This window comes from Chiloscyllium punctatum, chromosome 5, assembly GCF_047496795.1.
Source record: "Chiloscyllium punctatum isolate Juve2018m chromosome 5, sChiPun1.3, whole genome shotgun sequence".
Classification (NCBI taxonomy): domain Eukaryota; kingdom Metazoa; phylum Chordata; class Chondrichthyes; order Orectolobiformes; family Hemiscylliidae; genus Chiloscyllium; species Chiloscyllium punctatum.
The window spans coordinates 30480713-30769070 of NC_092743.1; the positions used below are offsets into that span (position 1 = coordinate 30480713).

Sequence of the window (288358 nt, forward strand, 5' to 3'; positions counted from 1 at the left end):
CTTCCTGTAGGAGGACAGCTGCAACTCTAATGTCACTAGCATCGATGGCAACTTCAAAAGGTTTTGAAAAGTTTAGTGTAGCTAAAACTGGTTTGGTGGTTAATATCGTTTTCAAATGGTCAAATGCCTCCTGGTATAGTTCTGTCCACCAAAACTTTGTGTTCTTCTTCAGCAAATCGGTTAATGGTGCTACTACACTGCTGAAGTTTGCTAGAATCCACTGAGTCCTAAGAATTGAAGCACCTCTTTCTACAAGGTTGGTCATGGAAATTCCTCGATGGTCTTCATCTTTGTGTTCCGTGGGGTCAACCTTCCATGACCGATGTTATGTCCCAAGTTTTAGTAAATTCCATTTTATTTAAGTTTATCACCAGTTTTGTTTCTTGTAATCATTCAAAGAACTCTACCAACTGTACCATGTGATCTTTCCAGGATTTACGAAAGATCACTACATCGTCCAAATACACTGCACAGTTTGTTAAGATCAACTAGGTGAAAGTGAGGACTGCAGATGCTGGAGATTAGAGTCAAGAGTGCGGTGCTGGAAAAGCACAGCAGGTCTGACAGCATCCGAGGAGCAGGATGTAACTGGCTTGTCCAACTTTCTCAATACAGTCCTCCAAACTAGAAATTGAATATGAGATTAATTTTGTAACGCCATTGACCTTCCGATAATCCATGCAAAATCGTTGAGTCCCCTCTGGTTTGGGAACTAAGCTGATTAACAAACTCCACTAGCTTTGGCTTGGTCCAATGGTGTCCTCATCCACCTCCTTCTGGACCAGTCTGGCTTTGAAAGGATTAAGCTGATAGGGGTGTTGTTTTATCGGAGCAGTATTCCCTATGTTTACTTCATATACAATAGCATTAGTCCTTCCCATCTGATTCTTACATATGTCCTTGTACTGCAGTAACAAATCTTTCAACTGCATTCTATGCTCCTGAGACAGATAACTTACTAACCTATCCCACTCCTCAAGGATTTCTTCATTTTTAAATCTATTTTGAGGCACATCAAAATCCACATCATCTGGATTTGATTCTTCACTCTGCAAGGCATTAACCAACACCTGTTTTTTTCTCTCTACTGTAATACAGTTTCAACATGTTCACATGACATACTCAATACCTTTGTTTTCTATCTGGTATCTTTACCAGATAAATCACCTGACTCAACTTTTTCTCATTTGATAGAGACCACTAAACCTGGCTTTGAAGGGATCTCCTATCATTGGTAACAGTACCAACACGTCATCCCCTCAGGAAAATGTCCGAGTCTCAGAGATTTTAACTGCCACCTGCTTCATTCTATATTGTGCCGCCTTTAGGCACTGTTTACCTAACTCACCTACTTGATTTAGTTTCTCCCTCACCTCTGAGATGTAATCTAAGTGTGAGATCTCCAACTTCATTCCTGTCAATTTTTCTTTAATTAATTTCAAAGGGCCTCTCACTTCATGCCCAAATAGTAGCTCGAAGGGAGTGAACTGAGTAGATTTGTTTGGGGCATCTCTAATGGCAAACAATATGAATACCTTTATCCCAATCATTCGGGTAATCCTGACAGTATGCTCTCAACATGGTCTTCAAGGTCTGATGCCACCTTGCTTAAGCTCTCTAGGATTCAGGATGATACACACTGGAGTTAAAATGCTGTATACCTCAGCTATCCATAACTTCCTTAAACAGCCTAGCAGTAAAATCTGACACTTGGTCTGACTGAATCCCTCTGGATAAACCATACCATGGGAAGAAAGCTACTAAATCCTTTACTAAACTTTTTGCCTTGATACTCCGTAATGGAATTGCCTCCGGAAATCTGGTAGACACATCCATTATGGTTAACAAGTACTGTTCCCACTTATAGTTCTCAGGAGGGGACCGACACAATCAATATTAACCCGTGTGAAAGGTTCTTCAAATGTGGGAATTGGCAACAAAGATGCTGGTTTTATTACCACCTGAGGCTTACCTACCATTTGGCATGTATGGCACGGACGGCAAACATTAATCACATCCTTGTGCAATCTAGGCCAATAAAAATGTTTTGTACCTTAGCCTGAGTCTTTCGTGCCCCTAGGTGACCTTCTACAGATAGTTCATGTGCTACCTGCAACACCTCCTGTCTGTATGCTACCAGCAACACAATCTGGTACACTTCGGCCCATTTCTCCTCTGCACTAACCTGCCATGGTCTCAATTTCCGCCTTAAGATTCTATCTTTCAGATAATAATCCTCCGGAATATTCTCTGCCTTCTTTACAGGGTATGCATCTATATATATATATCTTTTATTGTCTTGTGTTGGTGTTGCAAGGCTCTTAGCCTTTCAGGACTAAACACATCTAACTGACCCTCTGCCTGTTCGGGATTTTCCTGCACCATTACATCAAACAAGAACTGAACCTCAGCTCTTTCATCTTTCTCTTTATTTTTTGCTTCATGCTGTGGCTTATGATTGTGGGATCTGGTTACCACACAGTCTGGGAAAATACCAGGATATTTCTGTTTTAACTCCTCAGTTTTTTGGTCTTTGGGCTTCTCCACAACAAGGGGTGTCACTCCCACCTTGGATCCTGCCAAATCATTCCCAAGAACAAACTGAATTCCTGCAACTGACACTCTGTCAATCACTCCCACTGTAACTTCCCCAGTCTTAAGTTAGCACTCCAATCTGATCTTACATATGGGAACGCTCAATTTCTGTCCATCTATCTCACAAATTACCACAATCTCGGGTAACAGATCAGAAAGAGTGCATAGTCACTCATCGCTTACTATCAGCAACTGATTACATCATGTATCTCTCAAAATTATAACTTCTTGTCCTTCTCCCCCTGTTCTTTCTGCTAAACTTTACCCACAGAGGCGAATTCTTTGTAGAGATCAGGTACTAACTCCATACCCAGCCTAGACTGTGCACTCTCTGCAGCTCCTCGGCTCTTCCTCGGGTTTCCTTTACCACCTTCACTAATGCCACTAACTTAGCTTCTTTTACCACATCTTTTCCCACAGCACCTTTCTTTAATGACCAGCACTGTGACTTTACATCTTCCAGCTTCTGGCAGTGAAATACTTTTTCCCACTGCCCTTCTGAAACCACCGGCACTGTAATTTTCGGTATCCCACTCCATTATAGTGAAAACATCTGAGGCCTTTGACGTCCTTTTCATTGTCTTGGGCTTCTTTTTTATCCTGTGGTAAATTCTTACCACTGCACTAGTTTTGTAATGTAGGATCTCCCCTTTCCCAACTTCTATTCCTCACAGGACGAAATTCTGACAGAAGCTTGTCTTATGCACCAACATGTGCTCATCTGCTAACTTTGCTGCCCTTCTCACTTCCTGAACTTTCTATTTCCCCACGTGAATTCTTACCATCTCTGGAAGTGAGTTTTTAAACTCATCCAGCAGAATAATCTCTCTTAGAGCTTCAAATGTCCTAACAATTATCAAAGCATGCACCCATCATCAAAATGACTACGTTTAATTCTTTTGAACTCAACATAACTCTGACCTGGTTCCTTCTTTGTGTTTCTGAAACGCTGTCTATATGCTTCTGGTACCAATTCATAAGCACTTAAAATAGCCTGTTTAACCTCTTCATAATCTTTTGACCCCTCATCTGACAGTGTGGCAAATGTCTCACTAGCTTTGCCTACCAGTTTAGTCTGAACTAGCATTATCCATAAATCTCAGACCACTCCATCTGCCTAGCCATTTTTTCAAATGAAATAAAGAAGGCTTCAACATCTTTCTCATCAAAATGTGGCAGAGTTTTGACTCTTTTAATCTCCATCCTGTTAACTGACTTTGCTGACTGAGTCGCAACTTCTCAAGTTCAAATTCTGTCTCTTTTTCTCTCTCCCTTTCTTCTCTCTCTCTTTGTTCAGCCAAGAATCATCTCTCTCTCTTTTTTCCTCTCTTTCTCTCTGTTTGTTTACTTTCTAACTTCATTTTCCTCAATTGTAGGTTAAGTTTTTTTTTACCTCTACCGCACTTGTCTGATTGTCTGACACATTAAAGTGTTTGAGTAACGCCTTTACAATTTCAGCTTTACTTTTGTTCTTGGTTGAATCCAAATCTGACTTCTTGCTAATTCTAAAAGTTATGGTCTTTTTCTTCTAAACTTTATTTTCAAATTTGAGAAACATCATCAAATCCGAGAACTGCTTTCACAATTTTAAGAACCATTTCTCTCATTTTAAATTTAATCAACCACAGGTCACCAAAATTAAACATATTGTCTCATCTACATTTTATTTAAAGATCCAGTACACTAACATGTGTAGGAGTACAGCTGCAACTCCAATGTCACTAATTACAAGTCCTTCCTCTCACCTATCTTTTACCTTTCCTTCTATAATACCCATCCCTTAAAACTCCCAATTAAGATTTACAAAACAACATGTCTTATCTCAAAACCAGGCCACTTTCAGTTTCCTCTGAATTCCTTTCTTCTTCTTCTTGGGAAGTCTGTTTCACAGGTTGCTGATCGATTAAAGAATCTTTTAAGAGAGCTATTTTCTGAGCAGTGTGCAGATGTCATTGGCTTGGCAGTTCTCCTCCCAGCTGTTCAATTTTCCACGAACCTATTACCCCCCCCCACCGCCCCCCCCCCCCCCCCCCACCGCCCCCCAAAGCATCGGATTGTGTCACTGGCTTTTAAGATTGTCAAAATACTCAATTTCAATTTGATTGGAATTTGGCATTTTTTGAGGTATAATTTAAACTGATTGGTCTAATTTGAATCTGTTTTGTCATGTCCAGGCAACCAGCTACCCTAGTAGCTGGATCACCTGTTATATTGTACCTTATTGAGAACACTTGGTGCTGTCACTGCTGGTTTTTAACTCTCTTAAAAGTACAGTACACCCACATCTTCAAAAGATTAGAAATAAACAACTAGAGTAGTTAATTATCTAACTTTCCACATCATGCAAAGTCTTTAAAAAATGCTCAAATCCAATTTATGCAGCTGCATCACTTCTTTCATACCTAGCTATACACCTGTATGTTGCATTCGTTAGGGCCCTTGGAAGTTATCCATTGCAGGGAACGTATTTTTTCATGGGAATGAAGTACTTGAAGAGAAGGCTAACTCTTCTGGTCTTCATTTGCAACATTTTGTTAATTGACCCCTTCAGGGTTCATGTACTTCTGTTTGCCTGATCTATCTAAACTTCTACCCTTCGAAAACCAATTTCACCTGTATACAAGTTTCCTTCCTTCCCTGTTCACAGCAAATAACTCCCTATATTGTTCCAGCATTGATCTCTTTCTTTAGTTCGTCCTGTCACTTCTGTAGGTGAGTTAAGGAGACAGGTCCATTATTACAGTGCTTGTCATAGATGGCACAAAACGCTGTAACTGAGAGTCAATGGTGAAGGAAGGCAATGTTGAAGGTAATGGATGTGATGTGGTGTGAATCAAGTATGCTGCATTGTCCTGGCTAGTATCAACTTTCTTGATGGTGTCAGAGAAGTAGGCAGCGTTCCAGGCTGCCGAGTCTGGGGTTCTTCCACTCCTGCATCCGCCTGCTTTTCTTTGTCTTTATTTTTCTCTCTCTTCTTGCCTTTCATCAATAGAGGGATGAGTGTGAGTTCAGCCCTGGACCCGGCAGCATCGACAAGGTCAGTCCAGCAATGAAGAGACAGCACCTGAGTGGTGTCTCTGATGTTGGTGAGTCTGATGTTGGTAGCTCAGGATTCACAATGGTGGAGGATTGGTGAAGCATTGAAGCCTGGAGCAACAGATAAAGAACAAAGATGGAATCTCTTTCAGTTTTTTTTATATGTTTAAGTTATTTAATTTGTCACCAGAGTATGGCAACAATTGAAGCTTTTCAGTGTATTTTTCCTTAAATACAAGTGACAATTAATTGTTTAATATCCACTTTTGGGAAGTGCTGACTATTCTCGGACACTTCTGGCTTTTATCTTGCAGATGGTGCTTATGCTTTGGGAAGACAGGAGGTGAGCTGCTTACTGCAGAATTCCTAACCTCTGACCTGCTCCTGTAGCTGCAGGATTTATATTGCAGGCCAAATTTAGTCTCATTGTCAATGTAGTCATCAGGATGTTGCATGTTGGAGTTTCAACAATGGTAATGTCATCAAATGTCAAGGGCAATAGTTAGATCTCTCTTGTTGGAAATGCCTGGCACTTAAATAGCAAGAAACACTTGGGCTACATCTCAGCCCAAGCTTTATTGTTGTTCTGCTTCAGTATCAGAAGAGTCGTAAATAGTGATGAATTTTGTGAACATTCCATATTGGACCTTATGAAGTGCTCGGGATAGGTTATTGATGAAGCAGCTGAACTTGGTTGAGTCTAGAACACTATGTTGAAGGACTTGCAGAGATGTCCTTGCTCTGAGATGGTAGACGTTCCACAATTACTTTATGAGGCATGACTCCAAACAGCAGACAGCTTTCCCCTCATTTCCATTGGCTCTGTGATACCATATTTGATTAAATGTTGCCTTAACATCAATTCTGGATTTAAGCTTTTTTGCTGCTGTTTGAACCAAGGCTGAAAATGGGCTTAGGAGCTGAGGGGGCCTCGTATAATCCAAACTGCACATCAGAGAGCTTTGGAAGTACCATTTGATGATCACTTCCATTTCTTTGCTGAGGATGAAGGCAGTAATTGTTTTGATTGGACTTGTCTTACTATTTCTGAACAAGACATACCTGGGCAATTTTCTGCATCATTGGCTAGATGTCAGTATTACAGTTGTGCTGGATGAGCTTGGTTTTGGGTGCAAGTAGCTATGGAGCACAAGTCCCACAGCTTTCATTAAGATCCAATTCCTTGAGCTGTTTTTTGATATTATGTGGAATGAACCAAACTAATCTGCGAAGACTGGCATCTGTGATACTGGCAATCTCAGCTGGAGACTGAGATAGATCATTCGTTCAGTGCTTCTGGCTGAAGATTGACGTGAATGCTTCAGATGGGACTTTTTGCACCAGTGTGCCGGGCTCTTCCACCATTGAGGATTGGAGTATTTGTGGATCTCCTTGTCTAGTGAGAAATTTAATTACTCACCACCATGCAAATGTGAACGTGATGATTATAGAACTAGATCTGATCCATTAACCATGGAATCACTTAGCTGTGTCACTCAATAAAGTTCCCATTGTTTGGCATACAAATAGTTGTATATTGTATTCTATTCAGGTTGACACCTCATTTTTAAGGAATGCCTTGTGTTGGTCTATGCATGCTCTCCTACATTTTTCTTTGAATCAGGGTTGATCTCCCAGCTTGATTAATTTTTGTAATGTTAGAGTGGGGTGTATGATGGGCCACGAGGTTATAAATTGTGGTTTTGTTAGATCTCTGAAATCTGTCCCACGTAGCTGTGTTGTACCACACATCTTTACAGACGATATCCTCAATTTGAAGATGGGAATTTATCTCCACAATGTCAGTGCACTGTTCACTTCTATGAATACTCTCATAGACAAACACGTATAGATTGGTGAGGATGAGGTCAAGTATTTTTTACCTCCTTGTTCATTCCCTTACCACCTGCTACAGTCCTAGTTTAGCAGCAATGTCCTTTAGGACTCTATCAACTCAGAAGACGTTCTTGCAAGCCCCTCTCAGTTATGGATATTGAACACTCGAGAGTATGTTTCTTGCCTTTTCCACACCCAGTGCTTCCTCAAATTTGTGATAATCAACAGATTTCCTTGCCCATGTTTGACCTAATGCTGAGACTTCATGGGGTCTGAAGACAATATTGAGGGCTCCTCAGGGAACTCTCTCTGAGACTGTATAGCCACTGTGCAGCTACCTCTGCTGGGCCTGTCTTGTTATTAGTACAGGATTGGTGATATCTAGGATGTTACCTAGATTTTGTGATGCTGGAGGTATAACTAAGTCAGACTGTTTCTTGACAAGGCTGTAGAATAACTCTCCTAATTTTAGAATGAGTACTTAGATGTTAGTAAGGAGGGCATTGCAGAGTCAACAGGCCTAAGTTTGCTGTTAATTTTTCCATTGCCTAGGTTGATTCTGGTAGTCCATCCAGTTTCACTAATGTTTACATTTTGATACCTAAGAAGTGTTAGCTCTCTATTTTAGTCCCAGGTTCACAAAGAAGAGCAGTCTGTATTTTATTTTACTTTGTTTCTCCATTACTAAATTTCCTGTGTTTCTAGTGAGATGAAACATTTGCAAGCAATGCTCATTAGGCACAGAGCAACAACAATAAAAATGAGGAAATGTAGGGAGAGACGTAAATGAGTAAATCAAAATGGAAAGGGGTGGGTGTGGTGTCTGTGTACTCACATTTAGCTGGTGAAATGGGAAAATAAGTATAAACAAAAAATTAAGAAATCTCAGCTAGTATTTTAACCAATAATGTAGCTTATTGAAAATAGTTAAAATTAAGCCAGTGTGTTAAGGTTACTTATAGTCAGACACATTAGCAAAATAAGCAGGGCACAAACAGCAGTGAAAAAAACAACAAATGGTCATGTCCCACAGGCATGAATGAATTATACAGGATAGTGCAATGATAACACCCCCTGTGAGAATGATGCTAGGCGCACAGCAAATGGCTCCTTTCTCATGAGAAAGTGGCGAGATATGCCACTCTAAGACATTAAGTGATTGTACTGGGGCAATAGACAGATAACATGTTCCAAAAATAAAGATTAGGTGCCCCATCAAAGATTAAAGACCAATTGGCCAGATGTTTATCTCTCCTCTGCCACTCTCACCCCTTTCTGTGCACATGCTCTGATGTTAATTTACTACTCAAATGTCACAGCTGGAATTTAACGACAATCAGATGAATGAAATCACATGGATTGCAGGTGATTGGTACATTCAAGTCATGAAATGCCAAGGTAAAAAGAGTATACATATCAAAGTTGTGTAACAGTTCAGGGAACTCCATTATTCCCACATGAAGTGTGTGCCTCCTTTGCATATGCATGATAGCAAATTGATAGCAAATTCCAAGTATCTCAGTCTGGTTTTTGTATTCCTTGGTAAATCAAATGAACGTCCCCTTTCAGCTGGTAACTTTCAATTAAATGTCAATCCCTTTTAGGGATTTTCTGAAGTTATTTATAAGATAAATTATTTTAAATCACAGTGACAGTGGCCCTACCTCTGGGCTAGAAGATGCAGCTGTCTCAGAGGTGTGTCCATCAGAGGTTGATTTAAAACAACTGTAACTTGTTAGTTCCCCACCAAGATCAGACAAAAACTTTAGCAAAAATGAAATGTTTGACTTCAATCTGGATGAAATATGTTATGGATTCCAAATATTATTTACTAATTATTATTCATTTTGAGCTCAGGCTGAAAAGCAAATGCAAGGAAGCTGTGGTATTATGCCTTTGAATTAGCTTCCTTTACCAAATTTGCAATATTAAGACATCTGAAACTTTTTCATATCTACCATTCAGCTAGCCATTAAAAAAAAGTATCCCTTAGAAACAAAAGGTTCCAATTCAATTCCATCTTCGATTAGAGATCTCACCAACTATTAAATTTACTTAATGATATATCATTACATCTCATTCTTAAATCACCATATACCAATATTATTATTAGTTTGTAAGCAACAGTTGCTCACCACAGCAGACAAGGACAGGTATTGCACTTGTATAGAACACAATCTATCTATTTAGTCATAGGGGCAGTTAGTATCTGAATACTTCAGCAAGCGTACATCAGGTTGTCATAGATAAGAATGCACACAAGCTGGTGACCTCATTTGAATACAGAAGAATAAAAATGTTAATGCCACAGATATGGGACCAGCAAGCACTATATTATCTGAATTAATTTAACATTGTAACTTGACATTTGTTATTAACAGTATGAATTAGACTGTGTCTGCAAGTTATTGGACATTAATAGTCAGGAACATTATGCAAGGTGACAGCAGCCTCTGTTCGTGAAGAATATGAAAGGATCTTCATTCAATTTGAACCCTTCTCAATTTCCTGCATTAACTATACAGAGAGGATAGGCTTCCTGCACTGATGGTCTATCATAGTATTCACACTCAAAGAGGAAAACCCATCTCTGCTATAGTGATTCAGTTGAAATACCAGTGTCAAGGTAGACCAAGTGACTCTTGCTTTGCCCAAGTGTTTTGGTGTTCCAAAAAAAGAGTTAAGACAGGAATTAGGGGAAAAAAAATTACAAGCTTGTTCACTTGTTCAAAGTCTTTGGCTTACATGATACTTGGGAGGTGCAGAGAGTGAGGGCATCCCATTCCTTTGCGGTATGTATCATATCACAACTGAACAGGTCAATTACAAATACTATATGTTACTTAACCTCTGTCTGCAGAAGATTTAACTCCAAGTCAACACTAATACTTTTTCTTTCAGAGACAAATCGTGGGCAGAATTCAGAGTGAACAGTACGGAGACACAAAAGCTTATCACGTGATATCATTTATTTTCAACAAGTCGGCAGTAGACAAATAATTGGATCTTCTCAAAAGAGGGTGCAGGCAAATTCTTCTGGTCTTTATCACAAGCAAGGATTCAGAAAGGCTCTGGATGTTTCATTATCTTCTATTAGACATTCTGATATCACACACAATCAGTTATTATTCAATAGAAAACCTAGGTTCAGTTTAACTTCTTAAATAGCAGGTTAAGACAGATACAAACATGGAACAAGAGTAGGCCACTCAGCCTTTGAGTCTACTCTGCCATTCGATAAGATTATGCTCTAGCTGCATACAAATCTTCTGCGATTCATGACTACACCCCCCAGATCTCTCTACATCTCACGGCTCTGCAACTTATCATTTAGATTTTTTTTGCCAGAAATCATTATTCACACTCTTCCACAAACTCCTGTGTCAAATTGTTGCTCACTCAATTCAACCACCTATGTCCCCTTCACAATTCACTTTGTGTCATTAGCAAATTTAGCTACCATATCTTTGATCTCTTCCTCCAAATCATTCATGTAAATTATAAAGAACTGAGGCCCCAGCTCTGGCCTGAGAATACCACTGCTACCATTTATTCTAATTCTCTGCTATCTTGTGAGCCAGTCAATCTTCTATCCATGCCAATATTTTGCCCCCTACACAGTGAGCCGATTTTCTACAATAATCGCTTGATGTGGAACTTTATCAAATGTCTTCTGGAAATCTAAGTACATTACATCTACTGGTTCCCCTTTATCCACAGTACAAGTTGCATTTTCAACTTCAATAAATCAAACGTAATTTCCCTTCGACATAAACACGTTGGCTTTGCCTGATCACCTTGAACTTACCCAAGTGCCCTCTCATAGTATCTTTAATGACAGTTTCAAACGTGTCCTATTTTACTCCTATATATTATGCATATTTGCGTTTCTGTAAGACATATCTGGAATTGGCTGGAATTTCTACTTTGTTGGTTTACTGTCTCTGCAATGTTATATCAACAGATTGTAATTAGAAACCAGACAATTTTTGAGACAGAAAGGAAATTAAAATTGACACTCTCTAATACACCTAGGTCAATGCTGATGAAAGCCTGCATCCCCTACAACTGCAGTTGGCAAACAGTTGGTTTCAGCAGATGGGCTAGAGTGTCATATGCAAAACAAAACCTTAAGAAATAATCAATGGACTTCACCTCTCAATTGTCACCTGCCATTAACTCTCATGGTGAATGGTCTGTAGTGTGCTATGGTTCTCGTGCTGGTTAATGACAGGCAAAACAATTCAGACTAACATAATTAAAGGACATGCACTATGTTGAAATATGAGCAGCTTATGCTAAAAACAGGTCAGGTTGCAAAACTAGACTAGGAAGCAACTTCTGCAGCTTCACAAGTAATGCCACAGTCAGCACATGTTCTTTTTACTGAAATGCTGTATGAACACTAAAGGTTCACAGATGGTTTGTAGTGTATGGGGTCATCTCTATCGCTGGCTGACGTAATAAGCGCACCATTTCATACTCAGTTTCTCATTTACTTTTCAGAGGCCATTCGGCTATCATGTTTCTTATCTCTTATTCTTCTAAATTCCAATGCAAACAGGCCCAATTTTTCTTTATTAAGTTAACATCTCCACCCCTCACCCCAGGAATCAGTCAAAGGAGCCTTGTCTGAACTGCTTCTAATGCATTCATATTCTTTCTTAAGTAAGGAAATTAAACTACACAGTACTCGACATGCAATCTCAATGTTCTGTACAGCTGCAACAAAACATCCCTACTTCTTTTGTCATATCCCTTACAATGAAAGACAATTTATAATTTGCTTTTCTAATCAGAGATTCACTTGTCAGAACATCCAGATTCCTCTGCACCTCAGAGTCTGCAGTCTCTCAGTTTAAATATGTTGCTTCCTATTCTTCTGACCAAAGTAGACAAAGTTTTAATTTTTCTATGTTACACCAATTCATCTGTGACTTTTGTTTTGTCCACATAGAATCCAGAATGTGCTGTTGCAGATTCCAATGTCCTTTCATAACTTAATTCCATAGTTATCTGATTGTCATTAGCAAATATGGACACTTTATGCAAGTTATTGAGTTAATTTTTAAAATAATTAAGGCACCAGCACGAATCCCTGTGTCACTCAGAGATGTACAGCACGGAAACAGACCCTTTGGTCCAACTCATCCATGCCAACAAGATATCCCAACCCAATCTAGTCCCACATCTTACCAATGTAAAAATGCCTGCTTTGTTTACTGTTAGCTAACCAATTCTCTGTTCCTCATAGTGATAATCCCTCCACCATGAACTATTAATGGTTATTAACATGCCAAGTCGCAGGTAGATAGGATAGTGAAGAAGGCATTTGGTATGCTATCCTTTATCGGTCAGAGTATTAAGTACAGGGGTTGGAAGGTCATGTTGTGACTGTACAGGACATTGGTTAGGCCACTGTTGGAATGCTGCGTGCAATTCTGGTCTCCTTCCTATTGGAAAGATGTTGTGAAACTTGAAAGGGTTCAGAAAAGATTTACAAGGATGTTGCCAGGGTTGGAGGATTTGAGCTACAGGGAGAGGCTTAACAGGCTGGGGCTGTTTTCCCTGGAGGCGCCGGAGGCCGAGAGGTGACCTTATAGAGGTTTACAAAATTATGAGGGGCATGGATAAGGTAAATAGGCAAAGTCTTTTCCCTGGGGTCAGGGAGTCCAGAACTAGAGGGCATAGGTTTAGGCTGAGTGGGTAAAGATATAAAAGAGACCTACGGGGCAACTTTTTCACACAGAGTGTGGTACGTGTATGGAATGAGCTGCCAGAGGAAGTGGTGGAGGCTGGTACAATTGCAACATTTAAATGGCATTTGGATAGGTATGTGAATAGGAAGGGTTTGGAGGGATATGGACCGGGTGCTGGCAGGTGGGACTAGATTGGGTTGGGATATCTGGTCGGCATGGATGAGTTGGACCGAAGGGTCTGTTTCCATGCTGTACATCTCTATGTCTCTATAACTACCATTCCTTTTGCTATATTTTTAGAACCCATATTTGCTGTCACACCAAGAAACATCCATCATTAATATTGTCAATTTTTTCAACCCTGGTTGGTATCCAGCACAAAGGGTCCAAGTTTCCACCCAGATTTGTAACACAAAAATACTCTTAGCTGTACTATCTTATTAAATTAGAGAAAGTAAATGATTCCTGGGCAGGTAGGAGATAAATGATAACAAATCTGTCAGTAGAGTGAATTTAATTAGTTGACTCACCAATTCTCATTCTTAACATATATGCTCACGTAAAAAAAAAAGACCAAACATTTGGGCAAAAAAGTAGGGGGTTGATTCACTTGTACAAAAGTAACATATTTGAAAGGTTAAAATCCATGCCAATTCCTGGGAATTGCCAGCTATTGCTGGCCATGGTCCTGAATTGAAAAGGAAACCGCTGTCCTAGTATTTCTCGTAGTTTAAACTCAGGAAATAAATGATTGAGAGAAATACTCACAAGACTGGTCTTGCCAAATCTCTCTTTGAAAACAAGCAAAATGTATCTGAAAAAAATAAGAATTTTTTGGCCATATGTTAGAGGCCAACTTATACATGTTATATGTATGAAATGCAGGACTTTGCAAAAGATCAGAGGTTGAGTTTTACACGTCATTAATTATTAACCAGTACATATTTGTGACAATACATTACAGAAATTCAATATACTTTTGAAAGTTATGATTTTGATTAGAATCTATTGTGCTGTTAGATGAGTGTGTGTGCACACAATTTAAACATTCAGACCTAATCCCTTGCAACCTCTATTTCATTAGTAAAAAAATTGTCAACTGATTTCTAAGTTAGTTGTAAAGTTAACAACAAATGAATACAAAGTAAACGAAGTTCAATACATGTAAAACAGAAGAACCTTTTTAATAAAAAATACATTTACAGGTATTTACAATTTTCACAATTTGATTTATAAACAGACGTAAAAATGAAGTTGGATGTTCACTTCTGTGTGATGTCTGCCATTCTGTGGATTTCCGTGCTGCTGAGCTTCATTTTAACCAATGTTAGGTGAAAAACAATCTCCTGTTGAAAAACAAACAATGATCTTTATTTCTGGTACATCTTTAGAATCACAGAATCCCCACATTTGGCCCATGGAGTCAGCACGGAGCCTCTGAACAGCATCCCACTCAAACCCAACCCCCTACCCTACCCACGTAACTCTGCCTTTAACATAATCCACCTAGGTTATGTATCCGAGGCCAATTCACCTTATCTGCAGACTTTTGAACTGAGGGAAGAAATTCGAGCACCTGGCAGACATGCACTCTGACAGGGAGAGAGTGTGCAAAATCCACACAAACAGTCACCCAAGGCTGGAATCGAACCCAGGTCCCTAATGCTGTTAGTCAACACTGCTACCCACTGTGCCACCAAGTTATTTTACTTTTGAAATATGTGCAAATCACATTATGCTACTTTCAACTGCTCTTTTCACCAACATTCAGTTCCTATTTAAAAGTTGATTCTGAAGAGCGTAACACCTCAGAGAAATAGGTCATTTGACCCCCTGGGTCAACTCCACCAATGAGTTCATGATTGATATAACTCCACTTTCCTGCCTTTCATCAAAAATTATTGATTCCCCTTACTGATTTAAACTCTCGTCTATCTCAGTCTTGAATATACTTAGTGACCCAACCTCAATAGTCCTCTGTAATAAAGAATTCCACAGATTCACCATCCAAAGAAATATAACTCCTCATCTCTATCTTACATTGGCAACCTCTTACTCTGTGATACTGCCCTCTGCCCTTAGACACTTCCCCAAGGGGAAACAACCTCCCTCCATTACTCTGTTACGCTTCGAGTGAATATGTTTCAGTAAGGTCTCCTTTTACTCTCTTGATCTCCAGTGAGTATCCCTAACATATTCAACCATTCCTCATAAGCCCTCCATACCCAGGTCAACCTAGTTACTAACCTCTAATGCCAGGATATCTTTCCTTAGGTAAAGGAACCAGAACCATCCAGATGTGATCTGACAAGTGCCTTGTATAACTTTAAGCAAGATCTCTCTATTTGTATATTCCATTTCTTTGAAGTAAAGATTAACAATCCACTTTCCTTCCCTATTTCTTTCCGAACCTGGATGTTAGCTTATTGTGATTCATGCAATGGGACCCCAAATCCCATTGTGCAGCAGCTTTCTGCAGTCTTTCTATATTTAAATAATATTAATCACATCCATTTTCCTGCCAGAGTGCATAATCTTACATTTTCTCACAATGTATCCCAGTAGTCCAGTTCTTGTCCACTCATCTATCCTATCCTATCTACGGCTCCTTGTGTCATCCTCACTACTTGTCTTCCAGCTACTTTTGTCATCCACAAACTTTATGATTATATTTGTCATCCATTAATATTGTAAATATTGTGGCTCCAGCATTGATCCCTACTCCACTAGTTATATGCCTCCCTCTTATCACAACTGTTTTTTCTATTACTTAGCTAATTCTCTATACATGCTAATATACAACTCCCATCAAAAAACACATTTTGCTAACTAGCCTTATAGTACCTTAATAAAAGGAAATTAAAATGGATAAATACTTCCTTTATCTGTCCTTCTTGCTACATCCTCAAAGGACAATAATGAATCTGTCAGGCAAGATTTCACCTTCATGAAGCCATGTTGACTCTGCTTGGTAATAGTATGAATTTCTAAAGGCTCAGGTATTACATCCTTTACAATTGACTTGAAAATGTTCCAAACAATAGATGTTAAGCTAATTACCTTTTTAAAAAATTCTTCCTTTTTTTAATAAGGGTGTTACACGGCGTTTTCAAATCCTCTGGAACTTTTCCAAAATCTATAGATACTTGAGATAAATACCCAGTCCATCAACGATCTCTGCAGTTACTTCCTTTAAAATTTTAGAATGCAAACCTTCAGATCCAGGGGATTTATCGGCCTTTAGCCTCATTAGTTTCCCCTTTTCTCTGGTGATAGTTCCCAAGTTTATATCCTCATCTCTTTTAGGACCTTCATTATTTACTATTTTTGGAATACCATCACTATCTTCTACTATGAAGCCTGATGTAAAGTATTCTTCTACTCCTCTGCCTTTTCCTAGTTCTCTATTATTTCCCCAGCCTCATCCTCTACGGGACCTTTAGCATCTCTTTTTCTTTTGAAGAGGCTCTTGATATCTTTCTTGATATTACTCGCTAGTTTTTCCTCATAGTTTCCCCTCTATTATTTATGCGATCTTCTGGTCATTGGGCAAAAACACAAAAGATATATAGATTTGCTTTGGGCTTCCCATTAAGCATATATTAACGCCTGCCAAACAACTATCTTGCTAGCACATTCTTAACACTTATCAAATAATTAGTTTGCTGATATGTCCTTTTTTCCTGCTCACTTCAATTTACAAAATTGAGCAACTGACAGCTACAATTGGACCTGATATTGTGCACACCACAGATTGGGCAAACTGAATAAAATATACAGGAAATAGGTGATCAGGTGAATTTCAAGATACCCAAAAGAGTAAAAGGTAAAGTCCTATATTTACAAAGTTCTCAGGCTTTGCTAATGGTTGACCAACAAAAAGCCTTGGAAAAATTCATCTGTTTTCACGAACTTGATGGAGTTATTTGAAGGAGTGACGAAGAGGATTAATGAAGTAAGAGCAGTGGATGTGATCTATATGGATTTCAGTATGGCTTTCAACAAAGTTCCTCATGGTAGACTGGTTAGCAAGTTTAGATCTCATGGAATACAGGGAGAACTAGTTATTTAGATACAGAACTGGCTTGATGGTAGAAGAAAGAGAGTGGTGGTAAAGGTTGCCTTTCAGACTGGAGGCCTATGACCAGTGGTGTGCCACAAGGATAGGTGCTGGGTGCATTGATTTTCGCCATTCATATACATGATTTGGATGTGAACGTAGGTGGTATGTTAAGTAAGTTTGCAGATGACACCAAAAATTGAGGTGTGGACAGTGATGAAGTTTATGTAGAGTACAACGGGATCTTGATCAGTTGGGCTAAAGGGCTGAGGAGTGGCAGATGGAGTTTAATTTAAATAAATATGAGGTGCTGCATTTTGGAAAAGGAAATCAGAGCTGGATTTCTACACTTAATAGTGTAGACCGTCTGGCCATTGTCCATCCAGTTTACAGTTAGTTCTTCTGCCTCTGTCCTTTCAGGTACATGAAGGGATTAGGATTGGATGGAAAGATGAAGTAAGAGTTGAATGCCTAAAACCATCAGCACATTGTAAATCTGAACAGATTATGGCGCAATTTTTGTCAGAATAGGGAGCATCTTCACCACGGTGAAAAATGTTAGAATTTGCTGGGAATCACAAGTCCTACCCTGAACTGGCTTCTCACTTCACAGGTATCGGATGGATGCAATGAAACTTGAAAGGGTTCAGAAAAGATTTAGAAGGATGTTGCCAGGGTTGGAGGATTTGAGCTATAGAGAGAGGCTGAATAGACTGGAGCTGTTTTCCCTAGAGTGTCAGAGACTGAGAGAGGTGACCTTACAGAGGTTTACAAAATCATGAGGGGCATGGATAGGGTAAATAGACAGAACTAGAGGGCAAATGTTTGGGGGAGGAGAAGAAAACTTTAAAAGGGACCTAAGAGGCAATTTTTTCATGCAGAAGGCGGAATGGGCTGTCAGAGGAAGTGGAGTAGACGGGTCAATTACAACATTTAAAAGGCATCTGGATGGGTACCTGAATAGGAAAGGTTTAGAAGGATATGGGCCAAGTGCTGGCAAATGGGACTAGATTAGATTGGGATATCTGGTCGGTAAGGATCAGTTGGAATAAAGGGTCCGTTTCCGTGCTGTACAACTCTCTGAGTAAAACTGAAAGCCTGCATGGCACACCCTCCTCATTCCTGAAGAAGGGCTTGTGGCCAAAATGTCGATTCTCCTTGGATGCTGCCTGACCTACTGCGCTTTTCCAGCAACACATTTTTCAGTTCTGATCTCCAGCATCTGCAGTCCTCACCTTCTCTGAGCAAAACTGCAAACTACATGGACAGCATTTTTAACGAGTGATCATGTAGATTAAGACCAAACACAAGGTGCAGGAGTCGCTCACTCACTACCTTCTTAAAAATCTTTTGGATACTGGTAAGAATGTAGAGTAGGTCAAGCTTGTGGCACTCTAAAGGAGTGTAAGTGGCTGCTGCTTGGGCTGGGGGTGAAGGGTGGAAGGATAATTAGTTATAGAATAATCAGTAGTTAGGTAAAAAAACAGACAGTTCTGTGGCTGTAGTTACAACTTCAGGATGGCGTCTCTAGTGCTAGGTTCAAGGCTGTCAAAGTGGCTTCAGACCATTCTTTTCTGAGAGAGTGCAGAGCCAGATATCATGGTCAGTACATTACCAATGACATGGGGAGAAAGAAGGATGTGATTCTGAAATTAAAAATTGGAGAGTGAGGCAAATGCAAGACTTCTAAAGTTAGGACAGCTCCCAGTACCATGTGCTAGTGAGCAGAGGTAAGGAAGGCTAACCAAATTAACACATGGCTAGGAAAATAACACAGCGAGAGGCCTTTAGATTTCTAGGGGATTGGGATTGGTTCTAGGACAGGCAGAATCTGTACAAGGAAGGAAGTTTACACCTTAGAAGGACTGGGACTAATATCCTCATAAGGAGATTTTCCTGTTTACTAGGAAGGGTTTAAACTAGCTTGTTAAAGAAATGGGAACCCAAGAGGGAATTCAGATATGGGAAGTAGAAACGAAATGTGAAAAGCAGCAGACACAAATCCTACTCCCAATCAAAACAAATTGCAGAAAAGTGTTAGAAAGATAGCACACTTTTAATTCTATCTGAATGCATACAGCATTCTCTAAAGATAGGTGAATTGATGGCTTGAGTAGAAATATAGGGCTTGATTTAATTGCCAATACGGAGATGTGGCTTAAGGGCTTTCAAGAATGGGAACTGAATATTAAAATACATTAGTTATTTTGGAAGGTTAGTCAAAAAAAATGTAGTGCAGATAATAATGGATAGGAACTGTGTATTCATGAGAGATCAATGTTTGAGGATGTTACTAGCAGAGTTGATAAGGGAACCTAGTGAATATGGTTTATTTGGATTTTCAGAAGGTGCTTGTTAAACTATCCAATACAAAATGTTTGTGTTTGGGTCCAATGAGATTGGAGGATTTAAGATTAACAGGAAGAGAACAATAGGTTAATAGCAGATTATGACCAGTGATATACTGCAAGGATTGGTGTATTGGCCCTAGGCGTTCATGATCTATTATGACTTTGGATGGTGGGGGGAAATTGTAATATGTCCAAGTTTGCACATGACACAAAATTTAGTAGGAACGTGCTGAGGGGAATATGCAGAGAGTTAGGGAGGGTGAGTAAGTGAGCAAAGGCATGGCAGATGAAATACAATGAAGTTAACGATTCCGCCTTGGAGTTAAAAAGGAGATGCAATTTCATAGGAATTTGAAAGGAGAGGCAGAATAAATGCAAAATAGATGCCTTCCCTGGCTATGGGATCTGGAACCAGGGTTTGCAATCTCAGAATAGAAGGTAAGCCATTTAGGACTAAGATGAGGAGGAAACTCTTAATTCAGAGGGCCAATAAAACCATAAGTAGTGTTAGGTAGGGTATTTTATAACTTTAGTAGCTGAAGCACAATCACAGGAGCAATCAAAACCAGGATGCTCAAAAGATTAGAACCAGAGAAGTTTAGATATCTGGTATGATTGTCGGGATGGAAGAGAATTCAGAAATCAGGAGGAAGGGGCCAAGGAGGAATTTGAAAGCCATCCTGGAAACTTTAAAATCAAACTGTTGCTCAACTGGGAGCCTGAGTAGATCACAACTACTCACCAAAATAATAGTGTCAAACAAGAGGCAAAACCAGGTCAGGAAACACAAAGAAGTTTTGGGAATGACCTCAGAAATGTAGCTTACAAGTCTTAGAGAGCTGTATAAACAGCGCACTGATCAATCAATGGCAAGTGCGTAAGTTTTATATTGGTCTAAAGACTGACATGTTTGGGTATCTAACTAAGAAAACTGGATAATCTTAATATAAGAAAAGCAGGAGCTGATGTGTTGCTAAAAAGATGGAAATCTAATGCAAAAAAAAAGATTCACCATCATTCATTTTGTACAAGCACTTCATGCTGTTAAATAATCCTATCATAAGCATATATAAGTACAGGTTTATTTTCTGCTTACCTGACATGAATGGGGAGTATATACATTGTATTTCAATTGTTTACATATTATAACCTTTTGATTCTCTTATGAGTCAAAGGAAAACAAAAACATTCTGTTGTGGTGTGATGTTATAACAAATTGGCCAGCAATACTCAAATCCAAACCAGTAATATTGAGTGCCTTTGGGAGGATATCCCAACATCGAGATGCAAAGCCAGAAGCATGGCCAAATGTTTGAAAAGACCAATTCTCTCAGGGCTGTCTAATCAATTACTGAAAGGTTTGTTACAGATGGGAATGGGGAGAAGTAAATGCCATATTTTCTATGGGAAGGAGGCAAGTGATTGAAGAGGACGTCTCAAATATTGTGCTTATTAGACGGCAGAATGTCAAAGACAGATAGTGCCCAGTTTTAGTGATGCCTGTCTCATTACCCTCTTGTCCCTTTCTTGAATGTGCATCATCACGAGATTTCAAGATCACAATGCATAGAACCCATGGTTATCTGCGATGTTCAATTCTCCAAGCCTTTCACCCTTGTTCACTAGTGCATTTGGGAAAAAAAAACACTCAATGAGTGTGCTTTGAAGTGCTCACCAATTTAGCCCAGTCTCCAGCTTGTTCTACCTGGGCTCTCAGCCTCTCTACAATGGAACACTGCTATTTTCTAATAAGGTCAACTTCAGCCAACAGTGACCTGCCACTGAGCTCTCACTTCATTCTACATGGTTAGGCCTACACATCAGTCCCATTAATACTTAAATTTGTGTGTAAATGTCTGTGTATTTGTTTGCTCAACTGGAGATGTTGCTCCTCTGAGAAGTGCAGTCTCTATTTGCCAGCTTTTCTGCTCTGACAACATTCTCAACTGCCATGAACATTTTGGACTTCTATACAATGTACTGCCCTGAAATTTTGCTCCTCAGCTTGCCTCCCAGCCTGTCATTTAGGAGAGAAAATTCTGTCCCTGGCTCTGTGAAAATGCTAGCCTTTCTGTTCAGAACATACAGAATAATGGAGTGTCAGGGAAGACAAGTAACAATACAATGTAAGGGAGTTATTCAAGTAATGTCCAATTGCAATTAAACTAAAATATCATCTGAACTTGACCTTCAAGTTTTCTTAACAAAAAATATGATCTTTCAAAAAACGGAAAATGATACAAATGAAAGACTCAGTGTGTTCCATATCCTAACTAATCTCAAGGTGAAAAAGTTCCTTCTCACATCATCTTTTGCATATCACTTTAAATCCATGCCCCCTCATTGCTGTGGGAACAACTTCTTCCTATCTACTCCATCCAGCCTGTTCATGATTTTGAAAACCCTCCATCAAAACCTTCTCAACCTTCTTCTCTCCAAGAAGAACAGTCCCAGCTTCTTCAATGTAAACTCCTAACTAAAGTTTCTCACTCTTGAAACCATTCTTGTAAATCACTTCTGCAGTCTTTCCAATACATTCACATCTTTCCCATAATGTGGCACCCACAATTGTGCATAATACTCCAGCTGAGGTTTAATACATGTTTTATACAAATTTAGCATCATCCTTTTGTTCTTGTACTCTGTCTCTATTAATGAAACTAAGGGCACTGTCTACTTTATTAACTGCCCTTTCCACTTGTCCTACCACCTTCAATGATCTATGCAAGATACATCCAGATCCCTCTGCTTCTATGCCCCATTTAGAACGCTACCTCCTATTTTATGTTATCTTCCAATTTTCTTCCTACCAAAGTGCATCATCTCACATTTCTCTGCAACCTATCCATCCACTCCAGCAAATTATCAATTTCCTTATGCAATTTCACTGTCCTCATGCAATTTCACATTGTCCTCCTCATAGTTTACAACTCTTCTAAAGTTTTCTGTCATCTACAAACTTCAAAACTGCCCCTGCACACAAAGATCCAGATCGACAGCAGCAAAGCGCAAACCTTTCTCCAGCATGAAAAATATTCATTGACCATTATGCTGTTTATATCAGTCATTTTTATAATCATGTTACTATTGTCATTTTTCTACTATGACCTATAATTTTCATCACAAGTCTTGTTTTTTTTAAGATTACTTACAGGGTGGAAACAGGCTCTTCAGCCCAACAAGTCCACCCAGACCCTCCGAAGAGGAACCCACCCAGATCCATTCCTCTACATTTACCCCTTCACCTAACATTATAGGCAATTTACCATGGCCAATTCACCTAACCTGCACATCTTTAGACTGTGGGAGGAAACCAGAGCACCCGGAGGAAACCTACGCAGACACGGGGAGAATATGCAAACTCCACACAGACAGTTGCCCAAGGTGGGATCTGAACCCAGGTCTCTGGCACTGAGGCAGCAGTGCTAACCACTGTGCCGCACTATCAAACACTTTCTGGAAATGCACATATACATCACTGGCATTATCACCACCAAGACTTTTGGTTACCTCTTCTAATAACTTCAGTAAGTTAGTGAAACATTATTTCCCCTTTAGAAATCCATGTTGATTTTTCTTAATCAACCTACATTATTCCAATTGACTATTAAGTCTATCCTGAATAACTGTTTCCAGACTTTCCCACCACAAAAGTTAAACTGATTGGTCTGTAATACCTAGGAATATACTTACAACCTTTCTGGAACAAGGCCACAACATTTGATATTCTCCAGTCCTTTGGCACCTCTACACAGTGCCAGGATTAAGAAAAATGCTATTCAAAATATCTGAATATTATCCACTTGGATCAAAACAGGAATGAAGGGAGTTAGCCATTGGGAAAACTAGAGTAAGCTTATGTTATTAGCTCCGAGTGATGAAATCAAATGGTAGTTTGGCTGAGATGCTTAAAATAAGGAAGGATATCAATCTGGAATGACTCTCCCTTCTCATAAGAAATTATAAATATGATCGTATAATCTTCGATGTGGAATAAGCTTGTGAATCATGAATTAGAGAACATCCACTATCCCAAAGTATCACAGTTGTAGTTAGAACTTATGGAGAGGAAGGGTTGATGATTAGAAAGATTGAATTGCATAAAATGGTGGAGCAGATTAAGGAAGTTTTGCCCTTTTTGTAAATACTTTGAAAGCGAACTTAGAAGGCCAAGACCTCTCAGGCCATGCATTAGTCAACTTAAATGCCTGTACCCAGCACTGCAAACATTTTAACAAGTTTGTGTAACAAGTAACAAAAACGGGAATTGTTGGAGAAACGTAGTGGGTCTGGCAGTATCGATGGAGAGAAGCAGCATTAATGTTACGAGTCTAGTGACCATTCTTCAGAACTCCAAAGTTCTGAAGAAGGGTCACTGGACTCAAAATATTAACTCTGCTTTCTGTCCACAAAAGCCGCCAGACCTGCTGAATTTCTCCAGTAACTTGTTTTTGTTTCAGATCTTCAGCGTCTGCAGTTTTATTTTTGTGCGACAAGTATTACCTAAATAAAATGGGTTCAGAGTAAGAGAAAAGCTGAAGTTCAGCAATAATCTTCTCCATTGAGTACAATAATGGAGTCTTGTAGCTTAGATTATAATATAAAACTGTTACAAGATTCAGTCAGCATCTGGGGAATAAACAAACAATTTAAAAACATTTTAAAGTATTTCCTCAGGATATGCCAAAGCACTTGATAGTCAAGGGAAATGGCAATGAACAAAAGCTTGAGCTCCTTGTTCTGCTTCAAATAGAATTTTTTACTAATATCTGAACAGGCAGACAGGACCTTGGTTTAAAGTCTTATTTGGAGGTATGCTACCCCTAAAAAAATCTAACAGTGTCTCTAGCAGCGAGGTACAAACTGAGATTAGGTTCTTCAGCACTGCATCACACAATCTTCTAGCTTAGGTGAATGTCTTACTAATGAGGCAAACTAATACCTTTCATACATTTCGTTGTAATACTACGTAACAATTCTATATTTTGAAGTTTTCCATTTTTGTTCCAGTTGTTTTAAAAATAAATTTCTCTCTATATTTATATCCCCTTTGGAATCCCAGGCTCAGACCATCTGTGTTGGAATAAATATCGCCAAAAGTAAATCATGATTGCAGCCCTTGATTAAAAAAAACAAAGACACAATCATATATTATCCAAAATGTTACTGAAAACTTTTCTTTCATGGTAAAGTAATCCCTTGGATGCTTACTCTGACCTGAAAACACTGAAGGTTAATTTCATTCCCTCTGAATTTTTATGAATACTTTAATCATCCCTAGCTTTGTAATTTGAAAAAGGATTACCAATCATAACATTTTAATATTGTATATCCAGGTCTACTGAGAACTTTGTTTTGAGTAAGACTGTGTTGTTTTGCAGCACTAAATATTGCCACATTGCAGCATTTTGACATTAAGAATATTAAATAAGTGAAAAACAAGGTCTAGATATTTACACAACTAATTTTCAGCATTCAGACATTTGTAGATAAATAATTCAAAGTTTGTGAGAAGATTTGTAGCTCGGGTGCTCGTTGTTACGGTTCTGTTCGCCAAGCTGGGAATTTGTGTTGCAGACGTTTCCTCCCCTATCTAGGTGACATCCTCAGTGCTTGGGAGCCTCCTGTGAAGCGCTTCTGTGATCTTTCCTCCGGAATTTGTAGTAGTGGTTTGAATCTGCCGTTTCCGGTCGTCAGTTCCAGCTGTCTGTTGCAGTGGCCAGTATATTGGGTCCAAGTCGATGTGTATGTTGATAGAATCTGTGGATGAGTGCCATGCCTCTAGGAATTCCCTGGCTGTTCACTATTTGGCTTGTCCTATAATAGTAGTGTTGTCCCAGTCGAATTCATGTTGCTTGTCAGCTGCATGTGTGGCTACTAAGGATAGCTGGTCGTGTCGTTTTGTGGCTAGTTGGTGTCCATGAACACCAACAAGCCACGAAACGACAAGACCAGCTAACTTTAGTAGCCACACACGCAGATGACAAGCAACATGAATTCGACTGAGACAACACTACTATTATAGGACAAGCCAAACAGAGAATAGCCAGGGAATTCCTAGAGGCATGGCACTCATCCACAGATTCAATCAATAATCACATCGACCTGGACCCAATATACCAGCCACTGCAACAGACAGCTGGAACTGACAAACAGAAACGGCAGATTCAAACCACTACAAATGCCGGAGGAAAGATCACAGAAGCGCTTCACAGGAGGCTCCCAAGCCCTGAGGATGTCACCTAGATAGGGGAGGAAACGTCTGCAACACAAATTCCCAGCTCGGCGAACAGAACCACAACAGATAAATAATTCAATTACTTTACCAACAACATATTTGGACGGTAATGAGCTATATAAATCAGAAAGATTTCTGTTTCTATTTGTACTCTATGCTGGATTAATCGAGAGATATGCCCCTGAAACAATGTTAGAATTATTCTCACTATTGCTAGGCTGGAAAGGGAAAACCAGCTTTCACTCGACAATATCAAATAATTCGTGCTGCAAGATGCATGAGAATAAATAAACATTAGGTAGTGGCTAGATTGAGATAGACTGCAGTGCCCACTTTCTGAGTAACTGCATGTTACAGAACTCCTGTAAACTTCATGAATCAGTTTCAGATGTTCTAATGGGCATTCTGCATCTGCAGTCAGACATTAGAGATGACTTCTTGAGGTACTTGATTGTTTAGTGCATTCAAATAGCAGTACATGAGAATAAGTCAATGTAATAAAGAAAGAAGGATAAAAAGGATGGAACAATGGAAAATCTGTGTTGCAGAAGAATGTCTTTTTGACAGTTTGAAGATATTTGTTACTCAAACTATCAATGCCTATAAAAATGGAGTGAAGATCACTGCAAATACCCACCATAATGTCCAGTTGCAGATCACTTCATGCCCACACTGGCCAGAGATGTAAGAAGAGCTCCTATAAATGGAGGGAAACAAAATCATGAACATGAATATGTTGCGAAGACACCAAAAGCCAGAAAGAAATAATAACACTTAGAAAACAGACAAGCCTTAAACAATCACTATACAAAATGCTAGAAAAAAGACATTGTTTAGAGTGAATTTATTCTGATTCAATATCAAACATTATGCATTTGAGGCTAACTATAACACAATTATAGACAAAGGTTATGTGGTTTTTACACTTGTTTAACAGGATAGAATTTAAGAGATCAGCTACTGCTTAGTTTGCAGTTATATAGTTTAGTCTCTACACAATTACAAGATTGATTTATAATTGTTAGGAGTTTAGAAGTACTTGAACCTTTTCTACAGTAATTTTTTTTTACTCTAACAGCTTTACAACCTTGCTTTCTTTTAGCGTTTACTGGTTTTAAATGTTAAAGGTAAATTAAGTGATATTAAAATCTACTTGATTCATTTACCTTTGCAACTGAAGACCTTTTAAGGGTTACACATCCACTGCCTCTGACGAATGCCACATTAGTCAAGTCTGTTTGCCTCTAAAAAGCTTTAATTGCTTCCAGCGGAGGGTTCATTTAGGTAATTCTCATAAAAATTCCAAAGTGCACTAGTGAAAAAATGCTTAGACAAGATGAAATGCTGATCACATTCTTCATATATTCACTGCTCAGTAGTGTATTTTCAAAGGCCAACAATATGGACTTTTTTGTTTTTTTAAAAAACATCATTCAGGTATATTTCTGTATCAACCTCAAGACAAACTGACTTTTGTTTTAAAAAGAAAATTTTAAAAAGACAAAAGTATATTTTCCCTGTTTAAAAGATTTTTTTGGATTTATTTGGCGTTATAAGAAAATATCAAAGTTACTGATATGTCACACACAGCAAGCTTGTTTTTTTCTCAAAACTTTATTTGTATCAAGCAAGAATAGTCAATGTCTTTGATCTCAACACTACAGAATATCTGGAGACTTCAGTTACAAAAGAATACAACTTTACTTGGCATTTGGAGTTTACTGTTGTTTAAGTAAAAGTTTACAAGGGATAATGCTCTAACACAAGCTAAACTTAAAAGTTCAAACCAAAACTAAAACTTAGGTTTGAACAAAACTAAAAGCATAACAAAAAAACATTGATGTTAACTGACTTTGTGTTTACATTTTAAGTGATCTACATTATCAAACCTAATTTGGTAATAGATTTTTAAAGGCTAGTTAAAATTAAAAAACGTGTTAATCCTGTTTACTTGTTTCCAACAGAGCATATAAGATCAAAGTCTTTCTTTCCACCCACTTCCTTCCAGAGATCAAATAATCTCTCCATTCAAAGATTAAAGGATTTCATACAAGAATTCAGAACTGTTTAAACAGATCTGTTGTATTTAAGAAAAAGAACTTTTATATAAAATAACCAATTACTTTTAACAGCGTACATCACTGCAGAAACAGCTAACTGATGATTGTATTTCACAGAATAGATGGAAGAATCAGTATCGTGGTGCATAGGGGTGTTCCCTGTATGCTCCTTTAGGTGCTCTTGCAGGGGGAGCTTTCATCCGTGAGTTGGAGTTCGTCCACTCTTCCTGACCTATTGTGGTTATAACAGAAAAACCATCTGCATTAGAGGATTCAAGTAGCCTACAATAACATCCACTGGAAAATCAGATGGCAAAATATAGGTTTTCAACTGAATTCCCATATGACAGACTAACACCGTACAGCAGAAATTTTTTGTAAAAAATGCTGTCTATAAGAAAACACAATGACCAAAAGATTAATTTTCCAGGTAAATGCTCTAATGCTACAGAACAATATTTTGATTTTCTGCATTTTATATCAACTTTTTCATCACCGAAGATAAACCAGCGAATAATGTCTCGAGTCAGATTCTTATATTAAAGTCAAACTCATCTTTCATGAAGTTTCCATTCACAAATATTTATCTTGTGGAAGCAATTTCTGATTCTGAAAATATTTAATAGGATTGTCAGAATTTTACAATTAATTCTATTCAGTTCTATATAAACCACAACCGAGATGGAACTAGATTTCAGCAACAATTCTGGACTCAATTCTACTGAGTGGTCAAACCAGAACATCTGACTGATTACACATTTTGTTTCACATCAAAATCAAATTGCATAGTTAAAGCATGATCTGAAAAAAGTGGGAATATCTATGCAAGTCAAGTCATTTTAGTAACGCAGGCTTAAGTTAGATCTTGGTGATGAGTTATCATTTACTGAATAAAAAAGACAGCTTGCACTTTGAAAGCCTTCCTACTGGGATGTAGAGATTTTATACGTGAAACTGAATTCCGATAAGTCTGATACAGGAATTGGATCACTCGCCGTTGACACTGCATAGAAATATATTCAAAAACTTTTATTCATGTGATCTGAACAGGTTGAAATGTGCTGCAGACCATGTTTATATTGTTTAATATTTCAAAGTTCATATCTTAGTGTCATTTAGAAAGTAAGATGTCAAAACAAAGCTGTTATAAATATAGGCATAGAAATAAGCCATTCTCAAATCTGTTTATGATCGATTTATTAATTAGTAATGGCTGATCTGTACTTTAATTTTATTAACTCACCTGGTTTCTCAGTTTTAAACTCAGTTTTAACATTTTAAATTGATCTAAGTTCAATAGTTAGATTTCCAATACAGGCGTAAGAAATAGGAAAAGGAGTAGGCTGTCTGACCCCTTGAGCCTGCTCTGCCATTCAATACCATCATGGCTGATTCGACATTCCTTTCATCCACTATCCTGTATTTTCCCCTTAATAGTTGATTCCCATACTGATCAAGAATTTATCTATCTCAGCTTTAGATATAGACAAGAATTCCTCTTCGTCTCTGTCTTAAACTGACACACCTTATTCTGAGACTATGCACTCTGGACCTGGACACTCCAATGAGGGGAAACATCCTGTCAGCATTTATCCTGTCAAGCCACTTAAAATCCTGTATGTTTCAATGAGATAAATACTTTAAGTGTGAAGAAAAGCTACTGAGTTTACTTCAATACTGTAATGCTTTTGGGAACTCGGAACATGGTGAGAATTTAATCTCTAGTGCATTATATTCCCATTCAGTATTAGCTGCTGGTTCTGTGACACATTTGCTCATTCACTCGCAGATAGTAAGGAATAGAATTCATTCGAGAGTTTATTTCCTTAAATAACTTTTTTTGTCACATGCAGAAGTAGAAGCCTCAACTATAACGTAAGAGTCTCCAACAGCCTTTCTCCTTTAGTTGTATACTGATTTTATAAGCTGGATTTTCACTAATGAGATAGTCAATTTGGAAGATTTCCCAATCCTATAGAACTGTCTTCTTTGATGTAATTTCAGCCATACTTCCATCTATTTCAGTCAGAACAAAGACATCTGATCCTTTGGAAACTTTTTCAAATGGTCAATCAAAATGTCTGTAAGACATGCAACTGAAATAATTGGATCTGGACCTTTAGAAACTCAACCGAGCATTGATAATAAGCTCAGCTAACATACAGATATTTGGCAATGTAAACTCTAGAATATATTAAAATTATAAGAACACATAGCTAATGTTTTCTTTTTCTCAACTAAACCTAATAGTGTGTCAATCAATTCAGTTCAGTATAGGGGTATATGTTGGTTTACAAGTGAAAGCTGCAGACATTTTCTTTCAAATTTTTAAAAGGTTGAACATTTATACTTCAGATTTTCAGACTTAAACAGACCTTAAATCCTTCTTTCACAAATATTACATCTCACTCATAAAACTATTGTTCTAACATTGTGGTACAATGTCCTTTGGACAATGAAAGTTGAATCTATTTGAACTCAGCACTAATTTCAAATGGTCCAACAGATTAGTGTTCCATGATTCACCCTGATCTTTGCCACATTACTGCTTTCATCCTTACCTCTTGATGCCATTAAATGTACAATTTTAGGTTTATCTCTTTCTTCAATATATGCCGTGACTTGGCCTATACAACCTTCTGCCGTAGATAACTTCACTTATTCGTGGTCCATGGAGTGAAAAAAGCTTGCGGCTCCAAATGATCTGTCCCATCTGCTGAGACTACATCCCCTGCTTGTAGACTTCCCAACCAGGGAAAACATCTTCTCTACATCTAGTCTGTGCATCCCCTTTAGAATCTTATTCTTACTAGCTCTTATTACGTCTTTTGCCACTGTCTTCATTCTGCATTGAGTATCAATAAGTCAGAATTTCTATATTAATGATACTGATAATACAAGGTTGTTGAAGAAACATTAGCATTTAATTTTTAAGTTAACAATCCTATATTTTCTTTGAACTGAGTTTATTTAGTTAACTATTGCAATGGGCTGTTTCCTGGCCCCTTGCTGAGATATTTGTATCATCGATAGTCATAGGTGAGGTGCCGGAGGTTGGCTAACACGGTGCTACTATTTAAGAAAGGCGGAAAGAAAAAGCCAGGGAACTATAGACCTGTGAGACTGTCATCAATGGTGGGCATGTTGCTGGAGAGAATCCTGAGGGCCAGGATTCACATGTATTTGGAAAGGGAATGTCTGCCTAGGGATAGTTAACATGGCTTTGTGCATTGGAAATCATGTCTCACTAGCTTGATTGAGTTTTTTGAAGAAGTAATGAAGAAGATTGATGAGGGCAGAACAGTGGATGTGACCTATATGGACTTCAGTAAGGCGTTCGACAAGGTTCCCCACGATAGACTGATCAGCAAGTTTAGATTTCACGGAATACAGGGAGAACTAGCTATGGATATAGAACTGGCATGAAGGTAGAAGACAGAGGGTGGTGGTGGAGGGTTGCTTTTCAGAGTGCAGGCCAATGATCAGCGGTGTGCCACAAATATTAGTGCTGGATCCAATGCTTTACATCATTTATATAAAGGATTTGGATGTGAACATAGAAGACATAGCTGATAAGTTTGAAGATGATGCTATAATTGGAGGTGTAGTGGATAGTGAAGGTTACCTCACAGTACAATAGGATCTGTGTTGTTTCCTGTTGTGCTTCACAGGAGGCTCCCAAGCATTGAGGATGTCACCTAGACTGGGGACGAAACGTCTGCAACACAAATTCCCAGCTCGGCGAACAGAACCACAACTACAGTAGGATCTTGATCATATGGGCCAATGGGCCAGGAGTGGCAGATGGAGTTTAATTTAGATAAATGTGAGTTGCTGCATTGTGGAAAGGCAAATCAGGGCAGGACTTATAGACTTAATGGTAAGATCCTGGGGTGTGTTGCTGAACAAAAAAACCTTGGAATGCAGGTTCATAGTTTCTTGAAAGTAGAGTCACAGGTAAATAGGATAGTGAAAGAGGCATTTAGTATGCTTTCCTTTACTGGTTAGTGCATTGAGTATAGGAGTTGGGAGGACATGTTGTGGCTGTACAGGATTTTGGTTAGGCCATTTTTGGAATATTGTGTGCAATTTTGGTTCCCCTGCTATAGGAACGATGTTGTGAAACTTGAAAAGGTTCAGAAAAGACTTACAAGTATGGTGCCATGGTTGGAGGGTTTGAGTTATAGGGAGAAGTTGAATAGGTTGGCACAGTTTTCTCTGGAGCATTAGAGACTGAGGGATGACCTTATAGAGGTTTATAAAATCATGAGGGGCATGGATTGAGTAAATAGACAAGGTATTGTCCCTGGGGTGGAGGAGTACAGAACTAGAGGGCATAGGTTTAGGGTGAAAGGGAAAAGATTTAAAAAGGGACCTAAGGGGCAACGTTTTCACAAAGAGGGTGGAGAGTGTATGGAACGAGCTGCCAGAGGAAGTGGTGGAGGCTGGTACAATTCCAATATGTAAAAGGCATCTAGATGGATACATGAATAGAAGGGGTTTAGAGAGATATAGGTCAAGTGCTGGCAAATGGGACTAGGTTAATTTTGGATATTTGGTTGACATGCACGAGTTGGACTGAAGGGTCTGTTTCTGTGCTGTACATCTGCACAACTCCAAGATGAGTTTAACAAAGTTGGTAGAAGCTGGTTGCTCATCATGTTGAGACCTTTGAAATATAGATGACCAGTAACTTCTCAGTTCTTGACCTACCGTCTCTGCTATAGACTGCTGGATTTTTATGTTGCTGGAAAGCCAGTCCAGTTAACTTGCTGGCACCATGTGACTACTGATTATAAGAGTATCTAAGTCGTAGTTATGTTGATATCTTAAGAAAACAAAAGGAAATCTTGCATTTTTATAGTGTCTTAAATGACCACTAAGTATTTGTTTTATAATAATTTGAAGTGCAGTCACTATTGTAATGTAGGAAACACAGCAGTCAGTCAATTTGCACCAAAACAACTTTCTATTATGTGATAATCAGTGTTTTGTGATAATTAATTGAAATATAAATATTGACCAAGACACAGAGGATTATTCACTTGCATTTCTTAAAAAAAAAATCATGGGATGTGGGCTGGATTAGAATTTATAAACCAGTCTGAATTGCCCTCGAGCAGGTGGTAATGAACTACCTTCTTGAATCACAGCAATCCATGTGGCGTATGTAAAACCACAATTGCTGTTAGGTTCCAAGCCTGTGTGACTGGAGAGGTACTTGTAGCTGGTGGGGTTCCCATAAATCTGCTCTGCTTGTCCTTCAAGATGGTAGAAAGAATGGATTTGGAAGTTGCTGTCTAAGGAGCCTAGACAAATTTCTGCAATGCTTCAGGTAAATGGCACATACTGTGCCACTGTGTGTCTATTATGGAGGTACTGAATTTTGAAGATGTTGCAAACAACAAGATTGCTCTGACCTGGAAGGTGCTAACTTGTAAGTGTTGTTGCAGTTTCAAGTTACTCAACCAAGTGAAGATTATTCCTCTTGACCTGTGCCTTAAAAATACTGGACAGGCTTTAAGTCAGGCAGAGTTCACAGCCCTAGACTGTTGTAGCCGTGATATTCATATCACTAAGTTTAGTGTCTGGTCAATGGCAAACCCCGGATATTGTGAATGGGGAATCAGTGATGGTGGTGCCTTTAAGCATCAAGGAGCAATGATTGGATTCTCTCTTGTGGCAGGCTGGGTGAAAAAAAAAAGTTCCAACTTATCCGCCCAAGCCTGAAATGATCTCCGGTTTTTCAGGAACATATTTGTTTAGCAGCAGAAAGAGCGGGAGTGAGGACCAGGGGCTGCTGGGAAGGTAAGTGACTGCTTTAAAAACTTACCTTGTGAACAGGCGGAGTGTGCGCTGAGCAGGAGGGGACACAGGACTGCTGAGTAAGTGAAGTAATATATTTGGGTGGGTGCGTTACCCAAAACACTACTTAGATAATCCATCCTCCTCCTCCTCTAACCAAAAAAAGGTTCTGCGCACCAGATTGGTAAGGTAATTTTTTTTTGTTTTTGTATTTTTTAATGGTCTCGTTGGGAGTTTAGAATAGTGGGATTGGAGGTAAGGGCAGTTAAATGGCCCTCATGCAGAATGTGGGAGGTAAGGGTCATTACTATCTGCAGAATGTGCAACTAATTCCAGCTCCTTGAAAACTGTGTTAGGGAACTGGAACTGGTGCTGGATAAACTTCAGATAATTCAGGAGATGGAGGGAATTATTGAAAGGAGTTACATGGAGGTACAGAAAAAGGCACAAGAAAAAAGGCAGATGGGTTACAGTCAGGGGATGGAAAGTGAACTGGCGGACAGTGTAGGAATCCCCTGTGACTATTCCCCTGAATAACAAGTATACCATTTTTTGTGTGTGCACGCATGTATATAAACAACTTATCAGGGATAAGCCATGGCGTACAGGTCTCTGGCACAGAGTCTGTTCCTGTTGCTCGGAATGGAAGGGAGAAGAGAAGCTGAGCATTAGTCACTGGGGACTCCATAGTTACGGGAATCAGATAGGAGATTCTGTGGGAACGAGAGGCACTCACGGTTGGTGCGTTGCCTTCCAGCTGCCAGGGTTCATGATGTCTAGGACCATGCTTTCGGAATTTCTGAGGGGAGGGGGAGCAGCCCTAACTCATGGTCCACATAGGTACTAACGAAGCTTAGAGACAGAACAAACAGAGTTGTTATCCCTAGATTGTTACCAGTGTCACATGCTAGGAAGAAAGAGGAGGTGAACATGTGGCTATGGGGATGGTGCACAAGGGAGGGTTTCAGATACCTGGATAATTTGCTAATGCTCTTCAGGAAGGTTTAAAGCTAATTAAGCAGTGGGATGGGAACCTAATTGCAGTTCCAGTGTCCAGGAGGTTGAGAGTAGTGAGCTCAGAAATAATGTTTCAAGGTTGCAAGACTGTACCGACAAGCAGGAAAGTAGTTTGAAGTGTGTCTACTTCAACGCCAGGAGCACCTGGAATGACATGGGTGAAGTTGCAGCTTGGGATGGTACCTGAGATTCGATGTTGTGGCCATTTTGGAGACATAAATAGAGCAGGGACAGGAATGGTTGTTGCAGGTTCCAGGATTTAGATATTTCAGTAAGTACAGGGAAGATGGTGAAAGAGGGGGGGAGGTGTGGCATTGTTAGTTAAGGACATTATTATGGTGGAAGAAAGTACGTTTGAGGACTCATCTACTGAGGTAGTATGGCTGAGGCCAGAAACAGGAAAGGAGAGGTCACCTGTTGGGAGTTTTCTATAGGCCTCCAAGAGTTACAGAAATGTAGAGGAAAGGATAGCAAAGATGATTCTTGATAGCAGCGAGAGTAACAGGATAGTTGTTATGGGGACTTCAACTTTCTAAATATTGTCTAAAATATTATAGTTCGAGTACTTTTGGACAAAAACTGATCCATCAATGTGTGCAGGAGGGTTTCCTAACACATTGTGTAGGCAGGCCAACAAGGGGCGGGGCCACATTAGATTTGGTACTGGTAATGAACTCGGCCAGTTGTTAGAATTTGAGGTAGATGAGCACTTTGATGATAGTGACCACATTTCGGTTATATTTACTTTAGTAATGGAAAGGATTAGGTATATATTGCAAGGCAAGAGTTACAGCTGGGGGAAAGGTAATTATGATGTGATTAGGCACGATTTAGGATGCATGGGATGGGGAAGGAAACAGCAGGTGATGGACATAATTGAAATGTGGAGCTTATTCAAGGAACAACTACTGCGTGTCCCTGATAAGTGTATACCTGTCAAGCTGGGAGAAAGCAGTCAAACGAGGGAGCTGTGGTTTACTAAAGAAGTTGAATCTCTTGTCAAGAGGAAGAAGGTGGCTTATGTGAGGATAAGGTGTGAAGGCTCAGTTAGGGCAGTTGAGAGTTACAAGTTAGCCAGGAAGTACCTAAAGAGAGGGCTAAGAAGAGCCAGGAGGCAACATGAGAAGTCATTGGCAGATAGGATCAAGAAAAGCCCTGAAGCCTGTACTGCACTGTAATGTTCTATCAAAAAGTCATGAATAGTGCTAAACATTGTGCACTCAACAACAACATCCCCACTATATGACAGAGGGAAAGCCAATAATCAAGAGACTGAAGATGAGTGAAAAACAAAAAAAAAAAATCGGCAGATATTGAAAATAACAAAAAATGCTGGAGTTTTGAAGAAGAATCACTGAACCTGAAAGGTTAACTCTGCTTTCTCCCCACAGATGCTGCCAGACCTACTGAGATTTTTCCAGCAATTTCTGATTGTGTGCGTGAAGATAGACAAGTCTAGAGTGCTACCCTGGATAAAATTCTGCAGTCATGACCGGTGACCACTGCTCTCCACCAACCACAACTATCATTTTTTGTGCTAGTAATGACTCTAATCAGCAGGGTGCTTTCCTCCAAATTTCTATATTAGGAATAGAAGAATGACTAGAGTCAGATTAGGGCCAAAGATAGTAGTGGGAAGTTGTGCGTGGAGTCCAAGAAGATATGAAAAGCACTAAATGAATATTTTTCGTCAGTATTTGCACCGGAAAAAGACAATGTGGTCAAGGACAATACTGAGATACAGGCTACTAGACTAGACGGGATTGAGGTTCACAAGGAGGAGGTGTTAGCAATTCTAGAAACTGTGAAGAAAAGTAAGTCCCTTGGGACAGATGGGATTTTTCCAAGGGTTCTCTGGGAAGCCAGGGAGAAGATTGCAGAGCCTTTGGCTTTGATTGTTATGTCGTCATTGTCTACCAGAATAGTGCCGGAAGATTAGAGGATAGCAAATGCTGTCCCCCTTATTCAAGAAGGGGAGTAGAGACAACTCTGATAATTATACACAATTGAGCTGTACTTCAGTTGTGGGTAAAATATTGGAAAAGGTTAGCAGAGATAGGATTTATAATCATCTAGAGAAGAATAAGTTGATTAGAGATCGTCAACACGGTTTTGTGAAGGGTAGGTTTTGCCTCACAAACCTTATTGAGTTCTTCGAGAAGGTGATGAAACAGGTGGATGAGGGTAAAGCAGTTGATGTATATGGATTTCAGTGAGGTGTTTGATGAGATTCCCATGGTAGGCTATTGCACAAAATACAGAGGTGTGGGACTGAGGGCGATTTAACGGTTTAGATCAGGAATTGGATAGCTAAAAGAAGATAGAGAAGAGAATGGTGGTTGAGGGGGGATGTTCATCCTGGAGTTCATTTTTGGGGCCACTGCTGTTTGTCATTTTTATAAATTCCAGCCTTGAATGATTGTGTGGAGTTTGCACATCCAAGACTGCATATTCACATCCAATACACCACCCCTATTGCGTTGTGGAGCCAAGGCTCATCATTTCTGAAAGTCTCTTGCTGTTCCAACCAGTTTGACTCTCCAAGGTAAATCCTAAAGTGTATATAAAGCCATTTGAGATTCCACCAAAGTTACATAATATTTTTTATTATGTAGACTCCCTTTGGGAGAGTCCCATTACAGGTAGAATGCTAATTTCTGATGCCAGATGAGGTGGCACCAGACGGGCTGATAATGACTCCAGGCACAGTGCTGAAACACATCCTTTTAAAACTTTGTTAAAAGCCAATGGTTTTCTTTTCATGGTTGGACTCTTGAAGTCCTCATCTCCATCCTACTTAACAGAAGGGGGTAAGGGAAGACGAAGAAGGGACCACGGAAAAGAAAATGTTGCAAGAGACAGACAGAGAGAGCGCAAGACAGAGTAAGGTGGAGTGTGTGTTTTGGGAGGTGGAGGCAAGAAGAGAGATGGAGAGAAAACCAAAATGAGACACCTTCTGAATTATCCTTGCATCTGTATCACACATGTATTTTCACCATATGCAGACCTCTGTGCTTCATTATCTAACTTAAGTGGAGAATCATTCAGGAACCTGAGAGAGTATGCAGTATCCTGTGCTGTATTGCAAATGGAATTATCCTTCTCCAACAAGTCTTCAAGAATCTCAGAGGGGAGAGAGGAAAAGAGCAAGGATTAGAATGGCAAATCAAAGTCAAACATCTGTACTTTTGACAATACAGCTGAGTGAAGGGTTGTAAGTAAAATGCAAACCCCATATTCAGGCAAGTCATCATCCTTGCCTTACCCATTGTTCATTGCAGATCAGTGTTGGATATGCTTGTGTGAAGGTTATAATTCTGGATTCCTCACTCAAATCATTTGGCTCTTTCACTAGCATTGTGTATTGCCTTTTCCTACAAAAACAGTAGGTGAGATATAGTGAATACTTGTTGAAAATGTAAATAGACAGAGATTGAGTTTATCAATCTAGAGCATACACTGCAAGATAGAGAAGAAGCAAGATTTAATAACGGTGGAGAGATAATGATATTAAAGGCAAATAACTGGCATATTCCAGTGGTGGCACAATGGCTCAAGTGATTAGCACTGCTGCCTCACAGCGCCAGGGACCCAAGTTCAATTCCAGCCTTGAATGATTGTGTGGAGTTTGCACATCCAGTGTCTGTATGGGTTTCCTCAGGGTGCTGCAGTTTCCTCCTCCAGTCCAAAGATGTACAGATTAGGTGGATTGGCCATGCTAAATTACCCAGTGTCCAGGGTTGCTCAGGCTAGGTGGATTAGACGTAGGAAGTTGAGGGTTACAAGGCTGGTGAGACTGGGTGGGATGCTCTTTGGAGGTTTTATGTAGACTTGATGGACTGAATGGCCTGCTTCTGCACTGCAGGAATTCTATGATTCTATCAGTGGGCTGTTGAGATGAGGTGATGGTTGCTTAAATATAACGATGTGAAGGAGATGTGAAGGGTCATATGTAATGTAGGTAGTAAAGAAAGATGCATGTGCACCTGGGCGGTCAAAGACAGTTGCTACAGTAAGTTCCTGTGGCTGGATATTTAGTTACGTGATGGAGAGGAGCGAATTGTTGACAGTCAGGTGAAGGAATGATAGAAGTGGTTGAAAGGATTAAAACAAGAGTTGTACTTACCATTCCTGAGGATGTCAAATTCTTTTTTAACATGATTGCATCCACATTGTCTTGGTAAGCCACTTGTATCCAGACAAATTTAATAAATAGTCATGAGATACTCCTGCAGTTGCTTGAGAACAAGATCTCATCCTTTTGGATTGACTCTCTCTTCCGGAAACTCCAAATTTGAAAAATTAAGATGGTGGTAGCCCTGCAACTCATTTGTGCTCTATGCACTATTAATATGCACTATGCTCTATGCACTAATATGCACTAATTTTTCATACAGGAAAACAACTTCTTTGAGCGAAGAATCATCTTTAAGCAACCATTGGGAGCCTTGCAAGTAGATTATGTGGGGCATAAACACAGACATAGATTTCCTGCATAGTGAGCGTACCTCCACCAAATAGATTGCAGTATTTCAAGCCAGCAGCTCACCACCACCTTCTCAACGGCAATTAAGGATGGGCAATAAATGCTTCCCTATCTGGTGGGCTCACTTCAATGAATACATTTTTAAAAAAAATATGTACTTTTGAGATGATTTGTGTTTTAAAGAGCACTTTCTAACAAACCGCTAATAATTTCTACAAGATGAAAGAAAAGCAAATCCAATAACCTGTTATGAAAACAATGTTAGAGTGTCAAGACAATTAATTTATATTATAAACTACTAACCGTATGATTCATATGTCTCCTGGCTAGTGCCATGGCCATAATCATAGTAATCAGAAGCACTGTAAAAAGAGAGAGTTTAGAATCAGACGAGCAGATAATATAAATGTCTTTTGTAATCATTTACATTGTGTACTTCATATTCTCCTGAATAGTAAAATTAAACTCAAGAAAGCTGGGTAACCAGTGGCTTATATTTTAATATAAAATACACCTTGATATAGATTCATAAATGGGAAGTAGTATTCACTCCATTCAAAGTGTTACTCTATATAAAAATAATTCTGCATTGAATATGCCCGATTAAGATTTAAAACAAAACATTTCCAATCAGTAATTATTAATACCTGATTATTTCGACTACATTTGACAGACTTATCTCTAAAATGCCTGTAAAGAGACATTGGCAACATTCCTTCATTCATAAAACAGAACCTGCAGGCAACACCACACTGCATATTTAAACATTTCTGCAAAATAACTTCCAATGGCCACTCTATTCTCAATCTTTTACAAACTGTACTCATTTTAACCTGAAACTATTTGGCATCCTGCAAAACTGCAATGCATCTTCTACTTGGAAGTATATTGCTTTTAGTCTATTTGTTGAGATCTGAAATAAATAGATTATACCAAAGAAATAGCTCCTTTTTTCTGACATGAACATAACTAGAGGAAGAAAGGCTGATCCCACTTTTTTGAAAGATGTCAAATGATGGGATGCCAAAAGCATGAAAGTGCCCAAGTTACCAAAGTAATAAGGCTAATTGCAAAAACTGGATCTCGACAAAGTCATCTGGTTTCTCATCCATTTAATGGTGGGAAGACTTGGAAAAAGGGTTAAATTATCAAAGTCTATCAAGACAGTCACATAGTATTTCCTTGACTATCCCTGATTGTGCATATAGATGTTATGATGATACGATGGCTTTAAGAGGTGAATTTCATCTTTTTTTTAAATGAAGAAAGGTTGAGACAAAAATGACGAACAGTCTACTCAGAGCCACGAGAGTAAATAGTTTGAGGTGTCTTGTGTTTTATTTTTAAAGTTGGAATAATAGAAGTAGCCTGAGTGGGTGGGGTCAAGCTTCCACAGAACCAGGATTTTGAGTTTTACTTTTCAGTCGCAGTTGCTGGGGTCTTGAAGTGGAGTATGGAAGCTGCAATAAATCTCTCTCTCTGTTACTCTGAGTTTTCTCTTCATGTTTTTCTTCTCTTGCACTGTAGAATTGCATGAGAGATAATCCATTTTATTAAATTTGCCCTTGCAAGGGTGTGTTTACAGGATGGTACTACATTGAAGCAGTTACTCATGGTAGTTAAATAATCTATTATTCTGTTAAGTTTGCCAACAGAGTTAGTTATTCCACTTTCTTTTGTTGTATTTTAACTATAACATATGGAATAATGTATGTTTTGCTTCAAGACTGGTAGTTTGACCAAATTGTATCCAGAAAGCAACGCCTGGCACTTGTCATTAAAATAAGAAAACTTTGGGTTTAAGTTATCTTCTTAATATATTTTGAGGGGTTTTGGTCTGGTCCATAACAATGGAACACATGGTAAGAGTGAAGAAGATGAAAACAAAAACGTGTTAGAGCTACAAATACTCATCACGTCAGGCAGCAGCTCTGCAGAGTGCAATAGAGATAACATTCTGAGGCAATGAGCTTTCATCACAAGTTCTGATGAAAGGCCAGACAAGAAATTTTAAATCTCTATTTTTTAAATAGGTGCTGCCTATCTTGTTGATTATTTCTAGTATTTTCTGCTTTGACTTCAAATGTTTAGCTTCCACAGTAGTTTGCTTTTCCAAGAGTGAAGGGGAGTAAATTGTAAGGCATGGGTAACAATAAAGCAAGGCTGGCAGAGGAGGCCTATCAAATTGAACAGGAAGGCATAAAATACCTTACTAATATCTTGCCAATAATTAGACATGCATGAATGTACAACTGTTTGGCCAGAACACAAATTTAGCCGAACAGTATATCTCAACTGGGAACCCACTGGGACAGTCGCGTTTGCCAGTGAAGGAAAACTTTGAAGGAAAACAGAAGTGCCAGTCACTGGCAGGTAGTTAAAATGCATACCATTGACTCTTCTGACACCAGGCAAGCTCTCTAAGTTCTTAACTCTAAATGAACTGTGTAGATACTAATATCCTTGAACCCTCAAAACTCCGAGCTGCTAATGATTCGATTCCATTTTTAAAAAGTTTCACAATCCAATTTAGCTTGTTTCTGGTTGATGATTCCAAATAGTTATCTTTAAACATATTTGAAGTTTGACAAATTTTAAGTGTATCCTGAGATATACAAGTCTAGAAATTCAGCTGCAACATGCAAGGAAGAACATAAATGCTCAGTGTGAGCTAGAAGAGTGCAGAACAGAGCAGAAAGCAGCATGCACTGTCCAGATCTGAAAGCAGACGTCTGATCCCTAGCCTTGCTGTTTTCTTACAATGCTTCCTTCTCTCCCCAACTACAACTAATTGATTCCACCCTTACAAATACAAAACATTGTGGCATCTGGACATTTGAAATAAAAGAAAATGGTTCTTAAGCTTTGCATTTATCAAGAGCACACAAGAACTTCTATTAAGCAGTTAGGGGACTAATCTAGGCAAAACCCAGCATCCCCATGGACTCACATGCAAATAACCCAGACTATTAATGGCTGTTTTCATCCCACACCCTCCCATCAGTAAAACAACCTTCTTAGTCCCAATGTTATTGATACTTCCAGGGCAATCTTCCAATTCTCTTCCCAATTCATTGCCAAATTGCCTCAACTACATTCACCTAGTCTTCCTTACACATCAACTTACTAAACCAACAATCTCCCACCCTTCTTCACTGACTGAGATTCATTTGCCAACAGTAAACAGTCAAGCTACATGTTGTTCTCATCAACGGGATATTCAAGATAATTGCACCTGTAATGCAACATCAGAAACTCATCTAGTTCACTATTAAGGTGAAAAGGAGCGTTTCCTTTGTTCCTCAACTCCAAAAAAAAAGCATTATTGATTTGATTTACTTTGTGCCAGTTATCACAAATTCCTAAACTACTCCACATATTCAAATGTGAAAACATACAAATTTAATTAACTTAAAACAGTGAGAAAACATTGGGGCAAATATCCTGCAATTCCTTGGCCCTCAAAATTTTATACCAGTGTAAATGTAGTTTTGGCTTTCAGGCTTTGTTGGAAATCCCGATTCCATATAGACTGATGACACTCTAAAGCATCCCAGTTGGACGAAAGTAAAGAACTCGTAGTGTTCAATATTGTGAACCTGTACAATATTGTGAAGTTTCAGGATATCCAGGATAGCCTAAGGACGACTGGAGGCAGAGGCTTTCAAGCAGCCTATTATTTGAATTCACTGGTTAGGCTATAAACAGACTTTATTAAAATTTGGTCACTCTTTCTGCAGCTGTTGGAGTTGTTAACATGTTTTGCTCGCCCTTGGCAGCTGTCACAACCACTGACAAGCTCAAACAGTAATGCAGAATTCTTCATTGTCACTGACATGAGGTAACTGGTTGACGGCCTGTCATACATTTAAGCGTCTGGTGCGGTTATCAATTGAGTCCAGCTGGCCTGCAGTGCAGCTTAAATATATGGTGTACAGAAAATCAGAACAATAGATTTATGATACAGATCAAACTGAAATATTTTAAAAATGATGCTGACTCTGAAAGAAAGATGTAGAACTTAAGCACTTTAAACAAAAACTAGTTACTATGGATACCATACCATAGTATTTACAAATAAATACAAACAAACAGAAAACAGGAGCAGGAGTAAGCCATTTGGCACTTAGAGCCTGCTCCATCACTCAACATGAGCATGACTGATCATCCAACACGATATCTTGTTCCTGGTCTCAAGAAATATTTCTAACCCTTTCTTGAAAACATTAAGTGTTTTGGTCTCAACTGCTTTTTGTGGTCGTGAATTCCACAGGGTCACCACCCTCTGTGTAAAAAAAAATTCTCCTCATCTCAGTCCTAAGTGGCATACCCTGTAACCCTGGTGAGTCCTGGTCTGGACTCCCTGGTTAACAGCAACATCCATCTTACATTGTCTAGTTCTATTAGAATTGTTTAGGTTTCTACGAAATTGTGCTCCCTCATTCTTTAAATTCCAATGAATTCAGTCTTAACTGATCTAGTCCAGCTTCTCTAAACAACATACTCTCACACTGGATGTAGATATAGAACAACAACTGTAAGTGGTTGAATCAATTTGTTATTTCAGGAATAGTAAAATCTATTTCTTGATGCCTCCTTTAGACTTCGGAATCGAACAGCTGTTATATGTTCCATGACTTGTCCCAAGTGACCATAGTTGCATGTTGGAGTGTCTTAAACTTCTCATTTTCTCATGAGCTTCTTAAAAGATTAAAGATTAGAAATTTCATGTACTGAGTCATTAATGAGCATTTTGAGAGTCAGCAGAGTAAGAGATGATTTGATTGAAACATAGAAGCCCCTGAGAGGGGCCTAACAGCTTGAGGGTTGAGAGGATGTTTCCACTTGCAGTTTGCCAATTGAAGACAAAGAAAATGCAATATTTCCTCTCTTGAAGTATCATATGTCTTTGGAATTCTTCTCAAAAGATGGTGGAGGCAGCTTCCTTGAATATCTTTAAGGCAGAGATGGTCAGTTAAAACAGGATAGACAGGAATGTGGAGTTGAGGTTACAATCAGGTCAGTTCTGATCTTATAAATGGGGGAGTTGGCTGCAGGGATCCAACTTGTCTACTGTTTCTAACTCATATGTTTGTTTGCTAGTAAATTCTTGTGAAGCTACCAAAGCTTCAACAGGGTCAATGGGGCACTGTCAAAAGCTTAGGTCTCTTGGTCCAAAAATGCAACTTCAAGCAGTGATCAGGTGTTTTTGATATCTGAATAGATGAGGATGCAAGTAATCCCTTGATTTACTGGACTTCCTAGCAAGTTGTGGTTTTGCAGTGAATGTGTGGGGAAGTGCTGTGCTACAGCCCGATGGGTTGTTGGGATCTGCTCATCAGATCCAATGATACATCACTCTGCAGCGTTCAGTTGGATATCAACCAAATGAATGTGAGTATTTCTGATCCATTACAGTGCTGCAAAGTACTCAGCTTTAAAATTATTCAAGAACTACATCTGATGTGTGAAGCACTGATCGCTTGTCCCTATTTACCCTTGAGAAGGTGATGGTGAGTTGCCTTCTTGAACCAGTGCAGTGTGTGCACAAAATGTAGATCCACAATGCCTTTAGGGAGAGTATTCCAGGATTTTGACCCAATGACAGTGAAGGGACGGTGATACTTCCAAGTCCAAGTGGCTTGGACAGGAATTTTAGTCAGGTGATAATGCTCCATCTTTTTGTTATTTGTCCTTCTAGATGGAGTTTGTCATGGGTTGTGAAGGTACAGTCTAAGGAACTTTGACAAATTTCTGCAGTACTTCTTACTGATAGCACACACTGTTGCTACTACTGAGTGTTGGTGTAGGAAGGAGTGGACATTTATGAATGTGGTGCCAATTGAGCAATTGTACTGCCTAGTAGGAATCTGGTGACTGTTGCATTATGGGATGACTTGAAATTCAACTTCTAAAAATGTTTCTGTAGTCTCCAAGATGGATTTACATCAATGGAAGGTGGCTACTTGCATTGCTAGGGACAAAAATATGTTTAAGTAAATCTGTACAACTTCAATTGTGACATACCACTTCTACAGACACTGAACAGTATCAGTGAGAGTGCTGAGCTTTGTGGCAGACCACTGCTGAAGATCGGAGAAAATTGACTTTATCACTCAAATGGACATTTAACTGACTTAGCTTTATTCTTAGAAGTTACGCAGGGGTTATATTTCAGAGCTTTACAATTAGTCCTTTAAATCAGACTCTATAAAAGACCAATGGCAGGACGAGCATTTGATTTCCTTTAATGTCCTGTCATGAAGTCATACAGCACAGAAACAATCTACAGTTCAAATTGTCTGTGCCAACCAGACGTCCTAATCTGACCTAGTCCCATTCGCTACTATTTGCTTATTTGGTCCGCATCTGGAGACAAAACATCTTGCAATTGAAAGTCGGCCAGAAAGCATTTCTCCAAGGACAGATTTCCGGAGTTAATAAATCACACACTGGACAATCATTGTTTTTTGGTTGTCAGTTAGCTCGCTTCATTTGAGCATGTCAAGTCTCTCATCATACAGCAGATGGCCCACTATATTAATGTGCAAGTCCAATCAACTAAAGGAGTCCTTTTGGCCTAGGTGAAGATAATATTCCAGGTGGAGGAGACATTGTTTCCTCTGGTTACCTATCCTTTCTTCATTGCAGCGAAAAGCTACTTCACACAGATTCTTCACCAGTAGGGGAAATCAAGGGTCATGGGAAAAGTTAAGGAAAGTGGATGCTAGGGATTACCCATGATGCTATTTAAAGACAGTGCATGTTCGACAGGTCAAAATTCTACTCCTGTTCCTATTTCTTATGGTCTTGCCTGGGGAGAGAATAGAATCACTGAATCCCTACAGTGCAGAAACAGGTCATTTAGGCCAATAAGTCCACAATGACTGTCCAAACAGCATCCCACCCAGACCTGCTCTACTACCCTATCCCGGTTACCCTACATTTTCTATGGCAAATCCATCTAACTTATACATCCCTCGACACTATGATGGTGGTATCATTTGAAAGGATTCAAGTCAATGTCTGGTATAGTAGACGATGATGTTTTACTTGGCATTTTATCAACTAGCTCTTTTGTGAACTCAACAATTTTGGGGGCATTCGTGTGACCAGACACAATCTACCACTTAGGTAAAAACAATGACTGCAGATGCTGGAAACCAGATTCTGGATTAGTGGTGCTGGAAGAGCACAGCAGTTCAGGCAGCATCCAAGTAGCTTCGAAATCGATGTTTCGGGCAAAAGCCCTTCATCAGGAATAAAGGCAGTGAGCCTGAAGCGTGGAGAGATAAGCTAGAGGAGGGTGGGGGTGGAGAGAAAGTAGCATAAAGTGAGTGGGGGAGGGGATGAAGGTGATAGGTCAAGGAGGAGAGGGTGGAGTGGATAGGTGGAAAAGAAGATAGGCAGGTAGGACAAGTCCGGACAAGTCATGGGGACAGTTACTGAGCTGGAAGTTTAGAAATAGGGTGAGGTGGGGGAAGGGGAAATGAGGAAACTGTTGAAGTCCATATTGATGCCCTGGGGTTGAAGTGTTCTGAGGCGGAAGATGAGGCGTTCTTCCTCCAGGCGTCTGGTGGTGAGGAAGCGGCGGTGAAGGAGGCCCAGGACCTCCATGTCCTCGGCAGAGTGGGAGGGGGAGTTAAAATGTTGGGCCACGGGGCGGTGTGGTTGATTGGTGCGGGTGTCCCGGAGATGTTCCCTAAAGCGCTCTGCGAGGAGGCGCCCAGTCTCCCCACCCCCACCCTCCTCTAGCTTATCTCTCCACGCTTCAGGCTCACTGCCTTTATTCTTGATGAAGGGCTTTTGCCCAAAACGTCGATTTCGAAGCTACTTGGATGCTGCCTGAACTGCTGTGCTCTTCCAGCACCACTAATCCACAATCCACCACTTATCTGGTTGAGTCTTGCAGGGCTTTTGCAATCTGTTGACTGCTCAAATTGTGATACTGCCTTTGCAGGACCCATGTCTCAGGTGCCCAACAAGGGATCTTTGCGAAGTGCCAGGAGATACTCAAATCAGTGAGCCAGCAAGGATGATAGCATTCTGTTACAGGGATTCAAATCACCTCTTTTTAGAGAGCTTCACTATATTAGTTCCAGTCATTTTGGGGAAGTGCCAGCACAGGATTTATTTTGGTAGAAGCGCAGGAATTTCAATGTCAACATGACAGGCCTTTGTTAGCGGTTGGAGATATTGTGGAGTATTTGAAGGGGTTCTCAAAAAGTCTCCTGCAGTGATTTTTGGAAACAATGGTGAGTGCCAAAGTTGGGTTGTTAGTGATGTACTATATAAGTTTACAGGAAGGATGCTTTGTCATCTAAATCATTCACCTAACATTTGCTTTTAGTGCAGGTTCCTCTCGGTCAGGTTTCTCAAAAACAGATTCTCATTCCAATAAATCATTATGGGGAGAAAATAAATAATCAACATTTCATTTTAATCACTGGTTTTCAACATTACTAACTAACTTCATATCAACTAACTTCATTTTCCTGACATTTTGCAGAATTGAGTTACTAGGAAAAAACCTTCATGCTTAGGAAAGCAGTTTCATAAATTAGAAAATGGTAGCATACTGTGTCAGAGGTTAATCAATTATTGTGCCAAGACAAAGTTGAATATAGACACTTGCAACATTCAAAGTCTACCAATCTGAATGTGTTTTAAAGTCTTTTAGCTGTGAACCCTCAGCAAATGCTGCAAGGGCAGTAGTGTCAAGTATTATTTTATATTATAAATTATCTGTGTATAACACCACTCATTGATTGTGTCCCAATCAAGAAATGGCAAAATTCCCTGTTTGCAAACATGGATCAAACACAAAATCTTCTATCAAAAGAAAAAAAGTATATTCAAGTTTTACATAAGGGCAGCATTTATGACTTTTATAGGAGAGATCTTTGAAGTGACAACAGCTTTGTCAAACTCCTTCAAGCTCCGTACCTAATAATTTATTAGAGATAGATCATGAAGCTTGGAGGCCTGCTGCAGCTGAGCCCACTTCAACCTGGTCAGTTTTGCCAGTAATGGTTCTACCATTTCATTTATATGTCTGTAGTGCTTAATAAGAAACAAAAGGATCAAAAATAAAATCACATCTTGCCACTGACAGCCAAGCGACCTGTAATTGGATTTTAAAACAAAAACAACAACAAAAAAGATTTTCTAAATTCTTATTCTGCCACTGGTAAAAAAATTGACTACAATTTAAGCTTCTGAATTTTTTTTTGCATACAGCAGCATAATCGTGTAGATATTTCATGTATTATATTAATTTTAGAATTCAAATTAAAGATTGAGCTTTACTTCTATTAACACTTAAAACATGTAAGCAAATCACATTAGATTTTATGCAGTAAATCAAGAGTGTTTTGGACCACTATATAAAAGAACAGAGCTCAAGTCCTCAGTTTTAAAAAAATGAGCTGTATACGGATTCCTTTCTGGTGATCAGCAAAACCTGAGAGGATTTAGGGCAACAACCAACTTCAAAGCACTATTCTCAATCAAGTTCTTTTACAACCCCGATTCAAATTAAACTTATATAAGACTGATAATTTCTAAGCGTTTTCTAATAACTCCTCAGAAATGGATGGATTTGGAATTAATTCTTTAAGTTCAGTGGAATTGGATGTTCACATTTAACATCTGTAATCTGTTTTCCAGTAAAAGGTCTGAGCACATGAAATCATCCTGTAACCAGCAGATTATGGGGTGCAGTGCTTCATCTTTGTAACCAATTCATTTTGTAAATTCCACTTACAAGTTCTCTATCAGTGACTATTGAGCCAGGTGCACAATACAAGTACTATGAAGTGCTAACTTTGGGGCACACCATTTGACATTTTTGTAGCCATCTGTAGAACAAGAGGTTTACTGAAAAAAAAACAAACAGAATTCGAGTTTACAAGCTAAGTATATGCTTTTTATTTTGCAGTATGCAATTCTCTCCAAATCCAATACATCCAGACTCTTGGATACCAAGCCCAATATGACACCACCAAGATACATCTAATGTTTATCCAGGTCTGGTTTAAGCTCCTTCAAGCATCTTCTTCCTCATCTTTCAAGTACCTCATCACTTTTAGGGCAAACAAATCAAATGCATTCTATATTAAACAGATTAGATGAACCAGATCATCAAGCAGACAGATCCAAGTTTCAACCTGTCCTGCTCCAATGAACTTTTCTACCCCTCATCTCAACTCAATTATTTTTCCTCTTGCCCAACTTCTTCCTACCCATGTCTATGATTTTCCTGGCACTTTGCATTATTTCCAGTTTCCTGCCTAACCACTTCTTCATTTCAAGTATACAAACATATAAACACAACAATTAGGCAATTCAGCCACTCTCGCCTGTTTGGATACAATCATGAATTATTTTAGCCTCAACAAACTTACCTGCCCACTCTCCATAACATTTCAACCCATTACGAACTTAAAATCTATCTTCTTTAATTTATTCAATGTCTCAGCTTCCATTGAATTGAGGTAGCGAATTCCATAGATTCACAACCCTTTGAGAGAAGCAATTTCTCATCTATTTTAAATCTGTTACCCCTTAACCTAAAACTATGGCCTCTCTTCTACATTATCCTACATAGGAAATACATGGTGTTGAATGTATCAACTTTAGCATCTTAAATATTCAATTAAATAGAATCCGAGAATCCCTACAGTGGCTATTTGGCCCTTAGAATCTGTACCGCATCTCCAAAGAGCATCGCATCCAGACTCAGCCCACTTGCCAACCTGTAACCCCACATTGCCATGGCTAATCCACATAGCCTAACATCCCTAAACACCATGGACAATTTCAGTATGGTCAATCCACCTAATCTGCACATATTTGGAGTGTGGGAGGAAACCCATGCTAACACGGGGAGAACGTACAAACTCCACACAATTGCCCAAGGCTGGAAACGAACCCTGGCACTAAACAGCAACAGTGCTCACGACTGAACCACTGTGCTGTCCAACCCTCAAATATACGAATGAGGAGAAGGCAAATATTCAATCCCTCAAGCCTGCTCTGCAGTTCAAGATCATGGCTGGTCAGTTTGTGTTTTGAATTCCACATTACAATCTACCCTTTTAGCTTTTGATTCCCTTATCTGCGAAACAAATGCTGAAGAAATTCAAAAGGTCTAGCAGCGTCTCTGGAGAAAAAGCAGAGGTAACATTGAGTCCAGTGATCATTTTTCAAAACAGAATTAAAGAACGGTTTTTGGACCTGATAGGTTAACTCTGCTTTTGTTTTTAATAGCAAAAATTGCAAGATTTGTACTTTTGCACTCCTGTGCTAAACATTATTTTCTATGTTTTCACATATTGTTAGGTCCAAGCAGCTGATGGCAATGGTGAGTCAGTTTGGAAAATATGGCAATATTGATAAAATAAATGAATTGACATTAGAAAAAGTACAATTTTCCATTCAAGGTTTGAACAGACAAAAATGACAAATCTCACCAGCAAAACACATTTTCAGGCATATATATCTCATTTGTACCCAACCTCAACTCATTTATATGCAGTATGCTTCTCCCAAGCAATGGAGAAAACAAAAAGACAGCAACAATTCCCAAAATAAAAAGTTAGAGCTGGTAGCTAGTTTCAGAAAACTGTTTGCTCCTCCAGGCCACCAATTTGGTCAGCAGCCACATTTCAGATTATTCTCCATGGCAGTGACCATTTGCCAACTCCTCTTGCTGCCCCCTTTCCCTCTGGTGTATACTGGCATCAGACACCCATCAATTTCATCCACATTTTCATAGCACATATCTAATCCACTTATAGCAGTTGTCCACCCAATACTGCACAGTGGAGCATGCCAACACCTTGGACTGTAATGCTATTACATGTGCAAGAAAAGCCATCAGTTTCATCAAAAGAGAAAGGCTAACTTCAGGCATCTTCACATATTTTCTTACTGCTCATTCACTTCGTACCTTCTGGGATGTTAACAGCACCTCTGTCTTGCCTTTTAGTGCATACACAAATCCAGGTAGCTGGTCATGGTTGTAAACAGTGATCAGTAACACATACAGCAGCCTATGCTGTAAATACATTGAGATACTGAATGTGCTGCAACAAAATGGCAAAACTGAAGTGAAGTGGAATAATTATCAGTCAGTTCAAGTAGTACTGTTTTTAGTTAGGAGGTCCCACACATCAAGAGAATTGCCCACAATAGGTTTGACGTTAGATGCAATAATTCGGGTACTTGAGCCAGTCAGAGTCAGGTGGTTTGCCTTACTCCTGTCTGGAGAGTAGACAGTGGGCAGTCCTACATGTCCAAAGCAACTATTCCAGGGATTAGTTATGGGTCAGTCAGGAAGCTTGTGGAAATTACGTAGCGGTCTAGTCATTAGTCAGGGCTACCCAGTCAGGGAGTTTGGGCCACTGTCAATTCACAGTAGCATGTCTACTGCAAGCTGAGGAGAGATTTATCAGGATGAGTGCTGTACAGGGGTATTTAGCAAGTCAATTGCAGGGTTTGGAGGCAGCATGCTCAGATGCAAACTTGACAATCACTAAAAGGAGTAGGGGAAGTCATCATGAAGGTTCAGGAGTCACCTGAATTGAGAAGCTGAGCTTCAGTTCAAGAGTTGCCACCTATCTTATATTTCAATCTCATTCAAAATGTGCACAGAATGAAAAAGGGCTACTGCCACCACACTCGGAGTGGGTGTAGTGAGTTTATTATACCCAAAAGAGCAGGCTCTACATGCGCACAATTTGCAACCCGATGAAGCATTAAACAAACACCACAGTACAGGTGTCAAGACATTTGTTATATAATTCTGCATGTGGACCTCATGCATTGACTTACTGTGTGGGCTAAAAATTCTAGCCACATTCCAGTATTTCACATGGGTCTTAATACCGCCTATGAAGCACTAGTCAAATGAGCTACAAAGACTCATTCCTTCATTGCAAATGTCACAATCACCTTCTAATGTCATATAGTTTCTACAAGATGCAGAAGCAGCAGCACCTCACTTCACATGTGGACTACAAAAAGGTCCACACAACATTATCCTATTTGCAAAACTAAAGGAAGATGTCAAGTGTGATGCGTTAATAGCATTGAAAGGTAAGAGGAGAAGAAAGAAAGGAGTGGAAAAGATTGGAAAAAATTATGAACAAAAGGAGTGCCCACTGTTGGAGTAAAGAAACATAATTATTTGGCTGCCTCATCAAAAGCTGCTCTCTGGGCCCAATGTTGAAATGTTTAAGTATCTGATCCATATAACTTTCCTTCAGCTTTCCTCTTCAACTCAGGAGGACATAGACCAGCCATTTAACTTTCAAACTTCAGTCTGTACATCAAAACAGAAAATTAAAGGAGTAGCCTTTACAGCCTACACTGCCATTCAATATTACCATAGCTTATCATTCATACCCTGTACTCAGTACCCTGTTCCTGCTTTCTTCACATACACTTTTATCCCTTTTGACTTAAGAACCATATCTAACAACTTCTTGAAAGCATTCCATGTTTTGGCTTCAACTGCTTTCTGTGGCATAGAATTCCACAGGCTAACCATTTTCTGGGAGAAGAAATGTTGCCTCATCAGTTCTAAATGCATGTTTAAACTGTGACCCCTAGTTCTCGACTCCTTAGACATCAGGAACATACTTTCTGCATTTATTCTGTCGAATCCTGTTATAACTTACAGGTTTCTAGGAGATTCCTCTTCCAATTCTTCTAAACTCCACTGAGTATAGTCCCAAGTGACCCAGTTTCTCTTCATAGGTCATGGGCAGCATGGTGGCACAGTGGTTAGCACTGCTGCCTCACAGCACCAGAGACCCGGGTTCAATTCTCACCTCAGACGGCTGCGTGTAGAGTTTGCACATTCTCCCAGTGTCCATGTGGGTTTCCTCCGGGTGCTTCGGTTTCCTCCCACAGTCCAAAAAGGTGTGCAGATTAGGTGAATTGACCATGCTAAATTGCCCATACTGTTAGGTGTAGGGGAATGGGTCGCGTTTCGGCGGGTTGGTGTGAACTTTTTGGGCTGAACGGCCTGTTTCCAAACTAAGTAATCTAATCTAATCTACCATCCTAGGAATCAGTCTGTATACCTTTGCTGGACTCCCTCCATAGCCAGAACATTCTTCCTTTACAATATGAAATCAGCACAGGGTCTTAGTATAATTATAACTTATAAGGCTTAGTATAATTGCTGCAAGACATTCTTCCCCTGTACTTGAATCTTCTTGCTGATGGCCAACACACCATTTGGCTTCTTCCTTGCCACATTGCACCACTCTCTTTCCCAAAGGATCACCATTCAGGCAATAATCTGCCTTTCTGTTTTTGCTTCCAAAATGGATAATCGCACATTTACCCACATTAGACTTAATTCCCTCATCTAAATTATGAATATACAGCTCAGCTCACATCAGAATACTTATCTTAGCCATCTTTTCTGTTTTACTTATTAATGCCTATAAAGGTACAGGTGTACAATCCTTTACCTGAAATGGTTGGGACCAGCTGGTTTTTGGAATCAGAATTTTTAGAATTTCAGAATAAGTGACAGTTTGATGGTGAAATTTAAAAACAAAAATCTTACCGGAGGAGCAGACTCACTGAGTAAAATGGGCCTTGAGACAGAATTGAGGCCTGCCAGTGCTGGGCCACACACCTCCATGTAACATCAAGTGGGTGTCAACTTGGGTTAACTGTTTGCACGCCAAACAATTTCATTAATGAGAAAAATAACTTCACAAAAAAACTTCAGACTTTGGAGTTTTCTGATTTCGGATAAAGGGTTGTCTACCTGTACTAACGTGCATACTAAAAATACAGTTCATGTTCTGGCCAAGGATCACCAACCTGATATGTAACTGTTTCACACATTTTATATTTTAATTTCAGATTGCTACCACCTAGATCAGTCCAATATTTTTTGTAATGTGGTAACTCTTACGTAAACAAAGCAGGTCTTAATTGCAGAGAAATTTTTGACTATGTTCATGGCTCTGCAATATCTGACAAAAAATTAGAAGCTGATTTTCCCCAATCTTTCTTTCAAATAAAAACAGATGACCAATATTCAATGGTCTCTAGTGGATGCATAACAACAGTAACAAAGCCAACACAAATTATTGAATAAAGACAATGGACCCAACAGGATTACCAATTATACATTACACAGTACTTGTCATGCATTTAGTTTCTCAAAAGAGACAAAAGGGAGATCAAACTGCTTTAATCTTTGATGTGCTTCTGTCCTGCAATTGATGAGTCCAGGAAAATGCCTGCTCAACTACACAAATTACATGAAATCTTCATTTATTACCAAGAATTACAATGTATTTTAATTTCTAAGTTAGCAGAACTTAATTAATATTGCAATTAATCTTGTCCAGGAAAGGAAAATTGGGTCAGCTATAATGTTCTTCTTTTAATTATGCAACAAACACAATGTTCAATGTCTAAAAGGTATGCTTTATGGTTAATATTTGAGATTTGAACCTATATCAAAAACTTTGCATAGAGTAGTCACAGTTAAATCTTCTGCAAAATGCTGATGCAAACTTCACGGAGCAGAAATTTCCAGAAGATAAAACTCAGTTTTAACATACTAATAAATAATTTGTTTGAATTTTGTATTAATATTGCTGGCCTAGTATCCAGTGCAAAAAAAAACTAGATATCTTATGATGGCCAATCAAACTATTCAAAATATAAAACAAGTCTTCTCTTGTCACATGGATTTTTTGCAGTATCTGCTATTAACATGAATCGGTAATTTTAAGTACCACTATTTAGCAGATGGTGCTGGTAAATCCAAACTATGTTTGACATCTCCCAAGTGCCCTTTGTTCTGATACAAGTACTTTCCAATTCCTCTGTGACAGATGATTCACCTTTGCTCTGCTCAGCATAGAGAAATTTGTGCGCTAAGCACACAATGCACACTCTGCTTTCCCTGACATATAGATATATGAAAACATAGAACTAATAAGAGTCATGGTGCATTCATTAATTTTGTAATTGTATCTTCGAAATAAATGTCAGAATTTTGCCTCCAAGAGAATGGATCATTTTCACCTAGTTCAGATTTAGAGACATAAATCACATTATAAGAGATACCTCTAGTATTTTTTTGCAAACTCTTAAGTTAACTAACATAGCACACTTCTTACTCAATAGGATAGTTTCAACATAGACTTTGACCTAGTGAGTTGATGCCATTAATGTCCATCAGTTAAAGTACCAGATTTGACTAAATTTACGAAAATAATTCTAATTCTCATACAATATTAGGCCTTCACTACAATAACCTAAATAGTACTATTTCAGTAGGAATGAAAACAGGAAGAGTACTATAATAGTAATGACAGATAATCCATTAGTATTTAGCACAATTGTGGAAAAGGGCAAACAAAATAAGCAAGGGCATTCTAAATTAGGGGAAGGCTAATATTTCTAAGCTGAGAAGTGAGGTTAGCAAAAGTAGGTTGGAAGTAGCTACTTGGAGGCGAATCAGTGTTAGAGCAATGAAACTCATACAAGGAGATTTAATGGGCCGAGGAAAATATGTTTATAGAGACACCACAGATGAGTTAGACAAACCTAGAACCCCCTTCACAACAAGGTAAAAAGAGGACAAAAGAAGGTACACAAAAATACATCTTTTTTTCAGTCTCTGGCAGTTTAATACTACAACAAGCCACAAAGAATATAAAAAAAAACAGAAGAGAGGTGAATTTAGCTTCTCGGAGAGCAGATCAATCACCTTCCCCTATTAAGTATATCAAAAGATCACTGAAAGAAATGAAATGGAGGCTCTAGTATTTAGTTAAAGGTATGGTACCAGAGGATTGGTGGATTGCCAATATTATTCTGTTGTTTACAATTTTTTAATGATACAGCTGTGGGGACACACATAGTTAATGTTGATGTCAAGTATCTATTCGACAACTTCAGCTGACACAGGGTGAACAATTTTGATGCATCAAGAATAGATCAGTTAGGACAGGAGTTCAGCTGTGTTTAAAAAGGTGAGCAAAGTAATTATACATCATTTTACTTAATTTTTGATGTGGAATAATTCCAAGAAACAGTATCAATTTCAATTGAGAAAGGTACAAATTAATTATGGAAAGTGAGCATGAATTTGGTAGTAACTGTCCAAAGCAACATACTGTGAATGCTGAAGAAAATTCAGATCAGACAGAATAACAGTTAACATTTTGGGTCTTTCAGCAGATAGCAATATCAGAGTTTAGAAGCCACTAGTAGGGCAAAGGCGCAAGGAGAACAAAACAGAAGCTCTTTGTTAAAGGCCAAGGCAGATTAAATAAAGGATTTCACAATCTAACAGCTAAAAAGAATGCTAAACGATAAAGTAAAGAAACAAAGTGTACATTCATATAAGGTTTGAATGGCTGTAAAAATGCAATAAGAGATAAAGGGGAGAAAACAGGACCAACCCAGCAAAACAACAAAACAAAACACGAAAATAAATTGAAGGCAGTGGTTATGATATAAATTTACTGAAGTTTAATTTAAAAGTTATTGGAGTTTGAATTCTAAAGTGCAGTTCCTCAAGTTTGCACTGAGTGTCAAAGGAATATTGCAGGTTATGGATGGAAAAATCTGCAGGGAGCGAGGTGGTGAATTAAACCATGTTTTCTTTTCCAGAGATGGGAATAATGCCATCTGACAACACATCCTGGAGTCTGGACGAGGAGATGGTGAGTCACAACAGCTGGCTCAGCCTCCCAGCTCCAGAAAAGGGCAACACAACAGCAGGAGAGGGCCAACCAGCGAGGTCTTGATAATTGAATTGATGCAGGTTTGACAAGGCAATTGACTTCATTTCAAGTCTGAACTTTCCTGATCCACACATGCTTTTGGGGTAGCTCCACTTCATCTGTCAGAGACTCTCAGTCCTGGGTCACTTCTCACTGAATTGTTTGGCAATGCCAGTTTAGAGATTAGCTCTGTTGCTTCCACCATTTCAAAATTATGTCACGGGCCCCTTTGTTTATGCGAACTCTTTAAACCACCTAGAGATGGCATTTAAAACATACACAGCCAAAATTAAACATACGTGCCATTTATTAATTGTGTACAAGTTTTATTTAACTTGGAGTGCAGGTTCATAGCTCCTTGAAAGTGGAGTCGTAGGTAGATAGGATAGTGAAGGCAGCATTTGGTATGCTTTCCTTTATTGGTCAGAGTATTGAGTACAGGAGTTGGTGGGTCATTTTGCAGCTGTATAGGATATTGGTGAGGCCACTGTTGGAATACTGCATGCAACTCTGGTTTCCTTCCTATCAGAAGGATGTTGTGAAACTTGAAAGGGTTCAGAAAGGAATTACAAGGATGTTGCCAACGTTGGAGGATTTGAGCTATAGAAAGAGATTGAATAGGCTAGGGCTGTTTTCCCTGGAGCGTCAGAAGCTGAGGGGTGACCTTAGAGGTTTGTAAAATCATGAGGGCCATGGACAGGATACATAGACAAAATCTTTTCCTTGCCGTACATCTCTATGACTAGACGACCATAGCTGTATGCAAGCACTGGACACTGATTCATTTGTATGTCAATGAATCAACAGACTCAAACAGTGAACATTAGGGGGTACATGCCTTAATGTGTAATTCTGCAAATAACTGTATCAAAGTGCGCAAACATCAACCCTAGTTCTATCCACATTTAGCTTTCTGAAATTTAATAAAGCACACAAAAAATACTGCAAATAGTCAGCAGCCTAGGTACGATGAGGGTAAGGAACACCAAAGTGAAGATAAAATTCTGGAGAAATCAACTGGATCTAAAAATTGACAAAACCCTCTATTTGATAGCCTACATTTTTGGATTTTTAAAAAGATGGTTGCAGAGCCAGTGACTGCACTGGTTCTTAGTTTACAGAATTCACTAGATTCACCACAACCCTCTGAGGCAAGGAATAAATGCAACACTTATTTAAGGCAGGAGGATGAAACGTAAGCACACCATGAACCTGAGTTCAGTAATGGAAAAAATACTAGAATAGGGACTTAGTAAACTCAAAAATCAAATTATATTGGCTCTACCTAATCACATTACGAAAGTGCAAGCATATTTGACAAATGGTTAAGGATGTGCAGCATGGTTCTTGAAAGGAAAAACTACGCTTTGCAAATGTATTAAGTCCTTTTTAAAGATATAGCCAGAACATTAGATAATGGGAAACCTATGGGTATAGTGTTTATGGATGTTTGAAGGGCATGTAAACAAGGGTCTTTTTATATACTCAAAAAGAAATTGAGAAAACTACTGAAATATTCTAATTACAGTTGCTGACAAAACTGTTTGGATAATAGTATAATGTAGAAGATGTAAACTTCAAAAAAAAATTGATGAATTACCAATTTGCTAACTCCATAAAAAAAAATATGTTTTGCAAATGATATCATTTTTATAAATGACCTAGATAAGGGCTTAGAAGGATGGGCTAGTAAATTTGCGGATGACACGAAGATCAGTGGAGTTGCGAATCGAGCCGAAGGATGTTGCCGGTTACAGATAGAAATGGATAAGCTGCAGAGCTGGGCTGAGAGGTAGCAAATGGAATTTAATGTGGAAAAGTGTGAGGCGATTTACATTGGAAGGAGCAACAGGAATCCAGAAAATTGGGCTAATGGTAAGATTCTTGGTAGTGTAGATGAGCAGAGAGATCGGAGTGCTCATGTACATAGATCCCTGAAAGTTGCCACCCAGGTTGATAGGTTGGTTAAGGTGGCATATGGTGCGTTAGCTTTTATTGGTAGAGGGTCAGAGTTTCAGAGCCACGAGGTCGTGCTGCAGCTGTACAAAACTCTGGTGTGGCCGCACTTGGAGTATTGCATACAGTTCTGGTCACCGCATTATAGGAAGGATGTGGAGGGTTTGGAGAGGGTGCAGAGGAAATTTACTAGGATGTTGCCTGGTATGGAGGAAAGGTCTTATGAGGAAAGGCTGAGGGACTTGAGGCTGTTTTCGTTAGATAGAAGTAGGTTGATAAGTGACTTAATTGAGACATCAGATAATAATAAAAGGCGGACAGTGAGAGCCGTTTCCCTTAGATGGTGATGGATAGTACAAAGGGACATAGCTTTAAATTAATGGAATGACAGATTATAGGACAGACAGAGGTAGTTTCCGTCCTCAGAGTAGTAGGGACGTGGAACGCACTGCCTGCAACAGTTGTAGACTCGCCAACTTTAAGGGCATTTAAATGGTCATTGGATAAACATATGGATGAAAATGGAATAGTGCTGGATAGATTGGTTCCACAGGTCGGCTCAACATTGAAGGCTGAAGGGCCTGTACTTCACTATAAATGTTCTATATTCTAAGTCAATTCTTTCATAATAAATCTATAGCTTTAAAAAATTAATATTTTATATGCTAATGCACCCTGCACAATGTTTACTGTCAACACTGAAGTTTTTAATTACTTTATATAACTATACCGCAGCAAAAGCCATTTAGATTACCGTGCCTATGCCAGCTCTTGAGAGTGCTATCTAATTGGTTACACTCGCACACTTTTTAAGAGATCAATTTATTTCGTGCTATTAAATCTGCTTCAATTTGGAATCAAGAGTTTCAAAAAGAACACGCTTTAGGTTTTTCCCCTTACTTCCACAATCACAAACTGGCTTATTGCAGCTTGTTTAAAATATTATCTTGCGTAAAGAAGCAGAGAGGAATTAAACAAAAGCATATGTGTGTTAGTGGTTATATCATTATTGACTTGCTGAATATCAAAGATCTCCTTAAAAAACATTTTCATAAGATTAGAAATACAGAATGTCCACCTAGAGGCACTTGATTAAAACTGCTGTCTTCTGTTGTATTGGTTGAAAAATTGATTTTTATTTTATTCACTATCAGATATAAAAATCAATAAGAATTTAAAATGGCAAATCACAAGCTTTCAATCTCCTTTCTGAGGGATGCATGTTTTGAGATTTACAATTTTCAAAACAATCTCCAGTCCTCTTGCAAGAATTACGAAGAATTTACTCATGGCAATATAGTAGAGGGTTTATATTATTAAGGACAACTATTATTATGATATTGCACTCTGAAGTTCCAGTCAAATAGCTTCTGATTTCTGTAACACTTGCAAGAAAGCATTTCTTGTAAAATTAACAATTATGATCTCAGTTGCAAAACAGCAAAATATTGGTGACACATGCTTAATCCAATTGATATTTCCTACTTCTGTTGACCTGCAAAGCAGTCCAGGAGGGTGCTTGTGTGTTATTCTCTTCCCATCATCAGAATGACTTTGTTAGAAATCTTGCTGGGCATAATTTTACTGATACCTGCAGCATGATAACATGTGGCTTTTCATTCTGAATTTAATAGGAAGAAAATACAAGTCACAAATGATATCTCCTAAAAATAGGGTTTAAAAATGTAGTTATATGTGAACAAGGAAGTGGATTACACCATTTAGTCCCATGTGTCAGCTTTACCAATCATCGATCAGACCATAATCTCAAATCAACATTCCTGCTGACCCCTGATAACTTCCTTGCTTGACAAGAATCTATCAAACTTGATCCTAAACATATTCAAAGGACACTGTTTTCATCACATTTTCATGAACAGAGTTCCAAAGACTCATGACTTGAAGAGAAAGATTTTGCCTCATCGGTTTTAAAAGGGTAAACACTAGTTCTTGATCCATTATATTGGGAAATACCATTCCACATCTATCTAGTGAAGATCCCTCAGAATCTTATGATTTTTAATCAAGTTGCCTATTACTTTTCCAAATTCCAGTGGATACAAGCCTAGTCTGTCTCATTAGCTGCAGGCAAGGATGCACTGAGGCATGGTACATTGGTGAGACTAGGCAAATGCTACAACAACAGATGAATGGATATCGCGCAACAATCGCCAGATAGGGGTGTTCCCTCCCAGTCAGGGAGTGCTTCAGTGGCCAGGGATATTCAGCCTTAGATCTTCAGGTGACCATCCTCCAAGGCGGACTTCAGGGTATGCAACAAAGCAGATTGGCTGATCAGAGACCGGGAGCCAGGTTGAGTACCTTGGATGCATGTCACACTACTGGTGACCCCACCACACTGTGTGTAGACGTAGACACGTAGGCACAAACACATACTTTCACACGCATTAACGCTCTCTCTCATGCACGCATATACAGATATAAGTCTATGGGGTGAATGTCCACTTACAGAATTATATTTTGCAGATACATTTTATTTTGCTCAAAAAAAAGGATAAATCTGCAGGCAGCCAATCCATATTAATATTTATAAATTTTACTTTGGAAGTAGAATCAGTTTGACTCAAGATTAGGATAAAGACAGACTCTAACCTCACACCTTTAATGCATCGTCTGAGCGGAGATGTTACTTTAAAAATAAGCTAGTGTTTCCAAATAAACCTATTGGACTATAGCCTGATGTGGGATTTTTAACTTTGTCCAGCCCAGTCCAACATCAGCTCCTCCACATCATATTTACTCATTAGACAATCTGCCCATTCCAAGTATTAGTCAAGTAAACCTTCTCTGAACTGCTTACAATGCATTTCCACCTTTTCAAATCACCAATACTGTACATGACACTGCAGATGTGGTTTCAGTGCCTTGTATAACTGAAGTTTTCAATTTCCTTTGCAACAAATGACAGTCTATTTGCTTTGTTAATTCATAAGTCACACTGAATGATGTCCCAGTCTTCCATAAATTAAAAATAAAATCAGTGTTTGCGGCTATGCAGAATAAGTACCTCTGGCCTTGACTGCTGTAGTTGTTATCATAAGAGTCATAACCTTGGTCTTCATAGGTTGCTCCATAGCCATCACCATATGCCTAAAGTTTCAAAGAAGGATAGTAGTGACTTTACAGTATACCAAAGTTATAATTAAACACATTCAAAAAAATTCACTTCATAAAAAAAACTGGCTTTACTTACAAGTATACCATCAAATCCAACTACAACTGTAATTATTAATTATCAGTGCACCAGAACACACCCAAAAGTATAATTAAAATCACATATTTCAGTCAAATTTCTTTCATCCAGTCTCCATGGGCATCAGCAACTTTCAGTGCCTTGACTTTGTTCAGATGTCAGTTTAGACAGAAAGGTTTGTTGGTTGTTCAGTTATGAAGCTGAACAAAACAAAGCCATGATGATATCTGCGAAGGGATGATAAATAGGAGCACACAGTCATCTCTCACTCCTGCTCATTTGCACTGTTTTTAATATATCATAGCTAACAGCTGAGTAGCCTGAGAAATCAAAAATTGTTACATTATGGTTTGCATAGTTCAGTGACACAGTGACTGCTAGGTTTACTTACTGAATTATTTGTACTGTCCAATGAGAAAGTATCCAAATTGAATTTAAGTTTCACTGACACTTTTGCTATCCTTAATGGTCTTTAGGAAGGTGGTGATTGAACTGCCTTCTTAAATAGGTGCAGTCCATTTGGCAAAAACAGGTAAAAACCCTGATGAAGGGCTTTTGCCCGAAACATCGATTCTCCTGCTCCTTGGTTGCTACCTGACCTGCTGTAATTTTCCAGCACCATTCTAACCCAGCAGTCCATTTGGTGTACATATACCCACAGTACTGTTTGGTAGAGTGTTCTAGGATTTTTAAATCTATTACTGTGAAGGAACAGCAAGATATTTCCAAGTCACAATGGAGAACGTAACAGGGGAAAATTGCAAGTGGCGATAATCTCAAACGTATGTTGCTTTCATCCTTCTAGAGGATAGCGGTTGTGAATTTGGAAAGTGCTATTTGAAGTGTTTACGTGATTTTCTGTAGTGCATCTTGTACATTGTTGCTAATATGCATTGGCAGTGATGGGACTGGATGTTTGTGAATGTGGTGCCAATCAAGTGGGCTGTTTTGTCTTGATAAGCTTCTTGTATGTTATTGGAGTCCTTCATTCAGACAATGGGGGAATATTTTATCACACTGTTGACTTTTGACTTCCAGATGTTGAACAGATGAGAGAAGTCAGGAAGTGAGTTACAGAATTCTTAGTCATTAACCTGCTGTTGTAGCCATGGTATTTATATAGCTTGTGGGGTTCATTTTCTGGTTTAATGGCAACCCTCAGGACATAGATACTGAAAAGGATTCAACAAAAGTAATGCCAGTGAATGTCAATGGGGACAATTAGATTCCCTCTTGTTGAGGATGATTATCACTTAGCAGTTCTATGGCACAAAATGTCAATTTAAATTAAAAAAAAAATCATTCATGGGATGTGGACATCACTGGCTAAGTCAGCATTTATTGCCCATCCCTAATTGCCCAGAGGGCAGTTAAGAATCAACCACATGGCTGCATGCCTAGAGTCACACGTAGGCCAGAACAGGTCAGGATTGTAGTTTCCTTCCCTAAAGTACATTACTGACCAGACAAGTTTTTCCTCAATTGTCAATGGATTTGTGGTCATCATTAAACTGCTAATTCTACATTTTAAAAAAATGGAATTCAAATTCCACCATCTGCCTGGTAGGATTTGCACCCAGGTCCCCAGGATCTGGGTCTCTGGATTAACAGTCCAGTGATAATTCCACTAGACCATCATCTCCTCAAATTGTCACTTAGCAGCCAAGTCTGGAGACTGTCCTTGTCTTGTTATATTTGATAATAGACTGTTTCAGGTTCTGAGGTTTAGCAAACGATGAAGAAAACTGTACAATCAAAGATTGGAGTTTTGAAGCTGTTGATGAATATTTGACCTATGACACTACCCTGTGGAATTCTTGTAGTGCTTATGCCCTGGAGTTCAGATAACTGACCTTCAACAAATATTTTTGTGCTTAATGTGAATCCAACAGCAGAAAGATCTCCCACTAATTCCCAAGGACCATGGTGCCTTGATTACAAAGACAGTCACTTTCATCTTTTTTGACCATGGTTGTGAATATGCCAGGCCATGAGGTTGCGGATCTCTGCTAAACGTAATTCCGATGCTGCTAACAGCTCACAGCACCTCAAATATGCCCAGTCTTGAATTATTAGATATGCCCAAAAATCAATCCAGTTTAAAATAGTGCTTGTACCATAACACAATGAAGGGCATCCTCAATGTGAAGATGCGACTTTGTCTCTGCAAGGACAGTGTGATGGTTACTCGTATCAATACTGTCTTTGACAAGTACAGCGAGAACATAACCAGCTTGGTTAGCAGTTAGCCACCCAGCCACTCTTGGTGATGTATACAGAGTACACTCTACATTAGCACTCAATGAATTCTAAACCATTGCCACTCTCATTGCTTCCTCCAGGTGATGTTCAACATGAAGCTGTACGGATTCATCAGCTGAGGGGGATATAGTACCTAGTAGTCAGCAGGGGATTTCCTTGCTCATGTTTGACTGGATGGCAGGAAACCTCATGGGGCTGGTGTTAATGCTGAGGGAATTTTAGGTCACCTCTCTGACTGAATCTCACTATGCCTCCACTTCTGCTGTATCTAACCTGCTAATGAAACAATAAGAAGGGATGATGATGGCAGTGTCTGGGACAATTTTTTATTCTTTTAAAAAAAGTAGTTTTGAAAAAAATCTGAAAGGAATGGAACAACAGAATGGCTTGCTAAGCTATTCCAAAAGGTAATTATAAATGCTAGAGTCTAAGGTCGCATGGAGGGAGAAATCAGGTAATGATGGCAAATTTTTTTCCTTAAAAGCATATAAGTGAATCAGATGAGTTTTAATGGCAACTCAACAATGTTTCATGGTTACCATTAAAGCTTACAGTTCCAGATTCTTTTATTGAATTCAGATTCCACCAACTGGTATGGAAGAGTTCAAGATTTCAGAGCATTAAGTAGGTCTCTGAATTTCTAGTCCAGTGACAATGCCAGTATACCACAACTTTCCTAGAACATTTAGTTTAACCTTATCCTTGTCAAAGTAGTCTAGGCCTGTGCTAAATAAAGTGTAAGATGTTTATACAAACTATAACGTAACATGCATATTTGAACAGGTTTGATGCAGCAGTACAAATTCAAGTGCAGAGCTTTTTTTTTAATAATGATCTACTTGAAAGTCTCACATTAGATGGCTGTACCAGCATTTTGGACAGACAAGAATAGAAAGTGCTTCTATTTGTACAAACACAGCAGGATGACATGTCTATACTGAGGCAACATAATGGAAGTGGGAGACACAGGCAATTACCAAGCCTTCTGTGCATGTTTCTGATGTTTACAGCCACAGCTGAAAGTAACAGTTAACATTTCAATATAAAGAACATGAACTATGGAATTGGAAATTAAAATTATGTAGCTCCTGTATGCAACTGTATAGTGTTTATGAAGTTAACAATACTTTTTTCTCAAAATACAGACAGCTAAAATCCTATAAAAATGTTCAATTAAAAGTTCAATAGAACAGTGACAATTAAAAGCTAAAAAGGTGCAATTTTGAATTAAAAATACACAGGACTTTTTTTTTAAAAAACAATAAGTGAGGTTATAAATTTTGAAAAATTAATGTTAAAAAGAAAACAGGAAATAAACTATGGCTGCTATCCTATAGATTTCTAATTTTAAAAACAAAATCAGTAGTTCATGTAACTGCTGACATGCGTTATGCATTTACAAAGAATCTTCCTGCATTTAGGTCTTACTATTTAGTCATGGGCAGGAGTTACCAAACCCGATGGCCATTGTTAAATTATTAATAAATAACTGTCACCTTTTGGGGTATATCCTTCCACTTCAGACAAATGAAGTATGAAAAGCCATTACAGAAGTTAGTTTTGAAAAGCTAATTAGAACCAGACCCATACAATAACATTTTCAATGAAATATCTGTTGAGATTTACTTTCATCTCTTGCTATTCCTGCTATTTCATTTGCATGAATACTGGTGTTATTTTCAAGATCATAATATATGAAAATTGTTCCATCCAGGAACAGAAACTTCCATCAATCTTCAAGTGCCTAAAATGTTAAGGCTTCTGTCAAGAACAACTGAAAAAGAATTGTAACACTAAGTTCTGCTTCCATTAAATTACATTTTGTGATCAGAGTGCCAGCAATAGGAACTACCAACAACTCTGCTCACTACAGTGATTTAATCGTTGCTCAAGGTGTTCAAAATGCCTCAGACTGAAAATAGGTTTAGCCAGTTTGTCAACTGAATATCATCCAATGTGGTAAAGTTTGTATTGGCCAAGTACATCCTAAATGATACTAAACTTACTGTCATAATACCTCCTGATGACTATCAGGTGTTTTAGTCCTCATGTGATTTTTCTCATTATTTTCATTGTTCAAACTTTTAATACACACTGGTTCAGTTTTACAGTTAAATATGAATCTGTAATGATTTCAAAAATAAGACAAATGAGACAGACAACTATGACCACTGATGGATAACTCTGAAGTTATTTACTCACAATCATTACCAAAATACTTAATTGTAGTAACTAACCAAATGGGGTGTTTTGCATCTATATATACAGCATAGTAACAAAATAATGGGTACCTCCCCACTAAACAAGTTATTTTGGACAGCAACTGAAGCAAACCTTTTAAATAATGTAGGTTGACTAAATTAGCCATTCCCCTTTTCATATAGAGGCTCACTGTGGAATGATTGCAAACAGAAATTATGCCACAATAAAGTTCAATGTTGGAACATTGTAACTTACAGGAGAGAAAATTTGGTCTGTTGTTATGTATTGCTCTGACAATTTGCCCCAAACTGCATTAAACATTATGTTGAAAGTGCTAAATACAGTTCCAGGTTACAGTACAAGGGAAGAACAAAACAAAAAAACTTGGTACACAGACAATTTGAGATACTAGGAAAGATAATCAAAAGCTTGGTCAAATTGTTAGGTGTAAGGAATACCTTAAAGAAGAAAAGCTGGGTAGAAAGACAGAGAATCAGAAAGGAGATTAGAGAGCTTGAGCCTATACAGCTAAAGGCATGACCATCAGCAATGGAGTAATAAAATCTATGAAGCTCACGATGTGAAGTTAGTGAAGTGGAGATAGCTCATCAGGTTACAGGTTAATAATAGAGATAGGGAGGGTCCAGACCATGGGAATATTTGGAAACAAGGATTTTAATTTAAAACAAAACATAATTGGACACTAAGCCACATATGAATGTCATTGGGAAGATGACCAAAAGCTTGGTTTTAAAAAAAGATAAGCTTCAAGTCATATTTAGAAAGGAGGTCAGAGAGATTGGAGAGATTTAGGGAGGCAGTTAAAATGCTTTAGGCCTTGGCAACTGAACACAGTCAACAATGCTGAAAAAAATTAAAATTGGGAATGCTCAATTGAGGCACAGGTGGCAAAAAAAACCTGAATAATTCAAAATGGTATTCTACAGCTGCATAGTTAAGAGCATTTATTTTATATTGGATTTGGAGTCAGTGAACTTAGCAAACAAGGACACTTAAAAAGGACAACGCCTTTCAATTCGGAACTTTGTACAAAAAAAGCAGCAGCCAAAAATTGAACTCTCAAAGGTCACATAAAATGCATCGTGATAAACAGCCCAATAATCAACTTTCATGATGTTGGTTGAGGGATCGAGGTTGGCCTGGAGACCAGATTAATTTCCTTCAAGTATTTTATGGATTAATTTATATACTCCACAGAGGAGAGATTGGACCCAATGCTAATGTTCCCATACTGCAATGTTTTCACCAAATGATGGAATTTCTGAAAGTACAACATTCCATTGAAATATCAGCCTAAAAGTTTATTTCAAAGGTTTGGAATTTAATTGACCAGCTCAATCCCAGTCAATTCTGACACGATCAGCATGGCAGTAATAAGCACATAGTGTACAGAATTTTATTTTGGCAGTGAACATGGTATGTTAACTATTGGCAACTGACAGATCGGTGCTGCAAAAGAAAAAAGCTGGCAGATAGGCATCTCTAGACTAGAAAGAAAAGTGAAGGGGCTGTAAACTAGAAGATAATTTGTAACAGTATCATTTTCTTAGCTATGATAGAAAAGTGGTGCTTGAGGTGGTCTGTGACTCAAATGTGTAACCTGCTCCATGAGACCTTAGGGAACAGTTGTTGTGTGTAACATAACACTATTGGTAGTCAAGGTAACAAATGTGTTCAACTTTAAACACCTCAGATCCTCCAGCCCCTCAAAATGGTGAGCTTTGTTTTTATGCACCTGCTATTCATTTGTCACTAAGTGATGGTATCACAAGTTTGAGAGATGCTGTCAACAAAGCCTTTAGACAGGGCTTATGCCCAAAATGTCAATTCTTCTGCTCCTTGGACGCTGCCTGACCTGCTGCGCTTTTCCAGCAACACATGTTGACTTCTAAAGGCTTTGAGCTAAAAAATATGTGTAACAAATACACACAGTAGCTATAATGCATTGGTTATGGATTGAGCGACGTTAAAATACTGAATGGACTGTCAATCAGGCAGGTTTCTTTATCCAGAGTAGTGTTAACAGTTCAAACATTTTAACTTCACTAGTTCAGATGTGTGTTTAATTCAGTAGTGGAGTACTTTCACTTAAGTTAGTTCGTTACTGATTCCGTATTCTCAATCCATGTACCTGCACGGTTATCTACTGCTCTGCAAACGTGGTGGTGTCATTCACAAAAGATGTTCTTAAAGTTCATAAGATAAAGGAGCAGAATTAGGCCACTCAGCCCATCAAGTCTGCTCCGCCATGCGATCATGGCTGATATGCTCCTCACCCCCATTAAATCTGTCTAACTCCTCAAATTTACTCATCGTCCCAGCATCCACTACACTTTGGGATACAGAATTCCACAGATTTACAACCCTTTGGAAATAGTTGTTTCTCCTCTACTCGGTTTTAAATTTGCTATCCCTTATCCTAAGAGAAAGTGAACACTGCAGATGCTGGAGAGTCAGAGTAAAATAAAAATGTGGTGCTGGAAAAGCACAGCAGGTCAGGCAGCATCTGAAGAGCAGGAAGGTCACATCTCAGGCACAAGTTATTCCTGATAAAGGGCTTATGTCTGAAATATTGACTCTCCTACCCTTATCCTAAGACAATGACCTCTCATCCTAGGCTGCCCCACAAGAGGAAGCATCCACTCCATGTCTATTTTATCCATTCCTTTTATCATCTTGAATACCAAAATTTGATCTCCCCTCATTCTAAACTCCAGAAAAGTATAGGCCGAATATGTTATATCTTTGTTCTTACGACAAATCCCTCATCTCTGGGATCAATCTAACGAACCTCCTCTGAACTGCCTCTAATGCCACTACATCCTTCCTCAAAGAAGGGGGCCAAAGCTGCGCCTTGTATAGTTGCACTAATACTTCCTTACCTCTATTATATTCCTTTAGCTAGAAAAGCCAACATTCCAATGGCTTTCTTTATTATCTGCTGTACCTGCATGCTAGTTTTCTGTGACTCGTGAATCCGGTGACACCCGGATCCCTCTGTACCGTAATACTCCGAAGTCTCTCCCTACTGAGATAATAGGTTGCCTTCGTCGACCCAAATGCATAACCTCCCACTTATCCATGTTAAACTCCATCTGCCACATTTTGCCCCACTGTCCTAACCTATCTACATCTATTTGTACGGTTTTTTATTTTCTCATACAGTTTACCGTCCTGCCTATTTTTGTCTCATCTGCAAATTTGGTTATGAAGCCTTCTATCCCTGCATCCAAGTTGTACATGGTAAACAGCTGGGCCCCAAGGACCAAAACCTGTGGCATCCCACCAGTTACTTTTTAGCATCCAGAAAACAAAAATTATCCTGATGCTCTGTCTTCTATCCATCAGCCAGTCACCTATCCAAGCTAATAGTTTATCCCGAATCCCATATGATCAAATCTTGTTAATTAACCTTTTTGTGCAGCACCTTATCTGGACTTCTGGAAGGTGTTTGATATGTTACACCTGCAGGATCCTCATTATCCACTTTGCTTGTTACATCTTCGGAGAACTCTAGCAAATTAATCAAATGTGATTTGCCCTTCGGAAAACCATGTTAACTCTGATGGATAGTGTTTTGACTTTTCAAATGTCGTGATAGTTCTTTCTAGATAATTGATTACAATACTGTCCAACAAAAGTGGTGCCACCTTCTCAGTTTCCCAAGTGTTAAGCTAACTGGTCTGTAATTTTTCCACATATTGCTTCCTTTCCTTTTTGAATAACAGTGTAACATCAGTATTTTCCCAATCCACTGGAACTTTTCCAGTGTCCAGGGAATTTTTGACTATTGTAACCAATGGGTCCACTATCTCTGCCATCAGGTTCTTGCAACTCTCCATTCTAGGATTCATAGATCATGTACTGCCTGACAGCAAAAGTGTAATTTCTCAGTTGGGGAGTCTAGCAATTCTCTAATAACGATATATACAGCAGAGCTGAATTAATACTTTTCAACTGATGGAATTTATTATACCGAATAGATACGTTCTTAATTGAAGAAATGTCCGAGGTTCATCATAATGAGTTTAGTTTATTGTAGTCCTTTAATATGCATGAGTAAGAAAGAGAAGGAAAATAACTCCGAAGTGGGGCTTTGATTAAACTGTGCACTGCAACAGTTTAAATTTTGCAAGAACATTTTGTTTTGAAAAAAAAAGGTCTCAGGCATCTAAGCCAGGAGCTAGCCAGTGCTATGGTACTCTTCCAGTCATTAAACACCTTGACATAATTAGAATTTATAGAATCATAGAATCCCTACAAAGTGGAAACAAACCATTCAACCCATCAGATCCCACCAACCCTCTGAAGAGCATTCCACCTAGACCCACCCCTACTCCTCCATCCTTGTAACCCTGTATTTCCAATGGTTAATTCACTTAGCCTGAACATCCCTGGACACTACAGACACTAAATACTACAGACAATTTGGCATGGCCAATCCACCTAGCCTGCACAACTTCATACTGTGGGCGAAAAACAGAGCACCTGGAGGGAAACCCATGCAGACACAGGGAGAATGTGCATACTCCAAACAAACAACCACCCAAGGATGGAATTGAACATGGGTTCCTGGTGCTGAGAGGCAACAGTGGTAACCACTGAGCCACCATGCTGTCCCTAAGTGTTCTACTGTCCAAGGTGAAACCAGCACAAAATAAGTAATTTCAGATTTAAATCAGTGGGAGCTATGAATTTTTATTTCTACTTCTGGTACCTTTGAAAGAAAGCATAAAGAAATTTTAAAAAACTATTGTCAAAATAAGAGATATTTTAAAACTATATTAGAGTAACTGCAATTTCTTTCAAATAAGTAATGATTAAAATAGACTGACAGAAACCGTGAATCACCTGTCAATGCACAAACAGGAAATCAATGCTGCTCCTATCATCAGTGTGGACTCCCACTGGAACAGGAAGCTGGTGCTGCTGACACTGTTAAACTGTTGTTTGCCACCCTATTGTGTGGTCATTGCTGTTGACACTCACTTGGAACCTTTACTCACTGCCCTGTTCTCTCCTGCTTGTTGTCCTGCTTGATGTTATCATCTGGTGCCCATAGTTTTACTTGTTGCCTCACTCAAAGACGAGCATGGATTTATGATGGGTGATGCAGTGATGACACTTTCCAAGATCACTCAGATGTCAAAAGCACACACTCCATAAATGGGAGACTTGAACAGAAGTTCTTTATTATATAGTAAATTTATTAAACTTTACAAAACAAAAATTCCGATAAAGACAGGCTCTCATTAAAACTAGAATTAATAGGATCAGTTTAAAAAGTAAAGTTTTCTGTTCTCACATTAAGCAGATTTGTTAGCTATCAAAAAGCATTTTTAAAATGAGATGGAAAAAAAATTGGACATCAGAACCATAGGGGTATAATGCATAACACCATAGATTCTGCGCCAGAAAAAAATTTTGTTGACTCACCATGTATTAAAGCTACTTCAGCAGGCTTTCCAAAATTAGATTTTACAAAAGATAAAATAGAGGGGACATTTCTCACTCCCACTACTCTATTCGACAAACAAAATAAATAATGCCGACAACAGTGATTCAATAGCTGTCCAAGAGAAGAAACTGTTGATGAGATGGATTATAATTTCAGAATTTTCAAAAGGTGCTCTTTAATAGAATAATGAATAAGACTGGAAAATGTAGAGTCAGAGGATAACTGACAGAACTGATTGCTAACCAGGAGATAGGAAGCGGTATTCAACAAGGATCAGTATTGTATCCACTACTGGTCATAACTGACATTATGAATTTGGAATTAAACCAATTTTTTAATTTGCAAATGACACCAACATAAATGGGATAGGAAACACTGAGGACGGTGCAAAAAATTACAGAAGTACATTAACAAGCTCAATGCCTGTAAATAATTAGCAAACAAAGTTTAACAGATAAATGTGAGCTAGTAGATCATGGCAGAGGTGGGAGGTAATCTATTCTTTAGAGGTTGTAAGTCTAGGTGAGGCAGAAAAATGAGGGAATTTTTGAAGTACAAATTACTAAGTTGTGCCACAGGTTTTTACATTGTATTGAACCTTGGCTAGAACAAACTTAGAACTGTGCATAATTCTGGTCACTACTACGGAAACAGTCATTTGGTTGTGTATAGATGTGACAAGGGTCAAATCAAAATGTATTCATCAGAAAATAATTTGGGTCTCTTTTCTCTTGAAAATAAAAGCTGAAGTATAATCTAATAGCTATGAAAGCTATGACAGGGTTGGATGAAGTGGATGCAGAGAGAATATTCTTTATCGTGGGAAAGAGTATAAAATAAAGAACATTAATATTAGATTAGTACCAAAAAAATTAAACAGGGAATGCAGAGAAGTAGTACTTCATCCAAAGAATGGTGAGAATGTAAAACTCACCATCAGAATGATTGGTTAAAGTGAGTAGCACAAGATATTTTTAAGGGGAAGCAGGTCAAGCAAATTACATAGAAAGGAATGGTGAATTATAATGATGGATTTCCAGGAGAAAAGATGGAGGAGGTTTTGTGAGTTTGAGTGTGAATGCAGTTCAATAAAAACTGAAGGGGGCAGTACAAATTTCATAGCAATGCATCTAAATGGGCTGTTATGATACTAAGGTATATAATGTATGTCATGGCAGATTCCAAAAGTTTTATCACAGATACCCTCAAGAAGCATTTTAAAAAAAAAAGTAGAGATGTTAAAAGGAAAAAATGTCAAAACCTAGGGGAGAGCTTTATACATTTCCCCCCTTCCCCCACGAGACTTGAACACTACCGGGAAGTTGGGAAAAAGGGGAGGGAGTCGAGATAACCGATGTAAGCAGAGGAATAGGTCGTAGAGTTGGCCATCTCTGTCAAGAAGCTTGGGATCTCAAAATTTCAGTGATATCCCCATTTTTATTTTTAAAAAGATGGAATCCAAGTAGTTTAAATTGCTTTTCTTAGTTGTGGAACAACTTCTGATCTATTTTACTGTTAATGGCAATCCATTCTAATAATGCTGATACTTTTAATGGACTTCTTCAAAGACTACCTAGCTAGGTTTTAATATGCTGTTTCAAAACTACAAAAACATGACAAGCTATTTTGAACTACACCTTGTCAGTAACATTCAAAACCACAACAATTTGAGAAACAGAAATTTACTTACATATTCACCATATGATGTGTCTTGTACTGGAGGTGGTGGAGGTCTGTAACCTGGCGCTCCTCTTGCTCTTGGTGCTGGGACTCCACGTCCCCTAGCTCCAGGACCTCGACCAGGGGGTGCTCCTCTGGGAACAGGCCCTGTACGTGGAACTGTTGATGTTGAGGGAGGAACTCCACCACGGCCTCTAATGCACAGAAGAAAAAAGACAAAGATCAAGTCAGCCATGATAACACAGGATGTACATTTATTTGGAAAGGCAAGGATTGATTTGGGATAGTCAACATGGCTTTGTGCGTGGGAAATCAGGTTTCACAAACTTGATTGAGTTTATGAAGTAGTAACAAAGATGATTGATGACGGCAGAGCAGTAGATGTGATCTACATGGACTTCAGTAAGGCGTTTGACAAGGTTCCCCATGGGAGACTGATTAGCAAGCTTGATCTCATGGAATACAGGGAGAACTAGCCATTTGGATACAGAACTGGCTCAAAGGTAGAAGACAGAGGGTGGTGGTGGAGGGTTGCTTTTCAGACTGGAGGCCTGTGACCAGTGGAGTGCCACAAGGATCGGTGCTGGGCCCTCTACTTTTTATCATTTACATAAATGATTTGGATGTGAGCATAAGAGGTACAGTTAGTAAGTTTGCAGATGACACCAAAATTGGAGGTGTAGTGGACAGCGAAGAGGGTTACCTCCGATTACAACAGGATCTGGACCAGATGGGCTAATGGGCTGAGAAGTGGCAGATGGAGATTAATTTAGCTAAATGCGAGGTGCTGCATTTTGAGAAAGCAAATATTAGCAGGACTTATACACTTAATGGTAAGGTCCTAGGGAGTGTTGCTGAACAAAGAGACCATGGAGTGCAGGTTGATAGCTCCTGGAAAGTGGAGTCACAGGTGGATAGGATAGTGAAGGTGGCGTTTGGCATGCTTTCCTTTATTGGTCAGAGTATTGAGTGCAGGGGTTGGGAGGTCATGTTGCAGCTGTACAGGACATTGGTTAGGCCACTGTTGGAATATTGCGTGCTATTCTGGTCTCCTTCCTATCGGAAAGATGTTGCGAAACTTGAAAGGGTTCAGAAAAGATTTACAAGGATGTTGCCAGGGTTGGAGGATCGGAGCTACAGGGAGAGGCTGAACAGGCTGGGTTTGTTTTCCCTGGAGTGTCAGAGGCTGAGGGGTGACCTTATAGAGGTTTACAAAATTATGAGGGGCATGGGTGGGGTAAATAGACAAAATATTTTCCCTGGGGTCAGGGAGTCCAGAACTAGAGGACATAGGTTTAGGGTGAGAGGGGAAGATATAAAAGAGACCCAAGGAGCAACTTTTTCACGCAGAGGGTGGTACGTGTATGGAATGAGCTGCCAAAGGATGTGGTAGATGCTGGTATAATTGCAACATTTAAGAGGCATTTGGATGGGTATATGAATAGGAAGAGTTTGGAGGGATATGGGCCGGGTGCTGGCAGGTGGGACTAGATTGGGTTGGGATATCTGGTCAGCATGGACGGGTTGGACCAAAGGGTCTGTTTCCATGCTGTACATCTCTATGACTCTATGACTAACAAGACAATAAAATAGAGAGAAGGCCATGAAATCATCGACCACCAAAACATCATTCAATTTCATCTGTTTTATGTCCATAAAAGTATTCTTTAAAAAAATTGTTAAATTGTTCCTTTATACACTTATTTCAAGTAGTGCAATTTCTGTAAAATTCTAAAACGTTAGGTTTTGTTTGCACCAGACACTTTCTAAAAATTCACTCGTGGGACATGAGCGTCACTGGCTGGCCAGCATTTACTACCCATCCTTGCCCTTGATAATATGGTAGTGAGCTGTCTTCTTGAATCATGACAGTCCATGTGCTGCAGGTTGACACAATGTTATTAGGGAGGAAATTCCAGGATTTTGACCCAATGTCAGTGGAGTAACAGTGATATATTTCCAAGTCAGGATGGTGAGTAACTTGGAAGGAAATTTGCAGATGGTAGTATTCCCATGTACCTTCTGCCCTTGTTCTTTTAGATGGAAGTGGCCGTGGATTTGTAAGTTGCTGTCTAAACGCCTGTGAATGAATTTCTGCAGTGCATCTTGTAGTTGGTACGTACCGCTGCTACCGAACATCAGTGACGGAGGGACTGGATGTTCATGAATGTGGTGTCAATCAAGCAGGCTGCTTTGTCCTGGATGATATCAAGCTTTTTGAATGGACGTGCAACCATCCAGGCATCACATTCCTGACTTGTGCCTTGTAAATGATGGACAGGCTTTGTGGAGTCAGGAAGTAAATTACTTTGTGCAATATTCCTAGCCTCTAGCCTACTCTTGTGGTCACTATGTTTATGTGGCAGAAATGCTCATTCTTAAACATGATTTCCTTCTTAGCCTGACATTCCCACATCAACATCCACCTGGATCAGCAATACTAGGTCTTTTCCAATACTTGATATTGATTCTGCCATGCACTGAAGACTCTCAATCTTTGTTAACATTTGTTCAACAGGGAAATGTGTTTGGCCTGCCTCACAATAATCTTTATGTAAATGGAATATATTTAATATGTTCCCTCCCACCATTATCTGCCTTCTTACAAAGAAAAACAAATTAGGTGCAGGAATAGATCATTCAACCTTTCCAATCTACTCTGTAATTCCACAAGATCATCCAACTTAGCACTGGTTTCTGATTTTTGCCCACACCCTTTGAATCTTTTAGTCCCAAGAACTAGACTTAAAATATTTTCAAGAAACAATACATGTATTGATCCTAATTGCTTTTTGCAGCATAGAATTCCATACAGTCACTATTCTCAGGGTGAAGAAATTTCACATCTCACCCTAAGATTGTGACCCCTGCTTCTGGAGACCCCCACCCCCGTTTTTGCGAACATTCTTTCAGCATTTATCCTGTCTAGTTAGAATTTTATAGGTTTCTGCGAGATCTGCCTCGCCCGACTCAAATTCCAGTGGATATAGTCCTAACTGATCCAGTCTCTCTTCATATCAATCAAATCAACTGTTAAATGTTCTTTGCACTCCCTCTCTAGCCAGAGCTTCCTTCCTCAGATAAGGTGAACAAAATTGCCTGCTGTATTCCAGGTGTGGGGTCACCAAAGCTCCATGCAATTAAGAGGCATCCTGTATTCAAATCCTCTTGCTATGATGGCCAACATTTGCCTTTTTTACTGCCCGTTTCTCTTGCAACTTATTTTCATCAAATGCTTTACAAGGACATTACCCAGTTCTCATTGCATTTTTTCCAATCTATCGTCATTCAGATAATGAACGATGTACATTTGTTTTTCAGACTGGAGGCCTGAAATCCAGGGGAATTGAAATCCACATTTATCCCGGTGTCTGCAGGGTCCCAAGGCGAAAGATGAGGAGCTCCTCCTCCAGGAGTTGGGTGGTAACAGTTTGGCGGTGGAGGCGGCCCAGAACCTGCATGTCCTTGATGGAGTGGAAGGGGGAAATTGAAGTCTTCAGCCACAGGGCAATGGGGTTGGTGGGTGCACGTGTCCCAGAGACGTTCTCTGATACAATCCATAAGGCGGTGTCCTGTCTCCCCGATGTAGAGGATAATTGGGTATAACGAATGCAGTAGATGACATTGGTAGAGGTACAGGGTAAATTTCTGACAGATGTCGAAGGATCCCTTCGGGCCTTGGGTGGACGCAGATTTTGCACTTCCTGCAGTGGCAGGGCAAGGTGCCGGGGTAGGATGTGGGCTGGTGGGGGTGTGGACCTGATGAGGGAGTTGCGGAGGGAATGGTCTTTTGGGAATGCTGATGGGGGTGGGGAGGGAAATACATCTCTGGAGTCCATTTGGAGGTGGCGGAGGATGATGCATTGTATGCGGAGGTTTGTGGGGTGGAAGGCGAGGTTCTGTCCTTGTTGTGTTGGGAGGGGTGGGATTCAAGAGTGGTGGTGCATGAAGTGGAGGAGATGCACTAGAGGGTACCGCTAACCATGTGGGAAGGGAAGTTGCAATCCTGGAAGAGGGAGGCCATCTGGGACTTTGAGGTAGAATTGGGAACAGGTGCGGTGGAGGCAGAGGAATTGGGAATACGGGATGGCGTTTTTTTTTAAAACAGGAGGCAGGGTGGGAGGAGGTGTAGTCTAGGTAGCTGTGGGAGTCGGTGGGCTTGTAGTATATGTCTGTGGTTAGTAAATCAGCAGAGACGGTGATGGAGAGGTCCAGGAAGGGGAGGGAGGTTCATGTTTTGAATTTTTGCAGTATTAAGCACTTCAGTGTTAACAATAAAACTGAATGCCACAACTATGGGTGACTAGGAGTATGAAGAATAGAGATTTGTAGGAAATGCTTTCATCCAATACTTTAGTGAAGTATTTTCTTTGAAATACTTACAAACTTGATATTGGCCAAATTGTATTTTAGATTAAGTTTTCTCCTTAACTATACGGATAGTGAATCACTTCTGGTAGTGAAAAATGATTTTGAAATAAAGCCAAAAGCTTACCAGCCTGCACCATAAAAATAAATATACATTCACCTGCTTAGAGCTGGAGCAAGTGTCCCTCTCCCCCTTACTGGTTTCCCTCGAACTGCTGGAGTTTCTGGACTCTCTGGTGTACCATTCAAGTAGGATAGTTCTTGAAGCTGTTGCTGTCTAATTTCATCATTGTAATCCTGCAAACACATGTACAGGGGTATACACATTACAAACCTGACTGTAATCCAGTTGTGCACTATAGGGTAGCGTGAGTTGCAGGGTGGGGGCAGTGTTTACACTTTTATAGTTATTATCAAACTTATCAGCTTACCTGTGTCTATTACTCAACAGACAATTGTAACAACTTCTATAACATCTGCAATCAAAACATTTTACACTCATGGAAATAAAACCGGATTAGAAATTAAAGTTTAGCTGTAAAGAAAAAGTCAGTTTATTATTAGGAAACCATTTTTAAAAAGGATTACTGCAGTTATCTTAAGTCTATGGCTACTGAGTTCAAAAGATTTTTATTTAAATAAGGCAAAAATAAAATTCAGCCTGTAGCAATGTAGTGTAATTCGGATTAATTAAGGCATTTCTTCTATTAGCCATTATTACCTGATGCCAATCAACTTAACCACTTTGATCAATTTCTAAAGCTGTCTCACACTTACATACTTGAATTTTACATGCATACGTTGGGAGCATAGGCTGTCAGGGAAGGATGTGGTGGAAATGTGGAACTTTTTCAAGGAGCAGATACGACGTGTCCTTGATATGTATGTACCTATCAGGCAGGAAAGAAGTGGTCGTGTGAGGGAGCCTTGGTTGACGAGGGAGGTTGAATGTCTAGTAAAGAGAAGAAGGAGGCTTACATAAGGTTGAGGAAACAGGTTTCAGACAGAGCAGTGGAGGGATACAGGATAGCCAGAAGGGACCTGAAGAAAGGGATTAGGAGAGCTAAGAGAGGGCATGAAAAATCCTTGGCGGATAGGATCAAGGATAACCCCAAGGCATTTTATGCGTATGTGAGAAACCTGAGAATGACGAGAACGAGGGTAGGTCCGATCAAGGACAGTAGTGGGAGACTGTGTATTGAGTCGGAAGAGATAGGAGGGGTCTTGAACAAGTACTTCTCTTCAGTATTTACGAACGAGAGGGACCGTATTGTTGAAGAGGAGAGTGTGGAACGGACTGTTAAGCTAGAAGAGATACCTGTTAGGAAGGAAGATGTGTTGGACATTTTGAACAACTTGAGGATAGACAAGTCCCCCAGGCCTGACGGGATATATCCTAGGATTATGTGGGAAGCAAGAGAGGAAATTGCAGTACCGTTGGCATTGATCTTCTCGTCTTCACTGGCAACGGGGGTGGTACCAGGGGACTGGAGAGTAGCGAATGTTGTGCCCCTGTTCAAAAAAGGGAATAGGGATAACCCCGGGAATTACAGGCCAGTTAGTCTTACTTCTGTGGTAGGCAAAGTAATGGAAAGGGTACTGAGGGATAGGATTTACGAGTATCTGGAAAGACACTGCTTGATTAGGGACAGCTAGCACGGATTTGTGAAGGGTAGGTCTTGCCTTACAAGTCTTATTGAATTCTTCGAGGAGGTGACAAGCATGTGGATGAGGGTAGAGCAGTGGATGTAGTGTACATGGATTTTAGAAAGGCATTTGATAAGGTTCCCCATGGTAGGCTTATGCGGAAAGTCAGGAGGCATGGGATAGAGGGAAATTTGGCCAATTGGATAGAAAACTGGCTAACCGGTCGAAGGCAGAGAGTGGTGGTAGATGGTAAATATTCAGCCTGGAGCCCAGTTACAAGTGGAGTTCCGCAGGGTTCAGTTCTGAGTCCTCTGCTGTTTGTAATTTTTATTAATGACTTAGATGAGGGAATCGAAGGGTGGGTCAGTAAATTTGCAGATGATACGAAGATAGGTGGAGTTGTGGACAGTGAGGAGGGCTGTTGTCGGATGCAGAGGGACTTAGATATGATGCAGAGCTGGGCTGAGGAGTGGCAGATGGAGTTCAACCCTGCCAAGTGTGAGGTTGTCCATTTCGGAAGAACAAATAAGAATGCGGAATACAGGGTTAATGGTAGGGTTCTTAGTCAGGTGGAGGAACAGAGGGATCTTGGGGTCTATGTACATAGATCTTTGAAGGTTGCCACTCAGGTGGATAGAGTTTGTAAGAAGGCCTATGGAGTATTATCGTTCATTAGCAGAGGGATTGAATTCAAGAGTCGTGAAGTGATGTTGCAGCTGTACAGGACTTTGGTTAGGCCACAGTTGGAGTACTGTGTGCAGTTCTGGTCGCCTCACTTTAGGAAAGATGTGGAAGCTTTGGAGAGGGTGCAGAGAAGATTTACCAGGATGTTGCCTGGAATGGAGAGTAGGTCGTACGAGGATAGGTTGAGAGTTCTCGGCCTTTTCTCGTTGGAACGGCGAAGGATGGGTGGTGACTTGATAGAGGTTTATAAGATAATCAGGGGAATAGATAGAGTAGACAGTCAGAAACTTTTTCCCCGGGTACAACAGAGTGTTACAAGGGGACATAAATTTAAGGTGAAGGGTGGAAGGTATAGGGGAGATGTCAGGGGTGGGTTCTTTACCCAGAGAGTGGTGGGGGGCATGGAATGCACTGCCCGTGGGAGTGGTAGAGTCAGAATCATTGGCGACCTTTAAGCGGCATTTGGATAGGTACATGGATGGGTGCTTAATCTAGGTTAGAAGTTCGGCACAACATCGTGGGCCTGTTCTGTGCTGTATTGTTCTATGTTCTATGTTCTATGAAGTGTGCTTGAAGTCAGTCCTCATACCACTGAAAACTGTGAGGGCATTTCTACCTGGCAGATAAATTGATGTTTTTTCCCCCAAGGAGGAAAAAGTATTAGTCTTACAAAGATACTTCCTTACACCCTCTAACCCCTTTCCATTTAATCTATTATTTTTTGAAAGCTAAATCAATAGTCAATTGAGAAGTGCAGTATTGTGCTTATGGTTTATTGCTCATTGTAGTCTTCTTTATATTTGGGAGATGAAATGCAAACTGAGTGAATGACGCTGAATTTCCAGTTGCCATCACTTCAATATACTATGTTCCCATGACAACCTCTCGGTCTCAGGCTTGCTGCAGTGAAGCTCAACACAAGTTAGAGAAACACCTCATCTTCTGCTTAGGTATCTCACAGCCCTGAGGACTCAACATAGTTTAACAATTTCAGAACATGAACACCTTCCTCCATGTTCAATACCCACTCCCACACTCCTCCGTCCCTGTTCAGTCTGGTTTCCCAGCGCAGCCAATTCATTTCCATTTATTCAGAGTTGCCAATAACACCTATTCAGCATTTACTTTATTGGCAAAAGTAAAGCCAGAATCTCTACATCTGTTTCTTTCAGCCCCGCACCCGTCTCTTGGCTGGGTGCCCATCTATTTATCTTCCAATTTTGACCCAACAGCATAAATACCACCATTTCCAGCTACTTTCAGTTCTGAAAAAAGGGCCACTGGACTTGAAAATCCACTGGACTTGAAAATCCACTGATGACACCACACCCGAGCTTCTCTCGAAGTTTCTGTTTCTGTCCCATTGCTAAATGAGCATGTTCCGAAGTTCAAATCAAAAACAGCACAGTATAGTTTAGGGAGGGTGGATAACTGCAGAAATGACTGCTGGTAAGGTAAAGGTAGGTTTCCCTAGTCCCCTGGAGAATACAGGGTTACTATGGCACGCGCGTAAGCAAGAGCGAGAGAGAAATCTGGGGTTCACCACACTTTAGGCAAGGGGCAAGAATAAAGTTGTGGGACCTTCACAGATCTCAGCCAGTGTGGAATTATTATTGGTATCACTGCATTGCAGCAGTCCAGTCAAATTAGTTAATTGACCCCAACTACTGGAGCTAACTTCACCCATATGTCTTAAATCAGTCTAAGGAAAGACAAAAAACTGATAAGAGATGAAATGAGACATGAAGAAGAAGATGATTAGAGTTTTTAACCAGTATAATTTGATTAATCCAACATACTTTCAATTGTGAAAAAACATTTCAGCTTTTGTATAATTTGCAAAATCTCCACCTGTACTGTCAGAGTCCCCATCTCTAACACTTTGACAACTTAAGGACACAAATGACTTAAACCTATATAGTGGAACCACATACAGCTTCTTCCTGGTATACCTAAGCTTAAACATACTCCACTTTCAGAAAGCTCTTCATGATTTTATCCTAACTCTTTCTGCCTGTGATTAGCACTAACTTTTAACTCTAAGGCAATCTATCTTTAATCTATCCATCACTTTCGAAGAAGTTTGTTAAATAGGCATGTTGTGAAGTTAGTGAGTTGAGAAGATTTGTTGCTCAGGTTGAGGTTCTAAATGTAGGCTTGCTCGCTGAGGTGGAAGGTTCATTTTCGCAAATCGTCCAGCTCAGTGAGCAAATAAAAAAATAGCACAGGTCGATACAATTTGCTTCATCCAAGGACTTCACAAGATTGCTCAAAACACAAAGTAAAACTACAAAAAAAATTCTCTAAACTGTTGGTACTTTCCTTAAGCTTTAAAAATCACAGAATACAGTTTGCACTTCTGATAGCCACACCAGCAGAAGGTTGCGATTGCATTGGAAGGAGAACAGAGGAAATTTATCAGGATGCAGCCTAGGATGAAAAGCCTCAGTAATGAACAGAGAATGGATAGGCTGCGTTTGTTTTCCTTACAGCTAAGGTGTGGGAGTTGTGCGCATCTATACTTCACCTAATTTTGTCTAGCTCGGACTAGGTTACGAGAATCTTTTTCCCATGGCTGACTTCTCAGAGACCAAAACAGCAGAAATTTAAGGTGAGGAGTATGTGATTTAGAGGAGATTGGAGAATTTTTTTTAAACCTGAAGGATGGCAACAGGCTGTTTGAGCAGGTGGAGGAGGCAGGTAGTCTTGCAACATTTAAGCAGCACCTGAATCAAGCACTTAAAATGCCAGCACACTGTAGACTATAGACCATATGCAGATAAATGTAATTAATGCAGTTTGGTGTTTGTTAGTCCATAAGGGATATTTCTATGTTGTCTGACTCCATGACCTCTCCTTCTAAAATGGAGCTTGTCTGTTTTGTTTGATCATAAAACCCTACTAATGCGCACAAAAAAAAGTATAAATTCTAAAGTTAAGCCTTAAAAATTGTTTAAATAAATTCACCATGGCCACAAGCATGTTTAAAAGTTAATTGTTAATCAGATACAAAAAACTCACTGTACTAGCTCATGAACCAAAAGTACAAACTTACATATATACATTTCATTATTTCACTAATGATGTTTAGATATATAAATGTAAACTGACAAAGACACATCACCAACCTCACTACCTCTAACATTATAATCTCTCAACCCCAGAAAGCCTGCTTCTACCTCCTTCCTCACATCTACAAACCAGACTGTCCCAGTACGCCCTATCATCCTGTTCCTGCTTCACCAAGCTGATTTCTCCCTACCTTGACTAAGTCTTCGTTCCACTTGTCCTAACCCTGTCCACCGACATCCACGATTCCTCGGATACCCTCCACCACATTGACAATTTCCAGTTTCCTGGCCCTAACTGCCTCCTCTTCATCACAGATGCCCAATTTCTCCTCACCCCCATTGCCCACCAGGATGGTCTGAGTGCTCTTGGCTTCTTTCTCAACCAGAGGCCTGAACAATGTCCATCCACCGCCACTCTTTTCTACTTGGTTGAATTTGTTCCCTATAAGCAATCTTTCCTTTCATTCACCTCACTGCTGTCAAGTCCAAGGAGTGGCTATGGGCACCCGTATGGGTCAGAGTAATGCCTGACTTTTTATGGGGTATGTGGATTATCCTTCTTCCAGTCCTACACTGGCTTTTCACACAACTCTTTTCTCGTTACATCGAGAACTGTTTCAGTGCCACTTCGTGCTCCTGCCACAGCCTTAATTTAGTTTATTTTGCCTCCAATTTCCAACCCTCTACAACTTTCTCACAATCCATTGCCAACACTTCCCTTCCTTGATCTCTTTCCATTCAGGAAATAAACGGTCTGCTGCCATCCACTACAAAGGCACAGACTACCATAGCTACCTTCATACAGCTCTTCACATACCACTTCCCATAAAGGATTTCATCCCAATCTTCCATTTCCTTCATCCACATCATACTTGTTGGGACGATGCCACCTTCTAAAACAGCAGTACTGACATGGCTTCTTTCTTCCATAACCATAGCTTCCTGCTCACAGTGGTTGACACGGCCCTCAATGGCATCTGACCTAACCACCCTATCAAGTTATTCTGCCCTTGCTCCTTCCCATCACTCAGTGTGATTGGGTCCCTCTTGTCCTCACTTATCATCTCACCAGCCTCCACATTCAAAAGATCATCCTTTTCCATTTCAGACAATCCCAGCAGACCACCACCACTCAACACATCTCCTCCTCACTCCCTCTGTCTGCATTCACAGGAGTCATTCCCTCCAGGACACTAGTCCATTTCTCAATGGCCACCAACACCACCCCACCTTCCCATGTAACTGCAAAACATGCAACATCTGCTCCTTCATCTCTTCCCTGCTCACCACCCAAGGGCCTCTTTCCAAGTGAAAGAGCATTTCACCTGTACCTCCTTCAATCTGGTCTACTGTATTTGCTACACTGGAAACCAAACAGACTGGGTGATTGTTTTACAGAACACCTCCAGTCCATGTGTAGGCATAACAGAACAACGCAGTGCAGAACAGGCCCTTCAGCCCTCAATGCTGCACCGACCTGTGAACTATTCTCAGTCGTCCACCTACACTATTCCAAAATCATCCATGTGTTTAAATCTCCCTAATGTGGCAGAGTTGACATTAGAGGTAGTGCATTCCATGCCCTTACTACTCTCTGCGTAAAGAACCTGCCTCTGATGTCTGTCTTAAATCTATCACCTCTCAATTTGTAGTTATGTCCCCTCGTACATGCTGAAGTAATCATCCTAGGAAAAAGACTTTCACTGTCTAACCTACACCTTCCTGTCGTTGATCATTTTAACACAACAACCTGCCCGCATGCTCTCATCTGTCCTCAGCAGTGCTCCAGTGAATCACAGCGTTAAGCTGGAGGAACAACATTTCATCTTCAGACTAGGCACTTTACAACCTTCTGCACTTAATATTGAGTCCAACACCTTCAGAGCTGAAAAAAGTATTGCTAGAAAAGTGCAGCAGGTCAGGCAGCATCCAAGGAGCAGGAGAATCAACATTTCTTCAGGAATGAGTAGGGTGTGCCAAGCAGGTTAAGATAAAAGGTAGGGAGGGGGGGCTTGGGTGAGGGGCATTGGGAATGCGATAGGTGGAAGGAGGTTAAGGTGAGGGTGATAGGCCGGAGAGGGGTTGGGAGCGGAGAGGTCGGGAAGAAGATTGCAGGATCAAGAAGGCTGTGCTGAGTCCGAGGGTTGGGACTGAGATATTGTGAGGGGGGGGGGGGGGGGAGGAAATGAGGAAGCTGGAGAAATCTGCATTCATCCCTTGTGGTTGGACGGTACCTAGGCGGAAGATGAGGTGCTCTTCCTCCAGGCATCATGTTGCCATGGTCTGGCGATGGAGGTGGCCAAGGACCTGCATGTCCTTGACGGAGTGGGAGGGGGAGTTAAAGTGTTCAGCCACAGGGCTGTTGGGTTGGTTGGTGCGGGTGTCCCAGAGGTGTTCTCTGAAACGTTCTGCAAGTAGGTGGCCTGACTCCCCAAGGAGGCCACATCGGTTGCAGCGGATACAGTAAATGATGTGTGTGGAGGTGGAGGTGAATTTGTGACGGATATGGAAGGATCCCTTGGGGCCTTGGAGGGAAGTGAGGGCGCAAGTTTTGCATTTCTTGCAGTTGCAGGGGAAGGTGCCGGGAGTGGAGATTGGGTTGGTGGGGGTTGTGGACCTGATGAGGGAGTGGTACGCTGATAGGGGAGGGGAGGGGAAATATATCCTTGGTGGTGGGGTCTGTTTGGAGGTGGCGGAAATGACGACGGATGATGTGATGTCTCTGGAGGTTGGTGGGGTGGTAGGTGAGGACCAGTGGGGTTCTGTCCTGGTGGTGATTGGAGGGGCAGAGTTCAAGGGCGGAGGAGCGGAAAGTGGAGGAGATGTGATGGAGACCATCGTCAACCACGTCTGAGGGGAAATTGCGGTCTTTGAAGGAGGCCATCTGGTTGTTCGGTATTGGAATTGGTCCTCCTGGGAGCAGATGCGGCGGAGGCGAAGGAATTGGGAATACAGGATGGCGTTTTTACAGGGGGCAGGGTAATCTAGGTAGCTGTGGGAGTCGGTCGGTTTATAGTAAATGTCCGTGTTGAGTCAGTCACCTGAGATAGAAATGGAGGTATCTAGGAAGGGGTGGGAGAAGTCTGAGACGGTCCAGGTAAATTTGAGGTTGGGGTGGAAGGTGTTAGTAAAGTGAATGAACTGTTCAACCTCCTTGTGGGAGCACGAGGTAGCGCCGATACAGTCATTGATGTAGCGGAGGAAAATGTGGGGGGTGGTGCCAGTGTAGCTGTGGAAGATGGACTGTTCCGCTTTACCCAAAAGCTCATTTATGATTGGGGGGGGGGGGGGGGGGGGGGGAGGGGGGCGTCAGGTGAGTTGATATAATTTAAAAATTATTGTAACTTCAACACAACTATATCCAGTTATACACAGCCTGAACAAGGGCTGGGCATCCAGTATAGTCACTGGAAGCATACTGAGATTAGTTTAGTGAGACTGTTTTAACTCTGGCTGACCATTCAATAATATTTGCGTTCCAAATTCCACATTCCTATTTATCTCCAATAATTGTGGATTCCTTTGTTGAACATTGATTATCTTTGGGAGGGGGAGGGAGGTAAATCAATGATCCCATTTACACCATCTTCTGAAGTAGAGATTTCTAAAATTACACAACTCTCAAAAAGTTTCCCCTCTTCTCTGTTTTACAATTACAGCCTTTTACAGCAATGTCCTGAGTTCTGGACTCCCTAACAAGGGGAAACATCCTTTCCCCATCCGCTTTCTCAAGATCATGCAGAATCTTGAAAACTTCAATTAAAATCACACTTGCTCTTCTGAACTCTAATGAAAATACGTTCAGCTTTTGCTCATAAGATAACTCACTCACTCCAGGTATCATTCGAGTAAACTTCCTCTGAATTAACTCCAATGGGAATACCAAAACTGCACACAGTACTTGAGATTTGGTCTCACTATGCCTTGTCTAACTCAAAGATACACTCTTACTTTAAAATGTTCAATTGGTCTCAGGTGTATCAGGTGTAAATTAAACCATCATGTTTTCCATCCCTTCATCTAATCACTGATACAAATTCTAAAAAGTTGGGTTCTTGTAGTTTAGTGGTTGCAAACCGTCCTCTTGTGTCAGAAGGTTGGGGTTATAACATCTCTGAACAGGGTGATTCAGAAAATATCAATAAAGTCCAGGGCCCAGAACAGATCCCCACAGACACCACCTGTCATAAACTGCCAATCTGAGACAGACAATATGCCAGTTTTTTGCTGACCAGCCAAACAACCAATCCTTTATTTTTGTCACTATGTCACTCCCTTTACCATCAGCTTGAACTTTGTACAATGATCTTTTATTGCGGCATTTTGTTAAATTCCCCTGGAAATCTAAATATAGTACAGCAATCGACCTCCCTTTACTAACAGTATGTTACTGAGCAAGTTTTGAGAAGATTTGTAGCTCAGGTTTAGGCTCTGGGTGTAGGTTTGCTCGCTGAGCTGCAAGTTTTTTTTGGATATTTTGTCAACATACTAGGTAACATCATCAGTGAGCTTCTGGATGAAGCACTGGTGATATGTTTCGCTTTTTATTTATGTGTTTAGGTTTCCTTGGATTGGTGACACCATTTTCAGTGATGTTATTTCCTCAGGGCATGGTAAATGGGATCCAAATCAATGTGTACGTTGATGGTATTCCAACTGGAATTCTATGTTTCTAGGAATTTTCGCGCATGTCTGTTTGGCTTGTCCTAGGATGGATGCGCTGTCCCAGTCAAAGTGGTGTCCTTCCTCATCTGTGCGTAAAGATACTAGTGAGAGTGAGTCTTGTCTTTTGGTGGCTAATTGATATTCACGTCTTCTGGTGGCTAGTTTTCTGCCAGTTTGTCCAATGTAGAGTTTGTTACAGTTCTTGCAAGGTATTTTATAAATGACACTGGTTCTGCTCATGGTCTGTATAGGGTCTTTCAAGTTCATTTGCTGCTGTTAGTGTTGGTGGGTTTGTGGACTACCAGGATGACAATGGGTCTGAGTAGTCTGGCAATCATTTCTGAGATGCCTTTAATGTAGGGGAGAGTGGCTAGGGTTTCTGGATGTGTTTTGTCTGCTTGTTTGAGTTTGTTGCTGAGAAAATTGGTGGACTGTGTTCATTAGGTACCCATTCTTTTAGAATACACTGTATAGGTGATTTTCCTCTGCTCTGCGTAGTTCCTCTGTGCTACAGTGTATGGTGGCTCATTGAAATAAATGTTCAACCTGAGCTACAAATCTTCTCAAAACTCACTAACACCTATGGGCGCATTACGCTAAAACAGGCCTGAAAATGGGAGACCAATGCCATCTGACAGAGCGCCACCCACAAACAGCCTTTAACTGCACAAACTGCACGAATAAGGAAACAGGTACTACCTGTCTTAAATACAAACTTCCCTTAACACAGTAGCCAAAGAATAACAGAGCAAAATGGCCACAGAAGGATTAGAGAAATGATTAATGATGCCCACAACAGATTCCGTAAATACAACCGGGAAATTTCACGCCAAAACACTTTATTCACTAATGAATCAGTCCATGAAATGGACAGATAGTACAAGCCATAGATATTAGACAGTGACAAACACAGAAAAGGAAAAACTAGACAAACTTCCAAAATAACACCACAGATAACGCAGAAGCATGGATAAAAAAAACTAAGACAAACTTATCTGACCAACCCTTAAAACATTGAAAAAGCCGTCTTAGTAAGAGGATTAAATTACAACTTCCAGAATGCGGACAAGATTTCTTTGCAGCATTAGAAATAACATTGACAGAGAACAAAATCACAGAAGAAATCCAACAAACCATCAGACAGTCGCACCAACATTAAGCAGGAAAAAGGAAGGAAACACACAACACACAAGAAAGGAAAGCACTAGAAGGACTAAAAAAAATTTTAAAATATTGATATCCTACCTGCATGACAGTCATTTTAAATCAAAGACTACAGAGAAAGTGATTGTGCTGCATGCAGATACCAACACGTGGCGATAGGCCCAACCCCACAACTAGAGAACCGAATTATGGCCCTACTCAAAAAACGTCAGAAATCTGGAGAAATAAATAAGACAGACTTCCAAAAAATTAAATCAGACGGATTCAACACCACGCTTCAACAGATTACCCAAAATTCACAAACCAGGATCCCCCCTCACACACATAGTCTCACTGCCTGGAACACCAACTTAAAGATTAACCAAGGAGCTACACCAAAGACTAAAACACTTAGTAGAAGACTCACACCACTCCATCCACTCTACCCAAGAAATCCTGAAGACCAAAGACACAGATATAAAAGTGGATGAAATAATGGCCTTCTTTGACATAACAGCCCTGTTCATATCCATCATCAATCCAACCAAGGAAACACTGACTACACTATTAGAAGAACCAAAGACACATACACCAAAACACCTTCAACTTCATCAGCAAAGGACAATATCATCAAGCTAGTGGACCTATGCCTTACCACCCACTTCACTTTCAACAACAAAACCCACAGACAAACCAATGGAACACCCATGGGATGTCCAATATCAGGGTTTTTAGTAGAGGAAGTAATGCAGAGACTCAAACAAACAGCTCAGCTAACCATCCAACACAAACTTTGGGTCTGCTACATGGATGACACCTTTGTCATCACTAAATGAAACAAATTAGAGGAAACTTTCGAGACCATCAATAATATCCTTACTTGCATAAAATTTACTAAAGAGAAGGAAAACAACAAACTGCTATTCCTAGATGTCACAGTAGAGCGAAGAGCCAATGGGGTACTTCAATCCAGCATCTACAGGAAAACAACACGTCCGGACCAACTACTGAACTACAGAAGCAATCATTCCAAAATCCACAAACGAAGCTGCATTAGAACATCATTTCAACAAACCTCTACACATTGCAGCACAAAGGAACTACGAAGAGCAGAGGAATATCAGCTACACACTGTATTAAAAAAGAACGAGTACCCAATGAACACAGTCCGCCGATTTCTCAGCAACAAACTCAAACAAGCAGACAAAACACGTCCAGACACTCTAGCCACTCTCCTCTTCAGAGACATCTGAAACGACTGCCAGACTACTCAGACCTCTTGGCATCACAGTAGCCCACAAACTAACCAACACACAAAAACAGCATCTAAGAGAACTTGAAAGACCCTATACAGACAAGCAAAACAAATGTCATTTACAAAATACCTTGCAGGAACTGTAGCTAACACAACATTGGACAAACAGGCAGAAAATTAGCCACCAGGATACATGAACATCAACTAGCTACAAAAAGACATGACATACTCTCTTAATTTCCTTACATACAAATGAAGGAGGACACCACATTGACTGGGACAATGCACCCATCCTAGGATAAGCCAAACAGAGACATGGGCAAGAATTCCTAGAAACATGGCATTCCAACTGGAATTCTATCAACAAACATAGTGACTTGGATCCTATGTACCACCCGCTGAGAAAATGTTCAGGATATGACATCGCCAACCCAAGGAAACTTAGAACAAATTAAAAAGTGGGCCAAACCACCAGTGCTTCATCTGAAGGCTCCCTGAAGATGTTGTTACTTAGTATGGTGACGAAATATCTGAAAGTGAACCTTCCAGCTCAGCGAGCAATTCTACATCCAGTATGTTACTTCTTTAAAAGGATTCCAATAAAACTGTCTAAACAGGATTTCCACAACCTGGCTGATTCTTCTTGATTACTTGAGATTTGAGTGTCCAGTTAGTACCTCCTCGAAGACTGAAGACGTTGTTAGAACGAACATAAATATCAAGCTATAGTTCATAGAGTCAGACGTACAGCATTGAACTAGACCCTTCAGTCCAACCCATCCATGCCAACCAGATATCCCAACCCAGTCTAGTCCCACCTGCCAGCACCTGGCCCATATCCCTCCAAACCCTTCCTATTTATATACCCATCCAAATGCCACTTAAATGTTGCAATTGTACCAGCCTCCACCACTTCCTCTGGCAGCTCATTCCACACACATACCACCCTCTGTGCGAAAAAGTTGCCCCATAGGTCTCTTTTATATCTTTCCCCTCTCACCCTAAACCTATGCTGTCTAGTTCTGGACTCCCCGATCCAAGTGAAAAGACTTTGTCTATTTATCCTATCCACGCTCCTCAATTTTGTAAACCTCTAAGGTCACCCCTCAGCCTCCGATGCTCCAAGGAAAACAGCCCCAGCCTGTTCAGCCTCTCCCTATAGTTCAAATCTTCTAACCTGGCAACATCCTTGTAAATCTTTTCTGAACCTTTCCAAGTTTCACTGTAGCTTTCTGATAGGAAGGAGACCAGAATTGCACGCAATATTCCAACAGTAGCCTAACCAATGTCCTGTACAGCCGCAACATGACCTCCCAACTCCTGTACTCAATACTCTGACTGATAAAGGAAAGCATACCAAACGCCTTTTTCATTATCCTATCTACCTGCGAATCCACTTTCAAGGATCTATGAACCTGCACTCCAAGGTCTCTTTGTTCAGCAACATTCCCTAGGACCTTAACATTAAGTGTATAAGTCCTGCTAAGATTTGCTTTCTCAAAATGCAGCACCTCACATTTATCTGAATTAAAACTCCATCAGCCACGTGTCGGCCAATTGGGCCATCTGGTCAAAATCCTGTTGTAATCGGAGGTAGCCTTCTTCGCTGTCCACTACACCTCCAATTTTGATATCATCTGCAAACTTACTAACTGCACCTCTTAGGCTTGTATCCAAATCATTTATGTATTCTATAGTTTCCAGTCTTCTGCCTGTCTCCATTCTTGAAGAGTTATATTTGCTACACATTCTGTTTTCCTGAAATTTCCAAATTTTGAAAAAAGTAACACCAGTGTACATACTCTCTCATTTGTTACCACCTTTAATTCCCTCAGATGGAAGTCCAACAGGACCCAGAAACTTCTCAACCAGCAGTTCCATCAGTTTGCTCTGTGGTATTTCCCCAGGTATTATAATTTCACTAAGTTCCTCCATTTCTTCAAACTCCAAATTTACAACTATCTCTGGGATCTGTCTTGTACCCTCTCGAGAAGGCAGAAGCAAAATATTTGTTCATTACATCTGCCATTCATTTATTATCTACAATTAAATCCCCAATCTTAAGAGGGCCAACACTTCACATCCTCCTTTCTTTTTAAGATACTTAAGCAAACCCTTGTTTACTGTTTTTACATTTCTAGCCAGCTTCCTCTCAGCCTCTAATTTATTAGTCCTGATTCACCATTCTCTGTCGCTTTATATTCTGACTAGTCATCTGACCTGCTATTCATATTTGCTCATTTATTTATTTGTCCCTTGACATTGACACACTACTTACCTTTAGTTAACCACAGATGGTGGGTCTAATTCTTGGAACCTTATTTTGAATAGTAGGAACTACTTATATAGATTATTCTAAAATTTCCCTTTAAGAATTCTGACATCACTTATCTTTCTGGTAGCTCAGCTTTCACATTTATATAGTTAGCTTTTCTAAAAAAGAATAAAATATGGTCTTAGACCCATTCTTCTCACTTCCAAACTGGATGCAAAATAAAAACATGGTCATTGTTATCTAGAGGTGTCGTCACTCAGATAAAATTAATCCTGTCAGATTATATCATCATCAAATTTGGAATAGCTTGTTCTGATTGGAGAACATGCTGTTCTAAGAAATTCTCAAAAGTATTCTATGAACTTATAAATGCTCCTATTACCAATTAGAATTTTCCAGTTTATGTGCAAATTAAAATCATCTATCATTACTGTTGTTCTTTTATTATGAGCACCTAATTAATCATCTTGTAAGATTTGTTCTACATTGTGGCTATGGAGTTCTGTAAATCATCCGTACAAATTACTTTTCCACATTACTCATGACCTCCATACAAACCGACTGTAAGGTACGAAACCTAATGTGAACAATTTTAAAATAGGACATTAAAGGACTGGAATTACACTAAGATAGGAAATTTCAAGTAGACATCAGTGTAATATCTTAGTTCAGGGCCTCCACATGTGGTCTGACTACCACTGCCAGACCCCAGTCCAACAGCTGTCCCCACTCTGCTCAAAGCCTCAGACTGCTCTATACCAACACTCAGCGGTTCCAAGGTGAGTCCCAGAGCAGTGTACAGGCTGCAAGCTCCAGGCAGAGACTGGTGCGAGGGTGGCAGTGCTGGCTTACCTTGGAGCTGAGTGCCGATACGCAGCAGTCTGGGGCTTGGAGCGGAGTAGGGACAGCTGCTGGATTGGGGTCTGGCACGGGCGGTCAGAGCACACATGGAGGCCCTGTGCTCAGATGTTAGACATTTCAGTGTATTTGAAATTTCGTACCTTACTGTAACGTCAACCCTTTAATGGTGTCTTATTTTAAACCTTTTTTTCAACTAGTAATGAAACTACTTTTATTTCTCTGCTGTATAGAATTCATCTTAGGTACAAGTACCTATGTTCTTGTCATAAGACAGCAGATATTGCAAAAGATTTTCACTGCACTCCTAAAATGGAGTACACGTGACAATAAAAGGACATTGCATTGTAACTGAACCATGGTCATCACTAACTATACGCCAATACCATCTTTGATGAGAACAATTACCCTCTCTTATCAATCTTCCTATTCTTCCTAAGAATCCATTAAGAGTAAAAAGAAAGAGGCTATTAGGCCCATTGTATCTGTCCCAGTTCTCCAAATGACCATTATATCTTTACGTAATTTTTCTGCCTATTTCTTGTCACCCTGCATAAGGCTTCTATTCAAAGCACTGACTTCTTCAATGTCTCTTACCAAACTTATGCCATTAGTAGTAGGGCCAAGTCACAAATACCTATCATTTTACAATATAGCTTTTTACAATATATGTTAATGATATAGAAGATGGTATCAGCAATAACATTAGCAAATTTGATGATACTAAGCTGGGTGGCAGGGTGAAATATGATGAGGATGTTAGGAGATTACAGGGTGACCTGGACAAGTTAGGCGAGTGGTCAGATGCATGGCAGATGCAGTTTAATGTGGATAAATGTATGGTTATCCACTTTGGTGGCAAGAACAGGAAGGCAGATTACTACCTCAATGGAATCAATTTAGGTAAAGGGGCAGTACAGAGAGACCTGGGTGTTCTTGTACACCAGTCAATGAAGGTAAGCATGCAGGTACAACAGGTAGTGAAGAAGGCTAATAGCATGCTGGCCTTCATAACAAGAGGGATTGAGTATAGAAGCAAAGAGGTTCTTCTGCAACTGTACAGGGCCCTGGTGAGACCACACCTGGAGTACTGCGTGCAGTTCTGGTCTCCAAATTTGAGGAAAGACATTCTGGCTATTGAGGGAGTGCAGCGTAGGTTCACGAGGTCAATTCCTGGAATGGCGGGATTACCTTACACTGAAAGACTGAGCGGTTGGGCTTGTATAACCTTGCGTTTAGAAGGCTAAGAAGGGATCTGATTGAGACATAAGATTATTAAAGGATTGGACACTCTGGAGGCAGGAAACACATTTCCGCTGATGGGCAACTGCCGAACCAGAGGACACAGCTTAAAAATACGGGGTAGACCATTTAGGACAGAGATGAGGAGAAACCTCTTCACCCAGAGAGTGGTGGGTGTGTGGAATGCTCTGCCCCAGAGGGCAGTGGAGGCCCAGTCTCTGGATTCATTTAAGAAAGAGTTGGATAGAGCTCTCAAAGATAGTGGAATCAAGGGTTATGGAGCTAAGGCAGGAAGAGGATACTGATTAGGAATGATCAGCCATGATCATTTGAATGGTGGTGCAGGCTCGAAGAGCAGAATGGCCTACTCCTGCACCTACTGTCTAATTTCTATCCTTATTAGATTTTAGATAGCTTGTTCTGAGATCACAGAATCTACTGAATACTGCTAGCCTCTCATCCCTTTAAACTCACGCTGACAAGGTTTTATTTTTGTCTTAATATCTGCCCAACACTACCTTTGTGCATTATTGGAACTTTTTTTGACTGGGCAAATTACTGTAAAAGATACTACAGCCCTATTCAAAGTGCACGCTTTGTGGTCCCAGCTAACATTCCCCCCAACGGTAAAATAGTACTTTTATTTGTGTGACACTGCTGTTGGAAATAGCTATATATTTACAAGCTTGAATTTTTATTGCAGTGAATTAACTAAATAGTAATAGCTTCAATTTTTTTCTATTAAATCCAAGCTAAAAAGGAAACTAACAAGCCTATCCTTCTAAACAGCTCAAGAAACCAAAGACCTGCTGCAGTCTGTCCTAATGAGAAAGCTGTTCGCTAACACAGGTTCATTGCCTCATTCTATTGGTCTCACTCTGTTCTTCTTCCAAAGGATGCGAGAATATTGTTTATGCAACAGCAACCTGCACTTCCATAAAGCATTTAGTGCAAGACATCATCCTTGAACATTTGATGGAGGAGGGAGGAGGGAGGAAGAGGAAGAGGAAGAGGATCGACATTTCTGATGCTGATTCCTGATGAAGGGCTTATGCCCAAAACATAACTCTCCTGCTCCTTGGATGCTGCCTGACCTGCTGTGCTCTTCCAGCACCTCACTCAACTCTGCAGGAGTAAAGTATCTATATACTACAATTCAACCTGGTGACATGGTTTAGAGATTTAGGAATCAAGGTGTTGTCATTCCCAGAAAAAAAAGTGCAATAGAATTGTGAAACAAGTTACCAACAAAGACATTAATGAACAACAAATGGATTCAGAGGATTATATGAGCTAATGGAGAGAAGGCTTATTCATAAGTATTAAGTTAGTCTGCAGCAGTTTGTGCAGAGGAATAAGTGCTATTTTCTGGGTCTGCAGATTGGAAGGAGGAAAAATGGCCCTTAGAGGAGTGATATACTTTTCTTGTCAGATGTGGGAGTTTAGGGAGAGTTTACATGTTACTGAGGATTAGATCTTCAATAAATGCCATTGGTTGGCATTAAAATGAATCGGCTGGAGCAACAGTTAGAGGCAATGAGTAATTTACAAGAGCAAGGAGGTGTGATGGATGGCAGTTATAGGAAGGGGAAAAAACAAATCGCAGATACAGTGATATAGATGGGTTCACTCCAGAAAAGGAGAGAGGGGTAGGCAGGTAGCGCAGGAGTCTTCTGTGGCTATCCCCATTTCAAACAAGTATGCTGTTTTAGAAAATGTAGGTGGTGATGGATTCTCATGTGAATGTAGCACGAACAGCCAGTTTCTGGTATCGAGACTGGCTCTAATGCAACGAGGGATATGCTGGGTTCCAAGAGATCCATTGTGTTAGGGGACTCTCTACTCAGAGGTACAGACAGACGTTTCTGTGGCCAGCAGCAAAAATCAGAATGGTGTGGTGCCTCCCTGGTGCCAGGATCAAAAGATGTCTTAGGAAGGGGAGAGGAACCAGCAGGAGGTCATTGTACACATTGGTACCAATGACATAGGAAGGAAAAAGGATGAGATTCTGAAGGGAGAATGTAGAAAGTTAGGCAGGAAGTTAAGAAGGAGCTCTTCAAGTGTAGTAATATCCAGATTACCCCCAGTGCTACGAGCTACTGAGGGTAGGAATAGGAGGATAGAGCAGATGAATGCATGGCTGAGGAGCTGGTGTATGGGAGAAAGATTCACATTTTTGGATCTCTTGGAATCTCTTCTGGGGTAAAAGTGACCTGTTACAAGGACTGATTGCACCCGAATTGCAAAGGGAACAAACAGGGTGTTTTGCTCGAGCTGCTCGGGATGATTTAAAATAGTAAGGTGGGAGGATGGGAACCAAGGAGGTAATGAGGAAAGAGATCAATCCGAGACTAGTACAGTTGAGAAAAGCAGCAAGTAAAACAAACAGTCAGGGCAGGTAGGGGCAAAGCAGAGAACAAGGTAGGACTGGTAAATTAAACTGCACTTATTTCAATGCAAGAGGCTGAACAGGGAAGGCAGATGGACTCTGGGCATGGTTAGGAACATGGGACTGGGATATTTTAGCAATTACAAAAACGTGGCTCAGGCATGGACAAGACGGGCAGCTTCATGTTCCAGGATACAAATGCTACAGGAAGGACGGAAAGAGGGGCAAAAGAGGAAGGTGAGTGGCATTTTTGATAAGGGATAGCAATACAGCTGTACTGAGGGAGTATATTCCCAGAAATACATCCAGGGACATTATTTGGGTGGAACTCAGAAATAAGAAAGGGATGATCACCTTATTGGGATTGTATTATAGACCCCCTAATAGTCAGTCATCGGAAAATTGAAATACATACTTTTAGGAAGATCTCAGTTATTTGTAAGAATATTAGTGTGTTTGTGGTAGGGGATTTTAACTTGCCAAATATAGACTGGGACTGGATGTAAGTTTGCTCACTGAGTTGGAAGGTTCGTTTTTAGATGTTCCGCCACCATGCTAGATAACATCAGTGAGTCTCTGGTGAAGCACTGGTGGTATGGACCATTTTTATTTATGTGTTTAGGTTTCCTCGGGTTTTCCTGTGGTGATGTCTTGCTCTTTTTCACAGGAGGTGGTAAATGGGATCCAAGTTAATGTAATCTTTGAAATGTTGGCATCATGGTAGCCCACAAACCCACCAATACACTAAAACAGCAGCTAATGAACTTGAAAGGCCCAATACAGACAACAAGCAAAATTAATGTCATTTACAAAATTCCTTGTAAGAATTGTAACAAGCACTACATCAGACAAACAGGCAGAAAACTAGCCACCAGGATATATGAACATCAACTAGCCACAAAATGATATGACCCACTCTCACTAGTATCCTTACATACAGATAAGGAAGGATACCACTTCGACTGGGACATCCATCCTAGGACAAGCCAAACTGAGACATGCGCGAGAATTCCTAGAAGTAGGGCATTCCAACAGGAATTCTAAACAAACATTAACTTAGATCCCATTTACCACCCTCCCTGAGAAAAAGAACATGAAATGACATCACCAACCCAAGGAAACCCAAACGCAAACAAAAAGCAGGCCATAACACCAGTGCTTCATCCAGAGGCTCACTGATATTTCGTCACCATACTAGGTAGCATCTGAAAACAAACCTCCTAGCTCAGTGAGCAAACCTACATCCAGAGCTACAACCCTTCTCAAAACTCGCTAATAGACAGGGACTGCCACACAGTGTTAAAGATTTAGATGGAGAGGAATTTGTTACGTGTGCATAGGGAAATTTTCTGATTCAGTTTGTGGACATACCAAGAGAAAGTGCAAAATTTGACCTACTCTTGGGAAATACGGCAGGGCAGATGAGTGAGGCGTCAGTGGGGGAGCACTTTGGGGCTAGCAACCATAATTCTATTAGATTAAAAATATTAATGGAAAAGGATAGACCAGATCCACAAGTTGAAGACTTAAATTGCAGGAAAACTAATTTTGACGGTATTAGGCAAGAACTTTCAAAAGCTGATTAGAGGCAGATGTTTGCAGGTAAAAGGGATGGTTGGAAAATGGGAAGCCTTCATAAATGAGATAGGGAGAGTGCAGAGAAAGTATATTTCTGTTAAGGTGAAAAGAAAGACTGGTAGGTGTAGGGAATGCTGGATGACGAAAGAAATTGAGGGTTTGGTTAAGAAAAAGAAGGAAGCATATGTCAGGTACAGACAGGAGAGATCAAGTGAATCCTTTGAAGAGTATAAAGGCAGTAGGAGTATATTTAAGAGGGAAATCAGGAGGGCAAAAAGGGGACATGAAATCACTTTGGCAAATAGGATTAAGGAGAATCAAAAAAGGTTTTTACAAATACATAAAGGATAAAAGGGTAACTAGGGAGAGTATAGGGCTACTCAAAGATCAGCAAGACTGCCTTTGTGTGGAGCCACAGGAGATGGGGGAAGATACTAAATGAGTATTTTGCATCAGTAATTATTGTGGAAAAGGACATGGAAAATATAGAATGTAGGGAAATAGATGGTGACACTTTGAAAAATGTCCATATTACAGAGGATCAAGTGCTGGAAACGCATAAAAAAGTGGATTAATCCCAGGACTTGATCAGGTGTATCCTAAAACTCTTTGGGAAGCAAGGGAAGTAATTGCTGGGCCTCTTGTTGAGGTATTTGTACCATCAATAGTCTCATGTGAGGTGCTGGAAGACTGGAAGGTTGGCTAACATGGTGCCGCTTATTAAGAAGGGTGGAAAGGTCAAGCTAGGGAACTAGAGACTGGTGAGCCTGATGTCAGTGGTGGGCAAGTTGTTGGATGGAATCCAGAGGGACAGAATGTACGTGAATTTGGAAAGGCAAGGACTGATTAGGGATAGTCAACATGGCTTCGTGCGTGGGAAATCATGTCTTACAAACTTGATTGAGTTTTTTGAAGTAATAATAAAAAGGATTGATGAGGGCAGAGTGGTGGATGTGATCTATGTGGACTTCAGTAAAGGTGTTCGACAAGGTTCCCCATGGGAGATTGGTTAGCAAGGTTAGGTCTCATGGAAGACAAGGAGAACTAGCCATCTGGACATAGAATGGGCTCAAAAAGGGAGAAAACAGAGGGTGGTGGTGGGAGGGTTGTTTGTCAGACTGGAGGCCAGTGACCAGTGGAGTGCCACAAAGGGTCAGTGCTGGGTCCACTGCTTTTCATCATTTATATATATGGTTTGGATGTGAGCATTAGAGGTATAGTTAGTAAGTTTGCAGATGACACCAAAATTGGAGGTGTAATGAATAGTGAAGGAGGTTACCTCAGATTATAACAGGACCTTGATCAGATGAGCCAATGGGCTGAGAAGTGGATGATGGAGTTTAATTCAGATAAATGTGAGGTGCTGCATTTTGGGAAAGCAAATTTTAGCAGAACATATACACTTAATGGTAAGGTCCAAGGGAGTGTTGCTGACAAAGAGACCTTTGAGGAGAAAGTGAGGACTGCAGATGCTGGAGATCAGAGCTGAAAATGTGTTGCTGGAAAAGCGCAGCAGGTCAGGCAGCATCCAAGGAGCAGGAGAGTCGACGTTTCGGGCATGAGCCATCCTGAAGAAGGGCTCATGCCAGAAACAGACCTTTGAGTGCAGGCTCATAGCTCCTTGAAAGTAGAGTCACAGGTAGGTGGGATAGTGAAGGCGGCATTTGGTAAACTTTACTTTATTCAGAGTATTGAGTACAGGAGTTGGGAAGCATGCTGCAGCTGTACAGGACATTGGTTAGGTCACTGTTGGAATATCAAGTGCAATCTCGTCTCCTTCCTATTGGAAGAATGTTGTGAAACTTGAAAGGGTTCAGAAAAGACTTACATGGTTGGAGGATTTGAGCTCAAGGGAGAGGTTGAATAGGCCGGGGCGGTTTTCCCTGGAGCATCTGAGGCTGAGGGGGTGACCTTATAGACGTTTACAAAATTATGAGGGGCATGGATAGGATAAATAGACACATACAGTCTTTTCCCTGGGGTGGGGGAGGCCAGAACTAGAGGGCTTAGGTTTAGGGTGAGAGGGCAAAGATACATAAGAGATCTAAGGGCAACGTTTTCACAAAGGGTGGTACGTGTATGGAATGGGCTGCCAGAGGAAGTGGAGGCAGCTAGTACAGTTGCAACATTTAAAAAAGGCATCTGGATGGGTATATGAATAGGAAGGGTTTGGAGGGATATGGGCTGGGTGCCGACAAGTGGGACTAGATTGGGTTGGGATATCTGGTCAGCATGGATGGGTTGGACCAAAGGGCTGTTTCCATGCTGTACATCTCTCTGACCTTAAGGCACAGCAGAGGCATACATTTAAGAACACACTATAGGACACTAGTTTGTTTGGGTTACATTTGCTTTTAGATGTTCTAACTTGTGTATTCTAAGAATTATTTATTCAAATTATAGTTCATAGACAAAATAAAAACACAATGTTCCCATATGAAACATTGGGATTATGAAGAACGATTTGAACACTGACCGGTATGAGAAACTTCTTCACTTCCTCTAGAGCATGTCCCATTCTTGCATATGCCTCGGATGGTGGAGCAAACACTTCAATCAATACATGCAGATCTTCATTAAGATGTGCATATTTTGATTCTCCACTTTTTCTTAGCTCTTCTTCCTTAAGAAATATGGAGAGAAAAAAATTAGCTGACTTGATCAGTACATCACAATATTACTTCAAATAATATTGTGTGGTGTGGTGTAAGTGTTGTTTGTACTTTCAATTATTCTTTGTCCATACTTTTCTTAATATGTCTGGTATAGTGTATATTAAGACTGCAGTTGTTGTCACATACTTTGTACTGTAGAAATCTTCAACAGCACAGCATAAAAGTTGCCAAAGACCAAAAATAAATTTTGCAGCATTAATTTTTCTCACTTAAATCATATCTTCATGCAAGATTTGAGAAGATTTGGAGCTCAGGTGGAGGTTCACTCACTTAGCTGAAGGTTCATTTTCAGATGTTTCATCACCATACTAGGTAACATCTTCAGTGAGCCTCCAGACAAACCACTGCTGATGATTCCTAATTTCTATTTATATGTTTGGGTTTCTTTGGATTGTAGTTTCCGGTGATGTCATTTCCTATGGTGATATCATTTCCTGTTCTTTTTCTCAAGGGATGGTACATCGGGTCCAAGTCAATGTGTTTGTTGAGAAGAGATTCCTCATCTCTGTCCAAACTGGATGATACTTTTATGGGAGAGTCTAGGATCAGCAGCCTTAATCTGTGTAAAGTAAGTAATCTGTCTATCCTGTTAATACCCCGAAGTATCTTGTATGTTTCAAGAAGGTAGCTTCTCATTCATCTAAACTGCAATGAGTACTGAACCCACGTGCCTACTCATTTCATAAGGAAACCCTTCCATACCTGGGATCAATCTTGATGAAACTATTCTGGACTGCCTTTAAATGGCATTATATCTTTCATTAGATAAGGGGAGCAAAATTGCTCATGGCATTCCAAGTCTGATCTAACTAGTACCTTGCATAAGTTTACCAAGATTTCTTTGTTTTTTAATACTCCATTCCCTTTGAAATACAGGTTGTTCTGCTATAATGCATGTTTCATTAACACCAATTTGCTATAACATGATCGATGAATTGGGGACACTGTTTAAATGGTGCTGTTGTTACATGATTTTCTGCACAAGAACAGAACTGCTAGGTTATAGCAGAACTGTAAAAGGCAAACATTCCATTTTTCCTCCCTCTTACTGATGAACTGATGTCAATTTTGAGATTTATGCATCAACATGCCTAAAACCCTTTGAGCTACAACTTTCTGCAGTCTTTGATTAAATAACATTTACCTCAGCAACCCATTCTGCCAAACTGCATAGCCAAATTATATTCCACCTACCAAGTTTTTTCCCAAACACTTAACCTGTCTTTATCCCATTATAGACTCCCAGGTCACCCTCATTATTTGTCTTCACATCGATTTTTGTGTCATCCACAAACTTGGTAACCGTACTTTCACCTCCCTCATCCAAGTCATTAAAATAAGTTTAAATAATGGTGGCCTCAGCACTATTTACAGATTGATATGCTGAAAATGCCCCCATATCCTAATTTTGTCTTAATCAATTGGTCAATACTCTATCACTGCTAATATCTCCAAAATCATGGATGCTTCAGTGGTCTAACATGTGGTACCTTATTGAATGCCTTTGGAAGTCCAAATATTTTACATCTCCTGATCCTCCTTTTTTTCCTAGTCTTGTTATTACATCAGAAAAATTGTACTAAATTTGTCAGGAATTATTTTCCTTTCATGAAAATGTGCTGACTCTGGTTATGTTATGTATTTCTAAATGCTCAGCCATCGCATTCTTTATAATAAACACTAACATTTTCCCCAGTGATAGACATCAAGCTAACTTGCCTTTCTGAATAAGGGTGTTACATTGGAAAACTGTCAATCATCAGGAATTTTTCTAGAATATAAAGAATTTGTCAAAGATTACTAACACTATGATGATCCACTATGTCTTGCTGCTCCTTTAAATATCCTAGAATACATTCCATTAAATCTAAGGGACGTGTCAATATTTAACCTATTAGTTTCTATAATACTTTTTCCTGTAGTGGTTATTATATTTGGTTTCCTCTTTTCCTTCAGTACCTGGATTACTTGGTAATTTTGAAATGCTGTGCGTTTTCCAATAAGATGTTGAATAAATAATTGACATCATTGTGGCATTGCCATTTTCTTTTAATTTGAAGCTATTCTTAAAATCCCCGATTAACCATGGTTAGCTTATCCCCTTTCTAGTATCCTTCTTCCTCATTGGCATACATCTTTTGTGAATCAGGATCTTTTTCCTTAAACATTTGCCGTTGTTCAAGTGTAAACTCCTTTCCCAGTCCACTCCAGGTAACTCTGCCTTACTCATTAGTAAATACTGTTACTTAAATTCAGCACAGTTGTTTCTAACCCAAGTTTCTCACTCTCAAACTGACTGCTAATTTCTACTATGTTTTCTGGTCACTTTTCTAGAGGATCCTTTACTCAGTTATTTATCTGAACACATTCAACATCACGAGTTGCATTTGAAAGCAAACCAGTACTTCAAAAAAGGAAGGCCCATTCTGTCCAGCCTAATGTTGGAACTGCTCACAGAAAATGATGGCAGAATACAATATATTCTGACTGTACTTTAAGGAAATTAGATAATACCTATCATTAAGAGTCTAGAATATCCTCCAGCAAACTCTCAGAAGGTAGAGGATAGCCATGGCAGTCTAGGCAAAAATTTAACTTTGCAGACGTAAGTACAATGCTGTAACAAGTTCAATGACCTTACCAGTCAAAGTCAGTTAATGAATCTTCAAATGCCACATTTATCATTCAGCAGCCTTGCACATTGGAGTATAATGGTGAACAGTGCCCTGCTTTCAATCAATAAATGCTTAAGCGTAACGTCTCTATCTTTATTCTCACAACCACATTTGTGCCTGTTATTCAGCCATGAAAGACATATCATCCAAATAAACTGTACATCTTCATTAAACATTTTTCCTCTCTCTCATACAAAGAAAGATATTGCATAATTGCTTTCTATCAGGGTACAGGCACTCACTATCATAGCACTAACTGAGTCCGCAGCCTCATTTAGAGTTTAAACAATGAAAGATAATATTTTCATAACAACCCTCCTTCTCTCATCTCATTTTTCGATATTACACAGGCCTAGACTTCTGTTTCCATGTTAAAGATGAGAGAGATATGGCGTACCTTCTAACCATATGTTGTGGAGGTAGCTTTTACCCTAACTTTTATTTTATTTTTAAGGTGATTTTAAGGCAGTGTTCCAAATGATTCAATTAGACCACCAATAAAGTTTAATCAAGACACACTTTGTTCTTACAATGTAATTAAAATTTAACAAAAATAAAGAATCTTATAACTTCAAGATATGGCATACTTAACAAGTAAATGTATTATTTAACTACTAGTCATCAAATGTTTCAATACAGGCAACATTCTGTATATCCATCCTTTGGCAAAATGCAATGCAGCAAAACAGTTAGGATTCTCACATGCCTCTCCAGTCCAGTAAAAAGAAACAATCTGTCCCTGTGATTTCTCAGAGAAAATCTCTGTCCATGTCTTCAATCTAATAGCAATGCCTGCCCACTTATGATTCTTTTGTCTTAGCCTCAAAAAAAAACACCTAGGGAGAAACCTAAAGCTAATTACAAACTACCAGCTGGGCATGACTGTGACAAAAGCCGTCTGCAAGAGAAACAGGGTTTCTTAAAATGTACAGTATCATCACAGTTAGAAAAGTACACAGCTCTGTGTTCTTGACTTTTAAAAAGCAGCCTTCTTTTTGAATTTTGGACCCAAGGAAGCAAGCTACATTGGGATTTGGATCCCCAAGGTGGGCTCGGCAGAAATTATACACAAAGTTAAACGCCAATTTCAATTTAGTGCTTATTTCCATTCGCCACCCTTTCCTTCTTTATCCATGCCACCTCATTGGAGTTTCATTCTCTCAAAGAAGTTTGATATCTTCCAAGATAAAGCAGCTGCTTTACTAGCACCGCATCTAACACCTTCAGTATTTACTCCTTTCACCACCCACACATACAAGGAGCAGTGTGCAAAGTTCCTCCTAGGATGCACATGTGGGGAGGAACTCCAAGGTTCTGAGCACATTGATCAGCATGCCAATTTCAGCATTGATGTCTGCTTCCAGATTTTGGAGGACTATGCAGTGGGAAGGAAATTAGACAGAATGCTGGCAATGTACAACACCTAGAAGATACTTTGCAACAATTCTCTAAGGCTCCTTAAACAGCATCTTCCAAACCCACATCTCTGTCACCAAGGTAGCAGTTATATGGAATTATCTGCAAGTTCCCCTTTAAGCCACTGGTCATCCTAACTTCGAACTACAATCACCGTAACACCTACAGCTCTCTCCAGTCCAGCTAACCTAATACTACCACCCACATCTGACTGCATTGTGGTTCCCTACTCTGGAGATTCCAAAATCCCATATCAGTAGAGGCAGCGGATCAGTGGCCAGCTATCACCAGAAGCCGCACATGCATGAACTACAGTACACTCAATCGTAGAGATTTACAGCACAGAAAGAGACCCTTCGGTCCAACTCATCCATGCCAACCAGATATCCTAATCTAATCTAGTCCCATTTACCAGCACTTGGTTCATATCCCTCTAAACTGTTCCTATTCATAAACCTATCCAGATGACTTTTAAATGTTGTAATTGTACCAGCCTCTATCAATTCCTCTGGCAGATCATTCCATTTATGCACCACCCTCTGCGTGAAAAAGATTTGCCCCTTGGAAATTTTCCACTTTCAACCTAAATCTATGCCCTCTATTTCTGGACTCCCCCACCCCAGAGAAGGCACTTTGTATATTTATCCTATCCATAAACCTCTACAAGTTCACTCCTAGGCCTCCGATGATCCAGAGAAAAACAGTCCCAGCCTTTTTAGCCTCTCCCTGTAGCTCAGATCCTCCAGCCCTGGCAACATCCTTCTGAATCTTTTGTGAACCCTTTCAGATTTCACAATATCTTTCCAATACCTGTGAAATGAGAAGCCGGTTCAGATTAGGACTTGTGATTTCCAACAAATCACAACATTTTTCACCATGGTGAAGATGCTCCCTGTTCTGGCAAAAATTGGGCCAGAATCTGTTCAGATTTACAATGTGCAGATGGGTTTAGGCATTCACATCTTATTTCATCTCTTCACTCAATCCTAATCCCTTCATGTACCTGAAAGGACAGAGACAGAAGAGCTGTAAACTGGAAGGACAGTGGTCAGGAGGAAGTGGAAGTAGAAGGCCAGAAATAGTGGTGGAAAAACTCTAAAGCCACCTACAGATGACAACTCAGACTTTGGCAATCTGTTCATTTGAAACCTTACTGAAAGAATCTACACAAGGAAGGACACCAGATTGAAGTAGTCGGCCATCAATGTAAGTATAGCATGGGTGTTAGACCCCTATAGGGTGAAGTTGCATAGAACGGTGTCTTGGAGGATTCAGATCAGGACGTCAATAGGACAATGTCCAGAAGACGGCAGACAGACATATAAACCAAATGCTTGTTGCATTGGGAAGCTGTCAGATAGCCATCAGTTACCTTCAAAAAGGAAGATATTTGCCATCTTTAGGGAACACTGTTTAATAAGCAGGGTCGTCGCTTGCAAAACTGAAAAAGAACAGGTTTTATTTTTGAGTCTTTGGAATTTTCTCAGAGCAGAAGAGTCAAGGTTATTGATTATTTTTGAGGCAAAGATAGGTGGATTCTTGATAAAAAGACAATCATTGTTATCTGGAACAGATATGGGGAGTCTGAATGGCCTCCTCCGGATCCAAAGACGTATGCTCATATCTCCCATACGGAAAATCAGCAGGCTTTTGTCAGCCTTGCTGTAGCACCCCTACGGCAAAAGCACGTGGAGATTCACACTAAAAGGAAGGTATGAGCACACTTCTGTTGAATAGCTGAATTTATAAAACTGATTTCATATAATTTACGTAACAGCGTATTTTGTTTTGTGGTCAACGAGACAGAAGAAATGTGTGAGAATGTTTTTAAAATTCACTCGTGAGGCATGAATATCACTGGCAGGTCATCAGTTACACAGCTAGTGAAATTATTTGATGTTGATTGCACTTTGATAAACTAATGACAGTGAGCCAGTTGGAAAGGAGATATGTCGGTTTCTGACTTCCCTCCTCTTTTCTGTACTCAAGAGCTGTGTCCTCATGATAGCAAAAGGCTTACATAACAGACAATTGCAAGTTATGACACAAACTATGCCAAGTATTGCAGGGTGCTTCTGGAAGTGTCTACTAATGCAAGCCCTGCTTAAAGATCCCAATGGTCTGCTCAATTATATTTTGTACAGAAGTTTCATTTTCTTTATTTGCGTCCTGGCTGCAAGTGGGTTGCTCAGCAAAGTAAAGTAATCAGTCACATGGTTAGCAGATACCCATTCTTGTTCTGTAACCAGATTCTGATTTGTTTTGATGCTCAACTGCAGATGGTATAGCACAACAAAACATAATGTCAAGATCGAAGGCATGATGAATGGACTACAGTTGCACATCAGCTAGACTTTGAGGGAATGCAATTCCTTCTCGCTGCAATATATTTCAGAATTTACGATATCAACAAAAAGATGTGTACAGAGTCCATGACACTTTGGAGTAGCTTCAAAGCCATATGCTCATACCACGGCTTTCTCTGCATTCAATTCTCTTTACATAGATTCTCCGCGATCCTCCCCTACAAAACAACGGATGGCAACTGGACAACATTCCAAACACTGACTACTCCAGCCTGAAAGAATGTCAGACACATTTTAGGTTAAATACCTTAGGCCCCATTCAGAGTCAGTGGTAGTGTCATCCCGGTCCTACTGAGGCTGCAAGTCTTCATTCAATAAATAACACCAAAAAAAATTTCTTTAAATGAGAGAGTTACATAACAGCGTTCCAAACAAGAGGTTGAAGTTAAAACAAATTCTCCCTGAAAACCCTGGGCTCAAGGAATCCTGCAAGAGGGCTTATTCCCCTTAGCCTCCCGCTATAAGCAGTTAGTCCTCCTATGTCAACTCTGTGCATTTTTCCTTGTTATGCTGCACTCAAGTGGGAAAGAAATTACTGCAGCCAGGTCTGATGCAAACAGAAATCTTAAAAAGTCAGAATCACAGAATTATTATAGATCAGAAGCCATTTGATGCACTGTATCTGTGCTGGCCCTCTTAAACAGCGATTCCAGGGCTGCCATTTCCCCCATCTTCTTTCCACACCACTACACATTCTTCCTTTAAGTACTTGGAATATGTAGAAAAAAAAATTGTGCTACAGAATCAGACCACCCTAACCATTATGTCTACTAACAAAATTAAATGACTAATCCTATTTTCCAGCATTCCGTTTGTATCCCTTAAAGCTCGGAGACTTTAGGTGCAATCCATACACCTTTTAAATTGAGTTGAGTTTCTACTTTCAATACCCTTTCAAGCAGCAAGTTCCAGGTATCTACCAATCCTATGGGTATAAGCATTTTCCACACCTCTCCAGGAAATATTGTAAACCTATGCCTCCTGACTTCTCGAACGCAGGACCTCTTCCGTTACTCTACTCAGGCCTCTGAAAATGTTGTACACAAAGTTTCCCCTCAGCCTCTCCTATTCCAATGCAAACACCCTAGCTTTTCCATTCTTCTGTAATTGCTGCAAAATATCACAAGAATCCAGAAGCAAGGTCTTTCCTACATGTCAACCAATTTGCTATAGATAAAAAGGAGGTGATTAGCACCGCTACTTGACTACTAATTCAGAGAACATGTAACATTGTGTGGATTAGGATTTGAATCTTACCATAACAATAGCCTTTTAATTCAAATTCTAAAATGATGATCATGAATTAAACCATTGTCCATTATTGTAAGACCCCATCACTAATATTCTTAAAACTGCCATCCTTGCCGGGACAGGTATTGATTTGATCCAGAACCACAGCAATGTCTTAACTGCTGTGTGAAAATGGACCATTAAGCCATTCAGTTGTATCAATGACTTAAAACAAAAGTCTCGAAAATAAGATGAGGGATGAAGCCAGACAGACCACTTAGCATCAAATAAGGCACCAGAAATATGACAGTAGCCAACTCAGCACCATTAACCATGCAACGTCCTTATCAAACCTGGAGAGCTGTGGATATAGGTTTGCTTGATGAGCTGGAAGGTTTGTTTTCAGATGTTTCGTCACCATACTAGGTAACATCAGGGTTCACTTATGTTACCCAGTATGATGACCAAATGTCTGAAGACAAACCTTCCAGCTCAGCAAGCAAACCTACATCCAGAACATCAACCTTAGCTACAAATCTTCTCAAAATCCCAGAGAGCTGTCTCAACCTAATAGTCATACTTTCAGAATCATACCTTTCTCACCAGCAGGTCAACATAGAGATGTACAACATTGGAACAGACCCTTTGGTTCAACCCGTCCATGCCGACCAGATATCCCAACCCAATCTAGTCCCACCTGTCAGCACCTGGCCAATATCCCTCCAAATCCTTCCTATTCATATACCCATCCAAATGCCTCTTAAATGTTGCAATTGTACCAGCCTCCACCACATCCTCAGGCAGCTCATTCCACACATGTTCCACCCTCCATGAAAAAGTTGCCCCTTAGGTCTCTTATATATTTCCCCTCTCACCCTAAACCTATGCCCTCTAGTTCTGGACTCCGACTCCAGGGAAAAGACTTTGTCTATTTACGCTAACCATGTCCCTCAATTTTGTAAACTTCTAAGGTCACCCCTCAACCTTTGACAGTCCAGAGAAAACAGCCCCAAGCCTGCTAAACCTCTCCCTGTAGCTCAAATCCTCCAACTCTGGCAACATCCTTGTAAATCTTTTCTGAACCCTTTCAAGTTTCACAACATCTTTACAACAGGAAGGAGACCAGAATAGCACGCAATATTCCAACAGTGGCTTAACCAATGTCCTGTACAGCCACAACATAACCTCCCAACTCCTGTACTCTATGCTGACCAATAAAGGAAAGCATATAAAACACCTTCACTATCTTATCTAACTGCATTCCAAGGTCTTTGTTCAGCAACACTCCCCAGGACCTTACCGTGAAGTGTATATGTCCTGCTAAGATTTCCTTCCCTAAAATGCAGCATTTCACATTTATCTGAATTAAACTCCATCAGCCACTTCTCAGCCCTTTGGCGCATCTGGTCAAGATCCTGTTGCAATGAGGTAACCCTCTTCACTGTCCACAACACCTCCAATTGTGCTGTCATCTGCAAACTTACTAACTGTACCTCTTATGCTCACATCCAAATCATTTATGTAAATGACAAGTAGAGGACCCAGCACCGATCCTTGTGGCACTCCACTGGTCACAGGCCTCCAGTCCGAAACAACCCTCCATCACCACCCTGTCTTCTACCTTTGAGCCAGCTCTGCAACCAGATGACTAGTTCTCCCTGTATCCATGAGATCTAACCTTGCTAATCAGTGTCCCATGGGGAATCTTGTCAAGCGCCTTACTGAAGTCCATATAGATCACATCTACTGCTCTGCCCTCATCAATCCTCTTTGTTACTTCTTCAAAGAATTCAATCAAGTTTGAGAGATATGATTTCCCACACACAAAGCCATGTTGACTATCCCTAAATCAGTCCTTGCCTTTCCAAATACATGTACATCCTGTCCCTCAGGATTACCTCCAATAACTTGTCCACCAGAGGTCAGGCTCTGGTCTATAGTTCCCTAGCTTGTCCTTACCACCCTTCTTAAAACAATGGCACCAAGTTTGCCAACCTCCAGTCTTCCGGCACCTCACCTGTGACTATTGATGATACAAATATCTCAGCAAGAGGCCCAGCAATCACTTCTCTAGCTTCCCACTGAGTTCTCAGGTACACCTGATCAGGTCCTGGGGATTTATCCACCTTTACCAGTTTCAAGATATCCAGCACTTCCTCCTCTAATCTGGACATTTTGCAAAATGTCACCATCTATTTCCCTACGGTCTAGATCTTCCATATCCTTTTCCACAGTAAATACGGATGCAAAATATTCATTTAGTATCTCCGACATTTTCTGCGGCTCCACACAAAGGCCACCTTGCTGATCTTTGAGTGACCCTATTCTCTCACTAGTTACCCTTGTGTCCTTAATGTATTTGTAAAAACCCTTTGGATTTTCTTTAATTCTATTTGCCAAAGCTATCTCATGTCCCCTTTTTGCCCTCCTGATTTCCCTCTTAAGTATACTCCTACTTCCTTTATACTCAAGGGATTCACTCGATCTATCCTGTCTATACCTTACATATGCTTCCTTTTTCTTAACGAAACCCTCAATTTCTTTCATAATCCAGCATTCCTTATACTTACCAGCCTTTCCTATCACCCTGACAGGAATATACTTTTTCTGGATTCCAGTTCTCATTTCTGAAGGCTTCCCATTTTCTAGCTGTCCCTTTACCTATGAACATCTGCCTCTAATCAGCTTTTGAAAGTTCTTGCCTAATACCTTCAAAATTTAGAACTTCAACTTTTAGATCTGGTCTATCCTTTTCCATCAGTATTTTAAAACTAATAGAATAATGGTCGCTGGCCCCAAAGTGCTCCCCCACTGACACCTCAGTCACCTGCCCTGCCTTATTTCCCAAGAGTAGGTCAAGTTTTGTACCTTCTCTCGTAGGTACATCCACATACTGAAGCAGAAAATTGCCTTGTACACACTTAGAAAATTCCCCTCCATCTAAACCCATTCTACGTTTGGAAATTTAAAATCCCCTACCATAACTACCCTATTATTCTTACAGATAGCCGAGATCTCCTTACAAGTTTGTTTCTCAATTTTCCTCTGACTACTGGGGGTTGGTCTATAATCCCAATAAAATTATTTCTCAGTTCCACCCAAATAACTTCCCTGGATGTATTTCCGGGAATATCCTCCCTCAGCACAGCTGTAATGCTATCCCTTATCAAAAAAAGGCCACTCCTCCTCTTCTCTTGCCTCCCTTTCTATCTTTCCTGTAGCATTGGATCCTGGAACATTAAGCTGCCAGTCAAGCCCATCCCTGAGCCATGTTTCTGTAATTGCTATGATATCCCAGTTCCATGTTCCTAACCAAGCCCTGAGTTCATCTGCCTTCCCTATTAGGCCCCTTGCATTGAAATAAATGCATTTAATTTATTAGTCCTACCTTGTCCATGCGTGCCCTGACTGTTTGACTCATTTCTGTTCTCAACTGCACCAGTCTCAGGTTGATCTCTTTCCTCACTATCTCCCTGGGTCCCACTAGTTTACATCCTCCCAAGCCGTTCTAGCAAATTTCCCTGCCAGTATATTAGTCCCCTTCCAATTTAGGTGCAATCCATCGTCCTTGTACAGGTCACTTCTACCCCAAGAGATTCCAATGATCCAAAAAAAGTGAATCCTTCTCCCATACACCAGCTCCTCAGCCATACATTTCCTGCTCTATCCTCCTATTCATGCCCTCACTAGCTTGTAGCACTAGGAGTAATCCAGATATTACTACCCTTGAGGAATGCTCTTGAAATTTCTACCTAACTCTCTAATCTCCCTTCAGAATCTCAACCTTTTCCCTTTCAATGTCGTTGGTTCCAATGTGGACAATGACCTCTTGCTGGCCCTTCTCCCCTGTGAGAACATTCTGCACCCTCAGACATCCTTGATCCTGGCCCCAGGGAAGCAACACCATTCTGCTTTTTCACTACTAGCAACAAAGGTCTGTCTGTACCTCTGACTACAGAATCCCCTAACACAATTTATCTCTTGGAAGCCGATGTACCCCTCATTGCATTAGAGCCAGTCTCAATACCAGAAACTTGGCTGTTCATGCTACGTTCCCCTGAGAATCCATCACCCCCTACATTTTCCAAAACAGCATACCTGTTTGAAATGGGTATATCCACAAAAGATTTTTTCTGGAGTTAACCCATCTATTGACTATCCGAGACTGTCACCCCATCCTATAAGTGCCATCCATCACATACTGTTACAAATTCCTCATCGCTTGTAACAGTCTCTTCAACCGATCCATTCGATCTGATAAGATTTGCATCCAACAGCATTTATGGCAGATATAATCCGCAGTAACCCTTAAACTCTTTAAACTCCCACATCTGACAAGAAGTACATATCACTGTACTAAAGGCCATTTTTGCTCCATCACAATCTACAGACCCAGAAAATAACACCGTCTTATTCCTCTACAAAACACTGCCTCAAATTAAAAAAATAATAGTTATGGATTAAATTTTAAGTTTAATCAAGAGACATATAGGAGGTGGTGACAACCTAATATACAGTTGGACTCGGAGGCCTCAATAGTGCTGAGGGTGTATCTACATCAAATGCACGACAGCAGTTCAAAACGATAGCTCACCACCACCTTCAAGGGCAACTAAGGATGGGAAATAACTGCTGGCCCAGCTAGAAATGCCCATATTCCACAAAATATCACCAAAAACACCACTAGTTTTGGCAATAAAAGTTGAAAATAATCGATAATCAGCAGTAACAGTTGTTCTTCATGCTGAATATATACTCAATACAAATATCACATCAGGTGGATACACTTAACAGTGACCTGGATACACTGTGTAATTAGACACCATTTTGGACCAAAAAAAAGCACTCATAGCATCAAAAATGTGGATGTTTTAGAGCAACATTGTATTCAATAATTCTGCAATAAAACCAAAGCTGCTAAGGAGGAATCTGTCCCTTTTGCATTCCAGGTTGGGTTTCAAAGCACTGGGGGAAAAGTTGCTTGGTACAAACTTTCCCACACAGAACTGTTTTAATCTATGGGCTAAAATTGTTTGTTGACTGCACAACATTTCTCAGTCACAGGTAATCTAGATAACTCAAAAAGATAATAGTATCTGCTTAAGGTAGTGACATCTAGCTTTGCTTTTATGACTGGTTGCTGTGCACAGGAATAAAACACCAAATTACTTACTATAAATTTGGCACTGATGTTAAATGTGTTCTAGAACAATGTGGGCATTTAGTATTTATTACATCAAATTGGGAATCATCCCAAAATGTTTTTCATTGCAGTGTGCAAACTCAGCTGGACAGCAGCAATTTCTGAATAGCACATGTCACTTCAGGTGAGCTGGTACTGTCAAAACAGTATTCCATGAAACTTTCAAGATTTCAAAATTAAAAACTTTGGCCACAACAGGAAACCAAAAAGGAACAAAAACAGACAAGTGTAACTCAATATACCTTGTCTATAAAGAAGATTAATAAACACATAAGGCATGTCTATATCTACCACTATTAGGTAAGTAACCTTAACTCTTCACTTTAAAAGCTTGCACAATTGAAATTATGGCCCAGTTAATAGGCTTTAAGTAACATTTTCAGAACAGCAACAAAAATCAAAACTCTAGCAGTCATATTAATTTTGTCTGCAAAATACTGCTTCATTATCCCTACTCCAATCATTGGCTCATCATAGAGTTTGCAGAAAACAAAATGATTCAACATTTTTACCAAATGAAATTGTTTCTTAAAATGTGCTACACCCAAATTTATGAGCTCAAACTATAGTTTTTAAAACTTTAAAAGATTAACTTTGTACAGCTTTCTTTGAATTCAATAGCTTTTAAAGCACGTCCGCGAAGAATAAATCCATATCAGGAGGTCAGAATTAATGCATTGCCCTATATTAAACTAATTAATTTCAATATCCATCACAAATATAAATGATCCCAGATATTTTCTAATGAGAAAAGATGCAGTAGGGACTGTACGGATTGGAGATTGGAAGAACGAGAGGCAACACTATTGAACCATGCAAGATTCTTACAGGACCCAACAAGGTAGATGCAAAAAGGTTGTTTCCCCTTGCAGGAATGCCTGTGGGACCAGAGACCACAATATCAGAGCAAGGGCGTCACCAGCCATATAATAAAGAGGAGGAGGAGGAATTTCTCCTCTTGGAGGGTAGTGAATTTGTGGAATCCTTTACTGCAGAGTACTATAGAGTCTGGGTCATGAATTATATTCAGGAAATATGAGTTTAAAATCATTTAGGGAACTGAGGTTTAGTTGTACAAAGCAAGAAAGTGGAGTTGAGGATTATCATTATCAGTCAAGATCTGATCTGTAGACCTCATGGGGTGAATGGCTGACTTCTATTCCAACTTGTGGTTAGGAGATCAGGTACCTAATTTCCTTCCATTTCTGTACTGTCACGTTACTGATGAGTAAGAAAGAATTGGTGGACAATCCTGGAGTGGCAACAACTTTACGGAATGGTGAAGAACAACAATTTTGTGGTGTGCTCTTTGCCTTTCCTTAAGGTTCCTATGACCTATTCAGCGAAGTCCCTTGGATCCTGAAAGCCTTTAATTCGAAGTTAAAAAGTAAAGTTTTGAGCTTTTATTACTGAATTAAACATGGCTCCCTTCTTTCGCTACTTACCAAACTTATGCGCCCTGCATGAGTATTACTCAGAGGCAATTAACTGATACTTAGCCAGGTATGGGTACCAGACAGACTGACAGGCAGAAAAAAAAGGACTTAACATCACAACACTAACAATATTAACTACAACAAACAATACCTGCCCTGTCAGCAATCAATGTCAACAGCAGACAATATATAAACTAAATAAATGATAACTGAATGTAAGATGCAAAAAAAAGTATTGGAATATTATGTTTTATTTGCAGCAAATGTATTCCTTTTCAATTAGGGTTCTCACTAACAAGAATTAGGAGAACGAAACTATTTGCTAGTGATCAAAAATCTGAATATATTTAAGGCTGAGTTAGATAATAACTCAGCCATAACTGTTTTCTATGGAAGAGCACTTCAATGGTTCTGAAAGTGATCTTTGATCTTGAAATTTTATGAACACACAAAATTGAAAGTTTACAATCTTAACAGACAGCAGCAATAAATTGTCACAAACCACTTTTCATTTGATATACTCCAACCAACACTGCAGAACAAGTCAGAAGCAGGTGGAGAAAAACAAACAGACAAAAAAAAACTGCCAATAATCTTTGAGCGACAAATGTTAACAAATCTCACCTTTGCTTTGTCTCGCATGGATCCTTTACCTAAAATGGACATTTTAGTCAGCGTTTCTTCCTGCAACCGCTTCAAAGAATTGCCACGTGGACCCAACAGTTTACCAACAAAGTTAAACTGCGAGAAGCGAGGGAAAAAAAAAGAAACATTAATTCACAAATATTTCTTAGAAAAAAGAAAATTGTCACATAGTTAATGGTAAATACAGTTAGTGCACAATTCTCTTTTAAAAGAAAAAGGACAAACCAGAAACTAACATTTCCTTTAATAAAAAAGCAGTGTAATATTAGAATCACTACAAACTATACGATTTTACAGTAACTGTTCTTCACTCTCAATGAATTCACCAACATACTTTTTCTTGATTAAGGTTTGGGGGTGGGGGGGGGGGGGGGGGGGGGGGGGGGGTGTGTGCTGGAGTCTACTGACTCAAAGCAAGTCTCATTATGTCTTTTATATGGCAGGTTTCAAGCTTCACACCAGGTGATGTGCCTGGCAATGCACTTAGTGACAAAATTTCTTTGCACTATTCTAACATTAGAGTTGTGTTGGATTAGATTTATTATCAAACTTTGCACCCCCTGACCAATGCAATTATTTCTCAACTTCAATATTGCATGGAGTTCAACAAAATAATGATATCGCACTTGCCTACTTTGCCTTTTAAATCGGGTGGGATTCTAGTGCAGGAAAACGAGAAGCCAATCATCTGGCAAAAAAAAAATTGTATAATCCCGATATATTCTAATTTGGCTTCTCGTTTTCCTGCACTAGAATCCCACCCGATAAGAGGCAAAGTAGCCAAGTGAAGTATCATTATTTTGTTGAACTCCATGCAATATTGAAGTTGAGAAATAATTGCGATTGTCAGGGGGTGCAAAGCTTGATGCTCTTAACAAATCTAATCCAACATAATGCCACGAGCTAAAATGTCTTAAGGTTGGACATTAGTTATAAGGCAGACATTTACTGCTCACCTGTGGATGTCCCATGATGCTGGCTGTGGCCATTCTGTAAAAAACTCTTGTGGGTCTAGCAGTGATTCTCTAACTTAGAGATTTTTCATGATTTCGACCTAAAAACGAGGCTAACTGAATAGGTCTGATAAAATAGTCTGTGACTGATAGTAACTCTTGATGAATTTTCAAAAGATTTTTTATAAGATTCACCAATTGAGATATGGGGTCACTGACATTCAATGCTGATCCCTACTCCAAATGATTAATCAAAGCCTCTGAATTATTATGATATTGCTTCCCATGTTATCCTTAATCCTTCTCTAAAAAGGGGGAGTTAGAATAGGAGAATCCCTTCCATGGGAGGGGAACATTAAAGGCTAGGGCAACATAATTGGTCATCGGTAAATGCGCTTCAGAAGGTAGCAGTGAGCCAGCACCTTGAACAACTGCTGATGCCCTTCTCGAAAAGATAGTACAATCATAGTGCTGTTCAAAAGAGTATTGCAGCATTTTTATCCAGCAACAGTAGAGGAATGGTAATATAGTTCCAAGTTAGGATGGTGTAGTCCATGCAACTGGAGGTAGAGGTTACAGGTTTTAAAAGATACTGCCAAAGAAGATTTGGTGACTTGCAGTAGTGAAGCTTATAGGTGCTATCCAAGAATTGTGTAGTGACAGTAGTGGAATGAATGATGTGATTGGATAGGCTGTAAATCAAAATGCCTGTAGGGTTTGTTTGGCTAGTACCATTACGTTTCTAGAAGAGAGAGTGTACCCCAATGCCATTGATGGTGGAAATTCAGCAGGAGTAAAGCAACAATGTCTATGTTAAGAAATTACATGCCACTTATTAACCAAATCTGATAAATGTCCAGCTCTTGCTGCACATGGACATGAAGTACTTCAGTATCTGAGGAGAATCAAAAAGTACTGAAAACTACAATCAGCAGCAAACATTCACACTTCTGGTTTTATGATGGAGAGAAAGTCATTGATGAAGTAGCTGAAGTTGGTAGGTCGTAGAACATTACTTGAGGAACTCCTGCAACATTTCCCCGTAGCGGGGAAAGATGCTGTCAAAGCTAGGTTGGACAAATATAATGTAACTTCCTACAGATAATATATACTGCAAGTATTTTTGTAAATAAACTTGTTCAGACGTGATGCACATCTGGAACAGGTGGGACTTGAACCTATGTCTCCTAGCATAGAGGTAGGTCTTTGGGAAAGGTCAGTAACAAGCACCAATTAAACAAATATTAGTTTTACATTCTTGAAAAATTGATGTCTCAACATGGATAAAACTCATCTACTAACATAAATGAAAGAGTTCGAGGCATAAGATCAATGATATATTGAAGTATTGATCTAGACACTGGAACCAATGGAATCCAAAAAGTTATGGATCCCTCAAATTTCTTGAGTAATACCAGAGAACAATTGCCAAAATTAGGACAGTGTGCCACAGACTAGTCAAGCAACAGACCGACAGTCATACACAATTGGGAGAAATCAGATGGCAGCAGATCAAAGGGTGGGCAAGGAAACCTCATGTTGATTACCATCTCACACACACTTCAAGCTGATTAAATCAGTACTCTATCATGTCAAAAAATATTTTGAGGAATGACTGCAAGTAGCAAGGGCCCAGAATGTGCTCTGGGTGGGCAATTTCACTGTTCATCACAAAGAGTAGCTTGATGCACCACAACTGACTGAATTGAGGAGTGTGATGCTGGTAAAGCGCAGAGGATCAGGTAGCATCCATGGAGCAGAAGAATCAATGTTTCTTGCATAAGTCCTTCATCAGGAAGGTCATTCGTCATTCTTCATTCCTGACGAAGGGCTTATGCCTGAAAAGTCGATTCTCTTACTCATCGGATGCTGCCTGACCTGCTCTGCTCTTCCAGTGCCACACTTCTCGATTCTGATCTCCAACATATGTAGTCCTCACTTTCTCCACAACTGACTGAAACTGACCAAGTCTTAAAGGACATAGCTGTTTTACTGAGTCTGAGTCTACATAATTGGAAAGAGAACCACAAAGAACAAAAAACAAACCAAACATACTTGACCTCAATTTGAACAGAAAACAATAAATGCTGGAGATCACAGCCAGTCAGACAAAATCCATGAAGAGATACAGCAAGCTTAAATTTCAAGCTAACCAACTCCCCAGCTCGGTGAACATACTCACAAGAACTGGAAACAGCAGCTGAGATGCAAATCTTGAAAACCTATGCAGCTGATTAATCCGAGGAGCAAATAATTGGATGTACGTTTGCTCGCTGAGCTGGGAGGTTCATTTCCAGATATTTCGCCACCCTACTAGGTAACATCTTCAGTAGGCCTCCAGGCGAAGCAGTGTACATGATTCCTGCTTTCTATTTATGTTTCTTTGGGTTGGTAATGTCATTTCCTGTTCTTTTTAACAGGGGTGGTAGATAGCATCTAATTCGATGTGTTTGTTGACAGAGTTCCAGTTGGAATACCATGCTTCTTGGAATTCTCGTGCATGTCTCTGTTTGGCTTGTCCTAAGATGGATGTGTTGTCCCAGTCGAAGTGGTGCCCTTCCTTATCTGCATGCAAGGATACTAGTGAGAGGGTCATGTTGTTTTGTGGCTAGTTGGTGTTCTTGTATCCTGGTGGCTAGTTTTCTGCCTGTTTGTCCAATGTAGTGTTTGTTATAGTTCTTGCACGGAATTTTGTAATAGACATTACAACATGCAGCAAGCAAAGCTAGGGTCTTTCAAGTTCATTAGCTGCTTCTGTGTGTTGGTGGGTTTGTGGGCCACCAGGATGCCAAGGATTCTGAGTAGTCTGGCAGTCATTTCTGAGATGTCAAATGTAGGGGAGAGTGGCTATAAGTTTCTGGACATGCTTTGTCTGCTTGTTTGGGTTTGTTGCTAAGAAAAATTGGTAGACCGTTCACTGGGTGCTCATTCTTTTTGAATACACGGTATAGGTGATTTTCCTCTGCTCTGCACAATTCCTGTGCTGCAGTGTGTTTTGGCTCTTTGAAATAACTTCTGATGCAGTGTCGTTTATGGATGTTGGGATGGTTGCTTCTGTAGTTCAATATTTGGTCTGTATGTGTTGTTTTCCTGTAGATGCTGGTTTGAAGTTCCCCATTGGCTGTTTGTTCTACTATGACATCTAGGAATGGCAGTTTGTTGTTGTTTTTCTCTTGTGAAGATTATGCCAATAAGGGTATCATTGATGGTCTTGAAGGTTTCCTCTAATTTGTTTCGTTTAGTGATGACAAAAGGTGTCATCCACGTAGTGGACCCAAAGCTTGGGTTGGATAGTTGGCAGAGCTGTTTGAGTTTCTGCATTACTGCCTCTAAGAACAGGAAATGACATCACCAACCCAAAGAAACCCAGACATATAAATAGAAAGCAGGAATTATTTACACTGCTTCACCTGAGGCCCACTGAAGATGTTACTAATAGGGTGACAAAATGTCTGGAAATGAACTTCCCAGCTCAGCGAGCAAACCTACATCCAGCACCTCAACTTGAGCTACAAATCTTCTCAAAACTCACTGAACAAATAATTGTTAGACAATAATCACTGACATTCCAAAGAAAATTAAATCCAACCAACCTAATACTGTCCTATTAGTCTACTCTTAATTATCAGAAGTGATGAAAGTAGTCATTGGCAGTCCTTTCAAGTGGCATGTGCTAAAGAATTATTGCTCATTGATACTCAGTTTGTGTTTTTTCAGGGTCAATCAGCTCCAAACTCATGACAGCATTGGTTCAAGTAAAGACAATACAGCCAGATTCTAGGAGCAGGGGGTGAGTGACTACTCTTAACACCAGGGCAGCATTTGACACAATAGAGCAAAGAGCCCTAATTGAATTGGAGTCAATAGGAATCAGGTTGGAGTCAAAATTAACACAAATGAAAGATGGTTGTAATTGGAGTTTCTCAGGATTGTACCCAAGACCCAACTGTCTTCAACTGTTTCAATGACCATCCCTCCATCGTAAGGGTCAGGAGTGGGGATACTTGTTAATGATTGCTCAACATTCAACACCACTCAGGATTCTTCAGACACTGAAGCACTCTAAATACATACGTAGCAAGACCTGGACAACATCCAAGTACAGGCTGCTAAGTGGAAAGTAACATTTATGACACACAAGTACGAGGCAAAGACCATCTGCAACAAACAAGAAACGAGTCATTACTGCTCAACAATTACTACTTCATTACTGCTCAACTCATTACTGTTTCAGTTCACTTAAATCCTTCATTATCAACATGCTGATCAGAAACCGAAATGGACCCGGTACATAAATACTACAGCTACAACAGCAGGTCAGATACTAAGAGTTCTGTAGCAAGCAGAATTCACCTCCCGTATTCCCGATTTTTGCCCACTATCTAGAGGGCATAAATCAGGGGTGTGATGGAATATTCTCCACTTGCCTGGACAGGTGCAGATCCAACACTTGAGGACGTGACACCACCCCCGACTTGAATGGAACTCCCAAGTAACACAAACGGTACACACTGCTGCCACTGTTTTGCTATGTAGTTCCACCAAAGAACCTCCAGCAACACCTATTAAACCTGCAACTTCCTAACATGTAAAGGAACAAGGGTAGTAGATTCACAGGAACACTACCACCAGCAAGTTACCTTCAAAGACACACACCATCCTTTATTTGGAACCATTTTTCTGTTTCCCCCATTGCGGTTAGGTAAAAAACCTCAAAATTCCTTCCTAACAGCACTTTTGGTAGTCCTACTCTTGTTTGCAGTGGTTCAAGGTGGCAGCTCAATACTCATACAGGGCAACAAATTAGGACAACGAATGTTGGCACACAGTCAAGTGGCACCTACATCTATACATCCAGAAAAGAAAAACATTCAGCTCACATTTACATATTTTATTAAGCACATGCAAATACATTTCCTAAGTGGTCTAAGTGAAGTTTGGAATTCCCTTACAAAATCAGAAATTTCTGAAAAGGCTCAGCAGGTTTAGCAGCATCTGTGGAGAGAAATCAGAGTTAATATTTCACATCTGGTGACCTTTCAAAATTGGTAGCCAGGAAAAAAAGTTTTTATGCAATAGATGTGGGTGGGGTGGTTAGGAGTAAACAGTAGGGAAAGAAAGAGCATAAACAAAAAGAAGAACCATTGGACAAAGAAATGGCTAATGGTCAGCCTAGGACAATGAACTACTACTAGTGGTAGCCATCAAGAAGTTGTGTAATAGCAGACCATGTGATAACAAGGTCTAATGTGAGGTAAGGGCATGGAGAAGGTGCCTAAAGCCTAAAAATCGTTGAACTCAATATTGAGTCCAGAAGGTTATAGAGTTTCCATGCAGAAACTGAGGTGCTGTTCTTCTAGCTTGCACTAAGCTTTGCTGGAGCATTGCAGCAAGCATGAGATGAAGATGTTGGCCAGGGATCACAATGGTAGGTTGAAGTGGCAGGCAACTGGCAACTCAGTCTATTTTGTGGACAGAATCTAGGTGTTCTGCAAAGTAGTCGCCCAGTCCATGCTTTGTTTCTCCAATGTAGAGGGGACAACATTGTGAGCAGTAAATGCAGTTGATTAGATGGAGTGTAATGCAGGTGAAGGAGGGCTTTATTCAGGCTCTTTGGTACAGAGGATGGAGGAATGAAACAGTCAGGTGTTACACTATGGTTGCAGGAGATGATACCATAGACCTGGTGCGTTGAGGAGGGTGGAAGGAGTGGGGTGTATAGGGGAGGGGAATGTATATTTGCTGGTCACATCCCCATGGTGGTGGAAAAATATGACAGCTAATAATCAGCCTTGTGTGGATGCTGGTGGGATGGTAGATGAGAATAAGGGGGACCCTATAGCTGTTGTGGGAGACAAGTGACAGGATGAGGGCTGAAGTATGAAAGATGAGTCAGACCCTGCTGAGGGCTCTGTCAACTATGGTGCTGGAGAATCCGGAATTGAGGAAGAAGGTGGACACTTTAGAGGCCACCTTGCTGAAGCTGACATCATAAAAACAGATTTAATAGGATTTGAGGAACTGGGAGAATGGAATTGACTCTTTACAGGAAGCAGGATGAGGATATATAGTCAAGGTAATCATGGAGGTCGGATGCTTTGGAGCTGATATTGGTGGCCAGCATATGCTCAAAAATGGGAACAGAGATGTTAAGAAATGGAAGTCAGAGATGGACCAGGTGAAGGTGACAGCAGGGTGAAAATTTGAAGTGAAACTGAAATGTTTCCAATTTTAGACAGAAGAGAGAAACGGCACTGATGATATCATTGCTATACCAGAGAAAAAGTGGTGAGTGGGTGCTGGATTAGAACCGGAATGTTGAATGTACTGCAGACAGACAGACATAACTAGAGCTCATGTGAGTACCCATGGCCACCTTCTGACCTGAAGAAAATGAGAGGAGTTAAAAGAGAAGTTGCTCAGGAGGAGACAAGCCCAGTCAGAGAGAGAAGGGTGGTAGTGGATCAGGACATTTTTCTACGAAGAAGCGGAGAGCCCCGAGATCACGCTCATGGGAGATAAGCGTGTAAAAGAGATTGTAAATCCATAGTAAACAGGAGGTGGCTGGAGCCCGCAAACTGGAAACTGCCAAACTGATGTAAAGCGTTAGAGAATTTGTGGATGTAAGTGGGAAGGACTGGACAAGGGGATTAAAAACAAAATTGATTCAAGGTAGGAAGAGAAAAAAAGTGTTCTGTGAGGCAGAAACAATGGATCTACCCAGGTAGTCCTGCTTGTGGATTTTGGGAAGGAAGCAGTTAGGTTGGGTGGGGGTTGCAGGGAGGCTTCTCAATCACTATAATGTCGAGGTCAGTCCACCAGACAACAGCATCACCCTTGTCAGCAGGCTTAATTACAAATTCTGGATTAGTGGTGCTGAAAGAGCACAGCAGTTCAGGCAGCATCCAAGGAGCTTCGAAATCGACATTTCGGGCAAAAGCCCTTCATCAGGAATAAAGGCAGTGAGCCTGAAGCATGGAGAGATAAGCTAGAGCAGGGTGGGGGTGGGGAGAAAGTAGCATAGAGTACAATGGGTGAGTAAGGGAGGGGATGAAGGTGATAGGTCAAGGAGGAGAGGGTGGAGTGGATAGGTGGAAAAAGGAGATAGGCAGATAGGACAAGTCATGGGGACAGTGCTGAGCTGGAAGTTTAGAACTAGGGTGAGGTGGGGGAAGGGGAGATGAGGAAACTGTTGAAGTCTACAATGATGCCCTGGGGTTGAAGTGTTCCGAGGCAGAAGATGAGGCGTTCTTTCTCCAGGCGTCTGGTGGTGAGGGAGCGGTGGTGAAGGAGGCCCAGGACCTCCATGTCCTCGGCAGAGTGGGAGGGGGAGTTGAAATGTTGGGCCACGGGGCGGTGTGGTTGATTGGTGCGGGTGTCCCGGAGATGTTCCCTAAAGCACTCTGCTAGGAGGCACCCAGTCTCCCCAGTGTAGAGGAGACCGCATCAGGAGCAACGGATACAATAAATGATATTAGTGGATGTGCAAGTAAAACTTTGATGGATGTGGAAGGCTCCTTTAGGGCCTTCGATAGAGGTGAGGGAGGAGGTGTGGGCGCAGGTTTTACAGTTCCTGAGGTGGCAGGGGAAAGTGCCAGGATGGGAGGGTGGGTTGTAGGGGGGAGTGGACCTGACCAGGTAGTCACAGAGGGAACAGTCTTTGCGGAAGGCGGAAAGGGGTGGGGAGGGAATATATATCCCCAGTGGTGGGGTCTGTTTGGAGGTGGCAGAAATGTCGGCGGATGATTTGGTTTATGCAAAGGTTGGTACAGTGGAAGGTGAGCACCAGGGGCATTCTGTCCTTGTTACGGTTGGAGGGGTGGGGTCTGAGGGCGAAGGTGCGGGATGTAGACGAGATGCATTGGAGGGCATCTTTAACCACATGGGAAGGGAAATTGCGGTCTCTAAAGAAGGAGGCCATCTGGTGTGTTCTGTGGTGGAACTGGTCCTCCTGGGAGCAGATCCGGCAGAGGCGGAGAAATTGAGAATACGGGATGGCATTTTTGCAAGAGGTAGGGTGGGAAGAGGTGTAATCCAGGTAGATGTGGGAGTCGATGGGTTTGTAAAAAATGTCAGTGTCAAGTCGGTCGTCATTAGTGGAGATGGAGAGGTCCAGGAAGGGGAGGGAGGTGTCAGAGTTGTTCAAGGTAAATTTAAGGTCAGGGTGGAATGTGTTGGTGAAGTTGATGAATTGCTCAACCTCCTCGCGGGAGCACAAGGTGGCGCCAATGCAGTCATCTATGTAGCAAAGGAAAACGTGGGGAGTGGTGCCGGCGTAATTACGAAAGATCAACTGCTCTACGTAGCCAAAGAGACAGGCATAGCTGGGGCCCATAAGTGTGCCCATGGCTACCCCTTTGGTCTGGAGGAAGTGGGAGGATTCAAAGGAGAAATTGTTAAGGGCGAGGACCAGTTCAGCCAAATGAATGAGTGTGTCGGTGGAAGGGTACTGTTGGGGACATCTGGAGAGGAAATAAAACGGAGGGGTTGGAGGCCTTGGTCATGGCGGATGGAGGTGTAGAGGGATTGGATATCCATGGTGAAAGTCAGGGTTAGATCTGAGAGCACGGGCACAGTCATTTCACAAGACACAGGAGTGGGTTAAAGGTACAGACACAGAAATTCAACACACCTTGTTCCCTGGCCAATATCTGTCTGAGATTTGCTGCAGTACTCCTGTGAAGCTCAGTGCAAGCTAGAAGAACACCACCTCATTTTCCATTTGGGAACTCTACAGCTTTCAGGAATCAATAGAGTTCAACAATTTTAGGGTTTGAGGCACATTCTTCATGTCCTTACCACATATCAGGTCTTGTATGTAATAGCAGACCATGTATTAACATTGTTATCCATCACTGGTGCCCATTAGTAATTATTCATTCTTCAAGGCTGACTGTTACCCACTCCTTTGTCTGAACAACTGTACTTCTTTCTCTAGGCTCTATCTCCACCTATTGTTTACTCCTAATCAGAACACAACCTGCCAGACAAAAAAAACTAAATTTCTGTACAAAATACAACTTTTTCCAAGCTACCATCAGCTCTGAAGGGTCACCTGATCCAAAAAGATAACTCTCCACAGATGCTCGGCAAAAATGTGAGGACTGCAAATGCTGGAGATCAGAGTCAAGATTAGAGTGGTGCTGGAAAAGCACAGCAGGTCAGGCAGCATCCGAGAAGGGAAAAAAAAAGACGTTTCGGGCAAAAGCCCTTCATCAGGAATATTTCCAACATTTGCACTTCTTTCAGCTTTTACTTGGCATTCTCTAGTTAGTTATCCAAGGTACAATGCTTACTCACCAGAGTACATAATCTGCAAGCAGCAGATTAACCTCAAGTGTTAAATAACTGATATTTGGGAACTGTCCTCATTTCCAGCTAAGCTAGGAATGCTGCTTTAATGTTTGGTCTTTATCAATTCAATGGTAATCCAAAATTTAATTACATTTAAGATTATTAATACAAGGAGTCACAGAAAAAAGTATTTGAAGGTATGCATGAGAGAAATTGGTATCTGGCATTTTTTTTAAAAACATAAATAATTTTAAACAACTTTCTACTACTTTCCTATATTTTACCTCCACTCTCTATCCACTTTTTCAACTCCTTGGCATAAAGTGTGTAAATTTTTCAAGAAAAAGAAATGAAATTTCAAATTAGATTTACATGCCTCCTTCTCCAGAGAAATTATTCATGTCAAAAGGGATTTATCCAGCAATTCTAAAAGCTATACAGCAATGGCTGATGAGCAGTGTTATCACGGATGACATGATACATAATGCATCACTGCAATCTATACACAAGAACAAACAAACTACTTGGTAAGTATCTATAAGCAAATGTGATTATTAGTTTGGGAAAGAGACGGAAAGATCCAGATTTACAGCCAGATTATCAAAATGACATGGCATAGTACCTCCAATACTTTTATGATGTCACAAATTGCGATGAAATGAGTCTACCTCAAAAGAAACCCCTTCAATTCTTCTGGTTTCCTCCCACGATCCAAAGGTGTGCAGGGTAGGTGGATTAGCCACGGGAAATGTAGGGACTGAGGGGAGTTTGGGCATGGTGGTGGTGGTCTCGAGGGTCAGTGTGGCCCTGATATGCTGAATGGCCTGTTTCCACACTGTAGGGATTCTAGGATTCCATGATTTTAATTTGGATGAATGAATTTGTATGGTCTGTGCTACTTCTGCTTTCCTCCAGTGGAAACAGAGCTTCATATCCTTTCCAAATTAATTTAAGCATCAAATGAAACTTCTCCAGCTCAAGTTATGGTCAGTATGGTCTATAAAAAGCAAGCATATAAATTTCAATGTAATTGTCATGATTATTTCCTGAAGAAAGAAACTGTCAAGTGGATAAGAAACTAGTGAACTACAGTCTTTCTGCAAAAGGTTATTCTAAACTCACTTTTCATTAGGTCCTAGTTCAACCTCTTTTGAGAAGTGCTGACAAAATGATTTTGAGCCAGGCCTATTAAAACAAAACACAGAAAACCACCTAATTCAGTTGAAAAAATGCCTAGGGCAAAGCTAAAGCAAGAGAGTACATATTGTAGCTTATGGGAACTGCACTCTACCTCATGCAACGTTTGCGTGTCTTAGGTCTCACTTTTTTCCTTGCTTCCAGTGAGAAAACCCATATTGACTTTATGGTTGACAACAAGTTCAGTAAGGAACCACAAAAGTTCATCTTATCAAATTGTGATTGAACCATTTTAAGCACTCATTTCTATTCATCTTAGTAACCTGCTCCAACCATAGAACCTTGGGAGAATTCTGTATTCTTCTAACTTTTGTCTCCAGTTCATCCCACACTACTTAAATCCGAGCACAGGGAAAACTTCTACAAATTTTTTCAACTCCTGATTTACAGAAAGATGGAAAACAAATGCTTGCCTGTCTTTTCCTTCAAGGTGGTCTTTAAAACTCCCTTTTACTTCCAAGCTTTTAAACATGGCAACTAATACTGAAATTTTTGGTTTGTCCAAAAGCTGTGTTTCATATAGATGAGTATCTTTTGGACTTTTCTGGCATATTAAAACTGCTATAAAAATAACTTGTATACAAGGTGACTAACGAATGGCTCCTTGACTGGTGATTTTCAGAATACATTAGTATTCAAATCTAAACTACTACAGAAGAGTGCCTCAGCCCACTGTCATGCACGGATTGGGGATATAACTGGCTTTTAACAGGTATCATTATGCATTCTTGAAAGGGAAAACACATGCATGTCAGAATGGAAGATTCTACCAAAGTTTGTTGACCAGTTTGAAGGTGAAAATCTTGGACAGTTCAACAAGCAATATTCTCTCCAGCAAGGTAGAGTACGAGTATGACTGTTTGTCAAATGAGCTCTGCTAAATGTGTTGAATGCAGCTGAAGTGGAAAGCAGTCCCACCTTCTGTCTAATCCTGCAGAAAAGGGAAGTCCTCCTGATGAAGGCTGGGCTACATAAGTTCACATGAACCAATGGATGGCTGGACTGATTCAAAACAGTCAAAGCATATGCTTCTACGTGATAAACTGCAAGTGTTAGAGTTAATGATGGTTGTCTACAAAATGGTCTTGCCAATGTCCTGGATGAGAATGCACCAGAAGACATTTTTACCATTATGAAAATCAGACAGACAGTCTCACCATCTTTTATCAGATTGTCAATGTTGGGTTACATAAAAGCTTCTTGGCTTTCCCAACACTTCACACAAATTTGTGTGAGGAGGCCACTGCAATTCCAATTACAAAACTGCTCCGCAAAACCAAAATTTAAACCAAGTCATACAAGATGATATAGGACACATATTAGATAACCAAAAATATGATCAAAAGTAGATTTTAAGAATTTAACAACAACTTTCAGCACATTTAAACATCGGAAACCAATTAACAGAAGCATTTGAAAATAACACAGCAAGACAGACAAGGATGCATTAGGTCAGATGATAGAGAATGCAAAACAACATTCCAGTAATAGCTGTAAATTTTTTAAAAAGGTAGAAGAGAGGGGAACGTCGCAAAATTACAATCACAAAGAAGTGGTATCAAGCAAACTGACAAGTCTTTGGGTCCAGGTGGACTTCATCCCAAGTTATTAGCAGATGTTGCTAATAAGTAGGTTATGAGCGGATGTCAATTTTCAAAAATTCTATAGGTTCAGAAAAGCTTCTCTTGGGCCTGCGAAGAAGCAAACATGATGCCTCTACTCAAGACACCAGGAAGGCACAAAACAGAAAGCTATAGGCCAGTTTGTTTGACGTGTCATGGATGAAAGAGAAAACTGTTAGAATCGATTATCTAAGCATAACTGCATGCTTAGAAAAATGGGAAAACTCAGTACGGTTTTGTCAAAGGGAAAATCTTAGTCAACTAATTTGAGTTCTGTGAAGGAGTAAAATGCATTGGGGATAAAGGGAAGACAATAGATGTACTGTTCTTGGATTTAAAAGACATTTGCTAACGACCAAATCAAAAGGTTATTGTGGAAAATAAATGTGGTGCAGGGGGTAACATATCAGCACGGACAAAAGATTGACTGGCCAGCTGGCAGAATGAATAAACAAACATGTGTAAATGTGCCTTTGATTGGCACGTGATAAATAGAGTCCCACAAGATTCTGTGCTGAGGCTTCAACCTTTTACAATTTACAGCAATGATTTAGATAAGGGTGTGAACGTATGCTAGCCAGTTTCACATACATGAAAAGGTACAGAAGTATATTGTGAAGATACAAATAAATTCAGACTGTTACAGACAGGTGGATCGACAAGGCAGATAAAGTATATTAAGGGAATACATGGTGGTCACTTTGAGAGCAAGAATTTAAAAAAGCAGAGCATTACTTAAATGAAGATTGATCGCAGAATTCTAAGGTGCTCTAGTCCAATAGTCACAAGAAGTTCATATGTAGGTAAAGAACAATCCAGAAGGTCACTGGGATGCTATCCTCGATTACAAGAGGAATTGAGCATAAAAACAAGGTTGTTATGCTTCAGTTGTACACGATTTGGTGAGGTCACATCTAATACTCTGTGTGGAGTTTTGATATCCTTATTAAAGCAAGGATGCACATACATTGGAGGCAGTTTAGAGGTGACTTACCAGACTGATAGCACCTAAAAAGAGTTTATAATATCAGTATTTCCATTTAGCTTGTAAAACCTGAATAGGTGGATTGTATTCAAGACTTTGGGGACTGAACAAAGTTAATGAAGGTGGAGGGTTACACAAAGGAAATTCTAGAGTTTGAGACCAGAGCAACAGAATGCATAGCCACTAGTGGTGAAGCAACTGAAAATCGGAGACACACAAGAGTGCAAACATCTGAGATCTTTGGAGAGTTCAAACTACAGAGATAAGGGATAAAGGCACGGAGGAATTTGAAAAAGAAAAAACTTTTAAAAATGTTAAAGTGTAAATTGCTTATGTTGCTTTGTTCTGGATTCTGCTTCAGAGTATACATCTAACCTACTGAATTTGTTCATTCATTAAGTAGTCAAATCTTCAATACTCAAAAGGCAACACAAAACAATGCTTATGAAAGCTGTACTTTAAGCCTTGGTATTACTGATGCTCAGTTTGGATTCTGCCAGGGCCACCCAGCTCTTGACCTCAATATAGCTTTAGTATAAACATCACCAAAACAGCTGAACTCCACAGAAAAAATAAGATTGTCTGCCTTTGACATCAAGCTCTCCACACCTTCAATAGCAACCAGCAACATATTTTCAAGTCTGGATGGCAAGTTACAATAGATGGTTCCACCAGTGTCACAGTGTCAAAATGATGATAATGATGAATGATGTATGGTCACATAGATCTTGAAGAAACAGTGAAAAAAAGTGTTTGGTCTCCACAATCTGGCATCATTGAGTTACAATAAAGAGGATAAAAACAAAATTACTTAAGAAAGAGCTCATCTTCCGTTTGTCTTAGGGTCTCAACCACGGCTGTAGGGCTTCTGCAAAGTGTACTGCAAGAAGTGCCCTGCTCTTGGAACAGCATAGATGACACTGATGCCCCAGGAGATGCCAACTCTGTTGCTGCACCACCAACACTAGGAGTCCCCCTCCCCTTGTATCCAAAGCCAGTTTCCCACCTCGATTAAAATTCAGCCCACACACATTAAATCAAAATTACAAAATCAACAACAGATTCAATAACTTTCTGCACAAGATGTATATAGTCTAGCTAATCTAGGCTGCATATTTCTTCCATTCAGCATCAGCTAACTATTCAGCAAGCATGATGATCCAGAATGAACCTTGTACATCAAATGAAAAGCACATAAAAAGATAAAGTTAGGTTGATGCTCTGATGAAACTAACCATCTAGAACTTCGCATTTTAAAAAGTTTGTGGCACACAGAATTTTGATTTTAAAGTACATATCGCCAAAACTGAATCGCTTAATGACAGCTAACAATCTTTTGATTCCAATACAGCATTTATTCTTTTTAACTAAATGTACAAGCAACCAGTGACAATTTCTTGAAAGATAAGTTAAGTTTTCATACTGCTGGATCTAACTTTTCAGTTTCAAATTGACTAAATCGAAATTTTCAAACTGTAGACAGAATATGAACAAATTTATAATTTTGAATCCTCATAACATGAACCTAAAATAGTAACCAAGGCAATTGTTCTCAAAGCTCAATTCTAAAGCAAGCACATGAATCAGACAGTACTATTTGGCACAGCATGATTCCAGTCAAGATCATTTCAGATGCAGTTTGCTCCTAATTAAGACTTGTCACAACTAACACCACTAACAACGTTATGAAAACTGTCCTTAAACATAAATCTCTGGAAAAACCTGGAAGGTTTTAAACTTTTTGGACATTCACTGAATTCCTTGTAAACAAAGCCAACAGTTTAATGTGTACTGCTGCTGACTGAAAAAATCAAAGTGGCTTTGGAGAAAGCGCTAAATAGAGCTTTCAAGGAGATAAGAAATAGGGCTTAGTGACCAGATTACTGAGAAACTTGGCTCTGAAAGTATTTGGGGCCCTCTGCCTTGCAACAGTTTCTGACATAGAACATAGAACAATACAGCACAGAACAGGCCCTTCGGCCCACGATGTTGTGCCGAACTTCTAACCTAGATTAAGCACCCATCCATGTACCTATCCAAATGCCGCTTAAAGGTCGCCAATGATTCTGACTCTACCACTCCCACGGGCAGCGCATTCCATGCCCCCACCACTCTCTGGGTAAAGAACCCACCCCTGACATCTCCCCTATACCTTCCACCCTTCACCTTAAATTTATGTCCCCTTGTAACACTCTGTTGTACCCGGGGAAAAAGTTTCTGACTGTCTATTGTATCTATTCCTCTGATTATCTTATAAACTCTATCAAGTCACCCCTCATCCTTCGCCGTTCCAACGAGAAAAGGCCGAGAACTCTCAACCTATCCTCGGACGACCTACTCTCCATTCCAGGCAACATCCTGGTAAATCTTCTCTGCACCCTCTCCAAAGCTTCCACATCTTTCCTAAAGTGAGGCGACCAGAACTGCACACAGTACTCCAACTGTGGCCGAACCAAAGTCCTGTACAGACCTTAGGTCTGTAACAACAGATTCAATGAGCCATTCTAAAGAAGACATTCCTAAGACTGGTTTGTCTCTCGAAATTCCAGGCACCTAAAAAGAGTTTATAATATCAGTATTTCCATTTAGCTTGTAAAACCTGAATAGGTGGATTGTATTCAAGACTTTGGGGACTGAACAAAGTTAATGACAACCAGAACTGGATGTGTAACATCATACACCCGTCAACAATTCAGCTTTGGTCAACAGGAAGTCTATAAGACGTGGGAAGTCATTATATGTTATCCTATGTTTCCAAGTCCTTGACACATAGGGGTTGGTTCTTCCACTTTTTGTCTTGAAACCATCAACTCGACAGAGACTGGTCTTTTGGTCTTCTGTGCATTTATGAATGCACATGAGTGTGATTTGAGGGAATACAATTTTGATTCTAGATGACAGCTGAGAGGTTAAACATTATTTGCCATTTGCTTTAAGTATTGATCATAATGGATTCTTCAGAGTTCATTGAAGGCCACTGGATGTTTCTGTTACTCTGGATGGTACTACAAGAGAGTAATAAAGAAGAAACTTTCCCCATGGTAATGGAATCAACAGTTACATTAAATGGTGTGACTAGTAGAGTGAGGGCATTTGATTATCAGCACATTCTAAAGATTAAAAGACATAACAATTAATTTCTCACTGATACAGCTTTTTATAAATAAAAAACTCAAGCAGTGATGGCCCAATATTAAACTGCTTTGATCCATCTTCCCGATTCAAATGTTAGGAAGAAACAAGAAAACAAAATCAGTAAAATAATTCTGAGACAAATTATTTCTTCTATAAATTATATTTTGAGCATAGCAGAATTCCTTTCTGTGCAGTCTAATGGAAGAACTGCTAATAGATTCTTCCATTTCTAAACAAGGATACACAATAAAAAAGTAATATCTGTAAACTACTGTTCACAATGGGAATTGGTGCACATACTATATTGATTTCCAGAAGAGATTTGTTGAGATGCCACCAACCAAAAAAGGTTAATAATGAAAGTAAAAGCCTTTGGTATAGAGGGGAACATATTCTCATGGATAGGAGGTTGCCTAGCTAACAGGAAACAACATTTGACATGAATGGAACATCTTCTGGATGGCAAGATGTAATCAGGACTGGTACTACAGCCTCAACCTTTTACAATTTATACGAAGACTCGCATTAATGGATTGATGGCACTGTTGCCATATTTGCTGACGACAACAAAGAGATGTCGGAAAAATAAGTTGTGGTATATTTATGTCTTCTGCACAAAGGGATTACAGGTAAGTGACTGGATAAGTACCTGGAAAATGGAAAATGTGAATTTGTCTTTTTTGCAAGAACCAATATAATGGAAACATTACCGAAAATGGTGAGATATTGTAGAGCTCAGACATGCAGAAGTGAGAAAGAGTACTAAGGAAACTAATAGGGCTAAAGGCTGAGTGTCTCCAGTCCTGATAAATTGTCTCCCAGAATATTAAAAGGAAGTAGTAACCTTCAAAAGAATCCTTACAGTCTGAAAAAATCCCAGAGAATTGGATAACTGTCAGTCAATGTGACACCCTTATTCAAGAAAGGGAAGAGTAAAAACAGATAAATATAGGTCAATTAACATAACACCTAGCGAGTTTTGAGAATATTTGTAGCTCAGGTTGAGGTTCTGGATGCATGTTTGCTTGCTGAGCTGGAAGGTTCATTTTCAGACATCATCACCATACTAGGTAACATCTTCAGTGAGCCTCCGGACGAAGCATTGCCAGTGATTCTTTGTTCTATTTATATGTTTGGGCTTCTTTGGGTTGGCGATGTCATTTCCTATGGTGATGACATTTCATGTTCTTTTTCTCAGGGGGTGGTAAGTGGGATCCAAGTCAAAGTGTTTGTTGATAGAGTTCCAGTTGGAATGCCATGCTTCTAGGAACTCTTGTGTCTGTTTGGCTTGTACTAGTATGGATGTGTTGTCCCACTCAAAGTGGTGTCCTTCCTTATCTGTATGTAAGGATAAGAGTGAGAGAGGGTCATGTCTTCTTGTGGCTAGTTGATGTTCATGTATCCTGGTGGCTAGTTTTCTGCCTGTTTGTCCAATGTAGTGTTTGTTCCAGTTCTTGCAAGGTATTTTGTAAATGACAATGGTTTTGCTTGTTGTCTGTACAGAGTCTTTCAAGTTCATTCACTGCTATTTTAGTGTGTTGGTGAGTTTGTGGGCTACCATGATGCCATGGGGCCTGGGTAGTCTGGCAGTCATTTCTGAGATGTCTTTGATGTAGGGGAGAGTGGCTAGGGTTTCAGGATGTGTTTTGTCTGCTTGTTTGGGTTTGTTGCTGAGAAAAGCGGCAAACTGTGTTAGGCACCCATTCTTTCAGAATACACTGTATAGGTGATTTTCCTCCGCTCTGCATAGTTCCTCTGTACTACAGTGTGCGGTGAACGACAATGACAATGAACACAGTACGCAGATTTCTAGCTGGTGTCCCCTACATCAAAGGCGTCTCAGAAATGATTGCTAGACTGCAGTGCTTTGTCCGGAGGCTCACCGAAGAGGTTACTTAGTATGTTGACGAAACGTCGGAAAATGAACCTTCCAGCTCAGTGACAAAACCTACATCCAGAGCATAACATCTGTCACTGGGAGGATATAATAGCAATGATATAGTCAAGCAGAGTCACAACAGTTCCATGAAGGGGATATCATGCTTGATAAATTTAATAGAGTTATTTGAGGTGGTAATAAACATGAATTAGGTAAAGGGTTACCAGTATTTGGACTTCCAGAAGGCATTCAATAGGGTACTGTACATTAGACTACTTACCCAAAAACATGAGCATTATTTTGTTAACGTACTAACATGGATAAAGGCGAGAGAGAGATAAAAAGAAGCATTCCCAGGATGGCAAACTATAACTAATGGAATGTCACAAACATCAGACTGGGGACACAATGGTTTACAATATACAAAGTTAAAAATCACAACACCAGGTTATAGTCCAACAGGTTTAATTGGAAGCACACTAGCTTTCAGAGTGACTCTCCTTCATCAGGTGATAGTGGCGGGCTCAATCTTAACAGAATTTATAGCAAAGATTTACAGTGTGATGTAACTGAAATGTTCACATTGAAAAATTGATTGTCTGTTAAGCCTTTCATCTATTAGAATACAGTGATAGTTTCACTTCTTTCATATGTAAATCACAAATTTTTAAAAAAAGGTTGCATTCTTGGGTTAGCCATTAACAATGGTGATAGCTAGACAATATGTTGAAGGTGTTGGCCCCCTGTGTTCTCTATGCCATGATGTTTAGATTGATTCTAATCTAAAAAGTGAGATAATGGAGTTTTACATAAATTCATGCAGTTTCTCTTTCGCTCCTCACCCTCCCCCGCCAACGACCCAGATGTGCTATGGGGTGAATTTGTATTTGCAGGGTTACACAATCACCCCACAAAGTATGTGTTGTGAGCGGAGAGAGAGGAAAAGAGAAGATGCGTGCGAGAATAGTGCAACGGTCACCTGTAACGTGACATCCCAAGGACCCGGTAGAGGCCCTCCCTATGGGTATCGAACTTAGCTATCAGCCTCTGCTCGGCCACTTTTCTCTGCTGCCTGTCCTGAAGTCCATCTTGGAGGATGGTCACCCGAAGGTCCAAGGCTGAGTGTCCTGGACCACTGAAGTGCTCCATTATCTCACTTTTTAGGCTTAGAATCAATCTAAACATCATGGTATAGACAGAACACAGGGGGCTAACACCTTCAACATATTGTCTAGCTATCACCATTGTTAACAGCTAACCAGAGAATGCAACCTTTTTAAAAAATTTTTGTGATTTACACATGAAAGTAGTGAAACTATCACTGTACTCTAACAGGTGAAAGGCTTAACAGAAAAATTTTCAATGTATAATTTCAGTTACATCACACTAAATTTTTGCTATAAATCCTGTGTTAGGACTGAGCCTTCCACTATCACCTGATGAAGGAGAGTCACTCCGAAAGCTAGTGTGCTTCCAATTAAACCTGTTGGACTATAACCTGGTGTTGTGTGATTTTTAACTTTGTACACCCCATTCAACACCAGCATCTCCAAAATCATTACAATATACAGGCGTTTTGTTATAATGCACGTATTCTCCACACAAATTCGCTGTAATGCCATTGACAAATTGAGGATGCGGATTTCTACAGCATCAACTTTTAAAACTGGTGGTGGCTGTAATGTGACTACAGAGCCAACACTTTAAACGCTGTTTCTAAACGTGATTTTTCTGTAATGCAGGTTTACACACAAATGCAACCACGACATGAAGAACTTATTGTACATTAATGACTTGGATGATCGAAATGAACAGACCATCACCAAATTCGGAGATAACAAAAAAAAAGCTAAAAAGGCAAATATAGTGAGAATGCATAGAGTCAACAGACCGATCAAGTGAGTGTGCAAAAAGTTTGGTAGATGGAATATAATGTGGCAAAATACAAGGTCACTTTGACAGGAAAAGCAGTAAGGCTGAATATGATTTAAGTGGGTAAAGATGCAGAGAGCTGAAGCACCAAGGGATTTGGTTCCTCATATGAATCAAAACGTTAGCTTACAAAGTTCAGCAGATAATAGGGAAGGTAAATGGAATGTTAGCTGTTATTTCAAAATGGAATGTATCATAAAAATAGGGAAGTCTTGCTAAAACTGTAAAGGCACTGAGCACTTTTCGAATAGAGAACAATTTAGGTTCCCTTATTAAAGAAGGGATATATTGACACTGGAGACAGTCCAAAGAAGGTTCAATCGATTAATATCTAGAATGGGTGCATTCTCTCACGCAGAATGGTTGGACAATCTAGGCTTGTACTTAAGTTTGAATGAGTAATGCATGACTAGATTGAAACAGAGGTCTTGTCAAGATAAATGTGGGAAGGGACAGTACCTGTGGGAGAATCGAGAACTAGGGCTCACCTGTTTCAAAATAAAAGCTCACCCATTTAAGACAGTTAAAATTTGGAACACCCTTCTTCAAAATGATGGAAACAGAACCTTTGAATATTTTTCAAAGAAATATAGAGGCAGGCAAATTACTGATGAGCAAGCGGGTATATAGATTTGAGAATAGATGGGAAATGTGCTATATTCAGATCAGTGATGCTTTTATTGAATGGCAGAATGGGATCAAGGGGCTGGGCAGCCTTCTTCTGGTCCTAATTTTTACATTCTTATGAATTAATCCCTTGTGATTTTTATAGTTCACTACTCCTAGACCATCTGATGTTCAGGAAATATACCTGGCTTATGAATGTATTCAAAGTTTCTTACCTTAGGGAATTGCTTTACAGGAATTAACACTTTTTGAGCCAACTTCATGTTTTTGTTACTGACCACATCCACAAACTTTTCTTCATCACTTCCATCCCCTGCTTCTATTTTGGTTATTTCTGCAAAGGAAAATCAAACATTTGTGATCACTGTAGGCATTTGCTCAAATTTTAAACTGGACACTGAAGTTGTTCAACATCCACTATATACACCAGCAACAAGAGAAAACATTGATAAAATGTTCAAATAAACTTAGAGATTTGGACTAGTTATTTTAAAATCGACCTGTTCAGAAATGCTGTGACACACCTCTGGGTCAAGTGGCATCTTTTGGCTTAGAGATAGCAATATTACCACAAAATTGTCAACAATGGACTACCATTTTCAAAATATGAACTCTAACTGCATTAACTGAACTCTGATGATTGGTTGGAAAGCTTTCAATTCAAAAATCAATCTGCAAAATATTAATTCAACTTCTAGCAGTTAGCATGTAGCCCCAAGGTCAAACTAGTTCTAATTTTCAGTAGGAATGTCCAGGATAGCAAGGGAGAAGGCAGGCAGTGGCACGAAGTAAATTGTAACAAAAACAAAACTTGGTGTCAAGAAGTGATGGCTAGATTCTCGTGTTGGAGATGGTCATGGCTTGGCACCAGTGTTGAATACACTTTATTGGTCAATTATCAGGCCTGCATGAATACTGTCCAGGTATTACTGTAATTGGACACAGACTGGATCAGTATTGGAGTACGGTCTGTTCTGATATAATGCAATAGTCCCATTCATGCAATCTTGTGTTTGAAGAAATTTGCACAATAGCCATGCCATTTAAACTAATAGGGCCAGATTCACGTTAGAGCCAATACAGGTTAAGAAAAGTTCATGTTCGATAAATAATGGTCTAAATTCTTCAACTGCGTTAAAGCTAAATCACACTGAAGAAAAACACATTAGAGCAAAATTGACTGTATTCACAAATAGAAATGACCATTTGCAATCAGCAAACTTCTGATATTTCATGAAGGGAAGGGTAATTGATGAAGCACTTGAAGATGTTCAGGCTTAGGACGCTATATAGAGGAACTCTTGCAGCAAATTTCCTGGGAATGTTAGAACTGGTATTATGACTCTCTGGGGTAGTAGGAGTTAAGTCAAGCCACATTATTCTCAGAGTTGTAGCAAACGTTAAAGTTTTTTTTTGAAAGTATACACAATGCCCCAATTTTCTCTATTGCAAAAAAACCTTTATTCATGAAAAGAAATATTTGGTACCTATACAGTTAATAGAGCCGTTCATTTCTATACTCTCAACTTAATTTGTTCTAAGTCTTTGACTCTCACCATTCTATTTGTAGTCAACCTCTTGGAATTTAGTTAAAAATCACAACACCAGGTTATAGTGCAACAGGTTTATTTGGAAGCACTAGCTTTCAGAGCACTGCTCCTTCATCAGGTGGTTGTGGAGTATAAGATCATAAGACACAGAGTTTATGTCTTACTTCTAAATAAACCTGTTGGATGAAAACTTGGTGTTGTGTGATTTTTAAAGTTTGTACACCCCAGTCCAACACCAGCATCTCCAAATCTTGGCATTGAGCTGGGGTGTCAACTGTGCCCAATTATTGAATGGACCCCCATATTCTTTGGTAGAAGGACCTTACACGGTTGTCCTTCCTCATTGCACCTTGGTGGCAGCTGCCCCAAACTTCAGCAAATCCCTCAGCGTATACTCCTGGGCCTTGGAATGTGCCAGTTTGCAATACTTGGTCGGGGTCAACTCCTTCAACTGGAAGGCCAACAGGTTTTAGGCACACCAAAAGAGAATCTTTCACTGAGTTGATGGTATTTCAGGTACAGTTGATGTTCGTCTCGGTGTGTACACTGGGGAACAGGCCGTAGGGCATGACGTCCCATGTCACGGAGCTGCTTGGGCCAAATCTCGACAAAGACTACTCCATTCCCCTCCAAAGGTGTATTACAGAAGGAGTGTGACAGTATTGTCGCCTTCACAGCGCTTCGAGGGCAGTGTGCAGTGGGGCAGAGAGTCCGGGCATGCATAAAAGATCTCAGGCAGTGCCCTTCTTACCAAGAGATGTCTTGGTGCTTGTTTGAAAGTTCTGGCGATTAGGCATTCTACCAAATGGCTCTGACAGTTTGCTCAGGGAACTGCTCCACAGGATCCACCCTCTCCTTTTCACATAGGGTCTCAAGGATGCTACATGCTGATCACTTCCTAATGGAAGTATTGTCAAAGGTGGTTTCCTTCGCAAATTTCTCCACAAAGGATAGTTGTTACGAAATGGTCCAACTACTTGGAGCGCTCCACAACAGTGAAGCCAGGCCCATACTTTACAACACCAGGAACAAGTAGGACCTCAGTATGTCGTGACATTTTGTGTTTGTGTACCAGGATCTACACACCACTTGGTGCAGCTCCACACAAGCGTGGCCAGTGTGAGGGAAGCGTTGGGTGTATTTTCTCCCCCTTTGTACATGGTGCTCCTTCAGACGTGGTCCATCTTCAAATCTCCACCTGAAGTGAAAGATGACCAGAGGGACTGCAATGGTACAGGTTCGGGAAGTACCCTACCCACAGTACCTCGCATCTGATGACCAGAATTTTATCTGCTGTGGAGAGTGACCAGTGCTGCCCAATTTCTGCCTCACTTTTGGGACATGGTCCTTCCAAAAATTAGCACACGCCCCATTCCCTCCGAACCAAATACCCAGCACCTTCAAGTGGTCTGTCCTGACTGAAGGGGGTAAAGGATTGGTCTGTCCAGTTTCTAAAAGAGCATAGCCTCACTCTTGCCTCGACTTACTTTGGCTGCCGAGCCCCATTCAAACTGGTGAACTGACAATGGATCAGAGTAGAAAATGCAGATGTCATCCATGTACAGGGAGGCCTTAACCAATAGGACAGTGTGATGCTGGAAAAGCACAAAAAGTACAGCAGCATCTCAGATGCTGCCTGACTGGCTGCGATTCTACATCACCACATTCTTGACTCTGATCTCCAGCGTCTGCAGTCCTCACGTTCTCCTAGTTGATCTAAACCTCTAGGCCCCACTGTCAGGGGTAGTCACCTCTCTCAGGCTCGCATCCTTCCGGATGGACTCAGCAAATGGCTCTATAAACACACAAAACAGGAGAGAGTGGGCAGAGATTACAGTGGTGCTGGAAGAGAACAGGTTAGGCAGCATTCGAGGAGCAGGAAAAAGGATTCCTGAAGGGCTTTTGCCTGAAACATCAGTCTTCCTGCTTCTCAGATGCTGCCTGACCTGCTGTGCTTTTCCAGCACCACTCTAATCTTAACTCTAAGTCTCCAGCATCTACAGTACCCACTTCTGCATAGGAGAGAGTGGGCAGCCTGCCTGACTCCATATCTGATTGAAAAGCTTCCTGATTCCCACCTATTAATGGAAACTGCACTAACAATGCTGGTATAGAGCAGTCAAATCCAATTGCAGATTCCCACCCTAAAGCCCATTTTGGAGAGACCATCTCTCATGTACGTGTGTGACAAAGGCTTTCTTCTGGTTCAGGCTAATGAGGCAGGTGTCCATCGCCTGTCCTGCATGTAGGTGATTATATCAGAGAAGCTCGAGACTCAGCAATCTTCCTGCCAGATCAGGGTGGATCACTGATCTCGGGGCAGATCTGACTCGGTTGGTAATGACTTTTGGATTACAAAATTTGTCAGCAAGATTGGTCACCGATTTCTGACTTTTTCCCTCTCTCTCTTCCACTTGTAGAGGAGCGTGATGACACCTTTCCTCATGGTTTAGCTCATGGTACCTGCCAAGAGAATACTGTCATACACCTCCAGCAGGTCTTGGCCGATCTAGTTCCGTAAAGCAGAACACAACTTGACCGGTAAGTCATTCCTTCCAGGACTTTATTCAAAAAGGACTCTAGGGCCTTAGTCAACTCGTCCAGAGATAGCAACTGGTCCAGCTTCTCCCATGTGACAGTGCGGCCTCCCAGTTGTTACTGTCCTCTGTCAGTGGGCTGTGTGTCATACAGTCTGGCACAAAGATTTGCTGATCCTCATGTCAGACTGAGATGTTACTTAGCTATCTTCTCCCTTCATGATACCGAGCACAGAAATCACCTTGTGCACACGTATCTTTTTTCCAGAAGGTGCACATCTCATCCTGCTCCACAGAGCAGACCCTGGACTGGAAGATTATCTTGGAGGCCTCAGAGGCAAAGATTAAGGATTGTTGGCCCTTCACCTCCTGGAGGTCTCCATGACATTGACCCCCCCACTGTCTGCCGCAGGAGTAGGTTTTATATACTTCTGAAGTTTGGACAGTTTTCCCTGCCTCTCTCTCACCTTCTGCACACCTTTGAGGATAAAGAACCTCTTGATGCTCCCTTTGACTGGTTTCCCACCAGTCTGCTGGAGACTCAAACAGGGGCTTCTCCAACCTACATAACATCTTTTGAGCTCCTCAATGTTTTCTGGGGTCAACAATTTCACATTCAGCTTCGACAGTTCCTTTGCCAGCCCACTGGACATTGTGTAGGTGACAGTCGGCCAGAGACAGTGGCTCAACATGGTGGATCTGACAGAACACGAGGAACACAAAACAGGAAATCTATCCTTGAGCCAATACACCTGGTCGCGACCAGGCAGGTGTATCTATGATGCGCTTCATGTACAGGTGTGCTGAAGACATTGTGTAGCTTGGCATCTTTGACAGTTTCCATCAGGACTCTGGACATGGCATCCAGTTTTCTGTTCCTGAACCGAAATCATACATTTGTATCAATGATACAGTTGAAGTCTCCAGCCAGAATGACCGGCCTGGATGTAGCCAGCAACAGTGGAAGCTGCTGCAGGACAGGCAAATGTTCACTCTTTCCAGCTAGGGCATACACATTAATTAGTCTCAGGGGAGCATTTTTGTAGCTAATGTTTGCTACAAGGAGGCACCTACCCACTACCCCTTTCAGGCCAAGTTTGGTAGAATGCAGAAATCAGGTTTCTGTACTAAATGTTGGTACAGATATACAATCCTTTATCCAAAATCCCAAAATTCAAAACGTTCCAAAATCTGAAGTCTTGCTTCTCCATAAGGTCGTTTGGCATGCAAACAGTTAAACCAACTCCACACCATGTCACGCAGATGTGACGTGGCCCAGCACTGGCAGGCTTCAATTCTGTCTCAGCGGTCGTGGTACTCAGAAGAGTTTGCTGTTAGGTAAATTTTTTTATTTCATTGTGAAACTGTCACTTATTCAGAAATCCGAAAAATTCCAAATTCCAAAAACCACCTGGCACCAAGGGTGTCGGATAAAGGATTGTGTACCTGTTCCATTTAACATTTGGATATTTGAATGAATTTGAAATGAACATTAGCAAAAATGTTAATTATATGAAATGTTTCACCTGATTTACTGTTTTCATTAATTCTGCATAGTACATTAGGTGTTAGATTTGGGGAAGAACAGGTGAAAATGCTATTCGTAATTTTCAGTGCGATTGGTTAACCAATGAAATTAGTCAACTTTCTACTTTGAAATGCTGAGTATTTAGTAACTAAGAAGCTATTGTAGTACCTTTCGCAAATTAATTACTACATGCAATTTACCATGAGATAGGAGTAGAAGTAGACTATTCAGCCCACTGAGTCTACTCCGCCATTCAATGAGATCATCATTAGTCTGATAACCCTCAACTTCATTCTCCATAATCCTTATTCCCCTACTGGTTAAAAATCTATATCTAATCCTTAATTATAATAAATTACCCATCCTCAACAGGCCTCTGCAATAAAAGAATTGCAGAGATTCAGCAAACTAGGAGGGGAAATTCCGAATCTTTAAATGTGTAACCTCCTTATTCAGAGATTAGGCCCTCTACTCCTAATCTCTCTCTCAAGGGAAAGTAATCTTTCAGCATCTACCCTGTCAAGTCCATCAAGATTGCCTCTTTGTTCCAAAGCCCAATCTACCCAAATGCTCCTCATCAGACATTTCCATTCATGGCATCATCTTATTGATCATTCTCTGGACTACCTCCAATTCCAACATACCTTTTGAGATAAGCGGCCCAAAACTGTTCATTTTATTCTAGCTGTTGCCTAGAGAAGTAAGAGAAAGTGAGGACAGCAGGTGCTGGATATCAGAGTCGAGAATGGGGTGCTGGAAAGTACATCAGGTCAGGCAGCATCCGTGGAGCAGGAGAATCGACGTTTTGGGCATAAGCACTTCATCTGGAGTGACAGGTAGATGAAATGGGAGGGGGGGAAAGAGAGAAAGAAGGAGAAAGATGCTATTGGTCAGGAGTCAAACTTCAGGCACAGCAGATAAGGACAATTATGAGAAGGGAGGCAGTCAACACAGAACTGAGTTTTATACTTAAATGCACGCAGCATTTGAAACAAGGTAAATGAGTTTGTCATGCAGATTGAGATTGATGGGCAAGTTGTTGTGCTATCAGGCGTGGTTGCAAGGGGATCTGGCCTGGGATCTAAATATCCAAAAGGTAAATGTCCTTATCAAAAGTGTCAGGGAGATTGGCAGGAAGGAACAGGTTTGCTTTGTTAATAAGCAATCTCAGGCGACTGTCTGTGTGGAGTTTGCACGTTCTCCCAGTGTCTGTGTGGGTTTTCTCCGGGTGCTCCGGTTTCCTCCCACAGTCCAAAGATGTGCAGGTCAGGTGAATTGGCCATGTTAAATTGCCCATAGTGTTAGGTAAGGGGTAAATGTAGGAGTATGGGTGGGTTGCGCTTCGGTGGGTCAGTGTGGACTTGTTGGGCCGAAGGGCCTGTTTCCACACTAATGTAATCTAATCTAAGTTAAATCGATAGCAAGAAATAATATAGAAAAAAAAAGTGTAGACTATGTGTGGGCAGAGTTGAGAAGCACAAAAAAGGGGGGAAAGAAAAAGACCCTGATGGGACCTATGTACAGGTCTCCTAGCAACTGTCAGGATGTGGGAAAGAAAATAAATCAGGAGCTAGAAACAGCATGTGTGAAAGGCACTACCATCATAAATCACTGGGGACTTCAATATGCAGGTAGACTGGGCAAAATCAATTTGGTAGCAGATCTCAAGAAAAGAAATTTGAGGAAGATTTGCACGATATTTTTTGGAGCAGCTTGGGCAGATTCCATGAGGGAACATGCGATTTTAGATTCACTAATATGAGGCAGACTTGATGAAGGAGCTGAAGGTAAAGAAACTCTAGGTGGCATGGACCTTTAATTTTTAAAAGAAATTAGATTCCCTACAGTGTGGAAACAGGCCCTTCGGCCCAACCAGTCCACACCAACCCTCCAAAGAGTAACCCAACCATGCCCATTTCCCTCTGACTAATGCACCAAATACTATGGGCAATTTACCATGGCCAATTCACCTGACCTGCACATCTTTGGACAGGGGGAGGAAACCCACGCAGACACTGGGAGACTGTGTGGAGTTTGCACAGTCACCAGAGGCTGGAATCGAACCTGGGTCCCTGGTGCTGTGAGGCAGCAGTGCCAGCCACTGAGCCACCATATCACCCTAACAATAGAATTCATCCTGCAGTTTGACAGAGAGAAGATTGAATCAGGTTTAAACAGGTATTATAATTGAGTAAAGGTAGCCACAAAGACACAAGGAAGGAGTTATCAGAGTTGATTAGAAGGGAAGCCTAACAAATGATGGTGCACCAGCAATGCCAGGAGTTTCTGGGGGTAATTTAGATGCACAATAGAAATTCATCTTGAAGGAACATATGGGGGGTAGAAAAGAGGAAGCGACCATGGCTGAGAAAGGAAGTCAGGGACACATGAACAGCAACTTTTGGAGGATGTGCAACTTTTGGATTGCACATCTTGTGTATCTTCAGTAAGGCATTCGACAAGGTGCCCCATGGGATACTGATTAGCAAGGTTAGATCTTATGGATACAGGGAGAACTAGCCATTTGGATGCAGAACTGGCTCAAAAAAAAAAGGTAGAAGACAGGGTGGTGGTGGAGGAGGATTGTTTTTCGGACTGGAGGCCTGTTTGACTAGTGGAGGGCCACAAGGATCGGTGCTGGGTTCTACTTTTTGTCATTTACATAAATGATTTGGAGTTAGTAATTTTGCAGATAACACCAAAATTGGAGGTGTAGTGGACAGCGAAGGTTACCTCAGATTATAACAGGATCTTGATCAGATGGGTCAATGGGCTGAGAAGAGGCAGATGGAGTTTAATTCAGATAAATGCGAGGTGCTGCATTTTAGGAAAGCAAATCTTAGCAGGACTTATACACTTAAATGGTAAGGTCCTAGGGAGTGTTGCTGAACAAAGAGACCTTGGAGTACAGGTTCATAGCTCCTTGAAAGTGGAGTCACAGGTAGATAGAATACTGAAGGCGGCGTTTGGTATGCTTTCTCTTATTGGTCAGTATTGCATACAGGAGTTGGGAGGTCATGTTGCGGCTGTACAGGACATTGGTTAGGCCACTGTTGGAATATTGTGTGCAATTCTGGTCTCCTTCCTATCAGAAAGATACTGTGAAAAAGGGTACAGAAAAGATTTACAAAAGGATGTTGCTAGGGTTGGAGAATTTGAGCTATAGGGAGAGGCTGAACAGGCTGGGGCTGTTTTCCCTGGAGTTTCGGAGGCTGAGGTTTACAAAATTGAGGGGCATGGATAGGGTAAGTAGACATAAGTCTTTTCCCTGGGGTCAGGGAGTCCAGAACTAAAGGGTGAGGGGATTTAGGGTGAGGGGAAGATATCTAAAAAAAACCTATGGGGTAACTCTTAGAGGGTGGGTACGTGTATGGAATGAGCTGCCAGGGGAAGTGGTAGAGGCTGGTACAATTGCAACATTTGAGAAGCATCTGGGTTGGTGTATGAATAGGAAGGGTTTGGAGGGATATGGGCCAGGTGCTGGCAGGTAGGACTAGACTGGGTTGGGATATCTGGTTGGCATGGATGGGTTGGACCGAAGAGTCTGTTTCCATGCTGTACATCTCTATGACTATCATTTGATTAGACATGATTACAAAACTCTTCAAATCTTGCAATAGGCTAAATAATTGCATTATAAAAACAAAATGCTGGAGAAACTCAGCAGGTCTGGCAGCATCTGTGAAGAATGCCTGAAGAGTCACTGAAGAATCACCTCTTTAATTACTGAGTTTTACGCACCAATCTTAACTACTTTTTTTTACTTTGCAGTCTAAGTAATATGGCTATTATAACAGCATTGATCTACAGAATGCAATTAAAGTCACATTATCTGCAGACTTCCACTTACGAGCATCTGTCTGTCAAAATACCTTCTGCAATATCTAAAGTGAACTTTCACAGTTTCTCTTTTGCCTCCTGCCTGCTCTTATTTGAAGTGGCTTTTTGTTGAATAGGAATGAGAGAGACAGACAGAAGAGGAGACAAGCTGGCTGTCACTAGATGTCCTACATGTCCATCTTCTTTCCCACCTATCCACTCCAACCGATCACCATCAGCTCCCACCTTCATCTATTTATCGCATTTTCAGCTATCTTCCCCCAGCCCCATTTCCCCTCCCTTTATTTCTGAGCCCCGTTGGGCCTTCCCCACATTCCTGATAAAGAGCTAATGCTCAAAAGTGTCAATTCTCCTGCTCCTCAGATGCTACCTGACCGGCTGTGCTTTTCAAGCACCAAACCTTTTGACTCTGATCTCCAGCATCTGCAATCCTTTCTCCCAAAATGATTTCATCAATCCCTGACATCCCTAAATAAAGGCATCGGAAAACAAATATTTCTTGGTGCATTCTCAATGGCAATGCCTCAATTACGGTGAGATAGTGTGAAGTTTGGTGTTCCTGCATTTGTCCTGGTAAGTGCAAAGTTAATTTGCATTACTCTTTTCAGCAGTGTTCAAGTTTTGCAACAACAAAAGAGATCAATGTCACAGTTTTAAAGGACAGTTTTTCATGGCAAGAGAGGGGAAGCAAGATGAATAGTTTCAGGAAAAGAAATCCATATTTCTGGATGGTAGGAGTAAGGCTCTGATATTACTTATTGTACTATTCCATCTATCTTCTCAGAGCAGAGCAGCAGAGTGGTGGATGCATGGCGAGATGTTAGCAACAAGAATACTGTCGAAAGAATTTGGAGCAAGGCCATGGAGGGATTTAAGCAGAATGGCTTTTGTTTTTAGAAAAACCAACCAACTAGGGCTCAAGAATCAGAGTTGTCATTGTGCAGGAGGCGGCTATTTCCCCATCATTTCCACAAAGTCTCTTTGAATGAGTATTATGACTCAGTATCATTCTGCTGCATTTTGCCCATTCTCTTGCACATAAATAACTTATTTGAATAGAAACAAACACCCTCATGAATGCCTTCAAGAATTTATGACCACAATTCCAAACTATGCATCCAGACCCAAATACTTGCTATGTTTAAAACATTTTCACTTGATAAAAAGCATCCCCTCCCAACAACCATTCCAACTGGTAGGAGGTGCCACCTTCCCCAAAACAGGTCACATTATTGCAGGAATGAGGATCTCTTTCTCCTACTCCATTTCTCAAGGTCCCATATCCATCTGGCATAATTTATTATCTAGTTCAAATTTTTACTGGGATCCCTACAAAGCCAGTTAAAATTAAAACAGAAGTTCTTTAAGATTACTTAGTGTGGAAACAGGCCCTTCGGCCCAACAAGTCCACACCGACTCATTCCCCTACACTTACCCCTTCACTTAACACTATGGGCAATTTAGCATGGCCAATTCACCTAACCAGCACATTTTTGGACTGTGGGAGGAAACCGGAGCACCCAGAGAAAACCCACGCAGACACGGGGAGAACGTGCAAACTCCACACAGACAGACAGTTGTGTGAGGCGGGAATTGAACGCGGGTTTCTGGCCCTGAGAGACAGCAGTGCTAACCACTGTGCTGACTTCCTAAGGAGGGGGGGGGGGGGGGGGGGGGGGGGGGGGGGCTTGACCATCTATAGACCATCCAGAAGTGGCAAATTGGAATAAGATTGCAAGAGTTAAGTTTTTTCTCTTAACTACCTACCCTTAGATTAGATTAGATTACTTACAATTACTTACCTGCCCTTAGGATTTAAATATTTTCACAAATTCATTTTTAAAGAAATGCACTCATTTGATTACTCCACAATTGTCAGCTATAAGCATTTTTGTAGAATTTTCATGCTTAGCACTTGGTTAGATGTTTCTTATCTTACAATTGTACTATACATTAGCTCTATTTTCATACACTTCACATCTTGTCCACAAGACAGTAAATCATAGCATCTGCCTAATGCAAGCCATTAACACTGGCCTGTTCAATAAAAGAAAAACACAACATAAAATTAAGATTCACCTGCTCCTTTAAAAATATGATATGCACACAGGACCAACTTAATAGTTGGTATGACCCGTGCTCTCTGTACCTTTTTGCAGTGCTTTATAACATATAGCTTTATATGCCATATTTCAACAATTATGCATTACTACTTATTGGACCCATTGTTTGACGGTTGAAAAAGAAATTCACAACATAGAACATTATAAAAAACTATGTAATTGAGAACGATAGGCTACTTTGTCAAAAAGCCCGTGGAGAAATACAATTGATGTGCTATGTTTGTGCCAATTATCTGAATACAACAGCTGCTCTTGGGTGTTGCCAGAAACTTGTGCTGGATATGCTCTAAGGAGCTAGAAATGGATATTCTAAATTTATATCCAAATTTATGCATGAATGATCTGATTGCTAAATATCAGGGCTTTATTTGGTTATTGAATTACAGTATCATATTTAGCCTGCCAAAATTATAGGCATACGTTGAAGAGTGTGTAAGTTTGGAGCAAATGCAATGTTTTCAGATGTGAAACAAATCTTATTAATTGCAATGAAAAAAATTATTGTATATCTTGATAGCAACTGAAGGTATCTATGGCTTGCAATGATCTAGCCCTATGAATACAGATAGTATGTATACCTTGAGTCTGAAGGTCACAGTTTCAGTTCCCACTCCAGTACTTAATCACTTATTCCTTTGAATGTACTCAAAGTGGACTAACAAAGGCAGGAAAATAACTTTTCAATTGTATACTTAAAATTGTAGAAGTGGACTTGGAGCCCTCACTGGTACATAGTTTGAATGGGGGGGGGGTGGTTGTATTCCCTATACAAAATTTACTGATCCAAGTGCACCTTCAGTTGCACCGGTGACCTTACAGCAGCATAACATTAAAAACCTGGTTTTCAATTCCTAAATCTGGGAACAAACACTGAGCAGCTGCGAAACTACAACTAATCCCAGAGGATACAGAAAAATAGAGATAACAAGCTGGCTACAAAAACAGAAAACTCGGAATGGTGAAACATGTGAACCAATGTTCCTCAGACCAGTTCTGGGACTGGGGCTATATAACATTTACACAAATGTGAATTCTGGAAGCAGTGCGTAATCTCACACAGAGAGAGTGTTGAATGGAACAAAATAACTGGTTACAGAATTAAAAACTTACAATAGATGTTTAAATTGAAAAAGAACTCCATTAGAACTAAGTGTAAGGTACTACTACATATTTTCAGCTTTTTGCTTGAAACAGAATTAAAGGAAATTACTTGTCAAGCAATATCATACTACTACGGCACATTTTTGTGCACACACATTTATTGCTCCTTTAACAATGGCGTTGTCAATGAACACAGCGTGGTTTGAATTCTGCCAGAAGACTATTCCAGATCTCACTATAGCCTCACCACTCAGAGTGCAACACCTGCAAGATATATCCTGCAACTCACCATAGATTCTACAACTATCCAGATAAACAAGGGCAGCAGGTGCAGGGGAACATTACCTATGTTTCAGTCCAAGCCCCACACCATCCTAACTTGTAAACATATCCCTGCTGTTTGGTTAAATCCAGAAGCACATGCCCTTAAAAGACAAGGCATCCATGTCATTGCAGCGATTCAAGACCATTGTTCACCACAACCTTGAAAGCAATTAAATGCTGGCTTTGTCAGCAATGCCCACATTTCATTTATGAATTAGAATTTTTTAAAAAAGTCATCCCTGCTCCTGTTCTCAAATCTTCTTGCTATGAAAATCAGTGTACCATTTCTTTTCTTCACTGCCTACTGTGACAGCATGTATAAGATATTAAAGATCTTGAAATGAAGTTAAAAAGCCCAGGGATGATAATGTTATTGCTATAAAATTGGCCTCAAGATGGAATATTTATTGTCCATTCCTAACTGTCCTATAGGCAACTCAATATTCTATGAAAGAAAAATAGAGATGCATGGTTATTTCTCAAAACAGAAGGAAAGCATGTAGCCATATCCCACAAGGATCAGTGCTCTCAGAAACACAAGAAAATGGAAAGTAGAAGCATAGGTAAGCCATTTAGCCTTTCAAGTACAATCCTCTTTCTCCCCACAGCCATTGATGCCTTCAACATCTAGAGATCACTTATGACAAAAGAGGAGGAGACCCCAAGTGTGGTTGAGAAACAAAATTTTGGTAAGAGCTCCACCACATCATTGAGGACTCTGATCTCCCAACCCCAATTCCAACATATATGCTCCCAGAATAACAGTGAAAACTGCAAGAGCAAGGGCCTAAGAGGTTGTAACAATTTAAGCTTTTTAAAAAAAAAGGTCACAGTGGGAAAGTGTTTAGGTAAAAGTGATTTCTCAGTCAAAGCCCCTCTTATTCCTGTAGAAGAGCAATCTTGAGCAGAGTTGAGCACCTAACTTGCTCAACTTTGTCTCACAAGGCAAACCCTGCATTCCAGGAATTAATCCATTGCACCAATGCAAGCCAATCTGTCCTTAAACAAAAGTGGTGAAAACCTTTAGACAATCTTTTAGGTGTGTAGTTTCACCAAATGCCTCATACATGTGGGAAGTCTTATTACAAATGTAAGAAGATGGATGAAGTATACAAGCGCCAACATTCCATTTAGCTTCCAACATATTGCTGAACCCTGCATACTGCCTTTTGAGGCCAGTCTAACCAGTGTAACACAACAGTCAAAGTCTAGATCCCAGCAGTTGCACTTGCAAACATGAAAATGATCCATTTATTCCACACCAGATTTCCTGTTTGTTAGACAATCCTCTTTCCATGCTAATTATATTACATCCCAACACTAAGCCAATTTTCTGCAATAACCTTTTATGTACTACCTGATTGAATGCCTTTGGTTAAATTAGGACAGTATGTTTTGACTTACACCACTAAGCTTACATTTGAGAGCTCAACTTAAAACAAAATTTAAATGCCGATGTGACAGGATAGAGTAGGTTAACCAATCCAAGACAAAAAGTGAAGTGCCTTTTAAATTAGAGGCATACTACTTAGGAATAAAAACTGGAAAGGATTTTTAATGTGTACATAGTTGTAGAAAGCATTCCACTATGCCAAGCAGCTGTCTTCCACCAGTTTTTTATTAAACTTCCTGCTATGTTGACTCTGATATGGCTTCTTGCATTCTGTATTTTCTCATTTGGACAAAGTGGTATTTCTCAGTTTGTTATTGGCCTCCACAAGATTATTTGATTCTGATAAAGTGTTACTGTACCTCAATATCACTGTTAAGTCTCCACACCATTCTTTTCTCTTTCAAGTTCATTTATTTGAAGCATGACCTGTTAAAAGTTGAAATTCAGATCTCCTTCTTGGATGCCTCCTCTAACTATAGAACATGTGGTTTCTTTTCCATATGCTCTTTTTTTAGCATGCCAAGTTGCATGCTGTTCAGTCTTTAATGCTTCCAGATCAACAATTTTATTCTCTAGCTCTACATTTTCAACTTGAGAGCGCTGAAGTTTCTGGACACCTTTGTTAGGCCCTGAACTTTCTGAATAGCTCTTTCACTTTCCATCAATAATACCATCCTTTCTAACACAGGCAGAATTTCAATACTTTGTATTGGCAACCCATTTATTCAGTTTTGCAAGTTCTCTCTCATGGGTACAGCATACCCAAATCTATAAAGCTGCGTCTCTAACAATTACTTACTTTTCTTTCAAACTTTCCACATAACTTGGATTTCCACAAAATCTTCAAAGTAAACAACCATCTCACCAAAACACCCTGGTATACATTGCATCAGATCTTTCTTCCTTCTGATCAGATGGCACTTTTTATATGGCATATTATTTTCAACCTTCATTGTTTGCAGGGATAAATTACAGGTCTTCATAATGCTCAAGCCCTGGATAGTAGGGAGATTCATTTCAGAGAAGTGGAACTTGGAGTCAACGTCTTTTCTTTTGCTTGGCTTTCTGGGTTGGGTTGTAACTGTCAATTCACAGTTCCTCAAGAGTTTGTCAACATGAAGTTGCCTAGATTCAGAGCTTTTCTCTTCTTCTGGCTCCCAAATTTTCAAGATTTTCTAGCACAGTCTGAGCAGAATTATGTTAGGTAAATCTGAAGCTTAATCCCAGATCAAATGGTTGTAGATTTGATCTCTTCATCCTCTTCCTTGGTGACCACTTGCATTCATCTCTTCTCTAGGAAGAGTCTTATTCAGATGTTTCATGGATATGCATGGTTCCCATGCCATTTGTATAGTCAAAATAAATTTGGTTTTCAGGGAATGGATGTTTGGATTTCTTTTCCTTCTCATTACCCTTGCACCATTTTATTCCTCTGTTCTGCACATCCTTTTCTCGTGATCAGGATTTCCACAAGCTTTGTAGTTCTGATTCATAAGCAGGATGCTTCTTTCAATCTGAACTAGAAATCCTCCACAGTTCTTGCACAAATTTCTTGGTCTGGTTGCATTCTTTTCTTGCTATTTTACTGCATCGATCCTGCAGCTTTTCTCTTCACTTAACTGAAGGGTAGTCTGCATCTTAATTCAGTCTACTCATGGATTCATGTGCTCTGCTGGTGTCATTATCCAATATTTTAAGTTTGCTTTACCTCTTCTCCCCCCGCCACAACAGCTGTGTGTGTCAGGATACACAGCGTCCTAATAAACTTACCTACCAACCCTTTTTTTCTTGAATTTACACTTTATGGCTGTATTTCTCAATCTGAATTAGAATTTTTTAAAAAAGCGAGTTCAAATGGTTTGTGTAGCAAATTCCAAAATTCATACTGATAGATTCAGTGATGTGATATTAGCTACAGATGTGTGTTGAATGTCTCAATAAAAGTGTCTCTGTATTTATTGCCATTTGCACTCAACTCAGCTGACAAATCTAATCCTCTCCGCTTCAACATTGCCTTTTAGAAAACTACTCCCTATCAACTTTTACTTTATTCAAACTGCTCAAATGCCTCCAATTTCACTGGCCTTTTAACTGATCCTAAGCTGCAACTGCAAGGCCATTGGTTGTAGTGGTAGCCATCTGATGTCTGCACAAAAGATTTTCTCAGACAGCAATAGTTAATTTTTAAAAAAATATAATCTAACCCAACATGAAATCCAGTTAAATTACTGCGTTTTATTTAATTAGTGCCATGTCGGCACTATGTCATGTCTTTTGATTGCCCAAAGTCTATTCACAAAGTCAGGTATGCTGTGGAGCACAGACAGCGCAGCAGCACAGTGGTTAGCACTGTTGCCTCACAGCACCAGAGACCCAGGTTCAATTCCCCCCTCAGGCGACTGACTGTGTGGAGTTTGCACATTCTCCCAGTGTCTGCGTGGGTTTGCTCTGGTTTCCTCCCACAGTCCAAACATGTGCAGGTTAGGTGAATTGGCAATGCTAAATTGCCCGTAGCGGTGGGTGAAGTGTAGGGGAATGGGTCTGGGTGAGTTGCGCGTCGGTGTGGGCTTGTTGGGCCGAAGGGCCTATTTCCACACTGCAAGTAATCTAATCTAATATATTTTTGAGCATTGAACTAACAATATCATGCATCAGACATCCTGAATACTGAAGGTTTTTTTTGCATAACAATTAACTTTAAATACTCTGGGTAACTGCAGCTATACAGCGAGAAACAAAGTTAACATGTCAGATCTGACTTTTTTTTCTAACTAGAAAACATTACAGGAGTTTAAACAGATTCAAAGCAGATGCAACAGGTGATTTAGGGTTAATGATTATAGTCAAAAACAAAAATTGGAAAGTCTGTTTCCTCTTTACCAGGACCTGCTTAAAATCTGTTATTTGTGTAATATTTTCTCATTTGATGAAACATCACAGACCTCAAATGTTTCTTCTCTCCACCAATCCATTTCTTCTCTCCACAGATTCTCAGGACTACTTTTCCAGCATTGTTACATTTTAGAGCGCCAGCACCCAAAGAATTTCTAATGTTTGTTTTAATCTATTTAATAGAAGAGAACTACAGTCAAGGACAATCATCTACACCCATATCCTACAATCAAATATTTCCAGCAGGGGTCAATAGTTAGTAACATGAAAAAAGGTTTATCTTCTCCAACTTAAGAACACTGGTGTCATCTCAATATCACCCCAACTGAAACCAGCTTTTCAGTACAGATCAAAGAAAGATCACATCCAAGATGTCTAACAGTTTATTCTGGAGATAAAAATGAATACATCCAATCATTGCAGTACACTAACATTCTTATGTTATAAGCCTATTCTTTTCCCTCATATTAGAAATAGTTATATGTCACTTAACTCACTATGGTTATCACACTGCTAAGCAATGACTGAAGAGCTGAGTCACATGAAATCTAAATTTACTAAATGTGGAGTTGACATCCTCCAGTAGTTTTTGTTCTTTTCTCCAAATAATAAACAAAAAAATGTCAGTCATTTCAGTCTTACTCCTCTCATCCACCAAAACTGGAAACAATTCCTAAATGGTACAGAATTGAAAAATGATTAGTTTCAAGATGTGGATTTAACAGTTAAGTGTATAAGAACTGAAAATAAAATTTATCAAATATTAGTATCAGCCACAGAGATGAATTCCTACAAGGGTGTTAGGAAGCCATAATGTGATAAAATTTGAAGAAAGTTAAATATCAATTCCATGGTGTATTAAGGATATCAGGAAACGAGGAATGTACGACCGCAAGTATAACAATCTCGTCATTAACCTACCTTTTCATATACACCGTCACCTTTAGATTTCATTTATGAAGGCTGCATCACAACCTATGATTGTATTTTAGACTTACTGAGTACAGCAAAGTGTACTGTTCAATTACCACAGTTTGACCCAAACGTAGTGAAATCGCCAATGAACACATCTCAACCACAAATACAAACTAATGCAATTCCTACATAATGAGGGGCTGTGTAGGATGTCAACCCGAAATAATCAGGTTATTAATTTAACAAAAGTCTGTATGGACACAAACAAAAACCAAACAGAAAAATCATTCCAAAAAGTCACTTACAACAGCCTAAGGTGAAGGCTTCTTCAAACAGTTTCAGAACCAAGGTAAATGAAGGGTCACAAACAAAAACAAATTGCTGTAAAAGCTTAGCAGACCTGGCACATTTGTAGAGAGAAATCAAAGTTAAAATTTCACACCCAGTGACCCATCCTCAGAACTGGAAGGAAGGGTCAGTTTGGTTGATAATCAAATGATTTTTTTTTATTGCGTTGGCTAGATTTGTTCATCTTCCAACCATCTTGAAAGTTTCATCAGCATTCCAGAAATAGAACTAGAGAGCAAGAAAAAAAAACTATTCTCCCACTTCAACTAAACAGAGTGTTTTATTTGTCAAGAACACTCGAGTAATAAGACTAGAATAAAAAGAGTAATAACAGAAAAAGTGCTAACAACTTTCACTGGTAGCACCAATTAAGTTGTAACTATTTATAAAAATCAAGTGGAGATATTCAATAAAAAAAAGTTGCACAGAACTAAAGGGCAGACACCAGTGAAATAAAGATACAGACATGGGTGGGATTAAAGACTTTCTACTACACAACGCAACGTTTAGTTCCTATACAATAGCAGTGCAAATAACCTTCAGCATAATGAACTTTACAAATGTAAAATCTAACAGTAATGCAAACATACATACATACAGCCTATAGTTTGAATGACGTTGTGCTTCAAGGCACCAAAGGAATCCATGTCAATAAGTACTGAAAGTGCCCCCTGTAAGTATGCTAATAATTGTGTAGATTTGATGTATTGTAATATGACTAGGAAACCTGCCAAATATTTATGTTGCCACTTCACAAATTCTCCAAGATGTTCAATGTGCTCCTCAGGTACATCTGTAAGTGCATGACTTTCTCCATTGTGGGTGGGAACATATGAGCAAGGAACAAGAGTAGATCCCTTGGCCTGAGGAAAACAACTTCACGAACTGCATCACTGCAATCATCAGTAGGTAAAAATGACATTCACATCAACAAGTATGAACAAATAATTTGTTCTCCCATTCTGTTCAGAAAATTCAGGAACCCCCAAGACTCCCCCCCCATGCCAATCCATGATTTCATTCAGAATTCTCACTGGTTGCCCATCCTTTTCACTGTTTTGTTTCATGGTGATTTAGCTTTCTTCACCACTTTACATTCTAGCACCCAATGCTCTCAATCTTCGCTGTTCTCAAAACCTTACTTAGTACTGGAAGGTAACCCCTCTTCCATTCTCTCTATAGCAATCCCCATTTCAAAAGCCTTTTACACTCACGTTTCAAGCTTTTCCTTCATTTCATCATAGGTTTTTTGCGGTTCAGTGTTCCTCCCTGCTGCCACCCAAAGTAAGATTTCTTTGGTACTAAACAATGTGGTAAACAATTCCAAGTTGAAGGACAATCTTGAATACTCATGTTTAGTTTTAAATAAGTTATTCCTAGGTCAACAATTCACTAACTGGATGACAAACATTGATGTCCTGTAGTCAGGTTTGAGAATCACAAAAAGTAGATAGGTGAAGAGAATGATGCAGCCTATACAGGGATATAGACAGGTTAAGCAAATGAGCAAAAACTTGGCAGATAGAATGTAGTGTGGGAGAATGTGAGGAAGAATAGAGAAGTTGATCATTTAAATTGAAAGAGACTGCAGAAAGCCACAGCATGGAGAGATTTGAGAGTTCTCATGCACAAAATCAAAACGGCTACCTTACAAATTCAGCACCTAATAGGAAAAACAAATGAACCACGGCCGTTTATTTCAAAGGGAATGGGATAGAAACATAGTGAAGTCTTGCTAAAACTAAACAAGGCTATAGGAAGAACATATTGAATACCGTGAACAGTTTGATCCATTTACCTAAAGAAAAGATATACTGGCATTGGAGGCAGTCCAGAGAAGGTACACTAGGTTGATCCCAGGTACAGAATGATCATCTCAGGAGGAGAGGTTGACTAGATTGGACCTGCACTCAGGTTTTTGAGGAATGAGCAACGACCTTATTGAAACATATAGATATCTTGGGTTCCTTGTTAAGGTAGATGCAGGGAGGCTGTTTCCCCTATGGAAGAATCCAGTGCCACACAACATAATCTCAGATCACACATTTATGACAGAGATTAGGAGAAATTTCCTCATTCAATATATAGCAAACCTGTGGAAATCTTAGAGGTCGGATCATTAAGCAAATGTAAGGCTGAAATAGACAGATTTTTAAAATCAGAGAATCAAGGGTTATGAAGAAAAGTCAAGAAAGAGAAATTGATTATCAGATCTGCCATGATCTCACTGAAATAGAGAAGACAGGATTGGATACATACAAACAAAAGAACATCTTAAATGTGTGCTCCAAAGCTCACCACACCCCTCCATTATAGCTCCAATACCAGCAATTGCCTGATAATGTAGAAAACATGCAATATTCATAGAAAGCAATTCAATTATTAAATATAAAAACCTAAAGTGGAATGTCTAAATTGAAAGATAGTCAATTTCAATGGGATGGTAAAGAATCTAACCATGGTGAAATAGAAACAAAAGACTGAAAAATCTAGCAGAACAACCGGCAACCTTTAAAAGGTTCTGGTGCTGGTTAGATACATTCAAAAAGAAAAAGTAGGAAATCAAAACCAGGGGTTCCCAGGATGAAATACAAAGATGATGCATTATGCAGGTCAGGTAAATTCCTTGGATGAGAACCAGATAAAATAGAACAGGTTAGAGAAAAAGAGGAAATACAAGACTGGCAAAGAAATAACGGGAGAATAGTGTTAGCTTCTTTTCCCAAGGTTTCACACAAGTTGCAATTCGCGCACACCAACTTCTGCAAAGTTAAAGCTTGATAAAGCCTGTACAAGCTAGATGATCCCTCTGATACTCTTTGCAGGCATGCAATGTCGCAACAGAAGAGAGATCCTAAACAAAGAAAATACATCCTCTTTATACAGGTCATTTGGCAATGCTTACAGATACACTGGCCACTCCCCCCAAGATACAATAGTAGGAGGAGATCATCCTTGGAGATAATGCAAAGGCCCTAATCCTGGGGAATCGTTACGCAGACAATTTCTTGAATCAGTGATTCCCCAAGACAATGTAGGTGTGATGTGTCCTAGCTTCGGGGTGGCACTGCAAATGGGTTCTGGCTCCGCTTCGTCCTCAGAACGTAGGTGTGATAGGCCTCAGCATTGGGAGTGAGCATGCAAGCGAACCGGATTGGCTGGGGATAGCCATGAAAGTATGGAAGAGATTAAATGATAGTTTAATTTGAAAATAGTAGGAAGAGTAGTAGCAAATTACTATTTAATTAGAGTGGAAGTCATCCGCATTCCTGCATGACGGTCATCCCAGAACATTCAATCAGTGCAGTTTAATCCTTTAATATTACTTTAAAGTCTAGATATTCCCATTTCATCTTTTAACATTATAATAAGCTTACAGCAACACAAAAGACTTCATGAAAACTTTTAGCAGCTTGCAAATTTCAAGATAGTAAGTGGTGGAACGGACTAGAGACTGAAAAACATGGGATATCCTTCGAGGTGCAGAAGGAAGTTAACATTCTTGAATATTGATAAAAAGTATTCTTCAGGAAAGAAAGTGCTAACAAAACAAAGCATTTGTAGAAGCAGGGACAATGGATGATATATGCAGTTAAACATAAAAATGCATAAGGTACCTGAAAGGCTGGTGATGTTTTAGAGTGGGTAAGTTACCTCGTCCATTTGGCATCCAAATCATGTTCTGAAAGGAAATGGGATGGAGATAATAGAAGAGCTTACCACAGCATTCCAATCTTCCCTACATGTTGGGCAGGTGCCAGAGGAATCGAAAGTATCATATGTGCTGCCTTTATTCAAGCAAGGGTCCTGGAAATGACTCAAAGTCACTCTAAGTTTAACATCAATAATAAAAAAAAAGCAAAGGACTCAGCTTTGTACCCTTACGTCCCCACCTCAATGAATTCCGGGTTCAACATGATGCTGAGCTCTTCAGTCACCTTCGTGCTCACTTCTTTAAAGAGTCCTCCTCCCGCTCCACAGGTCCTTTCATATCCCTCCAACATTTCACCTCTAATTGGGCACCCCCGCCAGGACAATTTCCTGTCCTCAATCTTTGTTGATAATTGTCAATTGGACATTGGCCACCTCAATTTCTCTGCCCCTCTTACCCATTCCAACCGTTCTCCATCCGAACTTTCTGCCCTTCGCTCCCTTAGGTCCGACCCCAATCTGGTCATCGAACCAGCTGACAAAGGGGCTGCTGTTGTTGTCTGGCATACTGACCCCTACCTCGCAGAGGTAGAGCACCAACTCTCAGATTCCTCCTACCTCCCCCGGAGCATGACCACACCACTGAGCATCAAGCCATTGTCTCCAACACCATGACTGACCTAATTTCCTCTGGATGCCCCCCCCACCTCCCACAGCTTCCAATCTCGGTCTCCCAACCCTGGGCAGCCTGTTTCTACTTACTCCCCAAAATCGACAAGGACTGTCCCGGCAAGCCCAATGTATCAGCATGCTCCTGCCCCACTGAACTTATTTCCTCCTACCTTGTCTCCATCCTTACTCCTCTGGTTCACTCCTTCCCCACCTACAGCAGGGATTCCTCTGATGCCCTGTGACACATTGAAAGCGGTCAATTTGCAGGCTCTAACCACCTTCTATTCACCATGGATATGCAATCTCTTTACACCTCCATCCCACACCAAGACAGCTTGAAAGCTCTTCACTTTCCCGAAAAGAGGCCCGAACAATCTGCATCCACCACCACTCTCCTCCACCTAGCTGAACTTGTTCTCTCTCAACAACTTCTCCTTCAACTCATCCCATTTTCTCCAAATGGAAGGTGTAGCTTTGGGTACCCACATGGGTCAGGTCCTAGCTATGCCTGCCTTTTCATGGGATATGTGGGACATTTCTTGTTCCAGGCATACCCGGGTCCCCTCCCACAACTGTTTTAATCTGTACATCAATGACTATTTCGGTGCGGCTTCATGCTCTCGTCCTGACCTAGAAAAATTCATAAACTTCGCTTCCAGTTTCCATCCCTCCATCACCTGGTCCATCTCCAACACTTGCCTTCCTTTCCTTGACCTTTGTCTCAATTTCCGGCAATAGTCTATCCACTAATATCCATTACAAGCTCACTGACTCCCACAGTTATCTAGACTACAGCTCTTCTCACCCTACATCCTGCAAGGACTCTATCCCTTTCTCTCAGCGCCTTCGCCTCTGTGCTTTGTCAAAGGGTCAGTTAGACTTGAAACGTCAGCTCTTTTCTCTCCTTACAGATGCTGCCAGACCTATGAGATTTTCCAGCATTTTCTCTTTTGGAATAAATGCTGGGCAAACTCAGGTTTGATAACATTTGTAGAAAGAAATAAAGTGGAGTCAAATTATTATTCTTTCTTCTGGTATTAGTTTAAACTAAGTGGGTAAAGTTTTAGAAATAATGATCAGGGAAAAGAAAAAAAAGACACGTTTGTTTGAATTAGGGAATAGGAGAAAGTGAGGACTGCAGATGCTGTAGATCAGAGCTTAAAAATGTGCTGCTGGAAAAGCGCAGCAGGTCAGGCAGCAAAGGAGAAGGAGAATCAACGTTTTGGGCATAAACCCTTCTTCAGGAATGAGAAGGGTGTGCCAAGCAGGCCAAGATAAAAGGTAGGGAGCTTTTATTAGGGATAGCCAACATGTTTGTAGAAGGCATTATATGATCAACTAATTCCACTTCTCTACACTACAAGTTCTCTGTATTCAGATATGTAAAAGTTTCGATTTGTATGCTTAACTCCCAAAATGACTTTCACCAAAAAAGGTTCCCTCTTCAAACTATAATACTAACTTTTGTCAATACTCATTCATCATTGGGTATTTTGATCTGACCTTTCATCCTCCCAACTATGCTGATGCTTCAAAGTAGTTCACTGAACATTGTTTTATTTTATTTTTTTTAAGCCCCCACACTACCACCTAACTGCAGTAGTGCTTATTTTTCCCCCAGCACCCATGGTATGTGTGTGCAGGTGTGAGACACAGTGAGAGACACAATGTACATGAATCTTTATTAGATTTCCACCATCAGGAAGATAGGAAAACACCCAAGTGGCCAGTGATAAGCCCTGCCCTTCACATCAAAGGGCAATGTTATATGATCAAAACAGTGAAGGGAAGAGTAGGGACTAAATCAAAACAGAGTTGGAGGGGGAAATAATGCACTCCACTTCCTGCAGCACCCACTTCTCCCTGAACAACTCCAGGGTGTTGGTGGACACCGTGCGCTCATTCTCCAAGGCTCTAAGGTAACCGTGGAAAAGGGGCAGGGTGTCGGTGTACAAATGCGGGTGGGGAGAAAAGAAAAAACAGGGACAGAGAGATTGGTTTAATAACCAGTGTTCTGTTTCAATTCCAGGTCTTCCACAACTTCTCAAATGTTAGATAAATAAAAGGCAGTCTTAGATATTCAGAGAACATGGTAGACTTTTTGCAACTGGAAATGTGCTTCCGGTGTTGCTCAATAAACCTTAGTATGGGGTGCTTAGAGAGTGCATGTTCATGTCCCAGAGGGTGGCAGTACAGATAGATGAGGTGGTAAAGAAAAAAAGTTTTCCCTTCAATGAAAAAGCTGAACGAGTCAATACAAAAGCAGACAGAACGCTGGAACTTTACAGCACAAATTCAGCCACAGTTGGAATCATTGCACAGCTATGATTGCCACTTTACAGGAAGGACATAAATCACTCAAGAGACTACAGACTAGAGTGACAAGAACAATACCAAGGCTTGAAAACTGCACATACAAGAGAAGATTTTAGGCCTTTGCAGAAGTTTTTTTTTGGGGGGGGGGGGGGGGGGGGAAGAGAAGGAGGAGGAGGAGGAGGAAAATGGTGACTCAATTGTTGTACAATTTCAGGGCTCTGTCTCCACCAGCTTGCTCATTCTTTTGAATGTTCCCCCCTTCAGAACACTGATCTCTTTAGCTGCGATTCTACTACTGGAATTAATTTTAGAAAACCCAGACTAGGTTAGACAAAAAAAACCAGCAAAAACAAAAAAAAGTTAACTACAGACGCTAGAGAAAAAACCAGAAAGTTATTGATAAAGCTCAGCAGGTCTGGCAGAATCAAAGAAGAGAAATCAGTGAACATTTCTGGTCTAGTGACCCATCCTCAGAACCCTTCAGGTCACTAGACAGTGTTAACTCATTCTCTTCATAGATACTGCCAGACCTGCTGAGCTTTTCCAGCAATTTCTGGTTTTGTTACTAATTTAAGACCGCCAGTCAGGTTTAATGTAATGTAAATGTATCTGTGTGCTAGAAACTTGTGTAAGCAAAAAAAATTTTACATCTCTTCCGTGAAAAAAAAATGGTTCATGGTGACTACCAATCTTTGCTGCATTCCCATGGCAATCCTGATCAGAATCTACCTGTATTTTCTATGAGAAAAGAAGATTGACAATTAAACTATTGTTGCTGCATCTCCATGTCAACCATACAACAGCACCCTCTTCTCTTGGTGTAAATGGTTGTTTTCATCCCCACTTTTGTTTTTGCATCTTAGTCCTGATGAATGCCAGATAAAAAGCTTTAAAATTTTCATTTCCTTTTAGCAGTGTTGAAAAGAACTTTTGCACTCAAGTTCCTAGTTTCATTATTAAATTTTGAGTACAGGTTGTTCTGTTATAACACGTTTTGTCAACAGGAATTCACTGTAATGTGATTGACAAATTAGGGATGCTGTTCTTACAATGCAAACTTTTAAAACATGTGACTGAACATGATTACAGGGCCAACACCAAGTGCTGTTTCTAAAGAATGATTTTACTCTAATGCAGGGTTGCACAAGAACCCAACCATCGTGTCACAGAAGAGCTGACTAAGTGATGTTCAGGACATCTCCATCTCCTTGCTTCATCCTTTAAAGATGCCCCTTAAAACCTTTCCTTGTTTCTCCAAGTTACTTCTCAAGTCGGATTCTTCTGATCAAACCTTTAGCCCTCATTTTGCCAACTTCAGCACAGAACAACAGGAAGTCAAAGTGTTGAAATTTATATAACTAATCTACTGCTTTGGATGTTTTAGATTAGGTGCGCAATAGATACCAATTCTTATTATAAAAATTGAATCCCCATGTTCCAGTAATACAGTGAACTAGGAAAACAACAATAGCTTACAAAGCAAGTTGTGCAGCACTGATCTCAAATCTATTCTTCCTCGATTCTGGCTCCAAGCTGGAGGACCGGAAATAATTGTGGCTATAACAGCTGTTTGTTTGAGGTATTTTAGGTGCTGGAGGGGATTTCCTCAAATTCCAGGAGCAGCAATTACTGTTTTATATGCTACCGCATTATTTTGGAACTTTGAAGAAAGAAAAGTCTAAACAACAGTACTTTTAAAGGGGAGAAGGACTGACACCAGGCAGCACATGGTCTGTGAAGGGGAGACAGAGGCCCACACTGCTAACTGACAGCAGTGAGTCTGCACAGTTACTGCCTTGCTGTCTGAATTCAGACTGCATCTAGGAGAATGTAAACAGTGAAATTCACAACTGATCTTGGAGTAACCTGTGTGGGAAGAGTTCACAGCATAAAAACTACTCATGCATTGTTCCTAAGTGTAGCCTTGCTTTAAATCTACAAAAGTGAGTAGAGTGGATTCTTTCTTAATTATGTTTATTGAAATCTGTCTCTAGATTAAGTTTTAGAAATATAAGCCATAATTATTAAGATAGGAGAAAGTGAGGACTGCAGATGCTGGAGATCAGAGCTGAAAATGTGTTGATGGGAAAGCACAGCAGGTCAGGCAGCATCATCGATGTGTCAGGCATGATTGCTGAAGAAGGGCTCATGCCCGAAATGTCGATTCTCCTGCTCCTTGGATGTTGCCTGACCTGCTGCGCTTTTCCAGCATAATTATTAAGATAACCTGGTGCAGTGTTTTTTTTTTTAAGACAAATAAGATGGTGCTATCCGAGTCTTTAGACTGTGAAGGAGCAAAGATGGCCTTTAGTACAGTGATATGCTCATCTTGTCAGATGTAGACTTTTAGGGAGAGTTTACATGTTAGAGGATTATGTCTGCAAGAAATGTCTCTGGTTGTGAATCCTATCAGATCAAATGGATCTGTTGCAGCAACAATAAGGAATTTACAAGAGCGGGGCGGGGTGGGGGAGAAGAAGAGGCAGAATGGATGGCAGTTATGGGATAAGAGAAAAGCCATTAGATAGTCACAGATGGGTTAACACCAGGGAAAAAAAAAGAAAAGAAAGGAGAGAGAGAGGTAGGCAGTCTTCTGTGGCTATCCCCATTTCAAGCAAATATGAGGTTTTGGAAAACATAGGGAGTAGTGGACTCAGGAGAATGTGGCATAATAGCCAAGTTTTGGTATCAAGACAGACTCTAATGTAATGAGCGGTATGTTGGGTTCCAAGCAATCAATTTGATAGGAGGTTCTCCAGTCAGAGGCACAGACAGACATTTCTGCAGCCAGAAGCGAAAAATCAATGGTGTGCTGCCTCACTGGTGCCAGGATCAAGGATGTCAGAGGGTGCAGGATGTTCTCAAAAGGGGACAGGGATCAACAGGAGGTCATTGTACACATTGAAGCAACAATATAGAAAGAGAAAAAGGATGAGATTCTGAAGGGAGAAAATGGGAAATTAGGTAGGAATTTAAAAAAAAAGGAGGTCCTTGAGGGTAGTAATATCTGGATTACTTCCAGTGCTACAAGCTAGTAAGGGTAGAAAGAGGATAAAGCAGGTGAATGTGTGGCTGAGGAGCTGGCGCATGGGAGAAGGGTTCACAGTTTTAGATCATTGGAATCTTTTGTACAGTAAAATGTGACCAGTACAAGAAGGATGCATTGCACCTGAATTGGAAGGGGACTAATATACTGGTAGGGAGATTTGTTGGAGCTGCTCGGGAGGATTTAGAATAGCAAAGTGAGGAGGTGGGGTCCAGGGAGAGAGAGAGAGAGTGAGGAAAGAGATCAATATGATACTTGTACAGTTGGGAATGGGAATGGGAACGAGAACAAGTCAAACAGTTAGGGCAGGAAGCACCTAATCAAAGACCAAAAGGTAGGACTGATAAATTAAACTGCATTTACTTCAATGCAAGAGACTTAACAGGGAAGGCATATGAACTCAGGGCATGTTTAAGAAGATGGGACTGGGATATCATAGCAATTACAGAAATATGGCTCAGGGATGGACAGGACTGGCAGCTTCATGTTCCAGGATACGAATGTTATAGGAGGGATAGAAGCAGGGAGGGTGGCAAGAGGGAGAGTGGTGTTTTTTGATAAGGGATAGCATTACAGCTGTACTTAGGGAGGATATTCCTGGGAACATCCAGGGAAGTTATTTGGGTTGAATTAAGAAATAAGAAAGGGATGATCACCTTATTGGGATTGTATTATAGACCCCCTAATAGTCAGCAGGAAATTGAGATACATACATTTAAGGATCTCTCAGTTATCGGAGAGAACAACAGGGTTGTTATGGTAGGGGATTTTAAATTTTCCAAACGTAGTGCTAAGGGTTTAGATGGAGACAAATTTGTTAAGTGTGTACAAAACAAATTCTGATTTAGTATGTGAAAGTACCGACGTGAGAAGGTGCAAAATTCACCCTACTCTTGGGAAATAAGGCAGGGCAGCTGAGGTCAGTGGGAGTGCACTTTGGGGCCAGTGACCAGAATTGTATTTGTTTTAAAGTAGTTATGGAAAAAAGGCTAGACTAGATCTAAAAGTTGAAGTTCTAAATTAAAGGAAGGCTAGTTTTGACAATATTAGGCAAGAATTTTCAAAAGCTGACTGGGGGCAGATGTTCATAGGTAAAGGGTTAGCTGAAAAAATGGGAAGCCTTCAGAAATAATGAGAGTCCACAGATAATATATTCATGTTAAGGTGAAAGGAAAGGCTGGTAGGTGTAGCAAATGCTAGACAACTAGAGAAACTGAGGTTTCTGTTAAGAAAAGGGAGGTGTATGTCAGGAGAGAGCAAGAGTAAAAAAGCAGCAAGAATATACTTGAGTGATATCAGGAGGGCAAAAAAAAGGAACATGAAATAGCTTTGGCAGATAGGGTTAAGAAGAATCCTTTTTTTTAAATAAATGGAGACAAAGGGTAATTAGGGTGAGAATAGGGCCCCTTAAAGATCAGCAAGGTAGCAGGACTTATACACTTAGTGGCAAGATCCAAGTGAGTGTTGCTGAACAGAGACCTTGGAGTGCAAGTTCATAGTTCCTTGAAAGTGGAGTCACAGGTAGATAGGATAGTGAAGGCAGCATTTGGTATGCTTTTCTTTATTGGTCAGAGTATTGAGTATAGGGGTTGGGAGGTCAGGTTGCATCTGTACAGGACGTTGGTTAAGCCATTTTTGGAATAATGTGTGCAATTCTGGTCTCCATCCTATCAGAAAGATGTTGTGAAACTTGAAAGGATTCAGAAAAGATTTACAAGGATGTTGCCAGGGTTGGAGGATTTGAGCTATACGGAGAGGCTGTATTCTCTGGCACATCAGAGGCTGAGGGGTGACCTTAGAGGTTTATAAAATGATTAGGGGCATGGATAGGATAAATAGACAAAGTCTTTTCCTTGGGGTCAGGAAGTCCAGAACTAGAGGGCATACGTTTAGGGAGAGAGGGGACTGACATAAAAGGGACCTAAGGGGCAACATTTTCATGCAGACAGTTGTGTGTATAGAATGGGCTGCCAGAGGAAGTAGTGGAGGTTAGTACATTTGCAGCATTTCAAAAGGCATCTGGATGGGTATACGAATAGGAAAGGTTTGGAGTGATATGGGCCAAGTGCTGGCAAATGGGACTAGATTAGGATATCTGGTCAGCGTGGAGGAGTTGGACCAAAGGGTCTGTTTCAGTGCTGCACATCTCTATGATGAACTTTTAGACACACAAGTTCTATGATAGAACTCTTCCCCACCTCTCCTTGTGACTTGGAAGTAAAACATGCCAAAAACACAAAATTGCAATGTGTCCAGTGATTCACAATCATTTCCCCACTACTATTATGACAAACTTTCAATTCTATTAATCATAACAAAATTAATCAGCATTACCTTTGAATCATAGTCAACCAGCTGCTTACTGAGCATCTATTTGAAAACAACAGAAATTTTGAAAAGTTATATTTGGGCCTTAAGCAGGCTGACAATCCTGTACATATAAAACAACAGAGTATTGTTGTGCAGGAAGCTCTGAATTGTCAACCTTTAATCACTGGAATGATTTGATGTGGTAGCAGATCTTTCATCCATAGTACAGAATCTGAGGTTTGGTTGCCAAGACAGTTGTGCTAAACCCATGTTGCCCGATTTGAGCAATTGGCACAAGAGGTAATTAATGAGACTAACTTAGGGAAAAGAGCCATTAACTACCAACTTGTTTCCAAAGGAGTAACTAAAACTCACTGATTAAAATGTTAAACAATTTGAGTTGATAAATGAAGATCTTCACAAAGTATTTTTTATACTACTCAGACTCATTATGAAAGGCTTTCCAAACAAGTAACTTGATGTAGTTAATTGAGCACTAAGGTCGGACTAAGTGCATTTTCAATAAGTGTTACTGGACATGTTATGTCAATATAGACATTCCCACAAAACACAAGTGGATCCAAAGCCTTGGCTATTTGTTGGAAACTTCAATGAACTCCCATGAGTTTGCTATTTTTTTCCCCCTTCAGCAGAACAAAGCACAGCTCTAGCAAAAGCAAGAGTACCCAGCTGAATTATAGGTGAAGACTACACAGATTAACTCGCACATCAAGAGGTGCCTAAAGTTTTTAACAATTTTGTTTAAAAGTCATGATTGGGAGGTGCTGGTGTTGGACTGGGGTGTACAAAGTTAAAAATCACAACACCAGGTTATAGTCCAAAGGGTTTATTTGGAAGCATTAGCTTTCAGAGCACTGCTCCTTCATCAGGTGGCTGTGGAGTACAAGATCATAAGACAAATTTATAGCAAAAGTTAAGTGTGATGGAACTGAAATTATATATTGAAAAAAGATCTGAATTGTTTGTTAAATCACATTTTTTAGAATGAAGATGTTGGTTTCAGTTCTTTCATACTTAAATTGCAGAACTTTAAAGTTACATTCTCAAGTGAACTTTAACAACTGGTGTCATGACAGCCCATATAATGCACTGAAGGGGAGAGTCTCTCACAGGGCAGCTGTCTGTGCCACAATGATCAGACTGATGGAGGGGGGGGGGGGGGGGGGGGGGAGGAAAGAGGGGGAGGATTGGGTCAGATGGCCAAAAGCTTGGTCAAAGAGGTTGCCTTCAAAAAAAAAAAAGGACAAATTTAAAAAGAAGAACAGCAAAGACAGACTGATGCAGATGAAGAATTCCTGAAATTGGGGCTAACGTAATTAATTCTATGACTACCAAAAAGGTGCAACAATTATGATCAGTAGTGCACCAGAGGCCAGAATTGGAGGAACGCAGAAAAATGCAAGAGGTATGGGGATACAGTAGAAAATAGAGATTAGGGAGAGGCACAGCCATGGAAGGATTTGGAAAAAAAAAGGAGAATTTTGAAGTCAAAACATTGCTTAACCAGGCACAAACATAAGCTAGCATCCACAAAGATTGTTGTCTTAAACTTGCTATAAATAAAGTTGCACTAAGGCAACTGAAGTTTGGATGGCCAGCAGCAGAAAGCCTACCACAAGTGTACTGAATTAGTTTAGAGATAACAAAGACATGAATAAGGATTTAAGCAGCAGGTGAGTCAAAGTGGGGCAAAATCAGGCAATGCTGGGTCATAATTTGCATTGGTAAACTTCCTAAAAAAGGGAAGTCCGAGCAAGCTTTCTCATACAAAGCACTGAAGTTTAAAAAAAAAATCAGAATATAAAAAAGGTATCACCTAAACAAATATACTTTTTTCTTGTTTGATATGGTAACAAGAATGCTCTTGACTAATGTGGAGAAACCAGCATAAAAAAAAATCTTTCTAAACAAAGCCAACTCAGCTTGGCATACTTTATTAATCATTGGATGGCTGTGGCATTGAATTTTGTTTGTACTTTTTTTTAAAAAAAGTTATTGAACAAGCTAATAGTAATTTATTGCGTTTGTGAAGTGAATTTAAAAGCTGTATCATACTTAAGGGGATACATTTTGAGCCAAAAAAGAATCCTTAAAACAATGAGTGAAGTAGATGCATTTGGGGTATGTTACTACACCAAAAGAAGATGCCTAAAATTGGAAAAGTTGAATTTAGGAAAGACTTCAAAAAAAAAGACAATTTTCTGTACAAAAAGTGTAATGCATAAAGGAAATCGAATGAACATTTACAAAAGTGGAGAGGATAGTGAAGCACCCAACATTGCTGACACTGATGATAAAATTGTCTTTGTTTTATGTATATACAAATTTATTGCAGAACCATCAAAAGGCAATTTCAAGGGTCTGTTCCAAATGACTTTCATAGCTGCAATATCACAATTCATTGACCCTAGAAGCTGAATTTAAAAGCACACTTTTCAAAAGCCAAACAACATTTCAACATAAGCATACTTTTGAAACCTAATTACCTTATTATTAATCCTTTTATTCCAAATTACAGATCCAAAAATATTGTTGCCAAAGTCAAGTTGTAGATACAAATGTCTATCTACAACTGTGCTGAAAAGAACCAGGTTCAGTAACTCAAAAGGCCTTTAGAGGTAGCAGAACTGTATTGAAGCACAATCTGTATTTGTATACCACGCATTCTACCATCAAAATCAAGGCAAAAGGTACAGTCCAGTTTTCATATTCAAAGAAGTGTGCAAGAGGGCATGCCAGAAGCAACTTGGGTGAAGCTGCCAAACAGCAGAAATGGCATGCAATAAATAGGACTAAACGATCACATGCCAAACAGATCAGATCCAAGCTCTGCACCCCTGCCACATCCACTCAAATGGTGGTGGACAGCTAAACAACTTTGAGAGGGATGCTCCACAAATATCCCCAGCCTCAGTCATCTTCTGTGCTAAAAACCACACTGAAAGCATTTGTAAGAATCTTCAATAGTAAGGCAGAATGAATTATCCATCTCAGTCCCTTTCTGATATCTGCAGCATCTTAAAATGCTAGAGACTTCACAATTCAGTTTAATCGACTCCATGTGATAAGCACAAAATGGCTGGGGGCACTGGGCCTGGATAGAATATGGGCATGACAACATTCTGGTAAAAGTACTGAAAGGTTGTGCCAGAACTAGTGCCTTCCTAGCCAAGCTATCCCAGTAGTTATAAAACTTGCATCTACCCAACAAAATGGAAAATTGCCCAGGTATGTCCTGTACACGAAAAGCAGGACAAATCAAACCAATTATCACACCAGTCTGCAGTCAGTAGTGAAGTGATACAACGAGTCTTCAACAGTGCTACCAAACAGCACTTAATAGCCTGCTTGCTGATATTCACTTGGGTTCCAGCAGGACCACTCAACTCCTAACCTCATTGCAGCCTTGATTCAAGCTCAAACAAAAAAAGAACGGGACCCCAGTGGGGAAATGAGCGCACATCAAGGTTGCATTTGACCAAGTGTGGCACCAAGAAACCTGAGCAAAACTAAAGTCAATTAGGATTGTAGAAAACTCTCCACAGAATATCTAAAAAGGAAGATGGTTAGGATTTTTGGAAGTCAGTAAATCATTTCATCAAGAATGCCTCAGAATAATTTACTAGGCCAATCAGTTGCTTCATCAAAAGGTCAGCGGTGGGGCCACTCACTGACAATTACACAGTTGTCAGCATCAGTGAGTCCTCAGTTACTGACATTTCTGTCAGTGGACATGAGTAATGGGATGATAAGCAGCAAGTAACATTACTGCTACAAATGCTGTCCAAACCCATTTCTAACAAGATAGATTCTAACCATCATCCCTTCAAGTGCGATGGTACTATCAGAATCCCCCACTGATAACATGCTGGGGCTAGTGGCCAGAAACTGAACTAGCCATTAAATACCCTCGCTACAGGAGCTGGTCAGAGGTTTGGAAACCTGCAGTGATTAAAATTCATGTAACTCCTCAAAGCCCTGCTCACCATCTAACAGGCACAAGTAAGGGGTGTGAAAGAACTTTCCAATTGCCTCTGAGTGCAGGTCATGGAACTCAACACGATCTAAGCCAAAGCAGCCCTCTTAGCACTCCGAACACCTTCAATATTCAGTCCTCCACCACCAATCCAGTGTGTACCACAGTAACTTATCAGGACTCATTAGACAGTAACTTACATATTTGTAATCTCTTGTCCTACTAGAGAAGAGTAGCAGATACAAAATGACCACCACCAAATTCCTCTCCAAGTTACATACCATCCTGACTTGGAATTAAACTAATATTTCTTCACAACAAGTCAGTCAGAGTTATACAGCACTGAAACAGATCTTTCAGTCCAACTCCATGCCGACTAGATATGCTAAATTAATCTAGTCCCACTTGCTGGCATTTGGCCTATATCCCTAAATCCTTTCCACTCACGTACCCATTCAGATAATTTTATGAATGTTGTAGTTGTACCTTCACCACTTCCTCTGGCAGCTCATTCCATACACACACACCTTCTGCATGAAAAAGTTGCCCCTTAGATCCCTTTAACATCTTTTACCTCTCACCTTAAACCTATGCCCTCTACTTTTTGACTTCCTTACCCAGGGAAAGAGATTTTGGCAGATCACCCTATCCAGGCCTCATGATTTTATAAACCTCTAAGGTCACCCCCAAACCTCAGATGCTCCAGGTAAAATAGATCCAGTCTCTCCCACTAGCTCAAACCTTCCAATCACAGGAAACATCCTTGTAAATCTTTTCTGAACTCTTTCATGAAGGGTTTATACCCAAAACGTTGATTCTTATGCTCCTTGGGTGCTGCCCAATCTGCTGCACTTTTCAGTGCCACACTTTGACCCCAAAAATCCTTTCCATAGCCAATAGACTAGAATTAAATGTATTATTCCAAAAGTGGCCTAACCAATGTCCTGTACAGCCACATGACATCCTAATTCCTATAAAATCAATGCAGTGACCAATAAAGGGAACTGTACTAAACTCCTCCTTCACTACCCTGTCAACCAGGGACTCCACCTTCAAGGAACTATGAAGGTGCACCCCAACGTCTGTTTGGCAATACCCCCCCCCCCCCCCAGAACTTACCACTAAGTGCAAGTCCTGCCCTGATTTGCCTTACCAAAATGCAACACATTCATCTAAATTAAACACCATCTGTCATTCCTCAGTCCATTTGCCCATTTGATCAAGGTCACATTATAGCCTTAGGTAACCTTCTTCTCTGCCCACTACTCCTCCAATTTTGTTGCCATCTGCAATACTTACTATTTCTCCTATGTTCACAACCAAATCATTTATGACAAATGGACCGAGCAGCAATCTTATGGCACACCATTGGTCACTGGCCTCCACTCCATAAAACAACCCTCCAACACAACCCTCTTCAAGCCAATTTTGTATCCAAATGGCCAGCTCTCCCTGGATTCCATGTGATCTAACCTTGCTAACCAGTCTGTCATGCAGAACCTTGTTGAATGTCTGTGTGGACTTCAGCAAGGCAATGTCCACTGCTCTGCTTCAATCTTTGGAATTTCTTCAAAAAAACTCAATCAAGTTAATGACACTGGTCTTCCCACATTGATTGTCCCTAATCAGTTCTTACCTTTCCAAATACATGTAAATCCAATCCTTCAGAATCCCTTCCAACAACTTAGCCTCTACTGACATCAGGCTCACTGATCTACAGTTCCCTAGCTTTTCCTTACCACCGTTCTTAAATAATGGCACCATATCAGCCACCGTCCAGTCTTCCAGCACCTCACCCATGGCTACTGAGACAAACATCTCAGCAAAGGGCCCAGCAATCACTTCTCTAGCTTCCCACAAAGTTCTAGAATACACCTGATCAGGTCCCAGGGATTTACCAACCTTTATGCATTTTCAGATGTCCAGCACCTTCTCTAATGTGGAGACTTAAAGATATCTATTTATTTCTCAAAGTTCTCTAGCTTCCATATCCTTCTCCACAGTAAACACGGAGACAAAAGACTCCTTCATTGTCTCATCCATTTCTTGAGGTCTCTCACAAAGACGGCCTTGTGGATCTTTAAAGGGATTATTCGCTCCCTAGTTAATCTTTTGCCCTTAGTGTGATCGTAGAATTTCTTTGAATTTTTGTTCATACTATTTGCCAAAGCTATCTCATGTCCCCTTTTTAACCTTGGATTTCCCTCTAATATATTTGTACTTCCCCGATACTCAGAGGGATTCATTAAATCCCAACTGTCAATACCTATCATATGTCTCCTTTTTCTTGACTCGAGTCACAAATTATCTAGTCATCCAGCATTCCCTTCATCTACCCGCCTTGGCCTTCACGCTAACAAGAACATGCTGTCTCCAGACTCTTTTTACCTTATTTTTGAAGGCCTTCCACTTTCCAACTGTCCTTTTACCTGCGAACAGCCTCTCCCAATTTCCAACTTTACCTTTTAGATGGAGGTGGGTGCAGTCTTTTGGAGCCTTGGACAGAGGTTGGGGTGGGGGTAGTAGGTGTGGACACAGGTTTTGCACTTCATGCAGAGGCAGGGGAAGGAGCTGGAAGGCACCAAGGACATACTCTACCAAACTCTAGCCAGCTGACACCTGGAGGAAGAACCACCTCATCTTCTGCCTTGGGACTCTTCAACCACGTGGGATCAGTGTGGATTTCACCAGTTTCCCCCATTTCCCTTCTCGCCAACATATCCCAGACCCAATCTTCCAACTCTGCACCTCTTTCTTGAGCTGTCCTACCTGTCCATCTTCATTCCCACCTATCTATTCCACCCTCCTCTGCAACCTTTCATCTACCTGTCACATGCCCAGCTACCTTTCCCCAGCCCCACCCTCCATCCATCCATCCCTCAACCCCCTTGGGCCCCACCCCCCTCATTCCAGAAGAACTTATGCTCAAAACCTCGATTCTCCTGCTCCTTGGATACTGCCTGACCGGATGTGCTTTTCCAGCACCACACCAACTTTTTACACCAGGGCTCTCCTTTTCTACTATTTTAAAAGCTAACAGAATTATGATCATCAGTCCTAAAGTGCAGCCCATTGATACCGCAATCACTTGCCCTGCCTTATTTCCCAAGGAGGGGCCCCCAAGTTTTGCTCCTTCTTGTAGGGGTTCATCCACATACTGAACAAGGAAATGTTCTTATAACCATTAAGCAAATTAGACTCCGTCCAAACACTTAACACAATGGCAGTTTCAGTCTTTGATTGGAAAGTCAAAATACTCTACCATTACAATGTTATCATTCTTACAGATAATCTGACATTGCCTTTAAATTTGCTTCTCAGTTTCCCACTGACTAGTGAGGGGTCTGTAGTACAACCCCAATTAGGGGATCATCCTTTTCTTATTTCTCAGTTCCATCCAAATAACTTGCCTGGAGTTGCTCTCAGGAATATCCTCTCCAAGTACAGGCATAAATAGTATCCCGAATCAAAAACACCACTCTCCCTTTTCACTTACACCTTCTTTATCATTCCTATAAGCATCCATAGCCTGGAACATTAAGCTGCCAGTCTTATCCAGCCCTGAGCTACATTTCTGTAATAGCTATAATATTCCAGTCCCATGTTCCTAATCATGCCCTAGATTCATCAGGCCTCTTACTTTGAAATAAATGCAGTTTAATGTATTAATCTTACCTAATTCTCTACTTTGCTCTTGCCTATTTCACTTATTCTTCTTCTCAACCATACCTGCCTCAGACTCATTTCACCATCATCTCCCTGCCTCCTTACTAGTTTAAAGCCTCCCAAGCAGCACTAGCAAATCTCTCTGCCAGGATATTGGTTCCCTTCCAATTCGAGTCCAATGTTAAATAAATGCTGGCTTAGGTACTGATGCCTACTTCTCACGACAAAAAAAAACATCATAAGCAAGGGCCCTATTATATGACAGCGTGGTTTAATAGAAGTGTTTAAACAAATTAGTTGAAAAAGAGACTTCCAAAAACACATCAGGATTTAGCATACAACTAATACAGCTCAGAATTTATTAAAAATAACAGCAAAAAAGTATAGCAAAATTACTGACACAAGAGCACACCGTATTCAGTACCAAATTGCTTCTTGTATTTTTATCACAAACAACCTGCTGACAACAGGGCTTAATCTACCCAACGCTTGATAGATGGAGGTCAAGGTTTAAAACAAACTTTAAATAAAAACACACTTATCTACAATACAGTCCTCAAAAAAAAACATAAAAGTGTAATAAAACATTTAATTTGCCATTTGCCCTGGTCAATGAGTGGTTGAATGGCAGTAACCACATTCCCAAAATAGCACAATTACTTCCAAAATTCACTGAGAACCCACTAATGCAGGAGCTGCTTAGATTCTCCACAACAAAGCTCTGTGGTTACTAAACTGAAGTCATTACATATGACTCATCACCCGTCAATGAAAAAAAATTGCTTTTGAAAACTCTCTAGCTATGAGACCAATGACAACATTATAATGGCTTGGTTACCTTTACAGTTACATTGAAACCTTAATCAGATTTTATGATGAACTGGAAACAGGAATTCTTCAACCATGTCAGCTATTGCACTGTAAAATTAAGTGCTTTGGAATTTACATTACAACTATTATTAGACAGATAGTGACAATCCCTGAGCTATCATGAGCTTGTAAACGAATACACAGACTTACAACAAATTAACACCAATGCTCAGTAACAGGATCACGAGGATTCTATAATCCACTGAACAAGGTAATGAATAGTCTTGTGTGTGGATTAGATGGCTAGAATAGGGAATTGAGCTAATTAAGCCATTCATTGCAAGATCCTATAGCCCATTCATTATGATGTATTGATTGGTTAAGATCTAAAAAAAGAAGAATCTTTCAAGTAGTACTCAACTGGATTTTCACATTTAATTGTACTCATTCCATTACATTAGCCAATTTCCAAACTTTCCTGTGTGAAGCACTCATTGTTACCAAAGTGGATTCTTGCAAGTATACTAGTTGTGAATTGTATTCCATCCCACCCAAATGTGAAATGTTCTGAATGATTTTGCACTGCTGTTTTACCAAACAGAAACAAATACTTAAAGTCTGAATCTCTCAATGCATCTGACAAAAAAAACTGAAGAAACAAAAATTGATTAGTATATTTGGAAAATATGCTACAATTCCCAGAGATCAATAACTTAAGAAATTAAAATGGAGTGAATGACTGAAGAGGAGCTATGAGATTCAAGGTTTTCATTATAACAAATAACCAAACAAACAATATGCAGCATTAACTAAATACTATTTCCTAGGCAACTCACCCTGTACAGAAAAGACCCCATCTGCAACATTGTAAATGTCCAAAATCCACCCTTCCACACTTTGCTCTTACCCTTAACTGTGTAAGTATTTCTCCAAGTACCAGAGCAAACTAGTTCTCATATTCTCAAGTACAAAGACACAGGATCAGTAGTAGAGCATTCAGCCCACAGTCTGCTCCACAATGCAAGATCATCCTTGACATGACATGGGCAATAAATGCTGGACAAGCAGGCAATGCCCATGTCCAATGAGTGACTAATAAATAACTCCACCTTTCTGCCTTTTACCCATAATCCTCAATTTCCTAATTTTAAAAAGAGAGTGTTTGTGTCAATCGCAGCCTTGAATATACTTAATGACCAGTCTCAATAGCGCTCTGTGGCAGACAACTCCACATAGATGAGGATTTTTTTTTCCCTGAAGGTAGTGAGTGTCTTAAACAGGCAACTCCTTACTCCTAGTCCTAGTCCATCCCACAAAAGGGAAACAAGCTTTCCACATCTACCCTATCAACCCCCGACAAAACCTTTATGCTTCAATAAGGCCTTTTCGTATTCTTCTAGATTCCAATTAGTCCAGGCTCAACATACTCAACTCATCAGAAAACCCCCTCCACACCTGGAATAAACCCAATTAACCTCTTCTGGACTGCCTTCATTTCCTTAGATAAAAGGAGAGTAAAATTGTTCAGTTTTCCAGCTTTATTGACTAGTGAGGTGTCTAATTTTAACCAAACTTCATTGTTTTTATACCCAATTCCTAGAGGCTAACAGTCTATTTCCCTTTCTCTTGCCTGCTGAATGTGGCTGCAAGCTTTGTGATTCATATTTGAGGAACCCCAAATCTGTGTTCTACAGCCCTGCTCAATGTAAATATTCAGTTCCTCTGTGCATAACATTGCACATTCCCACATTACATTCAATTATGAAGTTTCCACCCAACTTACCTATATCCTTTTGTAACTCCATAATCCTGACTACTTACTTTCCCAAACATTTTTGTGCTAACCTGCAAACTTAACACATTCACTTCCATTATTTAAAACAGTGGAGAAAAACAACAAATATTTGTGGCCATAGCACTAATTCCTGTGGCCCACTGATCACAGGTTACCATCCTAGAAGTGACCCCTTTGCCCCAACTCTGTCTTCCACTGGTTGGTCAGTCTCTATCCATGCTAATATACTGACACCATGGGTTCTTATTAATTAGCCTTATTTATGGTAACTTAATGAACAATTTAGATTTCCAAATACCTTCTAACTACCAGGTGGCTTAGCCTTTAAAAGGAAGTGACTGTCTTTCTCCTAACAGTTAGTAATTTGCCTTATAGCACTGTTTTTCTAATTTGATTAAACAAGGTTAATGAATTTACTTTTAAGAAAATATGAAAGGTGAAGTTTGTTGGAATTGTCTCATTAATTTAGGGTAAAATATTGGAATGAAAGATGCAATGTGACTTGTTCTGATTTATACCTGACAAGGTGCCTGGGTGGATTGGTTGTTGGAGCTTTAAAAAATTGCCCCATGTTGTTTTACTGGGAAGAAGGTTGCAAGATATTCACACCAGCTAACAACCGGAGTAACTGTGACTGTGGATGGATTGTCACTCTTCAATCCTCAGTGTTATTAAGAATGTCAGGGCTTATAATGTTGTTTACCTATTTCTACTCCCCAAACTGATTTCACAGTGAGGGATGAATGAAAGATCCCTCCCTCTAGCTAAAGCTATATTGAATTTTCAATCATAGTTTAAGAGACCAAGCTTACAAGAGTTTAAACAACCATGCACATAGTGAATACGGAAATTTGCTGCCTAAAGAAGTACCTCTCTGCTCTTAGGTTTGTGCAGCCTGTGAGGTTCATTGGGTTGCAGGCTTTCCTGAAAACACCATTCTATAATGATCTATAGGCAGTTTCTTTTTCAAGATCCATCTCCATGGTAATGTTAATCAGCCATGTAGAAATGTTAATTTATCATCATCATCATTTCAACCTTTCAACGTAGAACATCTTAAAGTCATTTTCAAATATAATGGTGTATAAATCCTGACATTTTAGAAAAACAGTTCTACAAGGCTAAATTACTGTTAGGAGGAAGACAGTCACTTCCTTCAAAAGGCTAAACTATGTTTTATCAAAAGTAAGGCTCCGTTACATGAATTAGCAAATCTTCAAATAAAAAAGGACAAAAAAAAATCAAAGAACAAGGTGAACAGAAGGCTTCAATGTCTCTGTAGACCTTAAAGAAACTAAACAAGAAAATTACATATCGCTTTGCAAAGTTGTCCTCTCCCTGTTTCACAGATCATTTTTAAGAACTTATCTCCAGTACTCTTCCTCTACCTGGATCTCATTTTCTGGACTTAGTTGCACTCCCCTCTTAGTTGAGAACTCCCCAACTACTCAATGGGTTACTACCGTAACTTTCTCCGTACGTCGAATGGGTGCTACTTCCAGCTTTCATCCGGACTCTTCCTTATGGAAACAAATTTTCTTCACAAACCCAATGACTCCCTCAATTCTCTTGACTACACTTCCCCACACATGCTTCTTGTAAAAATGGTCTCCATTCCACTCTCCCAGTTTCCCCAACTCTGTTACATTTGCTCCGATGTGGCCTATTTTCTGCTATTAACATATACCATTAACACTTATGCCTCATCTACATCACTTCCCTACAACCATTAGCATTTAATTTGTCTTTTGCGCTAGGGCAGCTTTACGATCAGTTCCACTTGCTCCTCCTCTCCCTTAAACCTCCCTTTCTCTCCAACATAAAACCCATCACTACTATGGCTCTTGCGGCAGTGATAGTATCACTGCCCACAGCCCAGAAGTCTGGGTTCAAGCCTCACTTCTTCTAGGTACGTGTCATAACATGTCTGACTAGCTGGAGTCAAAATACCTGGCACGCAACACTTTTCTTTTGTAATTAAATTGAACAGTATCATTTGAAATAGTCATGCCACTACTGTATAGTCACTTCAATTCTATAGTTGTTAAGACATATCATCCTTACAATTGGCTGATCAGCTCAACTCTGCAGATGCTTTAACATAATTTTTAAACCATTATCATTTGAAATAAATAAATATAATTAATGCACAACAAATCTAACGTTTAATCCAATCACAATGTCCAACCCTCGTATTGACAGACTTCTTTGTTTCGTACGATGAATTTAGAGGATCGTTGAATTAGTTCTCACTTTAAATAAAATTCTATCTCCTCCAAATATTACACAGAATGTACCCTTCAGGAGCATAAAATATTAACAGAAAATAGTCTTCTCAAATTTTCAGCATCAGTGTGGCAAATTCACAATACATTCACTTGTGCTTACAAAATATCACAAGCTAGTTATGACAGCAGATAACCTGGTATCTTAAGTACATGGTTATCAATTTCAGGTTAGCTCTATAAATAATAGATATCAAGTCTGCACACAGTCAGAACATTCCAATTTTAGCATAATTAGATTTAACGATTTTCCAAGCCCTTGGATTTGAAGATTACAAGTGCAACCAACAGGACTGTAAAAGGGTTATTCAAATAATTTAGAAATCTTTTCATTATAAAATATTACACTTAAATTAGAATGCACACTTAATACAAAATAAAAAGAGTATTTTGCTGTATTCTTGCCAAATTTTGCAGAAAAAAAATGTTACAGATAGTTGATCCGATAAATTGTTTCTAGTGACTGTAGATGTACAAGCACCAAGATTGTTCCTTGAACCACCTGCCTACTTTTCCATATTTAAATGATTAACTGTTCATCGCATTCTAGTTCACAGATGTGAATTTCAGATCAGTTGAAAAGCTTACTTATATTTAAAAGAAGAATGTAGAGTCAAGTGACTTCAACCCCACCAAATGCAAGCATACAATTTTTCACACAAAACCCATTTTATAATTAACAAAAGAACATAACAGCATTTAAAGAAACAGTCACAAAGTGGTTCCAAGTTTGATTCAACCAAGTTTCATTTGTATTGCAAAGAAACAACAGGAAGCAGCCCTGGGTTCGAGTGGAAGTGACCTGAAAAACAAGCCAGCAGTAGCGCCTCCGGAGGCATACACTATTGATTTCTCCCTAAACTACTGAAGTAAAGTGCTTCCAAAAGCAAGTATAAATGGGTGCCATTCATTACATGCTGCATACTGCTATTTGTCATGGAGGTGCGTGGGCAGAATGCCCACACCACATGCTAGATTTGCAGCCAAAAATACTAATAATATCCATTCACTTATTTCCTTGGTATGGCCTCCATTCCCAAAACTGCCTCACATGGTCGAATTAGTTACACTTAGAACATCAGCAGCTTTATGTGAACATATTGGCAAAAACTGTAATAAAAATGCACATCAACCAACTACTCCAAAAACTTTTATACTTTTCTCCTAAAAAAACCCTTCCACTGTAATTTTAGCTAACTAAGGTATTGGAGGGTTTGACGTTCCATTAAAACTTGCAGGCTTCCTATCATAAAAATTCACAACAGTAAGGCAACAGTAAAGGTAGCATGCCTGTAAAATGTACCAAGTCAAAAGATGCACATACAATATTTTCATCAGATAACTTTGAAAGTTAACAATAAGTTGCCACCCTGAGAAAATATTGTAAACAAAACATCTGTATTTCTAAACTTCAGATTGTTAGATACCACATGTGCATTTACAAAATCTTTAGGTCAACTCCTAAAAGTTTACATACAGGTCAATCAGCACACAAAAGACATTAATACATCCATGAAACAATATTTCTTAATTGAAGGAGTCTTATTTTAATTAAATGAAACATTAGCCAAGATACGCTTTAATCTTTGTTGGTTTAATGGCAGCTCAGCTCAAAATCAAAAACCACTAAACTTGAAATGCATCAACAAATGCATAAATGAATTAAACCTTTGGCATATCAAAGTTAACTATGCATTTAATTAAAATAAATACTACCAAAGAAAAATTGTTATTTATCCCCAGCCATCAGTCAACTGGAGACCAATTTTGCCTTAGGTTTTGACTTATCTATATATTTTGGTACTGGTATACTTTATGCTAACCCATCTTTCCAAACTTCTCCCAAAGCACTGCTTGAAGACACCAAAATAAATCAAAGAACACTGAAACCATCTTCTGACATTCAGCTGGAAGTAGCACCAACAATTTTATTCTTTGAAGGATCCAGTTTTTACTACAAGTCTCCTTCCTTGCAAAAAAAGACTTTAATGAGTGACATTTCTTCAGTCCATACAAGCAATTTAACTGATGCATTATTTATTCAAAAATAGGTCTTTTAGATATATGTAGAATTCCTGTCCCACAACCTAAAGCCATTTCATTTTACATCGAGTTTACTGTCTCTACATACATATATTTTTAAAAGGAAATTTTAAGACAACGGAAAAAAAAGTTATCCTATAAAAGTTCACAGGACCAAACACGCTGCCCAATTAACCTACGCTGAAGTATGATTCAACAAGAGTATATTAAATACTCAGACACGAATGAAACCAAGAACACATCGAGCGATTTTAAAAAATAAGCTCGGAGGCATTTCTTTCTGCCTGCATTCGCAAACCTACACGCAAGTCTCAATCTTGTAAACTGCTCAACAAAACTAACTCTTCAAAATCTACGTTTAGAGAAGAAAAGCCAATTTTTAAAAAAAAAAAATAAAATCAGACACATGCCCCCCCTTGGATGAGAAGAAATGTCTGGGTATTCAGGAGTGTGCAAAACTAACAGGCAACGGCAACAGCACAAACCTTACTGATTCCAGGAAGAGAGAGAGAAAAAAAAATCAGAAAATTCCCATTCGATCCCGAACTATTTTGACACCCTCAGAGAATAGCCAAAACACAAAACTGACAAAAAAAAATCAGGTTCTCTCAATCAAGTTTCTTTTAAAATAAATGCTCCAATGCGTTCTAATTTAGCGATCTGCTGTGAATATGCGTCTTCCCCATGAACAACAACTGGAAAGTTTGCTTTTATTTATGCGATAAAAGATATTGTTCTTCTACCTGCTGTCACCAGCCTGGTGGCATGGATGAAAGACGGGTCCAGACTGTCCTTCTCGGCCATCAGCTCGGGTAGGTACTTGTTATCCTCCATCCTGTGTAGCAAAAGGGGCGATTCGGATGATTTTAAACACAGTTATTCAATGTAAAAAAGGTAGCGGGGGGGGGGGGAAGAAGAAAAATTAAAAAGCGTCCGGCTCTGCCGGCAGGATTTACCGCGACCGGTACACTTAATATTAAAAAGAAAAGAAAAAGAATTGAAATATAGTACCGAGGGAAAAGAACCCCTATTCCGAAGGAGAGTAAAGATCCCGGCTCCGAGGTGTCAATGCCGCCCTCGTGTCCCTCTGCTGTTTATCTTTTCTCTCACTCAGACAAACACACACTTCAATTCAATTCACTCCTGCTCTGCTCTTTCCTCGCCCTCGTCTCTTTATTTTTTTTTTGTTTTTTTTTTCCCCCTCCCCTTCCCTCCACTTCAAGCGACAACGCAGATTATAAAGGACGATGAGGGGAGGGGGTAAGCAGAGAAATAGAAATCAAAAATAACCGTCCGCAGCCTCTCCTCCAGCTCACCGCCCCCCCCTCCACCCGCCATTCGCGCCATTGGTCGGTCACACGTCAATCAGACGGCCGTCCGTGCTCGCTTATTGGACCGTGGCTACCGGCGGTCGCGAGACAATCCAGCCCTCGCCAATAGGAGCCGGGCTTTTCGTGGTGTCGTTCCCCTCCCCCCCCGCCCCCTCAAAGTCCCCTTCCAGCCCGCTCCCCAGGCCCGTCAATCATCCCATCACCCGCCCACTACCTCGGCCTGTCGTTTCGTTCATGACCACGCCCTTTCACCATCGTCCAATCACAACCTTCATATTGTCCGTCGATCAATGTTATCCCCGCCCCCATGTTCCCCGGACTGTCAATCACCCCCGTTCCCCAGACCCAAGCACATGGCACGTCAACAAACCCGTGGCCCCGCCCCTTCACCTGGGCATTCCGGTCCCCTTCTGCTGGCCCCGCCAAGTAAACGGCCTCAACAGTGTCGGTCATTGGCCACGCCCTCTCACCGACCTGTCAATCATCCCCAACCTCCAGGCTCATCTCTGCTACCTGGGACCTGTCAATCAAATCCTTCACTTAGCTCCCTCCATTTACACCAGTCCATGTCTCACAGCCAGTGGTAAAATAGGTCCTCAAACCAACCCTGCAATAAAGTGACTTCTCCACCAGCTTAGCCATCTCCAATTAATTTACCCTACATCTGGCGCAACTCGTTTTTACTCCCCTGGCCAATGTTTAACGTTCATTTTGACCTCGGTGCAATGAATTGCAACATGTTTATTGATATTTTGTTAATTTCTCAAACGGATGAGGTGTTTTGACTGAGTTCGACTGAAAATAAAGCAGGGTTGATAGGTCCGAATCTTCGAATGGGGATACAATAGACAGACAATGCTTGTTGCAGTTTGACTGGAGAGAAGTAATTCAACATTACAGTGTACTTTTTGGGAAGTGGCAATACTGCCTCCCTGTGGTTTAAATTGTACTCTGCACCTTTCCCCAGATAATTACTGCGTTTTTGGACGTTAAAGTATTTGAATTACGTAAAATACGTTAATTTTATTCAGTACTATGACTTTTTAAATCACTACTACTCAAAATATGCAAATATAATTAATAGAACATTAATTAGACAAAGAGAAAGCAAGACTTGCATTTTTTTTCTTTGCGTTTTCATAAGCTCAAGCCACCCCAAAGAGTGGTGAGCCAAGTTAAAATTCACACAACACCAGGTTATAGTCCAACAGGTGTATTTGGAAGCACTAGCTTCCCAGTCTAACACTGGCCAAATCATGACTACCACCAGCCAGTGAAGAACTTTTACAGTGTTGTCTCTTTTGCAACTTAGAAAACTTAGCAAGCAATTAGCATGTAGCAAACTCCCATGCTAGAATTATGATAGTGAGCAACTGGATTTTTTTCATAATATTGATTAAAGGATAAATATTGCCAGGACACCAGGCTATCTCCATTAATCTTTGAAATGATGCTATGGAATATTTTATAACTGCGTGAGGGTAGGTGGTCCTTGATTTAATGTCTCACCTGTAAGTTGCAAGACTGAAAGCTAGCGTATTCTGTTTTCCAAATACAACTAAAATCTTAGTTTAGTAATTTTGTTCCTCTTTCCTCCTCTCTTTCCCTGAATGTGTTAAACCTTATTCAAGCGACATTAAGTTGCATGTCCAAGTAGCCATTATGCAATGGCAATGAGCCACTGAACGAACTGGGGTGGAACAGCAACTCTCCAAAATGAAGGATGCCTTTGGAGAAGATTTATGAAGGATGTTTGGATTTATATTTTCTAATTTATCCAGATCTGGAGAAGTTAAGGGAAGTATTTTGAAAATATTGAGCTCTACAGATAATAGAATTGCTGAATTTCTTCTTGCAGAATTAATGACAACATTTGGGGTGTGGAAAAGTACATTAATGTTGAGGTAACAATGGGCTGCACACATTTTACTTTTAAGAAATTCCTTTTTCTGCACTTCATTATGGGAAATTTGGTTCACATGGACAAGTTGAACCAAAGGGTCATTTCAATACTGTATGGTTCTGATGCCATAGAACATTTCACAGTGTCATTTAAAATTATCAGTCAGGCTCACAGTGTGGCAGTCTCATAAATATAGCAATCTACATATATTAGGCAAACAGCAACGTGCATTTACAATAGGAAAGATGTACCAGAACTATGCCTTTTTCAATTCAACAAAATAGGTTGGAGGGTCCCAAGGTAGAAGCTGAGGCCTTCTTCATCCAAGCATCAGGTGGCTAGAATCTGGTGGTGAAGGAGCCCCAGTGCTTGCATGTCCTTGACGGATTGGGAGGGGGAGTAGATGTGTTCAGCCACAGGGCAGTGGGGTTGTTTAGCGCATGTGTCCCAGAGATGTTCTCTGAAACTTTCCGCAAGTTGGTGTCCTGTCTCCCCAATGTAGAGGAGACCACATTGGGAGCAACAGACACAGTAGATTCCCAGTTACCTTCCCCCTAGCCCCCCCCACCACCAAAACACACCACCTCCCCCCCCCCCCCCCCCCCCCTCCCACCTTCACCCCCCACCCACCCTCTTGGGCCTCTCCCACATTCCTGATGAAGAATTTATACTCAAAACATCATTCTCCTGCTCCTTGGATGCTGCCTGACTGGCTATGCTTTTCCAGCACCACATTTTTTGACTCTGATCTCCAGCATCTGCAGTTCAAGTTCTGTACACCAAATGACTATAACAGTATCATTTGTTATAAGTTAATGTTTAGACATTCAAACACTGCAGTATTGGCCATTTGTTGTTAAACAGTCGTGGGGATTCTGAGTATCTTGTCCCCATAGAGATGGTGAGGCTAAATGTTGCCTTGGCCTCTTACTTACAACAAAAAATGCCATGCAGTATCTAGGTTTTTTTTGAAAAAAAACATTATTACTCATTTATAAATTAAATCGCTGAAATTTTTAACTTATGTATTTCTTAAACAAAGCTGAAGTAATTATGTCAATGATTTTGAGATGAATGAAAAATAAAATCTGTCAGTTTTTGTGATGCTGAATGCTTCCTCACAACACTACAGCATGTTGGGCACATATGGATATACAAGTGGGGTTCAGCTGTGAGATCAATGGGCTAGAAAGTCAATCCAACTCTTTCCTTACATCAACCAACTCCTCCATGATTGTTGGGTACCACGAAAGCCGACTTTAGCACCAACCTGATGAACTTCCCATCATTTCAGAGAGTAAAGCTCTCATTGCCTAGACACTAGACTCATTTGAGATAAAGCAACTTAATTCAATTCCTTCTATAGAACTGGTCAATTTTGTGCAAATATATCCTGACCTGAGTAAAAACCTTCAGGAGACAATTAAAGGAATTTGGGGGTTTTAAAACATAGAAATTCAATTGATCATTTACATTTGGATTTGTTTGGATGGAATGGAGGTAAAACTCACCTGCTGTGTGCACATGGGAGGGAAATCAGATAATCAGAAATGCAACAGGTAAAAACAAAATACTGTACATTCTAGAGATCTGAAACAAGTACCTAGAATGCTGAAAAAAACTCAGAAAGTCTGACAGCATCCTTGGAGAGAGAAACATAGTAAATAAATCTGCATTGTAAACAATTTCACCAGTTTCCTCATCTCCCTTCCCTCTATCTTACCCGGATCCAACCCTCCAACTTGGCACTGCCCTCTTGAACTGTCCTACCTGTCCATCTTCCTTCCCACCTATCCACTCCATCCTCCCTCCGACCTATCACCATCACCCTTCACCTGCATCTACCTTTCACCTTCCCAGCTACCTTCTCCCAGCCCCACCCCCATCCTCCTATTTATCTCACAGTAACCACACCCCCCCCAAACCATCCACGTTTCTGATGAAGGGCTCATGCTCCAAACATCGATCTTCCTGCTCCTCGGATACTGGCTAACCTGCTGTGCTTTTCCAGCGCCTCACATTTCAACTCTGATTTTCAGCACCTGCAGTCGTCATTTTCTCCTTATAATCTATGCCTCAACTAATAAAAGCAAGCGACCCATTTGCCTTCTTAACAACCCCATTAACCTGTCCTGCCATCTTAGAGATCTCTGAATCTCATAAGTTATAACACTTGTCCATTCACCTCCTCACTTCCAGGCGAAGCAGTGCTTTACTTGTACTTCATTTGATCATTTCTAATGTGTTTACTGTTCACAATATGGCTCCTTTACATTGGCGAAACCAAACACAGACTGGCTACCATTTTGCATGATGAACATCTCAATTCTTAAGAATGACCTCAACCTTACTGTTGCTTGCCATTTCAGGCCACCATACTACATGGTAACATTTCTGTCAGCTACGGCCCTTCAGCATAACCCAATGCAAGCTGGAGGAACAATATCTCGTTTTCCCCTCAGGCACTTTATAGCCTCCAGGACTCAATTTCAGTTCAACATATTCAGACCATGAACATTGTCTTCCATTTTGACTACATCCTCTTCTACCGCCCCAAAGGTCTTGTTGACATGGAGATGTTTTCTGCAGGTTTTACACTTACCATTAACTGCATCAATATCCCTCCAATGCTACCATTACCTTTGACTTCTGTACTGGCACTGTCACCTTCTTTTCCAATTACTCCTTATTCCCCTTCGAAACCAGCGTAAAGCTATAATTTTCCAGTCCCTTTCAGTTCAGAAAAAGAGTCATATTGGACTCAAAACCTTGACTCTGTTTGTCTATACACAGTTGCTGCCAGATCTGCTGAGATACTCCAGCATTTTCTGTGTCTGAAATACAATACTTCAAATAGAGTCAGCTTGCCGCAATAATGTTCTTCGAATGCCATCTTGAGTTGTGTTTGAGACTAGAGAGAGATTTGAGCCCATAACCTTTTTATTCTGAGGTCAGGCTGATGGGTAGTATAGTGACTCAATTGTTAGCACTGCTGTCTCTCAGCGCCAGGACCCTGGGTTCAAATCCACCCTTAGTGACTGTGTGCAGTCTGCATATTCTCCTTATAACTGCACGGGCCTGGTCAAGTTTCCTCATGTGGTCCAAAGGTGTGCAGACTAGGTAGATTGGCAATGGGAAATGCAGGTTTACAAGAGTGGTGTGGGTTGCTTTTCAGAGGGGTGGTGTGGACTCAATGGGCCAACTGGCCTGCTTTCACATTGTAGGGATTCTAATATATTGTGAACCAGAATAGATGCAAATACATTGTATAGGATAACAATATGAAGTACCTTTATGGGACTAGTTTTATCAATTGAGAATAACATTCAGAAATAGTGGAATTCAGCTTTAATTTAAAATTCAGGAAGATATAGTTTCTTTTTTGAGTGTAGTCAGCAATCTGGGCATAATTGTGATTAAAATTATGTTGATTCTCCAAAGTGAAATGCTGGTTACCTTAAATTATGTTACATCAAAACTGCACTTCTAAATGGAGCTATTGTGTTGCCATGTCTCTGAGCAGTTATTTTCTATTAAAGCACAGATTGTCAGATGGAGAATAGAACTGAAGCCAAGATTTCACACACCTCCAATATTTTACTGAATATCATGCATATCCAATGTAACAATGCCTCTTTCAGCCTACTCCTGTGAACATTAGTAAATCCCCACTTAATATCCAAAAGGTGAATACAAATAACACCCAATTGCTAAACGACTAACACTCACTTGCTTAAATGTTTAAAGTTGATTATGTTACAGTCCTTCCCCTATTTTTGCTGTTCCCTGCAGAAACTATGACTAACTTATTTGTTCTATTGGTTTTTCAGCAAGAGATACAGTTTGGTATCTAGCCAGGGATTCAGTCTCCTAGGCCAAAGTACATTTCTTTGCTGCTCTTCAATCTTCCAGTAACTTTCACTTGTCCGGCAATCAATTCTACACACTTCCTGGCTCTTTGTTCCCATTCCTATTATTATCAGTGCATCCTTCAGTACACTGTTCTTCATAAATGTCAGGACTTCACTCATTGACCAAGCCTATCTCTAAATATGAATGCCAATTGATTGATGCTTTGTCCCAGCTCAGGGCCTCATACTTGACATCTTTACCCCTTTTGTTGTTTCTTTTCTCTTTACCCCTCCTAAACCTTTCTCTCATGTCATCGTGTGTCAATTAATTGCAGCCCTTTCAGGTTTTCTGTGCTCTGAAATCTTTAAACTAAATCTAAGTACTTCTTGACATTCCAACTCTCCTGCTGTTGTCCCTCTTCGATAAGTCTACATCTTCACCAAAGGGTTCATTGAGGCCCTCTGTGCTACCTCTTTATTAACAATCTATCTTATCCTGTCAACAGCTTTCCTGGCACAAGGCCGATGCTATCTAACTCATTGAGACAACACAACCTTTCCATTGTGGACTTTGCCAGCCTTTGTAAGATCTTATGATTCAAAGCTCTTCCTATGCAAAAGCTCATCATGGATAGATGCGTCACCATACTGGATTTGGTGGAAGCCTGACTAAGGGGCGATGACAACCTCCCCCTCAATGAAATCTCCATGCTTAGCTACATCCTTTACCCCTTTAAAGTCTTTTCCCTTGGGTTGGGGAGTCCAGAACTAGAGGGCATAGGTTTAGGGTGAGAGGGGAAAGATATAAAAGAGACCTAAGGGGCAACGTTTTCACACAGACAGTGGTACGTGTATGGAATGAGCTGCCAAAGGAAGTGGTGGAGGTTGGTAGAATTGCAATACTTAAGAGGCATTTGGATGGGTATATGAATAGGAAGGGTTTGGAGGGATATGGATCGGGTTCTGGCAGGTGGGACTAGATTGTGTTGGGATTTCTGGTCAGCATGGACGGGTTGGACCAAAGGGTCTGTTTCCAAGCTGTAAATCTCTATGACTCTATGACCAGCACAAGGATATTTGCCACCCAAGACAAACCTTCAATTAGCAGCTGTCTCTGCTCAATATTCTGGGAGATGTCAGCAGAAATGTCATGATGTAAAGTCAGCCAAAAGGTGTGCATGCATTCTAAGGAAAAGAAAGTCCTGGGTTTAAGGAGCACAATAACTTAAGGATTCATTGCCCCATAGTGGCAAATTGAATTCCCTGTTATGTTCATACAGCAGAGCAACAAGCCGGCTGTGGGTCAGAGCTCTGTTGTTTAACTTCCAGTCACAAACGTAAGTAGTCATAATGCAAGAACATTTACCATAATCCTTAAATATAAATCACTGATCTGGTCAGAAGGAAAGTGACCTAAACCCCTGATGATGCCCATCATGATCAGATGATTGCTCAATTCTTGAATGCAATCCTTCAATGAAATTCATACCTCACAAGACCCATTGCAGCATGCCAATATCCCAGCCAACCACAATCATCCTATGTTTTGCTTTTCAGTTTAAGAACGTTTAAATTTGATTGGGCAGAGCTGCACTGGAAACAATCTCACCATATAGCAAAGCCTCACGACGGTGTGATTTGTCATTTCTCTCCCCTTGGTTGCTGATGATAAATTATGGGATTAATTTGTTTGAAATGCCAGGTTTCAGTCCAAATGTTATTAAAAATCTGGCAGTTTTTAAAGGCAGTACTGGAAACCTATCTCTGTAATGTAGCATTTGGCTATTTTTACTAATATCATATTATGTGTGTCAGTGTCGAAAAGTGTGGTGCTGGAAAAGCACAGCTGGTTAGGCGGCATCCAAGGAGCAAGAAAGCCGGCATTTCGAGAATAAACCCTTCATCAGGATGAAGAACTTATGCTTGAAACATCAACTTTCCTGCTCCTCGAATGCTGTCTGACCTGCTGTGCTTTTCCAGCGCCACACTCTTCGACTCTGATCTCCAGCATCTGCAGTCCTCACTTTCTCCTTATATGTGTCAGTGTCAACTGTGCCTTGTACCACTACTGTGAAGCACCTTAGCATACTTTATTAGACTAAACGCGTTATATAAATACATTTTGTCATTGTCCCTTCTGAGTTCTGAATATAGGATCCTCTAGGGTGTTCATTTCTTTTCCCTTTTTCCAATCTTCATCTTCACTCTATTGAAATCAAGACACTGCATTATCTCCTAATCAAACCCATTCGTTCCCAGAACCTGATTCCTTAAAATCCCTTAATTTTCTTGATTTTCACTTTATTTGGCAGTCTTCTATGAGGTAAATTTAGTATTAGCTCTTCTTTTGCCTCAACTTCCCTGCCCTATGAGGTTTTGAAATGCACAAATGTCAATTCTCAACTCGCTAAGAGTTTTAAAACTCATGAGAAAAAGGTCATTCTCAGCCTGTCGAGTAAAGGTTTTAGCACAAGGAGATGTTGGTATTGTACTTGTGCATTAGCATCAGCTGCAGTGCTGACATATGCAGAATCAAACCCAATGGCTTAACGTTCTGCAGTGTTATGTTCGGAGTGGGCTAGATCCACAGCATGGTCCAATTTCAAATTAAAGCTGGCTTCATTTAGATGCATATCAAATTAACATTTGTAATGTTTACCTGCTGCAATCCTGGCATGCATTCACAGTCAACCCACACTGGCTGTTCCTGTCAGATATGTCAAGCCACCAGAAAAGAATATAATGGATTAAACCTGATGCACAGTGTTCACATTGAATTAAATAGCTTTTATTTAGAAGATAGTCTTATGCCTATTTGAATAACTATACCTCAGTGGATTACTGAATTTTTTAAAATTAAAATTTCATCTTCAAACTCTGATGAGCTCAGTTATTACCAAGTTAAATACAGTTAATCCTCCCTCTGTTCATCCTCTTGATAAGGCTTCATGGTGAGATGAGATGCAAGGATAGGGTCCAGTTCAGTTGTGCGGCATGTTTGTCAAGGCTCACATGCAGAGTGATTATTTTAGCAAACTACTTCATAATGACTGGCATCTATGCATTCTTGCATCAGCAGCAGACTTCAGTAGAAGAAACAAAAGATTCTTAAGATTTTAAAATTGTGGTTCAAAAAATTTCTCTTTTAGACTTATAGAGTCATACAGCACAGAAACAGACCCTTCAGTCCAATTTGTTCACTCCAACCAGACATCCCAATCTGACCTAATCCCATTTGCCAGTATTTGGCTCATAAATTCTTCCTATTTATATAACAGGAGGTCTTTTAAATGTTGTAATTATTTCCGCCCTCACCACTTCCTCTGGCAACTCTTCCATACCTTCTGCGTGAAAAAGTTGCCCCTCAGGTCTTTTTTCAATCTTTCCACTCTCCCCTTAAACCTACTCCTCCACTCTAGGAAAAAGACATTGCCTGTTCACCGTATCCACGCCCCTCATGATTTTATAAACCTCTACAAGGTCACCCTTCCCAATCTTTGATGCTCCAGGGAAAAAAAGCTCCAGCCTATTCTGCATCTCCCTTTAACTCAAGCCATCCAGTCATGGCAGCATCATTGTAAATCTTTTCTGTACCCTCTCAAGTTTAACAACATTTTTTCTATAAAAGGGCAAACAGAATTGTATGTAGTATTCCAAAAATGGCCTCACCAATGTTCTATACAGCCACAACATGACGTTCCAACTCCTATACTTAATGTTCTGACCAATAAAGATTTGTGATACCATGGTCTGCACTGATGACTCCCACGCTTGTTTCTAAAACAGGAAATTCATTTAAACGTATTGCACTGACTTTGAAGTTTCTTTACTTTTCTCTCTCTTTCTCCAAACTGCTTGTCTGCAGATGCCAAGAAATGACCATGAATAACCTTTGCAAAAACCCCTTTTAAAATTAATGATTTGTGGAAATTTATGGTTTTAAAATATTTGCAAGGTATCTCGAGAATACAGAAACAATTAACTTCTGAAGTACGAGCGAACACTTCTCCTCGCAAAATTGCAGTCTGAATGATCTAACAAGGAGACAGTCCAAGCAAATTGAATTATTTAGACCAATATTTAACATTGGCAGAGATTCAAGAGGAACCTTTCAGGAAAGCAATATTAAAAAGTTGTTTGATGGTACAGAATTTGAGCATTGCTGAAAAAAAGGATACATTTTGTTGAAAACAATAAATGCTGGAGATCACAGTCAGTCAGACAACATCCATGGCGAGACAGCAAGCTAATATTTCTAGTCTAGTTGACTTTTTATTAGAGCTCCAATGAAGATTATCTAGACTCCAAACACTAATTTGGTCTCTCTCCATGGATGCTGTCTGACCTGCTATGTTCTCCAGCATTTGTTGTTTTCAGTACAGATTCCAGCGTCTGCAGTAATTTGCTCCTACGTTTTGTTAAAGCTTTTCATCTTGCACACAATATTTACAAAACTACCATTGTAAAGAGAAATAATCTTTTCGTACTATACATGCTGCTTAATTAGCAAATCTACTCTGGTTGGTATAAAGAATACACTAGGTAGACAATGACTGACAGTTAACTATCAAGCTTTGTTTAAATTTAAACCAGACAGATTTACTCTGAATTATCAAGATATTGTGCTGAGAGGATTTTGTCTACTTTCTTCAATTGTAACGGATGATTGTGTATGTATATGATTTTTCTCTGCAAACAATGGGGCTCACAAAGTAGTCCCTTGTCAATGAATCAGTATGCTCTGGTTATTCAGTATAAACATTTGGTCAGGCAGCATCCGAGGAGCAGGAAAATTGATGTTTCAGACAGGAACCCTTCATCAGAATTCCTGATGAAGGGCTCCTGCCCAAAACGTCAAATTTCCTGCTCCTCGGATGCTGTCTGACCTGCTGTGCATTTCCAGCACTACTCTAATCTTGACTCTAATCTCCAGCATCTGCAGTCCTCACTTTTGCCCAGTATGAATATTTGTAAATTGTCCTGATGAGTGCATCATTCATATGAGGCAGTGGTGTCTTCTTAATATCGTAATCTAGAGTCCCAAGCTAATATTCTTGGAGTATGAGTTTGAATCCAAACATGGCAGATGGCGAAACTTGAAAACAATGATAATCTGGAAATAAAAGTTTAATTATGCCTTTTGCTGATTGTCAAGGGAAAAAACCTTGAGGGAAGGAGACCTGCCATATTTACCTGGTCTGGCCTACATGTGACTCCAGATCCAGAGCAATGTGGTTGACTCTTAACTGCTCTCTAGACGTGATTTGGAAGTGCCGGTGTTGGACTGGGTGGACAAAGTTAAAAATCACTCAACACCAGGTTATAGTCCAACGGGTTTATTTGGAAGCACTAGCTTTTGAAGCACTGCTTCCACCTGCTACCACCAACAGTATTTTATTTGTTTTTATTTCAATGTGACTGTGTAATCATTTTTGTCTGATTGAGATCAGAAATTATGTTTCTGACCCTGATCAGAATTTCTGAGCCATTACTTCAACTGGTTGTGGAATGTCAAACAGGGAGATGCAGTTTATTATCCTGAGAAAGAATTTATTATTCCAACAATGCTGCAACATTGAATATATTTAACGTTAAGTAGACAGATCTTTCAGCTCTCAGGAAATGAAGGGATATGGAGAGTGGACACAAAGGTGAAACTGAAGCCAAAGATCAACCATGGCAGAGCTGATTCTGATGTGCCATGTCATCCACATCTGCTCCTATTTATAACTTCCTTATTTAAAAGTTTGTTGAAAAGCAAGTTACCCAAAAGCAGATATAGAAGCTGTGTCATGTGAGATCATTCATACGTCCATGAACCAGTGTATTCATGTTATATTTTCACTTATACTCCATAATAGAATTCTGAAAAATATTTCAGCTATATCTTAAAAATTGGGAGAAACTCGTTTGCTGAGTAATTAAATAATACAGATCAGGAAAACCCTAGGTTTCATCCTTCATACGCTTGAGTTAAATGTTTCCAGAAGGGAAGGAGTGGTATGGATGCTATAATTGGCTTCATTTTATTGTATCCTGGAGTGGAATGTCTACCAGGATTACTGCAGCAAGTTTTCGCTCATCAACGAAGAACAGAATTAGGCTCAAATGTCAAACACTACCCATAGGCTTATGCAATATCCTTACAATAACAACAAGACAAAATATTGGGAAAACACAGCAGGTCAGGCAGTACCTGTGGAGAGATGTTTCAACAGAACTGAAGAAAAGTAGAAATGTAAGAGTTTTTAAGCCAGTGGAGGTAGAAAGAACAAAAAGAGTAACTGACAAGATGAAGGTCAGGGCAGATTAAATACAAAATATTTTCAAGAAATAGCAACCAAATAAAGTGGTAATGAATAGGGTAAAGAACGAAAGTTGTGTCCGAATGCCTACTTAAAAGTTATCTGACTATAACATGAAAGAGATAAAGAAAGATGCCGTGTAAAGAACAACCCAACAAAATTAAGGAAGAAAACATGTAGAACACAATGGGGACAGAAGTTATGATCTAAAATTTTTATGCCCAGTGTTGAGTCCAGGAGACTACGAAGTGCCAAGTGAAAGGGAAGGTGCTATTCCTCAAGTCTGCATTGAATTTCATCGGAGCACTTCAGCAGGCCGAGGGCAGAAACGTCAGCACAAGGGGAGCAAGGCCTACTTCCACACTGTAAGGAATTCTATGATACTCTGAACAACCAGAAGTTGTTTTCGTTGACTGAACAGTGGTACTTGGCTTCCCAATATAGAGAAGTCCACCTGTGAATGGTGAATACAATACACTACATTGAATGAGGTACAAGTGAACAACTGTTATACTTGGAAGTACTAGCTGGGGCTTGGATAGTAAGAACGGAGAAAGTGGACAGACAAGGTTTGTATCTCGTACACTTCCATGGAATAGTTCTGTAGGAAAGAAAGGACATTCAGTTGACTGAACACAGGAGTAGTGTGTTGCAGAAGGAACAAGTCCTTTCGGGTTATTTTGGAACATTTACGCAAAGCATTTCTTTCTTTTATTGGTGATTCAGGTTATAGACCAGACCAAATCCACCTCAAAATATTCAGAAAATCATCTAGACCCTAACATTTAGTTATTTTAAGATAAATTTAAAGTGTTGCATTCCAGAAGCAATTCTGTTGGTCAAACTATCAGATTTAAACCAAAACACACTTTATTCACCCAGTATAGTTAAAATACAACAAAAGAAAAAAGGAATTGGAATAACAACTCTGTTGGAAAACTTAACAGAACAATAGATATAAAAAGTGCGGCACTGGAAAAGCACAGCAGATCAGGCAGCATCCGAGGAGCAGGAGAGTTGACGTTTCGAACATAAGCTCTTCGTCAGGAATGTGGGGCGGGGCCCAAAGGGGCTGAAAGATAAATTGAAGGTGTGGGGCTTGGGCGAAGGTAGCATAGAAGGTGATAAGTAGTTGAAGGTGGGTTATGATGGTAATAGGTCAGAGCAGAGGGTGGAGTGGATAGGTGGGAAGGAAGATGGAGAGGTAGGACAGCTAAAGAGGGCAGTGCCGAATTGGAGGGTTGGATCTGGGATTAGGTGGGAGGCAGGTAGATGGGGAAACTAGTGAAATTGACATTGATGCTATGTGGTTAGAGGGTCCCAAGGTGAATTATGAGGTGTTCTTCCTCCAGGCATCAGGTGGCTTGGATTTAGTGGTAGAGGAGACCCAGGACTTGCATGTCCTTCACAACGTGTTCAGCAACATTTGTAAGTCCTCAGATACTGAAACAGCATATCTCCAAATGCAACAAGACCTAGAAAAAATCCAGGTTTGAGCTGAAAGGTGGCATGTAACATTTGCACCACACAAATACCAGGCAATGACCATCTCTAACAAGACAGAATCTAACCATTGCACTCAGCATTCCACGGTATTGTTACTTTCACCGAATCCCCCACTATCTACATCCTGTAGGTTACGATTGGGCAGAAACTGAAGTGGGCCAACCATGTAAATAAAATGGCTACAAAAGCACAAAATCTACACAAGTAACTCACCTCCTGACTACCCAAAGCCTGTCAACTATTTATGAAGCAAAAGTCAGGAGTATGATGGAACACTCTTGATGTAGCTCAAACAACACTCATGAAGCTTGAAACTGTCTGGGGTGAAGCAGCCTACTTGGTTGGCTCCACTTCCACAAGCATATATGTTCTCCTCCACCAATGCTCAGTTGTGGCAATGGGTACCACCCACAAGATGTGCTGCAAAAATTCACCAAGGCTTTTTGGACAGCACCTTCCAAACTCATTGCCACTTCGAGCAGTAGACATATGGGAACAGCAACACCCACAAGTTCCCCTCCAAGCTACTCACCATCCAGACTTGGAAATATATGTTGTTCCTTCAATATAACTGGATCAAAATCCTGGAATTCCCACCCTCACAACATTATGGGTCCAACTACAACATATGGACTGCGGCAATTCAAGAAAATAGCTCACCATCACTTTCTTAAGGGCAACTAGGAATAGGTACCAAATGACATTGACTCCCACAGCTCTTGAATAAGTAAAAAAATATTGCTAATCAGACAAACAATATAGTTATAATCAGTTTGTGTATAACAACAATTGAGGGAAATACTGGCATTAACCATCACTAGGTTATCCTGATGCACATATCAATTTGAGAAAATGTTGTGATTTGCAACAGCGCACATTGCACAAACTCATTAAGAGCCGGAAGTACAGAATACATTAAACGGTATTTATTAATGATGCCAAGATTGATTAGATTTAAGGCCAGTACATTATCGAAGGAAAGGAAATAAAGAATTCCAAAGTTTAGAAGCCCTGGCACATGGTGGCTCAGTGGTCAGCACTGCTGCCTCACAGCAGCAGGGTCCCAGGTTCGGTTCCAGCCTCAGGCGACTGTCTGTGTGGAGTTTGCGCATTCTTCCCATATCTGCATGGGTTTCCTCTGGGTGCTGCGGTTTCCTCCAACAGTCCAAAGATGTGCAGGTCAGGTGAATTGGCAATGTTAAGTTGCCCATAGTATTAGGTGCATTAGTTAAAGGGAAATGGGTCTGGGTGGGTTACTCTTCAGAGGGTTGGTGTGGACTGGTTGGGCCGAAGGGCCTGTTTCCACATTGTAGGTAATCTAATCTAAAATAGTTCATTAGAAAAAGCCTGTAATAGGTATTGATTCTAACATAGTGAGGAAGAAAGAAAATGACTATCATGATCTTGCATTTCTTTAGCACCTTCAATGCCCTTTGTGCAGCCTAAAGTGCTTTGGAGGCAGCTAAATATTTTGAAGTGCAGTTTTTGTTTCAGTGGAGGAAACCTGATAGCCAATTTGCAGAGACAAGCTCTCCTTATTGATGTCATAGTTAAGAGATGTTTCAGTCGGGAATAAAGTCTATTTCAAGACTTGCACAAAAAATCTAGTCTGAAATGATAGTGTAGTATGGACAAAATAAGTTCAGCTTTACTTTGGATAAAATAATAATAAGATGGTTAAGTTACAGGACTTGAAATCCCAAGTAATAAAAGTAGGAAGTGTTAAAAATATTCTTGATGGTATGGTAAGAGGAAGGAAGGGCATTTTGTTAAGCAAAATGATGATGTCCATGAACCCTGCCACCTTGGCATTTCCAAAACATCGTGTTCAACTATCAACTGAGACTCAAAAAGTGTAGCGCTGGAAAAGCACAGAAGGTCAGACAGCATCTGAGGAGCAGGAGAGTCGGTGTTTCGGACATAATCATGACCATAATGTTGACACCATGTGTGTTTGGTCTTCCCAATGAGAGAAAGAATCTTAAATTGAGAATATAGTATTGAATTGAAACAATGGGTCCTCGGATGGTAATAGCGAAGACAAATGGAATGTAGGGCTTTACTTCAAATGGAATGAAGTATAAAAGTAGGAAGGGTTTGCTAAAACAATACAAGACACTAGTCAGACCACATCTGAAATATTGTGAATAGTTTTTGGTCCCTTATCTATCGAAAAATCTACCAACATTTGAAGAAATCCAGAGAGGATTCATGGATATGATCCTGGGTATGGAGGGACAGTTTATGAGAAGAGATTCAGTAGATTGAGCCTTTATTTGTTGGAATATAGAAGAATGAGAGTTCTGAGTTGACTTGACAAGATAAATATGGAAAAGTTATTTCCCCTCGTGGGAGGGCCTTGGATCTGAAGACTTAATCTCAGAATAATGGGTTGCACATCTAAGACAGAAATGAAGAGGAATTTCATCTGTCAGAGAGTAAGAATCTGAGGAATTCTTTACTGCAGAGGGCTGTCAAGGCTGGGCCATTATGCTTATTCAAGGCTGAGATGGATAGATTTTTAATTTGCAAGGGAATCGAGGGTTATGAGGAAAAGGCAGGAAAGTGGAATTGAAAATTAATCAGATCAGTTCTGATCTAATTATATGGCAAAGCCAATTTGATGGGTTGAATGACCTATTTCTGCTTTAATAGTATAGACCTAGTGTCCATAATGTTTCACTATGCCAGTGATTAGTCTGGTGAACTTCTGTTGTAATCCATCTATGATAAGTATATCCTAAGAGAAGATATCCTTGCCATAAATGGAGTGTAGTGAAGATTCACCAGACTGATCCCTGGTATGGCAGATTTGTCATATAATGACAAACTGAGTCAACTGGGCGTATATTCACTGAAGTTTAGAAGAATGACAGAGGATCTCACTGAAGCATATACAATACTGAAAGGGCTGGACAGAGTGAATGCAGGGATGATGTTTCACTGGTGGTGGTGGAGAGGGGAGGTGTAGAATTGAGGGCAAAGGGCCACTGTCTCAGCGTACATGCTTGGCTATTTCAGAATGAGACAAAGAGAAATTTCTTCACTTAGAAGATGTGAACATGTGGAACTGTCTACAATAGAAGGATATGGAAGCAAGTCACTGAATAAATTTCAAGAAGAACCAGATAAAATTCTAGAAGCAAAAAGTATCAGGAGCTATGGGGAAAAGCATAGCATAGCATTAAAATAGAGGTTCAGCCTTGATTGTGTTGAGGGGATCTGATTGGCTGAATGGCCGAAATCTGCTTATTTTCTATGTTTTTTCCTTCCTTAGGCAGGATGACCAAAACTACATATAATACTCCAAGTGGAGTCTATTCAGTGTTCTATGCAATTGAAGTAAGACTATTTTTAATTCACTCATGGGATGTGACATCACTGGCTGGGTCAGCATTAATTGCCATTCCTTGATTCTGTATTGCCCTTGAGAAGGTGGTATTGAGCTGCCTTCTTGAACTGCTGCAGTCTATGTTTTGTGGGTCGACCCCAATGCTGTTAGGGAGGGGATTCCAGGATTTTGATTGAGCAACACTAAATGAATGGCAATGTTTTTCCAATTAAGGATGGAGAGTGGCTTGGAGGCCAAACTGCAGGGGCTGTTGTTTCAATATATCCAATATATTCTTGATGGTAGTGATTGTGGGATTAGAAGGCATTATCTAAGGAACCTTGATGAATTTATTTAGTGCAATTTATAGATGGCACACATTGCTGCTACTGAACAACTGTGGTAGAGGGAATGGATGTAGTGTCAGTCAAGTGGGTTACTTTGACCAGGATGATGTCAAGTTTCTTGAATGTTGTTGGAGTTGCACTCTTCCAGGCAAGTGGACAGTATTCTATAATTCCTGACCTGTGAAATGTAGATTGTGGGCAGGCTTTGAGGACTCAATAGGTGATTTGGCCATTAGGGGTTTCTTCACCTCTGAACTGCTCTTATAGCCACTGTATTTAGATAGCTGGACCAGTTCAGCTCTGGTCAATGATAACCGCCATGATGTTGATAGTGAAGGATTCCGTGATAGTGATGCCAATGAATACCAATGGTGAGGTAATCTCTTATTGGAGTTGGCTATTGCCTGACATTTGTGTCGTGTAAATATCACTTGTCATTTGTCAGCTTAAGTCTGGATATTGCCCAGGTCTTTCTGTATTTGGTTATGGACTGCTTCAACATTGAAGGGTCGTTAATAGGCCTGAACATTGTGCAATAATCAGCAAACATCTTACTTCTACCTTGTGATGGAGGGAAGATCATTGATGAAGCAACTGAAGATGGTTAGTTCTAGGGCACTCTCCTGAGGAACATCTGTAGAGATGTCATCATCATGCTTATATCAGGCTTACAGGTCTACAGCTGCCTGTTTGAACCTAGTAATTCTCTACATCTGAAAAGGTTAAAAAAAAGTTTTTATTCCACTAAAGCAAGTACTGGAACAGGACAATCTTGAGACAGAAAAATTAATTTAACTGAAGGGAGAAGTTGAACTCATTCATGTTAACATTCATTGCATTGAATGTGGGTCTTAAAATGTAGCAAAACCAGGACCTTGAAGGTGGTGAATATCTTGGTGATATTGGACATGATAGATAAATTCAAAATGTAAAAGATGGCATCTGAGTTGAAATCAAAGTGGAATAAATCTGAGCCAGAGGCAGTTGCTGAGGGAAGAGATACAGCTGGAAATGTGAATCTTGGTAAACTTATTGCTCCTTTACTTACCCCATTACCGCTTCCTGGGTCCTTTACCATCAATGTTTTCTCATCATTCAGTCTTTTCATACTCCCACCCAATCTTCTTCGCTTTTATTCTTTACTGTTTTTATTTCAGATCTTCATCATCCACAGTGTTTTGCTTTTTAGTCCCCATAATGCAAAACAAATTCAGTAGAATCCGGTCAAGGAGTTATCAATAATATAATGGTGAATTTAAAAATGAATTTCAATAAAGCATCCTTATTGTTTGGGCTGTCGTACAATCTCAATAACTTCATTCGTGTCCTTTAGGAATGTGATCATACAATGTGGTCTCTATGTGACTCCTTTTCGATGCTAATTTTGATTCTTCATTATTCTCTGAAGTGATCAATGAACATGGGAATTAGGAGAGGGAGTGGACCACCCATCCCTCTAACCAGCTCTTCTATTCCATCAGGTCAGAGCTGACCTGATTGTTGTTTCATGGCATAGTAATTCAATTTTTTAAGATGGGCAATAATTGCCAGCCTTCTGACTAACATGCCCACACTGAGACATAATTGCGAAATGATGAATGGAGACCCTGGTGAATACATGCCTCATTCCCACCGTCTCAGCCTTCAGGATTTGGGTGAAAAGACCCACTCCAGTTTCCAACAGCTTCAGGCAGGGTAGAGCTCCTGGCAAGGCTTCTGATAGGTTGAGAAGCCTACCAGTCAGCATAACTGATTGTTTGGTGCTTGGTGGGATTTGTTGATGATGGGGCTGGAACTTGAGCCACTGCTGAAGATCCTGACCCCACACTTACAACAGAGAGCAATAAATCCAGTCCAAGGTCTATCTATCTCTTTGACTCAGGTGGCAGTTAATGTCCCCAGTGCACTCTTCATCAGTAATTGAAGTTTTCTTGTGTCTTGACCAAAATTACTCCCTTGACAATTGTAATTAAAAAAATTAATTGATCATTCACCACTTTACTGTATCTGGAATCTTGCATAAATTGACTTGTGAAATCGCCTATGTAACAGTATATTACACTTCAAAAGTAATTCATTATGTTTTATTCTTTATGAAGTTTCCTATAAACAGATTACAGTACTATGTAAGCAATGACTCTTTCTGTCACTCAGTAATCCCATGAATAAATAATTCTAAGCATTTATTTGTGACTTCCTGTTTGAGGGCACTTGTGTACATTCAAGGTCACTCGTGTAACTCAAGAAGCAACAATTTTCCAATTACAGGCCCAAAATGCACTCAACATTTGCTTTGTTATGCTCCTGAGATCAATTTATTTTAAAACTAGGAAACAAAAATGTTTTTGCCTGCTTGCAAAACACTACAAGCCTGTTTTTTGTGATATTAACTGATATTAATCTCTTTCCAATGAGAACAGACATGAATAATGCAAAGTGAACCTGGTCACTTAATGGTGACTGTGAGGACAGATGAAATGACATAGGAATTAAATTAAATCTCGTGCATTGTCAGAGATTAGAATATTTTTCCCCTTCAACTGGAAGATTCTTTGTGAAGCTGGTAAATATTGACTCAGGTAGCAACTTTAGTAAAGAAAACAGTACTAAGATTAAATAGTATGAAAAGATGAAAACAAATGGTAAGGCTTTTGAATGCCTTGCGTAACACAATAATTCTGGAACAGTCTGCATTTATTAATCTCAGTGCAATAGCTGGTGTTTGCCTTATCACTCCATTCATGAAGAGGATGGCAAGATTTTACAGTGGGCCTACACAAATTTGAAGAAATCACCAGTCTTATAGAATCTTGACTGTCTCTTTATTCCTTGATCATGTCAAGGATGCTACTTTCCAGCCGGGAGGGTCCCAATGAGTCAACAGCAGCATCCATTAACAGTCCAGGGTCTTAAACACAATCAGTTCACTGCTTGAGATGATCAGGGTCAGATATTCAATGTTTCTGTAATCTAGGTTGTGGGCCACACTCAGTCCTGCAGTCCAGTGAAGTTGGTCAGTTGGGAGTCTAATCTGTCATCAGTCAGGTTTGTACATTTGGAGGTAGGAGACAGTCAGTATTCAGGCTCAGCTCAATGCAAATCACGGCGGAGTGGGGAAGTTGTGGAAGTCAGTTCTGGGCATTGGAAGCAGCATGCCGGGATGCAGAAGGAATAATCGTTGTGAAAGGGAGAGTCACTGGTCATAAAGAGAGATAGGCTGGTGGATATAGGTTACTACGGTGTGGTGGTAGCAAGGGGGTATGGAGTCATCAACAAATACACCCACCATGACTTAAATTAGGGGGGAACAGTACAGCAAGTTGGTTGACATGACAAAGGTGTAGGATACACTGGGCATTGGGGAAGAGTAGCACTTTTGTAGATCAGGCACTAAGATAGGATGAGGCGAGGGATGGATAACCTGCATTGGTTCTTAAATAGCAAATCATTTATTAATATGCAATTATATTTGCAAGAAAGTGTCAGTTGTGCCACCTATATATCCTGAGAAGAGTTTTGGGCTTCCTGTCCACTACATGAAGAGTAACTCCTAGCTGGCAGCCTTTCTCCTGTTGCAGAACTGATGTGGTCGACGATGCTCTCCACCGCATCTCCTGCACTTCCTGCTCCTCCGCCCTTGAGCCCTGCCCCTCCAATCGCCACCAGGACAGAAACCCACTGGTCCTCACCTACCATCCCACCAACCTCCATATACATCGTATCATCCGTCGTCATTTCCGCCACCTCCAAACGGACCCCACCACCAGGGATATATTTCCCTCCCCTCCCCTATTAGCGTTCTGAAAAGACCATTCCCTCCGTGACTCCCTCGTCAGGCCCACACCCCCCCACCAACCCAACCTCCACTCCCAACACCTTTCCCTGCAACCGCAAGAAATCCAAAACTTGCGCCCACACCTCCCCCCTTACTTCCCTCCAAGGATCCAAGGGATACTTCCATATCTGCCACAAATTCAGCTGTACCTCCACACACATCATTTACTGCATCTGCTTCACCCAATGTGGCCTCCTCTATATTGGGGAGACAGGCCGCCTACTTGCGGAACGTTTCAGAGAACACCTCTGGGACACCCGGACCAACCAACCCAACCACCCTGTGGCTTAACACTTCAACTCCCCCTCCCACTCCACCAAGGACATGCAGGTCCTTGGACTCCTCCATCGCCAGACCATAGCACACGACAGCTGGAGGAAGAACGCCTCATCTTCTGCCTAGGAACCCTCCAACCACAAGGAATGAACTCAGATTTCTCATTTCCCCTCCCCCCACCTTGTCTCAGTCCCAACCCTCAAACTCAGCACCACCTTCCTAACCTGCAATCTTCTTCCTGACCTCTCCGCCCCCACCCCCTCTCTGGCCTATCACCCTCACCTTATCACCCTCACCTTAACCTCCTTCCACCTATCGCATTTCCAACGCCCCTCCCCCAAGTCCCTCCTCCCTACCTTTTATCTTAGCCTCTTGGCACACTTTCCTCATTCCTGAAGAAGGGCTCATGCCTGAAACGTCGATTCTCCTGCTCCTTGGATGCTGGCTGACCTGCTGTGCTTTTCCAGCAACACATTTTCAGCTCTGATCTCCAGCATCTGCAGTCCTCACTTTCTCCTTAATTAAGCATTGTGCCAATGCCAGGAAACCCAGCAAGATCCAGCAGTGGTGAATACTTCAGTCTCTGGAAAGAGTGAAGAAAGGACATAGTGGCATAGTGTATAAATAATGAGGTGAGTTTTGGTGAAGAGTGTGAGAAATCTCACCAGGCATCATAGAGAAAAACCCTTCGTGCAATCAACCATGACTGATCAATTTCTAGTAAAATTCAGCCCAATGTTTTTGTTTGGGAGAGATATAGTGGCTTTAGGGTGACCACTCTTCTGGTTTTGTACTGCTATGCAGTTTGCTAACCTTAACATCATCATTTTCAGAGCCTGGCACGGAGGTCATGAGGAGGTCACTTTGGAACTGATCATTCAAAAGGTTCCCTCAGATATATACCTCCTATTGACTGACATCTTTCTGGAAGTTTCATATGTTGGGATGAAAGTAATCTTTTATGAAATCCTTCACTGGATGTGAGTATCACTAGTTGGGTTTTTAGCGCTCATTTACTGCTTAGTCCCAATTGCCCTGTAAAAGGTAGTCATGAGCTGCTTTCTTTAACTATTGTAGTTCTTGTGGTGTAAATTGGAGCAATAGTGCTCTTAGAATATTAATCTGGCTAGAATGAAGGTAAAATACTTCAAAGTGAAGATGGCACATGGTTTAGTTTGGAACTTGCAGGTGACAGTGTTCACATGAATCTGATACCTTGCCTTTCTGGTTAGCAGAGGTCATGGATTTGGAAGCTGCTGTCAAAGAAAGCTCAGTGAGTTCATGCAGATTATCTATCATGAAGAAGCCAATAAAGCCAGACGTGGGAATGCACAAAGGAACTGTACACCAGGCAATCATTTTATCAGCAAAACAGAGGAAAATGGATACATAACCAGCAGAATGGAAAACTTTGCTCTCTCTCTCTCTCTCTCTCTCTGCCCCCTTGTTTCCTTCATTCTTTCAAAGAGCAACAACCAATGATAAAGAAAACTGGAGAGAAGACCATTCTCTGAGAACACTTTGATATCTACAAATTCAGACACCGCTGAGGAGACAAGTCATCAATGAAACAATCATGGTCTCAGGTTAAAACCTAACACATCCATGACTCCAAAGACTTTTTAAATTTCATATTCTTGATTTTTAAATATTATACTTTTCATCCTTTTTAAGTTTAGTCTGGTGTTTATACTTGTTTGATGCTTATTATTTTTTTCTTGGGAGTTAAACGTAATAAAACTTCTAACATTTCTCTGAACAAATCTCTATAATTGGCTTTCTATTTGATTCTAGTCAACTGTATGCACTAAAATTAATCCAAAATCTTTGTTGCAGCCAACGGGGGGAGAGTTAAAAAAAGGAGAACTCATTAAATATAACTTCTTTGCTTTCCCTGTACCTATGTATAAAACCCAGGAGCCCAAGTACTTTATTAACTGCTTTCACAACCTGCCTTACCACCTTCAATTATTTGTGTATTTTTATCCCCAGGCTCTTCTGCTCCTGCAGTCTTTTAGACTTGGAAATTAAACAAACAGTAATTAAACAAAGCTAATTTGTTGCCTATATGATATTGAAGTATCTAAACTCACACAAGCATATAAATACAAATTGGCTACAAAGCAGCACAGATTTCCATACTGATCTATAGCTTTTTCTTCTTTTTCATGTCAGTAATTAATTATATTTCACATAGTGAATGAAGTTCAAATAAACCTATTTATTTTTATAGTTTTAGATGTTTTCACAATAGTTATTACATACACAGAGTAATTTTAATTTTTTTTATTGTTTAAGGCAGTTTCACCTACAGTGTTTGATGAAATGAACCTGCATCAAACTCTTTTCACACACAGTGTGCAATCCAATTTGATTCCATTGAATACCATTTGGAGAACTATCCCTGCAGCCAGATGACGTATTGGCAAGCTATGTGCCACCTCTTCCAAGGAACCTTACTCTACTTCCCCATTAGCACAATTTATGATTCTGTCTCCAGCCGTGGATCTTTTCAAGACCTTTTGTTCTTTTTAATTCTTACTTCACTGCTGCCACTTGATGGATTTGTTCAATCAATTGAAGTAAAAGTGTTATTGAGCTGGTTGTGCTTATGACATTTTCTGAGACCGGATATCTGAAAAGCACAGATGTCCAGCTCTTGAAAGCAACAACAATTATGTGAAAAATTGAACATACCTGACACAACCTGCTCACATTCTCACATCTCCTGATTTCATTATAAATTACATCATTTAAACCATTGAGGTTGTGCTACTTCCAGCTTTTCGAGTGGAGCATGCTATTCTAATCTTACAAATACTTTTTCTTAAAATGCTCTTCCATATTTACTTCTACCAACAAAATCCTTAATGCAATTGTTTCTGTCTTAGCACACATTTGTAGTAAACAAATCCATGTTCTTCCATTTAAAATCTTTTTGTCTATATTTACTTTGTTCCTATTCATCAACCCATGGAAATAATTGCTATGTATCCTTTGAAAACTTTCTATAGTTTTGAAAGCTTATGCAATGAAAAACTGTCCTATTTATTCAGCATTCTTTGCACTACAGCTCCATGAGTTTATGCTCTCTGTTACCTCTCCCGAATAACCATTATTAATGTGTAGAGGAGGAGAAACAGAGCAGTTTTCTCGTTTATATTTCCATCAGCCTGCTGATAACGGTGAGGTGGACAGCCATGGTAAATCCATCATGGATTCATCATTTTCTCTCTCCAACACATTTTTATTTGTGTTAGAATTTCTGGCATAATTTCTTTACTTTCTTCATACAGTCTGTAGGAAAGTATTTTCCCTCATGTCACCTTTAATTTTTAATTATCTGATATCTGTGCCCTTAGGATATTACCCTTTCAGCCCAGATTCTTCATAATTAATGCTTAGTAATTTTCAACACCTCTTTCAAACCTCATTGGACTTCTTTGTTCTAAGGATGACAATTCCAGCTTCCCCAGTCCCACCATGTAACTGGAGGACATCCAGCTCTCTTTAATTTCAACATTCCAGTGCTCCCTTACAAGAGCATCATCTGTGACTCACCATCAGCAATTTTATCAAAGCATGCTATTTTATAGAAAGATTTCTCCAATTTGCACTTTAAATTCCCAATTAATCCACTTACCATCGTTCTTTCAGTGTCGCTAAGTCAAATTCCTGGAACCCCTTCCCTAGCAGCTTTGTGGTCTATCTGCACTAAATGGACTGCAGCGGTTCAAGAAGGCAGCTCACCATCACCCTCTCAAGGGCAACTAGGAGATAGGATCCATATTCCCAAGGATGAATAAAAAAAATTACATAATTGAAACATCTAAATATTACGTATTCTTCTAGACATACATGAGCATTAGCTAAATTCCCCATCATTAACAAAAGTAGGAAATTAACTCCCAAGTCTGTATTTCTCTGCTCAATAACAGGTCAAAGGCAAAGCAAGCTTGAACAGATTGTTGAAGGTGCAAAAGTAGCACAAGGCTGAATGAAAATTCACATTCTCCTGGAGATTATATAAATAATGACCATTTCCTTCTGCCTTAGTGGCTTAGATGATAAGTGTAGTCGCTAGGCAGAGACTCCTCTTATTAATAATTCTAGACACAGTGGCATTGTGTCCAGAATCTCCTGAACACCAGTTGGCAGTCATTTGTCATTTGCAACTGCGTAAGGAGGAAGCATAAATAACACAGGCAATCTGCTCAAAGACTACTGGCAACATCTGTGTGCAGCTGAGGCACACAGATGGAAGACATGGTAAATCTAATGGATAGAAAATATATCAAATGACCCAAATGAAGTTTTCAAGAGGGGACTTGGCAATGTTGCTCCAGATACATCATCCACTATAGCAAAAGATTTAAATGGCAGCAGGATGGAGGCAACAATTAAAAATGTTAACCTGATTTTAACTGCTTCATTCCAGTGGTGTCCCAGAGAACAGTTAAGACAAGACTAATCACTTCTCTCCCTTCCAAGATAGTAGCCATTTCCCAATCTCAATTTATGTTTTTGAACAGACAAGTAAGAAACTACTTGAGTCCTAAGTTTAAATAAATAGATTGGGACTAATGCTGTCAACAGAAACTGACCATCAAATTTATTGAAGATCTGTGTGGGGTAATAGGTCACTCTGTGGCAGAAGAGATACTCGAGATAAACGTTGAAGTTTGTTTTTACTTTAGATTTTCTGCTCAGCCTGTGGGGTCAGGAATAGGATAACCCATTTCCAATTTTTCCAGAATGTTCCAGGGAGTTAGTACATTCATGTATCAGCTAGGACTGCAGACACATTCTTGATGCTACTGTTGTGACCTAATACAAAGATCACTACCAGACTACCAAGCATCCTCAATACCTTACTGAGGAATAGGAAACTGGGAATAAGAATAAACATCAGATGGTCAAAATAGATCAGTTCATGGAACAGGTTATCAGTCAAGGCCTTTGATGCAGCGACTACAAATGGATTTAGACAATCATTATTTATGGAGAGGAGAGAATGAAAGAGATCAGAACTAGGTAATATCAAGATCTATCAAAAAAATCTTTGTTAGGGTTTAGCCTTCTCTTGGTCAAATGAAAATGGCTTTATTTTGTCCCTTGGAAAGATAAATTCTCCCTCCCTTCACCATTCAGGTGACATCAGACCAGCCTGACTTTACAATCCATTGCTCTCTCCTGTTTAAGTAACTGCATTGTCTAACAGTATCAGAATTACATTTATCAATTTCTTCTTGGAAGTGAATCAATTCGTGTAAACCAGAAGTGATTCCTATTTTCTCACAGTAATAGTGTCTTTTGACGCAATGTAATACCAGTTGCCTTGTCAACCGAGATAGGAAAAGATTGTGATCTTGAAACAGCTGCCAGTTTTGCATGGCACGCTAGCAATGACTTTTTTTATGAGCATTGATTTTCCTTTTTGTCATGCACCTCCAAAGCTAGTTTGGAGTCAGAAAACATTTGTGACAAGTCATTTCTACGTGTCACATTTCTGACATGAGAAGATACAATGATTTCCCTGATGAATTAAATGGTCACAAAAAGCAATGTATTCATGAGAAATACTGAAGATGTTATCAGTGACAGTTGAACAAGCACCCGTATAACAGCAAAAGTTTTTCATGGAATTACTATTTATAAACTGGTTTCAACTTATGATTGCCTTAAAAACAGCAACAATTCAAAATATGACCTCAGGCTTTTTCCATATTTTGTTCAGATATACATACAAAATGGTTGGAAAGATGATAGATTCTTGGGTGTATGTAAACAGGGGAGTTCGGCATTTTATTTCATTAGAGTCATCGAGTCATTGAGATGTACAGCATGGAAACAGACTCTTTGATCCAACTTGTCCATTCCAACCAGATATCCTAAATTAATCTAGTCCCATTTGCCAGCACTTGGCCTTTATCCCTCTAAACCCTTTCTATTCATATACCCATCCAGATGTCTTTTAAATGTTTAATTGTACTAGCCTCCACCACTTCCTCTGGCAGCTCATTCCCTACATGCACCACTCTCTATGTGTAAAAGTTGCCCCTTAGTTCCATTTTAAATTTTTCCCCTTACCCTAAACTTATGACGTCTGGCTCTGGACTCCCCCACCCCAGGGAAAGGGCTTCTTTTATCCTATTCATGCCTCTCATGTTTTGATCAAGTACAATTCTTTCAGTGTTTTATTTTCACAAGATTATCCTTAAATGTGACACCTTCTGTATTATCTATGTCTTTGAATGCATTTTTTAACTAAAAGTGCATATCTCATTAAAATTGAAAAGCTTTCCTCATTGCACACCTTCAAACTTGTTTATCCTGATTTATGTGAACGATAGCTGAACAAGTAGAAACTTTAAATTTTAAGATGAAAAGAAAAAATATATCAATTTGGATATGGTATTTTCTTCGATTTCACTGAATGTCAATTTCCCAGTTTGTACCAACCTTTCAGTCTTATTCAAATGAAATTGACAAGAAGCTTAGGAGAAAAATGAACATGCCTTCACGTCCAATTCTGGACCTCTCTGTGCAGGGTATACCTTCTTTTTCTCATCCTCCTCCTTCTTAGCCTCAGCAATGCTAATTATTCTGCTAGATTAAGTTGGTCAAACATCTGGCATGGAAGTACTAGTCTGTGGAGAAATATCAGGCATGAGGTGCTTTTCTTTTCCAATTTGAGATCGTGCCTTATTCAAGCGATGCTTTTGGCCTTTATCAGGCTGCTCATATGTTGAATGAATGGTTAGTTCATTGGTGATCCTTACCCCGTATATGCAGCTCCCACCCTTCCTTGACCCCTTGCCTTATCACTCGAAACTTCGTCTGTATTCCAGTTTCCTCCTTCCATTCCCTAGGATCCTTTGAGTGCCTTTAATAACTGCATCTTTGAATTCCATTCCTACCGTTCCTTTCAAGTAACAAAGGAGCAGCGCTCCAAAAGCTTGTGATTTCAAGTATAACCTGGTGTCGTGTGACTTCTGACCTATTCTTTTCTCTCTAAGCCAACTTTATCTGAACCTTCAGTCTTAGGTTAATATCCCTTCTGAGCTAAGTTCCATTTTGAATTAAGACCCACCTACTTGTTCCAGACAGTTTTACTAGTGTCAGCCTCTCTGGCTGCCTCACTTAGGCAGGCTAATTAATCTGATCAGGCTTCACCACTTTAAGACTGCAGAGAATTGTAACTGTTCAGAAACTGATTGACCCATTGAGGCTTTAACACAGACACTGTAAGCACATAGGTAAGGCACAGACAAGACAACAAGATACAAGCAAGATGGCATGTGTGTCACCCGAGGAGTGATTGAGTTGACTGGGCCTGTATTCGCTGGCACTTTGGTAGGAAGAATAGAGGCATAGACTATTTCTAAATGGGGAAAAGCTTTAGAAATCTGAATCATAAAGGGATTTGTCAGTTCCACTCCAGGATTCTCTTAATGTTAACATGCAGGTTAAGTTAAAAGTTAGGGAGGGAAATGCAATGTTAGCATTCATTTCAAAAGGGCTCGAATATAAAAGCAGGAATGTGCTGCTGAGGGTGTTTACAGCTCTGGTCAGACCCCATTTGGAATATTGTAAGCTGTTTTGAGCCCGATATCTAAGAAAGGCTGTGTCTTGGAGGAGTTCCAGACAAGGTTCACAAGAATGATCCTGGGAATGAAGGACTTGTCTCTGGGTGGTCTCTGGGTCTGTACTTGATGGAGTTTCAAAGGACAAGGGGGAATCTAATTGAATACTGAGAGACTAGGATCAAACGGCACAACATCAGTGTGAAGGAGTGACCCTTTAGAACTGTGATGGGGGGGTATTTCTTCAAATAGGAAATAGTGAATCTGTAGAACTCATTGCTGCAGAAGGCTGCGGAGTTCAAGCCATTTAAGATAGTGATAGGTTGATTCTTGATTAGTAAGCAAACATATTGGGCTGAATGGTCTCATTCTGCTCCTATATCTTATGGTCTTATGATCTTATTGACTTAGTTGAAGGGATTGAGTGTACTATAGCCAAGTTTGCTGATGCTACAAAGACAGGTAGGGAAGCAAGTTGTGAATACAAGAAAATTAATCTCCAAAGGGAAACCAAACACAGAACTGCTTCCTCAAAAAACAGCAACAAATGGAGCAAATGTTCAGCACTATTTCTGTGGTGAATAAATCATCTCTTGTCTACCTCATATGTTACTCCATCAATTGGAGGCACAAAAAGTCTGGAGTGTGATGGAATGGTCTCCACTTGCCTGGATATACGAACTATACTCAAGAAACTTGGCAACCATCCAATTATCCATCAGATAGAATGGGTTACAGAAGCTAAAAATTTGTTGCAGATGCTGGGAGGTTATGGTGCATATCAGTTAGTTTTTGTTCAGAATCGTAAAGTTATATCAGTAGTAGGTGATCAGCCCTTAGTTTGGAAAGAGGTTGCAAATACTTTTTCAGAGTTGATCTGCCAAACTTTTATGTGTTATATTAGCTACAACTATACGATTCCTTTCACATATCCATTGCTGATCAGATCATCAGTTTATCATCACACAAACAAGCAGGTTGATCGTCATAGATATGCAACATTTGGGTTTGAGAAGTTCCTGGTTCCTCATTATATTCTCGAAATTCAGAATTTGCAAGTTTGTAATCCATACTAAGCAATCATGAACAGTGTATATAAACATTCTGATTTCCAAGCTGTACAGTTATTATTTTTTCATCTTTACCAATAACCATCCCTGCCCTCCCTATTCTTTAAGTCCTTTTCTTATAACAAAGTATATGGCCCAGATTGAACTGCAAATTATTACCTGCACTAGCATCGGTTACAGAAGCCAAGAATTTGTTGCAGATGGTGGGAGGATATGGTCCATATCAGTTAGTTATTGGTCAGAATCCTAAAGTTATATCAGTAGTAGGTGATCAGCCCCCGGTTTGAAAAGATGTTGCAATTACTTTTTCAGAGTTGTTCTTTTAAAAATGTTATGAACTTTATTATTTATAATAGTATAGTCCCTTTCACATATCCATAGCTGAAAAAGCTTTCTGATTCTGTATTCCTAACTATTGTATTTATATTCACACAGATATCTCTGAAATCAGCTTTGACAAATTTCATCCATTATCTGTATTAAATTTTGAATGTGATCTAAGTCAGTCCTTATCCACTTATCCATGACCTTATCAATACTTATTTTCTTATCATTACTTTGTATTTTTGTCCACTGACCAAAGCTGGTTGTCAAATCTAAAAAACTTAAAATGGAAATGTTTTATACTTTATCCTATACTTTTGAATCCATGGCCAATACATAATTGAAATTTCTTGCTCGGGTCAGAGTTACTACAGACTCTGACAGTATTTTTCAATACTTCTTCCACTTATAAATCCATGGCCAATACATCATTGAAATTTCTTGCTAGGGTCAGACTTACTACAGGCTCTGATAATATCTTTCAATATTTCTTACAAACCTCACAACTATCTCTTACATCAGCTAATAATACTCCCCAATGCTTATTCTTACATCTTTTATGAGAAGTTGAACCTTTTAGAAGATGGATGAGCAAATTGCCTGTGTAATTTTAACATAACTGATATTTGTCATCTAAATTTCAACCTTAATGTCAATAACACTTCTTTAATCAGTGAGGATATGCTACATTAAAGGAATTAAATAATGTCCTGATTCTATAAATTTTAAATGCACAGATTTCCCAAATATAATAGTTTTGTTGCTTACCATGTCAATTTTAAACTACGCTTCCTCTATCAACAGTAGACTTCATCACTGGAGTATTTCATGAGGCACTGCATCTGCGCTAATAAAATTATTAGTTCTGGATATTTTACAAAGAATAATCAATCTTTTTGAAAGATTTTAGCATGTTTGTTCAAATCTGAAACTTATGGAAATCTCACATTACTTAATTTTATCCGAATCATTTTTACTCAAAGTGACTAGGAGAAAGTGAGGATTGCAGGTACTGGAGATCAGGGTTGAAAGATTAGATTCCCTACAGTATGGAAACAGGCCTTTCGGCCCAACAAGTCCACATCAAACCTCCGAAGAGTAACCCATCAAGACCCATTTCCTTACCCTATATTTACCCCTGACTAATGCACTTAACACTATGGGAAATTTAGCATGCACATCTTTGGAGAAACCTGAACACACCCACGCAGACATAGGGAGAATGTGCAAACTCCACACAGATAGTCGCCCAAGGCAGGAATCAAAGGTCCCTGGTGCTGTGAGGGAGCAGCACTAATCACTGAGCCACTGTGCCACCTGAACCTGTGGTGTTGGAAAAGCACAAGTCAGGCAGCATCCAAGGAGCAGGAGAGTCAATGTTTCAGGCATAAGCCCCTCATCAGGAATGTGACTCCTGATGAAGGGCTTGTGCCCGAAATGCCGACTTTCCTGCTCTTTGGATGCTGCCTGACCACACTTTTCAACTTTTTACTCAAAGCATCTAGTTAGCATTTTAGCCAATCTATTCCACACATGGTAGACATGAATCACCAATTCAATATTGCACAATTAAAAGACATTGCCACCAATGCACTGGTTTGAAACTTCTTTGACCAATACAACTTGATCTGTATCTCTATTTTCATTGTCCAAATTTTCTGTTTCGTGTTTGGCTTTCAATGTTGTATTATGATCTTTGGGATAGTTGATGTTGCATGGTAGTTTGTATCCCACTGGAAACATCTTTGAGCATTTCTGACATTATTTTCTTACTGAAAACCTCAAATTTCCTTTGTTTCTCAAAATTAGCATTTCTATCCTCAGTTATATTCGTTAGAGTTCTGCTTTTATATTGTTCCCATCTGACTGTAAATGGTGGTTACGTTAACGGCCTAGTAATCCAGACATCTGGATCAAGAGAGTCAAATTCAATTCTGACCCATGGCAGCTAAATTGAGTGAGTTTAATAAAAGTTGAATGAAATGCTGTTATCAGCAATAGTGACCATGAAGGGGCTGTTGTGATAAAAAGCCGGCTCTCTAGTGTCATTGACTGAAGGAATCTGCCATCTTTACCCATACTAACCTGTATGAGACTCTTAGTAATCCACTTAATTGTACTCAAAAAGATTGCTCAGAAGCAATTAGAGATGCCAACCTTGACAGCAAAACAAGCATTGTATTTATAATTGTGAGTTTTAAAGAGTCAAATTCTGCATTCAGAAATTTAGAGTAAGACCTCAAAAGTAGAGGCCAAAGATCCGACCATAACAACTCACAAGTGAGATAGCAGATGAGAAGGACTTTATTGCGGAAGGCCTGAAATGGTAAAGGAGTAAAGAAAGGTCACTTGGCTCACCAATCAGTGAAGGCAACCAATGTTGTGCTGATGAGTTAAGATTAGAGTGGTGCTGGAAAAGCACAGCAGGTCAGGCAGCATCCGAGAAGCAGGAAAATTGACGTTTTGGGCAAAAAACCCTTCATCAGGAATAAGGAGCTGAGTAAATATCACTAACAAATTAGAATGCTGATTATCAGGAGAAATATAAACTCAGATAGAATAGCATGATTTTTATGCTCTGTGATCTTACTTGAATACTGCTAGTGAGGTGTTGGCCCCATAGTGAAGCAGTTTGCTACATAGAGTTGGCAGGAAATCAGTCATCTCGCAAGGATGCCAGTAACCATGGAGGAGCATATCTCAGAGGAATTCAGTGGTAACATATTGGTTAATTGTGAAGAGTATCACAACCAAATCTGCACTTCCCACCTGATGTCCAAAAAGGTAGAAGATAAAACAATGTTTACCCTTCCTATTGGCAAGGGCATAATGCCAGTCCCAATATGAGGAACAGTCACTGTTTTGTAACGAGGAGTGACCACAAGAATTACTGCAAGATTGCAAGCTGCAATGTAAATCATTTCAGGACTTGAAACATAAACTCGACCAGAGTTTATCCAATCTGTTAGCCATTTACTTAAAAATATCCAGTTAGAAATTCAAATGTGACTGATTGCATTTTTCATTCATACATGAAAATGGGCAACAGACTCTACCTGAGAGGTGCGATTTCAACAGTTTTATTCTCATGATCTAAAAATGCCTATTTTAATTTTTATGAGCGTTTATTAGTAAAAGGGTGAGGTGGAAAGCAAAGTCCAATTTTTTTTTATGTTTACTACAGCAGTAATGTAAATAGACTGAAGAAGTTGTGACTGTTATCCTTGGAACAGAGGTGTATTAGATGTATTGGAAATTACATACATCACTGCACCCTGTTCTTTGTAGACAGAAAAAAACATGTAAGTATTTAGCACTAGTCTGAACTTGACAATATAGGAGACAGGCACTCACTGGTTCATTTCTCAGGGCATAACACTGATTAATTAGAGTCAATTTGCTGGGTTTATATTTTTAACATATGCTGGCAGTTAACTGTCAATCAGCATTAATGGGTTCATTCTCCATGGCAACTCCTCTACCAATCAGAGGCCACTTGCCAACCAATCAGCAGCATCATAGAGTTATAGAGATATACAGCATGGAAATAGACCCTTCGGTCCAACTGAAGTCGTGGTACACATTGGCACCAACGACATAGGTAGGAAGAGGGGTGGGGAGGTCATTCAAGAGCTCAAGGAGTTAGGCTGGAAGCTAAAAGCTAGGACAGACAGAGTCATCATCTCTGGGTTGTTGCCGGTGCCACGTGACAGAGAGGCAAAGAATAGGGAGAGAGTGCAGTTGAACACGTGGCTGCAAGGATGGTGTAGGAGGGAGGGCTTCAGATATTTGGACAATTGGACTGCATTCTGGGGAAGGTGGGACCTGTATAAACAGGACGGGTTGCACCTGAACCAGAAGGGCACCAATATCCTGGGGGGTAGGTTTGCTAGCACTCTTCGGGGGGGTTTAAACTAATTTGGCAGGGGGATGGGTCCCGGACTTGTAGTCCAGCAAATAAGCTAGTTGTATGTCAGGATGCCCAAGACTGTAGGGAGGCTGTGGAGAAGGTAGCACTGACAGGGACTACTTGCGGACACGGAGATGGGCTCAAGTGCGTATACTTCATCGCAAGGAGTATCAGAAATAAGGTGGGTGAACTTAAGGCGTGGATCGGTACCTGGGACTACGATGTTGTGGCCATCACGGAAACATGGATAGATGAGGGACAGGAAAGGATGTTGGAGGTTCCTGGTTACAGATGTTTCAGTAAGATTAGGGAGGGTGGTAAAAAAGGAGGGGGGGTAACATTGCTAATTAGAAATGGTATAACGGCTGCAGAAAGGAAGTTTGAGGGGGATCTGCCTCTGGAGGTAGTATGGGCTGAAGTCAGAAATAGGAAAGGTGCAGTCACCTTGTTGGGTGTTTATTATAGGCCCCCCAATAGCAGCAGAGATGTGGAGAAACAGATTGGGAAACAGATTTTGGAAAGGTGCAGAAGCCACAGGGTCGTCGTCATGGGCGACTTCAACTTCCCAAATATTGATTGGAAGCTCTTTAGATCAAGTAGATTGGATGGGGCAGTGTTTGTGCAGTGTGTCCAGGAAGCTTTTCTAACGCAGTATGTAGATTGTCCAACCAGAGGGGAGGCCATATTGGATTTGGTACTCGGTAATGAATCGGGACAAGTGGTGGGCTTGTTAGTGGGTGAACATTTTGGTGATGGTGACCACAATTCTGTGACTTTCACCTTAGCTATGGAGAGAGATAGGTGCGCACAACAAGGAAGATTTTACAATTGGGGGAAGGGAAATTACGATGCTGTAAGACAGGATTTGAGGAGCATACGTTGGGAGCATAGGCTGTCAGGGAAGGATGTGGTGGAAATGTGGAACTTTTTCAAGGAGCAGATACGACGTGTCCTTGATATGAATGTACCGATCAGGCAGGAAAGAAATGGTCGTGTGAGGGAGCCTTGGTTGACGAGGGAGGTTGAATGTCTAGTAAAGAGGAAGAAGGAGGCTTACATAAGGTTGAGGAAACAGGGTTCAGACAGAGCAGTGGAGGGATACAGGATAGCCAGAAGGGACCTGAAGAAAGGGATTAGGAGAGCTAAGAGAGGGCATGAAAAATCCTTGGCAGATAGGATCAAGGATAACCCCAAGGCATTCTATGCGTATGTGAGAAACCTGAGAATGACAAGAACAAGGGTAGGTCCGATCAAGGACAGTAGTGGGAGACTGTGTATTGAGTCGGAAGAGATAGGAGAGGTTTTGAACAAGTACTTCTCTTCAGTATTTATGAACGAGAGGGACCGTATTGTTGATGAGGAGAGTGTGAAACGGACTGATAAGCTAGAAGAGATACCTGTTAGGAAGGAAGATGTGTTGGACATTTTGAACAACTTGAGGATAGACAAGTCCCCCGGGCCTGACGGGATATATCCTAGGATTATGTGGGAAGCAAGAGAGGAAATTGCAGTACCGTTGGCAATGATCTTCTCGTCTTCACTGGCAATGGGGGTGGTACCAGGGGACTGGAGATTAGCGAATGTTGTGCCCCTGTTCAAAAAAGGGAATAGGGATAACCCCGGGAATTACAGGCCAGTTAGTCTTACTTCTGTGGTAGGCAAAGTAATGGAAAGGGTACTGAGGGATAGGATTTACGAGTATCTGGAAAGACACTGCTTGATTAGGGACAGCCAGCACGGATTTGTGAAGGGTAGGTCTTGCCTTACAAGTCTTATTGAATTCTTCGAGGAGGTGACCAAGCATGTGGATGAGGGTAGAGCAGTGGATGTAGTGTACATGGATTTTAGTAAGGCATTTGATAAGGTTCCCCATGGTAGGCTTATGCGGAAAGTCAGGAGGCATGGGATAGAGGGAAATTTGGCCAATTGGATAGAAAACTGGCTAACCGGTCGAAGGCAGAGAGTGGTGGTCGATGGTAAATATTCAGCCTGGAGCCCAGTTACAAGTGGAGTTCCGCAGGGATCAGTTCTGGGTCCTCTGCTGTTTGTAATTTTTATTAATGACTTAGATGAGGGAGTCGAAGGGTGGATCAGTAAATTTGCAGATGATACGAAGATAGGTGGAGTTGTGGACAGTGAGGAGGGCTGTTGTCGGCTGCAGAGGGACTTAGATATGATGCAGAGCTGGGCTGAGGAGTGGCAGATGGAGTTCAACCCTGCCAAGTGTGAGGTTGTCCATTTTGGAAGAACAAATAAGAATGTGGAATACAGGGTTAATGGTAGGGTTCTTAGTCAGGTGGAGGAACAGAGGGATCTTGGGGTCTATGTACATCGATCTTTGAAGGTTGCCACTCAGGTGGATAGAGTTTGTAAGAAGGCCTATGGAATATTATCGTTCATTAGCAGAGGGATTGAATTCAAGAGTCATGAAGTGATGTTGCAGCTGTACAGGACTTTGGTTAGGCCACAGTTGGAGTACTGTGTGCAGTTCTGGTCGCCTCACTTTAGGAAAGATGTGGAAGCTTTGGAGAGGGTGCAGAGAAGATTTACCAGGATGTTGCCTGGAATGGAGAGTAGGTCCTATGAGGATAGGTTGAGAGTTCTCGGCCTTTTCTCGTTGGAACGGCGAAGGATGGGTGGTGACTTGATAGAGGTTTATAAGATGATCAGAGGAATAGATAGAGTAGACAGTCAGAAACTTTTTCCCCGGGTACAACACAGTGTTACAAGGGGACATAAATTTAAGGTGAAGGGTGGAAGGTACAGGGGAGATGTCAGGGGTGGGTTCTTTACCCAGAGAGTGGTGGGGGCATGGAATGCGCTGCCCGTGGGAGTGGTAGAGTCAGAATCATTGGCGACCTTTAAGCGGCATTTGGATAGGTACATGGATGGGTGCTTAATCTAGGTTCGAAGTTCGGCACAACATCGTGGGCCGAAGGGCCTGTTCTGTGCTGTATTGTTCTATGTTCTATGTTCTATGTTCTATGAATGCTAACCAAATTTCCTATTTGCCTGTGTTTAGCCCATAGCCCTCTAAATCATTTCTATTCATATAACTGTCCAAATGTCTTTTAAATGTTGAAACTTACCTGCATTTACCATTTCTTCTGACAGTTCATTCCACATATAAACCACCGTCAGCGCCCTTTTAAATTTTTCTTTTCCCACCTTCTGCCCTCGAGTTTAAATTCCACTGTCCTCGGGAAAAAAGACCTTTCCTATTCACCTTATCTATTCCCCTCATAATTTTACAAACCTCTATAAGGTCACCTCTCAACCTAATACTCTCTTCTCATGCAATATGAATATTGATTTTTCTCCTTGAATTTATGTTCTTGTGAATTGTCCTGATAAATGTGCTACCAAACATCTTTTAGAGTAGGCAACATTAACCAACATTTCTCCCACAATAAACATCGCTAATAAAAGCACAGGTGGACTTGGTACTTCAAGTATTTTCTGCAAGTTTTGCAGTTGTCCAACTTTTTTTCTTTCTGTGCCTCATCGAACTCCAGATGAGGCCTCCCCTCACCACTTGGATCCATCACGTTGCTTTTCACCTTCCTCATTGCCTGGTATGCACCTGTTTTTGGCTCTCCCTACTCAACTTCAATTTGTACTGACATGCAGCCCTTATGGTAATTTTGCTTTGCAGGGCTTTGCATTATTTACTGGATGTATTTTATTTCCAAATTATAAAACCTATTGCAGGCAATAGCTAAAGGAAATACATTTTGGAAAGAAGGTTGAGGAGTGATAGCATAAGTTAAATAACAAAAGCTCAATGGAGGTTTAGAAATTGAGAGATATATATGTACAAACATTTTTCAAGGTACCAGGACAACTTGAGAAATCTGTTGAAGCACAAAAAAGACTACAGGATTTATAAATAGAGGGAAAAATCAAGGAACTTGTGGTTAAACATTATAAATCATTGGAAGAAGAATCATACCAGGTTCAAAATGTTAATTCTATTTCTCTCCGAAAATGCTAACAGACATTTTAAATTTCCCCAGCATTCTCTCTGCTTGTTGCAGACTTCCAACATCTGCAATAATTTGTTTTTAGTATAAATCACTTGTTAGAGCTGAGCTGGATTTGCCCAATTTCAATATTGGGCAGCATGCTTTAAGATGGATCTCAGTGTTCCAGAGATCACTGCTTTATCTTGTGCTTTAAGCAAGAACTGCTCCCTATGTATTGACCTCTTGGTTTGGGGTATCTCAGGTTTTCAATGTCTGCACCCACATCGCCCATGAGATGATGGTGTCGGTGTTGCACTGGGTGAACAAAGTTAAAAATCATGCAACATCAGGTTATTGTAAAACAGGTTTATTTGGAAGTACTAGCTTTCAGAGCAGCCTGGACTATAACCTGGTGTTGTGTGATTTTTAACATTGTCCCTGGGGCTATTGTTCCTTATCTCTAACTGCTAATGTAGTCTAATGCTCATTTATTTACATTGTAACTTAGTCATCAAATACACCTCTTTAGTGTAGTATCTAAGACTCACTCTTCACATGCCTGTTGTACACTGGTCTCCTCTTTCTTACTGAATCTGAGCCATGTCATCAGTTACAAGGTGATGTTTTACAAGAGTGTCATTGTACAAATCTTCAATGAGGTTTCTTTCTTTTTGGTTTAAAATTACAAAAAAAAACAGGTTATAGTCTAACAGGCTTATTTGGAAGGACTAGCTTTTGGACTGCTGCTCCTTCATCATGTGGTGTCTTTGATGTACAGTATTCTGGGTAGTTTACTTATTCTTAGTTATATATAGTTGGACTGAATTTATGTTTGACTAGATGCATGTTGTGTTGAATTTTTTTTGGATACCATTTTCATTGCAAGGCTGAGCAAGATTTCTCTGCATATCATACGAAGTTCATCTCATGAATTGCCTACCCTGCACCCGTGATATCCCTCATATCTAACTCTTACCACAGGTTGTTCCCAGGACCTCTTGCCACTCAGTGGGTATCTGCTGAAAATCAGCATCTCTGGTGCCTGTGATATATTTAAAAGAGTGTTGTGTGCTTGGATATTCACTGGCATTCTGAAGCTGCCCTGCTTATTGGCGGATAGATTCTGAACATGATGGAGAAGGGGAAGATGGTGCCATGATTCTATAGCAAGGACCCTAGAAGGCCTGGTGGACAGGAAAGGTACAAAAGAGACATGTTCTCTTCCCACTGGACTGGCAGAGGAAGCAATACCAGGAAACACTGGCAGCTTGGTCTGAGGTCACAACCCAAGACAGTGCAATTTCCATAATTTATATAAGAACAGAGTATAAGTAGGCAATTCAGCCTCTTAAGCCTGCTCCATCATTTAATAGGATCATGACTGATCATGGCTACATGGATTAACCATGGTAAATGTGGAGTTTCAGGCGTAGAGTGGGATACTGTTTAGAGGGTCAGCGTAGACTTGATGGGCCGAATGGCCTCTTTCCACATTGTAGAAATTCTATGCTGTCAGTCTCAGCCCTAACTTTTAACATATGGTAGCAGTTAACTGTCAATCAGCATTAATGGGTTAATTCTCCATGGCAACTCCTCTACCAATCAAAAGGCCACTTGTCTGCTCTCCTTGACTTTTTAACCCATAACTAAATAAAAATCTGTCCATCTCCTTAACTTTCTTCAGTGTGTGTAGATAGTAACATGACTGACAGTACCTGGATCCTGTGACCAAGAGCAGCCCCTCTTGACTGGATTGGGGACTAATTTGCAGCAGCTTCCAGCCATGGCTGTTTGGTTGAAAAAGATGGAGAATGTGTTTACCATGCAGGCATCTGGCACACGCCATAGCTGTTAGATTGACATCTCCGTGTGCTGTACATAAAGGTACTCTGCCCATCCCCCTGAGAGATCCCGACTGACAAACAGTCTGTCTGTGTATCTGCACTAAAGAGCAAATCAATACAACACTACTGATAGCTTTTATCCTCTTGCTGAAACATTAAAGTGCTAATAGGCATGGAACAGCATGGCAAGGCATAGATGTCAACATGCAAGTAGGTGATATGTCAATAAGCACCAGGAGAGTGGGCAAACAGCTTTGAAATGCAACCTGAACACTTCTGAATTGGTCTCTGTCCTTGTATGTAAAGTTTCAATGCTGGTTGATGGTACACATTACATAAATATATGATCTACCAAGCCAGGATTCATTCTAGGATCTGACTTGTCGAGTATTACCATTAGTTGACATTAGGACAGAGTTTATTTATCAAGTCTCAGCTAGAGATACCCACAAATGGAAAAGCATCTTCTAAGTGCGTAGAAATTTGTCAAATTGAAACAGTTTGCAACTGTCCCAGCCTGAATCTGATTTAAAAAACCTTAGGGTAACAATTGTGCTGATGTTTTGTTGATGTTTGAGTATTAGTTAAGATCTTGCTGGGCTGAAAGCAATAATGTAAATTTGTATTCTCTTTCTGGTATTTAAGTCATTCCACCTTATTATTACCTCATTTAGTATAGTTCTTTTTTTTGGCTTGATAAATGAGGTATTCTTTGGGTTTGAAATACATTGGCAGCCCCCTGAGACTGTTCAGCATGTGATCTCATGTTCAAAAAAAAAATTTGGATCTAACTAACCAGCTTTCTCTCAAAGATCTGATTTGTTCAGTTATAATTTAAGCTGGGATCATAAGCAGGGAATTCAAGATCTATACTGAAGGCACCATCCATTTCGATTATTGTACCTGTCTAGCCTGTAGCAGTACTTAGATCTTCCTCCTTGCTGTTGAAGACTTCAAAATTTCCTGACAGTCTATTTTTCCCTAGCTTCGGAATCTTCTTCATTTCCAGCTCTTTTTTTGTCCAAAAGTCTGATAAAGTTTTGGCCTGCCTTTGGGCTTTTCCAGCTTCTTATTCAGCTGCACCTTCAAAATGTTCCAAAGTCCTATTCTGCCATCAGAAATTCTGCTTTGAAATATATCACTTGGACTCTGTTTTAACTTCAGGTCCTACCACTGGAGAGTATTTTTTTGTTCCTATCTACCACCAAGCTTTATTTTGTACATTAAACAAGTCCTAATACTTTCACATTGAGATTCTCTTCTGGAATACCTGAGGGTCTTGGTGTTCCAGTAACTGCTTGTTCCTTACCTCTAAGAAATGCTGTCCAACTTATCATGTACTGTGAGACTCCTTTATTCACATATGTGCATACTATGTTACCAAATATATCTAGGAGAAAATGATGACTGCAGATGCTGAAGATCAGAGTCAAAGAATGTGGTGCTGGAAAAGCACAGCCGGTCAGGCAGCATCCGAGGAGGAGAGTTGATGTGTTGATAAGCCCTTCATCAGGAATGTACCAAATACGTCTCTTGAGTGTAATATCTAAGATCTCTTAGACTGGAATTTTTCCTTTTACTGATATAGTTGTGAAGGAAATTGCTAGAATTATATCAGGGATGAGAGAGTTTGATTGTTTGGGTTAAAGTAAAGAAGGTTATACAGCAAGTTGTTGTTATGACTTGCTGGATTGCACTGCCTGTAAGGCTGGGAAAAACAATTTCAAGAGGAATTTTCAAAAGAGAATTGGATATTTACTTAAAAAAGGAAACATTTCCATGACTGTGGGCTAACAGCAAAGAATAAAACTAAGTGTAAAGCTCTTCTGGAACAATAGACTGAATAGCCTCCTTCAATATTCAATAATTCTATGATAGAGGGTATGAAATCTCTTTTCAATAGAGTGAGAGCAAATTTAAAAGTAAAAGAGAATGAAGGCGGAGAATAATTTGAATAAAAGCCATAAATACTCAATACTGTTTAATTATGGGCAGAGGGTTGTCTCTGAGATGAATCGTGTCGTAAATATTCTCTTGTGTACAGTAGTCTTTACCGAATCAAGACTTAAACAAGATTTAAGTACAGTCTAATGTTGTAATTCATTTTCACAATGAATAAACTCTAATGACTATTAAACCTCAAACTCTGAATAAGATAAAAATTCTAATCTAATCAAGTTTTGAGAAGATTTGTAGCTCAGGTTGAGGTTCTGGCTGTAGGTTTGCTCGCTGAGTTAGAAAGTTCATTTCCAGACATTTCGTCAACCTACTAGGTAGCACCTTCAGTGGGCCTCTGGGCGAAGCACTGCTGATAATTCCTGCTTTCTATTTATATGTTTGGGCTTCTTTGGGTTTGTGATGTCATTTACTGTGGTGATGTCATTTCCTTTTCTTTTTCTCAGGAGGTGTTAGATGGGGTCTAACTTGATGTATTTGTTGATAGAGTTCTGGTTGGAATGCCATGCGCCGAGGAATTCTCGTGCATTTCTCTGTTTGGCTTGCCCTAGGATGGATGTGTTGTCCCAGTTGAAGTGTTGTCCTTCCTTATCTGTATGTAAGGATACTTGTGAGAGAGGCTCATGTTGCTTTGTGGCTAGTTGATGTTCATTTATCCTGGTGGCTAGTTTTCTGCCTGTTTGTCCAATGTAGTGTTTATTACAGTTCTTGCACGGGATTTTGTAAATGACATTAGTTTTGCTTGTTGTCTGTATAGACGACGAGCCGACACACAATGCAGCACAGAGGAACTACGCAGAGCAAAGGAAAATCACCAATACCGTATTCAAAAAGAATGCGTACCCAATGAATACAGTCCGTCAATTTCTCAGCAACAAACCCAAACAAGCACACAAATCTGTCCAGAAACCCTAGCCACTCTCCCCTACATCAAAGACATCTTGGAAATGACTGCCAGACTACTCAGACTCCTTGGTATCATAGTAGCCCACAAACCCACTAACACACTAAAACAGCAGCTAATGAACTTTAAAGACTCTATACAGACAACAAGCAAAACTAATGTCATTTATAAAATACCATGCAAGAACTGTAACAAACATTACATTGGACAAACAGGCAGAAAACTAACCACCAGAATAAATGAACATGAACTAACCACAAAATGACATGATCCTCTCTCACTAGTATGCTCACATACAGATAAGGAAGGACACCATTTCGATTGGGATAACACATCCATCCTAGGACAAGCCAAACAGAAACACGCACAAGAATTCTTAGAAGCTTAGCATTCCAACTGAAACTCTATCAACAAACACATCGAGTTAGACCCCATCTACCACCCCCTGAGAAAAAGAACAGGAAATTACATCACCACAGTAAATGACATGACAACAGTAAATGGCATCACCAACCCAAAGAAACCCAAACATATAATTGAAAGAAGGAATTATCACCAGTGCTTCACCCGGAGGCCCATTGAAGATGTTACCGAGTAGGGTGACAAAACATCTGGAAATGAACCTTGTAGCTCAGCGAGCAAACCAACATCTAGATTCTAATCTAATATTACCCTACTCATTTTTTGTACTTTTATATTTTATTTGGAATGATTATCATAAAACTGACTTTATTTCAGACCCTGGCTGCGATAGAAGTTGATTTTTAAATAAATAAACATTTGAAATAAAGGCCCTAGTTACTTCAGTAAGTGATCAGAGGCTCTCATATTTGCAAATGTGTTCATACTGCCCAACATCTGAGTACACAAGGAAATAATCTGAGGTGTAACAATGAATCTTCTTATGAGTTGAAGCTTCCAAGAGGGCATTGTATGATTATTTGGATAAAAACAAAGAACAGAGATATGAAGAAAAAGCAGGAGATTGGCCTGAAGTAATTATGCTTGTTTTCAAGGCAGTGCAGACACAATGGGCCTAACAGCCTCCTTCTATGCCATAACTCTTGTGTGATTTGAATTAATGCTTATTAATCTTGCAATATTACCTTCCAATATGTACAATGGTGAAACTATAAACTCTCCAGTGCTTCTTGGTTCAATATGTATTGCTAAGCTACTTTATTTTACAGACAAAAAGTGAAGATACAGAGTAATAGCTGTAAATGAACTGTATGGACTCAAGTTCACTTATTTTCTCAGAATTAATGGGATAATAAAAGTATTAAATCACTTACATTCTTTCTTCTGTGGGCTGTCTTACTTGTTTATTGTACTACTTCTCTTTATAGGCAATTCCTCACTGCAGTAACTCGCCTTCTGCATGATTTCTTTAAGCTCAAGGTTAAAGCATTGCCTTTACTATTTAAAACCTGAGTAAGTACTCATCTATTTCTGTTTTTCTGTCTCTGGATTTTAAAATGGCAGGTTGGATTGTTCCAGAGACAACAAACAACTTAAACATACTGGATTCACATACATCAAACTACCCCTGTTATAACTTACATGAATGTTTTGTGGAACTTTGTGAATAAAAGTTGATCAATTTTTTATTCAATACAGAGACATCACAATTAAATCTTCACACAACTCCAAATGATCCCTCCCTCTTTCCTTTGTCTCAAAGAGCTAATGGCTTTTTAAACTTGTGCTTTAAATTAGAGATTTTAAATTTTGCACTTTGTTTTAAAAGTTAACCATACCTTATTCTGGATCCTTTCTGTGAAAAAGAAACAATGGTAGAACATGACCAAGTTATTTAAGTTGCCTTCACCAATACCTAAGCCTACCCACTATCTAGAAAGGCCCAATGAATGGTAATCAGAGCTGCTCTTTCTCCCTCAGCCAAATTATTTAGTGTCAACTTTAATTGACTGTGGTGTGGCTAATGCAAATCAAGATTTGAACACAATCTTCGTGATCTATATAATCGTGCCTTTTCCTCGTCAAGTGTAAGATTCTTATCAGTCTTAGTACCTAGTTATCAATAGAAAGTTTGATGCATGGAATACTTTTTTTTGAATGATATTGTAGTGAACTGAGATCAAGTTCGATATCTTGTTCACACTTCCCACCAATGAATGGAAGTACAGCCATATTTTTCTGCTATTTGAAGTCAATCCTCACGTACTGGTGGTAGACACATTCTCCATCCAAAATACACATTAATACTTTTAAATTTTATCTGTGTGGCTATGTCACTCTCTCATTTCTCTGTGTTCTGGATTGCAAATGGAAAAAAATTAAACAGTGTTTTGTTAGCCTATGACAAAGAGATGGTATTTCCTGTCGATCTGTCAGAAGGCTACCCACAAAAAGCTGTCAATCGTGTGATATGGATCTTCTCCATATCAATGCAGACTTTATTACAGCAATAGGAAGAGGGGTTGAGTGTTGTCTAGCAACAGTGATGTTGTCAAGTAGGGTTTTGTACTCAACTATATTGAAGAATTGTCCTGGAAAGCACTGATTGGTAATCCCTTAATTTTAGAGGAAGACTAACAACATATAAAGTGAAAATTCCATCAAACTTTCTAGGATTTGCATCTGTGAGGACTTGAAAGGTGTAGGAGAAAGTGAGGACTGCAGATGCTGGAGATCAGAGCTGAAAAATGTGTTGCTGGAAAAGCGCAGCAGGTCAGGCAGCGTCCAATGAGCAGGAGAATTGACATTTCGGGCATAAGCCCTTCTTCAGGAATGATGAGGGTGTGCCAAGCAGGCTAAGGTAAAAGGTAGGGAGGAGGGACTTGGGGGGAGGGGCGTTGCGAATGTGATAGTTGGAAGGAGGTTAAGGTGAGGGTGATAGGCCAGAGAGGGGGTGGAGGCGGAGAGGTCGGGAAGAAGATTGCAGGTCAAGAAGGCGATGCTGAGTCAGAGGGTTGGGACTGAGATAAGGTGGGGGGAGGGGAAATGAGGAAGCTGGAGAAATCTGCATTCATCCCGTGTGGTTGGAGAGTTCCTAGGCAGAAGATGAGGTAGTCTTCCCCCAGGCGTTGTGTTGCCATGGTCTGACGATGGAGGAGGCCAAGGAGTGGGAGGGGGAGTTAAAGTGTTCAGCCACGGCGCGGTTGGGTTGGTTGGTGCGGGTGTACCAGAGGTATTCTCTGAAACATTCCACAAGTAGGCGGCCTGTCTCCCCAATGTAGAGAAGGCCACATCGGATGCAGCGGATATAGTAATTGATGTGTGTGGAGGTGCAGGTGAATTTGTGATGGATATGGAAGGATCCCTTGGGTCCTTGGAGGGAAGTGAGGGGGGAGGTATGGGCGCAAGTTTTGCATTTCTTGCGGTTGCAGGGGAAGGTGCCGGGAGTGGAGGTTGGGTTGGTGGGGGGGGGGGGGGGGGTCACGGAGGGAGTGGTCTTTCCGGAACACTGATAGGGGAGGGGAGGGGAGGGAAATATATCCTTGGTGGTGGGGTCTGTTTGGAGGTGGCTGAAATGATGAAGGATGATACGATGTATATGGAGGTTAGTGGGTGGTAAGTGAAGACCAGTGGGGTTCTGTCCTGATGGCGATTGGAGGGGTGTACCCTATGGAGGAGGAAGGGAACCACTTACAGCAGTTTCTGGATTCATAATTATAATGCTGAAGAATGCTGCCAATTTCAACATTACATCACCAATATAACAGTGAATTCCAGCCCTTGGTTTAATCGATTGTTCACTGATACAGCGATCTTGGAAGCTTCACTTAACTCATCATGCAGTCTGAAAGCAATTTATCTTGTTTAAATAATAGAGTTTATAGGGTGAGTATTGCACTTGAGTGTGTTTAGAGTGAACACTATTATTTTATGCTTCATATCTTCATGTATATTTTTTCTCTTTGGGCAATTCTGGAGAAGTGTTGGAAGACTGGCAGAGCAATTATCAACCTGTTGAACAATGTCAACAACACTCCTTCTGCCATCAACAAGTCTTAGACAAGGAATTGAACCTAGAACTCCTGTCTGCTATAGACTGAATCAAAAAAATTCTGCTCTAATGGATTCCAAAGTAGACTTGAATATTTATAGTTTGTAGGAGAAATGAATTTGATGAACCAAAAGAGCATTTCATCACCATATTTACTGGTGTTATAGAGCCAATCTATTCCTTTTTTACTTTCTCTTGACAACTCCACATTATGATGGAGTCAGTTGCCTTCATCGTTGTGCTCATCTGCACCAAATTCTATGGCACAATGAGAAGGAAAAGGGAGAAGGTAGCCATTAGACAGCATCTATGTCCTCATAGAATTTAATATGATTTTCTTGACGAAACCCTAAACATGAAGCGACCACATTCAATACCACTTGAATGAAGTCAAAGTGGCAATAATGAATCAGCACAGAAAGTACTGAAAAACCCACCTGTTTACAGAAACATAATCATTCAGTCTTCACTCACCCTTAAGAAATGGACTTAAAAGGGCTGCCAACAATTTGCAATAAAGTCTGAATAAGTCACTCTATTATTATTATCTCAACACAGAGGATTTGTGGCTCTGAGATCACATGAATGTCGTTATTGGAAAGATGCCAGATTGACTTGAAGCTACCAACCTTTAAACGTCTATGTGCAAAATTTAAAACATTAGCTTACAGTACACTTCCTGTATGTACAATTTCAGTTCCAACTGTTACATTTTTGTAATACCAATGTAATAGACTTGCTTTTTGTAATTTCATGACAAGGACAGTATTTATTTCTTAACTAATTGTCCTTTAACTGAGCAATTAAAGAGGCCACTTCAGGGGACGGTTAAGACTGAGCCAAATTGCCTTGTGTCTGGAGTCACATGTAGACCAGACAGGATAAAGACAACAGATAGCCTTCACTAAATGATATTAGTGAAAAAGTATGAATCACTAGTTTTCTAACTATAAATGTCTATGTTCACATTTGCAATTGTTTTTTTGCTACTTCACCCTCTATGCTGCTTGACCACTGGGTTACACAAGGGCTTCAGGACTCTGGAGAAGTCTTATGATGATATAATGGAGTTGCAGATAATAGAGCATAAATAGCACAGTGTGAGTGGAGGTAGAGCCGAGGAAGAATCACATGAGCAAATGGATATGAAGACATGAAGCATAAAGATCCCGAATGTAACTATAAGTCAGAGCCTGGTGTATCTATGATTATCAATCATAGCAGTGTTTAGCATTAATGTAGAATACATAGTGTTACTTTGAAATCTAAACTTGTGGTTAGGGTCAGGGTTAAGACAATTCTTGACCTTGCCTTTTCCTTGCACAGTTTGTAAAGCATCCAAACTTGTTGCATGACATCAAACCACAGAATAAAAGAAACTGAGCCCACACAGACCATGAAAAATAGTTGAGCCTACTCATCCACATTTTCCTCAGTACCTGAACTTAATTTTAAAATAAAGATTTCAGCAAAATAGAAGCTAAAATTATTATTTTACAACAATTGTATTTACACATTGAACTATTTCGCCTGTAAGTTTTTAATTGATAATATAAAAACCCCACAAAGCACTGAGGTTTGTTATGATACTTATACCACAGCTGTGGCTCCATTAGCTGAACTTGGATTGTACAGTTTGAGAGAATGAAATGTACCAATTTTCCAATGACAGTACCATCTGTCCTTTGTTCAGATGAAGCATCTTTCAATAGGATGAGAGTATTTTCAACCTATGAAAACCATAAGTTACAACCTTTTAATGATGTAACTTTTTATGTAGTGTGCTGTTAAAAGAGAAAGTCGCAAGTCGATAGAAAATAAAGCCAGGCAGAGTATAATAAGGATGACTAATCTAATCCCATCTGTTTCACACCAAGTGCCGTAGATTAGAATTAACATTATAACGTTCTATTATATCTATATATTCAAGAAAGTGAATTAAAGTGAGGAAGAGTGAGAAGGGTTGAGAGAGAGAGATGATCTTAAATTTCAATAGCTTTAAAAGGCATAAATGAATCTATTTATCTTGGTGTGTGAACCTGAATTCCTGGGATAGGCTCTTCTAAATTTATACCTTCTTTATTTATAAATTCCTTCTTAAATACCACAAGTAATCCAGAATGTTGAATATAATTTTATAGGAACTATGTAACAGATGGAGTTAGGCCTGGATAGCTCTCTTTGTACTAAATCGCATCACTTCTTGTAATACTTGCTGTACAAGGGTGGAAGGATCTGAAAGGGTTTGATGGTTAAGTACAACCCACTATGGTGTGGTGATGTGGCTTAGAAGGATCTCGTGGAAATAAGCCCTACCATCCAGGTCTTCCTCATAGACAATGCAATAAAGATTACCATTTAATGTAACTTGCACATAGCTGCTATCATGCAACACACTACTTCTTGTTTACTGTAAGACCCTCTTCTTGGTAGAAGACCAAAGGACATTCCTCTACTATTACAGATCAAGCTACCAGGGAAGAGTTTGTTGCTGCCAAACCTCCCAGATAGTTTGGATTACACAGACTGATAAGCATTGGTAAGGAATCATCTTACGACAGCCTAAGGGAAGTCTCTATCAATAGCATAGCCAATGACTAAACCTTTAATGACATCAATTCATGTGGTGAATGATGTGTAGAAGGACTTTGTGTAAGATGGTCATGGAGGAACCTCATCCTGCTATGTATAAATTGCACATTGATCAGTACAGAACAAATTTGATTATCCGAACGAGACAGGCAGGGGGTAATATTTTGTTTGGATAACTGATTGTTCAGATAGTTGATCTGATAATTTATGAGTGCCAGTTATCGAACATGCCTCGGTTATCCGGAAATGCACGCCATAATGCCTTTTAACTGATAACTGAATGCTGAGTTCCTAATGCCGTTTTTTACGGGACCTTGAGATCTTGTTCGGATAATCAAGGTTGTACTGTAAAATGTTTCTGGATACAAGCACACTCTCCATGTCTGCCTTTAAGGTGTGTTCATCTAACTTATACCATGTCACAAGCCAGCAGCACAGGTGCTGCACGATGGCACAGTGGTCAGCACTTTTGCTTCACACCATTAGGGACCTTGGTTCAATTTCAACCTTGGGTGACTCTCTGTGTGGAGTTTGCATATTCTCTCCATGTCTGCATGGGTTTCTGCCAGGTGCTCTGGTTTCCTCTCACAGTCCAAAGATGTGCAGGTTAGATGCACTAGCCATTCTAAATCGCTCATAGTGTCCAGGGTTGTGCAAGATAGGTGATCTAGCCCATGGTAAGTGCAGGGCTACTGTGATAGAATGGGGCCCTCTTTGGAGGGATGGGATAAACGTGATGGGTTGAATGGCCTCTGCACAGTAGGGACTCCATGAAACTGATAAACTGATATGTTTATCTAGTTAGTTGGGTAGAGACTAAAGAATTTTATTTCCTTGGGGATTTTTATGATTATTGATTGTAACTTTGTTGGTTGGATTATTGTTAGATGATGTTGAGGGTCCACTGTGAGGAATCATTGATGGATGGTTTCTCCCTCCATTCCCTCTGACAATATTTTCCCATGTGAAAATGTTATTCATTATTTTACTGGCTCCAAAATGCATCTCCCAAAAGACTTCCCTTAAAATAGTGTTAGTACGCTGGATATTTTCTTAAAATATACATTTAGGTTACAGTATGTCATTATTGCACTTTGTTCTTGATCTCATGCATATGGTTGCTATCACGGACTAAATGGCTTCTTGTTTGAGACTTGTTCATTCTTATGAGTGCCTTCCTCAAGGTTAACCAGTTTGTAATCCAGTTTTCCATAATGCAATTCTTTAATATCACATTTGCCAGGGCAGCTTAGTTAATCATGTCATTAATTTTCACTAAATCACTGTGTTTTCTGGGAGTGCTTGGGGCTCCAGATTGGACTCTTAAAACCAATCAAGCCCCCACTGTAAATGTATTATAATAGCGTCAACTATAAAAAGACTTCACTCCCTTAAAGTTCAAATCGTGTCCAACAACAAGCTGATTTTCTGTAATTCAATGTTCAGTATGCAGGGAGCTGTAATGACTCATTTATCTTTTGTCAGTCTGTCCCTTTACAAAATGGGAGCAGAATGAAGGAAGCAGGTTTGACCTTATCCAGCAACAGTGCGTTTATGAACACCATCAAAAAAGACTGAAATAAAGGAGTTCAATGTCAAAGCACACATCACTTTCAAAAGTTAAACTGAACAGGCCAGTTATATATTTAAAGGGAAATTCTTCATGAGTTCATGGAGCTCTATTCAGGAAATCCCCCCAAAATGTATCGTAATTCATGGTCGTCTGCTCTGGCTTCAACAATTTGATCTTCAGGAAGACCAGAAAATTACAGTACTCACATGGTGTGGGAGTTAGGAGGATCTATTGGGAAAATGCTAGTATTCATTATTAAAGCAGAATTAGCAGGACACTTAGAAAAGCTTAATGTAATGAAACAATCAACGTAGTTTTGTGAAAAGGAAATCATGTTTTCTAAACGCGTTAGAGCTTTTTGAGAAGGGGTGTTAAAGATAAAATTGTAGATATAGTGCATTTGGATTTCAAGAAGGCATTCAATAAGGTACCACATTAAAAAGTTATTAAGATAGATAGATGCTTCACAGTATTGGGTATAATGTATTGGCATGGGCAGGAGACAGAATCGGGATTAACAGATTTTTTCAGATTGTGGACCACAGTGAACTCCTACAAAAGAGGAGTTGAGACCTGGGGCAGATCAAGATGATGTTGTTGAATGGTGGGGCAGGAAATGAATGGCCTACTCTTGCTGCTGTATCTTACGTTCTAATGAGAGAAAATCAGAAGCTAAATTGCCTGAGACAGATAGACATAGTCAGGAGTTGATACGGTAGGATTCTAGACAGTTGATAAGAGAGAATTGAGACAAATTCATGTGAAAGACATGTGATCTGAATCTAATTATATAACTTGTCTGAGCAAAAGTAAGATTTATTAAGTCACTCAAAATTACTGAAAAATTGGAGTGGCTGAAATTAAGTTAATAATAAATCAGCCAACGTTCCTGAAAATGCATAACCTTATTTTTATGAGAAATTTTAGAACATAGTGAAAAACAATACTTGCTATCATTAACTGGCAATAACTTTACTGAGCAGTAATAGTTTTAATTTGTGTACAACAAGCAAATATACAAGCTAGCTATCCTGGTCCATACACCTCTTGAATCCCTGAAAACGGAACTCCAGTTTGGACCAGTGCTAGCATTTCCAGGTTTTACCTGTCTTCACTGGTTCTGCCCTCTCACACTCAATAATTAATCGCAGTTTCACATTCTCAGATCATTCTGAGTTGACAGAAAAAGTATTTAAGAACTATTTAGATGAGCACTTGAAACTCGTAGTGTACAAGGTTCGGGGCCAAGTGCTGAGAAATGGGATTAGAACAGATAGGTGTTTAATAGTCAGTCTGGACATGATGGGCCGAAGCATCTTTCTCCATGCTGTAAAAACGTGGCGACTGTCACTGCATTAGGCATTTCCCGAAATGTCATTTAAGGAAGAATAATATCAGCTTCAAATATTCACAAGTAACAATAAAGATTGTGCTGTTAGCTTGCGTTTGGTGTAAGAAACTTAGCTCCTGTTACTGGAATATTGAGGTCAACCTTATGCAGTCATAAACCCATAAGACTCAGACAGATGTGCAAACATCAGAGCTTAGAGAATCTAACCTTCAACCTGCATTCCTAGTAAGGGTTTTTATAATTACACAGGGGTAACATGAGGTCTGTCTTCTACTGTGGACCCCTGAGATGATGATATATTGCATTCCAACAGGTGTGTTGGAATGCAATGCGCCTCCATTATTTTAACTGGGACCACTCTTTTATTATAGTGGGAACCCAGATGATAATTTCAGAAACCAGTTTAATTAGATTACTTACAGTGTGGAAACAGGCCCTTCAGCCCAACAAGTCCACGAAGACCCTCTGAAGAGCAACCCACCAAGACCCATTCCCCAACATTTACCCCTTCACCTAACACTACAGGCAATTTTAGCATGGCCAATTCACCTAACCTGCACATTTTTGGACTGTGGGAAGAAATCGGAGCACCCAGAGGAAACCCACGCAGACACGGGGAGAATGTGCAAACTCCCCACAGACAGTTACCCGAGGCGGGAATTGAACCCAGGTCTCTGGCGCTGTGATGCAGCAGTGCTTGCCACTGTACCGCCCTCAATGACACAATTATTATTTGAACCTAATCTAGGATCTTCACATTGGCATTTTTTGAGTCAGGGCCACTGACAAGACATCAGCAGTAGGAATTTAGGCTCAGAATTCCCATTTGCAATATTGTTCCTGACACACTGCTTGATAATCCATCTGTTTAAGTCAGGATGATTGAGGGATAAATCTTGATAAGGATACCAGAGAGCACTCTTCAAATAATGTCAAACAATGTTTTATGTCCATCTAACTGGCTGTAAGGGATTCAAAAGCAGAAAGTATTGGAGTAAATCAGCAGAAGTGGCAGCATCTGTGGAGAGCAAAAATAAAGTTAACATTTCGAGTTATAGCATCATAGAGATGTACAGTATGGGAACAGACTTTTCAGTCCAACTCATCCATGCCGACCAGATATTTTAAATAAATCTAGTTCCATTTGCCCATATCCCTCTAAACCTTTCTTATTCATACACCCGTCTAGATCCCTTTGAAATGTTGCAATGGTACCAGCTTCCGCCACTTCCTCTGGCAGCTCATTCCATACACGCAGCATCCTCTGCATGAAAATGTTGCCCCTTAGTTCTCTTTTATATCTTTCCCCTCTCATAAACCTATGGCCTCTAGTTTTTGATGCTCCAGGGAAAATAGCCCCAGTCTATTCAACTTCTCCTTATAACTCAAAACCTCTAGCCCTGGCAACATCCTTGTAAATCTTTTCTGAACCCTTTCAATTTTCACAACCGGTGACCTTTCTTTCAGAACTCAAAATTTATTTGAGGGTATAAGGGATCTCAGTTGAATGTCTGAAAGACAGAAGCTCTGACAATACAATATCCCTGCAATATTGCATTGGACTGTCAATCAAGATTTTGTTCTCAAATCTTGGAGATCCACATTCTTCTGATTCAGAGTTAACTATTAACTGGCCTTTAACGATCACAGTTTTATCCCAAAGCAACATTTTCCACATGGCTACTGTAGTATTAGATCATCCATGATCAAGTGTTTTCTTTGAATCAAAGAATCCCTCCATACAGAATGAGGCCATTTGGCCCATTGTGTCTGCACTGACCCTCCAAAGAGTCTCCCACCCAGACACTCACCCCAGCTCATGACCCCATTTAGGGATTTGGCTAAGCCCCTAACTTACATATCCTTAGACACTATGGACAATCTAGCATGGCCAATTCACCTAACCTGCACATCTTTGGACTCTGGGAGGAAACCGGAGCACCCAGCAGAAATCCACACAGACAAGAGGAGAATGTGCAAATCCCATATAGACAGTCACCCAAAGCTGAAATCAAATCTAGATCCCTGACGCTGTGAGGCAGCAGTGCTAACCACTGGGCCAAACGCCCACCATATCAAGTAACAGCTTTGCCACTTCCATCTCCCTTACATGATTCTCTCTCTCTATCTCTCTTTCTCTCTCAGAAGAAACCAGCCTCCAGAAGGGTAACCAACATTCGAGCCGTCACCTCTTATGTGGAGGGAATTCTGACTCTGACTGCCCCGAGTGACTTGACTGATAATGTCCAAATCCCTGCACTGGTATCAGAAGTTGCCCTGTCTTTAGTATGCCAAGAAAAAGCTTGACATGACTGAGGCCTGCTGACAGCTTTAACAAGTTTGCTGCCTTTCTGTCTAAATGGCACAGTCAAGTCATTCTGACTGAAGGAGCAATGCATCCAACAAGAAAGAAAGACCATGCAAGATAGGGATGCTCAGAGCATCCAGGTAGGCTCAGAGTGAGTGAGTGCTATAACAACGAGCAAAGAGTCAGGAGATGCAGCCTGGTCCAATCCAGAAGCATGGTCTATTTCCCTGAGCATACAGTGTCCTTGCTGTAGAGCACAATAGTAGTTGCCATAGCAGCACTAAAGTGCAGAGGTATCTTATTAGTCGAGCGACGATGTGCCATCAGTGTTTTTAGCAGTGACTTGTATCACATGCCAATGTTCATGGAAGTGAGGTGTATGTGGATGGTTCCCATGAAGCTGGCTCTGTGACGTTAATACCCAGCATCCAATATAGAGATCCTTTTGATAAAACCTTTAGTTATATCAGGACTGTGACCTGAAAGAAGTTCTGAGATTTACGTATTAATCAATTGAAACCTACATCCTCATTCTAAGTGATTAAAGACTTAATAGCAGTCTAGATTTGTTGAATACATCACATCAGTTATATGACACTTTGGTCTTTTACAATAAGTTCTGTGTCCTATGATCCGACCCCACTAGCTGCCTCGTGAAGGAGCAGAGTTTGGAAGCTCATACTTCCACATAAACCTGTTAGACGATAATCTTTCATACAATGACAGGCCTGCAATATTAATAGATTCATCTTATCTCTATCTTTAAAGGCGTATTTTATCTAGGTCTACTTTTAATCTTTGTATCTGTACTTTACTTAATAACTGCATTGCTTCTTTACTTAATAACTTGTGGAAAAAACGTTTGTAATAAACTAACCTTTAGCTTGTTTGAAACTAACATTTTACTACTAGCTATATTTAAATTGTTAACAATGTAAAAATCGAAAGGCTAACCGAGTTGTACAAATTTGCTGTTCATGGACAAGTCTATGAAAACTTCTGATGCGGTTGTAACAGCATTTCTGCGCCATGTCTCTGAGTACCATCTCTGTGTCACTATGGTTTACATTTTACTGAAAAACTATAGTATGCGGAAAGGCGTGTGACACGGCTTCTGCAGAAGCACTGCCTCCTGATGGCCTGTTCATTATAGAAATTGCATTAACATCTGGGTCTGTTAACTTCCAGCTCCCTGTGGGTTGAAAGCAACCTTCTTCATGTTCAATCTGCTCAGAGTCCAACTACAGCTCTTTCTCCATGGTTACCTGTTACCTCTTTCTCACAATACTGTAGAGTGCTTGGTATGATTCTCACCATAAATCTTGAACTTTGCGAAATTTAAAAAGTGAAAATTTGTAAGTCCAATGCAAGGATTTGAACTGAGGTTGAATCAAATGAATTCAACATATAGCATTGTAACTTCAGTCAACTAAAGACACTATAGGCTTGCTCTGTCATGAGAGAAAATGGCTGCTGGCGGTTTAACATCAGGGTCACCACACTTCATCTAAGCGGAGAGGCTGAGATGGAGGGTCTGCATGGTAACCTCAACAGTACAGGAATTGAACTGAGACTATTGGCATCATTCTCCATTGGAAACTTAGCCATCCAGACACCTGAGCTAACCAACCACATCTGCCCAGTAATCAAATTTAATGAGGCTGCCATAGCTGATATACAGGAATCTAGCAGAAAGGGACAGTAAATATAGGCCTGTTACCTCCCTCAAGCTGGGAGAAAGTGAGGACTGCAGATGCTAGAGATCAGAGCTGAAAAATGTATTGCTGGAAAAGCACAGCAGGTCAGGCAGCATCCAAGGAGCAGGAGAATCGATGTTTCGGGCATAAGCCCTTCTTCAGCAATGAGGAAGGTGTGCCAAGCAGGCTAAGATAAAAGGTAGGGAGGAGGGACTTGGGGGAGGGGCGTTGGGAGTGCAATAGGTGGAAGGAGGTTAAGGTGAGGGTGATAGGCCGGAGTGGGGGTGCGGGGGCGGAGAAGTCGGGAAGAAGATTGCAGGTCAAGAAGGCGGTGCTGAGTCTGAGGGTTGGGACTGAGATAAGGTGGGGGGAGGGGAAATGGGGAAGTGAGAAATCTGCATTCATCCCTTGTGATTGGAGGGTTCCTAGGCGGCAGATGAGGCGCTCTTCCTCCAGGCGTCATGTTGCCATGGTCTGGCGATGGAGGAGGCCAAGGACCTCCATGTCCTTGGCGGAGTGGGAGGGGGAGTTAAAGTGTTCAGCCACAGGGCGGTTGGGTTGGTTGGTCCGGGTGTCCCAGAGGTGTTCTCTGAAACGTTCCACAAGTAGGCGGCCTGCCTCCCCAAATTAGAGGAGGCCACATCGGGTGCAGCGGTTACAGTAAATGATGTGTGTGGAGGTGCAGGTGAATTTGTGATGGATATGGAAGGATCCCTTGGGTCCTTGGAGGGAAGTGAGGGGGGAGGTGTGGGCGCAAGTTTTGCATTTCTTGCGGTTGCAGGGGAAGGTGCTGGGAGTGGAGGTTGGGTTGGTGGGGGGTATGGGCCTGACAAGGGAGTCGCGGAGGGAGTGGTCTTTCTGGAACACTGATAGGGGAGGGGAGGGAAATATATCCTTGGTGGTGGGGTCCGTTTGGAGGTGGTGGAAAAGACGAAGGATGATACGATGTATCTGGAGGTTGGTGGGGTGATAGGTGAGGACCAGTGGGGTTCTGTCCTGGTGGTGATTGGAAGGGCGGGGTTCAAGGGTAGAGGAGTGGGAAGTGGAGGAGATGCAATGGAGAGCATCATTAACCACGTCTGAGGGGAAATTGCGGTCTTTGAAGAAGGAGGCCATCTGGGTTGTTCGGTATTGGAATTGGTCCTCCTGGGAGCAGATGCAGCGGAGGCGAAGGAATTGGGAATATGGGATGGCATTTTTATGGGAGGAGGGGTAATCTAGGTAGCTGTGGGAGTCAGTCGGTTTATAGTAAATGTCAGTGTTGAGTCGGTCGCCCGAGATAGAAATGGAGGTGTCTAGGAAGGGGAGGGAGGAGTCTGAGACATTCCAGGTAATTTTGAGGTCAGGGTGGAATGTGTTAGTAAAGTGGATGAACTGTTCAATCTCCTCGTGGGAGCACGAGATAGCGCTGATACAGTCATCGATGTAACGGAGGAAAGGGTGGGGTGTGGTGCCAGTGTAGCTGCGGAAGATGGACTGTTCCACATATCCTTCCATATCCATCACAAATTCACCTGCACCTCCACACATATCAGTTACTGCATCCGCTGCACCCGATGTGGCCTCCTCTAATTTGGGGAGACAGGCTACCTACTTGCAGAACGCTTCAGAGAACACCTCTGGGACACCCGCACCAACCAACCCAACCGCCCCGTGGCTGAACACTTTAATTCCCCTTCCCACTCCTCCAAGGACATGCAGGTCCTTGGCCTCCTCCATCGCCAGACCATGGCAACACGACGCCTGGAGGAAGAGTGCCTCATCTTCCACCTAGGAACCCTCCAACCACAAGGGATGAATGCAGATATCTCCAGCTTCCTCATTTCCCCTCCCTCCACCTTATCTCAGTCCCAACCCTCAGACTCAGCACTGCCTTCTTGACCTGCAATCTTCTTCCCGACCTCTCCGCCCCCACCCCCTCTCTGGCCTATCACCCTCACCTTAACCTCCTTCCACCTATTGCATTCCCAACGCCCCTCCCCTAAGTCCCTACTCCCTACCTTTTAGCTTAGCCTGCTTGGCACACTTTCCTCATTCCTGAAGAAGGGCTTATGCCCGAAACGTTGATTCTCCTGCTCCTCGGATGCTGCCTGACCTGCTGCGCTTTTCCAGCAACACATTTTTCAGACCTCCCTCAAACTGCTAGCAATAAAAAAAACTGGCTATTGTCTCTATGTATTACTGTAACTGTGTGTGTAGATTTTGGCCCTTACCAGCTGAACATTTGGCATTTCTGGGCAAAGACATCGTGAAGGTTCGGAAGGATCACAAAATGTGCTCAATTTCTCTCCCATTAATGTGAATGAAATATAGACATAAAAACACAGAAACTAGGTTGAGTTAATGGATGAGTCAGAGAGGAAGGAAAGCTCAGATTGTGTGCAATGCAGAACTCCCACCATCTCCACTGTAAATGTTATACAAACAGTAAACCTATTCCTTGCAATAGTCATAATAAAGCTCAGAAAGTTAAATCATGATGGCATATTGCAGAAATTTGATTTTGTGCGTAGAAGATCCAGAAATAATCTGACAAAGTGATTTTAAATGTGGAAAGGATTTTCAATGAAGTAGTTACGGAGAATCTATTTTTATTCCCTGGTGTGACATGGATGTTATCAACTGGGCCAGCGTTTATTGCCTGTGTCTAGTTGATCTTCAGACGGCAGTGGTGAGCTGCCTTCTTGAACCACTGCAGTCCATGTGTTTTAGGTTGACCCACAATGTCCTTCGAGAAGGAATTCCAGAATTTTGACCCAATGACAACAATATATTTCCAAGTTAGGATGGTGGTGTTTCCAAGTATCTGCTGCCCCTAGTCCTTCGAGATGATATTGGGCAATGGCCTGAGAAGGTGCTGTCTAAAGAAACTTGGTAAATCTCTGCAGCGCATTTTGCAGAGGAGTATAAAATCTGGAATGGCCTCCCCACAATGCAGTGGATACTAACCAATTCAAAATTTCAAATGTCTCTGTGAGTAATGCTTGGTGTTAAACTGCTATGAAGAAAAAGATGGTTTCAATCCAACCTTTCATGTCCTTTCATGGACATAATATCCAATTTTTGAAATATCCTGCAATCACTTGGAGAATGAATGCTCTTGGGACATCCTGAATGGTGAGCTCATTTAGAAAATATGTTCTGTTGCTGGGAAAGTTTCACTGAAAATGGTTTTGGTTTTATATATAGCTTTAAGAGAAAACAACAAATGCTACGGTATGACAAAGTCAAATATCTGAAGTGACATGTTTTGTAACAAAAATAGGTAAGCGATTAATCCTCTTCTAAAACACAGTTTAAGTCAGTAATAAATTATAGATAGAGAGGTCTGTATCATCAATTTATATATGAAGATATGGTAGTTTAACATAATTTCTAAAATCCTAAGGAACCTCACAGGAGCATTATAAAACAAAATATGACACTGAATGTCATAGTTAGGTAGTAGGTCAGAATGCCAAAAGGTTAGAGGTACATTTTTCTTCTTGGGTTCCCTGCCTGAAGGCTGGTCCAAACCATAACGCTGTGAACTTCACCACAATTAGCTGAAGGAAGCATGTCCTAAATCCACCCGATTCTGGAATGGGGTGTGGGGTGGGGAGTCAAACTCCATATGCTGTGGCAGCAATCTGATCTGTCGTGGTCATCCTGTCAACTGAGCCAATCAGTCCCCATCCCCAGAAGGAGACCAACTTGCTGTGGCACGACAAACTTTTATGCACATGTTGTAGATTAAAGCTATGGCTTGCAATAGTAGAGACTTTAATTAGCTCTGTTGTCTTACAGAAAGGAATTGCAAAACTTAGGACTTGGTCAACTGAAGGTATAGCCACCAAATGGTGGGGATATTAAAATTAGTAATGCAGAAGAAAATAGAACTAGATGAGCACACATGTCTCTGAGGGCTGTAGAGCTGGAGGAGAGTTCAGAGAGAGGGAGAGGAGAATCCAGCACGGGATTTGAAAACAAGGATGACAATTTTAAAATCAAATATTGTTTAACCAGGAGCCAAAGTATTTCAATAAGCACAGCGATGGTTGGTGAATAGGTTTGGTTGTGACGTTTAAAATGTGGATCACAGAGTTTTGGATGATCCCAAATTTACAGAGGCTTGAAAGTTAGAGATCAACTAGTTAGAGTGTGTTAGAATAGTCAAGTCTAGAGATAACAAAGGCATGTGTGAGATTATAAACAGCCAATGAGCTGAGACAGGGACAAAGTCAGGTGATGCTCCAGGAAAGTAGACCCACAATGCCATTTGACTCAGTAACACCAAAAGATTGATACCATATTTCCGAGTCAGGATGGTGAATGGTTTGGAGGGAATTTGCAAGTGATGGTGTTCCCTTGTATTTGTTATCTTTGTCTTTCTAGATACAATAATTGTCAAAGAAACCTTGGTGAATATCTGCTGTGCATCTTGTAGATGGTCCATTACAGAGCATCAGTGGTGGTGAAAGTGAATGTTTGTGAATGTGGTGACAATCCAGCAGGCTATTTTATCATGGATGGTCTCATGCTCCTTGAGCATCCTTTGGGGCTGCACTCATCCAGAAATGTGGAGAGTATTTAATTACACTCCTGACTTGTGTCTTTTAGAGAATGGACAGACTTTGGGGAGCTTTTTGCTGCAATATTCCTAGCCTCTTATCTGCCTGTAATGCCCAGACTGGTTGCACATGATCGTGCAGGACTGACTGTGGCCCACAGCCTGGACTGGAATCAAATGACTCCTTGTCTGATTTTAGTGGTGCCCCATAACTGACCATTAACTTACAGAAGAAGAAATATGTTTGCTGCGTATGTCCAACATTGGCATAGAATGGTGCTGGACAGCAACATGTTCACCCCTTTGACCGTTCAGTGCTTTGACCTGGGACAAGCTTCTGGTTTCCTTCTTCTGCACCATGAAACAATGCAGACAGAAATTGCTCTGACAGCACAGATGCTAGCTGCCTTTGGGTAAGTGCAAAGTGAGTGAGTGCTGAGAAATGAAGCTGAGAGCTAGAACATACAGCCTGTGTAAATAAACGAAATGTGTGTGTACAACGTGACCTGAATGAAACATGTGAGTCTCAGATGTTGCTGAGTTCCAAAGTCAAGACCTGAGCAGCAAAAGCTATTTGTGAGTTGGCTTGACAACAGGCATGACTGCGTGGTGAACCTGGTGGTCTGCCAATGCTGTCTTTTGTGGGCAAAGGATGGAAGAGGATGGTGTCCATGGAGCATGCAGATATGTCATGATGAAGATTGAGGTTGGTTGAAGGGCTAGCAAGGCAAAGGATGAGCTGCCAAGTTTCTCAGAGAAGGAGAAGAAAATTGGAAGCAACATGGAAATGAGCTGAGTTGGGCTATTAATCAGATGCAAATGCTTGGAAATAAGATAGTCATTAGCAAAACTCTGAAGTCACCATTTAAACCTTAAAAGGAAAATTGGACAATTTTCTTGACGTCAAGATTGACTTTTCCCACCTTTCATGTCAGTGTCCATACCACACAATGAAGTGGAAACTTATGCCCAATGAACAAAGGAGAGTCAAAATGATATAACACTGAAGAGGTCCTTTGACCCATTGAATCTGTGGCAACCTCTTTACAGTAATCCCACTTTCCAGCACTTGGCTCAAAGCCTTGCAGGTCATGACATTTCATGAGCTCATCCACGTACTTTTTAAAGGTTGTGAGGTTTCCCACCTCTACTGCCCTCCTAGACAGTGCTTCAATTAACTAAACTTGTTATTTTCAGAGATCACATGCAGTTTACTCTACACCATGGATTCACCTGCATTAATCAATCAAAAGTCCAAAACAGCACCACCCCTTGAAACTGAGTGCTACTTCATATATTGCCCTCTGTATTCAATCACCTCATCACACTCCACCCCACCCCACCCCACCCCAATCAACTGTATGAAACAGTTTCCATCTCTAACTCATTTAATTTTAGCTTTAGTCTCATTCGAGGGCTTTGAACACTACTCTAGTAAGGTTGGGATCCAAGGAGAGATTAGATTAGATTCCCTACAGTGTAGAAACAGGCCAATTGGCCCAACAAGTCCACACCAACCCTCCAAAGAGTAATCCACCCAGACTCTTTCCCCTACATTTACCCCTGACTAATGGACCGAACACTATGGGAAATTTAGCACGGCCAATTCACCTAACCTGCATATTTTTGGATTGTGGGAGGAAACCAAAGCACCCGGAGGAAACCCACACAGGCAAAGAGAGAAAATGCAAACTCCACACAGACAGTCACCTGAGGCGAGAATCAAACCCAGGTCCCTGGCACTATGAGGCAGCAGTGCTAACCACTGAGCCACAGTGCCACTGCAAATGGCCAATTGGATATAAAATTGGTTTGATGGTAGGAGACAGAGGATGGTGGTCAGGGCCTGTTAGTCAGACTGGTGCCCTGTGACCGACGATATGCTGCAAAGATCAGTGCTGGGCCCATGGTTGTTCATCATTTTTATAAATGGTTTGGATGAGAACATAGGTGGCATGGTTAATAAGCTTGCAATTGACACCAAAATTGGCGGTACAGTAGACAATGAAGAAGGTTATCTCAGAGTCAACAGGATCAGCTGAGCCAACGGGCCGAGGGATGACAGATGGAGTTTAATGCAGATTGTCTTCTAACTATGATGGGAGTCTAAAACTAAGGACATAGGCTTAAGGTGAGAAGGGAAAAATTGAAAGAGGACCAGAGTGGTAATATTTTCATGCAGATGTTGGTGTGTGTATGGAACAAGTTGCCAGAGCAGGGTGGGTGGAGGTGGGTACAACTGCAACATACAAAAGGAATCTGGATGGGTACATGAATGGGAAGTGTCTAGAGAGATATGGGCCAAATGCTGGCAAATGGGACTAGGTCAAATTGGGACATCTAACTGGCGTGGAAAAGTTGGACTGAAGTGTTTATTTCTGTGATGTATGACTCCATGAATCTGTGAGTGCTCAGTAAATTTACCAGAAATACTAAATATTGAAGATTTGGTTTGTGAAAATAATACAATGTGACGGATATGATATCTATAGATTTACAGAAGAAATTTGATACAGTGGGCTTTAATAGACTTGCAGACAAAGTGAGAGCTGTGGAGATGGAGGAGGAAAGCATAAATTGGATAATAAATTAGCTACGTATAAGGAAGCAGAGTGCCATGATCAACCCAATAGCTCTAAATGGGCAGCTCTCATCAGTACTTGGCCTGTGCTGTCCACCTGTTCACAACATTTATTATTAAATTTACAGTTAATGTGAATTCACATATGAAAAGCAGAATAACTAAGTTTGCAGATGAAATTCTTGCAGAAGTTTGGATATTTGGAGGAAATGGATAATATACAAGAATGTCTGTGAAATTGTACAATTATTAAAGGTTGAGAAATGTTAGATTGATAATAATATGATTATAAAACGTAAGTGTTGCTGTTCAGTTTGGTGGAAGACATCAATGTGATAGTTCACTAAAGTTTCTTCAGTTGCAAGGTCAAATTGATTTTTGCTTTTTTGTGAATATCCATCAAAAATAAACAGAAGCATAAATCAGGATTGACGCTTTTAAAAAAACGTCATGAGTGCCTTGTGAGAACACCATTGTGACCATGTTTTGGATGAACACTGATGTTTTATGATGCTACAGCTGTATGTGTTGATTTTGCTTCATCATTAGACTTAAGCCTGCATTGTTGTCCCATCATGGATCCTATCTCCCATGGGTTCTCTTGAATATTGAATGTCTGTTCAGCAATTGCAAAGGGCTACTCTATCCACCTCAATTTCTCCTGTTGCATCTCTATCTTATCCTTATTTAAGAGCAACCCTTGCTTGCACACAAAATGTCCTTTTTGTGCATTCTGGCATACATTTTACTGAATACCACTTTCTAATGTTTTTCTCTTCTTCAAGTCCCAATAACATCTCTGGGGATGATAGAGTAGCAGGATTATGGACATTTAGCATATTTATTTCTCATTATATAACAATTAGAGGATTTTAAAATTAAGACAATGAAATGAAAGCATGGAACAGCTACAAAGATGATTCAGCTTTTAGATCATTGTATTACAAATAAATAGTGCTGAAAGTGATTATGTTGTCAATGGGATAGAGATAAAATTGAAACATAATCCATTTCTGTGCAACATTGAAGGAAATTGATGAAATAGTTAGAAATAGATGCAAGGTATAAATTGGCAGCAGTTCATGTTTCCTCTCAGTTCCTTCAGTGTTTAACCTCTCTACATGACCAATAGCTCTCATCACATGGCTCCACTCATTCAATGCTGCCTCCCTTTTTTTCTTGACTCTACAATTGTTTCAAAATGTTTTGCCTCTAATGTTTTGGAGAACTTCATGCATTTATTGTAGATTTCTAGTATTTTCATAATATTTTTTTTTGCCTTAGAAAACATTGAGTATCTCTCCACCAGATGTGTTAGTTATTTTAAATTGGTCTGTCTTTGTCTTCACTTAGCACAAATGAATTTATCATTTTTTGCTTGATGAAATTATTCAGAACAGATTTCTTAAATTCTTTTTTTCACCAGTTTTACTCTGCATCTTCCTGTTATAACCTTTTAGCTTACTTTGAAGTATTGTTCCAGGTTTACTTTATCTACACCCTTTATTATCAACATAAACCCTAACTCAAACAATCTCTGACTACTCTCTTATTATCTAAGTTCCATGCAATTCAATTTATTGAAAGTTTCAGTTTCGTATACCACACCAAGTCCTGTTGATTTTAGGACAGGTCTTCTCTTGCTAAGTTAATGTCCTGGCAAATCACTTATGAACATAATGATCTTATAAAAACAACATGCATTTTCAATTTTATTTTTAAACAAGGATATATTACCAACACATAACTGTGGATATAACTCAGTTGCTATCAGAAAGAGAGAAAGAGAGACCCTGGAATATTCGACCTGGTGAGGAGCCAAAGAAGTTTCAAAAGTTCAGGTTTAAAAGAGAAAATACACCATAATTTAATTTTAAACTCCTGGGAGTATTTTTCAGACTGTGAACATTCTGGGAGGAAAAAACATTCTGTGCACAACACATGTTTTGTGATTTACCCTTTTTAAGAATACATAAGAGAGAGGGGTTAAAAGCAAGTTCAAATTTGTGTGTGTTAATAGATAAAAATGTGCTCGTGAGGTGTTTTGGTGTCCCTCTGGATTGAGGTTTTATGTGAACTAACTTGGGTTCAGGTGTTAGTGTTCTTTGAAAATCACAGTTAAGGAACCACCTGCTGGTCATCTTTGCATTGTAGACAAATGATGTTTCATCTTGAGAGCTGGAGGCCAGTCTAAGCAAAATAGAACAAAATAATTTTGTCTAATCTGCAAGACAAATCATCTCAAAATCAATTGTTTATCTATCAATATTCCATCATCTATTCTTTACAAATCACTCATCTATTTTTCATTTTCAATTTTTTGGGGGATTCTCACCTCATTGCTGTACATTATTATAATCTTCTCAGGTTTAGTTATTAATAAACTAATTATTTTGTTAACATAGTAAAGCCAGGCCAGATTGGCTCCTTCAAAAAACATAAATTAAATTGATCTAAGTGGAAGGTATCCACAAAAGAGGAGATCCTTTGTAAGCTAATCTTGTTGCCACCAACCAAGGGGGTGGATGAACAAAGGAGAGGCTTTCTGGAACTGGATGTAAAGAAACTGGAATTTCAATGATCAGTATCCTAAACTTGATGATTACAACATGTAATAAAAGGTTGTGTTGCTCTGGTAATCTGGACACTTTTTGACTCTTCAGGAGAGAACAGGAGATCTATGATAATTGTGGTTTGATTTACTGCTATTGCACTTGAATGGAAAATTTACTGGTTGATAAATTGAAAATAGTTAGTGCAATTCAAATAATTCTGAAACCATAATAACCTGAGAAACCTCAGCCTGGCCTTGATTATAATATGAGATTGACCCTTGGTCCTGAATTTGTCTGACTTAAGATGCTCATCAACTTTTTTTTTTGCATACATCATGTCATCCTTGGGTTTATAGCCATTATCTTTGACTTGTACAATACGTTGCTTCTCAGAATTTAGCATCTTATTATTCCCAAGTTAATGCCTGATTAATCACCTTGCTAAGTTAGTTAATGTCATTATCTAAGGGAAACAGGCGCTGTCTTTTTATATAAAGAGGGTGCCATTGTGACACTGGTGGTTGGAAGAGAGAGATAAAAAGAAAGAAGTCAATAATTTTCAATCTCACCGACTGGATTCTATTAACATCTGATCATTTTGCCCTAGCACTACACATCATTCCTTCCATCCAGGCCCTATTCTGGGGAATTTTCTCTCTTTGGTCCTCCAGTTCTCCAAATGTCACTGACTTTCAAAGCTTCTTACAAATTCAAGTCTTGACTAAACTCAGCCCTTTTTTTTGGTCAGCCCCTGCTTTGATGCAATTAGCCTCTGTCGCATGTTTTCTATTTTAAAGCTGCTATGGAAATGTGAGTTGTTGCTGTATAAGGTCTTCACCTGGCAAACGTTTTTCAAATGCAAATAATTTTGGTGTAGTCGTGTAAAAATAGCTAAAGGGGTTAATTTTATCCTCACTGAAAACATAATCAACACTTACGCTTCCATTGAGATCTGAGGGGTTATGCTTTGACAAAGATCATGTGACTGAACATGTAATGTAATAGCTTTGTCTTTATATTAATTGTACTAAAAATAAAGTATGTTTGTTTGCATTGGATTATTTATTGAATGCTTCATTGCTGCCCATTCCAAAAGTATTTATCTTTAGCTGGTTTTGCACATGCTAGGGAATATACAGCCTTACAAAGTAATGGTATAACCTCTGCCTCTGAGCCAGAAGGTTTGGGTTAACATTGAATTTGACAGCAATGCAAAACCAAATAGGTTGGGTTGTCAACTTGTAAATCCTTCCAACATAAATCAAAAGCAGATTGTAAAAGCAGGAGGGATTCTTGGTCCACCATGTGATAAAAATAAATTGAAACGCTGACAATTAGTATCCTAAGCTCTAGGATTACAACATGTACATAAAAGTGTGCATTGCCACAGCAACCTGGACTCTTTTGACTCTTCAGGAGAGAACAAGAACTCTTTGATCATTGTAGTTTGATTCACTGCCATTGCACATGAATGGAGAGCTAGCTGCTTGATAAGGGAAAATAGTTAGTGCAAATCAAATAACAACGTTTCAGTTCAATTCCTGCATCCAGCTGATTGACATGCAAGACATTTTATAGTTTGTGGATTTGATGAAGTGAAGACACAAATTGGAGGAGATTCCTGTGGCATAGTAAGAGTGTTTCTTGCTCTAGACTAGAAGGTCCAAGTTTAAATCTCAACAGCTCTGGAGGAGTGTAATGACATGTTTGAACAAGTTGATTTTCATTTAAAAGATAGTCAATACTTCTGAAATTTCTCTCGGACAGATCTTTTCTCAAGTTACATGTAATGCAATAGTTTTGGTGCCAATTAGGAGGAAGAAAAATGACACATGTTGGGATCATAAGCAAAGGTAAAGCTTTTACAAATTATTGGTAAATCTTTTAAAATAATCTGTTTCTCAACATTCAGAACTATTTCAATGGCAACCCTGCTTCAGGGAACGCATTCTTCCTCCTCAGCCAGAAGGCTGGAGAATCAAATTCAGTTTCAGAGACATGAAAACACAATTCAAACTTGAATGGAGAGTTGTTATTTCACATCTCAAGAGCAGATAGGGCTTGAATCTTGGTCTCTTGGTCTCCGAGGTAGGGACACTGCTACCATACAATGAGTCCTAATCTAGATGAGTGCTCCTTTGTCATGCAAGCAAAAGATCCCATTGCCTTAATTGAAAGAGGTAATAGACCTGGTCAAATGTTAGCCCTTAATTAAATAACCTGGTCATTTATCTCACTGTGCAGAAATAGGATATTGCTTTGCCTATATTCCAAAGTGAGTGTACCTCTGACTGTGAAGCAATTTAAAATATTTTTAGTATATGACAGGAGTGATATAAATGCTATTTTACTATTTTTCTTCCAAGGTATGTAATCAGTCTTTGGCTGGCAGAATATGGAGATTGATGTTTTTTTGATATCACTATATAAAAATAAGTGGTTGGCTTTTAAGCATCAGTTTTGTGTTGTATAGCAGTGCTAGAGGAAGATTTTTTTGTTATTTTGAGAAGAGTAAAGTATGTAATTATTGAGAATGCACTGTTTTGCTGTGTACAGCCTCAGTTATCTAATTTGTCAAATAAATTATCAGTTTATGACTTGATTGTCAATCTGATAGAATTTTTATTCATCTTCTGAAGTTGAAGTGACAATTTGGCAGCACGTCGTACATTTCAATGCTCTTGATTAAGTAGAGAAAGTTTTCTGTTCAAGCTATGGATCATACAATGTTTACTTAGATGTTGGATTGCTAAATAAGCTCTCTGGTTTGTGGAGTTTAGTGCAAAACTGCGTACCTCTTCAAGAATTCCTCTTGGGCAGTACTTCAGGGTCCATTCCTGTTCATCTGCTTCTGAGATGGCTAATAGGTCCAATGTGAGATTTACAGGTTTAGCCACAGTTGGAAGAGTGGAGAGGTATGTACTCTTTCCAATGAACATATTTGGTGCACTCCTAAGCAAACCTCCTCCATTTTGTTTGATCACGGGTCAGGAACCCCCATGAGTTTCCAGGGATTCTCCAGTGCTCAGAGTTACTTACTGTAGATTGTCGAAATCTCTGATGTGTACTGTTACCCAGTAAAGCATGACCTTAGTCTTGGATTTGAGCTCTAAGTCCTCAATTATTCTATTTGTAAGAGGCAATTAGAGGAATGAATAAATTTGACACCTATATCTGTCTTCATTGAATGGAGGTTCCCAGCAGATAGGAGATGGTCCACACTTTCCTGGATCTCATCTTTGATTTTAATTAATGCGAGGGATGTTGTGCGATGAGAGTTGATTGAAAGAGGACCTTAGTTTTCTGGGTGTATGGGAAAGGATCACTTTTTCACCTGCTTTTGGAGAAGGAATTGAGTTCAAAGTTTGTGAGAAGATTTGTAGCTCAGGTGCTCATTGTTGTGGTTCTGTTCGCCAAGCTGGGAATTTGTGTTGCAGACATTTCGTCCCCTGTCTAGGTGACATCCTCAGTGCTTGGGAACCTCCTGTGAAGTGCTTCTGTGATCTTTCTTCCGACATTTGTAGTGGTTTGAACCTGCCGCTTCCGGTTGTCAGTTCCAGCTGTCCATTGCAGTGGTTGGTATATTGGGTCCATGTCGATGTGCTTATTGATTGAATCTGTGGATGAGTGTCATGCCTCTAGGAATTCCCTGGTTGTTCTCTGTTTGGCTTGTCCTATAATATTAGTGTTGTCCCAGTCGAATTCATGTTGCTTGTCATCTGCGTGTGTGGCTACTAAGGATAGCTGGTCGTGTCGTTTCGTGGCTAGTTGGTGTTCATGGATGCGGATCGTTAGCTGTCTTCCTGTTTGTCCTAAGTAGTGTTTTGTGCAGTCCTTGCATGGGATTTTGTACACTACATTGGTTTTACTACATGAGCAAAAAACTTACCTCTGTTTTAAAAGGGTGGGTTCTGATTTTTAAACTGCAACTCTGGATCCCAAATTCGCCCTTAAGAGGTAATATCCTCATCACATGTACTCTGTTAAGGATCTGCAATCAAGTCACCTCCTAATTTTCTAAACTCCAGCAGATACAAACCTGCCGATGTTTCCACATCAGACAACCCGCCCCGTGCCAGATATTAGCCTAATAAACGTTCTCTGAACTTCTTCCAAAGTATCCCATCTTTTGGGTGGCACGGTGGCTCAATTATTGTAATGCTACAGCAAGGGCATTGTGCACTCAGGTACACACACTCAGCTCATGGACTGGATCTGGATGTACCTCCAGCATTTCACTCTGTCTTCCAGCGTTCTCTGACGCTGAACATACACAGATGCTCACAGCCTTACCATGCCATGTACTTTGTGTTTTGCTCCTTCAGCCACAGATTCCAGACACTGACGATTGGTGCTTTGCCCTACTATTTAGCGTAGACACAAAGCCAGGAAACTTGTCATGATTGTCAGCAAGCCTCAGTAAAGTCATGAGGGATGGTAGTCACTCAGGAAGTCCCAGCACAGTACATCAACAATAGGCTCCAATATCAGTTAAGATGCTACTCAGGGCAGTCACAGTCACAGATGACCTCCTCACAAGGGGAAAGAAACCAAAAAAACTATCAATCTGCTTTACCTTTCTGCCCTGTTTTGTATTCTGCCATGGGATGTGAGTGTTGCTGGTGGGGCCAGCCTGTATTGCCTGCTCCGGATTACCCTTATGAAAGTGATGGAGAACTGCCTTCTTGAACTACTGCATTTGATGTGCTGTAGGTAAACCATGGAGCCCTGAGACGGATTTCCAGGCTTTTGGATTTTGTGGGCTGTTTTTCTCTTGGAATGAGTGAGAAGCAGATATTAAAAGAGATGAAAGTGGATAACAGATCTAATACTATTGGTACATATGGGGAAGGGTGACAGATCTAATACTGTTGGTACACATGGGGAAGGGTGACAGATCTAATAATGTTGGTACACATGGGGAAATGGGTAACAGATCTAATACTGTTGGTACAAATGGGGAAACAGGTAACAGATCTAATACTGTTGGTACACATGGAGAAATGGGTAACAGATCTAATACTGTTGGTACACATGGGGAAATGGGTAACAGATCTAATACTATTGGTACAAATGGGGAAACAGGTAACAGATCTAATACTGTTGGTACACATGGGGAAATGGGTAACAGATCTAATACTGTTGGTACACATGGGGAAATAGGTAACAGATCTAATACTATTGGTACAAATGGGGAAACAGGTAACAGATCTAATACTGTTGGTACACATGGAGAAATGGGTAACAGATCTAATACTGTTGGTACACATGGGGAAATAGGTAACAGATCTAATACTATTGGTACAAATGGGGAAACAGGTAACAGATCTAATACTGTTGGTACACATGGAGAAATGGGTAACAGATCTAATACTCTTGTTACACATAGGGAAATGAGTAGCAGATCGAATACTGTTGGGACACAAGGGGAACGGTAACAGATCTAGTAATGTTGGTACACATGGGGAAATGGGTAACAGATCTAACACTGTTGGTACACATACAGAAATGGGTAACAGATCTAAATGCTGTTGGTACACATGGGGTAGGGTAACAGATCGAATACTGGTGGTACGCATGGGGAAGGGCAACAGAACTAATTATGTTGGTACACATGGGGAAATGGTTAACAGATCTAATACTGTTGGTGCACATGAGGAAATTGGTAACAGATCGAATACTGTTGGTACACATGGGGAAATAGGTAACAGATCTAATACTGTCGGTATACATGGGGAAATGGGTAACAGATCTAATAATGTTGGTACACATGGGGAAATAGGTAACAGATCTAATGCTGTTGGTACACATGGGGAAATGGGTATCAGATCTAATACTGTTGGTACACATGGGGAAATGGGTATCAGATCTAATACTGTTGGTACACATAGGGAAATAGGTAGCAGACCTAATACTGTTGGTACACATGGGGAAATGGGTAACAGATCGAATAATGTTGGTACACATGGGGAAATAGGTAACAGATCTAATATTCTTGGTACACATGTGGAAGGGTAACAGATTGAATACTGTTGGTACACATGCGGAAATAGGTCACAGATCTAATACTGTTGGTACAAATGGGGAAATTGGTTACAGATCTATTATTGTTGGTACACATGGGGAAATGGGTAACAGATCTAAATCTGTTGGTACATATGTGGAAATGGGTAACAGTTCTAATACAATTGGTACACATACGGAAATAGCTATCAGATCTAATATTGTTGCTACACATGGGGAAGTTAGTATCAGATCGAATACTGTTGGTACACATGGGGAAATGGGTAACAGATCTAATACTGTTGGTACACATGGGGAAATGGGTAGCAGATCGAATACTGTTGGTACACAAGGGGAAATGGATAACAGATCGAATACTGTTGGTACACAAGGGGAAATGGGTAACAGATCTAATACTGTTGGTACACATGGGGAAATGGGTAACAGATCTAATATTGTTGGTACACATGGGGAAATGGGTAACAGATCGAATACTGTTGGTACACATGGGGAAATAGGTAGCAGATCGAATACAGTTGGTACACAAGGGGAAATAGGTAACAGATCTAATACAGTTGGTACACATGGGGAAATAGGTAACAGATCTAATACTGTTGGTACACATGGGGAAATGGGTAACAGATCTAATACTGTTGGTACACATGAGGAAATGGGTAACAGATCTAATACTGTTAGTACACATGGGGAAATAGGTAACAGATCGAATACTGTTGGTACAAATGGGGAAATGGGTAACAGATCTAATACTGTTGGTACACATTGGGAAGTAGCTGTGTAGAGGAAGTGTTGACAGTGTGCAGGTTAAGTGATGTCAAAGATTGGGGTGGGTCTCAGCAAATGAGAGAAGATGTTGCAGTCAATAATGAGCATGGGAGAGCATGTGTTTTACTGTGACATGGGTGCAGATGCAAACATAGAGTGTGTGTGAGGTAACAGAGTGAAGGTGGTGCACCTTACTCTGGTAGAGTGGAAACGAACATTGACCTTCTTCCTACATTGCTGGGCATTCCTCTGGCTGATGGCTGGATAGAAGAAAAATCACTGGACTCAAAATGTTAACTCTGCTTTCTCTCCATAGATGCTGCCAGACCTGCTGAGTTTCTTTAGAAATTTCTGTTTTTGTTCCAGGCTGACATTCATGGTCATGGTTCAAAGTGCCCTTTAAAAGATGCCATGGGCTCTGGGATGTGTTCTGGGATATCTACTGAGTGGTGGTTGTCCTGGGGACAGCATCGGTTAAGGTAAGTCAGAGGGTGGATGTGAGAGATGCCATAGGCGCAATGTGGGTAATTAATGAAGTAACTTCGGTCAAAAACAGTGAGAAAACTCATTGTGTCTCACAGTGAGAACCTCTCCATGCAACTCACCCTGGGTTAAAAAAGCAAAAATCCATCCCCTTGCTGTCTGGTTCCTATCTTTACTGAGAGCTGGGTATTAGTGAGGTCCATGTCTTGCATTCCAACAGACTATAGGCAGTAAATAGTAATCAGTTTCTGAGGGCTGTTAAATTTAAAAAGATACTCCACAAAGCTTCTTTATTAAGTGGCAAGAGCTTCCTTAAGCCTGAAATAAAATAGGATTGTTGCTATTATTTGCCATTTATCTTTGAATTTCCCACAGAGTGAATGTCAAGTATTTGGGACCAATCCACTGTCATATGATTGGTTGACTAATGATGAACCATTTGTATTAATGTTGTAAATGGTGTATTTTAGCTGTTATACTGTTTTCTTGGGTTAGATCAGCCACTTTTGCAGCAACAGCTGGAGCAGTAAGACCGAGGACGAGGGGGCTGCTGGGAAGGTAAATTAATCCTTTAATAGCTTATCTCATGAATAGACAGAGTGCATGCTGAGCAGGAGCGGACACAAAATAGCTGAGTAAGTGAGATAATATATTTGGGCAGTTGCTTTACCCGAAACACTGCTTAGGTAGTGTCTCCCACTCATCCTCCTCCTCGAACCAAAAAAAAAGATTCTGTGCGCCAATTCAGTAAGGTTATTGTCTTTTCAACAGTCTCTGGGCCTTCAGAACAGTGGGAATGGATGTTAGAGCAGTTGCATGCTCCTCCTGTAGGATGTGGGAGGTAGGCGTCCCCACTGACTTAGTCTGCAGCAAGCGCACCCAACTCCAGCTCCTCCGAAATCACGTTAGAGAACCGAAGCTCTAGCTGGATGAACTTCAGATCATTCAGGAGGCAGATGAGGCAATAGAGAAGAATTATAGGGAGGTAGTCACACCTCAAGTACAGGAAAAGGGTAGATGGATTACAGTCAGGGAACAGAAAGGGAACAGGCAGTCGGTGCAGGGTCCCCTGTGTCCATTCTCCTCAATAATAAGTATACTGTTTTGGACTCTGTTTTGGATAATGTCAGGGGGAGATGACCTCCTGGGCAAAGCCATAGTAGGCAGGTGTCTGACACTGAGCCTGGCTCTGTGGCTCAGAAAGGAAGTGGGGGAGAATAGAAAAGCACTAATGGTGGGAGACACAACAGTTCGAAGAACGGACAGGAGATTCTGTGGTCGCGAGCAGGACTCCCAGAAGGTATGTTGCCTCCCAGGTGCCAGAGTCCGGGATGTGTCTGATCGAGTTGACAGGATTCTGAAGGGGAAGGGGAGCAGCCAGAAGTTGTGGTGTACATTGGCACCAATGAGATAGCTAAGAAAATGGATGCAGATCTAAAATGTGATTTCAGGGAATTAGGTTGGAAGCTAAAAAGCAGGACAAGCAGAATAGTAATCTCAGGATTACTACTGGTGCCACGTACCAGTAAGGCAAGGAACAGAGAGCAAGTGCAGCTAAACACATGGCTACAGGGCTGGTGCAGGAGGGAGCACTTGTGGCAAGTGGATTATTGGGGGACCTTCTGGAGAAATTGGGACTGTACCTGAATGATGAGTTGCACTTAAACTGGAGGGGCACCAAAGTCCTGAGCGGGAGATATGCTAAAACACTTCAGCAGAGTTTAAACTAGCTTGGCAGGGGGATTAGAACCAGAGTTACAGATCAGAAGAGAGGGTAGTTGAATGGGTAGAAATAGAATGCAGAGAGTCTGCCAGGAAGAATGCACAGTTTATAGGGCGAAGGGATGGGTTAACGTGTGTCTGTTTCAATGTAAGGTGTGTCAGGAATAAGAGTGATGAACTTAGATCATGGATCAGTATGATGTTGTGGACATAACAGAGACATGGATTTCACAGTGGCAGGAATGGCTGCTGGATGTTCCAGGGTTTAGGTCTTTTAAAAAGAACAGAGAGGAAGGTAAAAGAAGAGAGGGAGAGTAGCATTGTTAATTAGAGAGTGCATTACAGCTGCAGAATAGGAGGTTGTTCATGAGGGTTTGTCTACTGAGACAGTATGGGTGGAAGTCAATAACAGGAAAGGAGCAGTCACTTTATTGGGTATTTTCTATACACTCCCCAATAGTAGCAGAGAAATGGAAGAATAAATTGGACAGCAGATCTTGTAAAGGTGCAGATGTAACAGAGTTGTTTTTATGGATGACTTCAACTTCCCCAATATTGATTGGAACCTCCTTAGTGTAGATGGTCTGGTTGGAGCTGATTTTGCCAGTTGTGTCCAGGAAGAATTCCTGATTCAATATGTAGATAGGCTGACTAGGTGGGAAGCCATATTGGATTTGGTGCTATGCAACGAGCCAGGCCAGGTGTCAGATCTTTTAATAGGAGAGCATTTCGGTGACAGTGACCACAACTGCCTCACCTTTACCATAGCCACGGAGAGAGAAAGGAACAGACAATATGGGAAGGTACCTTCCTTCAGTCAATTTAAAATTATGTCCCCATATGACAACTATTCCTTCCCTGGGGAAAAGTCTCTGGCTATCTACTCGATCTATGCTTCTCATTACCTTGTACACCTCTATCAAGTCACCTCTCTTCTTCCTTCTCTCCAGTGTGAAAAGCCCTAGGTTACTCACCTCTCTTCATAAGACACACCCTCCAATCCAGGCAGCATCCTGGTAAATCTCCTCTGCACCTTCTCTAAAGCATCTACATTCTTGCTATCATGAGGCAACCAGAACTGGACGCAATATTCCTAGTGTGATTGAACCGCACAGCTTTAGAGAATTACAGGGTCGCTAGGAAAGAACTCAAAAATGGACTGAAAAGAGCTAGGACGATGCACAAAAAAGCTTTGGTGGGAAGGATGAGAGAAAACCTAAAGGCATTCTACACTTACATGAGGAATAAGAGAATGATCAGAGAGAGGGTAGGGCCAATCTGGGATTTTGGAGGGAATTTATGTCTGGAGTCTGAAGCGGTAGTGGAGGTCCTAAATGAGTTTTTTGCTTTAGTATTCACTAGAGAGAGGGATCTTTTTGATATTGAGAACACTGTGGACCAGGTGAATAGGCTTGAAGAGATTGATAGTAAGAAAGTGGATGTGCTGGAAATTCTGGGAAGCATCAAGATAGATAAGCCCCCAGGGCCAGACCAGATCTATCCAAGGTTACTACAGGAAGTGAGGAATGAGTGTGCCGCATCTCTGGCAATGATCATTGAATTCTCACTCCCCATGGGAGTAGTACCAAATGATTGGACGGAGGCGAAGGTTATTCCTCTGTTCAAGAAAGGGAATAGGGAAATCCCTGGGAATTACAGAACAGTCAGAGTTACATCTGTGGTAAGCTAGGTACTGGAAATGATTCTGAGAGATAGGATTTATGACTATTTGGAAAAACGTTCAGTTAAAAATAGTCAACATGGCTTTGTGAGGGGCAGGTCATACCTCACAAGCCTTATTAAGTTATTTGAGGATGTGACAAGTCAAGTTGGCAATGTTCAAGCAGTGGATGTAGTGTATATGGATTTCAGTAAAGCATTTGTTAAGGTTCCCCACGGCAGACTCATTCAGAAAGTTAGGAGGTATGGGATACAGGGAAATTTGGCTGTCTGGATGCAAAATTGGCTGGCCGAAAGAAGACAGTGAGTGGTAGTGGATGGAAAATATTCTGCCTGGAGATCGGCGATCAGTGGTATCCCGCAGGGATTTCTTCTTGGGCCTCTGCTCTTTGTAGTTTTCACAAATGACTTGAATGAAGAAGTGGAAGGATGGATTAGTATATTTGCCAATGATACAAAGGTTGATGGTATTGTAGATAGTGTTGAGGGCTCTTGCAGGCTACAAAAAGACATTGACAAGATGAAGAGCTGGACTGAAGAGTGGCAGATGGAGTTCAACCTGGATAAATGTGAAGTGATTCATTTTGGAAGGTCAAATTTGAATACTGAATACAGGGTTAAAGACAAGATTTTTGGCAGTGTGGAGGAACAGTGGGATCTTGGGTCCATGTACATAGAATCTTTGAAGTTGCCACCCGTATCGATAGGGTTGTTCAGAAGGTGTATGGTGTTTTGGTTTTCATGAATAGGCGGATTGAGCTTAAGAGCTGCAAGGTTTTGTTGCAGCTCTATAAAACTCTAGTTCGATCACACTTGGAATATTGCATCCAGCTCAGGTTGCCTCATTATAGGAAGGATATAGATGCTTTAGAGAGGGTGCAGAGGGGATTTACCAGGATGCTGCCTGTATTGGAGGGCTTGTCTTATGAAGAGAGGTGAGTAAGCTAGGGCTTTTCACACTGGAAAGAAGGAAGAAGAAAGGGGACTTGATAGAAGTGTACAAGGTAATGAGAAGCATAGTTCATGTAGATAGCCAGAGACTTTTCCCCAGGGAAGAAACAGCTGTCACATGGGGTCATAATTTTAAGTTGATTGAAGGAAGGTATAGGGGAGATGTCAGAGGTAGGTTCTTTATGCAGAGAGTGGTGGGTGCATGGAATGCACTGCCAATGGTGGTAGTAGAGTCAGAGACGTGAGAGACATTTAAGTGACTGCTGGACAAGCACATGGATGGCAATAAATTCAGGAGCATATAGGTTAGGTTGATCTTACATTAAGATAAATGCACAGCACAACATCATGGGCTGAAGGGCCTGTATTGTGCTGCATTATTCTATGGTCTACATTTTATGTTCTATTAATGAAAGTTACATAAGTAGATGAAGAAAATTTTACGTAATTTGTGCCTGTGGTTCTATTCCATTTAATGTGTTTGTTTTGCTGCAATTTGCTTGAAGTTGTCTTAACTTGCAAAAGATATCACAGAAATGTAATTGCAAATTATCTTAGTAAAGCTTCATAGAATCCCTACAATGTGGAAACAGGCCCTTCGGCCCAGCGCGTCCACACCGACCCTCTGAAGAGTATCCCACCCAAACCCCTATTCCCCTGCCCTATTATTCGGCATTTACCCCTGACTAGCGCACCCAACCTGCACATCCCTGAACACTACGGGCAATTCAGCTTGGCTAATTCACCTAACCTGCACATCTTTGGATTGTAGAAGGAAACCAGAACACCCAGCGGACACAGCAAGAAGGTGCAAACTCCACACAGACAGTTGCACAAAGTTGGAATCGAACCCAGGTCCCTGGCTCTGTAGGGCAGCAGTGCTAACCACTGAGCCACCGTGCTGCCACAAGCAGTTTGAAAAAACATGATAGAGTCAACCCACAAGGCTGACAGATACTCAAGCATGGATTCACCTTCCCTTAGTGCTTTGGTGAATTGAATTTGTTTGCAAGCTTTAGATAAAACTCTTAACATTAATTTGTTTGGTTTGGCAGGCAGTACACATCTTTTACAAGTTTATAAATGCAACTTTTTTTAATCTTAGCTTATGAGGAAACTATTGTGCTCCATTGTCACGACTGAATACTAAATAAATTTCTAAAATGTATTTTTCAGTACTTTAAATTTTCACATGGATTGACATTCTGATCAAATATGCTTAATTTTCATGTTAAGTCTATTTTCGACTGCATTTAACAAACTGCACCAATTTCCCACTCTTAGGTATATCAAGGAATGCTTCAAAAGCAAGACTTAAAAAACACCTGTTTTAAAACACGATGCAATTGCATTGATTCACGGCAGATTTTGATTTCAACATTTGAACAGAGTTCAAAAGAAAAATACTCCTCAAAATTGCTTCAATTTACATCCAGAACAGCATTTATGTCTAAAATAGAAACTCAACCCTTTTGTTCCATGTACTGTTACAGGTTGGCAATATACCTTACTCTGTGCCTCTATATAGGTTAATAAGGCCCTTTGTTCTCAACGCCTATTACAGGCTGACAAGGCATTTTGTTCCATGACAGTAAGTGTTCAGTGAAAAACGTGAAGACAAAATGTCTCATCATGCTGGCTGGTTATAGACTCTTTAGAACAATCATAACAAGTAGCATCAGGACTGACAAAAACAGGAGTTGGGAAACCCATTAGGTTACATTCATCAGGAAAAAGGGAGTAGTGAGAAATGAAAGAGTAGTTCAGAAGGACATTAGATTAAAATTGTTTTTAAATCGATCTTTTGAAGTGAAACATCCTAAGAAAGGAAATTGATGATCGAAACACATATAAGTGATCAACATGTATGTTTTAAATCTATAATATTATTTACTAAACTTAAAATCTATGAAAGGATACTTTTGTGAATTTCTACTGCTTTAATCACTTGAAGCACATATTTGAGAACTCAGATATGTTCCTCCCACATTTTCTCATTCATTATTAATAATAAATCATGAGGAGTGCACACTTGAATTCCTGCTATGTGCTTTAGTCAATGAACTTCCACTCTGGGGAAACAGTTTTACAAAAGTACACCTATAGGGAAGCATGAGTAAAGGTTTATATCTCAAACAGTATTGTGTGTTAACATAAGGAATTCCTTGAATCAGAGCAAAATGCATGCAGTTAAATCAATTTAAAATGAGGCAGTTGTAGGCATAAAAGTGATATTTGTAAATTTTGCTCTTATTTCCTCAGATTTAAGACCATAAGAAATAGGAACAGAAGAAGACCATTCAGTCCACAAAATCTGCCCCACCATTCAATGAGATCATGGTTGATCTCAAAATTTTCAACTCCACTTTCCTATCTTTTCACACTAGCTTTTGATTCACTTCCTGGTTAAAAAACTGTCTGCCTTAGCTTTGAATATAATTAACGACCCAACCTCAACATCTGCCTGTGAGGAAAGATTCCATAGATTCAATACATTTTATGCAAAGAGATTTCTCCTCCTCTCTGTCTTAAATGTGCTTTCTGTTATTTCCAGGGACACTTTTGCTCAGAATTTACAGGGACTTTTGTGCATGGACAGGGACCTAGCTCATTGAATGGACCAGACTGCATCTCAGTGCTACTCGTTTGCTCTCTTACTGCTCTCTAATTAGCATCCTCCTTACTCTTGTAACCATTGTGTTTATGAGGTGAGGTCAGTTGAGTTTATGGTCAAAGATGTTAATAGTGTGAATTTAGTAATTGACACCATTGAATGTTAAGGGGCAGTTGTTCGATTGTCTCTTATTGGAAATGGTTATTGCCTGGGAGAGGTCTCAGTTACAGCTCTCCACAGGTCCTCATAGGATGCAGTCTTCCTGACCCCATTTCCTGGGGGTGAGGAAAGCACTCTGCCCTCATGGCTCCTTACATCCTTACAGGACACGGTGATGGAGCTATCCCGAATGCTGGAGCAGGAATTGAGGGCTGCAGGACCAAGAAGCCACCCTCTCTTGGCATCTATGAAGGTCAATAAGGAGCATGAGCTTCTGCATAATTGGTTCCATCCCGGGTTTGATGGGTAATTTGTCTCAGTCCTGGCTTCCACCAATGCCTCAGGGCAATGAGAAATGTGCTCTGTGTAAGGATCCATTCAGGTTCTTTTTGTTACCTCATGACGAGCAGCAGAGTTCAGAAACCTGGCTGACCTCCCCCCAGTGTGTCGGTTGTACACACTGACAGAGTTGTATCACAACACAGAAGATTTGCTAACAGGAAAGAGTTCTATACCATTAATATTCAGGTGATCTGTGAGCACTGCTTCAAATTCTGGAGCACCCCCATGTACTTAGGCCGGCTGTAGCTCGTCACAGCTAATGTGTGTGCTGTGCTGATTGAATAGAGAATAAGGTGAGGGAATGGGGTTGGATGTATGAGAGATTGTGAGCTATTTGGGCTATGTAGTGTGCATAGTGTGACTTTTCAGTTGCGCTAGCAGTACATTGGTTGTGAGAGGCAAAGCTAGACTGTCAATTCTTCTCCTAGTAGACGACGGCCTTCCAAAGATGGCATGTTCACAGGAACACTGGCTTTAGATCGATATCTTCTGAAAGATAAATTACTGTGGGAACAGTGAAAAACAAGATAGAGCAGAATCAATTGGGAGAGATACAATGAGCTTTGTAAGATTTGGCAAGAAAACCCACTAGGCCTCGTGGTGAAAAACTGTCCAAAAAACTCAGCAGAACATAAACGTAGGATTTGGCCCTTTTTCTGGGTTCTTCTAATGTCCACTCAAAAGTGATAAAGCTTTTAAGTCATTGTTAACCTCACCATCACTTTCATCTACTCTCACTTAAATCATTAAAAAGAAACTTGTAAGTTATACAATTATAAAATACCTCTCACAACTTCAACTTGTATCCAGAGTTCTTCACAATATTAATGATCTATTTTTCGAAGTGTAGTTACTAGCAAAATGTAAAAATTGTGACAAGCATTATGAGGACAGAAAACTCCTACAAACAGTGCTGTAATGACCAGACAATGTGTTTCTCCCTTATTAGTTGAGGGATAGATTTGGTCAGCTCACAGAACAAACGCCCATGCTCTGTTTAATTTTTACTTGCACCTGGGAAGATACATAGGAGCCTCATTTCAACTCTCGTACAAAAGTCTGCATCTCCAACAAGTCAGAACTCCTGTAAAACCTTACCAGTGTTTTAACTTAATTTTTTTGTGCTTAGGTGCTCACAGATTCTGACTCAGAGGCAAGAGCGTTAACAAAATTATAAGGTGGTTAAAATTAATATTAATTCTTTACAATTGATTGAATATTTGAAAGATGTATCAATATTCATAGCAGCGTTTTATTTAAAAAATTGAATAAATGAACCTGCAAAAGTTGTTAACTGTTAATATTAAATTATTCAATGGAGTAATGGTCCTAAGCACTTGTACTTCAACATGCTTCAGTCAATAAACCATATCTACAAAGTGAATAAAAATTGAATTCCAGGAACTTCAAACTCCTGCTATTGACCTCCAAACAGTATAACTACAGCAACCACATCCCTTTATTATTGATTTTGTTTCCTCCAGTATGGATTTTATCTCCTAGGGCCTAATATTCATATGGAAGAAGTCAACTATTCCCCTCCCTGTTTTAAAAGTATAGCTTCTCTGCTCCCATTGCAAAGTGTTCTGTTACGTAATAAACTTTCCTGGATCATATGGACACCCAAATCAAGAAGTTGCACTGCTTCATCTCTGTCATCTCCAGACTAGCTTTAATTCATCATTGTTGGAGGTCTTATGTTTTTTGTCTGAGACCCCAGCCAGACAAGTTGGCACTAGTATCGAGCAATATTGATGAATATTTGCCTCACTGATGGACAATGGACCAAAAGATCAATCATTTAGTGGTGACAGATGTTTCCCATATGCTCCAGGAACCTTGGCAAGTCAGTGTGATCTGAAAGGTGCTTTTGATCAGCCTGGTAAGCAATAAGAAACTTATCAATGCTGGTAGCCTGCAGTGCTTTAGTTGATTTCAGTGCAGCAATGTGGTGTATTAGTAAATTGTGTGGATTTAGGTAAGTTAAATACATTTCTGCAGATAGAAAATGCAATATCTGTTGCGATTTTCTCAACAGGTTAGTCTGGAAGTGTTTAAATAATGCAATGGATTTCTGTAAATGCAGATTTAAAAAATAATTTTATTTCAAAGGTACTATATTACATTGACACTGATTCAGATGCAATCAGTGAGAGACATTTCACTGTACATTCCACATGGATCCTGGAAGCTCATTTTGGGAAAATGCAGGCTTCCACCATGAAACATTTAATTAAATGTAATAGGTTGGATGTGATATTTCTTGATATGTACTCTCAGCACATGCTGGTGGTACCTCAGGTTTTATTTAATAAAGAAAAGAAAGAACTGATTTTTTTTAAAGCATTCATGTCTTGGAGTTCCAAGCTTCAAAGACAATGAAGTGTTTTAATATATAGTTACTGCTATAAAGCCAGGAAATGTGTCACCAATTTGCATACAGCAAAGGCCAGTAAACACCACTGTGACAAATGTCTAGTTAATACTCTTTGGTGGCATTGGATGAAAGATATAAGAGAACATCAAGTGAATATCCTTGCTCATTGACTCTAGCTATAGATTGTTAATACCTCACTGACAGAAGAGGCCTTGTTTTAAAGGCTCATCCAAAAGGTGGCATTTCAAACTTTGCCTCAGTACTGCATTGATTTGTTATTCTAGATGGTCTGCTATGAATCCATTACAAGTTTTCACAGCACTGCAACAGCCACAATTTTTCCAGATAACCATGGATCATAGAACATTACAGCACAGTACGGGCCCTTCAGCCTTTGATGTTACTCCAACTTGTGGAACCAATCTGAAGTCTATCCATCCTACACTATTCCATTCTCATCCATATGTTTATCCAATGACCATTTAAATGTCCTTAAAGTTGCCGAATCTACTGCTGTTTCAGGCAGTGCATTCCATGCACCTGAGTAAAGAAACTATCTCTGGCATCTGTGCTATATCTATCATCCCTTCAATTTAAAGTTATGTTCTCTTGTGCTAGCCATCACCATCAAAAGATAAAGGCTGTCACTGTCCACCCTATCTAACCAGCAGATTATCTTATATGTCTCAATTAAGTCACATCTCAACCATCTTCTCTCGCAGAGAAAAAATGAGGTGCGAAGGTAAACTGGCCAAAAATATAAAGGAGGAAGGATAGTAAAAGCTTTTTCAGGTATGTGAAAAGGAAAAAAATGGGTAAGACTAAAATTGGGCAATTGAAGACAGAAACAGGGGAATATATTACGGGGAACAAAGAAATCGCAGAAGAATTGAATTGGTACTTCAGATCTGTGTTCACTGGGGAAGACATGAGCAATCTCCCAGAGGTAACAGTGGCTGAAGGACCTGAACTGAAGGGAATTTATATTTGCCAGGAATTGGTGTTGGGGAGACTGTTAGGTCTGAAGGTTGATAAGTCCTCGGGGCCTGATGGTCTGCATCCCTGATGGTCTGAAAGAGGTAGCTCTAGAAATCGTGGATACATTGTTGATTATTTTCCAGAGTTCGATAGATTCAGGATCAGTTCCTGAAGATTGGAGGGTGGCTAATATTGTACCACTTTTTAAGAAAGGAGTGAGAGAGAAAGCAGGAAATTATAGATCAGTTAGTCTGACTTCAGTGGTGGAAAAGATGCTGGAGTCAATTATAAAGGATGAAATTACAACACATCTGGATAGTAGGAACAGGATACGACAGAGTCAGCATGGATTTATGAAGGGGAAATCATGCTTGACTAATCTTCTGGAATTTTTTGAGGATATAACTCTGAAGATGGATAAGGGAGATCCAGTGGATATAGTGTACCTGGACTTTCAGAAAGCTTTTGATAAAGTCCCACATAAGATGTTAGTGAGCAAAATTAGGGCGCATGGTATTGGGGGCAAAGTACTGACTTAGATTGAAAATTGGTTGGCTGATAGGAAACAAAGAGTAGTGATAAACGGCTTCCTTTTGGAATGGCAGGCGGTGCCCAGTGGGGTACCGCAGGGATCAGCTTTTTACAATATATGTTAATGATATAGAAGATGGTATTAATAGTAATATTAGCAAATTTGCTGATGATACAAAACTGGGTGACAGGGTGAAATGTGAGAAGGATGTTAGGAGATTACAGGGTGACCTGGACAGGTTAGGTCAGTGGACAGATTCATGGCAGATGCAGTTTCATGTGGATAAATGTATGGTTATCCACTTTGGTGGCAAGAACAGGAAGGCAGATTACTACCTAAATGGAGTCAAGTTAGGTAAAAGGACAGTACAATGAGATCTGGGTGTTCTTGTACACCAGTCAATGAAGGCAAGCATGCAGGTACAGCAGGTAGTGAAGAAGGGTAATAGCATGCTGGCCTTCATAACAAGAGGGATTGAGTATAGAAGCAAAGAGGTTCTTCTGCAGCTATACAGGGCCCTGGTCAAACCGCACCTAGAATATCGTGTGCAATTCTGGGTTCCAAATTTGAGGAAAGACATTCTGCCTATTGAGGGAGTGCAGCGTAGGTTCACGAGGTCAATTCCTGGAATGGCGGGACTATCTTATGTTGAAAGATTGGAGCGACTGGGTTTGTATATCCTTGAGTTTAGAAGACTGAGAGGGGATCTGATTGAGACGCATAAGATTATTAAAGGACTGGACACTCTGAAGGCAGGAAACATGTTTCCGCTGATGGGTGAGTCACAAACCAGAGGACACAGCTTAAAAATAAGGGGTAGGCCATTTAGGACAAAGATGAGGAGAAACTTCTTCACCCAGAGAATGGTGGATGTGTGGAATGCGCTGCCTCAGAAGGCGGTGGAGGCCCAGTCTCTGGATTCGTTTAAGAAAGAGTTGGATAGAGATCTTAAGGATAGTGGAATCAAAGGTTATGGAGATAAGGCAGAAACAGGATACTGATTGAGGATGATCAGCCATGATCATAATGAATGGTGGTGCAGGCTCGAAGGGCAGAATGGCCTACTCCTGCACCTATTATCTATTGTCTATTATCTATTGTCAAATGAAAACAGCCTCAAGTCCTTCTGCCTTTCCTCATAAGACCTTCCCTCCATACCAGGCAACATTCTAGTAAATTTCCTCTGCACCCTCTCTAACGCTTACGCATCCTTCCGATAATGAGGTGACCAGAACTGTACGCAATACTCCAAGTGCGGCTGCACCTGAGTTTTGTCCAGCTGCAGGATGATGTCATGGCTTCAAAACTCAATCCCTCTACAAATAAAAGCTAACACACCATATGCCTTCTTAACAACCCTATGAGCCTGGGTGGCAACTTTCAGGGACCTATGTACATGAGCACTGTGATCTCTCTGCTCATTCGCAATACCAAGAATCTTACAATTAGTCCAGTATACTTTATTCCTATTGCTCCTTCCAAAGTAAATCACCTCACGCTTTTCCTCATTAAACTCCATTTGCCACCTCTCAGCCCAGCTCTGCAGCTTATCTATGTCCTTCTGTAATTTGCAACATCCTTCAGCACTATACACAACTTCACCGAACTTAGTGTCATCTGCAAATTTACTAACCCATCCTCCTGTGCCCTAAGTCATTAAAAAAATTGACAAAGAGCAGTGGCCCCAAAACAGATCCTTGTGGTACACCACTAGTAACTGAACTCCAGGATATACATTTCCCATCAACCACCACCATCTGTTTTCTTTCAGCTAGCCAACTTCTGATCCAAATCACTAAATCACTCTCAAGCCTACCAAGAGGAACCTCATCAAATGCCTTATTGAAATCCATATGCACCACATCAACTGCTTTGCCCTCATCCATCTGTTTGGTCACCATTTCAAAGAACTCAATAAGGTTTGTGAGGCACAACCTACCCTTCACAAAACCAGGTTGGCTATCCCTAACTGATTTATTCCTCTCTAGGTGATTATAAATCCAATCTCTTCTAACCTTTTTCAATATTTTAACCGCAACCGAAGTAAGGCTCACTGGTCTAGAGTTACCAGTGCTTCTCCCCTTCTTCAACAAGGGGACAACATTTGCTATCCTCCAGTCTTCTAGCGGTGTTCCTGTAGACAATAACAACATAAAGATCAGAGCCAAAAGCTCTGCACTCTCCTTTCTGGATAAATTCCATTCAGCCCTGGGGACTTATCTATTTTCACACTTTCCAGAATTGCTAACACCTCCTCCATGTGAAACTCAATCCCATCTAGTCTAGGAGCCTGTATCTCACTCTTCTCCTCAACAACATTGTCTTTCCACTATGAATACTGACAAAAAATATGCATTTAGCACTTCCCCTATCTCCTCGGACTCCATGCACAAATTCTCATTACTATCCTTGACTGGCCCTAATCTTTCTCTAATCATTCTTTTATCCCTGATAAACCTATAGAAAACTTTATGGTTTTCCTTGATCCTACCTGTCAACAACTTCTCATATCCCCTCCTGGCTCTTCTTAGCTCTCTCTTTAGGTCTTTCCTGGCTAAGTTGTAATATTTGCCATCTCTGCCAGTATGTAAAATCGAGTAAGGCTTGTTTGAGTTAGTTCACTCACTGCAATTCTCCTTTGTCCTTGCTTTGGCTTGGGCCTATCTATTGATTACTGTAGAGGATAAATCACTCGAGAATATCTGCAGAAGAGGCATATTCCTTTGACAACAAGCAAGTTCATAGCACAATCGCAAACTGTGCAACTGCATTTTTACAAACATCTTATCGATCTGGCCCGGATACATCTGGTCCCACTGAAATCTCAAGCAGAACTTTAGTCACGGACTGTGTGTGATATAAGTTGAATTGGTGTAGTGAATGTAAGGTGAACACTAACTCTTTCAAAAGCATATTTCAGATGCTATCGAATTTGCTCTTTTGTTGATCATGCTCCCTTTTAGGAATGATCATGCTGGGTGCACATTTATTAGTTGAAGAAGGAAATTAATTGTACACAGTTTGCTCAAGTGCTCCCAGCAGGAATTGTATCTGTTGGGAGTGCACAATGGAATTGGATGTCCGCAGTCAATGATTTTCCTTCCAGTCATAGACCATGAATGTACAATTTTGTGACACGCAGGGTTTTGTGCCCTCCCTCATGGCAAATTTGGTGACAAGGGCGTGTTTAGTCTAAACACATCCCTGGGTGTTTATTAGCAGGTTTCCAGGCATGGTCCCTTGTCAAAGGCATCCAACACCTGATCAAGCATTGGGAAAGGTGCACTCATCGAGAGCCATCCCCGACTTTACTGTCGAACCCCCCTCCTCTCTGACCACTCCCCCGTGACCACCTTCAGGTGAAATCCTTCTTGCTGTCACTGTACTTGTGTTTCTTCTTGAATTGCCTCTCATTAGCCTTTGCAATTCTCTTCCCCAGTGGAGGCTGGGTCATAAAATATATTCAAGGCTAAGTTGAGCCACGGGCAAATTCAGGTCCAATGGGAGTGGGCAGAAAAGTAGAGTCAGTCACACATTGAGTTCTCCAATTTCACATAACCTCTCTTCCCATCCTCCCAACTCCCTTCCCAGCCCCTCCCCCTCACATCTATTCCTCAGATCGACTCTTCCTTCCAGCTACCAACTGGATTCATTCTTCCCATATACTAACCAGGTCTTACACTCCATCTGTGTTCATCAATCCCTACTTCACCTCCCCGCTCCCCCCTCTACCCCTGCTCTTATCTGCAGCTCCCCTTACACCACACTCAGTCCTAAAGAAGGGCCACACTTGAAACGTCGACTTCTCCACCTCTTGATGCTGCCTGGCTTGCTCTGTTCTTCCACTCTCCTGCTTGTCTACCTTGGATTCCAGCATCTGCAGTTTTTTTTTGTCTCTACAAACAGATCAGCCACAATCTTATTGAAAGATGGAGTTGGCTCCATGGTATGGATTTATTCTCACTCCTATATTTTGCTGTTATGCTTATTGATAACCTTTAGTCATTCTTTTACATTGTCCTGTCTGGTTCAGTTAACTTCATTCAGTTGAATAAGGGAAATATTGTTTTTAATTTTAAAAAAAGGCTAAAAGTCATAAAACATTTCAAAACAAATCTCTATTTTATCGAGGTTGACAGGCTGCAGGGTGAACAGTACTATAGGTGAAAAAACACAATATGAGAAATTTCTTTAGAAAGAATATAATCATAGTTATAATCAGAGAGTTAAGATTTGCTGTAAGATTTTTTTTAAAGTTAGGATCTATGTGAGCAAACATGTTTGCAAAACAGAACCTTTGATAATACAGGTCTGCTATGTTACCAAGGTAACATGAGTTCAAAGGTAAGCAAGGTCAAATTTTATTCATTCCTGGATGAACAAAGTTGGATGCCAACAAACAGATCAATATGCATGTACTGCCTTGCAAGCTTAGAGACCAGTAGATGTTCAGAGACTTGAAGATATCCTCAGTAGAATTTTCCAAAGTATATTGGACTTAAGTTCAGACAGCCAGAGAGTTATCAATTTTGCAACATTTCTCTTCTTTCCTGAACTTCAATGTCTCCTGAAAACCCTTTCCATGTTTACATCACAGACTTGGGCTTTCTTTCTTCAGCTATGGTTACAGATAGCCATAAAGAAGTTAGATATGCAAGTGATTGCAAAACAAAAATGTGAATTAAAGTTAGATGACCTAGACATAGAGGTCACTAAAAGTCTTCAAATGTTAAAATGTCTTTATCCATAAAGACATCAAACTGAAATCCGACAAAGTGACTTTTATGTTGGATTGAGTAGATTGCCTCAATTGGTTCAAGGTCTGCATTGAATTTTCACCAAAACTGGTCATGCATTTTTCTGATCCTTCCATAGTTGTTTATCCTGTCTTATTTGAGTACAAATTTCCTTATTTGTTTTACATTGTCAATTCATTTACCAGGTTAGAGATACTGCAGAGTCTAGAGCAAACTGGTTAGCTCAGATATTTAGTGTGTGTTTCAGAATTACACTAACAGGGCAAATTCAATTCCCGTTCCAGCTGTAAATTTTCTTTCTTCTTTGTTCTCTTTACTTTTTTCTCCCCCTTTTATGTCAGGTTATAAAAAAAAGAAATAGATGTTTCCCAGGCCTGTATATAAAAATAAATGTCTTGATGTAAAGCAGTCAGGTTCAGGAAACCTGACCAATTGTGTTTCATCTCCCCAGAAATCAGCATTAGCGTCTCTAGTTTCTGGTTGGAATCCAATAACTCTTGATGATAAGAGAAATTGAGGGTTTGGTTATAGACAGGATAGATCGAGTGAATCCTTAGAAGAGTATAAAGGCAATAAGAGTATGCTTAAGAGGGAAATCGGGAGGGAAAAAAAGAGGACATGAGATAGCTTTGGCAAATAGTGTTAAGGAGAATCCAAAGGGTTTTTACAAATACATTAACGACAAAAAGGTAACTAGGGAGAGAATAGTGCCCCTCAAAGATCAGCAAGGCAACCTTTGTGTGGAGCAGCAGGAGATGGGGAAGGTACTCAATGAGTATTTTCATCACTGTGGACAAGGACATGTAAGATTCAGAATGTAAGGAAATAGATGGTTTCATCTTGAAAAATGTTCATGTTACAGAGGAGGAAGTGTTGGATGTCTGAAAAACATAAAAGTGGATAAATCCCCAAGATGTGGTCCTAGAACTCTGTGGGAAGCCAGGGAAGTGATTGCTGGGCCCCTTGCTGAGATATTTGTATCATCGATAGTCACAGGTGAGGTGCAGGAAGACTGGAGGTTGGCTAACGTGGTGCCACTGTTTAAGAAAGGTGGTAAGGACAAGCCAGAGAACTATAGACCAGTGAGCCTGACATCGGTGGTGGGAAAGTTGTTGGAGGGAATCCTGAGGGACAGGATTTACATGCATTTGGAAAGGCAAGGACTAATGAGGGATAGTCAACACGGCTTTGTGCGTGGGAAATCATGTCTCATGAACTTGATTGAGTGTTTTGAAGAAGTAACAAAGAGGATAAATGAGGGCAGAGAGGTAAATGGCTATATGGACTTCAGTAAGGCGTTTGACAATGTTCCCCATGGGAGACTGGTTTGCAAGGTTAGACTCATGTAGTACAGGGAGAACTAGCCATTTGGATACAGAACTGACTCAAAGGTCGAAGACAGAGGATGGTGGTGAAGGGTTGTTTTTCAGACTGGAGGCCTGTGACCAGTAGAGTATCACAAGAGTCGGTGCTGGGTCCACTGCTTTTCGTCATTTTATAAATGATTTGGATTGGAGCATAAGAGGGGTGACCTTATAGAGGTTTATAAAATCATGAGGGGTGTGGATAGGATAAATAGTCAAAGTTTTTTCCATGGGGTGGGGGAATCTGGAACTAGAGGGCACAGATTTTGGGTGAGAGGGGAAAGATATAAAAGAGACCTAAGGGCAACATTTTCATGCAGAAGGTGGTACGTGTATGGAGTGAGCTGCAAGAGGATGTAGTAGAGGCTAGTACAAATGCAACACTTAAAAGGTATCTGAATGGGTGTATGAATAGGAAGGGTTTGGAAGGATATGGGCCGTGTGCTGGCAAGTACTAGAGTAGGTTAGGATAGCTGGTCGGCATGGACGAGTTGGACCAAATGGTCTTTTTCTAAGCTGTACATCAATATGACTCTACGACTCTAACTCATTTTGTGTCCAATTTTAGGCTTATTGTCAATTGGTAGCTCATGTACCTAGCAAACATTGTAACACTCCCCACAGATACTTTTTAAAGAACTCAAGGTAATTCATCCTCTGAGTTTTTCACCCTGCTCGAACTGTACTCGCTGCCTGTTCAAAGTGAAAAATTCCGCACAAAACTCCTCAATGGCACGCATTCATATTCTAGTGTTGTGATTTATTTCATCCATGAAGTGGGAGAAAATAAACTTCTTGCATTGTGAAATTTCAACGTTATGCTTGTTTCAATATCAGCTTTCCACAAAACTACCTGAACTGGTACCTTCAGTGGGCAGTTGAGGCCCAGCGCCAACTAGTACCTCTTACCAGAGGAATTCCCAGTTAAACCAGTTGAATTGGTAATATTTGCTGCTTGATCCATTCAAGATTAGTTTAAGTGGTGATAGCCATTCTCAGTGTGCCATTTGAGACTGTAGGGGGGAGGTGAGGGTTAAACTGCTTGTGTGCATTTCTGGTCCCCATATTTCAGGAAGGATGTGGAAGCATTGGAAAAGGTGCAGAGGAGATTTACCAGGATGTTGCCTGGTCTGGAAGGAAGATCATATGAGGAAAGGCTGAGAGACTTGAACCTGTTCTCATTGGCAAGAAGAAGGTTAAGAGGGGATTTGATAGAGACATACAAGATGATCAGAGGATTAGATAGGGTAGACAGTGAAAGTCTTTTTCCTAGGATGATTAGTTCAGCATGTACGAGGGGGCATAACTACAAGTTGAGGGGTGATGGATTTAAGACAGATGTCAGAGGCAGGTTCTTTACACAGAGAGTGGTAAGGGCGTGGAATGCACTACCTGCTAACGTAGTCAACTCAGCCACATTAGGGAGATTTAAACGGTCCTTAGATAAGCACATGGATAATTTTGGGATAGTGTAGGGGGACAAGCTGAGAATAGTTCACAGGTCGGTACAACATCAAGGGCTGGAGGGCCTGTTCTGCACTGTATTGTTCTATGTTTTATGCTTCCATTGTGGAAGTCTTAAATGAGAACCTACAGCTGGATGTCAAGCCACTGATACTTTAAATTCATGATCCATTAGAAAGTGAAGAAACTTAATTCATTCAAAATTAATTCAGTCAATTATAGAATCATTTATGAACATCAGAATAAATGAAAAGAAATCAGTCCCTTTCTATTTCAAAATGGTGTGTGTGGGTGTATCTGAATGAATGCTCCTTTGGATTAAGTGCAATTTTGAAGCAGAATTAAGGTTTTATAATTCTTCATTTGTCCAGGCAATAAACCCAGGCAATAAATAAAGTCTGACTATGGCTGTACAAATTTTATTGCAAGGAACAGAAACACAACAAAATAGAAGTCCTTAAGTTATCGACACAGCACCACAAATTTGCACCTAATTGATACAATTCATTTTGGCTTTGAATTTTGAATTTAGGTCTTCCCATTGATCGATTGATCAGCCTTTCAACCTCTTTCAGAACAGACCCTTTACACAGATCCTGCATGTGAAGGAAGTGGTGGCCGGAACTATAAATGTAAATGAGGCTAAGTCTTATTAAAACTTTTAAAGTCGCAATAACGTCCCATGTTAGGTAGAATGAAAGAAATTGAAGGAATTAGATAAAATATGAAATATCTATCATAGAAAATGAAAGCAATTTATGGTTAAAAATAGATTATAAATTACATTTGACAGCTCTCAGCTTCCTTAGCAAGGATAAGGCAAGGTTAGAGCTGTGCATTGGGGAGTGCCACCAACGCTCCCATCAATGAAGCTGTACCTGAGTATGGTTGAGACCCAGTTGGCAACAACCAAGAACTTGACATGAATTTTAAAATAAAAGGATCTGGCTGTGGATTGAGCTCCTTCCGTGCTCAGGGATCTCGATCTCCTTTTCCCTCTCATGGCTATTGCATCTGTAAGGAAAGCCAGGAACATTTCAGGATTCTATGTGGAAGGTTTGAATATAATAAGGATTCTAAATGACTGTCAATAATACAGACTTTACATGAATGCAGATCCATCATTCAAACTGAATGGATGACATTACAATGTTGTAGAGTCATAGAGTCATAGATGTACAGCATAGAAACAGACCCTTCAGTCCAACTCATCCATGCTGACCAGATATCCCAACCCAATCTAGTCCCACCTGCCAGCACCCAGTCCATATCCCTCCAAACCCTTCCTATTCACATACCCATCCAAATGCCTCTTAAATGTTGCAATTGTACCAGCCTCCACCACTTCCTCTGGCAGCTCATTCCATACAGGTACCAGCCTCTGTGTGAAAATGTTTCCCCGTAGGTCTCTTTTTTATCTTTCCCCTCTCACCTTAAACCTATGCCCTCTAGTTCTGGACTCCCCGACTCCAAGAAAAAGACTTTGTCTATTTACCCCACCCATACCCCTCATAATTTTGTAAACCTCTATAAGGTCACCCCTCAGCCTCCGATGCTCCAAGGAAAAGAGCCCCAGCCTGTTCAGCCTCTCCCTGTAGCTCAAATCCTTCAACCCTGGCAACATCCTTGTAAATCTTTTCTGAACCCTTTCAAACCTCACAACATCTTTCTGATAGGAAGGAGACCAGAATTGCACGCAATATTCCAACACTGGCCTAACCAATGTCCTGTACAGCTGTAACATGACCTCCCAACTCCTGTACTCAATACTCTGACCAATAAAGGAAAGCATACGAAACGCCTTCTTCACTATCCTATCTACCTGCGACTCCACTTTGAAGGAGCTATGAACCCACATTCCAAGGTCTCTTTGTTCAGCAACACTCCCTAGAACCTTGCCATTAAGTCCTGCTAAGATTTGCTTTCTCAAAATGCAGCACCTCGCATTTATCTGAATTAAACTCCATCTGCCACTTCTCAGCCCATTGGCCCATCTGGTCAAGGTTCTGTTGTAATCTGAGGTAATCCTCTTCACTGTCCACTACACCTCCAATTTTGGTGTCATCTGCAAACTTACTAACTGTACCTCTTACGCATCCAAATCATTTATGTAAATGTTGGGCACGTTTATTATTCCAATCACACTCCCCTGCTGAAATGAGTCATCTTCATTTCTGAAGGTATGAATGAAAACTAGAAATGATTTTAATATATTGGGAAAATGTGAAAATCAAGACCTTTCCATGTATCAAAATTGTCATATGCTCTATGCCTGCCTCCGCAGCTGTGACAATTGTTGCAGGGGATCCAGTCTGCTTGGCCCTGGACTGCACTCTCACTTTGAGAGGCATGAGCCTGGGATATACTGGGGCATGGAGGAGGCTGGAGCAGTATTCTTGTTCCAGTGAAAAACAATGGTATATAATTCTTCTATCAGAGATTGCAAGACCACTTGCTCAACCCTAATAGATCTATCATTTTCTTGTCACAAGCAGAAGAGAGGTTAATACAACAGGACACAGAACTTTCACTCACCAAGCTACTGACCACCAAAGCCAGGTCAACTCACCTTGGACCAGGAACCAGACCTTAAACTCAATGGACTGGATTTCTTATGGGGAGGTGGGGTGTGAATGCGGGATACTAAGCTGTGAAAGCTTTAAGTAGCAGCTTCTAAGCACAGTTGCCACAGTTTCATAAACTGATCTGCACAGTGGTGTCTACTGGATTGGAACTGAAAAAACTCATTCACAGCTGAAATCCTTTGCACATCAATGACTATATTCAACATGTTGGAGTTATTCACCAGGCTCCATTTCCTCTCCAAGTTAGTGGTGTGCATTGGGAGGGGAGCACCAGCTGTGTGTGCTTCAGCTTTCTCTACAGTCCACTGCTTGAGGGCTTCCAGCACTTTTAATAACTCTTTCCAATTTCCATCAACTGCTGGGCTTCATGCTTGATTGATTCTGGGTTAAACTACAGGCTGGTGCATGAAAGCTAATTGACCACCTGCATTACGAGGCCAGGCTAAAGACATGGCATATGCAATAAAACATAGACAGCCAGATGGAGAAACTTTGCAAGCAGAGCCCCTTGGGGAAGCACTGGCCAGCTGAGTCAAAATGGAGATTGGTGACAGATGTTATGGTGCATACTTTCCGAATTATGTGAGTCTGAACTAGACCTTTCTTCAATGAGACAACTTGAAACTGGCTTTGAAAAAAAACGATGTGTACATTTCAACACATGCAAAGCCCCCTTGAAATTGTTACTTATGTAATTTTTATAATTTTGTTCTTGTAAAGCAATTTTTTTTTAAAAAGGGAGTTTTGAAGTAACACAGATGCCTTGAAATAAATGGCAGTTGTGAAAAAACAGCTGCAGACTGTGAAGAAGGAAACTTAACAAAAAGACAAGCCTGGAGGGACACAGTACCTGGAAAAGGCAAATCTATGGAACAGTTGATATTTTAAAATGAGACATCATGTCAAGAGCATGGTACTTAAATCCCCACTGGATCTTCCCCATTGGAAGATATCAGCTATAGTGTATAAGATCAAATTGTTTTACTAACAGACGTTTCCTGGATTAAGGAGAAAATGAACTTTAAAAAAAAAGTCTGTATAAATTAACATTGCAGTAGGCAATGAGGAGACTCACCAGATCAACACACATCAAGGGTCAGGTCCCTAAGAGTGCTGGTATTGACCAAGATTAGATATTGCTGTCAGCTGGGTCCAGGTGCTCCTGCGAGGTATGGGAGCAAGGAATGAAGGAGGCTGCAAGGGATTGGTGAAGAAACTTAAAATTAGGAGCAGGCATAGGTCATTTGTACCATTGAGCCTGCTCTGCCATTCATCATAATTTTCTACCTCAACATCATGCTCATCCACTTTCCCTTAACCCCTTTATTGTCCAGAAATTTATCAAATTCTTTTGAAAGTACATTCAGTGATTTAGCATCTGCAGTCTTCTGTGTTGGAGAAATTTGCAGGTCCCCCATCCTCTGAATGAACAAATTTCACCTCACCTCATTCTGTATGCTGAGGCTGTTATCCCATGTTCTGCACCCATCTTCCTTGCATCCACTCTATCCAGTCCTGTCCATATTGTATATGCTTCAAAGAGATCCCACTTCATTAACTGAAACACCGGTGAATATAGATCCTGTCAACCCAATCTCTCCTCATAAACTAAATCTTCCACTCCTGGAATCAGTCTTTGCTGGACTCCCTCTATGACAAGTATATCTTTTCTTTCAGTAAGGAGACCAAAACTCCACATGACATCCCAGGTGTGGTCTCACTAAGGTGCTGTACCAATGCAGAAAGACTTTCTTGCCCTTGAACTTAAGGGGTAATGAAAGCCAACATGCCACTTGCATTTCTAACTGTTTGCTGTAGCTGCATGCTTGCTTTCAGTGACCAGCATACAGATCCAACATTTTATGAAGCAGTCTGAAAGGAGGTGAAGAAGATTGAGGTTGTAAAGCTGTGAAGAAGAAGGAAACTGGGAAGCTGCATCATGGTGACAAAACAGGTTGCTCAGGATAGAGAACAGTTTAGGAGCAGGCGTAGGCCATTTGTACCATCGAGTCTGCTGAAATAATGAATGCTGAAATAACCAGGAATCAAATAAACTAAGGAAGTAAACTTTTGAAAAAAGAATGTGGAATATCTTGCTTAAAGCTACAATAGTTCAAACAATACTATGTGGGGGAACTGTTGTGGATGTTGTTTTAATTAGCACTGTCACCTGTTAAATTTAAATCCAGGGTTATGATATGAGATGCGGGAAACATAGCAGTAACTGTCTGTCTAAAATCCTCTGACTTTGTCTCTGCAATTGAAAAGTGCATTGGTTGTGAGCTCACCAGCTTGTTGAAGGAGTGCTCAAGGTAATGGTATTTTTTTCTGAGCAGAAGTGTGTCAGTTATTATATTTTTAACTTATTTCTATGATAGAGTGCCAATTTAAACACTAAGGTCTAGCATGCTGAAATATAAACTTTCAATTGTTTTTATAAAGAGAGCATAGAGTTAAAAAAATGCTGAAACTGTATAAAAGGGCTTGATGTATTTTTGATTTTCAAATTCTGTGCACCAGAAGGGTGGGAAAGCTTTCTAAAGTGTTTCTAAGAGGTTTGCTGGAATAGCTTCAAAACGTGAGGGATTGCAGAAATACTGGGGCTGTTCTTACAGCCAAGAAACCTGGAAAAACTCGAGATGCATAAAATTAAAAAAGGTTTTGATGAAATAAATAGTAATTATCTTCAGAAGCTGAAGGATCAATAACCAAATACCCCAGATTTAACTTAAGTTCAAGGTAAATGAACCACAGGGGACACAAGGGAAATCATCTATACTAATAGTGATTAGGTTCAACACCAGTCCAACGCCAGCTCCTCCAAATCAATAGTGATTAGGATCTGGAGTGTATTTCTTCCTTGATATTGAGGAGGATACAGATTCAAATTAATGTTCAAAAAGAAGTTGGTTTACTACTGAAAATAAAAGGGAAAGCACGACCATTGAGGGGTTGATTGCTAGTTGGTGGCACCATCTGGATTTCTCTTCAAGAAAGATGCTGCAGACTCATTGGCTTAATGGCTTCCTTCTATATTATCCTGTTGGATAGGACTCAAAGTACATTGCAAGGTGCTTGGAAAAATTCTGGGGATGGAAGATAAGGGACTGAGGATTGGCAAGCTCAGAACAAGTATCTAAAAATGGCGATGAGTCACAAGAGGAGGAACACTAGGAGAAACAACAGTAACTGTAATCAAAGGAACACCTACACACACCAAACATTGAAGAAGTCCTTAATGTGAAAGGAAAATGCAAAGTGGATCTGGGTAAGAACCATATTCAGATGTTTTTTGCACAAATATTTCACATTGTCATTGTGGCTCACCTCGTTAATATTATCTTGCAACTTGAAGTATTTACACTATAAGGATTGAATGTGCACAGACAGTGATAAGCATTCACTCAAAAGCAAAGTAAATATGAGAACAATGGCTAAAATGTTGCTTATCTGTACCTATACGTAAAAATGGGAATCTATGCATTGTGGTTAAGCTGACTGCTTAAAATGGCTCATCTTTCAAGTTCATAGGAAATCAAAATGGGTTCCATAAGGTCATAAAGTATAGGAGTAGAATTAGGCCATTTGGCCCATCAGGTTTGCTCTGTCATTTGATCATGTCAGGTGTTTCTCAATCTCATTCCTTGCCTTCTCCCCTTAACCTTTGATCCTTTTACTAATCAAGAACATATATATCGCTGTCTTAAATACATTCAGTGACATTGGCCTTTACAATCTTCACTGATTCCTCATTCTATGACTGAAGAAATTCTCCTCACCTCATTTCTAAAAGGTCAAGCCTTCACTTTGAGGCTGTGCCCTTGCCCCAAAGTCAACTGAGTATCTATTTCCACTCACAGTCCTTTCCCTCTTCACCTGATATGCTGACAAAATAAAAATCTGCAAGTGCCCATGGACGTAGGTGAAAAATATAGTTCTGCATTGCAGACTACACTCTATCATGAAAAGAATCCACATTAATTAAAAACAGATTTTGTTTGTGTTCCTGGACACTTCTTGACAAGTGTTAACATAGATTCAACTTCTTAGCATGTTAATATTTGTTGATAGGATAATGCTTGTTGACATTTACTGGTAGGTCTGGGCAGGTTTGAAGAAGCCTGATAGTTGCACAGGATTTATGCACCTTTTATGTGAAATCTTCTTTCCAGTTTACAATCCCAAAAATAACTCCTCCCAAAGGATCTCTGGCCTGTACCCCACAGCATCAACAAAGCTACCTTAGGTCTCTAGAGGGATATTCAGGCTAAAAAAAAGAAATTTACTTCAAACAGATCTACTCTTACCTTGTGCAAGCTCACACTCTTGTTTCCAAACACAAGGGAGTCCAAAATACAATTTCAGTGAAGTTACCTAGTCAACAAAATGACCAAATGCCCTCAGGAATCATTTTATATGTGGATTATGAACCACCCACGATTTCACCCCATCCACAAAAATGAGAAATACCAGGTTCATATGTGAAACTTTTGATTCCCAACTGTTTCTGGATCATTCACTGTAATGGAGATGCTTTCTACCATGGTGAAAACCAGAGTTGAAATCCCTCGATGCAAGAGATATGACATAATTGAACATCGTGCTATTGAAGTGGTTATAATTAGATTAATGCACAAATTAACTTAAATAGTACAGCAGCTGTAAATGGGTAATTGCTCACTGTATCAGCCAAACTAGCTAAAAAGATAGAGGCAGTGTTTGTGCATTTAGCCAGGATGACAATGAAAAGAAAATGCAGTGAAACCAGCAAATCCAGTCCGTAAATGATGAGTATAGTAGGTTGGTAAAACATTTTCCATCCAATCTTCATTTATCATCATCTTTGAACAGTCGAAGATGTACTCTGACAAAGGAAGATATAGTTGCTGTACAAAGGCAAGCAAAACTAAAATTGGGTCACTTGCAAGTATGACAAGGTCAGAGATGCCAATCATTCATTGGGCACTTGATATCTTGCAGAGCTTACTAGGTCTAGCCCAAATCGTCAGAGGTCAAGATCATAGATGTTGCAATTCTTAGATGAAACCAAAGTCAACGTAGAGTTACATGGTGTTATTGAACTAACTGACTTGTTGTGCCACAGAGATCAGAAATACATCTCTGGATGATTAAGGTATATTGCTGCCACTACCCCTCCATTCTATGACTAAATAATTATCAGTGGTAGAAAATTGACAACTGATAAATAATCATAAGAAGAACAACTTAATTTATATAACAAGAGATAGTTCATTGCATGATAGCAATAAGAACAAGTTAGATTGACATTTTAGACATAGTATTAAGACTGTCAGGACCCAGGGAAAACACATGTAAACCCTTTGGGACCTCACACAAGACTGTCCGATTTCTTCTCCAAAACCTGTGTGACATCTTCAGGCAGGGTGGAGCATAATGCAACTTCAACATTAGATATTACAGTGCCATTACCTTTCAGAAGCACAAGGTTCAGTGGAGAAGATTCGGATGTCATGTGGACAGATGGACAGGTTAACCAAAGTTCGAAAATGTCAGTGAATCAAAACAATCTTGAAAATGATCACAGTTCTAAGCGGAAGTTTACAATCACAAGCTTTCATTGAATAAATAGACATCTCAACATTTTTGAGATTCTTGACTTCTCTAATTATAGATGATTTTTGTATTTGTTCACCGGGTAGGAGCATTGCTGGCTAGATCAGTATTTATTGCCAATCCCAAATTGCCAGATGGCAGTTAGGAGTCAACCACAATGCTGTGGATTAAAGTTATTGTTTAGCAGGTTTGTCCAATAAAGTTATCTGATAAAGTAACTAAAGCCTTGTTGATCAACTCTTTTAACAAAGGAGCAGAACTAATATGATATGGAATTTGGGGTAAGAGGATCTTAGGAATAAAAACAAGGTAAATGGAATGAAGGCATAGATATGATTGAATGGTGAAGCAAATTCCCCAATAAATTACTCCAGTTTCTAGTTCCCTGGTACACTGGAGTTACTTTAAGAAAGTGCAAAAGCATACTCAGCAGATTCCCTCACAGACCCTGTTGTGCACAAACTGTGAGTGCAATGAATTTCCCTCTTTAATGCTTCCTCTTGAGCTTAAAAAGTAGACCTGTCAAACTGCTAAGATATTAGTGTTAAATGAAACTTTCAGCAGTGATAGCAGTTGTCACCTGTCCAAAGTACGCTAGCCTCAAAGGCACTGAGGTCAATTATCCAATACTGATCCAACAGTGGGAAGTGCTAGTGATAGTCTTCTCAAGCTGAAACAAAGAGTAAGTCAGGTAGCCACTGGTGTTTTTTCTTGATTGTATGAGTATGATGGTCAGTGCCAGCAAAGCTGTAAGCATTACGCATCTCTCATTTCCTTGCAAATGTGCCTTCCCTTTCAATTCAGCATGTATTGTCATTCCACATTAGCTTTGGATAGGGAGGAGAAAGGAGTCGTGATTTAATTCCAATACTGAGTAAGTCATGGTGGTGTGGGACTTGGAGAGGAATTTTGATATGAAATTGTTGCCATAACATTGCTCCTACTTTCTCTCAGTGGTTTGGTTACAGAAGAGACGGTACGATGGCTCAGCAGTTAGCGCTACTGCCTCACAGTGATCGGGACCTGAGTTCAATTCCGTCCTCAAACGGCTGTCTGTATGGAGTTTGTACACTCTCCCCATGTCTGTGTGGGTTTCCACCAGGTGCTCAAGTTTGTACAGTCCAAAGATGGGCAAGTTGGGTGGATTGGCCATGCTAAATTAACCATGGTGTTCAGAGATGTGTAGGTTAGGTGTGTTAGCCGTGGGCAGTGCAGGGTTACAGGGATAGGATAGGGGGATGGTCTGGGTGGAATGCTATTCAGAGGGTTAGTGTGGACCCATTGGGCTGAATAGTCTGTTTCCATACTTTAGGCATTCAATTAAATAAATTATATAAATGGAAAGTTGGTGATTTGCTGGAGTGCATCTCTAGATCATACATTATGTCAGTGATGAAGAAGATAATGGAAGTTGCTGGAAAAAGCTCAGCAGATCTGGCAGCATCAGTGAAGAGAAATCAAAGTTAAAGTTTTGGGTCAAGTGACCCTTCCTCAGAATGCAGAATGGGCTATTAGAGGAATTTTAAATGGAGCTGAATATTATGCAATCATGATAAGGTATCCCAAGCATGATCTTTTGTGGCAGGAAGGATATAGCTGAAGTAATAGAAAATGGTTGGGGTGATAATATGTTCAGAAGTATTTATCTATCTTTTATTTTTTCAATAGAAGCAGCTTGCTTGTTTCCTAAATTAAGCAAAACAGCTGTGTACTCTTTTTGACCAAAGTGCCAGCTACTATTACGGCCTGTTGTAAAGTTCCAGGCAAACATGCTGCCTTGTATGAGTATCTCCAATCAATCATTTCAAGGGATTTTCTATTTCAATGGGAAATAGAGCACTCAGACTGCTGCTTCTTGTAAGTCAGGTGGTGGTTCCTGATATTTTTCAATGTCTGTGTTTGAGTGGCCCTTAGTGAAGGTTGTTGTATTGATCAATGAACAGAACGTATGATTAGTGGGAAAGCTAACATTTGAAACTAATATTTTATACAATACAACACAGGAGCAGACTCTTCAGCCTACCAAGCCTGCAATGATTCCTCAATCTTATTTATACCCACTACTTATTGCCTGTATGCAGTATCTACCCATACTTCCACTCCCGCTCATGTACCTATCAAGATGCGCCTTAAACATTGCTAACATGCTGGCATCCACTTTGAACCTTCACTGGCAGTGTGTTCCAGGAATCCACTACCCTCTGTGTGAAAAAGTTTCCTCCACACTTCTCCCCTAAACTTTCCCCCACTCATGTTGAACCCGTGCCCTCATTTAGTTGCTCTTTCCACCTTGGGAAAAAGCCGCTGACTCTCCATCCAATATATGCCTCTCACAATTTTGTAGTCTTCTGTCAGGTCACTCCTCATCCTCTGCCTTTCCAGTAAAAATATCTGAGTTTATCCAACCTTGCCTCATAACTAAATCCCTCCAGACAAGGCAACGTTCTGGAAAACCTTCTCTGCACCTTCTCCAAGCAAACGGGTCCTTCAAGTAGTATGGAGACCAGAACTGTAAGCATTATTCCAAATACGATCTACAACTTTAACATAACTTGCCAACTTTTATATTCAATGCCTCTGCTGATGAAGGCAAGTGTGCTGCATATCTTCTTGACCACCTTAACCATCAGTGTTGCCACTTTTGTGCATCTGTGGACCAGTACATCCAGATCCCTCTGTAAGTCAATGCTTCAGAGGGTTCTGCCATTTGTTGTATAATTCACAGCTGAATTTCATCTTCCAAAATGATAAGTCACTGGTTTAATTTAGTTGTAATCACAATCAATATATTAATTGATTCATCTGATATTGTACAGGCTACTTCAATATAGCCAATGTAGATCTTGACATTCTAGCATCATGTGATTTTATTTAGCTTTGTTTGACTCTCCAAAATAGTGACATTCCTTTATCCTGGGTTTCCTGATTGCTGTTAATACCTCCACCATTGAAGGTTGTCCCTCAGTTATCAGAATTCCAGAATTTCTTCCATATGCTTTTTCAGTTCTCTACCTCACTTTTTCTCCTTTGAAATGCTTGTTTACGCAAAATTTTCATCATCTAGCCTAACATCTCATTGGACAGCTGCTGTTATATATTGTTTCATAAGGTTTCAGTGAAATAACTTGGGCAAGTTTTATTACATTAAAGGTACTTTACGATTAGATGCTGTTTTTGTTTTTGTTCTTGTTTATAGACAATAG

At 40.3% G+C, this 288358-nt stretch overlaps 1 protein-coding gene across 2 annotated transcripts; it reads right to left on the minus strand.

Moving 5' to 3' along the window:
• Nucleotides 1-14366: 14366 nt before the first annotated feature.
• LOC140476958 (KH domain-containing, RNA-binding, signal transduction-associated protein 3-like) lies at nt 14367-184653 on the minus strand. Of its 2 annotated transcripts, XR_011960634.1 has the most exons (12): nt 184355-184653; nt 184087-184178; nt 138417-138535; nt 116557-116673; nt 101408-101554; nt 78285-78421; nt 73767-73950; nt 61948-62030; nt 39487-39545; nt 27939-28107; nt 26453-26512; nt 14367-14512 (listed from the first exon to the last, which is right to left on the minus strand). XR_011960634.1 is itself a non-coding variant. In XM_072569981.1 (10 exons), exons 2-10 carry the CDS (start codon nt 184175-184177, stop codon nt 28007-28009), a joined length of 1038 nt encoding a protein of 345 aa, XP_072426082.1. In that variant the 5' UTR covers nt 184178; nt 184355-184653; the 3' UTR covers nt 27424-28006. The 2 variants fall into 2 exon arrangements, 1 of the variants encoding a protein (XP_072426082.1); XM_072569981.1 differs by lacking the exons at nt 14367-14512; nt 26453-26512 and having other exon boundaries at nt 27424-28107.
• Between the last annotated feature and the right edge of the window lie 103705 nt (nt 184654-288358).

What these genes read in the sequence shown, in the direction of transcription:
- LOC140476958 (XM_072569981.1), bottom strand. Translation starts at nt 184,177, where the DNA reads ATGGAGGATAACAAGTACCTACCCGAGCTGATGGCCGAGAAGGACAGT. An exon ending in CTGTAAAGCAATTCCCTAAG is followed by an intron (nt 116,674 to 138,416) that starts GTAAGAAACTTT and finishes CGCTTCTCGCAG; the next exon opens with TTTAACTTTGTTGGTAAACT. An exon ending in TACAGCAGTCAAGGCCAGAG is followed by an intron (nt 39,546 to 61,947) that starts GTACTTATTCTG and finishes CTCTTTTTACAG; the next exon opens with TGCTTCTGATTACTATGATT.